General features: G+C 48.7%; 2 protein-coding genes and 1 pseudogene across 4 annotated transcripts; 1 reads left to right on the forward strand and 2 right to left on the reverse strand.

The window, feature by feature from the left end:
- Positions 1–6,113: 6,113 nt before the first annotated feature.
- Positions 6,114–138,972, reverse strand: LOC139051920 (mucin-19-like). 2 transcript variants are annotated; one of them, XM_070528949.1, is made up of 10 exons: positions 138,790–138,972; positions 136,211–136,352; positions 132,309–133,329; positions 129,914–130,187; positions 128,473–128,792; positions 89,735–89,854; positions 84,556–84,622; positions 55,553–58,470; positions 37,927–38,281; positions 6,114–6,892 (listed from the first exon to the last, which is right to left on the reverse strand). In XM_070528949.1, the coding sequence occupies exons 1-10, from the start codon at positions 138,931–138,933 to the stop codon at positions 6,593–6,595; spliced, it is 5,661 nt and encodes a 1,886-aa protein (XP_070385050.1). In that variant the 5' UTR covers positions 138,934–138,972; the 3' UTR covers positions 6,114–6,592. The 2 variants fall into 2 exon arrangements, with proteins under 2 accessions (XP_070385050.1, XP_070385049.1); XM_070528948.1 differs by having other exon boundaries at positions 136,211–136,370.
- LOC139051936 (uncharacterized) lies at positions 39,102–39,993 on the forward strand (annotated as a pseudogene).
- Positions 45,213–47,127, reverse strand: LOC139051931 (uncharacterized). 2 transcript variants are annotated; one of them, XM_070528981.1, is made up of 3 exons: positions 46,605–47,127; positions 45,674–45,869; positions 45,213–45,567 (listed from the first exon to the last, which is right to left on the reverse strand). In XM_070528981.1, exons 1-3 carry the CDS (start codon positions 46,981–46,983, stop codon positions 45,231–45,233), a joined length of 912 nt encoding a protein of 303 aa, XP_070385082.1. In that variant the 5' UTR covers positions 46,984–47,127; the 3' UTR covers positions 45,213–45,230. The 2 variants fall into 2 exon arrangements, with proteins under 2 accessions (XP_070385082.1, XP_070385081.1); XM_070528980.1 differs by having other exon boundaries at positions 45,674–45,878; positions 46,605–47,126.
- Positions 138,973–254,991: the final 116,019 nt, after the last annotated feature.

A 254,991-nucleotide genomic window follows, 5' to 3' on the forward strand; every position in this document is an offset into this window, starting at 1 on the left:
GTGTGGTTCGCAGTAATAGTAAGTATACTGTGAGGTACGGTGACGTCATACTGTATTGGGATGTCGGGCAGAGGAGTGACGAGGTATTCGCCATCGGGAACTGGTGGGAAAGACAGCAGTTCAATGTAGACTATGGACTTTGGCGGCAGGCGAAGAAAGCCGGTGGAGCGTAAGCGGCAGTGGGGTGTGTCAGAAGGTTCTGCGAACATCGGCAATTCAAGGCGAAGGGTACTGGAAGTGCAGTCAATAAGAGCAGAATGGGCGGAGAGAAAATCGAGGCCGAGAATGAGGTCGTGGGGGCAATGAGCAATTGCGGTGAAGAGGACAGGAGTGTGGCGGCCGGCGATGCTGACACGTGCCGTACACATGCCGACGATAGGCACAGTACCGCCATCCGCAACGCGGACGACGCGTGCCGACGCTGGGGTGAGGAGCTTGTTCAGTCGTCGTCGGAAGGCAGCACTCATAATAGAAAGATGTGCTCCTGTATCGTTGAGTGCCGTGACAGGATATCCATCAACGTCAAGAAGGTTTCGGTTAGTAGGTAACGTGAGCAGAGGATTTGAGGGCAGGGTCGACAACGCAGCTTCACCTCCAGCAGCTGCAGTGCCTAGTTTTCCGGCTGGGTCCGGGAGGCGATACGCGGCGAAGAGAAGGAGCAGGGTTGGGGTGAACAAGACTGGTGGCGTCGAGATGAGGGCGAGCGGTTGTAGCGAAGGTTCGAAACAGGGGCCTCAGTGGTAGTGGGTTCATGGCGGGTGGCATAGGGTACAGAAGGCCGAAAGGTGCGGGAATAAGTGGTGGCGTAAGTCCGTGGAGGTGGTGGCCATCGGTTTCGGCAGTGACGGGTGACGTGGCCGATGCGACAGCAGCGGAAGGAGGTCGGCCTGTCATCAGGGGTGCGCCATTCTGACGGGTTGCGGCGAGATGTGGTAGAAAAGGACTGCCGGGGACGAGGAGGGCCGCTAGATAACTGGGGAATGCTGGGTCGAGACGTGGAACACACGGTTTTCAGACCCATGTTTTCAAGTTCCTGTTTGACGACGGCCTGAAGCGTCGCAATGGTGGTTGCTGGCGGATCGGGAGGCGTCGTGGAGAAGGCTGGCGAACAGGCGGCCTCGAGTTCGCGGCGAACAATACAGGTGACGTCACAGGTGGTGGTCTAACGTGGTCGAACCCTCACATGTCGACGCAGCAGTGTTGGGTAGCCGCGCAATATGGTGTGAGATACGGCTCTTAGCCTGTTCAAGGCGACGGCATTCTTTTATAATGGTGTCGATAGTCGAGACATTGCCGAAAACAAGCAAATTGAAAGCGTCATCGGCGATGCCTTTAAGCACATGTGCCACTTTATCTGCTTTGGACATATTATCGTCAGCTTTACGGCATAGAGCCAAGACGTCGAGGATGTAGTAAACGTATGGCTCTGCAGATGACTGAACACGAGGCGCAAGAGCCTTTCTCGCGGCAGCCTTGCGCCCAATGGGGTCGCCGAACAGTTCCCGTAGCTTTTCTTTGAAACTGTCCGAACTGGTTATATCGTCATCATGCCTTTGGTGCCACACGCGCGTGGTGCCGCCGAGATAAAAGGTGACATTGGCGAGCATAATCGTTGGGTCCCACCTTTTAGCACTGGCGTGTTCATACAGCTTGATCCAGTCGTCGACATCCTGTTTCTCCAGGCCAGAGAACACACCTGGGACACGGTGTGGGGCAACCGCGACGATTGGAGCAGTCGGACAAGCCCAAGCCGTTGCAGAGGCGGGCTCGTCACCGGGAGGCATGGTTGTGCCGACCACTTCGGAGTTCCGTGGTGAGGACGGGGATCGCTGACCTCCACCAGAAATGTCACGTGTGGAAAGACACAGACGAAAGCTGCTATTTACACGTTATTTACACTGGAGCCAGGCAGCCAGGCTGACACTGGCTCGTGCCAAGGGTACCGACCAACTTCTTCGTCGTTGTCGCGGCGGCTCGTCTCTTGAGCATCGCTCGATGATATCGTAATAATATGTTTCCCCCATTAATAGCATTATCACTTCAAAAATAAGGTGTGAACAGGGATGCTATGCAGGAAGGCCCAAGTTTGGCAATGTTCGGGGTCTCCGGGAGCTGTGGCGGCGCCCTCAGGTGAATGAGCTTATCGTATCAGTACAAAAAATTCAACCCTCGGCAGGCGTCTTGTTACACTGGCTTACCCAGATTAACTCTTGGGTTGTCATCACTAGGACGTTACCTCATGGTCGGTGGCATGGTAAGGCGTGGAAAGGCGTGGCAAGCGGCTTGCGCACTGTGTGTATATAGATAGCGGGACGGTCATGGTATTGCGATATTATGATTTGTAGACGATAACAATAAGAGGAATGGTTCGCAACATTACCTAGTCCTCGGTGATTGAAACTAGGAAGCGGTGTGCGCAGGTTGCGCTCGTGTTGGCCTACGTGGTTTTATCTCGACATTTTATTGTCTGCTGCTTTAGCGCATTTTGCGCTATCTTGGTTCACGGATTGCCGTCGAGCAAACTCAGGCGAGCGAGAAACTCGGGACACCCTGCATAACACCTCAGGTGAGAAAGTTTAAGGGAAACGCACAATTCCCGTATTTTCAAGCCCAGGCACGCAAACAACACAAGAAAAGCAAGCGAATATGCTTGGTCAGCCCTTTTAAGCCTTATCTACCTCTGCAAACTACTCAGGTACGTTGCTGTTGTGCAGAAACGCCGCTGAAAGACAGACATTACGAATAACCGCTGCCTTAAATCAACCATATAATCTACCCCGACACAACTGGAGTTAAAAAATAGCGCTTTCTGCTGGCAAAGATACAGCAGCGAGCCTTGACCGCATCCACTATTCAATGCTTGCCCACTTACCAAAACACCTGGAGCGGCCCTGCTGAAATTTTGTAACGGAATGTGGGAAACAGGAGTAATGCCAAAAGCACGAAAAAACGCAATAATAGTACCATTCTTAAACCCGGAAAACCCCAGCCGCTACTGGCCTATTGCTGTCAGTAGCTGTTTCGAAAAATCCTATGAAAGTATTCTGAACACCAGGCTAACATACACCCTTGATAAACAAAACCTGTTAGACAATCATCAATGCGGGTATAAAAAGGATTCTGCAACAAGTGATCACCTTGTTCGATTGGAACACGAAATACGCAGTGCGTTTCTACACAATTAACCCTGTCTCACCGTTTCCTTGGGCTTGGACAAAGCCAGCGATACCGCGTTTTAACGCGATAGCGTTAAGGAGCTCGTGTCGCAGAAAAGCCGGTGTCGTCGGCGTCGGGTGTCGGCGTCGGCGGCGTTGACCGTGAGCGATAAATTACGGCAGGCTCTTCATAAATAAAAAGCAACTTCCAAGATTGGCCCGGTGGGAATCGAACCCAGGTCTCCGGAGTGTGAGACAGAGACGCTACCACTCAGCCACGAGTTCGATGCTTCCAAGCGGTGCAAACGCGCCTCTAGTGAATGCGGTGTTGCCTTCGAAACCAGCCGTGGAAAGTTATACTGCGGTGTATATCGGTAATTATGAACATGTAACGTACAGAAGTCACAATTACACGAGTTGCGAAGTGCGTTTCCGCTGCATTTCTTTTGCGCTTTCCGCACACGCAGAGCCATCTTGCGGCAAACACAGAAGACCCCCTCCTCTCAATGTACGGCGCTGCCCCGACAGGAGGCGCGCCGCGCGCGCATTGGGACCGCTGCCAGGCGCGTCGCGGGACTCCCTCTCCCCTGACGACGCTTCGCCGTGCTTCCGGTTTAGATTACTACCTCTCTGCCCGTGCCGATCACGACGTTTGGCGTGATCGTTCGCGTAGATCGTTTTCCCTCCGAGACACCGAGTTCTTTGGTTCGTTTCGTTCGCTCAGGCGCACGTTTCGTTGTCGCGCCGAACGCTGCGTTGCTCGACGTTCACCGCGTGATAGGTGGGCGCTAAGTCCGATGCGGGGCGCATCGTAAGTGATTGCTGTGCGTAGCGCATTGTCTTATACCCCTTGGCGGGTCGACGGGAACGCTGTCGCGTCCCACTCTTGAAGGCGAAGCTTAAGCGTCCTCCAATTTTTTGCGTCGGGACTTGTTACTGGTATTTCTTATTTGTGGGACTTGGCAGACCTAGGGATTCGTGGCAAAATGCTGAAGTGTCTAGCGGACTCGATGTCGAATCAAACATTTCAAGTGTGTCTTGAGCAATGCTTTCACGCAAATTCTTCCTGGAATACGGTGTGCCGCAGGGTTGTATTCTAAGCACAAGACTGTCCGTGGTGAAAATGAACTCTCTAAACAGAATTATACCATCCTCTCTAATGCAGTCTTTATAGGTTGATGATCTACAAGTTGTATGCCGCGCATCGAAGATGCGAACTTGTGAACGGCAGAATAAAATCACTTTCTGATTACAAGCACAGTCTACTGATTAAAATCAGTAGACTCAACGAGCAAATAAAAACGGCTTCCGTTTCTCCAGGGAAAAAAAAAACTGTTGCTGTGGTTTTTTCGTGAACTACCCAAGAAATACAACTTTTAGCCTATAAAACCTATGTACGACCGCTATTAGAATATGCTGCGGCAATATGGGATCCCTGGACCAAAAGTAACAAAGTGAAGCTAGAAAATGTCCGCCGTAAGGCAGTGAGGGATCTATTTAATTGTTACAGCTGAAATATAAGCCCAACAGCCCTACTGCACACTCCAGGATTCGAACAGCTGGACATCCAATGTCACCGCGAATGACTAAAATTATTTCACTTATATTATCATAATAAAAATTGGAGGACGCTTAAGCTTCGCCTTCAAGAGTGGGACGCGACAGCGTTCCCGTCGACCCGCCAAGGGGTATAAGACAATGCGCTACGGCACAGCAATCACTTACGATGCGCCCCGCATCGGACTTAGCGCCCACCTATCACGCGGTGAGCGTCGAGCAACGCAGCGTTGGGCGCGGCAACGAAACGTGCGCCTGAGCGAACGAAACGAACCAAAGAACTCGGTGTCTCGGAGGGGAAACAATCTGCGCCTGCCAAACGTCGTGATCGGCACGGGCAGAGAGATAGATAGTAATCTAAACCGGAAGCACGGCGAAGCGTCGTCAGGGGAGAGGGAGTCCCGCGACGCGCCTGGCAGCGGTCCCAATGCGCGCGCGGCGCGCCTCCTGTCGGGGCAGCGCCGTACATTGAGAGGAGGGGGTCTTCTGTGTTTGCCGCAAGATGGCTCTGCGTGTGCGGAAAGCGCAGAAGAAATGCAGCGGAAACGCACTTCGCAACTCGTGTAATTGTGACTTCTGTACGTTACATGTTCATAATTACCGATATACACCGCAGTATAACTTTCCACGGCTCGTTTCGAAGGCAACACCGCATTCACTAGAGGCGCGTTTGCACCGCTTGGAAGCATCGAACTCGTGGCTGAGTGGTAGCGTCTCCGTCTCACACTCCGGAGACCTGGGTTCGATTCCCACCGGGCCAATCTTGGAAGTTGCTTTTTATTTATGAAGCGCCTGCCGTGATTTATCGCTCACGGTCAACGCCGCCGACGCCGACACCCGACGCCGACGACACCGGCTTTTCTGCGACACGAGCTCCTTAACGCTATCGCGTTAAAACTAGAGGAAGGCATTTTCGTTGAGCCCCTTGCCCACCGCCATACGCGTTCCTATCATCCTGAAAAATTCGGCGCATTTCTTGTGTAAAACAGATGTTTTGAAATACTCATGTTCCCCCGCACCATTGTTCAACGGAATGGTCTGCCTGGAAACGTGGCCAGTTCCGAAACGGTGAACTTGTTTTTACAAGCCCTGAGTGAACAATAGGGCGCACATGTAATTTGTCTCGCGTCGAGTGCTTTGTTTTTGTACTTGATTCTACTGTGTTTTGGACCCTGGTCGTGTCTCGTTGTTTGCTTCTTTTGTTGCAATATACGTTTTCTCTGTTTTTATTATTTCTGTACCCCACTCTTGCCTAAGGCTTGTAATACAGGCCGGCAGTATTTGCTAAATAAATAAAATAAAAATAAATAAATAAAAAGAAGAGGCTTACAACTGGATCCTATCTTGAAACTACATGAAGCCGTATTGCCAGTCAAGCAATACCACAAGCTTTTAGGGGTTTTATTCGATAAGATGCTCGATTTCCTAGCCCACATAAGTAGTTTGCATGTTAAAGCAAGCAAGCCACTTAACGTTCTCTACGAATATATCGAATTATACGCAGCGAAATACGCCATGCTTGCATCAGCCAGACAGTTACACCCCCGGAGATTAGATCTAGGGCATATTCAAGAGCTACGTCAAACAGACGGTGCCAAAAGATCGCCGTAGCTAAGCATATACGAATGAGCAAGATGTTGCAACGTCTGTGGATATCGTCACATGGGCGTTTTGCACTCTAGAAGAATGGCCATGGAAATATCAGTATGCCATACACCTAAGCTGGCATTGCAAACGGGCCTCCACAGTAAATATAAATTAGCTTTCTATGAATAATTGCTTCGTCTGGATATTGTTTACAACCTCCGGGCCGACTTTGAAGTGCTAGTGTTGCTATGCATGCGAACAAGGCCGACTGCCCCTAGCGGCGGCCTGTCCCGTCACAGCGGCCGGTCGGATTCGAAGACGCGGCACACGGCGCCATCCAGAGGCCGCATCGGGGCGTCGCGCGCACAGCGGAACGCCTCGCCGAAGGATGGCAGGTGGCGCAGCGCGAAGTTGACGCGCTGCTCGGGTGGCATCCGGCCGTCGATGACGTAGCTGTGCGCCTTGTGCGCCTCGTCACTGCATTCGCAGTTGTCGCGCGCAAAGTAGGCGAAGAAAAGCTGTTCGGAAGTCAGGTCCGGAAGGGGCGCGAACCGGAAGTCGAATTTCCAGATCCGTTTCACGTGCAGCAGCTCCTGCGGGCAAAAAACACACACAATAAAAGAAAGAAACAGAAATGTAGGTTCCCAAGAACGAAAGGCAGCACGTATGGCTGAATCGCAAAGGATGCCTTGGATGCTGTTCAACAACAATTGATTTTCAATGTAGCGTATTCGACAAGGAGTAAACATAGTAATTTATTAGGAAATTTGACGTGCACTTACACCGGTATTTACTGACGTCGATAATCGATAATAATCATGCTGATGACACGTCCATACTTGATTCATTAAGCATTTCATTCGACAGTTTCTCCCGGTTATGCACTACCAGTGATAGCAATACTATAGTATCCCATTTTGAAAACATTGTTCATACTTGAATAGAGCGCTATGTGCTATTCAAAGGAAAAAAGAAAAATCTTGACCTTCCTTGGATGACAAGGGAAATACTGCACTTGTAGCGTCGAGTAGCCAGAGCACGTCGGAAGAGCCACATGAATGCCGAAACAAATGACCATGTCGCTTTATGAAAAAACAACTTCGTCAAAAAATTGACGCACCTAAGAACTTCTATTATCTGTTCACTCTACCAAATTTAATTCAAAATGAGCCACAAAAATTTTGGAGTTCGATCTCGCCTATGAAAAACACCACCCAGACATTTCTATAGGTGATTCCGCAATAAGTGATCCAGGAGCTATTGCTAAAGCACTCAATGAATATTTTCAGTCAGTATTTACACAGGACAATGGCGAAATTCCTCCCTGCTCCACGACAATTAACATTTCCTGTGCAATTAACAATGTTGCAATATCTAAGCAAGGAATCCTGAACCTTATTTTAAATCTTGACACCAAAAAAGGCTGCATTCCAGACAATGTCAACAATGTGTTAATTCATATTTATGCGCTTTGGACGTGTCTATACCTCACAATAATTTTTGAGAAATTAGTGTCTACTTTTACAGTTCCGTGTTCATGGAAACGGGCTAGAGTCATTCCATTGTTCAGATCTGGGCAGAAATACTCCTTTGTAAATTATAGATCCATTTCTTTAACTTCTCATGCTTGCAAACAACACCTGGAACGTGTAATTTATAAACACATTATCGCTTTTCTCGAGTCTAATAACATTTTACGCAGCGCTAAGCATGGATTTCTTAGTGGTTTTAGCACAGTCACTCAATTAACCGAATTAACACATGACATCGATTTCGCTTTTGATTTAGGTCATCAAGTAGATGCGCTCTTCATTGATTTCTCCAAAGCATTTGGTACTGTACCACAACCTAAACTATTACATAAGCTAAGCCTTATCCTTAATAACCCTCTTGTCGACTGTATCCATAGTTTTCTTTATGATCGTTCACAGTACGTTTCTATTAATTATTTCAGTCGCCTGACGCGTCAGTATCTTCCAAAGTACCACAAGATTCTATTTTAGGGCCATAGCTTTTTTTTTGCTTTATATTAAAGGCATTCCATACCCCGTTTCAGTAAAAATTCGGTTTTACGCTGACGACTGCGTTCTCTACAATGTCATTTCTACACCTAACGATCATAACACTCTGAATCAATCTTTTATAAGTTTTTGTGAATGGTGCAACCTCTGCCAAATGAACATAAACTTAAAGAAAACAGTCGTCACGTCCTTTCACAAGCATGCTAATAGGTCATATTTCAATTACTCCTATATGTCCACTTTTCTGCAGCGTGCATATGAATTTAAGTATTTAGGCCTCCTTTTTACTCCAAGGTTATCCTGGTCAGAACACATTGTAACAACTTGCAACAAAACACTAAAAAAACTTGGTTACCTGAGTCGAGCCCTACGTGCTGCCCTGAAAGAAACTAAATTCATTACGTACAAAACATTTGTAAGACCTATTCTTGAATATGCGGCTACCATATGTAGCCCTTACAAAATTTGGGAAATCCACAAAATGCAATCTGTTCAGAAAAACGCGACAGCGTTCCCGTCGACCCGCCAAGGGATGTAAGACAATGGGCTCCGGCGCAGCGACTACGCGCCCCGCATCGGACGCGGTGAGCGTCGAGCAACGCAGCGTTCGGCGCGGCAACGAAATGTGCGCCTGAGCAAGCGACGCACGCCTCTAAGGCAACACCGCATTCACTAGAGGCGCGTTTGTACCGCTTTGAAGCATGGAACATAGCAGTGTTCTGTCGCGATAAACAGAGCATTGCAGAAGCTGTGAGGGAAGCCCAAGCTTTTTGCAAGGCTTCCGGTAGTGCCATAAGTTGGTCAAAATGTTTAGGGCTTTGGCACGGGAATTGGCCAGATGCACCAGAGGTCTTTTGCAAAATGCAATGGAGTGTATTACCCGGCACTTATCTTGGGGTTCCGCTCAGTGCCTACCGTGAGTCAATCGAATACTGGACGAGCGAGAGAGACGGAATGAAAGAGCAAACTAACAAATGGGGAGGCCACAACTTTTCGATGTTTGCTAGGGCCAAAGTATGTAATATCTTTTTAGTAGCTAAAGTGTTCTACGTCCTGCAGGTGCTATGCATGAGCCGATCTTCAATTCCAAAAATACACAGAGTGTTTGCAGAGTTTATTTGGGGTTCGGTGTGGGAACGCACGAGCAGAAGTAAATTGTTTCACACATTGCGCAATGGGGGACTTGGTTTAACGCATTTGTTTTTCAAGCAACTTGTATCGAGATTTGTTTTCTTCCGTGACCAAAGCGATGGGTTTCTGCGGACGGTAATCCAAGTGAGATTGCGCGACGCTTTGCCCGATTTTGTTGTATCGTCGCACGCAATCAAACCGATGGCACTAAAGGGCTATCTGCGTGAAGTTTCCATGGCGATACGTCTTCTAAACGCTCGTTTTTCGAAAGACTACTTGTTTGCAGTGTCACGAAAACAATTGTATAAGGATCTTGTTGAAGTGTTTATACCTACACCAGTGTATCGTTCTATGTATTACTTAGGGCCTGAACGAGATGTTTTCAAGCGAGTCAATAATATGCCTGTACGAGCTAACACAAAATCATTCTTTTTCAAACTGCATACCGGCACACTGCCTGTTAAGCCATGGCTAAGAAGCAAGGGCTTGTTTGTCCCATGGTCAGACAACTGTCTTATATGTAACAAGGAAGAAACTGTCGAACATATTTTTCTTGACTGCCACGATGCCCGCTTTCTTTGGGACATCCTGCAAAGAACATTAAAAAAATTACCGACGATTACGTTACTTCCTAATGCGAAATTTGAGCGCAGCAAATAAGCTGTTTCACCTTTTCGATAGATTGAGGCAAAGAAATCGAGCAACACATGTATGCGCTATCACAGAATTTTTTTTTTTATTTTTCACACGTATTCCTTTAACAAAGACTCCATTAACAGTTCTTGACAGTCATGAAGGAAGCTTTGTGGTCGGAGAAATAGACTGATATATGTTCGACTTGGTACACCAATGCTTGATTCTCAAAGACGAGATCTATACAAGTGCCTCGCGAAGTTGTCACAGCCGTGGGACGCGTTACGAGCGAGAGGAACGGGATGTTCTCCCGCATAAGTGTTAGGAAATTGCTGTTTGTCTTTATGTCAACATTAAAGTCCCCCACTACTAACATCGGTGTGGATCGATGGACGGTTAATGCGAGTTGCAGGAAGTGCACGACGTCTTTCGTGAGTGCGGTAGCGGACTCACGAAAGCGGTATCAGTCGGTCGCTGCTAGCGCTGGGGGGATGAAAGGGGGGCGGAGCTGGTTATGAGGCCGACGACAACGCGAAACCCAGGAACGGACGCCAAAGAGCCATTTGTGTAGCCAGCCCTCCTCCACAGTCTCTCCTCCTCCCTTCCATCATCCTCCCTCGCCCGGAGAGCCGACAGCGCGCATGCGCGGCGGCGGAGCAGCGGCGCATGCGCGGCGGCGGAGCGCGGCGGCGGAGGCGAGCTGGTTACGAGGCCGACGCCGTCGACGACGACGCCGACGACGACGCGAAACCCAGGAACGGACGCCAAAGAGCTGCGCTCTAAAAAGGAGCTTCCTATCACTGCGTTCGGAATAAGGTTTTTGCCATGTGCTGAACCTGACGGTGTGCCGGTGGACATGTTGATGCTATTGTGTATGCAAAGTGTGTGGCGAACTCGTATGGCTGTACGCAATGCTGATGTTGATGCAAGGCCAGCAATGTATTATTTTACCGAGAATGTTAATTATACAAGCGAAGTGTTGAAACTGCTAAGTGATCCGCCAAATTGGCTTTCAGTGTTGGACAGTTTGGCTTCGATGAAGCCATTTTAACATGACACGTCAGTCTTAGTAACGACTAGACGTTTTAACATTCGGTTTTATTTGACAATATTTGTATGTACTTGCCAAGCCGGTAATAAAGAAAAAAAAACTCGTGGCTCAGTGGTAGCGCCTCCGTCTCACACTCCGGAGACCCTGGTTCGATTCCCACCCAGCCCATCTTGCAAGTTGTTTTTTATTCATGAAGGACCTGCTGGGATTTATCGCTCACGGCCAACGCCGCCGACGCCGACACCGACGACACCGGCTTTTCTGTGACACGAGCTCCTTAACGCTGTCGCGTTAAAATGCGGTTCGTTTCATATACCGCTGCTATGACAGAATGTTTTCACCGTCATCTCATCTGTATATGCTCGGTTTAACCCCTCTGTCCTACCATCATCATATTAATTCTCTGAAACTTCTACACTCACTATTTTACTCTCCACATTATGCTTCCCCTAACACATATCTGATTGGTGCAAAGCCCCTAATCACGGGAAACAGCAATCACTTAAGCTTATCGGTTGTCTTTTCTGGCACCAACAGTTTTGTACAGTTTTTTTCCCTAGGACTATTTAACTGTCGAATGACCTGCCTGGTTGCATCCGTTGTTTACCACACAAAGAATTTGGGGATGCTACTGAGTACTTCTTTTAGCCATGTTCTCACGTATGTTTCTTTTGTATTGTGATTTGTATTTGCCACATAACGTATTCACCCACTCCTGCAATAGCGCTTCTGGGTTGCACTGTCTGTAAATAAATAAACACATGTAACCCGAAAATTTCGTATGAACTGCGCTTCATCGAAAACAGTTAAACTAGTCAGAATCAGAACTTTCAGAATCGGAAAATATTACTATCAGTAATGTTACATGTTCACAGAATGCGTTCACGGGCTAACTGGTACCCTCATGGTGGCCTTTAGCGACACATTAAAGGACGAAAGGCAAAGCGCTGCTCTCAGCTGACAACTTTATTACGTCACAGCGCTATTTTACGAAAGCAGGCCTCAGGAGCATGCGCAGAAAAGCCATCATGACAAATATATCTAAAGAGAGAATCGTGAAAAGGTTTCAAATGACGTAATGTCGATTGGTAGCAGCGTCTTATGCTGTATTATTTATGTCGTCCTACTTGCGACGAAGGTTATTATCTTACAGGTATTTCGTGTACGCAATGAGGTACCACATCAAAGGGCCGTATCAGGAGCTCCTACGCAGAACAATTATGATGGATAAGATTTTTTTCCTTCAGCCTACAGAAGTTTCAGCCTATTGCCAATGTTTGTTCCTGTATGCTGTTAGGCATGGTCGGACGCCAAGGGCCATACCTCATCCCCTTCCCTTCTCATGGTCGTGGCATCGGGTGTGCTTACCTCGTCCCCCCTTAACGTGGACGGGCACCGTGGGTGCGACGTCATCCCCTTCCCTTCTCATGGTCGTGGCACCGGGTGTGCTTACCTCGTCCCCTCACTCTACCCCCAGCGCCTGAGCCCACGAGCGCCGGAGAGGTCATTCACTCTTCCGCTCCTCTCAGATTCTTCGGAAAGAAGATCGACTTCTCCTTCCCGTGCCTGGTATTGCAGAAGGAGGGGCCTTATCTCTGTGCCTGTCACGTGTCATCGACGCAAGCAAGATCCCGCCCACACGATTGTAGCAGAGCCTATTTAAGGGGCTCCGAATTGTATACCATAGACTTCATACCATGTACTTCATCTTGATACTTTATTCTCTTCTTATTTTCTGTCAACTACCATGGAATAAAACAGTGCAAGTTTCGCACTAGCAAAACGTCGTCTCGCCCTTGCTCGGTCGCCATGGTCTACCGGAGGCCTGCAGCTCGCCGACAACGCCACGCTACCCAATAAGGAATGTCGGTGGAGCTTCGAGAGACAGGTCGCTTGCAGTGGGATCGCCTTCAAATGCAACAAGCTGGTTGCTAACGGAGGGACCGCCCTGAGGTGCAACAATGCCCTCAAGTACAGGAACCCAGCTCCGGACTCAAAAAGCAAGGCCCTATCTTTTGTGCTGGCGTACCAATTTTCTGATTGATTTTAATGTGAATGTATGGACTGTGCTTGTGGTTTATCACCTTTCGGATGACCCCAGCTTGTGTACTTCTATTGCTCTTTAAGCAGTCGTCATTTCTTCTGACCTTTATTTCCTTGATTCCGTGTCCACACTTTTGACATATATATTTATGCAATCTAGCTGCCCATTTCTTACCTTAATTCAACGCTCTTGGAGCTTTCTTGAAAACAAGTTTTATTCCGCGCCCTTCTGCCTTGCAAATATACCCTGCACATGTCACGCTCACGGCATATGTTTACTTTGGGCTTCCCATGCCAATCAACGTACCGCCCTAAAAACAGCGAAGTCTTGGCAGTAGAAGGGTAAAAAAGGGGGAGTTTGTTGCCCGGAGAACAGTACCAATGCGTCCGCACGGGCTGCTGGAATTAAAGTGCGTGAACACGAGTGCGACGGGGATGCTAGTCCCCGTCGTTGTCCTCTTCCCCTAATGTTTAGCACACACTATGGCCTGAGGTGGCGTGTTCTAAAGCTTCTCCAAAACTCGGACCTGCTGTCAGCCAGTGGATACCTTAACATGCACGAACGATGCCATACGTGGGATGCAGTCGCTCACTACACCACATTTCCAGAACGCTCTGGGACCGTTGTCAACGTGTGCAATCAGGTCACGTTCATTTATGCTGTAAATGATTGATGCTTTCGTCAAATGAACGCTTTGAAGTCTCAGCACATATTCAGGAAGCCATTGCTTTCACAGTCGTTCCATTATTAGCTGGCTGTGGACCCACAAACTCAGCAGTTCAGTATTGCTTTCGCCTTGTTCATCCGAAGTTTTATGATAAGACAGGAGACGGCTGCCTAACAAAAAATATGAGACGAGGTTAGAATACCTGTCTCTTTGGAAGAGCAAATGAAAGTGATGGGTCTGGAATTAGCAAAAGGTTCGGTTTCAGTCAGCAAATTGTTCATTAGCTCTAGGTCTACAGACACCTTTCCCAATTACTTGCGAACGCACATCTTCAGAATCGTCACTAACCGCTCCAAAAAGCCACCCCACCAAGGATCTCTCTCGGCAATAAATTTAAATGTTATGCCGTGGGTACAGTGAACCTGGCTGGCTCCGTCTTTCCTCAACAACTCGTGCATGAAAGCTAGCTCACGTGCAGCTTCCTAAATGTACCGTTTTCCGACTGCAATATTCGCGGTGTTCCGCGTCTTTTGAAATTCTTTGCAAGGTTGTGAGGAAAGCGTTTGCAGTAAGTCCAACAACATGCTCAAGATGTATTACTTTATCTATTGCTCACGTGAAAAACTGTGTACATCTCAACGCCTCTGCAGTCTTTTACGAAATTGGCCCTGCAATGTAAACTCCCCTGACCTCAAAAGAGCGCGAATTGCACACACGATCATTGAGAAGCGGGGCAGATGGTGCATTAACAGCCTAAAGGTGGAACCGAGCACAAAACACACATTTTCGCAGCGCTCGCCTCATTGCTTGTCGCACTCCGGGCACCCTGAACGGGGATCGAAGTTCTGTTACAGTGTCACCGACACCGTCATGGAGCACAGTTGTGTGCGCTCGCAAATTGACGAGGCGCGTAACCAGGTGACTGCACGGCAATAGCACGATCGTCATCTCGTTGTACGTGACATCGGCGTTCTGAAGGCGAGTCCTAATGCCCTGTTGACATCTATGGAAAACCAAGGATCGTTGGTTCGTGTGCTTATCATTCGTTTTGGCACGCAGGAATCTTCAATTTCTATGAGTTTGTCACACAACAACTTCCAATTTTCGTTAGTCGTATGGTTATGAAAATTGTTCTGAAAGCTATTTGTGAAAGTCTCCAGCAACAGGTTCATTTTTTCATCATCCGCACGTGCGTAGTTGTAGATAAGCTTTTTGGTTCTTGTTTTGTCGGTCCGTGGAAGTAGAAGAGAACAGTGCACAACTTTCTGGCCACTTATTTCTTCCAAGACGTGGATGATTTCTTCCAAGACGTGGATTCACCTCCATTAAGGTGAATGAAGGAGGATTAGGGCGGATTAAGGTCGATGAAAGAGGATGAAGGCGCATTATGGTAAATTAAGATGGATTAACGTCTATCAAGGAAGATTAACGCCGATTAAGGTGGATTAAGGGTTAGCTGGATTAAGTTTATTACAGTAGGCTTTGCGACCTCAGTCCTCCTTCGCCAACCTTAATCCACCATAATCCTCCTTGACCCTTGTTGATACACCTTAATCCTCCTTAATGCACCCTAATCGATCTTAATACTCCTTCATCAAGCCTAATTCCCCTTAATCCACTTTAACGCTTCTTCATCCACCTTATTCCCTCTTTCATCCACCTTAGTCCTTATCCATGCACCTTAATCCACTTTATTACACCCTAATCTCCATCCATCAACTCCTTTATGAACCATAGTTTACCTTAATATACCCTAATCGACCATAATCCTTCTGCACCCACCTTAATCCTCCCTAATCCTGGTTCATGTACCCTAATTACCCTGATCGGTCTTAATACTCCATCAACCCTAATTCATCCTCATCCCCCCTAATCGGCCTTCCCCTACCTTAATCCTTATTCATGTACTTTAATCCTCCTTAATACGCTATAATCCACCTTAATTCAATCACTAATGAATCATTAGCTAATTTGGCTAATGATTCTTTTATGAAGGATTGGACATGCTTTGGGTCGCCTCTGGCCTTCTTAGGCCACGTGATATTTTCTGTTCACAACGCCACCTTGAAGCATAGAGATCTAACGGCTTTCGTCCTAAGAGGAAGCTTTAGCTCGGGCCCGACTCCGACGCGGCCTATTGAAATACATGTAAAAAGCAAAAACGTTTCTCTGAGATAACCTCTGGACCGATTGTAATGAAATGTGTTGCATTCGAGAGAGAAAGTAAAATTATAGTGACTGTAGGGACCGGAATTTTGGCCCCCTTTAAGAGGAAGGTTTAGCTCGGGTGCTCGTATCTAAATACATGTAAAAGGAGAATTCAAATTTCTTGGCTACCAATGCACCAAATTTGACGAGCTTTGTTGCATTTAAAAGAAGGGCTTATAATCTAGTGACTGTTGGTTTCGAATTTTCGATGTAGCTCGTCAGTTTTTTATTAAAAATGTACAAATATTGCAAATTTTCAGAAAACGAAACTATCAACTTTACAATTATGTAGCTCAGCAGTGAAAAATGATATCGAAATTCTGCGAACTGCATCTAATAGTACATATTAAGCGGACGAAATTGATATGTCACACATAAATGTTGAGAAATTTAATAACGTGCAAATACAGCTTTTGCATAGCCCTGGGAAACAACGTAAAAAATTTACGTAAGCTATAAATTTACAGTGATCTAAATGATGCCATTTACAGAACCGCGAAATCTGTTCTTGATGCAGAGCTATTTATTTGTAAACTTCGTGCTTCTATTTTTCAAACTTTCTAATTTCTGAAAATTTTCCTAAAAACATTTAGGACGTAAATCAAAATTCCGCTTCCAACAGTCACTATAATTTAACTTTGTCTCTCAAATGCAACGCATTTCATTAAAATAGGTGCAGGGGTTATCTCAGAAAAACGTTTTTGCGTTTTAGATGCATTTGAATAAGCCGCATCGGAGTTGGGCTCGAGCTAAAGCTCTTAGCTCGGGCCCATGATCGGTGCGTCAGTCGACCTGACTGACGCACAGATCGACGTAAGCAATAAATAATAGCTCCTCTACAAGCCGCTATTTCAATTTCCAGTAAAACAGGCTGCGGATCCTAACAATCGCGAAAAGTGCGATTGAGAGGCTGTATCTTCACATATAATTGTTCACAGCGGAAAGCAGAATCTACAATGATGCGTTTCCGACTGAATAACGACAGGTGACGGAACCGCCGCAGAATATTAAGCATACTGAGGACAAAGGCATTTTTATGCAACGTACAAATAGCGGCAACAAAAACGCTGGTGAGCAGGCCGGAAGAAAGTAAAAAAAAAATGCAGCATTACGGGATGCTTTGCTAGGAGCAATAAGAAAGATGCCTCAGCTCGCAAGCAAAGCTGTTCTTTGCAGAAACAAAGTTCTTTCAGCCAATGTTATGCAGCCACTGCTTCTTGGGCAAGCCGTCCTGCTATCCTTGTGGTATCATAAAAACGGCATAACCATCTTCAGGCTTCTTACTGCGGTTATATGCACAATAGCACAGCATAGCGCTAGCACATAAGAGCAGGAAACACAGCGTACAACGTTCGCTACGCCGATCTAAAGCGCTGAGCCAGCCGAGCTGAGGAGGAAAATGGCGCAGACGAAAAAGAAAACACGAGCAAAACGGAAGATCCGCGCGTTTCCAAGGGCAACGGCAGGGAGACCAATCGTCGTGCAGAAAAACGGGGGCAAAACTGATTGCCGCGGAAGGAGGGGGGGGGGGGGCACGTGCAACGGGCGAGGTGGAGGCGAGGGTGTCGCGCGGCGGCGGCAGAGTTCAAAGAGTGGCGGTACTTTCAAATTATCAATGGACCTTAAGTGCACCTTTCAAAGCGCGCCACCTTCGTAAAATAATTCCTGTCAGCGATCGCGCATGCGCTCAGTGAACGGTATGCTTACATTGCACTTGCGTACGCTCTGTCTTGTTCGTTGGGCTAGCACAATATTTCGAGCGGCAGCGCGGCGATGAGCTAAAAAAATGGGAGTGTCTAGACTCCGTTGCGGTTTGGAGAAACTGTACGACGTGCATGACGTAGTTTTCGGTGGAAACAATGTCATATACTGTGGCGCCTTTCTTTGTGGTATCGACCAAAATGCGCAAAAGAATGCGATAACTAGTGCCAGCAACAATATCTTTCCGAGCATGGAGCTTGTGCTACACGTGTATTTCAGTACCATACACAAGCCACCGTCAAGACGCGCGCTAAGGCAAACATGCGCGCACTCTCTCCGTAGGCCCCCTCCCCCGGTGTCATACCCACGCCACTGCACTACATTGGTGACGAGGTGAAGCCTTTCTGCTACTTGCTCCTCCTGCCATGAATGATACTTCACCAGCCACTTCCTCTCCTTCGCCGACAACGAATGCGTCGACACCGGTTTTCCCGCCCGCCGCCGCCTTGCTTCGTCCGGTACACCCGCAGTGCCTTGGCACACGTGGAAGCGCTCGTACGAGAAGTTTCTACTGGCGGCGCGATGCGAGGCTTTACCTTTCGAAAGGAAGAAGGCTGTTCTACTGAGCAACTTAGGCGAGCAGGGACACCGTTTGTATTACGACCTGGCGTCGCAAGCGGACCGGGCTGCGTATTTGGAATATCCAGAAAGTACAACGCATAGCAACCGCAGCACCACGCTATTGACCTACGAGCCTGCGGGACGCCGTGATGTCACTCCTAGCAACGGCGCCTAGCGATAACTCTCGTTCCCGGTGCTCTCCGTATAAAAATCCCTCACGTGACCTGATCATAGGTGCCTAGGGACAGGATCGTTTAGGGATTTTTGAGAAGGCATGATGGTGGCGCCGAGCGACGCCGTGGCGTGTTCGTTCTCGGCGTGATCGTTCTCCGGCTCGCGCGGACCGTGCGTTGTTCAACGTTGCTTATGTGATCGTGCTTGCGTTGCTTGTGTGTTGGTGTTAGCTTCTGTGTTACTTGGCGGAAAGCCGCGAGTAGTGGTGGTGCGGCAGGGCGACTTTCGCCTCGGTGAGCTCTGGTAGTACAGAATCTGCGTTGTGTGACCCGTGCTTCCTCGACAATTGAAATGTCGAACTGGCATAGCGCCTCGGCAGCGAGGTTCTACGAACCGCGATGTGGCGTCGCCGTGTCCGACTTTGCTTAACGGACATCGAGGGATGTGCTGCTCGCTACAAGTCATGTAAATATGACTGCGTCGACCGCCCATGCACTGTTCAGCGCTGATTGTGTGTTAGGTGTGCTGTGCTTGAAACGAGTGGTGCAGCCGTGCAGCGGGGGGTGGTGGAAGAGCAGAGTGGCTTAGGGGTCTCCATTTGCACGTTCACAGATATGTGCTCCCGTTTCGGCCTCATTAGCGGCTGTCGCGGGATTGTGGTGTGCTCCTTGCCTAGTATGAAGTTTACGATGCTAACACACATCATGTTCACGTTTTTCCGTGCTATATGTCATTTGCATGACGACCGAGTTAAAAACAAGGCATATGTCTGTGTTGTTTGCATTTGTGTGTTGTAAATTACTTCCTATTGTGGAAGTTCTGGCAGTCTTATTACGCAAGGAGTACGAACGTAAACATATAAACGTATTTCTGTGTGTCTGAAATTTTGATGAGCGGGCTACACAGCCTGTGTGAATCAGCTACCTTTTGTTGCGACCCTCTTCCATGTGGTAGACTGATGCATGGTGCGTGTTTATTTCTGTACTGTTGTAAAAACCATTTGTTTATTCACCCAATACAAATGTACTGCTTCTTCGCCGCAGTACATTTTAGTTACGCGCTGAAGGATACTAAAAGTGGGAGGGGACCGCTATCACCCAGCATAGTATGTACACTCAGGCGACCTGAGAGGCGGCGGTTGCGCGAGTGTATAATTAAAGAACTCTTTTTATGTCCAGTGACAGTGGCCCCTTTCCACTTTTAGTATGCTTCACCGCAGTACAGAGGTGTATTGCGAAAAAAGGTTATCTTAAAAAGCTCAATTGTGCAACGTTTCTTTCGTAGCTTGCTACACCGCAATACAGGGGTGTAGCATCGTGCAGTAAAGCATACTAAGAGTGGAAAGGGCACATAGGTTTACTCGTTATTTTCGATTGTGATATAATTTGCAAGTGCATCTGTGCTCTTGGTAAGCTTTATTGACAATTCTTTGTATATTACAAATTCATATTGCCGGGAAGCTTACTAAGGCACATTCGCCATGTTGTAATGCATTATTCACCTTCAATGCAGGAGCACAATGCGGATTCATGCCTATGCTTCTGGCTGGACTGCACGTGCTCTTTGAGAATTGATTCGTTGTTCATAAGTGCACTGGTACTTACTCTAAACTGGAGGGCTGAAGTTGATACGGAAGCACAATTTTTATTAAGGGGACAAGATGTTGCCAAGGTGGTTGTAGCACAGTTTTTTTTCTTCCAGGTACCTTTTCTACTAGAAACTTCCATTGCAGTGCTTCGAGCCTCTTTGAGCCAGCACATAGTGTATATAAAAATCGGACACCGATTGGGAACATCACCTATGCTCTCTACAGTAAGCTGCGCACAGGATAAGTTCATGCCTATCTATAGAAAAAAAATGTAGCATGGCCAGACAAAACAAAAGGGGGTGGGCTGCAGCAACACTAAGTGTTAAATGCTGCCTTATCCTTTCTGTTGAGTTTTCTGTTTTGTGCTTTTTATTATGGACCCTCCACAGTAACTATTAGATTGCCGAACGTGAGCTTGTTGGTCTCAGATCTCATGGTTGTTACTGACAAAACAGTGTGATAAACAAACGGGCTTGGAGGCATCCAGTCACCTTGCTTATCTCATGGTGTTGCTTCATGAGCACCGTGAGCCTCCAGACCAACTAGGAAGGGACATTTGTTGCAATCACTTCAGAACTGTATTGCAACCAAAGGAACAGTGCTCTCAAATACAACTTTTGGACAGTAGAATGCTTGCACCCAGCAAAGTCTAAGAAGGAAGCATTCAGGATATGCAAGTGGGCCTTTTGAAGCTGGCATCATTGCTGAAGGGGCTTTGCCTGCTGCCCTCTTTATAGATACACAAAGATGATTTCCTCTTTGAGAGGGATTGTTTCAGATGTCGTTACATGGCAACAATGCTGGGTGTATAGTAGCAGAGAAGCTTGTCTTTGCCCACTGTCAATAACATGTTCCTTTTCCAGTGCCCCTGTGGAAGTGCCTACTTTTTGGACACAAAGTGCCCTCCATGCATGCATGCATTTTTAGCTTGTAAAGATGTCTATTACCCTTTGCCTCAAGCTGGTCCTTGCTGATGTCACCCAAGAAGGCATTGCGGAGTATGGCGATGCGGACTTACATATCAGTGTTGATGCCATTGAAACCAGATTAATAGAGCTGCCGTTTATTTCTGTCCACTCCATCGTCATCCAGTTACAATGAACAGTTCTTTGTCCAAACAGAAGGCATATGTAGTTGGTCTTGCATAGCCTGCGCACTAAGACTTTTGTCCACTAAGCGCAATTTTAAATGACGATTGCGTCACTCCTAAGTGAAAAATACCCCCCAAAATTTTACCTTCATGGTTTATAAGGTTCCCGCATCCGTATATGAGCGTTTTATTGAATTCGACAGACTCTTCAGCTTCCCTTTAATGCGCAGCTGTAGCCGGAGTGATAGTCTCGACAGGGTTAGGTGGGTCCTCAGCGCAAGAATCAGGAAACAGCGACGAAGCCGGGCATCGTGATGATGAAACGAAAGAAGAAAAAGATTGTATTCACTTCACTGATACATGGATGTGACTCTCATCTGAGTCTCGAGCGCTTCTTACTAACACGTGGGCCAGCACGGCCTCAAATAACCACTGGTGCTCCTGTCGTCATCGCCGTCTTCCTCCGGAGTCTGCCTTTCTCTTTTTCCCATCCTTAGTGACAGCTCGGGGAAAAGGGGTGACGTCCACGTGACCTTTGGTTTCTGCTTCTATCTTTTTGAGTAGCTGTCGCCAAGGGCGAAATAGACGTGGGAGAGCTTTTGCTGCTCAGTCCACTGATTAATCTGTGCGACGCGTTCATATTTGTCAAGCCAGTCTTCAATGTCTTCTAAGACTGCCCCGCGACAGCGATCGGGAACCAGAGGATGCAGAACGGTTACTTGCTGTCGATTGGAAAACCGGCTGCTTTGGGTTGCTTGCGTTGGGCTGGTTTCGGCCATTGCGAGAAGTGTGGAGCTCCTAGAGAGAGGTGGTTGAAGAGGGGAGAACTCCGGGGCAAGGCCTAGCAGTCGACGACTAAAGCGGTGCACGGGTGTTGAAACTGGTGATAACGCGTCCGGGCTAGAGGAACGACTCCCAGAAGGACTCCCGAGCATCAGGCGCGGTCAGTACGCAGGACCTCCACCAGTGTCGCAGTACAACGCGGACAGTAGACAGCGAGACGTTCAAGAGCCGCAGGACAACTTGTTCAAAATACAAAACAGGAGAGAGACACGTCTTCTTCGTCCACGCCGAATCCCACTGACTTACTAGACGAAATCCGTTAATGTCCCTATCTTCGTTGTCGTCTGCATAAAAGAATAGACGCACGCGTCATTTGTCCTTCCCTTCTCCCTTTTTCTTTTCTTTTTTTTCTTTCTTTTTAATGTCTTTTCCTTTATTTTATCACTGTACGGGAACCCTCCTAAAAATTATATATATCCTCAATTATGTATGCCCACACATGTGCAGGTCATAAATACCAGGTTCTTTAGCCGAGTGCCATCCGTGCGGTATAACCGAGCTCCGAGCGGTCCACCTTGACTGCTCGAATAGGGCACCACTGTAGGTTAAATGAGGCGTACAACTCCTGCGGGACCCGCAGTGGTTGCTCAGTGGCTATGGTGTTAGACTGCTGAGCACGAGGTCGCGGGATCGGATCCCGGCCACGGCGGCCGCATTTCGATGGGGGCGAAATGCGAAAACACCCGTGTACTTAGAATTAGGTGCACGTTAAAGAACCCCAGGTGGTCGAAATTTTCGGAGTCCTCCACTACGGCGTGCCTCATAATCAGAAAGTGGTTTTGTCACGTAAAATCCCATAACTCCTGCGGGGACGGTAGAGTATCCGTCTCCCGTGCAAGAGGACCGTGGTTCATATCCCGGTGCCGCGCAATTCTCCACCGGAAAATAAAAAAAAACCGTGTGTTGAGAAAATTGCACGAACAGGCCTGGAGTGCTGCCTGATCCCCGTCACCAGAAACGGTAACGCACTCTCTCACCAGAGCAGGATTGGCCACCCTGGTGCAGTACTTGGCCACAACCTCCCATATGAATACAACAATCAAACCCCGGCCCATCAGTCCCCAGCAGCCGCGAACCAACTGACCACGGCGGCGGTCAGATCTGTGACGCTGCAGAGGGTGCTAAGAATACCTGGCTCCGGACAGGCCGCCATTGGAATCTGAACCTGGCAACGTTTGACGTTAGAACGTTATCTAGTGAGGCGAGTCTAGCAGTGTTATTGGAGGAATTAGAGGGTAGCAAATGGGATATAATAGGGCTCAGTGAGGTTAAGAGGACAAAATAAGCATATACAGTGCTAAAAAGCGGGCATGTACTGTGCTACCGGGGCTTAGCAGAGAGACGAGAACTAGGAGTCGGATTCCTGAATAATAAGGAAATAGCTGGTAACATACAGGAATTCTATAGCATTAACGCGAGGGTGGCAGGTCTCTTTGTGAAACTTAATAAGGGGCACAAATTGAAGGTGGTACAAGTCTATGCCCCTATATGCAGTCATGATGACCAGGAAGTCGAAAGCTTTTATGAAGACGTGGAATCGGCGATGGGTAAAGTCAAAACAAAATACACTATACTGATGGGCGACTTCAATGCCAGGGTAGGCAAGAAGCAGGCTGGAGACAAGTCAGTGGGGGAATATGGCATAGGCTCTAGAAATAGAAGAGGAGAGTTATTAGTAGAGTTTACAGGACAGAATAATATGCGGATAATGAATACCTTTTTCTGCAAGCCGGTTAGTCGAAAGTGGACGTGGAGGAGCCCAAATGGTGAGACTAGAAATGGAATCGACTTCATACTCTGCGCGATCCCTGGCATCATACAAGATGTAGACGGGCTCGGCAAGGTACGCTGCAGTGACCATAGGATGGTAAGAACTCGAATTAGCCAAAACTTGAGGAGGGAATGGAAGAAACTGGTACACAAGAAGCCAATCAATGAATTAGCGGTAAGAGGGAAACTAGAGGAATTCCGGATCAAGATACAGAACAGGTATTCGGCTTTAACTCAGGAAGAGGAACTTAGTGTTGAAGCAATGAACGACAATCTCATGGGCATCATTAAGGAGTGCGCAATAGAAGTCGGTGGTAACGCCGTTAGGCAGGAAACCAGTAAGCTATCGCAGGAGACGAAAGATCTGATCAAGAAACGCCAATGTATGAAAGCCTCTAACCCTACAGCTAGAATAGAACTGGCAGAACTTTCTAAGTTAATCAACAAGCGTAAAACAGTGGACATCAGGAACTATAATATGGATAGAATTGAACAGGCTCTCAGGAACGGAGGAAGCCTAAAAACAGTGAAGAAGAAACTAGGAATAGGCAAGAATCAGATGTGTGCGTTAAGAGACAAAGCCGGCAATATCGTTACTAATATGGATGAGATAGTTCAAGTGGCTGAGGAGTTCTATAGAGATTTATACAGTACCAGCGGCACCCATGACGATAGTGGAAGAAAGAATAGCCTAGAGGAATTCGATATCCCACAGGTAACGCCCGAAGTAAAGAAAGCCTTAGGAGCTATGCAAAGGGGGAAGGCAGCTGGGGAGGATCAGGTAACAGCAGATTTGTTGAAGGATGGTGGTCAGATTGTTCTAGAGAAGCTGGCCACTCTGTATACGCAATGCCTCATAACCTCGAGCGTACCGGAATCTTGGAAGAACGCTAACATAATCCCAATCCATAAGAAAGGGGACGCCAAAGACTTGAAAAATTAGAGATCGACCAGCTTACTGTCCGTTGCCTACAAAGTATTTACTAAGGTAATCGCAAATAGAATCAGGAACACCTTAGACTTCTGTCAACCAAAGGACCAGGCAGGATTCCGTGAAGGCTACTCAACAATAGACCATATTCACACTATCAATCAAGTGATAGAGAAATCTGCAGAATATAACCAACCCCTATATACAGCTTTCATTGATTACGAGAAAGCGTTTGATTCCGTCGAAACCTCGGCAGCCATGGAGGCATTACGGAATCAGGCTGTGGATGAGCCATATGTAAAAATACTGGAAGATATCTATAGCGGCTCCACAGCCATCGTAGTCCTCCACAAGGAAAGCAACAAAATCGCAATAAAGAAAGGCGTCAGATCAGGGAGATGCGATCTCTCCAATGCTATTCACAGCATGTTTACAGGAGGTATTCAGAGACCTCGAGTGGGAAGAATTGGGGATAAAAGTTGATCGAGAATACCTTAGCAACTTGCGATTCGCTGATGATATTCCCTTGCTTAGTAACTCAGGAGACCAATTGCAATGCATGCTCACTGACCTGGAGAGGCAAAGCAGAAGGGTGGGTCTGAAAATTAATCTGCAGAAAACTAAAGTAATGTTTAAGAGTCACGGAAGAGAACAGCAGTTTATGATAGGTAGCGAAGCACTGGAAGTGGTAAGGGAATACATCTACTTAGAGCAGGTAGTGACCACAGATCCGGATCATGAGACTGAAATAACCAGAAGAATAAGAATGGGCTGGGGTGCGTTTGGCAGGCATTCTGAAATCATGAACAGCAGGTTGCCGCTATCCCTCAAAAGGAAAGTGTATAACAGCTGTGTGTTACCAGTACTCACATATGGGGCAGAAACCTGGAGGCTTACGAAAAGGGTTCTGCTGAAATTGAGGACGACGCAACGAGCTACGGAAAGAAGAATGATGGGTGTAACGTTAAGGGATAAGAAAAGAGCAGATTGGGTGAGGCAACAAACGCGGGTGAATGACATCTTAGTTGAAATCAAGAAAAAGAAATGGGCATGGGCTGGACATGTAATGAGGGAAGATAACCGATGGTCATTAAGGGTTACGGACTGGATTCCCAGGGAAGGGAAGCGTAGCAGGGGGCGGCAGAAAGTTAGGTGGGCGGATGACATTAAGACGTTTGCAGGGACAACATGGCCACAATTAGTACATTACCGGGGTAGTTGGAGAAGTATGGGAGAGGCCTTTGCCCTGCAGTGGGCGTAACTAGGCTGATGATGATGATGATGATGATGATGATGATGATGATGATGAAGAGAGCATCGTCCCGATGCTAGACCAGATGTGTCACATGCGGAATTAAGGGTTTCTCGCATAGTTATTCGCTCACATACGGCTTCATGCGGACAACGTGCACAAGTTCAGGACGGTGCGTGCGGCGCCGCGTACATTTGGGGATATCGGGGACGACCTCGTACGTGACATCACTGAGTCGGCGCAATACTCGATATGGACCGAAGTATCGCCTTAGCAGCTTCTCGGAGAGGCCTCCTTTTCGTATGGGTGTCCAAACACACACTCTGTTGCCGACGTCGTAGATTACTATTCGACGGTGATGGTCATAGCACCCGGCGTCGTAGTCTTGCTTCTGGCAGATCCGCAAATGCGCGGGTTGCCGAGCCTCTTCTGCGCGTTGCGTAAACACAGCGGCGTCCGTATCAGTGCCGTCAAAGTCATGTGGAAGCATAGCATCCTACATCGTTTGTACATCCCGCCCATGAACAAGGGTGAACGGAGTCATGCGCGTCGTCTCTTGTTTCGCCGTGGTATATGCAAAGGTGATATACGGTGGAATGTCGTCCCAATTTTTATGTTCAACATCCACGTACATGGAGAGCATGTCTTCAATTGTATTGTTTAGGCGTTCTGTTAATCCGTTGGTTTGTGGATGGTAGGTGGTTGAATTCCGATGCGCCGTTCCACTTAGAAGCAATACGTGATCTAAAAGCGTAGCCGTATATGCGGTCCCTCAGTCTGTTATTACGACGGTTGGTGCGCCGTGTCGCAACACAACGTGCTCAATGAAAAAGCGCGCCACCTCTTCCGCTGTGCTTCTCTGGATTGCCTTTGTTTCAGCGTAACGTGTGAGATAGTCGGTTGCTACGATAACAAAGTGATTCCCGGCAGTAGAAGTAGGAAGCGGACCCAATATATCCATTCCGATTTGGTCAAATGGTCTTCGAGGAACCTGGACGGGTTGCAGGAGGCCGGCTAGTTTCGACGGAGGCCACTTGCGCCTCTGGCAGTCGAGGCAAGTGCGGACGTGATGTTTCACGGTGGTAAGTCTCGGCCAGTAGTACTTCTGCTTCACTCTGGCCAACGTTCTCGTGTAGCCTAAGTGACCAGAAGTCACCTCGTTGTGACAGGCTTGAAGTACTTCCGTACGAAGAGCTGCAGGAATGACGAGCAGATAGGGGGACCCGGTCGAAGGAAAGTTTCTTTTGTAGAGGACTTTGGCCCGCAAACAAAACGACAACAGGCCTCTTGCGAAAACTCTAGGCTGTTTCGCAGATCTGCCCTCTAAGTAATTGATGAGGTCAAGCAACTCAGGGTCGTCCCGTTGTTGTTGGGCGATGGTGGATGTGTCCAGAACACAAAGAAATGCCGAGTCTTCTTCGGGTGGAGCAGACGACTCTATCGGCGATCGAGACAGGCAGTCAGCATCCGTATGTCGTTTCCGCGACTTGTAATTGACAGTCATGTCAAACTCGTGCAACCGCAGGCTCCAACGCGCCAGTCGTCCCGAAGGGTCTTTAAGGTTTGCCAACCAACACAGTGAATGGTGGTCGCTGATAACTGTGAAGTGGTGGCCATACAAATATGGGCGAAATTTCATAACAGCCCATACTACGGCGAGGCATTCCGTCTCAGTTGTGGAGTAATTGGCCTCTGTGCGTGAGAGTGTTCTGCTCGCATAGGCAAGTGCTCTTTCTGTGCCCTCCTGCCACTGCACTAGAACAGCTCCCAAGCCAACATTGCTGGCATCAGTGTGGAGCAATGTAGGAGCGGTCTCATCAAAGTGAGCAAGCACTGGATGTGTCTGGAGACGTTCCCGCAAGTCAGCGAATGCACCTTGTTCTTCGTCGCCCTATACAGAAGCAACGTCGTCTCTCGTCAGGCGAGTTAACGGCGACGCAATGCGAGCAGAGTCCACAATAAACCGCCGGTAATAGGCACAGAGGCCCAGAAAGCGCCTGACAGCCTTTTTATCGATTGGTACTGGAAACTGTGCTACCGCGGCAATTTTCTCAGGATCTGGGCGAACACCTGCGTGGCTGACGACGTGACCGAGAAACTGTAGTTCCCCGAAGCCAAAGTGGCACTTCTCCGGCTTCAGGGTGAGGCCGGCGGACCGGATGGACTGCAGAAGCGCTTCAAGCCGTTGGAGGTGTTCTTCAAAAGTTGCGGAGAACATGATGACGTCGTCCAGGTACACTAAGCAGGTTTTCCACTTCAGACCCGAAAGCACAGTATCCATGTGGTGTTGGAATGTAGCAGGGGCAGAGCACAAGCCGAAAGGCAAGACTTTAAATTCGTATAGGGCGTCTGGCGTCACAAAAGCAGTTTTTTCACGGTCTCTCGGATCTACCTCGATTTGCCAATATCCGCTTTTTAAGCCTATTGAAGAGAAGTAACGCGCGTGACGAAGCCTGTCGAGTGAATCATCTATACGGGGAATCGGATACACGTCTTTCTTTGTCACTTGATTTAGTTTTGGGTAGTCCACGCAGAAACGCAAGCTGCCGTCTTTTTTTTAACTAGAACTACAGGAGATGCCCGCGGACTCGTTGATGGTTGAATTACGTCGTATTACAGCATTATTGTGACTTGTTGTATGGCTTCACGTTCTCTGGGAGACACACGATAACGATTTTGGTGAATTGGTCTTGCCATATCCTCTGTAATTATCCGATGCTTCGTTAGAGGCGTCCGTCCGACGCTGGACGTCGACGCAAAGCAGTCACTGAACTTCGACAATAGCGTGAGAAACCGCTCTCGTTCTTGCTGTGACAAAGCAGTGCTGACGTCGAGTACAGAAGCTGGGCCTTGCTTAGGTGCTTCTTCGAGTAGCGAACAGCAGCCTCGAACATCCGCAACACCATCAAAATAAGCCACAGCCGTGCCCTTTGGAAGGTACCGTCGCTCTGTGCTAAAATTGGTTAGCAACAAGTTAGTGCGCCCATCGGTGATATTTACGATTCCTCGTGCGACCAAGATACCGTGAGTAAGCAACAACGTGGTTATTTGGTCGGCAACTCCCTCACAATGAAACGGTGTGTCACATGCTACCGCAACAAGGGTGCATGATCGAGGTGGGATGACAACATCGTCTTCTGCTAGACGAAAGGAGTTGCGTTGCGGCGTTAAACAATGGACTAAACCAGGGCTCTTATAAAACGTCACCATGCGGTCCGGAATGTTAATTACGGCGCCGTATTCTTTAAGGAAATCCATTACAATAATCAAATCCTTGCAGCACACAGGAAGAACGATGAAAGTGGCCACGAAAGAAGAATGCCGGATGCTAATTCTAGTAGTACATCTTCCAATAGGCATCAGTAATTGCCCACCTGCCGTCCTTATGTGGGGTCCCGTCCATGGCGTTTTGCTTTTTACAGACGGAGGACGAGTTCCTGACTCATTATAAAGAAGTCGGCACCAGTGTCGACTAACGCTGTCACCGGCTGTCCATCCACCAAAACATCAATGTCGGCGCTCACAATTTCTTCGGTGTCGGGGTTTATTGGCTTCACGTCGTTCTGCGGCGAGAGTGTCGGGGGCTTTTTATTGTCTTGCGGTGGGCCTGCAACCTTACCCCCAGAGGTCACCGCCTTCAGTTTCCCCGGCGTGGGCTAGGCGACCTTCGTCTTCGGAGGTCAGCAAAAGTACGTCCAGTAGGGGAAGGCATCTTACGAGGAGCGGTTGGAGAGCGCGACCGACGGCCGAAATCGGACTGAACATGCGGCACAGATTCGTCATTTGGGTGCGCTATTGGAGGTCCCTGAAAAGCAGTTTCGTCGTGGCGTAGCATGGAGTTGTCAGTTGCACGTCGATCATAGGACCACGGACGAAAAGGTCGAAATGATGTGTTGCGATGCCAGCAATGACGCGAAATGTGGCCGACGCCTCCGCAGTGAAAACAGAATGAGCGCCTATCGACGGTGCGCCATGCGTGGGTTCTCCGAAATTGCGGCCGTCGCGTAGCGTCGTTTAGCGGTGTTGGACAAGGTACTGTGAACGGCGGCTGGTGGTATGACTGTAGCTGCGTGCCGGGTGCGCGCCTCGAAGCCTCCTCTTGCGACGGCGACCAAGGAGCGACTGCCGGAGGCTGGTTGTACGGCGGTGTGGTTGTAACGGGTGCTGGACATCGGACAGCGGCTGCGTAGGTCATGGGACGCTGGTGATCTTGCAGATCGGCTGCCGATAACACCTGCCTGATTTCTTCACGCACCACTCCGGTGACTGACGCTACGGGTCTGTCCACTGTCGGTGTCAGAATCTTTTGAATTTCTTCTCTGACGAGTTCTCTGATCAATTCCCGCAAGGGGTTCTGATACTCGCCAGTCACTGCGGCGGCATTGATTGTGGTCCTCGTGGACAGTCGATCGTACTGTCTGCATCTCTGATGAAGGGCGCGCTCAATAGCCGTAGCCTCTTTGATAAAGTCAGCGACGGTGACTGGTGCATTCCGCACAAGTCCCGCGAACAACTTCTCTTTTAGACCTCGCATGAGGTAGCGCAACTTTCTTTCGTCAGTCATGTTCGGGTCGGCTCTACGAAAGAGGCGGGCCATGTCCTCGGCGAACATTGTTACCGACTCATTAGGTTGTTGTACGCGTAGCTCCATCATCTGCTGGGTGCGGACGCGTCGGTCGGCACTCGCAAAAGTATCTGCGATTTTCTGACGAAAGTCATTCCATGTCGTTAGGCTAGCTTCGCGGCTTTCGTACCAAGTACGGCCGCTGTCGTCAAAGGCGAAATAGACGTGGGAGAGCTTTTGCTGCTCAGTCCACTGATTAATCTGTGCGACGCGTTCATATTTGTCAAGCCAGTCTTCAATGTCTTCGAAGACTGCCCCGCGACAGCGATCGGGAACCAGAGGATGCAGAACGGTTACTTGCTGAGGACTGGAAAACCGGCTGCTTTGGGGTGCTTGCGTTGGGCTGGTTTCGGCCATTGCGAGAAGTGTGGAGCTCCTAGAGAGAGGTGGTTGAAGAGGGGAGAACTCCGGGGCAAGGCCTGGCAGTCGACGACTAAAGTGGTGCACGGGTGTGGAAACTGGTGATAACGCGTCCGGGCTAGAGGAACGACTCCCAGAAGGACTCCCGAGCATCAGGCGCGGTCAGTACGCAGCACCTCCACCAGTGTCGCAGTACAACGCGGACAGTAGACAAGGAGACGTTCAAGAGCCGCAGGACAACTTGTTCAAAATACAAAACAGGCCAGAGACACGTCTTCTTCGTCCACGCCGAATCCCACTGACCCACTGGACGAAATCTGTTAATGTCCCTATCTTCGTTGTCGTCTGCATAGAAGAATAGACGCACGCGTCAATATATTTGCGGAATAATCTTTTCGATGCCTCGCTTACGGCTCTATCAAGTTCAGTGTCAAAACCGACTCGTATTGTTACTTGGGAAGTTGTGTAACGATGCATGACCGCTAGTCTCGTACAACCACGCAGAGCGCAGGACGCTGTAGCTCTAGGCGTACTGCGCCCACCGTGAAAGATCAGAAAAAACACCCACATAAGCACAGCAGAGAGGTGGCTACGTCGGGCGGCTCGACCGATAACCGTAGAAGCGTCATTCAAGAAAAACTGCTGCAGTGTAAGTCGCCTGTACCGCCTATGGGTTCGGGTGAAGCCGGTGCGGCCACCTTGCGGGGGGCAAGAAGCGGCCTGTCAAGCAGTGCTGTTTGTGGACTTTTCCAGCGATTTTTAATTGCTTAACCGATTTTCAGGTTCTGATACTACACGGTGGGCTATGGGGCGAGCCATGCTGGAGGCCTCCGGATCGCAGATATCCGAGTACTGGGGCATTTTTTCATTTTATTGGCGTCAATATGCAACTGCCGAAAAGCAAGTAATTCGCGCAATAATTAGCGTTTCTTCACGTTCTTTAATGCAGTGTATAACTTGATCAATCATAAAAGCTATAAGAACAAAAAGCAATTAAAAACTGAAAATGTAGCAAGAGAAATAGCCGTACATGTAACAAACAAATACTCATTATTATCTTCGTTATCATCAGGTGTTGCTTTAGTACCTTCATTGCATGGAGGGTCTCGGAACTGGTTTCCCTTTAGCGTAATGTATAAAATATTCCGTTATTATAGAGCAAGGCAATGCTAACCTGCAACTTTATTTAAACAAGAAGGGTAAGGCTACTATGTCCGCTGCTTGTACGTCAACTCTCCTAAAGCAGCGGAGCGCGCTAACACATTTTGGGATCAGCACAACACCGCGCACGGGTAGATAAGACGGCCACAAGCACGTAAGCGGCGCCGACTGGCGTTCTTCTGCCCCTCGCAAGATGGCTTCACTTGACGGGCGCTCCCTTCACTCCAGCAATTTTGTTTTAACCTCCCCGTTCAAGAAAGAAATGAAAAATATATTGGTCCATAAATATTTTCACAAACAACTGTTCAGTTTTCTTAATTTTCGCTTTTCCTTCCAGTTTGGCTGTTGCGTTGGCTCTCTTCCTTAGAAGATCGCTTAATTTCTTAACTCCTTGCATCTCTTGTTTCCAGTGGCCAATTTTGCGAGAAAAGTGCTGTACGATTAGGGAAAAACCAGACAAGGAAATGAGTGACAGTCATATTGCTTCTAAGTTTAACGGTTATTGCAGGGTTTGATGATGGACGCTGTCTCGCATGATTTTATTTTCCACCATATCTAACCGATATCGCGGGTATATGGTTCCGATAATCTGCCAGCCTCGCAGGCGCCGTCACTCGCGAAAAGAAAGAAGCAAACGAAAAACTTAAACGCAACTGGCCTATTCTCTGGCCGGAACTCGTTCCACGAGCACACAGACCAATTGACTACGAACCGAATCCCTTTCCTGGTCCCTGGATCAGTCTGAACGCAGAAGGTGGAACTAGCAAAGCAACAGCGATGCACGTGACTGTTGCAATAGATGGTCACAACTAGACGCATATATGGAGTTAATCGAACGGGCACCGAATCGACGAGAAAACTGGCCTTCGCATCCCAGGAGAAGCCGATAACTACAGCCATCCAAAAGGAGTGAAAAATGCAGCAAAATGTTCACCGCCGAATAGCCGTCGGGTCTCAAGATTGACTGTGTGTGAGGAGTGATGGCGGGGGGGGGGGGGGTTATGCTGCCTAAATTCTCGGGAGGGGAGGGGGAGCTGGGCCCCTACGGGATGCCTCCCCTGGGTACGTGCCTGGCACACGTACAGTACAGGCTGCGTGCCGAGTTACGTGCTGCAAGCTTGCCGTACGAAGCGACAGTCCAGAAAACGGCGTGGTCACTTTACGCAGTGAAAGGCGCGCTTTGGCGGCTATCACAAAAATGGTTGCGCCATTGTACACAAGAGCGAAAGCACGCCTTCTACAGAAATTTTCACCGCATTAGCAGGAGACGCGCGTGGACTTTGACACTTTGAACGGGGCGAAGTTCTTGCATCTTGAACTGCGACGTTCAGTTTCCCTGGTCGGATGGTGCGGGTCGCCGACGCATTGGGAAGAGCGTCGGTGAGGGAATGGCGAGCGACGCGACGAAATCTCTGCGAGGTTGCGAGGAAGCATACGGTTGGGAGGAAGGAGCGGCGTATTGGCAGAAGGGCTTGCTGCCCTACTGGAGCGACCGAGAGGCATCGCTAAAAGCTTGAGGGCGACGGCGGCAATCTCACGCGACGTGTCTGGGAGTTGAGCAGGAATAACATATGGGACGATTGTCAGGCGTCCTCCAATTATTAGCTCTCGGTGAGGTCCAAGCTGCAGCATGGACACCCGTTGGGACTGGGTCGAGAAAGGAGCCGGCGGTGGCCTCCGTGCTGCCCTCGCATTCGTAAGAGGCGAGGCCACAGGCAGGACTGGGTGCGCATAGGTGAGAGGCGTGGCGTCAGGCTGCACTCCCAGCGCAGAGTAATGTTTCGCGGCTGCAGGCAGCTTGTGGTTTGCAGAAGGGACTACTTGAGTGACCTCTTCGGAAATGGGGATGCGGAGGGTATTTGGAAGACGGTAGGTGGGCTCCTGAGTGAAGGGGACTAAAGAAAGTTGGCGGGTAACTTCCACAAGCATGAAGTCCTTGACCTACTTAAAGAATCAGGATTGGTCGTACATGGTGTCAAGGCTCGCCAACGAGCCGTCGCTTCGCGGAGGACGCTGGTCGAAGTGCGTTGCTTCCTTTGACACAGCGATCAAGTGACCCGCAAGGTATACAACACCAGTCAGAACCTTGGCCTTTCAGACACAGCGATCACCAAATGGGGCGTCCGTGCCTACTGTCTCACCACGAGGGCAGCCAGCGGCGGAGCGTAAACAAACTCGACCCTGCTCCGCAATGGCGGCATTTCTAGGGTATAAACGCATACAACACGCGCTAAGGAACCTCCTCCGTAATGCCTAGGCAGAGTCACATATTGAAGGAGCAAAAACCCTTAGATTTTCTCTCACACTCGCCCTTACTCGCGCCTGAGCAGAAACGTCGAGTGCCGCGAGGAACCCCCGTCCCTCTGTATCTACTAGCAATTGCAAAAATGCGTCCCGGCTAACCTTTTTTCTCGAGCCGACGGGCTGCACACAACGCGGGAAGCCATGTTGTTGAGCACTAACTAACACAGCAGGAAGGCGACCAACATGGCGCCAAGCACGAATTTGGCGAAGCCAGTCAAAACGCCACAGTGCATTGCTACTGGTGTGGATCAACTCACCATATAGAATCTGATCAAGGCTGCTCGGCCAAGCATGCTACCTGCAGCGCATGCAAAAAAGTGGGATATTGTGCTGCAGTTTGCAATTCACGGAACCGAATGCACCGAGTGTCTGCGGCACGAGCTCGGCTCGTTTTCTCTTCGGCGGAAACAGAATTAGCAAGTGCAGTCTCGTCCATGCTAACAATACAAGCACCGAATTCCCGTTCGGTAATAATATACGATGAATTCCTTATTGCAACCAATTCACTGAAGTTGCTCGTGGATACCGGAGCTACGGTTTCTCTGATAAAAAAAATTATGGGGTTTTACGTGTCACAACAACTTTCTGATTATGAGGCACGCCGTAGTGGAGGACTCCGGAAATTTCGACTACCTGGGGTTCTTTAACGTGTACCTAAATCTAAGCACACGGGCATTTTCGCATTCCGCCCCCATCGGAATGCGGCCGCCGTGGCCGGGATTCGATCCCGCGACCTCGTGCTCAGCAGCCCAACACCATAGCCACTGAGCAACCACGGCGGGTGCACATGGTTTCTCTGATGAACAGCGCTAGGTGCGAAGAACACTTCAAGGGTTTCCCATTGTCTGATTCGAGTCTTCTACACAAGAACTACTCTCAGCAAGAAATAATACACTCTGGGCAATTCTCCTTGGTTGTCAAGAACCGCAACAAGTCTGCAGTAGTAACATTTCACGTCACGAACCAGGGCGCTTTGGGTTTGGATGCTATTCAAGCCGTCGACATCAATATTCAAGGATCATCAATCACCTGTGATAAAGTGTCAGGAACTCCACCTGATCTGGCTGTCCAGTCATCGACTGTACCACACAACGCTCAAGCAGAATTCTCTAATCCGTTCCCAGGACAACTGGGACTTGTGAAGAGCTTCATCCACGACCTTCGTCTTCGAGCTTCAGTGCAACCAGTCTCAGCGAAACTACGCCCTCTACCGTGAGCTAGTCTCCGCCGAACTGCACCCTCTGGAATCAGCGGATATTGTAAGTTGATAGTGACTGTAAAGAACACAGTAGGAATACTGTGAAAGACGAAACTAACTTTTTGGGGCGAACCTGCGCCCGGAAAAACAGACTAAGCTCAAAGAACGGCGACAGCGGCGAACACAGTCGGCGATAGTCGAAATCTGATCAGCATGTCAAGTGCGTCGGCTTTTATACATCACTCGTCGAACATTCCCGAGTAATCGCTGGGACCCGCGTTCCTTCCACAAAGTTCTACACCATTCGCGTCGCGCATAAGTGAAATCAGATTACACAAGGTTCGGTGACAACAGTCAGTGGATAGAAGCATCGATAACATTCTAGAAACTTCCGAAACATGTAGGCGCGTCCTCCGCTGAGCGATAAGACCTCTTAGATGGTAAAAGTGCTAACCCGTAAACGATAAACGAGTTCACGTGTCAATATCATCGAACGTGTGTCAGGGTGCGAGCGGATTTACCCGCTCGTCGTGGTTTGTAAGAAATAGAACTCCCTTCGACTTTGCGTCGATCTCCAAGAACACACCAATGCCATCGTGACCACTGGCTTTCCGCTACTGAGAACTGATGAACTTTTGCATCGACTTGCTGATGCCACTGTTTCCAGTTAGATCAGTTAAATCAGGCTCTGTTATATAAGAAAAGCCGTGAGCTTGCTACTTTTGTCACACATGACGGTCTTTTCCGCTTCAAGCGTGTGCGTTTCGGTTTAGCATCACGCCATCCGCTTTGCAGCAGATCATGACAGCTGTTTTAAAGGACCGTCCAAGTACCTTGTGCTACCTAGATGTTTTCATTTGGGGCTGCACACAATTCGAGCGTGATAAAAATCTGCAAACTATTCTTTCCAAATCTCAGCTGCAGGCATGAAACTGCAAAGTGTGTATTCAGTATCCCAGAGCCCAATTTTCTTGGACGCAGGTTCAGTGCAAACGGCATTTCGCCGTTGGAAAACAAACTCAGTTGCCGATTCACCGTAGCCAACTGACCGAGGAGTCGTTGCATTAATTTCTTGGTCTCAATGGATAATACGCAAAATTCGTCGCGCATTATGCTGATTTGGTAGGGCCTCTCAGAAAACGTCTAAAGGAAGGACAATCTTTTCTTGTGGTTCAAGATACTGAGTACAGCTTGCAATCTATTAGGCATGTGGTTGCATGCGAATTTAGCGCTTACGTCCAAGATGGCTGAACGTACATAGACAGTCGTTGCGCAGCGAAATTACTTTCAACCAGCACTTCACGAGTGAGTACTTAACTCGAGTAAGTCTGGACCTAAATACTCTGGTCCATTCAAGGTCCACCGTAGGATAGGTCGCAATACTTTCGAGCTTGAAAACGGCAAGCGTTGTAATGCGTTAAAACATGTGAAATACCCGTCACGACAACATTTTCTTGAAAACTTAGCCAAAAGGAGTCACTGTAGCCACTACCCATAACTTGCGTCATGGTTTCAAGACGGGTACAAGTGCGTTACTTCACTTTGCCTTTATGTAGAAGTGTGGCGTGCAATGTTTTCATTGGGTTCATTTCTTTGTTCGAAAAAAAATCATAAGGGCAACCAAAGATATGTCTGCTTTCGAAAAAAAAAAGTCCGTCATAGGTACATGTACCTCAATTTTGTAATGTCTAGAAATGGTTTCATCCACCTAGCACTTGAGTGTGACAGTGCTTACATGCTTACATACAGCGACAACTTATTTTCAAGTTAACTGACATTGCACATAGTGTTAGACAATTTTCAATGCTTCTGTCTGTCCATTTGTCCAATGCCCGCTAATAATGTGTAAGTGCTACGTGTCCATAAGTTATACCATCTGCAAAATTTATCCTTTGTATGGCTGCCTGCAGTTTTTTTCTTCTGTAAGACATTTCATTTTCTTTCTTTACTCTCGCATTGCGCGAGGAGAGCGAGTGGCCCATTTCCTTTTAAGGCACAGGTGATGCGATGTCCTCGGTTTCGAGTTCTTAATGGCTGTTACCGCTAGCGCCACACCGCGCACAACGCTGCAAGTGTACCCCGTGGTGTTCCCCTTTCTTTAGCGAAGCTCAGTCTATAAACTCAGTCTTCGTTTGATCCTCGTGAAGAGCCGCCGTCCTTTCTTCTGCAGTGCCCCGGCCGTTATGCCCGCGCCGTAGCCCTTCCCTCGGTCGGCCTCGTACTGACGCCGCTACACTACAGAGCTTGCCTCATACCTTGAATGCCGCGTGGGCCAACACGACGGCGGCAGTGTGTGCGAGCAGCGCGTAGCGGGCGCGGTCGGGATCGACGACACCTTCGTCACCAGCTGCGTGCAGCGCCAGGGGCATGTTGCGGTAGTCGCGCACCAGGCAGTCGAGGAGCCCGTCAAGCGTGCGCACTGCATGGTCGGTGAAACGTAGCAGGGCGCTCTCATCCGCCGCACCGTCCTCGAACAAAACGGGCACCAAGGCGGCGTACAGCCGAGTCGCCATGCGGGACAGCTCGAAGGCGAACACGGTGCCGTTGCCCGGCACGGATGTGTTCACGATGCCGAACGGCACGTACACCGCCTGATGGCCCGGGTTGAACCTGTACGATGCCAAAGCAGAGCCTACGCGACAATTTCTCAAGGCAAAAGTTTAGCAGTTAGAGAAAAAACCTGAAATTCCAAAAAGTGGGGGCACGTAACCTCAAACTGCACCAGTGGCACACGCAAGATTTCTTTATGACGGGAGGCTCGAAATGCACGCAATGACAAACTATATTACCGCGTACAAGGTCTAGAACACCTACAGACTATAATTCAGTGGCTAACCCTCGGTATACTTTTCAACGCAAGACGTACTTTCGCCGCACCCCTCCAGCTCTCCACTAATGTATTAAAGCGAAAAAAAGTGCCCTTCCACACTGTGAAGAAGGATGACTAGCGAAGCCCTGTATGTGAGCCGCTTAATGACGAACTGCACCTCCGCCATGGGTCGGGCCGGTATAGCACTATTTGGGATCGGTGCACGTATGGGGAGGGCATAACGCCTGCTTCACCTCCGCCGTGGTTAGGGCCGGTATTGCACTACATTTGGGATCAGCCCATGCTTCACTTCCGCCGCGGGTCGGGCCGGTATTGCACTATCTTCGGAATCGCCCACGTATGGGCAATGCTTAACGCCTGCTTCACATCCGCCGAGGGCCAGGCCGGTGTTGCACTATAGTAGGCATCGTCTCACGTATCTGTGCAACGTTTAGCAAGCGTAGTGTCTCTTGTCACTCTGCGCTGTGCATCTGATGCACGCGGTCACTGTTCACATGTGCTATTGTATCGCTAGCCAATTGCATGCCTCGGCTGCACCCGTGCTCCCTTTATAAGACGAAGCCACTGAACCGTTGCTGTTTTGTTCATATTGCTGTCCGAATAAATGCTTGACTTCATGGCGTCTGTGGCAAACATGGCGACGAGGATGGGATCGCTCGGGCAGAGGCAATGACCAAGCCTGAGGAAACGGCAACGACGCCACGGCAAGCGAGGACATCATTGATGACCGCCACCCTGCAATCTTTGGCCAAGGTCTGCCCAGACTCTGGAAATATCGAAGTCTACCTGGAAAGGTACGACCTGTATGCAACCGCCAATGGAATAGACGCAAGTAAGAAGTTACAAGTCTTCTTAACAATCCTGGGTGAAAGGGCTTACGTGACTCTGCGTAGCCTGCTGCTGCCGAAGAAACCAACGAAAGTACGAAGAAGCTACAGAAGCTCTCCGAAAGCACTATGCTCCAAAATGGTCAGTGGTTACCGAACGGTATCACTTTTACCCGCGAAAGCAAGGGCCGGATGAAAGCCTAAAACAGTTCATCGTCGAGCTGAAAAGACTGGATGCGACGTGCTCGTTTGGAAGCTTTTTGAAAGAAGCGCTCCAGGATCAACTGATTGCTGGAATCAGGACGGATTCGATTCGATGCCGTCTTCTTGCTCTGTCAGACGACGAAGTCACCTGGGAGCGTGTATGCAAAATTGCCACCGCCTTCGAAACGGCCCAGAAAGACACCCGAGAAATGCTACCGCAGGGGTCAACCGCCAGTCCTGCCGACGTTTACTGACATCGGGAGCCCACCACGCAAGGCAGGCGACACGCGACGAAGACCGCTAGCAACGAGCAGCGTGCCCCCCAAAACGGTCCAAGGAAGCAATGTGGGAAAGGCTATATTCGCGCCCGTCATAGATGCGGCGGACTGCACGAGCCAGTGCGTTGTCCTTTTCTCAAAAGTACCTGCTTCAAATGCTCGAAGCCAGGGTATATAGCGAAAATGTGCAAAACTAAGGTCGTGCACAAAGTCGAGGAGACCTTGCCGTCAACAGACTTGCTTACTGTTAGTACGACTAACCAAGTTCATAGCTCTCCACCTACTGTGCTTAAAGTAAAAGTAAACGGGAAGGAGATTCCGATGGAACTAGACAAGGGAGCAGCTGTGACCATAATGTCCGAAAGAGGCTTTGATGAAAATTTTCCAAACTACCCATGTTCCAAAGACGACGTTCGTCTAGGTGTGTATAATGGCACTGCACTCAAAGTGAAAGCCGTAGCAAACGTCAATGTATCTTATCAGAACCGAAGCTACGATCTGCCTCTGATAGTTGCAAAGCAAGAAAACGAAGGCCGCATGCCGACGCTTTTAGGTCGCGATTGGATGACTAAACTAAAAGTTGACCTGCAGAACGCTGTTCAGCAGTTCCCACGTGACGTAGATAACGTACAGGAGGGCAGGCAGATTGTAGCAGCGGAAGCTGAAAAGAAGTTGAAACAGTTGTACGGTGATGTGTTTCTGCCAGGCTGTGGTTCTATCAAACGATTCACTGGTAGTATCCGAATGAAAACCAATGTGCATCCAACTTTTTGTAAGGCGAGACCAGTACCATATGCTTTGCGCGAGCAAGTGGAGAATGAATTGCGTGACCTTGAGAAAGCTGGTGTGGTGTACAGAGTCAGGCACAGTGATTGGGCTACACCACTAGTTATCGTGCCAAAGAAAACAGGAAAAGAAATTAGGATATGTGGGGATTCAGAGTCATGGTCAATCAGGATATTGAACTTGACCACTATCCACTGCCTCTGCCAGAAGACGTATTCGCGTCACTGGTTGGAGGAACCGAGTTCACCTTACTAGATTTGTCGAAGACTCATCTACAGCTTGAGCTGGATTAAAAAATTAAATTATGGGGTTTTACGTGCCAAAACCACTTTCTGATTATGAGGCACGCCGTAGTGGGGGACTCCGGAAATTTCGACCACATGGCATTCTTTAACGTGCACCTAAATCTAAGTACACGGGTGTTTTCGCATTTCGCCCCCATCGAAATGCGGCCGCCGTGGCCAGGATTCGATCCCGCGACCTCGTGCTCAGCAGCCTAACACCATAGCCACTGAGCAACCACGGCGGGTGCAACTTGAGCTGGATGAGCAGGCACAGCTACTGCTCACGGTGAATACGCACATGGGACTTTTCAGGTTCCGGTGATTGCCGTACGGAGTGCAAGCGCACCCGCAATGTTTCAGGCCGTGATGGACCAGGTTTTACGAAACATCCCTGGGACAGTCTGTTACCTGGACGATGTGTTAATATCAGGTAAAAACCTGAGAGAGTGCTATCACCGTTCCCAGCAAGTGCTACAAGCTCTCAGTAAGCACGGCATTCGTGTAAACGCAGGGAAATGCAAATTTTTCCAAGAAAATGTTTGTTACTTGGGGCACGAGCTAGACAAGCATGGCGAACACCCAGCAGCGGGAAAAGTAAAGGCGATTCGAGAAGCGCCAAAACCAAGTAATGTGACTCAACTAAAGGCATTTTTGGGCCGAGTAAACTACTACGCCAAATTTTTGCCTGACCTAGCAAATGTGCTAGAACCTTTCCACCGAATGTTGCGCAAGGGCAGCACATGGAAATGGTCGAGCCAGTGTGACGCATGTTTCAGTCGCTGTAAGAATTTCATCAGTGAAGACACGGTCTTGGAACTGTATGGTGTAACGAAGGAAATACAGCTGGCATGTGATGCTTCTGCTTACGGCTTAGGCGCAGTGCTGTCGCACGTGGTTGAGGGCGCAGAGCGACCGATCGCGTTTGCATCGCAGACAATGACGCCTGCTGAGCGTAACTACGCGCAAGTGGAAAAAGAAGCGCTTGCAGTTGTTTTTGGAGTGAAGAAATTTCATAAATATCTGTACGGGCGTACTTTCAGTGTAATCACTGATCACCAGTCGCTCACAGTCACATTTGAGGTAAAGCACCACACAAATGCAGTAGCTGCAGCTCGTGTGCATCGCTGGGGAATTTTTCTTGCTAACTACAGCTTTCGTATTTTTCACAAACCAGGAACAAAGATAGCCAATGCAGATGGATTATCACGCCTTCCACTGCCGGAAGCCAGTGACGAGGCAGAAGAAATCTTTTATTTTTCGCCTGTCAAAAAACTCCCCATAACTGCGAAAGATATCGAGCGTGAAACTGTGAAAGATCCAGTTCTCAGTGCTGTTCGTGAAATGGTATGGCACGGATGGCAGTGTGCTGTGGACGCTCATTAAGGCCGATCCACACGACGGACCAAATTGCTCTTTTGGACCGCGGTCCGTGCATCACGTGATAGGACGTCACCAGTTCGTGCGTACCGCCGTTGGCCCGCGCAGGACTGCGGCCCTCGCGGTCCAATAAAGGCGGATCCACACGACGGACCAAATTACTCTTTTTGGACCGCGGTCCGCGCATCACGTGATAGGACGTCACCAGTTCGTGCGTACCGTCGTTAGCCCGCGCAAGACCGCGGCCCTCGCGGTCCAACAAATCGCCGAGGCTTTTCCCGCTTCCGTTTTGGCGGCGGTCCGCATGACCGCAGCGATTTCGGCGTAGCCAACGAATGTTGTCCAGCAACAGTGTGTCTTCAGCCAAATGAAATCTAGTTTGCGGCTCAGTAAAAGCCGTTGTTTCATGTCCGCCGTTCCGCCTACACGTGCGTCCAGGAGGTATATTTTTAAACAGCATGTGCTCGGAGTGACGACGAGGTTTTTTATTTTGTGTCCCTGGTTGAGCAGTTCCCAGCTTTGTGGGACTCGATCCGGAATGATTACAATGACAACGCGAAAAAGCGTTACCTGTGGAATAAGGTAGCTGGAGAGATGAACGAGAACTACTCGGAAAAGGGACCGTATGAAGTGGGTAAGTTCTTTCTGCGACAAGGCAGTCTTTACTTATTCATAATGTGAGTTCGCGAGAGTGTCATTTGTCATTGAAAGGCCTTGCTTCTTCCTATATGTCATAACACTACGTTGAGTGTGGCTGCACGCCGATTTTTTCGAGCCACTGACATTGCGTTCGCGCACAGGCAGCAACTTACACGTGAATTGGTGGGAGCACTACTTAAAAGATTGCATACGTGCGGCGTTCGTGAATGCCTGGTGGTTTTACAGAGTTCCCTCCTCACCTTGTCTGTTTTTAATTTTGTTTGCCCACACGCAGTCCCTTTTATACTCAATCATTTTTATACAGGGTGTCCAAGCTAAAAGTAGCTAATGTTTAAAAGGCGAAGTGTGCTAAGAGGCTCAAACCAACTCAGTGGTGTCGAGTATCGCGGTATATTTTTTTATTTACAAAATCAGCTAGTATAAAGTAATTGCCAAACATCTTAAATATTGCCTTTGCCATGAAAGTGTCAATACGGAAGTTGTAGTTCACATTTAAAAATGGTCGACTGAAGTGTTAGCAACTAGGTACCATTGATGGAGCTTCTTGTAATTGCCTTTAAAAAAAGCCGGCGAAACATACCGCGTGATAGCACCACTATTTCAGCGCTCCCAGACGACTGATCAAGAAAGGAAATCCGCATATCTGTACAGCGGTTCCGGGACGGGCTTGGCGATTCCAGTGGCCACAAAGTACACGCCAGCAACTCTCGCTACTGAAATATTTGATCACGAACGAATAGAAGAACATGGCAACTGCATTTTCCTTCCCGATTAAACAGTTCTGAGGTCAACATTTACTCAATCCCGAGCTCCTTTCCTTTTCTTTTTTACTTGCCTTGTGTGTTCGGGCTTCGTTTCACAAGTGGGGCGAATTATATGTTTATGCCACGTCACGTCGAAGCGCCACACACCTTCATCACCGCGCTTGCTCTGTGCGCCCGATCGCGACAGGGCACGCGACTGAGTCTCGAAAAAAAGGCATGCAAACAATGTCCTTTACTGATTGGTGACGCATTTTTGAAGATGTGCTGAAGGGCATCTTCGCCAATAAAAGGCGAACCTACAGAAAGGAGAAAGTCCGCACGACAACGAGCGGCCAGCCTGCAAGCGAGGTGTATACTGGCAAGTGGATTTTCTTGGCCGCAATGCGGTTCCTGGATGCTGTTCCGGAGCCAAACCACCGATTTTGCAGCGGGGACTATGGCGGCTCGGCAAGTTCAGCTATAGAGGTACTGTATTTCTATGCATTGTTGTCTCTGCGCATGTAGAAAGCGAAATTCCAGGAAAGATCAGAATGTTCCCACAGAGTCTCCCATGCCCTATAGACATGGTTTCTGCAGGCCCTCGTGTGAGTTGCGAGCAAACCCAAGGTTGACGACTGGGCGTGTTGGTATAGCATATCAGAGGTTGGATTGCGCAATATTTTGACGAGACACACAGAAGAGAAGAGAGTTTGCAGCAAACACATTTTGCTGCAAACCGTCAGGCAGGTGTTCACTTGTACAAAGGAGGATTCTTCGCCTTTTTCACTGCACAAAATGTGGAGAATGCAATTGCAACTTGGAAAAAATGTCTTATTTACTGTGCGTATATTGCAGGCTGAGGCACAGACATTGCAATATGCTGCGCTGTTTAGACCATGGCTTTTGCTTCACTGAGTTGTAAATAGGGCAGCGACATTTGTCACAAGCTGGCTGTCTTGTTTTTTTTTTTTACATTTAGAATTACAGCAATTCTCCTAACTTTTCCATAACTATGCGACTTCGGCACATAGACCTGACAAGTAAGTGTTATAGCCCAGGACGCATGCAGCAAGTTTCAGATGCTTCGACGTATCGTCTGTGAATGCCAGTATTCAAACTGAAACAAGGCGGCAACTTATTTCATGCCAACTGTGAAATTGTTCATTTCAGCCTCACCACAACCGAGATCTCCTGGCACCTGCAGAACAGAGTGGCGGGGAAGAAGGGAAGCTGTCCGTGATGCTGGAGGAACGCTCGAGCGCCAACTCCCCAACCACGTCGAGAAGAGTCGAGTCGCCGCCCACACTCAGCACAAACCGGCCGAGGCAGTTACGCTCCTCGGGGCTGTCAAGCGAGGACTGGGCCCAGAGGCAGTCAGTTTTGCACACTGTTGTCTCAGCCATGCAGCAACCGTCCGAGGCAAACGACGCCTTTTTTTTCTTTGCCAAAACGATTGCGGCTCATATGAGGCAGCTGGACGCTGTGAAGCAGGTGCAGTGCCAGAAAGAAATTCTGGACACAGTTGAAAAATTTCTGACAATGTAAATAAATGTGTGTGCACATGTTCATTTTATTCGTACTCATCAACATATGCAGATGCCCTCTGCCACGGCACAACACCTTGGCCGTTGAAGTAGTCCCGCATGTCCTGACGGACCCTGGCACCAAATGAGTTTACGCGTCCGCGTGTTGCTCGTAGGCCAAAAAATTTTTGCTCCCTACTATCTTCGGGCCCCGAGTCAGGAAATGTGCTCATGTCGTTGCCAAGGTAGTTATGTAGCACACATGCTGCCTTCACCATGGGGACAACTCTTTCAGGCTCTGCATTGATTGTAGTGAGAAGAAAGCGAAAGCGATTGGCCAGTATACCGAACGCGTTCTCCACAACCCGTCTTGCTCTGGACAATCTGCGAAATGTATACAAAGTGAAAAAGTTGCATTTTCTTAGGTAAGCATATTCAAGGGCCTTATAACGCCCTCTAAAATACAAAGAATCAAGCTTAAGATGCATGCCTGTAATGAAAGATCCGCTGATCACCCGACAGGCTGCTACCTCCATACGGCTTCATCAGATTCTTCCCGATTGGAAATGCGTCGTCGGCCACAAACACAGGGGGTAGGAATAGACCTGGCCCAACTTCCACATGGTCTGGCAGGTTTGCTCTGTTGCCTTCCAATGCCTCCTGTAGGGGCGTGGTCTGCCATACTCCTGCGTCGCCTCGAGCACCGGGCACACCAACGTCAATTTTTATAGTTAAAGTAAAGGGACCCAGAGTTGGCTGGTTTGGTTATGCAGACATGCTTCCCATCTATTGCCCCCACAGTTTGGAAATTGCCAATTTTCGTCAAACCCCCTGATAACGTATCGCCAATCTTCAACTGTTTTTGGTGACTTCATATAATCTTTGCTTAGCTTATGATAGATAGCCGAACATGTTTCGGGAATGAAATCGTTGGCGGTGGAGTGCCCGACTCTGAACTGGCGTCTTAGGGAATGGTGGCTCTCACCTGTAAATAAATAAAGGCGAGGTTGAAGGACCTATTTAGATTGCCGGTAGAACATACTGGCGCATGCAGCCAAACTAGACTAAACGTGGGCAGTTTATGTAGGCACGGCAGCTGGGCAATCATTTTGCTTTTTTCTTACTGCCGATGTCAGCGAAATAGTGGCGTTTTAGCTCCTACAAACCCCACTTCACTGCATGTCGCTGAGAATGCATAGAACGCCAAGGCTCAGCTCTCCTATAAAGAAAATAACTAGCTGCGCGCTACACTGTGGCAACACATAGAGCATCTACGTTCGGCTGCTGGTCTTGAAGCCGCATGTTGCACCCGGTGCTACATTTCAATGCAATTGGCTGTAAGAAAGTACACGAGGCGCAGCCATGGCAATGAGAAGTGATGTAAGGCCGCAACAGCCCAAACCAAGACGAAAAATGCTTACCAGATGCAAGGTAACGCAGCGTTGCTTGCAGCTTCGTCGCCGGCTGTATCGGCTGGCGCATGACAGTCGTCTTCCGTTCTATCCTAGGCCCCACGCGCGCGAGAAGTTCCGCGAACTGCTCCCGGCTGACGCGCAGGAGCCGTCTGTACTCGGAAGGGTCGGACACTACCAGCTCTTTGAATAGTTGGTTCTGCAGGCCGAGCTCCTTCCTGCACATCCAATCCTTCACCCAACACGACCTTTTTGGGGCAGGGTAGTAATCTTCTTCGTCCACGCAAAGAGCCAACGCCATAGCGGCCAAACGACGTTTCTGCTCCGCCTCCATTTCGACGACTTCTATTCGCGATACATGCGCAGCATGAGCGCGAGGGATTGGCATGGTTTCGCGAATTTGTTGAGTCGCGAGCACTGCGGCCGAGAGTTGCTGGTTGATCTGCTCCGCCGTCTGCTATCGCGGTCCGCCGTGTGGATGTGCTCTGCGCCGGACCGGACCGCGCTGGGCCGTGACGTTGCATCACGTGACCGATCGGCCCGCGGACTTGGTCCGTCGTGTGGATCGGCCTTTATGAGCCTTTCTTCGTGCGGCGATTTGAACTTTGATCAGTGGATTACGGTTGTGTGGTGTGAAACAACAAAGTCGTGATACCACACTCGCTGCAAAGTGAAGTTATGTGTTTGTTGCATGAGCAACAGATTGGCATTGCGAAGACGAAAGCTCTTGCAAGGTCAATGGTTCGGTGGCCAAAGATAGACAACTGTTTGGAACAAATTGTAAAGCAGTGTGAAATTTGTCAAAGCACAAAATATGTGGTGCCACTAGCGCCGCTTTCATCTTAAAGGGACACTAAAGTGAAAAATGATTTCTTCTGCATCAGTAAATTACCGTTCTGCAACACCAAAAACACCACTCTTACAACGATAAGACGTTTGGTAAGCCAGAAATAGCGCAAGAACGAAATACGGGTGGCGACGCCTACTTGAGTTCCCGCACCTGGGGGCTGTGACGTCATGGATTTTGATGGCATCTTCTAGGGCCTAATAATTATTTATAGCGGTACAGATTGACTACATTGTGTTCTAAAGGAATGAAATATGAAACATGGCAAGTTTCGGGAACCTTTATTCAGCCAACGCGGCCCAAATGCGAAAACATACTTTGGAATCCCTGACGTCACGCTGACGTTTCGGCGTTGAGATTTCGGCGCGAAATTCAAATAATGATACTTGGACCTTCATTTTCTCATCTAATAATCAAACTATTTTTTCGAAATGACTGCCTGCAGGGTTCTCAAACAATGCTCCATTAGTCTAAACTGATTTATTGTTTCCCTTTAGTGTCCCTTTAAAAGTGGTGCACAAACAGTTTGGGAGAGGATACATGTAGACGTTGCTAAAAAAGAAAAAAAAGGATGTTCCATTTAGCTGCAGATTCCTATTCCAAATGGTTGGAAATAAGAGTCATGACGTCAAGGACTGCGCAAAGCACGATGGAAACAGTGCGCTCGTTGTTCGCAAGTCGTGGCCTACTGAAGGAGGTAGTCACTGATAACGGACCGTAGTTTCGTGCAAAAGAATTTGAGGACTTCCTATTGTCAAATGGGGTTAAGCACACGCTCACTGCACCATATCATCCTCAGTCCAACGGTTCGGCCGCACGTGCGGTTCAAACAGTAAATCAGTCGCTGTTGAAGCAATTGCTGGAAGACCGGAGGAATAAAAGTTCCAGGTCACTGCAGCACAGAATCGATAATTTTTTGTTCGCTTATAGAACAACGCCACATACATTCACCAGCCAAACACCAGCTGAACTCTTCGTGAGGAGGAAGTTGCGCCCAGGTTGTTGTTATTGAAACCAGATCTGCAGGATGCAATAAATGCCAAATCTGAGAGGAATGTACGCAGTGCAAACAAGAGGAGGAGTTTACCCAGAGTATTTTCTGTTTGGGATAAGGTGTTTGTGCGTTGAGTCCGTGGGGAACAGGTGAAATGGCGTCCAGGCAAGATTGTGGATGTGAAATCGGCAATGACATACCTTGTGGTAGTGCATGGACAGACGCGGTTTGTGCACGCGGCCCATTTGCGACATTCTTGTTTAAAGCCTGGTAGTGTTGTGAAAGAACATGATGTACCTTTGCCATATGCAAGTGAACTGCTTGAAAGCGAAAGTTTCCTTGCACCCGCCTCAAACCTGTCAGTGTTGGATCGGAGTGATGGTGGCCCACTCTCACGTGGAGCCTAAAGTGCATCAACGTCAGAACACAACGATGCCGGTTCACCTGTGCTACCCAGGCGCAGCGCTCGTGATAAGCGGAAGCCCGATCGTCAGAAGTATGACAGATTCTGATCTTGATGGAGGGGAAGTGTTGTATCTGTGCAACGTGTATCAAGCGTAGTGTGTCACTGTGCGCCGCGTATCTGATGCACGCGGTCACTGTTCACATGGGCTATTGTATCACTTGCCAATCGCATGCCTCGGCTGCACCCATGCTCCCTTTATAAGGCGAAGCCAGTGAATCGTAGCTGTCTGTTTTGTTCATGTTGCTATCCGAATAAATGCTTGACTTCACGGCGTCTCTGGCCAACAGGGAGTGCTTAATGCCTGCTTCGCCTCCTCCGTGGGTCGGCCCGGCATTGCAATATATTTGGGATCAACCCACATATGGGGAGTGCTTAACCCCTGCCTTACCTCCGCCGCAGGTCGGGCCAGTATTCCACTATATCAGCCCACGTATGTGCATTGCTTAATGCCTGCTTCACCTCGGCCGCGGTTGAGGCCGGTATAGCACTATATTTGGGATTGGCCTACGTATGGGGAGTGCTTAACACGTGCTTCACATCCACCGCGGGTCGGGCCGGTATTGCACTATTTTTGGATCGGCCAACGAATTGCGAGTGCTTAACACCTGCTTCACCTCCGCTGCAGGTCGGACCGGCTGGCACTATATTTATTGGCCCGCGTATGGGGTGTGCTTAACACCTGCTTCATCTCGGCCGCAGGGGGGAGGGGGGGGCAGGTATTGCACTATATATGGCATAGACCCGCTTATGGGGAGTGCTTAACGCCTGCTTCACCTCGAGTGCGGGTGGGGCCAGTATTGCACTATATTTGGGATCGGCCTGCGCATGGGGAGTGCTTAACGGCTGATTCACCTCCGCCGCGGGTCCAGCAGGTATTGCACTATATTTGGGATCGGAACACGTGGGGGTAGTGCTTAACACCTGATTCACCTCCGCCACCGGTAGGTTGGGTATTTGCACTATACTTGGAATCGCCTCACGTACAGGGAGTGTTTAACACCTGTTTCACGACCGTCGCGGGTCGGCCCGGTATTGCACTATATTTATCGGCCCTCGTACAGGGAGTGTATAACGCCTGCTTTACCTGCGCCGCGCGTTCGCCCGGCATTGAACTATATTAGGGATCGCCCCACAGACAGGGAGTGCTTAACGCCGCTGGTTGGGCGGGTATTGCATTATATTTGGAATGGGCACATGTATGGGGACTGCTCAACACCTGCTTCACCTCCACGGCTGGTCGGGCCGGCATTGTACTATATTTGGTATCGGCCAACGAATTGGGAGTGCTTGACACCTGCTTCACATCCGCCCCGGGTCGGGACGGCGTTGCACTATATTTGGGATGCGCCCACGTATGGGGAGTGCTTAACGCCTGCTTTGCCTCCGCCGCAGGTCGGGCCGGTATTGCACTACATTTGGAATTGGCCAACGTATGGCGAGAGCTTAACATGTGCTTCACCTCCGCCGCGGGTCGGGCCGGTATTGCGTTATATTTGGAATGGGCCAATCTATGGGGAGTGCTAAACACCTGCTTACTACCGCCGTGGGTCGGCCAGGTATTGCAGTGTATGTGAGATCGGCCCACGTATGGGGAGTGCTTAACGCCTGCTTCGCTTCCGCCGCAGGTCGACCCGGTATCGCACTATAATTGGGATTGGCCCACGTATGGGGAGTGGTTATTACCTGCGTCACCTCCGCGGCTGGTTAGGCTGGTTGGCAGAATGTGTGGGATCGGTCCACGTATGGGGGGCGCTTAACGCGTGCTTAACGCGTGCTTATCACCTTCGCCGTGAATCGGGCCGGTATTGAACTATATTGGGGATCGGCCAACGAATTCGGAGCGCTTAATTCCTGCATCACCTCTGCCGTTGGTCGGGCCAGTATTGCACTATATTTGGGATCAGCCCACGTATGGGGAGTGCTTAACGCCTGCTTCACCTCCAGCGCAGGTCGGCCCGGCATAGCACTATATTTGGGATCCGCTCACGTATGGGGAGTGCTTAACGCCAGCTTCACCTCCGCCTCAGGTCGGGCCGTTATTGCACTATATTTGGGATTGTCCCACGTATGGCGAGTGCTTAACACGTGCTTCACCTCCGCCGCGAATCGGGCTGGTATTGCGCTATATTTGGAATGGGCCAACGCATGGGGAGTGCTTAACACCTGCTTACTACCACCGCGGGTCGGCCAGGTATTGCACTGTATGTGAGATCGGCCCACGTATGGGGATTGCTTAACTCATGCTTCACCTCCACCGCGGGTCGTGCCGGTATTGAACTATCTTCGGAATCGGCCACATATGGGCAATGCTTAGAACGACAGAAAGCTGAGGTAGTTGGTAAGGATTCATTATGCTCAATTGGAGTGAGGCGTGCAGACAGGACACAAGAGCAGAGAGGTGGACGGCGTTCGTGTTGTCCGCCTCTCTACTCTTGTGTCCTATCTGCACGCCTCACTTATATTTTGCATAATGGGCAATGCTTGATACCTGCTTCACATCCGCCGAGGGCCGGGCCGGTGTTGCACTATACTTGGGATCTGCGCACGTATGTGGAGTGCCTAACCCCTGCCTCAGCTCCACCGCAGGTCGGGCCGGATTCCTGTATATTTATCAGCCCACGTATGTGGAGTGCTTAATGCCTGCTTATCCTCGGCCGCGGTTGGGGCCGGTATAGCACTATATTTGGAACCGGCTCAAGTATAGAGACTGCTCAACACCTGCCTCACCTCCGCGGCTGGTCGGGCCGGTATTGTAGTATATTTGGGATCGGCCAACGTATGGGGAGTGCTTAACACGTGCTTCACCTCCACTGCGGGTCGGGCCGGTATTGCGCTATATTTGGTATCGGCCCACGTATGGGGCGTGCTTAAAACCTCCTTCACCCCCGTCGCTGGTCTTCCCGGTATTGCACTATAATTGCGATAGGCCCACGTAGGGGAGTGCTTAACGCCTGCTTCACCACCGCGGCTGGTTAGGTCGGTAGGCTACTATATTTAGAATGGGCCAACGAATTTCGAGGGCTTAACACCTGCTTCACCTCCCCCGCAGGTCGTGCCGGTATTGAACTATATTTTGGAACGGCCCACGTATGGGCCCACGCTACCAGGCATATTTACCTTGGGGGCGATTTCATCTGCACTTCCGAAGGCGGGAGGGGGAGGGTGCCATCATGTGGGGAGGGCTACGCTATTCCACGCGGTCAGCTGCTGTCAGTCCGCGGTACCAGCGTGACAGGGATGACTGTTCCTGCAAGTGGCGATGTCGAGCGACTGGGAGTAAGGCTGGATGTGACGCTTCCTTGGGCGCTGTCGCCGCTGATACTGGGGGCACGACTGCCCTACGACGCAGGGTAGCTCTCGTAGTTGGTGAAACGAAAGTGTGAAAAGAGCGTTGTGCTGCACAAGACGGGCTGTGCGGTTACGGTGGGGATGGTCACGTCAGCCTACGTGTGTAGCTTTTAGCCCAAAATGAATATCCAGCATGTAAACTGCAGAATAAGATTGATTTCATTTGATATGCCGCCAGAGTAGCGCGCGTCGTCTGTATGGAAACAAAGTGCTACATGCGCGGAAGTCTTTCTGCGGCAGCTGTGAACCCAACCTACGCGCTGCCTCTCGCGATCTCCCGGCTACGGAGGCAGACGCGTCGCGCCGTATTTCGCTCCCTTTGGAACGTGCCGCACGAGACATATTTCCTGCGCCATCCAATATATCGCCTAATGAAAACACGTTTAGAGGTGCGCTCAACTTTTGCATTGGGAAGTATCGTAATTGTCTGTTAACTTTCTTCTTTGTTTGGTCATGGCATGTGTATCCGTAAATCGACGTATTTCTCCATTCGCTGAAGTCACGAATTTTCTCCACACTTCGCGAACAACACGGCTCTCCGTTGTTTGCTGTAGACTCAAGTGGCTGCTTCTAAGGTTATTTAACAAAATATTGGCCACGATACGTCTGAGGAAAGCAGCTGCCTTGGTGGGAACAGGAACCGATGCAATAGATCTTGAAGGCGCAAGCCTCATTATAGGCTTGCCGTGTCGTGAACGCTATCGGCATGTGCACACTGTCGTCACAATGCTCTACGAGCAACAAGCTAGTTTTAAGAAGTGGTAGCTTCAGCGCTGTTGTGGCAGAAAACTGCCACAATTGACTTTGCCGCAACGGCAAGCATGCTTGCTTTTGCTTAGGCAAATGTTAGTACATGCACAAAACAGCCAGAAAGAATACTGACAACGCTAACGCTTCATTGATTTAAGCAAAAAAGAAGCTTTGTGAGGCTAATTTTAATCGCGAACATATGACGTGATCACCGCTGTAGTGTATTATGCAAGCATTTGCTTCTGTTTTACTGTAAAGGCGGAACCGCATGGCGCGATTTCAGGCGTGATTGACGCGTGGATGGTGGGACGCGTGCGTCATTTTGACGCGTGCCCAGCATGATCCGTCACGAAATCGCGCCGCCGCGTGCTGCTGTTTGGAGTAGAAAAAAAAAAGAAACGCGTCGCGCGGCGCGTCCGCCAATCAGAGTTCAGGTAAGTCACGTGGCGTTTGGTCACGTGGCATTTCGGTTTTTGGTTTCGCCACCAGATAGCCCTGCTCTCTGCGCATCTCGACGGAACCTCTCCGGTGCAATTTTTTTTCGCTCGGCAGAACTGGCGCGTGACCCAAAGAAAGGCCGTGATTTAGTTCGCGCACCGTGTTGATCCGAGCATGGTGTTCACCTAAAATGAAAAAAAAAAAACGTCAATGAGGCCCTAATAACTGAAGTGGAGAAGCGTCGCGTCCTGTGGGACGTACGCGACCGCAATTACACGGACAACATCAAACGTGACCAGGCTCGGCGAGCTATTGCAGATACCCTAAGCGTAGACGGTATAGCAGATGCCCTCAGCATCCTCCTTAATAGTAGCAATCGCCTCCTCTGTTCGGTTGTAAGCGGCCGACACTCTATTTTCTATGTGAAGTTGCAAACAAGCAGCGGCCTCTCACCATGCGGAAGGTACATAGTCGCAGTTTCGCACACAATATTGCTGCTTAAAATTAGGCTTCATAAATACACTTCGGACAAAAATGTCGCTCTCTAACTGCACTAAGATTATTTTTATTGCAGTGTTCCGTAAGTTTAAGGGCATATTATATATGCGGTAACACAGACACTTCATGTCGCTGGGAGTTATGTTGTCTGGCAACCCGGATAACGCGACGCGAAACCGCCGCTCCCTTTCTTTTTGTGCGGGTGCTCGCGCGTCGGCGGCATCGCGGGCGTTTGCCGCGAGTCGCGTTTTTCGCTTGCGAAAAACGCGCCATGCCGTTCCTGCTTAACACACATCTTGGACTGAATTGCACGGTTATGATGAGATAGTGGAGGTGAAATAATGGAATAAAAAAATTACCGACGATTACGTTACTTCCTAATGCGAAATTTGAGCGCAGCAAATAAGCTGTTTCACCTTTTCGATAGATTGAGGCAAAGAAATCGAGCAACACATGTATGCGCTATCACAGAATTTTTTTTTTATTTTTCACACGTATTCCTTTAACAAAGACTCCACTAACAGTTCTTGACAGTCATGAAGGAAGCTTTGTGGTCGGAGAAATATACTGATATATGTTCGACTTGGTACACCAATGCTTGATTCTCAAAGACGAGATCTATACAAGTGCCTCGCGAGGTTGTCACAGCCGTGGGACGCGTTACGAGCGAGAGGAACGGGATGTTCTCCCGCATAAGTGTTAGGAAATTGCTGTTTGTCTTTATGTCAACTTTAAAGTCCCCCACTACTAACATCGGTGTGGATCGATGGACGGTTAATGCGAGCTGCAGGAGGTGCACGACGTCTTTCGTGAGTGCGGTAGGGGCGAAGTAGGCAGCTACTACCAGCAAGCCGTTGGGCAACTTTGCGGCGCACAGTTCGCCAACTTCAAAGTTCGAGCCGGCGCTTTGACAACCGGAAACTCGCAGGAAGAGGTGGGAAGGGGGCGGCGTGTACACCCAGCGGCAAACGATGGGGGCAGAAGCGCGTGCAGCAAGCGGACAACACGATAAAGGGAGGAGGGAAGAGATAGCAGCGACTGACTGATGCCGCTGACGCCGATAGTGAGTCAACCCCAGCTGCGGAGTTGGTTTCAGGGACAACGCCGCCGATGCCGACACAAACAATATGATACCCTCGCTTCCGCAGCGCTAAGAACCAGGGGGGGGGGGGGACCCTTTCCTCCTCTTTCTGCATGGCGGCGACGGCGTTCTATGCAGTCACGTTATCTTCACTCTGTAGCGGCGTCAGCGGCATCCAGCGGTATCAGTCGGTCGCTGCTAGCGCTGGGGGGATGAAAGGGGGGTGGAGCTGGTTACGAGGCCGACGACGACGACGACGATGACGACGACGCGAAACCCAGGAACGGACGCCAAAGAGCTGCGCTCTAAAATAAATGAGAAGTAAAAAGTTATCACGAAATTGCGAAATTCTTAGCTAGCACTATCACTACTTTGTAAATGAGAAGTAAAAAACTATCACGAAATTGCGAGATTCTTAGCTAACACTATCACTGCTTTGCAATCCAGGCGTAGCGACGCTATTTTCCTACGAGAAAGATGAGGAGCGACGGCAAGGCCTATTGATTATGTGCTTGTTGTTCCTGTAGCAGCCTACCTGGCAAGGGTTCCGAACGCGTCACCCACGTCGCGGGGCCGCGTCCTGCGCGTGAACTGGGCCAGTCGCTGACTCTGGTAGACCCTGGACGCCTCGTGCCACATGTGGATCGGGCCACCGGTCGCTGTCAGCATGTTCCCCGCGCAATTGTCTCGTTTCAAGGACCACTGCGGGTAGAAGCGGGCCAGCCGGAGGCGCCTGAGTACAAAGCGCGCCACGCGGTGCGTCGCGCTGTCCATCCAAACGTAGCGGCGCGAGCTGCGAAAGAACAAGCTCTCCAGCTCAGACAACCAGGCGCGGCTAGTGAGATCACTGCCGCTGGCGATGGTGAGCCTGGCGTGAGCCTTGACCACGCACACCGGGAGCACCGAGGCGACGACGCGCAAGCAGAGGACCCGCTTTGGTGTCGGGGACAGAACGCGGCCCGTGGACTCGATGCTGTGAAGCCGGAGCAAGTTGGTGCTGTCGGGTAGGAAAGGCGCCATGCGGACCACTAGGCGGAATCCCAAGTAGTTTATGATGGCCCGAGGCCCGATTTCGCTGAACAAAGCGCTTATCTCGTCCTCGAAGTAGACGGGATTCCTGTACTGCACCGTCGTGTTGCTCGCCAGGATACCTTCGAAGACAACGGTGAGGAAGGTGCGAATGCCCTGGGGCAGGCTTTCCAAAGGAGCGAGCCTTACCTCCAGTCCGGGAAAGACGGGCCTCCGTTTAGCGATTCTCTTAAAGACGGCCATGACGTCAGACATGAGCTCGTTGATCATGCCCGAATTCTGCACAAGCTGTGCCGATTCGGTGATGGCGCCTGTGAACATGGAGATAATGGCGTTCTGCTGGTCGTCGCCTCGAAAGAACAGCGGCTGGGGAAGCTCGAGTTCAAGGACGTGTTTTCCGAAGGTCTTGTCAAGCGCCGCTTGAACGCCGAGGAGAGCCCCAATGCCTAAATCTCGCGTGAGCCTTGCAGCGACGGACCATACGTCGAACTCGCTCACAGATGCTGCGCTGTCGACTGGCCAGCGCCCCTGAGGTGGCCACGTAGCGAACATATGCCTGAGCTCAGTGGTACTTGCTTCACCATGTGCAGAAATGCAGGCATCGTAAAGTCGCTTCGCTTCGGTCACATCATCGTGCGAGGAGTCTAGTATGTATTCGAGCACCTTGGTGTGCATGGCGTCTTGTAGCATGGTGTCCACCGATGTTGCCACTCCGATGCCCATCGCTGGATTATGCATCATGCGTTCCCAATGACGACAAACGTACTGGTAAAAATTGTCGCACGGTGACACGTCGCGGCTAAAGAGCCCGCCAACATGTTCGCCTTCTTTGATGCAGAAGTCGGTCGAGCATATGTACACTTGAGACCGGGGTACCACCGAAGGGCCCTTTGTTCCTGGATAGTGCGGGGGCCAGGTCGGAAAGGTGGGGTTCGGCCAGCCCGGCCTCTTCGGCCCATACTTGGGATGCGTGAGGAAGGCTATTACACAAATCCACACAATACACAGAATGCCAATTACGACTACCAGGTTGCTTTCCGGATACATTACGGTTGTTTGCTTCTCGAGTTCTTTGAGTATCGCATCCATGTCCTGTTTGCTCTCGGTGTCAGGTTCTTCAGCAGAGACTTCAGCTGGGGGAGGGAGGCCTTGGAGGCCTTTCGGAGGCGGCTCATCTGCCGCCTCCGAAAGTTGCTCTTCGTTGATGCTAGACACCTCAGCGGAGGTGGCATTTGGGCCTTGGGTAATTGCTTTAGATGCCATAGAAGTCTTAGATCCCGCAAGTGACTTGGACTCGTCTTGAATACGCCCTGCTGCAGATGGCGTAGTGTCCGTCTCAGAGTGCTCTGCTGCCATCGCAGCACTTTCCTTTTTGGATGCACCAGACTCTGATGTCTTTGATTCTGCTTCCACTTTAGGCTTATCAATGCGCGTCGTTTCACCCTCCGCTTTGTTTGCCCGTTCTGTCTTCTCATCTAAGCGTGCGGCGGTACTGTCAATGGATTTGCGTTCCTGTAATGTCTTAGCCTCTCCTGACTTCTCTGCTGCTGCAGCCTCTTTTGCTGTCGAATAGCGGCGAGTGCTGGCTGTACTTGCCTTTCTATCTTTCTGCGTAAAGAGCTCGTACATGCTCGGTAAAGAGCCGCGGGGTTCTGACTGTCGTCTGGAACTTCGTCGTGACTCAAGCTTCTCGGGTGAACCTACGTTTGTAGCGTACTCTGGGCTTTTAGCGTCCACTTTTGCTGTAGCGGCGGATACTTTTCTTGAGGAGCCTTTTGAGAAAAAGTCACTTTGTATGGAAATTGTGCTCGTGTCTGAGTGAAGAGGAGACGATAACTCGGTTGCTGTTTTAGCTTGCGGCGCTTTTATGGCGTCGCGACTAGTTTGTGGCACGGCCGCCTTCTGCTGCAAAAGCAGTGTTGCTGCCTTCGACTTGCCTGGAAGTCTCCGGCCAGAGGCGGTCGATATCCTGGAAGCCTGTGCTTGAGCCACAAGAGGGGAGCTCAACTCGCAGGAAGGTTCCAGAGAGACCGTCGTCTTCGTTTCAGAAGAGACCATGCGTGGCGCCATTGAGGATGCCTTCTGTGACGTTGTCGATGAGACTTTCGTCGTGATACCCTTCTGTGCCTTGGAGTGTGTGGAGGTTCTAGAAACGGACCTGGATATCTTCTTTTCATTGGCAAACGGCTTCGTCCTGTGCTTCTGCTTCCTGTCGCTGACCGCAATGGAGGTGCGGCTGAGGCGCTTGTCCGCCGTCTTCTTGGATGACCACGTGAAGGTCTCGTAGCCGGCATTCGCTCGGTTCGTCGACCACGTCATGTCCAAAAAGTAAGTGCCGGACCCTCCTTCCATATCGATGCATGTCCGGTGCCACTGGCCCGCGGCATCTGGACATGCTGAGGTGCGTTGAATCCATTGCGGTGCCTGCGTGACGAGTGTAATTTCAGTTTAGCCTCCTAATGATGTTGAAACAATCGCTGTCGTTTCCTGCATGGTTACTCATAGTGCCTGTTTAGCGTAACCTGTGTTAACTGAGAATGTCGTATCGTAGGCATTTGACACGAATTTCCGACCATATAAATTTCTATCCAATAAATCAGAGTAATTTTGCAAGTGGGAAGTTAGCTAACGATAGCAGTTTAATAAAACAATTTGGTAACAATTGCAGCGCACTACTGGTATACGTAAAACAATGCCAAACGCGCAAACACTCCTAACACTTGTTCACAATAGCTCGCAAATTTTTTTTTGGCTTTCGTGACACCTAATATTGATTAAACCGCAGCTACAGGTGCGTAGACGAGCCGATCTGAAAAATGTAAAGTGCATGTAAATAACAGCGTCAGGGGACACCTTTGACTGTGTTCTTCAATTCTTGCGGGTGCCACCATCACTTTCGCATATAGGGATTCTTGGCAAAGCAGAGTTAGTAAACTGAAAGCATGTTTAGCGCCAGCAAACAAGGACGGAAGGGAGACGACAACACAATGCGCATTGTGTTGTCGTCTCCCTTCCGTCCTTGTTTGCTGGCGCTAAATATGCTTTCAGTTTACCAACACGCCCAACAAATGGCAGAGTTAGTAAAACGTGTTAACTTACCGAAAGGAAAGTGTCTATTGCAAAACGCAGCATTGTGTGAATGAGAATACTGAGTTCTTGCTGGGCAGTGAAGCGAGAAACTTGAATCGCCTCAAGTGAACGTTGTGTTGTCATTCAATTAATGGCTTGCACTGATAGGTTTAAATAGGTGATAGGTGATAAATTAATTTCGGCGTATGTTTTTTGGGCATTCTTTATTTATTAGTGAAGACGCTGTGTACTTCACAGCGACGTTTATGTGCACACCTGTATCAAAAACAGTCGCACTTTCGTCCGACGGGCGAAGCATCGATTGCGATAGCCATTAGAGGACTATACGAAATAAGCATAGCGGTTTTTGTCGGTCTTATAAGCTTGTAAAAATTCGCTTGCTAACTAAATTACCAAGCATGAGGCCCCGCTTGCACAAGTAAACATGAGCACATCTCATTTTATGACAGCGGACACTCGCGTTCAAAACGAGCGCATTGACATTCGCGCTGCCACTCGCTTCAATGGGAAACAAGCGGCGAGAAGGCAGCGCACACGAAGCTGTCCGGCGCGTCTGGACTGTTACGTTTCGCCTACGATGCGCGGTATAGCCGGCGCGGATGCAACGGACGCCGTAGCTCCGTTCAAAGCGGCGGACATTTTGGCCCGTTCAGCGCTGCCGCAACGCCTCCCCGCTAAGCGCGTCCAGGCACGTTTCAATGCCACGTGTCTTCGTGTGTGCGTGTGTGTGCATGTTGGTGCCCACGCTTGTCAAAGCGCGGCAGCCGGGGAGAGGAGCTCCCCAAGTGTGAAGCGAGGAGGTCTGGCCGGCGCCGGCCCGGCGGATGCGTCACCTACTCGTCTCAACGTGTCTCTCAGCGTGTCCGTGCCCCGCCGTCACGTACGCCTCTGACGAGGCGTTCCTTCTTGCCCTCGACTCCGAGAGTATAAAGGCAGCTGCCCCCGGACGCCAAGAGAGAGGCTCCGAATTCTTCCGTCGAGTAGCGTGCTCTCCCGTCTCTCCACTTCGGTCGACCTGACCGGCCGCTCTTTTGCGATGCTATAATAAACAAGTTGTTCTGTTGGCAGTCGACTCATGCTTTGCCAGGACCTTCGGATGCTTCCAATTGTGCCCCAGGCCGCCAGGCCAACGCTACCCTTGAGGCTTGCGACCCAGATGCAACAGGACTGTGCCCGGCGCAGATCGCTTTCAAGATGGGGCGGTCGCACGCAGCCGGAGTGGAAGTCCCTTTGCACGCGCGAAATCGAGCCAGCATCTTCGGCTCATCTTCGCACGCTTTCGCTCGCACCCACAGCACAGGGCCCAAAGTCTTATCGCACTTTATGTGGAACATCACGGCGACGTCGATGGTGGAAATGCGCCTGGAGTGTCCACACAATTGCTGTCGCCATAAGAACGCAGCCATCAAGATTGCTTGATATTGTTACGGAAGGATGAGAGAAGACAGAAAGAAGAAGATCGGAGACGGTGGCTGCTGCGTGTTGTTGTTGGTCAGCCATCTTAGCTCTTTTGATTCATCCTTCATATATATCGTAAATATAGTTTTTATATACTCGCAACATCCCGGTAACAATGTACATACACACATTCATATTTCAACAGCTCACAACTTCTTACACATTTCGTGTCCGCATAAGCGCAAGTCACTTGTGGGTGGCTGATGGCAAACAGGAGGCGTTAGCTCGCTGCTTACAAGACAAAAGTACAACATACGTCATACATATAGCAATCAGCTTCAAAAGAGCACCATGGATAAACATTTTACTCCGTTATTATTGAATAAAGAAAACAACCAGTTTAAATGTTCGCTTGAATGGTGTCCGGTATTTCTTCGGGAAGCTGTTAAAAAATATTGAAATATACATACATAACACGAACACAATCTTTTCATTGTTTACGAAAGAAGACTGATAGCAATGAGAGCAACAGTTTATGAAAGAAAAAAAAACTACAATAACTCACAAATATTTTAACGAGAAATCAACCATGCTTTAATGTGTTCTTTGGCTTCATTTTTCGGAATGTTCAATTATTTCTTTAGGCAACTGGTTATAATGAAAAGAAACGAGATATTCTCGACACTTTTTACCATAACTGAGGTTTTTCAGTGCACGAAAAGGGACGAAAGACAGTGGCAAGACGCGGACAGAGCGCGGGGACATAGCGCTGTGTCCGCGTCTTGTCTTTCGTCCCTTTTCGTGCGCTGAAAAACCTCAGTCATGGAATATCAACACGCCCTAACCTACGCTTTTTTACCATACTTCGTATTATACTCGGTAACTTAAAAATGTATGTTTTTCTTAGCGTTTTAGGTTTACTCTGTATTATTTTATGATCATTTCAGGAAATATTGGGAAGAAGTATCGCTCGCGACAACTACGTGATCTGCTGAAATAGTGCAGATTGATTTTTGCCTTCCTTGCGAGCCCTCCCTGACTCTCCTGACCGTGGCTGCTGATATCTTGTCTAATAGCTCGCACAAAAAAGAAAAAAATATCGGGTAGGCTATAGCAGGTATGCAGCCGAAGTGGGTTACATGAAACATCTCGTGTGTGCTGCAGATAGTGTATGGCCACTAGGGCACAACAAATGACACAACCAAATGCACAAGTTTAAGCAAATGCGCAAATTCACGCATTAGTAAGAATAGAACTTATGTTACAGCTGGTGAGCGTCTTACGGTTTAATTTTGCAACCGCGTTATCTCTCTCTTCGTAGTGGGGCCGCTTGTTTGACAGAGGGTATTTGGGCATCGACGTTACCGCTGTAGCTCTCGAGGCTGCCTTGCGTCGCTCGTCCTTGTCCCTCGCTTGTCCTCTCCCTGGAGACGCGCACTCTCCGCCGCGGTCAAACCCTGGCGGCCCGAGCTTCTTGGCGCCTTTTCTGGGCCGTAATTTAGAGTGCAGTGTGACATAGCCGAGCAAGCTAGAAATCTCTGCTACAAGTTGCACACCTGCAGCCCTTATAAATCCTGACGAGCAGGAGCATGTGTTTCGTCAGCTATATACCTACGGTGGCGTAGTGAGGGTTCTCAAAGACGACCATTCCAGCTCGGATGGGACAAACGTACTGCTGTGCTGGGCCTCTCTGAACGCCACGCGTGTGGTTAGATCTGGCTCCGATCATGCATGGCGCAACACATGCATGATCGCCAATGGCTTCTTTTCTGTACGAAACATTAACAACGCCACGCGCATCTGTTCACACATTAGAAGGCGCACCTGCCTAACTTAGGGGAGTGTAATCTTGCGACTGAGCCCACCATGGATGAAGGTGGTAGGCGCGAACTAGCTTCTCACTGTCTTGCTGCACGAGTATCTTTACTACATGCATTTCCCAACAGCGTGTGTCGAACACGAGACCGCCACACCGAAGCAAGCGCGAATTTTCTGCCGAAAATTGCACACTTGTCGGTGGTATGACTCCTGAAGAGTACTGGTTTAAGTTTGACGGATTACACTTAGTGTGACTAACGAGCTCTCTGAAAGACGACCAGTTCCTCTCAGATCGGCAAATGTACTTCCAAACTGTGCCTCTCTGAACGCCGAGCTAAAGGCTAAATTTATCTCCGATTGCGCCATACTTGGCGCGACAGATGCATGGTCGATATTGGCGTCTGCATGGCCTCCCAACCAAAGTCGTCAAAGTACGGCGCGTTGGTAGCAAGGATAGACGCGGTAATGCTACACCCGTATTTTCGTTACACGTGGATATTTAGGAAACGACCCCCTCTGTCTGATTTTAAAGAAGTTTCATGTTGAAAAATTCAAGTAAGCGCTCAATGCTGATACGCAACCACGGTACGTCTACCGTGCCAATGTCGACTAGCTGTTTGAGATGATCGCCGGTTGTGTTGCATAGCGTAGGGCCCATGGAAACGCGCCAGCTTCGTTTGGACGCAGCATTGGAGCCGTGTTTGCATGGATATAATGGAAGCATACCACATTTATCGTATCGCATACTCTTAAACTCATATGCTACCGTTTGCATGAATGCTCATTTTCTTGTCTAGCAAACTAACGCCTTGACTTTTTATTTTTATTTTTTTAGGCTTGTAGCGCAGCTCAGAAAGAGCAAAAGGGAAGCTATCTTTAGCTTGCCTAGATGTCGCCTTGTCAGTGAACCTTCATCAGAATAATGATTTTAAAACATTTCGTTATGTGGACGATTTTGTTTCGTATTCAGTGTTCTCCGGCTGACCTTGAGACTGAGGTTGCCATGGTAGTGCCAGTAGTAAAAAAATGCCTTGCGCCCCTTGACGTTACTTACGAGCTCTCACACGATCACACGATCCGGTTTTTGGATCTGCGCTTAGCTTGTTCCGATATTCACACGTGTTGGTACTATGGACCTCGTGCTAACAAATCCTTTTTTATGCGAAGCATATTACGAGAGCTCAACCCAGCTCCTCAGGCGCGGCGGTGTCGCCATGAAACCACGTGACACCGTGACGTCACGACAGAGGAGAAGTGGCTTTGGCTCAACTCTTGCAAGACGGGCTGGGTGGGAATCGAACCAGGGTCTCCGGAGTGTGGGACGGAGACGCTACCACTAAGCCACGAGTACGAAGCTTCAAAGCTGTACAAAAGCGCCTCTAGTGAATGCGGTGTTGCCTTAGAAACGAGCTGTTTCTAAGGCGTGCGTCTCTTGCTCAGGCGCACATTTCGTTGCCGCGCCGAACGCTGCTTTGCTCGACGCTCACCGCGTCCAATGCGGGGCGCGTAGTCGCTGCCCTGTAGCCCATTGTCTTACACCCCTTGGCGGGTCGACGGGAACGCTGTCGCGTTCCACTCTTGAAGGCGAAGCAGTAATGCATGAGTTGTTTCTTCGTCTAGCCGAACCAAATATAGCCAAGCAACAGCAGTTCACCAGGCTAAACAGTGGTTCAACAACTAAAATAAACGCTAGTATGCTTCGCATCCTGGGCTTAACCTTACCTAAGCCACAGCCATTTTTCGTTTCATTCTGCACATTCTAAGTTGGTCAAGAGAGGCATTGCTAATTCCTGTAGTGTTTTCTGCCCCTAACAAGCTTATGAAGATTTGAAAGCTCACTAATCCGAATAAGGAGGCTCATCCTAGTTGTGATAAGAATCACAAAAAGTAGTTAGTTAATTGCACACATTGTTGTTTGTTTTCCACTCAAGTGTGGAAAACGTTACGTTGGTCAAACTGGCCGATGTCTGAATGACAGGTCGCGGGAACACGGTTACAGTGCTAAGAATTGTATTACAGCTGAGGGGTTTCTTGCGCAGCACTGCAAAACATGTGGTGGTTGCGAACCTGTCTTAGAGTATTGCGTCATTCTAGGTCATAGTCGTAATAAGCTCACAAGAGAAATCATCGAAGCAAAGGCTATCATAGGTCTGGGCCATGCATGTGTAAGCTCACCTTCATTATAAATATCAAGCAATGAATTGGCATATCTCCGACTGTAGCCACAGGCTGTCAGAACTTGTTTTCACATGGCTACTGTTGGTTTTGTAGCTTGATTTGTGTAATCTCATGATGTCACATGGTTCGCTGAGTGTATAAGTAGCCTTCTGTGTCACGAAATAATCCACCAGTTGGAAGTTAGCACTCACTCTGTTCTCCGTTCCCTTTCTTTACCCCTTCCACCTTCCTTTTGCTCTTTCTGAGCTGCGCTACAAGGCTAAAAAAAAGTCATGACATACCAACTCGTCCAAACTGCCACGCTTTTGAAACTAATGCCAGTTATTGTCATATTTGAAAGTTAGCGCTCTCACTTCCGATAAGCTTGCTTTTGCGGCTTCGTTGAGAAATGCGGTGAAAGTACCTCCATGATGCACTCTACATTCCGTCAGGTTCTCCTTCATTTGTACGCTTACACAAATTTACGCAACGTTTATTTTACGGAAGCGTAGTGTATTGTACCAGGATATGAACATTTCTGCAGCTGTTGCCATCTGCAGTGGTAGCCGAGCCTGGTCGTCTCGACGCCTTTCTCATCAAAGTGGACTTGACTACGTTAATGCCGCGAATCATGTACCTTACCGACGTTAATGTCATTACGGGAAAATAAAGACGCCGTTTCAACGCGCGTATTGCCCTCGGGAGCGCAAAATAAATCGCGAGCGGCCTACTTCGTAAGCCCGCGTTTTTGCTTTGATATCGTGCATTGTGGCAGTGGCCGCCGTCGGTTGGTTGGTCGGTTGTCATCCAGGAGCGAATACTTTCTGATAATAACTGATGCCTTTACATGTGCCTCTGAAATGCGCATTTTCCATATAAAAATTGGAGGACGCTTAAGCTTCGTCTTCAAGAGTGGAACGCGACAGCGTTCCCGTCGATCCGTCAAGGGGTGTAAGACAATGGGCTACGGCGCAGCGATCACTTACGAGGCGCCCCGCATCGGACGCGGTGAGCGTCGAGCAACGCAGCGTTCGGCGCGGCAACGAAACGTGCACCTGAGCAAGCGGAACGAACCAAAGAACTCGGTGTCCCGGAGGAGGAAACGATGCACGCCAGCCAAACGTCGTGACCGGCACGGGCGGAGAGATAGATAGTGATCTAAAGAAAGGAAGGACGCTTGATTCTGCAACCCGCGAGGGAGCAAGGCAAAACGTCGTCAGGGGAGAGGGAGTCCGGGCCGCGACGCGCCTCGCACTGGTCCTCGCACAACCCCGGATGGATGGATGTTATGAGCGTCCCCTTTGGAACGGGGCGGTGGGTTGCGCCACCAAGCTCTTGTTACTATACTGCGTAATATTCTACCTAGGTTAAACAATGAAAAAAGAAAAAAAAACACTGTGAACTACCACGCCTAAATTTTCTGATCCCCTATTGCGAACTGTGCTTTTGTACGTCTCCGTCTTTTGTCGTTTCCCTACTTTTCTTCGACCAATCCTCCAGTCGCCTCTTACTAATGTCTATTGCGGACATGTTTGCTTTACCACTGCTCCCTCTGAACCCAAGGGCTTCAAGGAGGCCAGTGGTGCCTAAATCGACCGCTGGGTAGACGTCTTCACAATCTAATAAACCATGCTCCGTAGTTTCCCTAGCTTTACCACAGCAAGCACATGCTTTTTCCTTCTTATATCTCGCTTTATAGGTGCGTGTTCTAAGGCATCCTGATCTCGCTTCGAAAAGTAATGAGCTTCCCTTTGAGTTATCATAAATGGTTTCTTTCCTGATTTCGTTTTTTCCTCTTAAGTCGTTACTCATGGCAGGTTTCTTTTCCATTGTCGCCACCCATGAGATTAATTCAGCTTCTCTGACTTTCCGCTTCACCTTTGTTGTTGTGTTGTCCACCCTACAGGCCGCATACTTGCTGGTAAGCTTCCTAGTTCTTTTCCTCCTCTGTGAATCAATGTTTTTTCCTGTACAGATACCTGAACACTCTCCCAGCCCATTTACTTTCTTCCATATTCCTCAGCCGTTCTTCATACTCAATTTTACTGCAAGCTTCCCTCACTTCAAAACTAGTCCAGCCCATATCACCCTGCACAGCTTCATTTGTAGTCTTCCCGTGAGCGCCCAATGCGAGGCGACCCACTGAGCTTTGGTTCCCGTCGAGTCCTGATTGTACCCCTGATTTATAGCAAACAACCGCATTTCCAAAAGTAAGTCCTGGAACCATTACACCTTTCCACATACCTCGGAGGACCTCGTACCTATTGTATCCCCATAGCGCTCTGTGCTTCATTATGGCTGCAATTCTCTTCCCCTTTACTGTTATGGTTTTTTCCTGTGTTTCCATATATCCATTGCCTTCGTTTATCCATATACCAAGGTATTTATATTCTGTTACCCGAGGTATTTCCTGACCCTGTATCTCCACTGTCTGTTCACTGTTTTCATTGAATACCATAACACCGGATTTTCTAACACTAAACTTCAAGCCTAAATCGTTGCCTTCCTGTCCACAGATATTAGCCAGACGTTGCAAATCACTTTGCTTGTTAGCTAGCAACACAATGTCATCCGCATAAAATAAACCTGGGAGTTGCTGCTCTATTACTGTACCCGCCTGTTTGTATGAGAGATTAAACCCGATATTACTTCGTTCTAGCGCCCTCTCCATCCTCACCATGTACATCATAAACAACAGCGGGGATAAAGGGCATCCTTGCCTCAGTCCCTTGTTGATATGAACTTTCTCCTCGCTCCTCATCCCTTCCCATTCAACGCAAAGGGTATTTTCTAGGTAAATCTCTCTCAAAAGCTGTATACAATCGTTACCTAAGCCTTCCCCTTCCAGGATATCCCACAATATGTTGCGGTCCACGTTTTCGTAGGCTCCTGTAATGTCTAAAAAGGCCACATACAACGGTCGGCTTTCTGCTTTTGATATTTCAATACACTGAGTAAGCACAAACAAGTTGTCATCCAAACGCCTACCTATTCTGAAACCATTCTGAAGCTCTCCCAAAATCCCATTATTTTCTGTCCATGCTTGAAGCTTTAATTTGATTGCCTGCATTGCTAGCCTGTATATTACCGATGTAATGGTCAATGGTCTATACGAGTGAATTCTGTCTATCTCTCCCTTTCCTTTATAACTCAAATTCATTCTACTTTGTCGCTAGCTGTCTGGTATTCGTCTATCTCTTAAAGTTCTTTCCACTGCTTTCACTAGAGCTGCCTTACTTTTTGGTTCTAGTTCATTTATCAGCCTAATGGGAGCCTCGTCTAGCCCTGTGGCTGTACGCTTAGGAATTTTCTCTTCCGCTTTCTTCCAGTTTAAATTTGTTAGCACCAGCTGCTTTTCCCCTTGGGTCTCTTTCATGCTCTTTTTTTCAACAAGTATAACCTCGTCATTGCCTTGGAAAGATTCGGCTGTTGCTTTTCGGATGTAATTTATTGCCGCTTCTCCTTCGAGTCTGTTTTAATCTTCGTCGAGGATATGTTGTTGTATTGTTTTTGACTTCCTGCCTAATAATTTTATGTGGTTCCAAAATATTCTAGGTGCGACCTTCTGTTTCTCACGTATTTCTGACAACCAACGTTCACTTTCACCTTTTAATTTTGCTTGCACCAGTATTTGAACCATAGACTTTTTCTCCCGGTATATTTCCCATTTACTAGTTACTTCATCCTGTGGCAACTGCGCCTTCTTTGCCTGCCTGTGCTCTCGAGATGCTCAATGCACGCGTGGCGTGCCACCTGTCGGGGCAGCGCCGTACATTGAGAGGAGGGGGTCTTCTGTGTTTGCCGTAAGATGGCTCTGCGTGCGCGGAAAGCGCAGAAGAAATGTAGCGGAAACGCACTTCGCTACTCGTGTAACTGTGACTTCTGTAACTTCCATGTTCATAATTACCGATACACACCGCAGTATAACTTTCTACGGCTCGTTTCTAAGGCAACACCGCATTCACTAGAGGCGCTTTTGTACCGCTTTGAAGCATCGAACTCTTGATCCCTTTCTGTGCACAATGTGCCAGTTACGACTGAGCAAGCATCTGCCGATGTACGTGGTCTGCAATTTAAGCATTGCTCTTCGAGGGTACCTAAGGGAAGTCGTTGACAGTGTCCGTTTTCTGTCCGTACGTTTTTCTAATGATTATCTCTTTTCGGTGTCGCGGAACAAATTGTACAGGGAAGTAGTTGACATGATTATGCCGGTTCCGATGTACAGAGCCATAAACAGTGGAGGACAGGGAAACGACGTGTTAAAGCATGTTAAGAAAATGCAGGTGCAGCCAAGCACTGAATCCTTTTTCTTTAAGTTCCATACCGGAACTTTGCCGGTACGGGCCTTTTTACAAGAGAAGGGTTTTTATTTACCATGGGGAGCAAACTACCTTATATGTAAACAATTAGAAACAATTGACCATGTTTTTTTTGCATTGTTGGGCAGGGGTTTTCTTTTGGGACGTTCTTCAAAGAACACTACAGAAAGAATTGCCTTTAAGCCCATTAGGTATTAGATTTTTGACGGTAGAAAATGAGGACGGCATGCCATTGGACTTGATTATGCCAATGGGCCTCCACTGTTTATGGAGGGCTCGAATGGCCGGTTTCTTTTGTGAGCCTGACAGCCGGCCTGCGCGGCTGCTCTTCCGGGAAGCTATTTCCAAGTTCATTGACGTAATTAAAGAACAAGAATGTCCTCCGGATTGGCTGGCGAGGATTGAGCCCCTCGCCACATTAAAGGAATTTTAAACTTGACATGGCCAGCCACAATGTGACTGACCGCACAATATGCATGCGCACAAAGTTGAATGTGTGTTAGTGTATAGTATTTATGTATCACTTACCTTATTTGAAGAAATGATGCCCTTTGTGTTAGCTTGGTGAAACTTCCGGCAATAAAGAAAAAAAAGAAGAAACTCGTGGCTGAGTGGTAGCGGCTCCGTCTCACACTCCGGAGACCCTGGTTCGATTCCCACCCAGCCCATCTTGCAAGTTGTTTTTTATTCATGAAGTCCCTGCCAGGATTTATCGCTCACGGCCAACGCCGCGGACGCCGACGACACCGGCTTTTCTGCGACACGAGCTCCTTAACGTTGTCGCGTTAAAACTACCCCTGTTTGGTGCCTTCCAGCGGATTGCCTTGCTTACGTGAGATGTGATACGCTTGAAAGTAGATACGATTTCTTTTACAAAGCGCAGTATCCAGTGTCCAGTGCGCTGCCGGATGATGTGCCCAGTGTGGCGCGCTGGATGCCGGGCCGCTGGCCAGGCCCGGCGCATGGCATGCGCTGGGTACTGGTGTGAAAAGTAGCTCTCGCGCGTACAATACGCGGTACCTGGCCACCGTATGCATTTCTTTTAATGCACAAAGGAACAGAGAGTGTTTTAGTCCAATAAGAAAAATGTGAAAAAATAAAATGCAAGCCCAGTACTTTATCACTAGACCACGGCAGCAGTGGGAAAGCTGTGAATAAATTGCCATATCAAGACCGAGGCGCACTTTTGTTTTCGCAAACGCGTCTCGCATAGGTACTATAGATGCGCAATCGCCCTACAACTAAATATTACGCCTGTATCAGAAACAAAATGTTGCCCGTATTCAATAGTATGGTTGGAAGTGCCTCAACACTGATTTCCTTTAGCGATTGGTGTTTTAACTTTGAAAAAAGACCTTAATAAACCACTGATCCGGGACGCTGTATGGGCTGTTACTGACGACTTTGATTGCCGCTTCTTGTTCTTCGTGCAAGAAATGTGCGACCGTTTCTTAGTTCAGTGATGTGCCTCAATCGACACGTCTGTCTAGTCAGATATCTTCGCCAGAGAAGCAGCGTAAACTAGTCCCGGCAGCTTTCGGCAAAGCACGTATGATTATAACGCGTCACATCGGCGCTCATCGCTTCTTGTGGCGACACTGTAGACACGAAAAAATGGTTTATGTAAGAACACCGATGCGACAGCTTAAATGTAGAGTGATTTATCCTGGTTAGATTTATTGATTCCTGAGCCGAGACGTGCAGATAGCGTGTAGACTGATTCAACGGCCATGCTAGACCTCAACATCTTGAACGGGCAGCGCAATATGACGAAGACAGAAGGCAGGAAGAAACATGAAAGTGCTGAGTGCTATCCTCAGCGCTTTGCTGCGTGTTCCTGCCTTAAGTCTTCGTCATATTGTGCTGCCCCTTCAAGGTGTTCAACCAGTACCAACTCGCCCAAATGTCGATCCCTCTACGCTAGGCCTAAGTTTCCGTGGAAGCGAACGATCTCGCAGTCGTCAACTCGCAGTCATCGGTGGCGTACAAACTACTAAAAAACGAAGCGTCATCTGCGTTAATTAATTAATTTATTTTGTAATGAAGAAGAAGAGCACAAGGACAAGGCCAGCTAGATCGTCAGTTCCGTGCCTGCAGTGCAACCAGTGGGCCAGCCGGATCGCCAGTGCTTAGCACGAGCGTGAGCCGTTCGGGCAATTAGCTGTTCCTGCTCTGCGTGACCTTCCTTCTCGATTACGAACAGACGCTACCAACTGAACTGTTCAAACACTCCATTACAATTGGTGGAGGTGCGAGGTACTCAAGAACATCTACACCCTGGAACGCCGGTCTCGGACTCTGCCTCCCGTCATACCTGCCTCTCCCCAGCCGACGTCGCCGCCACCCTCCGTTGCCTGCTCTAGCGCTGTCCCGCAACGCCATCCAGCGGTTTTCAGTGGTGCGGATGAGCAGGACGTCAATGACTGGTTGTCTACATACGAACGGGTGAGCTTGCACAATCGATGGGACGATACCGCCAAGTTAAATGCCGTCATCTTCTACCTTGCGGGAGTGGCTCACCTGTGGTTTAAAAATCACGAAGCCGACTTTCAATCCTGGTCCGCGTTCAAGGCCAGTTTCGCTGAAGTTTTCGGTCGCCCCGCCGTCCACAAGTTGCGCGCCGAGCAGCGGTTACGAGCGCGAGCGCAACAACACGGTAAAACAGTCACTTGTTACATCGAAGAGGTTCTCGACCTGTGCAAACGTGTGGATGCTTCCATGCCCGAAAATGAGAAATTAAAGCACATTCTGAAGGGCATCGCCGATGAGATTTTTCAAATGTTGATCGCCAAGAGTCCGCGCACCGTAGCAGAGCTCATAAACTTGTACCAAAGCTACGACGAGTTGAGAAGGCAACGCGATTTGACCAGGCGCCCCTCAGTGGCTGACGAGGCCCTCTCTTCCATGACCGTCCTCCCTGATCGCTCCCCCCTGCTCACACAAACCCAAGCTTTCGTGCGGGAGGAAATTGTACGTCAGCTCTCTCTAATGCCCTTTGCTGAACTACCCCAACAGCAGCCGCTGCCGTCACAGCCTCCGACACAGCTCGCCCCTACGCTCCGGCGGGTCATTGAAGAGCAAGTTGCTGAGGCCCTACCTATGCAGCATCAGCAGTACCCTGTCGCCGCGCCACTTACCTACGCAACCGTCGCCGCGCAGCCTCAAGTTGCTGAGGCTCTACCAATGCAGCATCAGCTGTACCCTGACGCCGCGCCACCTACTTACGCATCCGTCGCCGCGCAGCCTCCTCGACAACCACTCGTTGCGATACATCCACGGCCGCTACCACCCGTTCGTCATTCCGTTCATCGACCTGCTCCTGCGTTTGCTAATCCTTGGCGCACACAAGACAACAGGCCCATATGTTATGCCTGCGGTATTCCCGGCCATGTTGCACGACTCTGCCGCCGCCGCATGCTGCACTCTGATGGGTTGGTGCAGTCGCCTCCCTACGCCGACGTGCAACCTTTTCAAGACCCTTATCTTAGTCGGCAGTCGAACAGGCCACCAGCCGAGCGCCCGGTCCTTCCTCGTCGTTCGCCTTCCCCGCGTCGCCGCTCGTTATCCCCCTTGCGTCGGCGCCCTTCACCCACGCTAGAGGAAAACTAAGCGCCGCAGTTCAGCAGGCAAGAACTGCGTCGCCATCGATCTGTACAAGGACTCCATTGTCGCCTTCGAACGTTGTCGATCTTACTGTTGATGGCGTCCCTACCGTTGCGCTAATTGATACTGGAGCAGCCGTGTCTGTCCTAAACGAACGCCTCTCTCGCGCCTTACGAAAAGTTACGACGCCACTTTCTGGGTTTTCTCTTCGCACAGCAAGCGCTCAGCCAGTGCAAAGTTGTTATTCAGGGCGTTCTCTATATTGTGGAGTTTGTGGTTCTTCAGTCCTGCTCTCACGACGTGATACTTGGGTGGGACTTTCTTTCGCTAAATTACGCCGTCATCAATTGTGCACGTGCTGAAGTCGAATTATCGCCTCTGTGTGACGTACCCCTCGTGGGCGCCACATCTCTTCCCGCTAAGCTAGTCCTCCGGGAAGACAACACCATACCGCCGTACTCATCTGCCGTTGTTCCCGTCTTCTGTGGCGCTGTCTCTGGAGGTACTGTCCTCTTCACTCCTTCGGAACTCTTCATAACCCGCAAAGATGTTCCCCTCCCTTTCGCCACGCTTGACATTTCAGCCGGACTCAGCGCCATCGCTGTCTGCAATCCGCTTCCTGCACCCCTGACGGCTCTTTGCGGTGAAGCACTTGGCCATGTTCAGCCTCCTGATGACATGTTTATAACCGACGTGCCGGATGCTTCGTATACAGAGCTCACTGACTTCTGTGCACTTTCCACTTCTGTTCCCCCATCTGCTGACTTCTTCACACCTTTCATTGCCGCTGACCTTACTTCCGAGCAGCGCTCCCAGCTTCTTCACCTGCTTGCCCAGTTCCGTTCTTCTTTTGATGTCGCTCAGCCTACTCTGGGTCGCACGTCAACCGTCAGCCACCACATCGACACTGGCTCCAACGCGCCATTGCGGCAGCGCCCGTACCGCGTATCCGTCAAGGAGCGTCAGGTTATCAGTGAGCACGTGGACGACATGCTTCAGCGCGGCGTCATTCGACCTTCCAATAGCCCGTGGGCATCACCGGTGGTTCTCGTCACAAAAAAAGATGGTTCCATTCGGTTCTGCGTCGATTATCGCCGTCTCAATAAGATAACGCGCAAAGACGTATACCCTCTACCGCGCATTGACGACGCTCTGGACAGCTTGCAAGGCGCTAAATTCTTCTCTTCGTTGGATTTACGCTCGGGCTACTGGCAGGTCCCGATGTCACCAGTTTATCACCCTAAAACTGCATTCATTACGCCAGATGGCCTATGCAGTGCAACTGCTACCTTTGAACAAATGAAGGACAATATCTTGCGCGGCCTAAAATGGAGCACGTGTTTGTGCTATCTCGACGACATCGTTGTGTTCGCCCCTGATTTAGGCACGCATCTTCTTCGCCTTAGGCAAGTGTTGACGTCCTTGACCAACGCAGGCCTGCAACTGAACCTGAAAAAGTGCCAGTTCGCCGTGCGCAAGCTCATGATTCTGGGTCATATCGTATCACAAGACGGCATTTGCCCCGACCCATCAAAACTTCGCGCCGTGGCGGAATTTCCGAAACCAAAGACACTCAAAGAACTCCGCGCCTTCATCGGCCTCTGTTCTTACTTCAGGCGCTTTGTTCGCAATTTTGCCTCGATAATTTCACCTCTGACACAACTCTTAAGTGGCGCCAACGACCGTTCCTCCTGGTCTCCTGCATGCGACACCGCGTTCGTGACCTTACGCCGTCTCCTGACGTCTCCGCCTATACTGCGACACTTCGACCCCACCGCCCCAACTGAAGTGCATACCGATGCCAGTGGTATTGGCCTTGGCGCTGTCCTTGCGCAGCGCAAGTCTGGCTACACCGAGTACGTCGTTGCTTACTCCAGTCGTGCGCTGACCAAAGCGGAACGCAATTACAGCGTCACAGAAAAAGAATGCCTGGCCATCGTTTGGGCACCCGGGAAGTTTCGCTTCTATGTATACGGCAGGCCTTTCAATGTGGTTACTGACCATCACGCCCTTTGTTGGTTATCCTCTTTAAAAGACCGGTCTGGACGCCTTGCCCGCTGGGCTCTGTGCATTCAAGAATACGACATACACGTCATATACCGCTCAGGTCGCAAGCACACTGACGCTGACGCTCTGTCCCAGTCTCGGCTGCCAGCCGACACGGCCTCCCTCTCCACCATTAAGGCGGTATCCTCGGTCGACATCGACACCTTCGCATCAAGACAGCGCAAGGATCCTTGGGTGGCCTCTCTTCTGGATCTCCTTTCTGGCTCGCCTGCATCTCCCATCTCCCGCTCCCTGCGTCGCCAGGCTGCCCACTTTGCTGTCCGGGATAACCTCTTGTATCGACGCAACTACCAGCCCGATGGTCGCAAGTGGCTCCTGGTTATCCCTAAGAATTTGCGTTCCGACATTTGCGCGTCTTTGCATACTGAACCACAATGTGCACACGCAGGCATTTTGAAGACGTATGACCGCCTGCGGCAACGTTACTACTGGCGAGGAATGTTTCCTTTGGTCCAAAAGTTTGTCCGCTCGTGCCCGCAGTGCCAACGCCTCAAATCTCCGCCTCATCCAGCCCACGGTTTATTACAGCCGCTTCCGTGCCCTGCTCGTGCCTTCGACCCTGTGGAAATTGACCTGTACGGGCCGCTGCCACTAACACCCGCTGGAAAAATGGGAGGACGCTTAAGCTTCGAATTCAAGAGTGGAACGCGACAGCGTTCCCGTCGACCCGCCAAGGGGTGTAAGACATTGGGCTACGGGGCAGCCATCACTTACGAGGCGCCCCGCATCGGACGCGGTGCGCGTCAAGCAACGCAGCGTTCGGCGCAGCAACGAAACGTGCGCCTGAGCAAGCGGAACGAACCAAAGAACTCGGTGCCTCGGAGGGGGAAATGATGCACGCCAGCCAAACGTCGTGATCGGCACGGGCAGAGAAATAGACAGATAGTGATCTAAAGAAAGGAAGGACGCTTGATTCTGCAACCCGTGAGGGAGCAAGGCGAAGCATCGTCAGGGGAGAGAGAGTCCGGGCCGCGACCCGCCTCGCACCGGTCCTCGCACAGCCCCAACGCGTGCGTGGCGCGCTATCTGTCGGGGCAGCCCCGTACATGGAGAGGAGGGGGTCTTCTGTGTTTGCCGCAAGATGGCTCAGCGTGTGCGGAAAGCCCAGAAGAAATGTAGCGGAAACGCACTTCGCTACTCGTGTAATTGCGACTTCTGTAAGTTACATGTTCATAATTACCGATATACACCGCAGTATAACTTTCCACGGCTCACTTCCAAGGCAACACCGCATTCACTAGAGGCGCGCTTGTACCGCTTTGGAGCGTCGAACTCGTGGCTGAGTGGTAGCGTCTCCGTCTCGCACTCCGGAGACCATGGTTCGATTCCCACCCAGCCCATCTTGGAAGTTGCTTTTTATTTATGAAGTACCTGCCGTGATTTATCGCTCACGGCCAACGCCGCGGACACCGACGACACCGGCTTTTCTGCGACACGAGCTCCTTAACGCTGTCGCGTTAAAACGATGGATTATTGTCGCAGTTGATCACCTTACACGCTATGCCGAAACCGCTGCTCTACCTGCAGCGACCGCCAGTGACGCTGCATCCTTTCTGCTCCATCGTTTCATTCTTCGTCATGGCCCACCTCGGGAGCTGCTGAGTGATAGAGGCCGTGTTTTTCTGTCGCAGGTGGTTGAAGCTCTGCTAGCTCAATGCAGCATAGTTCACCGGACCACCACGGCGTACCATCCTCAAACTAACGGACTTAGCGTTTCAACCGCATCCTTGGTGATACGCTCGCCATGTACGTTTCATCGGAGCATACAAACTGGGACATAATCCTCCCATTTATCACGTACGCATATAATACGGCTACACAAAGTACCACAGGATTTTCTCCGTACTTTCTTCTATACGGTCGCGATCCTTCCCATACCATCGATACGGTTTGCCTTACACACCAGACGTGTCAGAATGCGCTCCCGTTTCAGCCGTCACCCGCTACGCCGAGGACTGCCGTCAATTAGCCCGAAAGTTCACCTCCACTGACCAACAACGACAAAAAGCCAATCGTGATGGCGACGCTATGAATCCGAACTTCGCTCCCGGCACCCTTGTCTTGTTGTCCGTGCCTTCTACGCAGTATGATGGACCATACCGCATCGTCGAACGCACCTCTCCGGTCACTATGCCATAAAGCCCCTTACATCGACATCCGACAAGCGCCGCCGTGGACGGGATGTTGTTCACGTGCGCCGCCTGAAACAATTCCATGACCCGCTTGTCTCCACGTCGTAAGTCGCCAGGATGGCTCCGCTTTTGCGCCGGGGGTAATTGTAATGAAGAAGAAGAGCACAAGAACAAGGCCAGCCACATCGTCTCTTCCATGCCAGCTGTGCAACCAGTCGGCCAGCCGGATCGCCAGTGCTTGGCACGAGTGTGAGCTGTTCGGGCAACCAGCTGTTCCAGCTCTGCGTCACCTGCCTCCTCGGTTACGGAGACGTTACCCTCGGAACTGTTCAGTGCACCCATTACAATATATATATATATATATATATATATATATATATATATATATATATATATATATATATATATATATATATATATATTTGTATTTATTAATATATTACATTTATTATATTTATTATTTGATTGCATCTACGCACATGCAAGCAAATTTAGGAATGACTTAGATCAAATAGTGTGTATCAGTGTGAGAGCTTTTCAGTAGATTGTGTACCTTGTACTTGAAGTAGTTGTTTTCCGTGAACAACGCCTCTGCAGTTGGGAAAATTTCAACGTGTGCCAACCGCATGCGCAATTTGCTGCCATTGCTTGTACCCTGGTACCTAAAGAGAAGGAACACACGTGTAAAAGCAACGTATGTTGCTATATGTATACGCATATTGTGCTTGTGTTGCTAATGGGCAGAGTACAAAGAAATGCGAGAAGATAAAATGGCAATTCAGTACGTCGTTTGACACCAGCGACTGTGATTCATTCCAAGTGTTGAGGACCGTGAACCAGTCAAATTTAGGTTGGTGTTCCTTCATATTTAACTTGATGTTGATAGAGTTTTAGCGCAGTTCTTTTTTAAATTTGCCTTTGCACATAGCTGCACTGTTATACACTCGTAGAAACGTGCAGGAGTCGTTTCTCTTACAGGCATGCAGAGCGGCTGTAGCTGTTACCAGATTTCTGTGCGTGTCTGGTGAATGATGCTTCGACATGTTTCATGGCCGGCCCGGAACAGCATCGCTACGTCCTTATTTGCCATCCCAGACGAGATGTACCTGAAGAACAACACAAATTTGCAATCCACGTTTTCGTTAACCATAATAACCTTAGCGTGGTTCATGTGGTTAAATAATACTGCACCTCAAGGTGATGGCAAGCCTCTCTTCGGAGCAGACTAGCTCTCTGCGCAAGAAATACTTGGTATTTGAACCGCACCGATGGCACCGGCTGTTGGAATCTCAGCGCTGCCACCAGCTGTTGGAACCTCAGTGCTGACGCCCGTTATTGCAATCGGACCGCTGGCGCCCGTTGTTGCAAATGGGTCGCAGGCCCCAAGGGTAGCGTTGGCCTGGCGGCCTGGGGCACACTGGAAGCATCCGGAGGTCCTGGCAAAGCATGAGTCGACTGCTAACAGAACAACTTGTTTATTCTAGCATCGCAAAAGAGCGGCCGGTCAGGTCGACCGAAGGGGAGAGACGAGAGAGCACGCCTCTCGACGGAAGAATTCGGAGCCTCTCTCCTGGCGTCCGGGGGCAGCTGCTCTTATACTCTTGGCGTCGCGGGCAAGAAGGAAGGTCACGAGACGACACCACGTGACAGCAAGACACGGACGGACTGAGAGACATGTAGAGACAAGGAGGTGACGCATCAGCCGGGCCGGCGCCGGTCAGACCTCCTCGCTTCACACTGGGGGAGCTCCTCTCCTCGGCTGCCGCGCTTTGACAAGCGTGGGCACACACACACACACACGCACACACAAAGACACGTGGCACTGAACATGCCGGGACGCGCTCGGCGGGGATGCGTCGCGGCCGCTTCGAACGGGCCAAAATGTCCGCCGCTTTGAAAGAAGCCCCGCCGGTCCGTAGCATCTGCGCCGGCTACACCGCGCGTCGTAGGCGAAACGTAACATTGGTCAAGGTGTTCTTCACAATACTGTGCAGGTCACTGAACTTTTCCGGAGTCATGCGGTAGTATTTGAAAAACATGGCTGGGTCAGCTTTCATCACCTGCAGCTGTAAAAAAAAAGGAAGCAACGTTGAAACCCTCACCACTCAATATACTAAACATGCAATGAAAAACAAAGAGCGCAACTTTTTTTTCTTATCTGATACAGCGCCCCGCACAGCGCAGCAGAAAGCTTATAAATTTTTTGCAGAGAATATGCGAGGCGCTGTATCAGCATGCAACTACAAAGTGTTTCTAGCGAAACTCGCTTTATTTGGAACCCGCCGTGGTTGCTCAGTGGCTGTGCTGTTGGGCTGCTGAGCATGAGGTCGCGGGATCGAATCCCGGCCACGGCGGCCGCCATTCGATGGGGGCGAAATGCGAAAACACCCGTGTGCTTAGATTTAAGTGCACGTTAAAGAACCCCAGGTGCTCGAAATTTCCGGCGTCCTCCACTACGGCGTGCCTCATAATCACAAAGTGGTTTTGGCACGTAAAACCCCATAATTTTTTTTTATTTGTAGCCAACCGCGTGCTGTTGGTTCCACGCAACACTCGAGAGCAATTACTGTCACCGACCGCACGAGCGAAACGCGTCGTCTCATTTTTCAGCCTATCCTTTTCTTCCTCGCTTTGCGACCACGTGGATTTCTCGATTTCTATGCGTAAAAAGGCGGCGGCCTCGAGAACACATCGGGCGCATCGCTAGATCTCGTATTAAATAATGAACGCACACCATCTAGAATTGAACACTTCAAAAAAGCCTACTCACCACAATGTGCAACTCTCCTGACTGGCAGTGCATCCATACTGGATTCACCCAGAACCTTTTCTTCCTTTCTTGCCTTTTTTTTTCTCTCAAGATGAGTAGCTTCAATAAAAGACGCCGCCAGACGGCTCCCATTGCAGAACGACTTTTATAGCAATCCTAGAACACGACACGAAACCTCGACTGTCCACCGATGTGTCATGGAATAAAAAAACAATTTTCGATGTGTGTGAGTTGTCCGCACGTTGCAGGTGTTCTGTGTCCGCACTAATCACCGTATCCGCATAAACACAATGTTGGCCGAGCTTAGCTGTTTTCTTCGCTTTCTGGAGGCTGCGAATCGCCAGGCGTCAAAAAAAATAGAAGAAATAACTGCGGATAAATTTTCAAACACGTTGCGTGTTTATGGATTTATTAAGCGACACAACAAACTAGACTTCACTGTCTGTTACATTTAATTAACAGTAATCCCCTTCGTCACGGCTGGCCACATTGATAGCGGCTCGGCGGCGTTCGCCGCTGGATCGTCGCAAGGGTGGCGGTGAAGCGAAACCGTGGCGGCGCGTCTCTACATTTTATGTCGCGCGAACTTCGTTAGGGAAGTTCGCTCCTTGAGGGTAGGGTGGGTCTTTACTGTTGGCCTCCGCGCTCGTCGCCTCGTGGACACGACGATTAGGATGTATATGCAAGGAATCGTTGCGCGCATGACTTCAACCACTAGTGCAATCCCACAAACACCATCATATGCGTTCGCCTCAATTCAGTCACACTTTCCAGCCATCACGAAAGCTTCCAATCTCGAGCTGCCAGTGCGTCACATCGTCACGCATCATGTTGTGGCCACAGGCCCCCCAGTGTTTTGCCGACCCTGACGCCTCGCTGTTGACCACCTTGCCATGGCAAGGAGAGAGTTCGTCCACATACTGCAACTGGACACGATGCGTACTTCGCCAAGCAGTAGGTCTTCAGCTCATGGCACCAAACCCACAGGATTGGTGCTCGTGCGACGACTACCGTGCGCTCAAGGCGCGCATCGTCCCTGATCGCTATCCACTCCCTCACATTTATGACTTCGCAGCCATAGCTGGAACGGCAATATTCTGCCAGATAGATCTAGTGAAGGGCTACCATCAACTCCCTTTAGAGCCAGCGGACATTCGAAATACTGCAGTTGCGACACCATATGGGCTTTGAGTACGTCCGCATGCTGTTCGAGCTGAGAAACGCACACGTTCCATAGCTTTATCAACGAGGTCTTCTGCGGACTTCGTCTTTGTACACCTTGGTGACCTCCTGGCGGCTGGTATTTCCCCTGAGCAGCATAGCAACCGTCTGCGCCTGCTATTTTGACGGCTACAGGAGCACCGCCTTCTGATCAATGCCGTGAAGTGTCTTTGGCGTCCACGACCTTGAGTTCCTCGGATACTGCGTGACTCCCGAAGGAATCGGACCGTTGGAAAAAAAAGTTCAAGCCTTGCGTGAGTTTCTTCACCCAATATTTCTGCGAGAGCTCCGTGATTTCCTTGGGCTGCTTCCACCGCCGTTTTCTTTCTAATATCGCTCACATTATTATATATCTGACCGAGCTTCTCACGAGAAGTAAAGCTCCGTCCGCTCGACTGTCCTACACGTCCGACGCCGAGGAGTCCTTCCAAACTGCCAACAACGCAATGGCAGATTCCACCCTGTTGGTGGATCCCATAAATCTTGCGCCAATGCGTCTTATGAGCAATTCATCTAGTGCGAGTAACGACGCCATTTTACAACATTTCCATCGCAACTCCTGGTGCTCGCGTGGTTTTTCTTCCAGAAGCTGAAGCCTGCAGAAACACGCTGCAGCAGGTTCGGTCGTGAGCTGCTTGCGGTATCCTTGGGCGTTCGGCATTTCCGAGACAAGCTGGAAGGATGTTGAAAACTCTGGAACTCTGCCATACGAAACAGCATGATAAACTGCAGAATCTATTGCCTTTTGTACACTTTTTGACGCCGCAGTGCACCAAGAGCAGCACCTGCGGTGTTATTTCTTATGTTGACCTGTTGGAGCTCACCGAGGATGAACTTTTGTAAGGATTGAAAGAACAAAATTTTTAGCTGAAAAGCGAATCAAGATGAGGCACGACGGTAAGGAGATTCAGACTAAACACTATTTCTTAATTTTGGTTCAAGTGTACTACCGGAGACCATTCAGGCCGGGTACATCAAAATGCATGTCAGGCCGTACATGCCAAACCAACTACGATGCTTCAAGTGCCAAAGATTGAGCCACGGTTCAGAGAGCTGTCGAGGCCGACTGATGTATGCTGAGTCTAGTGCCAAGGAACACATATGTGAATCGTGTGATAACTGTGCTGTCTAAAGCGTGATGAGGAGCATGCCGCATACTCGCGTCCCTGTCCGTCTTCGAAGAAAGTAAATGAAATTATAACTGTCAAAGTGAAAGAAAATATTTCATTTAAAGAGGTATGAAAGTGGCTGTCAGGCCTGCCGAAGAACAGCTTTGCCGAAGTGGGCCGGCAGGGCATTGCGCCACAGCGGTTACCAGCGGCTATCTAGCAGGCGCGTATTCAGCCGGTGGTGTCGCCATCTGCACCCTCGTTGGGTGCAGCTAGCGCTGCTCCGCCATCTCAGAAAAAGGGGCCATCGACCTCCGAGCAAGGATATGGGCACAGAAGCGCGCGACACTGGCATCCTACTTTGCCTACGTCCTTGTCTGTTTAGTGCAGTCACATTTCGAAATACGAATGAGCACCAACTCGCCCAAATTTCCCTTGTACTATAGAAGAACTCCGTATGACAGGGCCCGATAAGGGCTCTGGAATTTAAATTTCATTTCCTTCACACACAGCACAAACCCCTTTTCAATGTGGAACGGCAACTAGTAAAATGGAACGCGAGAGGTGTTCTGCACTATCTCGGCGATGTTAAAGAGCTCCTCCGCAAATTCAGTCCAGAGGTGCTGTATGACCAAGAAACACGCCTAAAATTAACATAGACGAATTTTCTAAAGCAGTATGTCACTTTCTGCAAAGACTGCGACGATGCACCCGCCTTAGCGGGTGGTGTAGCCGTAATAGTCGATAAGAGTGTTACATGTCAGCAATTAAACATCCGAACTTCCCTCTAAGCATCTGCTGTCCGAGCAGTGTTGTTTGGTAAGCTAGTCTAGATTAGTTCCATTTACATCCTCCCTCGCTATCAACTTTCCAAGACAGTTTCAAAGCTTCAGTGATGAACTTCTCCCGTCCTGCATAGCCGTTGGTGATGTTGGTGATGTGTGGCGAATCTCGCTGCGTTACGCGAGTGCGCCGTGTTGAAAATTGTGTTTCCTTCAGGCGCGTGCTTACTAAACGAGAAAGAACCAAAGTGCTACAGCGTTAGACACAACACTTACTCGTCCACAGATTTAAGCACAGTCTCGAGCACACTAATGCCGTGCCTGGATAGGTCATTTCTGAAGAGACCCTTTGGAAGCGACCACTTCCCAATTATAACAAATTAAGATGCATGCTTTCGCCACACCATCTGCCACTGAAAGTCGTATCAGTCAGCAGGAAAGTGTTGCGAGAGCTGACTCATTTAGGTCCAAATGACATTGCCACCTGTTATGTAGACAGTGCTGTTGCATACCCAACATATTTCCTTATTGACGATACTACGAAATGTATTAAGCAAACTAACCGACCGGCTAATGAGTGGTGCATCCCATGGTGGAGTGATGATGGTAGGAAAGAGCGCAACAATCAGTCCAAATCTAGGGGATTGCTTCGCAATTCTTCAGCCACCCGAAAACCTTATTAATTTCAAACAGGTGACGCCATAAGAACACGTCGATGTGCAAAGATAGAGATTTGGGAGGGGTACCTTTTTGGGCATAAATTCTTTCAAAGACGAGGCGAAATCACGGATTAGATTGAATAAATAGAAAGGTCGGGAGTCGAACCCCCTACCTTTAGTATGTACAGAAGTAGATAGCCTGGAAGACCAGGCGGATCGTCTGGGCGAACAATACAGAATGTGTCTCCAGTGCATCGCATTACACACAAACATTCCTAAACGCGCAGAGTGACAGCCCATTGATCGCAAATATGGACGAAATGAAGATTGCAACAGCCCATTAAGTTTAGCCGAGCTTAAAACTTCTCTCAGTTGTTGTGACAACTCGCCACCAGGCGGTGACCATATCATTTATTATATGATCAAGCACCTACACCCTGAAACACACACACACAAAAAAAAACATTCCTTTCTCTTTTTACTGTCAAGTGAACTGCTGGGTACATTTAATTTTTTTTTGGAAAGAAACTATAGTAATCTCCATAGCTAAACACAGCAAGGATCCATGCTTACCTCGCAGCTACAGACCTGTTGATTTGACCGGCTATGTATATAGGCACTTTGAAAAGATCATAAACCAGCACTTTGTCTATCTCTTAGAAACAAATGGAATACTAGATCCTTGCCAGCGTGGCTTCAGAGATGGCAGGTCGGCAACAGGACGCTTTGTTGGCACTGAGGCGAATATTAAGAGATGCTTTCGTTTACAAACACTTTCTTTCTCTCTGTTGCTCTACAATTTTCTAAGTGACACTTTTCATGTGAGTTTAATGTTGGAGTTGATTAATTAAATAAGCCTAATTATGTAATTAGGGGGAATGCATAACATATTCTGAGTATCTCCAAGCGACGGCAAACATTGCCTTGTTTCTGTCCAGCAATGTGGCATTTGCATATTTTGAAATCTTGGTGCCATGTTAAGACACCCTGTATAAATGAAGTAGGCGCTAAGGAATGTGTTGCCCGAATATGCAAAAAAGCAGCGCAAAACGTACGGAAAGCCAGTTTTTTCGTGGCTGCGGTTTTCGACAGGTCTGGTGCTTCAGTGACTAAGCAACTTGCACCTAGAAAAAACGCAATTGGAATTCTTGTTGCTCAAAACCGGTCGGGATAGGATACAAAGCGATTGTCAGCACTGTTCTCATGCTGTTTTGCATATAGGCCCGCGTGAGCATAGGGAGTCTGCTGCAGGTCTCGGCGACTTGCCACTCACGCAGTGATTGCGGATTGTTTGACAAGGACGCTAGCTTTTCATGTGCGCCCTCGTATTAGTGCCAGCTTCCGGTACGGCGCCAAACATTGTCATCTTTTTTTGTGACATTACCTTCGTTCGTCCGCCAGCAGGTTGCCAGTTGAACGCCAGCGAACTTGGTGCATCTCGCCGAGATCTCCTGTGTGGCCAGCAAACGTGCCGTCCTTTATTCCATCAATTCTTAACCATCGCACTTACGAACAAAACTTACACAATAGGCGAAATGACAGCCCTCGACTGCTACATTATATGCGTGCTACGTTATTATTATTGTAAGGGGCAGCCGTCCATTGCTGACAATGGCCGACTTGGCTTTACTCTTTTTCTGCGAAATGCTGTATATTCATATATAGTTTTGTCATGTAGTTCGAGGACCATCCTTCTGGACTATTTAGGTGGCAAAACTCTCTCCTGTGTCTATAACTTCGCAAACTGATGTTACTTTTTTCTGAACGATGTCTTTGCCCCCTGTTTCTATGGATCGCTTCTGCATTTGACGCAATGAATATGTTATTTAAAAAATTACGCATTTTGGTCTGTTTATGTGTCTTTCATATTTCTTTCCTTTTTCTGCCCTATTCGCCAAAATACTCCCTTGACAACAGAACCACAGCTAGCCTCTAAATAGGGTTTTAAATATCGCGTTCACATTGTTCTTGTCACAAGCTCATGTCAACGAATGAAAAAAAAAAGAAGCATTGTACAAACGAACGAAACACGCCCCTTCAGTTGTATTTTATTAAAAGCTGGTGTTTTACAAGCCAATGATATCGGACGAGCACACAGAGTTCCAACGGCACACAACCCAAACAAAAAAATGTAGTTGTGCAGTTCGAGCAGAGACAAAGGCGGGATGCCTTTTTGAGGAGTGCGCGCGCAGTAGGCCTGAAGTGCTCTGATCTCGACATTGACTCAGGGGGGGGGGGGGGTACACTCCCGGGTTTCGGTGGCACAGGAAATTGGCGCCATCTCTGTAATGGGCGAACGCAAAAATCCGTTTCCCTTGCATGGCCTCATAGATCGTCGCGCGCATGTGCGCCGATCCAGGTGGCCAACCCCCTTCCCCCCGCTCAACTCCTCTCCCCACGCCCTCTCTCGTAACACCCTCGCAACTACCTCACCTTCGACTGTCTACGCGCTCGCGCCGCCGTGCAGTCCCCGCCGGCCCGGCTGCTGCTTAGTCCGCTACGTAACGCTTTATTAACGCGATAGCGTTAAGGAGCTCGTGTCGCAGAAAAGCCGGTGTCGTCGGCGTCGGTGTCGGCGTTTGCGGCGTTGACCGTGAGCGATAAATCACGGCAGGCGCTTCATAAATAAAAAGCAACTTCCAAGATTGGCCCGGTGGGAATCGAACCAGGGTCTCCGGAGTGTGAGACGGAGACGCTACCACTCGGCCACGAGTTCGATGCTTCCAAGCGGTGCAAACGCGCCTCTAGTGAATGCGGTGTTGCCTTCGAAACGAGCCGTGGAAAGTTATACTGCGGTGTATATCGGTAATTATGAACATGTAACGTACAGAAGTCACAATTACACGAGTTGCGAAGTGCGTTTCCGCTGCATTTCTTCTGCGCTTTCCGCACACGCAGAGCCATCTTGCGGCAAACACAGAAGACCCCCTCCTCTCAATGTACGGCGCTGCCCCGACAGGAGGCGCACCGCGCGCGCATTGGGACCGCTGCCAGGCGCGTCGCGGGACTCCCTCTCCCCTGACGACGCTTCGCCGTGCTCCCGGTCCTTTCTTTAGATTACTATCTATCTCTCTGCCCGTGCCGATCGCGACGTTTGGCTGGCGTAGATCGTTTCCCCTCCGAGACACCGAGTTCTTTGGTTCGTTCCGTTCGCTCAGGCGCACGTTTCGTTGCCGCGCCGAACGCTGCGTTGCTCGACGCTCACCGCGTGATAGGTGGGCGCTAAGTCCGATGCGGGGCGCATCGTAAGTGATCGCTGTGCCGTAGCACATTGTCTTATACCCCTTGGCGGGTCGACGGGAACGCTGTCGCGTCCCACTCTTGAAGGCGAAGCTTAAGCGTCCTCCAATTTTTTTGTTATCTACTGCCATCGACATGCGTGCGCTGCTGTGCGTTGACCGACGTGGCTAGTTTCATCAGTTCTGTGGACCTCGGTAGCTGCGTGCTTGTGCTCCGCGATGTTTCACCCGTTTCACGACTCGTACCACTCGTGCATCGTGCAGTGGTGCACAAATACCTCAAAAACAAGTTCTGCAAGGTTGTTCCGGGTGCCTAAAGACAACAGGTGAGCGCTCAGACCCAAGGACATCAGAAGGCGCATGTATACGAACACAGCCGTGTCCATTTGTGTGCTCCATGAGGCTCCGGACGTCGTTGCGCCTTGATTGTGCTATACTTGCCTCTTCCCGGTAGAGAAAGCTGACAAATAGATGTTCCTCCTCATTGTCACCTGGTCTGTGACTTGTGTTTTTCTGTGCCAAGTCTCACTCTGCACCTTCAGTAACTTGCCCGGCTTTCCATACCGCCCTCAGTGCTTTTTCTGTGTATCACGTTCTACAAGCCTACTAACCGCTGAAAAATTACTGTTAGTGTTTGTGTACTATCTCAGTAGCCCCCGATGGGAAAACCGCGCGAACAACCTTCATGTGTAGGCATGATACGCTTTTTTTTTCTTCTGGAAAGCATGAGCATTGCAAGTGTCCTACATGCAGATTTTTGCAGTTCGTGTTTCTTATACAAAGGAGAGCCCAGTAGGTACGACTTAGTGCCTTAAGTGACGTAATTTTATTGCTAAGCGTTGCATTCGGGTAGAAAGCAAAGTCGTGTTGGCTTGTTTTACTTGGTCTTTGATTGAGGAATAAGCCTTTCTGCGAATGTTTTCTATGTGCTGCTGCAAAAGCCGACTATCTTCTGTTCCCCTTGCCACCGTTACTCAAGTTGTGGCCAAGTGCAAAATAATGTGATAATGTGTGTTTCAGTTTTTAGTACAATGTTATTTTTTTCTGCCATGTTTTTTTCAATTTGTTCAGCAGTAATGAACATGTCACGTATTTCATACACTTTCATGCAGATTTAGAAGTAAGCTTTCTTTTAGTATGGCTCTCAATCAAACAATGTTAGCATTTTATTCTATCTTTCAGGTATTTTGCGTGTCATTGTTTTTGCCATTACCAGTGACTTTTCCCTTTTTATAGTTGTCATGACTATGTCATACACGTCGTCCAATTTTGTGCAATATCTTAGTGCACATATCAGGAGCTCGTCTACATTTACGTCTTGAGGACGTCATATAAAAATCTTGTTTTTTTATGGGAGTACATGAAAAGGCCTTCGCGTTTTCTAGCGCTTTCTTTTATTTCACCATCTGTGAACTTTTGTCTTTAGTACTCTTGTATATGTCATGCACCTTTCACTTTTGCTCATTTTTTGAGCGTGTATCACACCACGTTGCAAGAAAAATCTCTTTCGGAAACGAAGTCAATAAAGCAAGACTAAACATCTGTTGTATTGGAAGTGGAATTTTTTTTATGTCCCGACACATGCTGCTATAATGTAAGTATGGGCAAGACTGCGTGTGTGCCAACGCATAGCCCACGGCGCACCACGCGCCAGCTCGCAAGCAATGCCAATGCGCGGCGTGGCGCGCGCATTGCTTGCGAGCTGGTGCGTGGCGCGCCGCAACAAGCGCGCTATAAAAAACAACAAAAAACGTGCCGCTTACGGGTAAAAACACACAAAAAAAGTGAGCGGCGCGCGCGGCATGGGGGAAAGGGAGTGGAGCGGGTCGGTTTAATAAAAACAAAAAGGAAAGAAAACGTTTGGGAGAGGTGGTGCCGCGCGGCTGCTGTTGCTGTTGCCATGGCAACGTAAACAACCATGTATGCCGCCATTTTTTTGTCTTCTCGAGGAATACAAATTTTTATGCGTTTTTCGTTTTTGTGTAACTATATTTTCTTATTATACCAATTTCACTATGTATTTATGTGCCTATTTACTTGTTTCCATGACTACGAATGCTGTTACTTTTCTGCCTTGTATTGCTGGGGTGTGGGGCTAGTCAAGCTGCGTTTATGTCGCAGCTTTTTTCCCGCATTCCACACCACACATTGTATCTTTGCCTCATGTATGAATATGTAAACATTGAATCACTGTGGTGAAATAAACTCCAACTCCAAACCACGTTCACTCCAAAACAACTATTTGACTGTGAGGCATGCCGCAGTGGGGGAATGGGGAACAGCTGGGGTTCACTGACGTTCACACTCCCATAAAGATGTGGCCGCCGTGGCCGGGATTCGATTCCACCACCTCATGCTTAGCAAAGGATTGCCATGGCCATTGAGCCACCACTGTTTGTGATCTTGGTGGTAGAAACTTTCATGGGCGTCGTGTCCGCAACACGACGATAAGGGCTATGCTCAGCACACATTCAGCAATTAACTAAGGTTTCGTTGCGTGTTCAACGTCAGCGGAGGACTGCATGCTCGCCTGGGCACTCAGCTACGCTATTTGGCTCGGCCAATTTCACGGCTGACCTACGTGCGAGGCACACAGGAAAGACCAGAGAAGCACGCCGCCGAAGTATCAACATGTGTCGTTGATAATTCAGTGTTTTGTCTTGCCTGCCCCTCTTATGCGCGTTGTAACGCTGACCGTATTGGACGGTCAAAACTACAGCAGCGCTCTCGGACAGTGCTTTGCGATAAAAGTAGGGGAGCTGTACCATCACCGGCCCTCTGACTACTTCTATGGCCTCCGAGGTCTTCAGGGCGCGCACAGCAATCTCGAATGACACGGTACGGGACGCCTTGCGTGACCTTTGTTTTCTGGAGCCAAATTGCCTTACTCCGCGACCCTTACGTAGCTGGCTATCTAACGAGATTTTGTACCTCATGGTATAATAATTTCACTTAAACCCGATGTAGCATCCTTGCTGGCTAGAGCTTCACTTTATTGTATGGCATATATTAAGACACGGTATCTATGAAACGGCGTCTCCTTTTCGTTGCTATATTCTCAAGCGTCACGTCATGCAATGTCTTACATATAAAAAAAGAAAATCTCCTTTTGTTGTCTCGTCGTGGTCTTCCTTCCTGACATAGTATTCCTGCTTACGCATGATCGACTGATTTTGGTACTTTCCTGAAATTCTCATAATTCCGCCCATGAGGGTTGCTTTCTTCCTGTATGAATATATGCATGGTGCCCGGTGCCTTTAGCTTGATATAACTGATGCAGGAGCAATACCTAATAGTATTAAACGTTAATTCGGCGTAGCTCACAGCAAGTTCCCAAGTTCGACAGTGCTGGCTCTTCGCGCAGTTGACGTGCCTTCCAAGTGATTTTTCTTGAAGCGCATCTTGTGTTCAGTTGCTACGGCTGGCTCCGAAGGGGCGTATATTCTGAAAAAGAGAAAAAAAAAGAACCCCGACTCACTACGTGTGTTTATCAACATCGCCTAAGCTCTTAGCAGAGCTTCTTTCGCAACAAATCACGCCGGAAAAATAACAGCACCAGTAGCTGACTTGGGCGATCGATTGCTACCCTCTGTGCGTAACCAGACTCCTTCGTTCTTGGGTAAATACCCGATAATTTCGGGCTTTTGCACAGCCAAGTTTCCTTTCTTTCTTAAAGGCATGGCTAAACCCAATTTCTCCTGGAAATTCGCCCTTTCATCCTAAAGCTTAAGAATAAATGCAGGTGCTATGATATTAGTGAATACTGCCCGCCTCACGCGAGCAAGTGGCGAATATATACAGTCTTTTACAGTCCCTTTAGACAGCGTAATTGAAGTCCCGGAGCTGCATTACTGAAAGTGGTGGACATCGCACGAGAACTTGAAACCCAAAATGATCTTATTACCCATAAGTCACTATTAACATTTAATTTAATTAGTTACGGCACATATCGCAATTGATGAATTCAAGCCGGCGAGCTTGCAAAAAATATTCACTTGAAACAAATTCTAAGGATCGCATGGAATTCGAGGTATGCGCAATGAAATTCAAGCTAAAAATGCAATATTGTTGCACTCACGTTTTTATAAAAGTGTCGTTTATAAAACTGCGCAGGTAGTTCGTCGCACACATTAGGAATGGATGTTTCGAAACTGGTATCTTCGAAATTCGTTCCAAGTGGATACGCATTGCGAAGTCACCGGCTGGAATTTGAAAAGACGGCAGCGCTTAAAAAGAAATCATGGACGGAGAGAGGACGACAAGGACGAGCACTGCAATGTGTGCGGGAAAGTAAATAAATAAAATCATAATGAGTTCACTTAAGGCGGGAACGCAAGAAAGTGGTACATAAGAAGACGATCAATGAGTTAGCGGTAAGAAGGAAAATAGAGGAATTCCGGATCAAGCTACAGAACAGGTATTCGGCTTTAACTCAGGAAGAGGACATTAGTCTTGAAGCAATGAACGACAATCTTATGGGCATCATTAAGGAGTGTGCAATACAAGTCGGTGGTAACTCCGTTAGACAGGATACCAGTACGCTATCGCAGGAGCCGAAAGATCTTCTCAAAAAACGCGAATGTATGAAAGTCTGTAACCCTACAGCTAGAATAGAACTGGCAGAAGTTTCCAGGTTAATCATCAAGCGTAAGACAGCTGACATAAGCAAGTTTGATATGCATAGAATTGAACATGCTCTCAGGAACGGAGGAAGCGTAAAAGCAGTGAAGAAGAAACTAGCAATTCGCAAGAATCAGATGTATGCGTTAAGAGACAAAGCCGGCCATATCATTACTAATATGGATGAGATAGTTCAAGTAGCTGAGGAGTTCTGTAGAGATTTATACAGCACCAGTGGCACCCACGAAGATAATGTGAGAGAGAAGAGTCTAGAGGAATTTCAAATCACCCAAGTAACGCCGTAAGAAATAAAGAACGCCTTGGGAGCTATGCAAACGGGGAAAGCAGCTGAGGAGGATCAGGTAATCGCAGATTTGTTGAAGGATGGTGGGCAGATTGTTCTAGAGAAACTGGCCGAAATGCCTCATGACCTACGAAATGACGAATACATGACGAATACGAATACCTACATGACGAATACGAAATGCCTCATGACCTCGAGCGTAGCGGAATCTTGGAAGAACGCTAACGTTATCCTAATCCATAAGAAAGGGGACGCCAAATACTTGCAAAACTATAGACCTATCAGCTTACTGTCCGTTGCCTACAAAGTATTTACTAAGGTAATCGCAAATAAAATCAGGAACAACTTAGACTTCTGTCACCCAAAGGACCAGGCAGGATTCCGTAAAGGCTACTCAACAATAGACCATATTCACACTATCAATAAGGTGATAGAGATACGCTGAAAATCCCCGTTGCCATCGCGTAGTTCGTACCCGGTTCGTTCGCTGGCTGCGCCCTACCTGCTGTTGCCGCGTTGGTCGCTGCTTCTCTACGACCCGAATAAACCCCCTTTACAATTGGTGGAGCTGCGGGGTACAGCCGGAATTCTGGAACTACTTTGCGACCGGACACCGCAGCCTGTCTTCATTATGCCGGAAGAAGGACCGCCGCAACCACAACCCGCTGCCCCGGTGACTACCGTGGTCTGCCCCGGCCCGTTGCGTCAACGCGATCCACCCACCTTCAGCGGTACCGAAGACCATGATGTAGAAGACTGGCTCGCTGACCGGGTGAGCATCCACAACCACTGGAACGACACCGAAAAACTGAATTACGTATCCTTTTACTTGAGCGGTGTAGCCAGCGTGTGGCACCGCAACCATGAGCGTGATCTCACGACGTGGACAGCCTTCAAAACTAACGTGACGGAGGTATTCGGGCGCCCCGCCGTTCGCAAGCTTCGCGCCGAGCAACGTTTGCGCAGTCGTGCGCAACAGTGCGGGGAGACATTTACAAGTTATATAGAAGATGTTGTCGACCTCTGCAACCGCATTGACGTCACAATGGCTGATACCGAGAAGATCCGCCATGTTTTAAAAGGCATTGAAGACGACGCCTTCCAGATGCTGTTGACGAAAAATCCGGCGACAGTCTCTGCCAAAGCTTCGACGAACTCCGCAAACAACGCATAGCCACCCACCAATCTCCTCCTCAGGCGACTTCAATGTCGAGCTTGGCTGTTTCCCCGGATAACACGTCGCTACTGCTACAGATGAAGGAGTTCGTCCGTGAAGAGGCGGCTCGTCAGCTTTCTCTGATTCTCCTTACACATGGCCAGTCAAATTCTCCGTTGGCGCCCGCACCCCGATATGTCATCAAGGAGCAGGTAGCCGACCACATTCCACCTTCTCTCTATCAGGCTCCGGTTGCCGCTCCCCTGACGTACGCCGAAGTCGCTTCGAGGCCTGCACACCAAACCTACGGTCCCCTTCGCCCGCCTTTGCGCCCGCCCGTATCCGCTCCAGTCCGGCCACTGGTGCAGTATGCACGACCTCAAGATCATTGGCGCACGGAAGACAATCGCCCGAGTTGTTTTTATTGTGGCCGTGCAGGACATGTAGCACGTCACTGTCGCCTCCTTACACCCAACGTAGTTCAAGTGGCTGAGGAGTTCTGTAGAGATTTATACAGTACCAGTGGCACCCACGAAGATAATGTGAGAGAGAATAGTCTAGAGGAATTTGAAATCCCACAATCAACGCCGGAAGAAATAAAGAACGCCTTGGGAGCTATGCGAACGGGGTAACCGCAGATCTGTAACCGCAGATTTGTTGAAGGATGGTGGGCAGATTGTTCTAGAGAAACTGGCCACCCTGTATACGCAATACCTCATGACCTCGAGCGTACCGGAATCTCGGAAGAACGCTAACATAATCCTAAACCATAGGAAAGGGGACGCCAAAGACTTGAAAAATGATATACCGATCAGCGCACTGTCCGTTGCATACAAAGTATTTACTAAGGTAATCGCAAATAGAATCAGGAACACATCAGACTTCTGTCAACCAAAGGACCAGGCAGGATTCCGTAAAGGCTGCTCAACAATAGACCATATTCACGCTATCAATCAAGTGATAGAGAAATGTGCGGAATATAACAAACGCTTATATAGAGCTTTCATTGATTACGTGAAAGCGTTTGATTCAGTCGAAACCTCAGCAGTCATGCAGGCATTACGGAATCAGGGTGCAGACAAGCCGTATGTAAAAATACTGAAAGATATCAATAGCGGCTCCACAACCACCGTAGTCCTCCATAAAAAAAAATCCCAATAAAGAAAGGCGTCAGGCTAGCAGATAGGATCGCTCCAATGCTATTCAAATCGTGTTTACAAGGCGTATTCAATGGCCTGGATTGGGAAGAATTGGAGATAAGAGTTAATGGAGAATACCTTAGTAACTTGCGATTCGCTTATGATATTGCCTTGCTTAGTAACTCAGGGGACCAATTGTAATGCATGCTCACTGACCTGGAGAGGCAAAGCAGAAGGGTGGGTCTAAAAATTTTTCTGCAGAAAACTAAATTAATGTTTAACAGTCTCGGAAGAGAACTTCAGTGCACGATAGGTAGCGAGACTCTGGAAGTGGTAAGGGAATCTACCAGGGCAGGTAGTGACCGCGGTTCCGGATTATGAGATTGAAATAATCAGAAGAATAAGAATGGGCTGGAGTGCGTTTGGCAGGCATTCTCAGATCACGAACAGCGGGTTGCCATTACCCCTCAAGAGAACAGTATATAAGAGCTGTGTCTTACAAGTACTCACGTACTGGGCAGAAACCTGGAAGCTTACGAAGAAGGTTCTACTTAAATTGAGGACGACGTAACGAGCTATGCAAAGAAGAATGATGGGTGTGACGTGAAGGGATAAGAAAAGAGGAGATTGGGTGAGGGAACAAACCTGAGGTAATGACATCTTAGTTGAAATCAAGAAAAAGAAATGAGCATGAGCAGGACATGTTATGAGGAGGGAAGTTAACCGACGATCATTAAGCGTTACGGACTGTATTCCAAGGGAAGGGAAGCGTAGCAGTGGGCGGCAGAAAGTTAGGTGGGTGGATGAGATTAAGAAGTTTGCAGGGAGAACATGGCCGCAATTAGTACATGACCGAGGTAGTTGGAGAAGTATGGGAGAGGCCTTTGCCCTGCAGTGGGCGTAACCAGGTTGATGATGATGATGATTATGATAATGAGTACATTTGCATGAAATCGTGAATTATGAATTTCAATTTGTCATGCATGTCTTGTTCGTCTCGGAGTAACCCAACTAAAGATTAGAATTACCTGACACAGGCGTTTTTCGAAAATTCTGTGGCCTAAAAAACTTCGGCTGACGATAATTACATTGTGTTTGTATGAATATGGTATACATGTCCCTTTCGCTTAAGCTTCAGGCAAACTCGAGCGCATAAATTGTATTCAGCGACTACCGGCTTTGAATGAAGGCAAGCTTGCTGCCTTTCTATTAGCCGCACTTACACGAATACAAGTATGCGGCATCACACTACATTTCGCGCACGTCACACATGTAACTGGCGATAATGCGTTAACAAGCGACCGCAGCGCCAACTTTACTCTGCACTGTGAATGGTAGCTGTGAGGTTGAGAGCACGCTTGCTCAACCCCCTGCGGTGGCTTAATGGCTATGGTGTTGCGCCGCTAAGCACGAGGTCACGGGATCAAGTCGCGGCCTGGTGTACTAGTACTACTGAATGTTTCTTTGCCAGAATTGGCGTCGCTCCATTGCATCTACAAGCAGGCGAAAAATTACACGCGTAATGGTTGCGAACGAAGTTGTCCATCTATTCCAACTGCGCACTCGATGAATGTTTTGTGTCCAGATTAAATGCAATGTCAACATTTTTTCCCGTAGTAGATTTAGAAACCATTGCCTTCTCCTGCTTCCGACCAAGCTCACGCACTTGAAGGTTCCTAGCTTTAACTAAGCCGTACCGCTAAAGCTGCCGTTACTCCGGCCAATGATGCATACTTTTGAGGCGTGACTTCACAGGCTACAAGGAGCGTTTGTGACGTTTCTCCACGGATTGTATCCGAGGAGCCGTGTTTACGCAGTTCCTCTTCATGGCCGCTTTCGGTTTCGCTTTTGGCACCGTGCTTCTCATATCTGCGAGGTTCCCTGACGTGCCTTCATCCTCGTCCGAACAAAGCCCAGGCATCCTTGTAGCCCTATTGTTTCCGTCCTCCGGCTCAGACTCCAGGGAATGGTACGCCTCCGGCGTCCCCGCTTCAATTACCGCCGCTCCGTCTCATTTCCATCGCTACCGGGGCACCCATCGACTGCTTCCCAGGTGAGCTGGTGATCGCAGCCTGCCACACTCGACCCCGAAAAAGAAAAGCTCAAAGCTCAAATCGCAGCCCAGAGCAACCAGATTGCCTTACTAAAAGGACAGCTGCAGGAACTGCAGGCGCTGCTCGCGCCCCCCCACCTCCCCACCTCTTCTCCTCACCAAACCTCACAACCCATTGCTCTCCCGTCACCAACGCCACCACCTCCCGCCCCTATGTCCGCCTCCTCTTCGGCCGCGTCTTGCCGTGCCGCCTCCCCCTCTCGCAGCCCTCCACATAAGAGGCGCTCCTCTACCGAACGTGCCCCCACCCCGCAGATGGAGGCTCTCATCCGCCACACGGCCTCGTTCCTCGAGGCACATGAACGACGCCTCATGGCGGCCATTACAGCACTGCGTACGGACAGGCCTGGATGGCTCAAATTAATAACCGCGTGGCCAAAATTGAGGCCCGCGAGAGTTCCCTCGAGGCCGATGTTGCCCAGATGACCATTAATGTCTCATCCTTCCTCCCCTCATCCTCATCTCCCAAACACCGTGCACCAGCAGGGGCACCCCGGCCTCAAGATGGCCAGACACCCTCCGCGCCTTAATTTCTGGCAGTGGAACTGCCGCGGCTTCCGCGCAAAGCGGAACACACTGCGGCTCCACCTTCAGAGCATCCCTCCCTCCGACCTTCCCGCTATCATCGCCTTTCAAGAAACCTTCTCCCCAGTGAAACTACGTGACTACACAGCTTTCCACCCTGCTTCCCCTTCACCTCCGAGCGTTGCCACGCTAGTTCATCACGCCCACATGGCAATCGAGCATCCGCTCGACGTTCCGGAGTGCACTCACCTCTTCTTGGAACTCCTTCCTCGGAGGCGGCAAGATGCCAGCCTTTTTGTCCTTAATGTATAGAGCCCTCCTCGCACAACTGCAGCTCCTCTCCTCCTCCTTCTTCGCAACGCCATCTCACGCGCGAACCGGAACACACTCCTGATTCTTGGGGATTTCAACGCTCATCACGTAAGTTGGGGCTACTCCAAGAATTGCAGGAAGGGTCTGCCGCTATGGACCTTCGTGCAGAAGGAAGAGTTGACCGTCTTTAACGATTTCTCGGAACCCACCCGCATTGGCTCCAGCGTACAACGGGGCACTAATTGGCATCTGCAAAAATATCCCCGATCGGTGTTGACGAGCGCTTGGGTCTCACTCGGTAGTGATCACTATATCCTCTTCGTCTCTTTCTCCTTTCCCACCCTATCTTCCTCCCGCAAGCGCCTGGTGCAGGTGGTGGATTGGGATCGCCTCTGCCAGTCGCGGCAACGGGCCTGCACCTTCATCTCAGACCTTTCTCAGTGGACCACCAACTTGCTTCAGGATATTTCCTCTGCCACCTCCTCTTTCCCCACTTCTCCTCACTCCTACACGGCTCATAGTCCCCTACTGCACCTCTGGGAGGCGTATCACTACCTGCACCGCCGCTGGCTTTTCCAGAAACACAACCGCTCGCTGCGCCTCCGCCTTGCTCGCCTGGCAATGGACATGGAGGAGCACTGCTCCTCTCTCACCAGGCAGCAGTGGGGCCAGACCTGCGAGCGCATGGCTGGTAACCACGGGCCATGCGCTGGTGTATGAGACGTTGGCTCTCCTGCGTGTCCTCCTTGACCCGTCGCATTCCAAGGCCTCGCACAGAAGGGACGTGACGCTCCTCCTTCACTCATCTCCACTCTCTTATTCCGACTTTCTTCTTGCTCTTCGTGATCGCTATATCTGCACCAACCTCCCTTCCTCTCTCCCTTCCTACACCGGCAACCTTAATTCTGCGCTCGACTCAGATATTACCCTCGGCGAGGTTCGTGCCGCGCTGCAGAAGCTCCGCAACACCTCCACACCGGGGGCCGGCCAAATCTCTAACAAGGCCCTCCGTAATCTTGGCACCCCATCCGTCAAGGCCATCACTGACCTCTTTAACAAACAGTGGCATGAAAGCACTCTGCCTTCCGAGTGGACTTACGCTAAGGTAACTTAAGCGTCCACAATACCCTTTCAGAGCTTGTGGAAGACCATCGCACGGCACAACTCGACCGCCTTTCTCGCACCCCCTTTTGGTAGAGCGTTGTCTTTTCCATCCCGCTTGACCCCTTTGACCCCTGCCTGTGTAACCCACCCCTTACCCTCTCTGTATCTTCGTGCTAACTGTCAACCCTGTTCCTAGGTACATGCGCCCTGAGAATCACGCCTCCCGCCACTCTGCCCGCGCCTCCATCATCTGGCACCTGTATTGCACACAGTCCAATGCTGCGTATGTCGATGCGGTGCCGCACAATTCCCACCCCGCCTACGCCCTTGCCACCACTTCCCATACACTTCCTCCCCTTACCGTTGCCACTACACCTGCTTCCACCTCCGCTGCCGCAGAGGAAGTGGCTATTGCGCTCGCCATTGCCACTGCCCCGGCCCGTTTCATATTCAGCGACAACAAAGCTGCAGTCCACAACTTTAGGAAGGGTAAGCGCTCGTCCGTGTCTCTTCTTGTGTCGTGTGTTTGGCGCTATAATATATTCAGTAACATGCACCAACTAGTCCAACAAAACGTTTTGCGAAGGGTCGCATCTCCTCCTCTGCGCTCAGCATCCTTGAGCACTCCCCTCCGCCTTCTCGTCGTATCAAACTCCTCTGGCTTCCGGCTCACGCGGGGCACCCTGGCAACGAGGTGGCAAATTCCATCGCTCGCGAGATGACAGACCAAGCTACCCCCCTCCACTCTGGGAAGGACACGCGTGACTCCATCCTCACCTTCCATGACATCACCCTTCATTACCGCAACTCACGCCTATCCCTCCATCGCCCTCACAAATCCCTGTCTAAGCTCCAACAGAGCGCGTGGCCCAATTTACAGGCCCACTTTACTCTCCTGCCCGGCTTGCCGTTATTCACCCCGGTGCCTTCTAACCCGAATGCACGCTCTGCAGACACCCACGAACAGAATATGCTCATATTCTCTATTCATGTCCGTAACATTCTCCCCCTGCCTCTTGGCATGTATCTAGTCCGCAGCTGTGGGAGGCTGCTTTGGCCAGCTCGGAGCAGGATGTCCATCCACGGCTAACGATCTGGGCAGCGGAAGTCGCGGCCAGGCATGATCTGGTGGCCACGACCGGCAGCCTGTAGGCCACCCAAGGAACGGCGGCATCTTAATTTTCTTTTCATTTTTTGGCCTCCACTAAATAAAGTTTGTACCACCACCACACCATCGGAAAGCTTGGGTCTTCGAAAGCCGCTGACGTCTTGGGACGTTCTGCTCCTAGGACCACAGCCTCTGCTTCCATCGCGGAGACCGCGTCGTCAGACGCCATGGGCGTCTCTGGGCGTTCTAGTTTTGCTGGGTAGATCACTTCAGACGCCGTCGCCGACTCCACTGACACTGAAGGGCACGTAGCTTGAAACGCTACACTGCATGCTTCTTGCGGATCCTCCGAGTTTTATCAGATTTTACAGAGGCAGCTGGCGAAGAACTGCCGCAGCCTTTCACTGGAGAGTCGGCATTCTCAGTTGCTTGGCTGGTGTTTCAGGTTCAGGCACCCATGAGGAAATATTATGGTTACGAGGCTGCAGTGTTTCTACAGCTTCATCCTTGTCCATGAGCGCATCTGGGTTGTCGTTCTCGCCATTCTCCCGTGTCATGGTAGCGTAAGTTTTCTTGCAGTCGTCGGCTTCATGGCCAAACTTGCGGCATGCAGAACACCGTGGGATACGACATTCCTTTCTTATATGGCCCGATCTCTTGCATCTCAAACACTAGATTGGTCATCCAGTGTTGCTGCCCTGAATATGAATCTGATGCGGGAGCGATCCCACAGTAAATCCGCGTTTCAGTCTCAAAATCGCCGACCTAGGTGAGGTATGGGCACCATTGAATTTCCTGGTCAGCCATGTTTCCCTACTCATTTCTTCAATTTTTCCATATGGTTCCAATGCTTTGCGTACGGCATCGTCACTGATATGCTAAGGAAGCTAATGAAGTTTGACCCTCACCTGACTGTCGTTCGGATCGATGACATCTTTTACCTTTGATGCACAGTTCGTTTGCTTCTACGAGCACTTGCTTTGCGGCCATTGAACATGTGGTTAGCGCCCAGACGTGATTAATCTGGTAGGCACCTATCGACGCTACATCGTTGACTACTGGTAGGCGCTCAATTCCTTCTTCAAAATCTTTGATTCGGTATTGCCTGGCAGACACATCACAATGCAGAAAAACAGTGTTGAGGGAATAATTTCAGGTTGGCAGTTGGGGCAGAGTAATCTTGTAGTGCTCAGGAGAAACTGTAGAACGGGCTGCGGCCGCTGACACCGCTCGCAGAGAGCACATGATCCCAGCGTCTGACGCGCACGAGAGCCGGCGAAGGAATCGCCGACGCCACGTCGGCTACACGGTTCTGGCTGACTGTTTTGACGCTAAAGAATTTCCATATTCCTTGAATTATAATAATAATAATAATAATAATAATAATAATAATAATAATACTTTATTGCGCCAAGTACTAAAAATGTACAAACATCCGGCCAGCCAAAGCCTCACTGGGCTTGAGTGGCAGAGCCCGACAGGCAGCGGAACCGGCAGATATACACACAGGCATGCGCGCACATTAAATATTACGGAACGTAGAAATAAGTAGTGGCAAAATAAAGAGAGACACAGAACCCAAGTTACATATAAAAAAATGGCTGTGGCTTTGCTAAGGTTAAGCCCAGGATGCGAAGCATACTAGCCTTTATTTTAACGCGACAGCGTTAAGGAGCTCGTGTCGCAGAAAAGCCGGTGTCGTCGGCGTCTGTGTCGGCGTCTGCGGCGTAGGCCGTGACCGATAAATTTCAGCAGGCACTTCATGAATGAAAAATAACTTGGAAGATGGGCTGGGTGGGAATCGAACCAGGGTCTCCGGAGTGTGAGACGGAGACGTTACCACTGAGCCACGAGTTTTTTTTTCTTTATTCACAAAATGACATACATACATAAAAACATGTTGGCCTACTTGGACCAACGTGACAAGCTAAAATTTCTTGAAATTCACTAATCCATCAAGAATACCCAACCAGTAAGGCGGATCTGCCACTGAGCCACGAGTTCGATGCTTCAAAGCGGTACAAAAGCGCCTCTAGTGAACGCGTTGTTGCCTTAGAAACGAGCTGTTTCTAAGGCTCAGGCGTGCGTCGCTTGCTCAGGCGCACATTTCGTTGTCGCGCCGAACGCTGCGTTGCTCGACGCTCACCGCATCCGATGCGGGGCGCGTAGTTGCTGCGCCGTAGCCCATTGTCTTACACCCCTTGGCGGGTCGACGGGAAAGCTGTCGCGTTCCACTCTTGAACGCGAAGCTTATGCGACCGCTTTGCAGGTGTTATGATGTCATATGGTAGCTACGCGGCCGCGCGCGGCGCAGCAAGGAAGAGCGTGGTTGTGCGGCTAGTATGCTTCGCATAAAACACATCAGAATACAGAGCGAGGAAGGCAAACAAAATAGCATGACAATACTCAGATCAGTGCAACAAATACTGCAGTAACCAGTGAATTCACATGATTCATTTGACAAGTGGTGGAGTGTAGCAAGTGTGTGACTCTCCCTTGGGCATAATCTTGGTTCGCCCGCCTAACTCGGTGGCCTGCTAAAGCTCGACAGGCAACATTGGTCACCGCACCACAATAAACACCGACGAGCACGGCTGCTCGCCGGTCAGTCATCGTTCAGCACCACGACGCTGCGGCGCGTCCGTCTATCGGAGGGTGCCACAAGCACTCCCTTAATTTGTTCACCACCCGGGGTGGATCGTGACACTGGCGACGAGGATGGGATCCTCGTGACACTGACGAGGCTGGCGACGAGTACCTACGGAGCGTTCCACGCCGCCGCGAGCGCCGAAACACCGCCCCCCGTTGCTGTCGCCATGCCGCTGTACGGATGGCTCGAGCCATTCGAGGGAGACGGGTCCGCCTGGCAAATTTACGAGGAGTAAGTCCACGTGTTCTTCCGGGCAAGCGACACACCCGAGGCCAAACAGCGGGACATTTTCCTGGCCAGCTGCGGGACCCGTTTCTTCAGCCTCTTGCTCGACCTTCTCAAGCCAGCCACGCCGCACGTTAAGACGCTGGGTGAGCTGCTTGCCATACTGCGCTCACATTTTAACCCAGCACCGTCTACATTAATGGAGCGTTTCCGCTTTAACAACCGGAGCCACCGGGAAGGAGAGACCCTCGGGCAATTCGTTGCTCCGCTACGAGGGTTAGCGAGTGCCTGCGCCTTCGGAGACCAGCTGGACTCGCTGCTGCGGGACCGTTTCGTCTGCGGAATCAACAACCCCACAATGCAGACGCGACTCTTGGAGCTTCCCGACCCCTCGCTGGACGACGCCGTGAAGGCAGCGCTGGCAATGAAAGCTGCCGCCAAGGGCGCCGGCGAGATTGCCCGTGCGACTGGCTCACCGTCGGAGGAAGCGGCGGTCAACAAGTTCGCGACAAAGGGCAGTCAAAGGACCTGCGGTCGCTGTGGTGGTGCGCACCCCCCTCACAGTGCCAGTTTTCTCGAGCACAATGCTTTACGTGCGGGAAAACTGGGCACCTGGCACGTGTATGCCGAAGGGGGAGGACGAACAGCCAACAGCAGCAGCAGCAGCCTGATTCAAGCCCAGGTACCAGACAAGCTCACGGCCAGGGTAGCCGTCGCAAGCGTATGCGGCGGAAGCGTGTGGCAGCAGGCTCAAGTTCTTCCGCGGCCAGGCTCCACCTTCGTGGCTGAGGACCCGCCGATTTTCGACATGTGGCACACAGGCTTTGTACCGTCGTCTGTGCCGCCATACATGCTGACCGTCGAAATCTGCGGGCACCCCATTTCCATGGAGCTGGACACAGGGGCCAGCGCGTCTGTAATGGCCGGGAAGCTTTTCAAGCGTACTTTCGCCGGCGTGTCCGTCGAGGCTTCGGGCGTGATGCTGCACAGCTCCTCCGGGCAGCTCTCCCAGGTCCAGGGTCAGGCACAGGTCAGCGTTCGCTTTGGCGACAGGGAGGCAACCCTTCCCCTTTACTTAACAAAGGGGTCGTCGCCGACGCTGCTGGGCCGAAACTGGATTCATGTACTGGGCATTTGTCTGCCAGAGTACCCAGAAGCCAGCCTCCATATGGTGCAGAGCTGCCAAATCTGCCAGGAGCATCAGCGAGCCTCGCGTATTGTGGAAAGCACCCCGTGGCCGTTCCCACAGAGACCCTGGTCCCGCCTACATGTGGATTTTGGGGGCTCTGGTGGTGGGGGCGGAGCAGCCTCCCTGCGCTTGGAGGACCTGCAGAGCCACAACAGGCAGCTCAAGAGCGAGGTCTCCCGCAGCAAGCGCAAGCTGCGCGAGGCCCAATCAGAGACGCAGAAGCTGAAGCAGAAGCTGGCTGCTGACCAAGGGCGCCGTCCCGGACCTTTGCCAGAGTCGGGAGTTCGAGTTTTTGCCAGGAACTTCCGTCCTGGCCCACCCTGGTCTGCCGGACAGGTGGTGTCTCCTGCCAGCGCCTCATCGCTGCTCGTGTGCATGCCAGACGGGGCATGTGGCACAGACACGCCGACCATGTCAGGCCACGCCTCGGGACCTGGCCAGCACCCTCGACTGCCACTGAGGTCCAGCCCGCAGGAGGACTAGCGGCAGCACCAGTCGCTCCCAGCAGAGCACCACCCACCTCAGAGGCGGCAACCGTTGCCAGTGGTGCGGCACCCGTTGGACCGGTGTCGAGCCCAGCACCACTCGCAAGGCCGACCACTACGAACGCTCCGGATGGAGCAAGGCTGGCTCAGGCAGCACCCGGTGTTGCCACACCCGACCCGCCAACACCGGTGCCCAGGTGGTGTACTCGACGGCGGAGGCCACCAGACCGTTACTCGCCTGGATAGCAGGCACCGTCGACCCAGCTAGGGTGGAGGCAGAGCGTGAACATTGACGTTTGTTTTTCATTTAACAAACTGGGGGTAAGGGGGTGTAGCAAGTATGTGACGCCCCCTCGGGCATAATCTTGGTTCGCCTGCTCAAACTCGGTGGCCTGCTAAAGCTCGGAAGGCAACATTGGTCACCGCACCACAATAATAACCGACGAGCACGGCTGCTTGCCGGTCAGTCATCGTTCAGCCCCACCACGCTGCGGAGCGTCCGTCTATCGGAGGGTGCCACAAGCACTCCCTTGTTCACGACCTGGGGTGGATCGTGACATGGAGCACTGTGTACAACGTCGTACACCCACTATTAGAATGATGTTGTATTACATGTTATTAACCCAAAAAGTTTGTAGCGCATCCTCTCGCCGGAGGATGCTGCTGCGACAATGGTTTTGTATGCCTGTGCCTCGAGGCCCTTGGGTTTAAAGGACTCTGTTAAGGCGGTAGTGCTTCTCACAAACTTTTACCGCTGAATTATTTTAGCATGTCATAGCAGCCTTTTGCTGTACATCTTTCGTGTTATTAGTACACTTTGTAAGTCATGCGCATAATCTGGTTACATATGTACATTTGACGCATTCTACAGCGACTGCTTTAAGGCCCCTTCATAGCCACGTCACATGAGCCTGTCATGATTCGTAACTAAATTGCCAACTCATCAACACTATCCTGGCGCTCTTTGGCCGTATTTGTCCATTGCGCCACAAAATAACAAATTTGTCCTAAATTTAAGCTCTGTTCGGCGGGTGTATTACAGCTACAGCAGTTTTATTGGAGAATGGATGTGCGTTCGCGCCGTTGGCGCCGCCGCTGCCACCGTGCTTTCACAGCACGTGCGGTGCGCTAGGGGAGAGCTAAAAGGTCTCCAGCATAGAGTTTCATACAATAATTACTAGAGAGAACTCTAAAGCTAGCGTCTACGGGAGCTGCAATCGGGGCGGTTCAGCACATAGAGTTTTATACAATAATCGTCTCCAGGGACAAGAGAGGCACGCAGTGTGGTATGTGGGCAAAAAAACGACGATGCCAAGAGGACGCTAGCCTCCATCGACTCGGCAGCAGAGTTAGGGCAGAGTTGTGCGCACAAACGCTAACGTTCCTGTTGTGCGCAGCTGTGTGCGTCCCATAACATGGTGTACACCCAGGGGCGTAGCCAGGGCGTGGGGGGGTCTTTTGGGGCTTCAGCCCCCCCCCCCCCCGAAATTTTTTCGTGCTGTCAATGCACCGCCGACCAAAGCAACCCCCGGCACCAGAAATCATTCGGGGTTTCGTCTAGAATGTCTTTTTGGTGCTCGAAAGGACATTTCACGGCGAAAATTGCAAACTCGGGCTTGCTTTCGTGGCAACGCCCATGTACCGGGAGTTACATAACGCAAGCAGCCCCATCCGAGCACAAAGTTTCAATGGCGTTTTGATGACAAACGGGCTCACCGCGGCATCTCGTGGAGGCCGTGGAATCTACGGAGCGCATGGATATCAATTTCGAAACTTTATGGGTATAAATCTCATAAACGTTTGACGTGAAAAGTGCATTGACATTTCCCAAGTAGTGTTTTAGAGTTTCATTTGCGGAACTTTGTGGGTCCAATGCTGTTATAAACATTTGACGCCAAAGGTGCATTGACTTTTCTAAAGTCTTGCATTGGAACATACAACGGGACAAGCCAAATCAACACACTATTAGACAAGTTGACAAAGGACGCAGCGAGGTCTAATGAGACGAAGCGTTGTGGTGGTTCATTTGTGCAGTCATGTCACACACAAAACAAAATATCAATTTTTTTTTTCATCTACGCCAAAGCATCCATGTTAAGACACTAAAGCCAGCCAAGGTAACTACGTTCTTATTTATTTTTCCCACTTTGACCTTTATTCGCTAAGGCACATTGAGCGTCTTCAATTTTTTTGGTCATTGCTACCCTACCCGCGGGCTGCGAAAGGCAGCCAGAGCGGATACGTTGTTCTCGTGTTGCCCTGACCCCCACGCGGAGCACTTCGGTGCGTGTTCGATTTGCTCTGGCCGAGTGGACTTTCGCCTGGCAGAGTTTTAGACGCTTTCTGGCTAGCAGACGAAAAAAGGCAACAATGATCGCTCGCCGCCATCACTGTGGGGACTCAACGGATTGCACCGCGTTAGCTTGAGGGCAACCTCTCCAGAAAGTCTTGGCTCGCCGGTGTAGGATACCGAGCAGTATGCGTGTCGTTCTCTGTGGACCAAGCGTCTCACGCTTTTTTTTTATGTTCCTTTGGTAGCCACATTAGGTGCGCAAAGCAGGCATTCAATTGTGGCCAACATATTTTCCTTGGTGTTTTCAATTTCGGTGCCCCCGCCCCTCAAAAGAAAAAAAAATACATTTTTGCGGCGCAGCGAATTGTTGCATGGTGAAAGTTCGATTTCGTTACTTCTTCCAATGCGGAAAGTAATGGGCCACGAGACGCTTCAGTTGCCGGATACTCTTATTATATTATTGCGATAGCAATTACATGGACACTCCAAGCGCATTCCTGCCGTCACCGTCGCCCTCATGTTTCGTATAAAGTCCAAGCGCGCTAACATCTTTACCGACCACCGCATGCCGTATGTGCGATTGAAAGCGTACGGGTAGGGGGGGGGGGGGCTGGAATGGGTGAGCCGACGATGGTGACTCAGTTTTGTGTGCGCAAAGGAGAAAAGCGGAGAGCAAGCTAGTCATCTTCCGTCGCGCGTGATACATCCGGGGGAGTGGATGGGATGGGGGCGGTATCTAGGATTATGTGAATCTGTGATTGCGGAACATGTTTATTTGCATTAGTAAGATCTTGATGAGGGCTAGTTGGTTCATACTTAGAACTGAGGTGTAACAGCGCGAAAAAGACGAGGACACAAGAAAACAAATACCACAGACAAGCGCTGATTAAAGCGCTTATTTGATTCGTTTGACGCATTATACACCATGCCTTTTTCTTAGATCCGTACATTTATTGCAGACTTATACGTATATTTAAATATCTTGTGGGGAGATATTGTGTATACGTGCAGTGAACTTTGTTTCCAGTGACACTATTTTCCCCTTTATCAAGCTCTATCTTCGCATTTGCATATCCCATTGTATCTTCCCATTTCTAATGTACGAGGGCTAGTCAAATGAAAGTGAACCTACCCACACCGCGCAATAATGGTTCGGTTTATTATCTGCGAGGCATGTGTGTACAAGAGAGGGATGTCTTATTTACAAAAGTGACACGTAGGTGTAAGGATAAAGGTTCTGTAATGCTCTCATACATTCGGTTGAACATGGTTGCGTGACATATTGGAAACTCCAAAAGTTAAACAGCGGGGTGCCATGAAGTTTTTGACTGCTGAAGGTGTTTCGTAAAAAGAAGTTAGTCGCCGTATGGCTGCCGTGTACGTTGAACATGGCATTTCATTGGCCACTATGAAGCGCTGGAGCAAATGGTTCAAAGGAGGACGTGAAAGTTGCAAAGACAATCCAAGAGGGGACTAAAGCCACTGTGAAATCACCCTTAACAAAATTGCAAAAGTTGATGCGGTGATGAGACAAGCGCGGAGGATAAGCATCGATGAACTGGCGGAGCGTCTGAACATCAGTCACGATTCGGTTCACGCCATAATTCATGAACATCTCTGTCATCGGCTTTTGTGTGCACAATGGATGCCCAAGATATTGAACTACCGCCAGAAGACGGAGACGTTCGGCGCTGCCTTGACTGATCTAATCCGGTATCACAATGAGGGTGACGACTTCTCGTCTGCGATTGTGATCGGGGACGAACCATGGTGCCACTACTACGAGCCTGAAACACGACGGCAAAGCTTGCAGTGGAAACATTAATTCGAATTCACCACGCCCAAAGAAAGCAAAGGCCATCATTTCCGCCGGAAAGGTGCTGTTGACTTTTTTTTTCGATCGGCAGGGACCATTACGGATAGAATTTGCTAAGTCTTGAGAGACTATCAATTGTTTCCGATACTGTGAAACGCCGGAACGGCTGCGTGTTGCAATCAAGAACAAATGACGTGGAAAATTGAGTAATGGAGTCATCTTGTTCCACGACAATGCCCGTCCCCAAATCACTGATGTATTTAATACAAAACTGGCAACGTTCAAGTGGGAAACGCTGCAACATCCGCCACACAGCCCACACCTGTCGCCTTGCGACACCCACATTTTGTGGAAACCGAAAAAAAAAGACTGCTCAAGGAAGCCGCATTCGTGTCGAACGGTGACGTGAAAGAGTAAGTTCCAGACTTTTTGAAGCAGCCACCCAAGGAATTTTATGACACCGGAATCACGTGACTCCTTAGTCAATGGGACAAATGTCTAAATGCTTATGAAGATTTCTTTTAAATAAGGCACCCCGTTTGTCGCATTTTCGCATTCGCTCACTTTCATTTGACTCGCCTTCGTATATTTTACAGAACTCCTGCTTTTTAAACGTGCTCTCTGTTGCGACTATAATTTCGGTGCAATTGCTCACGATACACGACAGGTGACAGCTGCTCCTGCGTGATACATTGAAACAAATGCCAACGTCACTGATATTTTGTACTGGCCGTTGCATACGTACATGAATGTAAACACGGTTTTTGAATGACAAAGTTTCATTAACATATTTGTCCTCATCTTGTCCATTTCATACTCTTTACATTTTTCATATTAGTGGCATGCACTGCTTTGCTGGTTTCGAACTGATACAGTTCTAAAGTTGGTGTGATATTTTCTTTACTTATTAAATGGACAAAAATATGGAAGCATTGATATCAGTTATTTCGGACACAATTTTTGGCACATACGAGTATATTTGTATGAAGAATGATGTATTTTACTTGTTTTTACGGTACGTAGCGTACAATAATTCGTTTACAGCGTCTTTGGCAATGGCAATGCAATTATTATTCATGTATTTGATCCCTCGACAAATTGTTTAAGAGGAATCTTTAGCTTGGGCCCCACTCGGACGCGGCCTATTCAAATACATGTAAAACGCAGAAACGCTTTTCTGAGATAACCTCTGGATTGCTTTCAAATAAATTTGTTGCAGTTGAGAGAGAAAGTTAAATTGTAATGTCTGTTGGAAGCAGAATTTCGATTTAGGGCCTGAATTTTGTTTAAAATATATAGAAAAATTTGAAAGTTCGAAAGAAATAGGAGCACGACGTTTACAAACTAACAGCTCTGCATCCTGAACAGATATAGCGGTTCTGTCAACGGCATCTATTATAACAGTCAAAGTGGACAAATTTGGTATGTCAATTTGTATCTTACGTGAATTGGTTACGTTGTGTACAAGGGTTCTGCAAAAGCCGTGTTTCCATAATACTAACTTTTTTGGGATTCTTGTGTAACGCATCAATTTTGTCCGCTGTATCTGTGCTATTAGATGAGATTCACAGAATTGTGATATCATTTTTCATTGAGTTACAGAGTTGAGTTAGAGTTTTACACTTGATAGTTTCGCTTTCTGAAAATCTGAGATTTTGGCCAATTTTTAATAAAACATTGACGAACTAAATGATAAATTCGAAACCAACAGTCGCTAGAACCCCCCCCCCCCCCACACACACACACCTCCAAGTTTTTCTTGTAAATGCAACAAACTTCGTCAAATTTGGTGCAGTGGTTGCCGAGAAAAACGAATTCCCGTTCTACGTGTATTTAGATAGGAGCACCCGAGCTAAAGCTTCCTCTTAAGGAGGATGCCGAGCTGCAACGTAAGCCCCTCCCGAACGAAATTTCTGGCTACGCCACTGTGTACACCATATTTCCTGCAAAAATGACTATGTTGTGTACACCACATATAGTGTGGTCTGGGCGCATAGAGTTTCTAAATAAATACCCTAGTGGGAAATGTGGCGCTACTGTCTACGGGCCTCTCCTGAGCGTTGCCTCAACCTACATGGGAATGATGGCAAGTACCGGCTTCGGATGGACTTCGATATTTAGAGTAGCGGCGTTTGCTTGCGGTGCAGCAAACGAAGTTACACTAAAATATTATGGCATAAAATCTAATTTTCTTTTGGTAGTATCTTACGTAAAGCACACACATTACATAAGCTTTGCATGTCTTTGAGATTGAAGCACGGTTTCCCACCAGGGCAGACCAGGGTGTTAATTCTTTTGCAGTTCTGTTCCTGATTAAGCGCCATAGAATAATTATTTTCTCAACATTAATAACAACCGTGAATATACTTATATAAAAATACTCATCAAGTATTTATGGAAATAAATACTTTATATCGTGAGAAAGTGTTGCGCCTTTGAGAGGAATGCTACAAGTGTCTGTACGATGCCTGCTCGCTTCTAACGCGATAGCGTTAAGGACCTCGTGTCGCACAGAAGCCGGTGTCGTCGGCCATGAGCGAAAAATCCCGGAAGGCAATTCATAAATAAAAACAGCTTGCAAGATGGTTGTGTGGGAATCGAACCAGGGTCTCCGGAGTGTGAGACGCAGACGCTACCGCTCAGCCATGAATTCGATTTTTTTCTTTATTTCCAGGCAATCAACAAAACATCAATACACACTGCTCCCACCACCTGACAATTTTCACTTTCCCACCGCTGCGCTTGGAGCTTGCGGTTGAGATTACAAAACTTTCATTTTGGCAAGGGCATCCATCAATGACAACAGATCATCGTCATACGCTAACTTCTGAAGCACTTCCCGTAGTTTACTGATATTTTCAGCAAAATATGAGTTTACTGTTCTCACATTTATATCACAATTCCTTACAGCCATGCGGTTTCTCCAGATACTGTGAAGGCCAAGAAGAAAGAACATGTCATAAGGTATACTGTCTTGCACTGTGGGTAGGTAACGGATACCATGCGCTGTTAACGGCAATTTTAGAGCGCAGCTCTTTGGCGTCCGTTCCTGGGTTTCGCGTCGTCGTCGGCGTTGTCGTCGGCGTTGTCGTCGGCCTCGTAACCAGCTCGCCGACGAATCTGCTCCGCCGCCGCGCATGCGCGCTGTCGGCTCTCCGGGCGAGGGAGGATGATGGAAGGGAGGAGGAGAGACTGTGGAGGAGGGCTGGCTACACAAATGGCTCTTTGGCGTCCGTTCCTTGGTTTCGCGTCGTCGTCGGCGTTATCGTCGGCCTCGTAACCAGCTCCGCCCCCCTTTCATCCCCCCAGCGCTAGCAGCGACCGACTGATACCGCTTTCGTGAGTCCGCTACCGCACTCACGAAAGACGTCGTGCACTTCCTGCAACTCGCATTAACCGTCCATCGATCCACGCCGATGTTAGTAGTGGGGGACTTTAATGTTGACATAAAGACAAACAGCAATTTCCTAACACTTATGCGGGAGAACATCCCGTTCCTCTCGCTCGTAACGCGTCCCACGGCTGTGACAACCTCGCGAGGCACTTGTATAGATCTCGTCTTTGAGAATCAAGCATTGGTGTACCAAGTCGAACATATATCAGTCTATTTCTCCGACCACAAAGCTTCCTTCATGACTGTCAAGAACTGTTAGTGGAGTCTTTGTTAAAGGAATACGTGTGAAAAATAAAAAAAAAATTCTGTGATAGCGCATACATGTGTTGCTCGATTTCTTTGCCTCAATCTATCGAAAAGGTGAAACAGCTTATTTGCTGCGCTCAAATTTCGCATTAGGAAGTAACGTAATCGTCGGTAATTTTTTTAATAGTTGTTTGCATAATATCCCAAAAGAAGACCGCACTCCAACAGTCCAGAAAAACGTGTTCTATAGTTTCTGGTTTCTTGCAAATCAAACAGTTAGTCCCCCATGGTAAATAGTCCCCTCTTTCTTCTAGCCATGTCTTTACAGGCAAGATATTAGTATGTAGTTTAAAAAAGAATGTTTTCACTCCCCCTGGTACAATCATTCGTTTCACACGTTTTAGCACATCTTTCCCTTGGCCTTCGAAGTACATTAATCGATATAATGGTTCTGGGAACATATTATCTATTAAATCCGAGCTTATCCGCTTGCGACTGACTGTAGCCAAATATTCTATGGAAAAGTGGTGGTTTAAAAATCTAAATGCTACGACCACCTCACGTAAAAATTTACTCGTTGCGTAACACCCACCCTCCCTCATCGTGACAACAAAGTTAGGTAAGACATTGCTCAATCGGACTTGAATAACTGTTCGCAAGAAAGAATTTGTCGTGTCTCGTAAGAACAAAAATCTAGAAATCAGTTGCTTTAAGTATAAATTTTGTAATGACAAGCCCCCCTGACCCATCTTGCGAAACAAGTTGTTCCTGCTTGTTCTTTCATATTCAGACTGCCACACAAAAACAGCAAATACTCTATGGAATTTCTTGAAGTTGAATCGGGAACAGCTCAGGACTTGCATGAGATACCGCGGCTTGCTCACCAAGAAGATTCTGCAGATAGCCGCACGTGCAAATGTAGAGAGGTCACGTCCGGCCCACTTATCAGTTTGAGCTTTTAATTCCTGCACTTTGCCATTACATAAGTCTTTAGTGTCTTGATGTGTGCCTAATGGTACACCAAGATAAATCCCAGGCGTGAGCTTCCACTGCATACCTTCAAAAACACGCGGCGTTGTTTGCCACCGGCCGTGCCACAAGCCGACACACCTATTCAGGTTTATATTGTTGTCCGTCATGTCACAAAACTCACGCATAATTGTCATGGTAGCTCGAACGCTCTCTTTATCGTCACAGAAAACAGCAACATCATCAGCGTAAGCTAATAAACATACCTCACATCCTTCTAGGCTGAATCCTCGCACATCCGGACTATCAATAATTCTTTTACAGAGAGCCTCTAGATATATTGCGAACAAAAGGGGTGACAGGGGGCACCCCTGACGAACAGAGGAACGCACTTCAATCCTTTCAGTTAGCTTATGGTTGACAATGAGGTTAGTTGTAAATTGTATGCCATTTTAACTCCCTCTGTTAACGTGATCCAACACCGACGTAACCAAGTATTGTAAACAGGAGATTGTGACATACTCTGTCAAACGCCTTTTCTAGATCAATTTGTAACATAGCGACTTTTCTAAAATCTGCATCACAAGTTTCAATAATGCTGCGAGCCACATGGATATTAGTAAATATAGACCTCCCTCTTATCCCGCAGGTCTGAAGCGGTCCTACTAAAGCACCAATAACCCCTTGTAGTCTCCGCGCAAATATCTTCATTAAAACTTTATTATCTACGTTTGTCAGCGTAATTGGCCTGTAGCCTGTTACTTAAGTTTATTTGCGTCATCGCTTCTTAGTATCAAGACTGTATACGCCCTTTTAAAGGACGGTGGGAAACGACCTTTTTGATACGCCTCCATAAAAACACGCTCTAATAAGATGGCTATCTTCGAGCAAAGGGCTTTGTAAAAAACTGCTGTTAGGCCATCAGGTCCTGGCGATTTTCCAGGGTTAAGGTCTTCAATGGCCATTTCGATCTCTTTTGCTGTGATATCTTCTGATAATCTATCGGTTTCTTCGGCGTCTAACCTAGGTAGAGTGGTTAGAAAATGGCTTTTATACCCAGCCTTGCTCGGTATTCTACACTTGAAGAGCTCCCTGTAATATTCCGTAAACGCATAATTGATTTCTTCGGCATCTCTACATATTTTCCCTTTGTATTCAATTTCAACTATTTCGTTTCTCCTCGCATACTTTTCTCATTTCCTAATGCACGCTTTGTTGGCATTTCATCAGCCAAGATCTTTCCCATTCGTGCGCGAATAAGTGCGCCACGGTATTTTCCTGTGCCGATAGCCCCAATTTTATTCTTTGTTTCCCTTATTTCTTCCATAAAGGTGCCTGGCGTTGCAGTTTCGGCATCCACAAATTCCTGAAGCATGTTTTTAAGGTTATTTTCCTCTTGGCGCTCCTCAAAACGCATTTCTACTGCTCGCTCTATGGCATTCATTTTTACGACTTCCTTAAATCGCTCCCATCGCTCACCCCATCCTTTTTCACAGTCATTATTTGCTTGAGCAATTTCTGTGCGTACACTTTCTAGAAATTGGTCGTTCTTTAAGAGTTTCGCGTTTAATTTCCATGTTTCCCATTTCATTCTAGGTTTTGCGGTGATCTTTTTCCCTACCGTGAAGGCTACTAAACAATGGTCGCTAAATGCTATGTTCAGCACCTTGTAATCATCGCACATTGTGGCGATTTCTTGCGAAAGATAAGCTCTGTCTAACCTTGCATGGCTATTGCCTTGAAAATGAGTATAATGCCGATTATTGCCTCCTTTCGCGTAATGTGCAATATCTTCCAACAAAGCTCTTTAAATGGCCCCCCTCAGAAAGACAACGCTCCTATCAGCCCAGTATCCATCACTCGAACGATCGTCCGAGCTCGAAACGCAATTGAAATCTAACACTATCAAGCATCTGTCTGTTTTCAGATAGTGCGATATTTCTTGAAAGAAACTTAGCTGGTCATTCACTTTCGTTGGTGCATACACACATAATATTCGGTATTTTATGTTGCAATATACAAAATTTCACAGCACGAATCGACCACTCTGACAACTTATAACTGTTTCCTCATTATTACCCAAACCTTTCTTAATAAACATACAGCAACCGGCCGTTGTGCCAACAGCATGACTAACGTATACAGTATAGCGGTCACAAAACTGTGCAACCATACCATCAGTCTGACTCTCCCTGTCTATTTTAGTCTCTTGAATCGCCAATATATCTAAATCTTCTTCCAACATTACGCGTCGGAGCTGATGCTGCCGTCGTACGCCCTAAGACCTCTAACGTTGAGGGTTCCCACGCGCAATGGAGCTAACGACATAGCCATTTCAAAGAGCAAGAGTAAAACAACAGTAAGGCCCCCAGCAAATAGCAACCCTCCCAAACTGAGCGTCCTTGTCGGCACGACAGCTTCAACGGGTACCCGCGACACCAGTCGCGTTGGTTACTGCGTCGCCTACCCTTCTCGGGCGAGCGACGCTGACCGTGGCGCTGGGGCGGGCTTCCCTTTCTTGGCCCGGGTCGACCGGACCACCATCCACTGCGGCTCCAGGCGCTGAACACTGTCAGCCGGCGTCTCCTCATCTAGAGAATCGCTTCGGTGCCTCTTGGAAGGCACAGCTGGCTCCTCAGTGACCATCCCATCCGGCGTCTCATATGGCGTCTCTGGCTCCGCGTCCATCTCCACGTTAAACGCGTCACACCCGTGGTCCGTTTCTGTGGGCGCAGGCGGTGTCTTCTCTTCTTCATTCCTTCTTCTTTCTCTCTGCTTTCTTCCTGCTGTGGCATCCTGTGTCGACGCGGACGGCGTTGCCACCTTTTTTGTGACACTTGCCACCTGTTGAACTGGCGTTTCCAAGGACTGTGTCAGTTTCTCCGTTACCTCCTCTTCCATCAATTCGAGTCCTTCGTCGTCGGGTTGCGTGCTGCCAGTAACTCTTGCATACGTACGTACGCAATCATGTGCTTCATGGCCGAATTCCCGGCGCTCAGAACACCTTGGCACTCTGCAGTCTCTTCTAATGTGTCCTTTGCGTCGACACCGCAGGCAAATCGGAGCTCTCCCGGGAACGACAACCAGCACAGAGCCACCAAAGATCTTGAACAAATGGGTCAGAGCGTCCGGTGTTAAGTTCGCTCGGAGCGTCATCCGCGCAATACGCGTGGTAGCCTCAGCTTGCTCGAAGCCCCTCACCTTCCAATCTTCTTGTCTTACTTCTTTCACTTCGCCATAGTGGTCGAAAGCCTTCTTCAATGCTTCCCCGGTAACGTGGAATGGAACCCAGTGCACTTTGTGTGCGATGTCTTCTTGCACTGGGTCAGTGACGGCGCAAAAGCGCCCTTTTACCTCCAGGCCACCCGCTCTAACCAGCACTTCCTTCACTTCTGGAGTTCGTAGCTTGATGAGCCACACATGCGTCATTTGGAAGGGCCCAATACCGGTCACGCCTTTCAATACACCGAGTTCTTGCAGCGGGTCACGGAAGTCTTCGAGGCGGTATGGTCTCCCGGCAACGTCACAATGTAAGAACAGACACTCCTTCATAGTTTCGCCTGATGGCAAAGTCGGTAGTACATACCGATAACCTGGTGGGGCGACAGAAGACCTGTTACCACGGCCAGACGCGGCCGCTGAAACCGCTCTTGCAGAGCTCGACACCTTGCGTTCGAACGCGTCCGTGTCGGTTCAGGCGGGATAAAAGCGCCTCTAGTGAATGCGGTGTTGCCTTAGAAACGTGCCGTAGAAAGTTATACTGCGGTGTATATCGGTAATTATGAGCATGTAAATTACAGAAGTCGTAGTTAAACGAGTGAAGTACGTTTGCGCACCATTTCTTCTGCGCTTGCCACACACGTACAGCCATATTGCGGCAAACACAGAAGACCCCCTCCTCTCAATGTACGACGCTGCCCCGCCAGGCGGCGCGCCGCTCGCCCGCGTCTCCCTTTCGTCTCGTTTGAGCGCATTGGGGCCGTGCGGGGACCGGTGCGAAGATGCTCCAATACCCTTGCGTTTAATAAGTTTTCTCGCTCTCTCCCCTTCCAACTTCCAGCGTGCGTCACTCGAACCCTCATGTTTAGGCGACGCGGCTCCTCTTTGCGCTCACAGCGCGATTCTTAGGTGCAGCGTCCGATGCGGGACGCCTCTGACGTGATCGCTGCGGCAAAGCGCGTCTGGTGGGAAAGCGTCCCTTGCGATGTGTGCCGTGCTGCTGGCGAGGAGTCAAGCGTCTGCGTGGTGCTCCCAAGCGAGATAGAGGATGATCCCATCGAGGCGTCAGCCCCATGATCGCGTCCGCCTTCATGGCGCGTCGCGGCCCGACTGTCCGTGCAGATCACGACGTTTGGCTCGCGTTGATCGCTTCTCCCTCCGAGACAACGAGTTCTTTGGTTCGTTCCGCTTGCTCAGGCGCATGTTTCGTTGCCGCGCCGAACGCTGGCTAGGCGCTCACCGCATGATTGGTGGCTGCAAAGTCCGATGCGGGGCGCCTCGTAAGTTGTGTTGTGGACTTAGAAGTGTTGTAGCTGAAAACTATATTTTTGTATCACTCAAGAGCATGCCGAGCGAATGAGTGGGGGATGCTAACGGGTTGCGATAACGGTATCGCGTTCCACTCTTGAATGCGAAGCTTAAGCGTCCTCCATTTTTTTTTCTCGCGGACGACAGGCGCTTGCGAACTCTCTCGCTCTTTCGAATGGCTGCATTGGCTGTCACGATAGCGGGAAGCCTTCAAGCATGTTTAAACAGATCTGCTGCAGTGCTAGCTAGAACGCTTGTGGCCTCCTACCACTATGCTTCATTATATTTGATATTGACGTACCGCTTCCGAAGCGGCCGCCAGTAGCTGTTATGGCGTGGCGTTGCACTTACCCATTTTGCGACTGCAGACTACAGCCAGGAAGCCGCAACCTTCCCTACCACAAGTAAGTTTGTGTTTCAGTGTCCTAATGCATGCATTTCTGTCAGCCCATGAACGAGCAATGCGTAATGAAGCCTTCAATAAAATTGGATTGTCAAACCACTGGAAGTACATCTATGTCTTTATCAATAGTGCCTTCTTTTCCTATTCTTACGTTCCACATAGCACGTAACGCTACAGCGCCAACCTAACACTTGACATAAGGTCAAAACGGTCAAAACATGTTCGTTCAACGTTTACGATGCCATCGCTTTCTCGTCAGGGCTTCGACATCACACTGCGACACAAACATCGGCGCAGCCGCTGGCCCAGCGCGTTCTCGCCACTTCGAGCAACAGAACAAAGGCAGAAAGCTGTGCGTCGCACCACCCCATTGCGAGCGAAACTAAAACTGCCAGAAAGTACCTGTAGACTAGTTCGCTTGTCAACAAAATGTCAATCCGTAGCCTGTACTTGACATCATTCTCATGGTGGTTGAACGATCGCAGTGCCAGATTTCCCTCCTGATATGGTCAGGTGAAACTCTATGTCTGGGTGGAACGGTCATTGCACTTCAACTGCAACGCTGCCGGTTTTCATTCTGTCTCATCTCATGCACGATTGTGGCATAGACAAAGAAATTTCAACAAGAGCGGACACTCCCACAGAGCCCAGCGGCCGAATTTACAGTAGCACACCAAGCGGATGGTATTAACTCCTTGCGGTTTCGGTATTGGGCGCGCGCGTTTTGCACACCAGTTGGTACACGCCGCGCCGGCTCCGCTGTACGGCGCGGCATTTCTTTTTTTCGCTTCTGCTGAACCACGCTCGGTATCGTTTTATTATTTAGTAAAAATGATTGCGAACGATCTTTACAAGCCTCCACCGAATCTGTGTAACATGCAATATCGTCAAGAAAACGCAGGACGTCTTCTGAAATGATGAAATGTTTATTTTGCTCTATTTAAATACTCGTTCCGGGCTTCTTCTACATTCATTCAAAGTTGGGGCACCAGGTAAGCAGCAGTCGTTGCCGCACGAAGCTCCACCGGATGTCATCAGCTGAAAGAAAGCAAATTACAAGCATGTATCATTTTCGTATATTGACCTAACAGTAGTATTGCGTGTAGAGGCGAAACGTGCGTAAATAGTGAATGAGTGGCATTACAGATAAAATCACATTTACGTACATTTCGCAGCAAAAACTCCTCCCAAACAATGCCTTAAATCTGAACAAAACATACGATTTTCAAGCACCTCTCCCTTCCCGGGCATTATTTCCTGCACTTTAAGTGCACAAATACACGGGTGACTGCGCGTTTCCAAAACAACTTAGCCTCAGTCGACGCGATGGTACGCCAAGTACACAGAGGTGGCTACAACACAGGCTCAGCCAGACCATGTTACACGCTCGCAGAATGCCTTCTAGTCACACTCAAGACAGATTCGTGGGCGCAAAGCCTGTTTTCAATCGCTCAGAATACATAAATGTCATGTTCTTGAGCTCCTCCGTGTTATCTTTTACGCGTCCTGCCGGCGCATGCAACCCACCCGTGTTATTACTCTCGGCAATCGTTCGTCACGTTTTCGAAAAGCGTGAGTACCGAAATAAGGTATATGTTATTGCAGGGCTATAAAATGCATCACAAACTTGTCCTACTAAAATTCAGTACACGCAAAACTAACTCACTATGGCCGGCTTGATTTTTTGCTAACAGCTTCACAACCCCAGGCGCGGCGAGCATGCCTCAACATATCCCAAAAAGTTACCAAATAAATTACAATAATTTTGGGGGTCAGAGAATACATCACGAACTTCTACCAGTATAAGATTCAGTGCACGCGAAACTGCGGCAGACAGCCGAGCTGCTTTTCGCTAACTGCACCACTACGCCGAGCGCGGCCACTGTGCTTGAAAAGTACCCCAAAAAGTAGTGAAACTAGTTACAATAATGTCTGGGGTAAGCGAAAGCGCCAACAATGCGCTACGGCACAGCAATCACTTACGATGCGCCCCGCATCGGACTTAGCGCCCACCTATCACGCGGTGAGCGTCGAGCAACGCAGCGTTCGGCGCGGCAACGAAACGTGCGCCTGAGCGAACGAAACGAACCAAAGAACTCGGTGTCTCGGAGGGGAAACGATCTACGCCAGCCAAACGTCGTGATCGGCACGGGCAGAGAGATAGATAGTAATCTAAACCGGGAGCACGGCGAAGCGTCGTCAGGGGAGAGGGAGTCCCGCGACGCGCCTGGCAGCGGTCCCAATGCGCGCGCGGCGCGCCTCCTGTCGGGGCAGCGCCGTACATTGAGAGGAGGGGGTCTTCTGTGTTTGCCGCAAGATGGCTCTGCGTGTGCGGAAAGCGCAGAAGAAATGCAGCGGAAACGCACTTCGCAACTCGTGTAATTGTGACTTCTGTACGTTACATGTTCATAATTACCGATATACACCGCAGTATAACTTTCCACGGCTCGTTTCGAAGGCAACACCGCATTCACTAGAGGCGCGTTTGCACCGCTTGAAAGCATCGAACTCGTGGCTGAGTGGTAGCGTCTCCGTCTCACACTCCGGAGACCCGGGTTCGATTCCCACCGGGCCAATCTTGGAAGTTGCTTTTTATTTATGAAGCGCCTGCCGTGATTTATCGCTCACGGTCAACGCCGCCGACGCCGACACCCGACGCCGACGACACCGGCTTTTCTGCGACACGAGCTCCTTGACGCTATCGCGTTAAAACGTGTCCCGGTAAGATTCTCTACACGCGAAACTGCGTCAAACAGCCAAGGCGAAATTCGTCAGAAAGCCAGGTGCGGCGAGCGTGCCCGAAAACTACCGAAATAAGTTATAATTAGGCTTGGGCTCATAGAAAGCGTCGCAAACATTTCCAAGTACGAGTAATTAACTTATATTAACTAGGCTTGGACTGCGGAGCTGTTTTTCGATAACTGCGTCACTATATAGGTTCAGCTTTGTGCAGTAAGCCTAAATGTGCTTGAAGTGCGTCGCAGACTGTCAAACGAAATTCCTCACCTTTCTGTAGTCCAGTAGTGCAGCGGTTCCGTATCGAAATGCAGGCGGAACACAAGAGAACGCCGGGAACCCCAAAAACGGGCTACATCCAAAAGAGACGGGTCGCCGAGCGCGCGGGCTTCACATGCGCAGTGTTGTGCCATTACCACAAGCCAGGATTCCGAATCTGCAAGATGCAGAATTTATCCTGCGAGTGCCCAAATTCTCCCTTGACAAGTCAAGATGCTGAGCCGTCAGGCAGCGGTGTCCTGCGGAGAAACATCGGCGGGCAGCATGTTCAAACGTGTCAGCAAGTGCCAGACAGCCCGGCGCCGCACCTCCTCTTGCCTGGAGGTCACCACGCGCGCGAACTTTGAACCGTGTGGCCAGCGCGGTCGCTGGTTGGACCTCTCGGACGACCGTCGAGTGCTGACTTTGTATTGTGGGCCGTTTGAGTGACAATGGTTCTCGGGGAGTATAAAGCCGCGAGGCAGTCGCCTCGAAAACCGGATCCGCCGACCCACCGGGAGCACAGTGCCGCTCTCGACTGGGGTGAGATGTGTCACGCGTTTTCGCCGGACGTCGCCGTGCGGGAACAGTCGCGTTTGCTGTGAGATCTCGGCCCCAGTGCCGACCCGTTCATGTCCTGTATAATGACCTGTATATAGTGTATAAAGTCCCTTTCGTTATTCTCATCGACGCCTGGCTCGGAGTCTTCGCTACCAACGCTCTGTCACGAAACGGGTGACGAGCGCTACGGGACCACAAAGTCGTAATCGTGGTGCAGCGGTGCAAAGTCGTAACAGTGGATGGCAGCTACGGGATTGACCGGCATCAGCTACCTCGGCGCGGTGAGTGCCTGAAGTTTACCTCAAACACCAGACTTTCTCTGACACAGGTTATAGTAGCTTAGGGAAGGATTTGGTGTTGCATTGTGATAACCTTGTGTGTTTCAAGCCTAGTAAGAGTGTTTTGAAAACCAGGGGATACTGAGGGGGTAAACAGGGCAGTGTTTGAAATACTTGCATATGTCTTACTAGTAGCATTATAGTAGCGTACGGCAGGTATATTCAAAAAGGGTAAACAGCAGGAGGACAGTGTGAACGATGGAGAAGTACATGGAGAGGCCTGGGCGGATATCAATGAACGTCGGGAAAGGGAGGAAAGGAAAGAAAAGGAACGTCGCGAGGAGGAAAAGAGGGAGAAGGAACGTTGCGAGCAGGAAAGGAAAGAAAAGGAACGGCGCGAGGAGGAAAAGGAGGAAAGGAGAGAGAGGGAACGTCGCGAGCACGAGCTTAAAATGAAAGAGTTGGAGACCCAAAATAACTCGCCGGCGCCTAGTCTCACTTCTAACGTTCCAAGAATACGCGATCAACTTCCACCCTTTGTCGTCGGAGAGGATATGGCCAAATACCTCGTGAAATTTGAGCACGTGTGCGAACGGAATAGCATTGAGCGATCCCTCTGGGCACAGAATCTGTTAGCCTTGCTTCCTGGGGAGGCATCAGACGTAATAACTTGCTTATCGAAAGAGGCGTTTGAGAGCTACAGTGATGTGAAGGAAGCGCTACTGCGGAAGTACAAATTGTCGCCCGAAGCTTACCGGCAGAGGTTCCGGTATGCAAAAAAGGGCAAGGAGTCGAATGTTGACTTCGCGTTTCGTCTAAAAGACGACCTGATAGAATGGCTGAAGGGTGAAGAGGTTTACGACGACCGCGACAAAATCGTCGAATGCATCGCGTTGGAGCAGTTCTACCGTTGCATTGATGAGGATGTCAGGCTCTGGCTGCAAGATAGGGTAAAGGAGGTTAAGCTAAACAAGGCAGCAGAGTTAGCGGAAGAGTATTGCACCCGCCGCAGCAGGCACAGCAAGGCAGTGCGCGTAGAAAAAGCAGATAGGGGAGATGGGTTTTCCGGTAAGCCCGACGAACGGAAGCAAATCACGCGCCGCGAGTTTCGGAAAGACGAGTCCCTTACCAAAGAAACTGTAAGGGAAGGACAGAATACATCTCAGAATGTTAACGATGGTCCCAAGCAGTGAAACGATACGACGCGTTCTTTTGAAAAACGGAAGCCGTTAACTTGCTACAATTGCAAAAAGCAAGGGCACATCGCTGCGAGCTGCCCAGAGAGAATTGCTTTTGCAACAATACAGGAAACGCACAAAAACATACGACTATTGGAGCCATATGTGCAGGAAATTAAGGTAAACGGTATGAAGTGCCGTGCACTTCGGGACTCTGCAGCAACTATGGACGTTGTTCACCCTTCTTTCGTCTCCTCGAGTGATTTTACGGGAGAGTGCGCTAGGATACGGCAAGTGGCCGAGGAGAGGAGTGTCTGTTTACCGATCGCAATGGTTGTCATTGAAGGAGAGTTTGGGAAACTTAACACAGAGGCCGCGGTGTCTGCCGCCCTCCCGTAGCACTTTTCCTTCCTCTTCTCAAATAGCTCGCAGCAGCTGCTGAAGGATCAGGGCAAATCATTCTTTGCCGACGTGGTGTACATGGCCCTCACGCGATCCAATGCGCGCCCGCTGTCGAGGGAACTTGACTTAGCGTCGGTGAGCGAACAGCGGTGCGGCACAGGGACCGATCAAGGTAACTTGAGTGGCGAGCAGTCACGGGAGAGGCAGAGCTCGGAGGCTGGCCTAGGCGAGCGCGTCCTGGAAGTGAGTGGGAGTGACACGTGCAGTGCTAGCCGCGATATAGACGCGGCGCCGCAATTGGGCGACGCGGGCTCCACACTCGCTCCGGTTTCCGCCAGCTGGCAGGATCAGGCGGCAGTTGAAAGAGAAACACTGATTCACGAGCAACAGGAAGGCTGTTGACTAGACGATCTGAGGAAGAGCGTCAAAAGGGGAGTGAAAAGAAAAGAGGGTTTCATTTGGCAAGGAATCTGGCTTGTTGTACCGCCGCTACACGGATAAGCAGGGTCGCAAATATAAGCAGCTTCGGATTCCGCGAAAACATCGCCGGGAAAAATGAATGACCTCATTTGCTTCCTCAGTAGTATGTTTTCGGTCCAAGCGATTTCAAGGGGACCATTCTATTTGTCGTTATTATTGCTGATTATTAATTGTTTCTATTTCGCAGTGTTGTTAATTTGAAACCTGGTTGTTTGAGCCTTGTGTACAAGATCATACACCTGCCTCTTGTTGCAGCGGGACCAAAAGGGGGGATAGCAATTTAGTTACGTTGATTTGGATTATGGCCTTGTCTGGTGTTTGACGGGAGACAGAGGGCACTTGTTCGTGTTAGGTGTTGCCTTTTGCCCGTCGGTTTTGCAAGCTGCAGAACGACCAACCGGGACCAGTGGCGAGAAGCAAGGGCTTAGGAACGACCCGAGCGGAGCTGGTCGGGGTGCCTTGGTGACAACGCGATAAGCAGAGCTCCTGTCCTGGCGAGTCGGACCTGGGCACGTGAAGTTACCTGGCGTCCCGACACTGGACGTGAACTTGGACGAGCCTGACGAACGTGCGCGCCTGGCATCCGAGCCACGTGGAGGCAGCTCGTCTTCCCGGCGCCTTATCTGAGGGCGGGGATGCTGTTGTGCCATTACCACAAGCCCGGATTCCGAATCTGCAAGATGCAGAATTTATCCTGCGAGCGCCCAAATTCTCCCTTGACAAGTCAAGATGCTGAGCCGTCAGGCAGCGGTGTCCTGCGGAGAAGCATCGGCGGGCAGCATGTTCAAACGTGTCAGCAAGTGCCAGACAGCCCGGCGCCGCACCTCCTTTTGCCTGGAGGTCACCGCACGCGCGAACTTTGAACCTGTGTGGCCAGCGCGGTCGCTGGTTGGACGTCTCGGACGACCGTCGAGTGCTGACTTTGTATTGTGGGCCGTTTGAGTGACAATGGTTCTCGGGGAGTATAAAGCCGCGAGGCAGTCGCCTCGAAAACCGGATCCGCCGACCCACCGGGAGCACAGTGCCGCTCTCGACTGGAGTGAGATGTGTCACGCGTTTTCGCCGGACGTCGCCGTGCGGGAACAGTCGCGTTTGCTGTGAGATCTCGGCCCCAGTGCCGACCCATTCATGTCCTGTATAATGACCTGTATATAGTGTATAAAGTCCCTTTTGTTATTCTCATCGACGCCTGGCTCGGAGTCTTCGCTACCAACGCTCTGTCATGAAACGGGTGACGAGCGCTACGGGACCACAAAATCGTAATCGTGGTGCAGCGGTGCAAAGTCGTAACAGCAGCCGGCCTCACTTACTCCTGCGGCTTGTCTGGCGCATGACGTATGCACACGCGTCTGGCGCGCCGGTAGCTTGTTGCTAGGCAACGCAAGAAAAAGAAGTTGCAAAGTATTCGTTCAGTTACACGCAAAACGTTTTTCACTTTTAGTGGGAAAGAATAAAAAAAATTACCGACGATTACGTTACTTCCTAATGCGAAATTTGAGCGCAGCAAATAAGCTGTTTCACGTTTTCGATAGATTGAGGCAAAGAAATCGAGCAACACATGTATGCGCTATCACAGAATTTTTTTTTTATTTTTCACACGTATTCCTTTAACAAAGACTCCACTAACAGTTCTTGACAGTCATGAAGGAAGCTTTGTGGTCGGAGAAATAGACTGATATATGTTCGACTTGGTACACCAATGCTTGATTCTCAAAGACGAGATCTATACAAGTGCCTCGCGAGGTTGTCACAGCCGTGGGACGCGTTACGAGCGAGAGGAACGGGATGTTCTCCCGCATAAGTGTTAGGAAATTGCTGTTTGTCTTTATGTCAACATTAAAGTCCCCCACTACTAACATCGGTGTGTATCGATGGACGGTTAATGCGAGTTGCAGGAAGTGCACGACGTCTTTCGTGAGTGCGGTAGCGGACTCACGAAAGCGGTATCAGTCGGTCGCTGCTAGCGCTGGGGGGATGAAAGGGGGGCGGAGCTGGTTACGAGGCCGACGATAACGCCGACGACGACGCGAAACCCAGGAACGGACGCCAAAGAGCCATTTGTGTAGCCAGCCCTCCTCCACAGTCTCTCCTCCTCCCTTCCATCATCCTCCCTCGCCCGGAGAGCCGACAGCGCGCATGCGCGGCGGCGGAGCAGATTCGTCGGCGAGCTGGTTACGAGGCCGACGACAACGCCGACGACGACGGCGACGACGACGCGAAACCCAGGAACGGACGCCAAAGAGCCATTTGTGTAGCCAGCCCTCCTCCACAGTCTCTCCTCCTCCCTTCCATCATCCTCCCTCGCCCGGAGAGCCGACAGCGCGCATGCGCGGCGGCGGAGCAGCAGATTCGTCGGCGAGCTGGTTACGAGGCCGACGACAACGCCGACGACGACGACGACAACGCCGACGACGACGACGACGCGAAACCCAGGAACGGACGCCAAAGAGCTGCGCTCTAAAACATATAACGTTGTCTGGAAGTTTATTTCACATTCTTTTTTTATGATGCTCGCGTCTACTAACGGATGGAGTTGAAACTAGGCGTGACGTGTTTCCTGTTGCCAGTTTTTGAAGAGTGTCCCCTCTTGTTGGATTTCTTTCTCTATGACTGATGTACGACATGCGCAACGCCGCAACTCCTCACCGAGCCAGCGTTGTGGGACGCGTAATAAACGCTAGTACGCGTTTGTGGCTGTGCTGCTGTGCGCTGCTATTCAGCATGTGCGGTGCGCGACTCGGGTGTCGCGCCGGAGTTGCGTATTCTTATAACAGTCTGAGGAGCTCCAGGGCAACACTCGCTATCGCCTTCAATGCTTTGTCCCGTCGGTCGATAGTTTCAAATGCTTTTTAACGCGACAGCGTTAAGGAGCTCGGGTCGCAGAAAAGCCGGTGTCGTCGGCGTCCGCGGCGTTGGCCGTGAGCGATAAATCACGGCAGGCACTTCATAAATAAAAAGCAACTTCCAAGATGGGCTGGGTGGGAATCGAACCAGGGTCTCCGGAGTGTAAGACGGAGATGCTACCACTCAGCCACGAGTTCAATGCTTCCAAGCAGTACAAACGCGCCTCTACTGAATGCGGTGTTGCCTTCGAAACGAGCCGCGGAAACTTATACTGCGGTGTATATCGGTAATTATGAACATGTAACTTGCAGAAGTCGCAATTACACGAGTAGCGAAGTGCGTTTCCGCTGCATTTCTTCTGCGCTTTCCGTACACGCAGAGCCATCTTGCGGCAAACACAGAAGACCCCCTCCTCTCAATGTACGGCGCTGCCCCGACAGGAGGCGCGCCGCGCGCGCATTGGAGCTATACGAGGACCGGTGCGAGGCGGGTCGCGGCCCGGACTCTCTCTCCCCTGACAACGCTTCGCCTTGCTCCTTCTGCAGAATCAAGCGTCCTTCCTTTCTTTAGATCACTATCTGTCTATCTCTCTGCCCGTGCCGATCACGACGTTTGGCTGGCGTGCATCATTTCCCCCTCCGAGATCCCGAGTTCTTTGGTTCGTTCCGCTTGCTCAGGCGCACGTTTCGTTGCTGCGCCGAACGCCGCGTTGCTCGACCATATGGCTCGACGCTCACCGCGTCCGATGCGGGGCGCCTCGTAAGTGATGGCTGCCCTGTGGCCCATTGTCTTACACCCCTTGGCGGGTCGACCGGAACGCTTTCGCGTTCCACTCTTGAAGGCGAAGCTTAAGCGTCCTCCAATTTTGACGACGCCTTTCATTTCGATCAGCATGACTTCGGGCGCTATAACATATAACTATTCCAAACTTTTCTATTCGAATTCTGCAATCAGCCCTCCGCGATCGGTCAAATACCTTTTTGGACCGCCCCCGCTTCACCTGTATGTCACGCGACGTCACGAAAACCGCTATAGCTCTCCATCTGATATGACATGTACACACTGATTATGCAAAATTTGACTCAACAAAAGAAAAATATTTATTTCTCATTCGACGCCTTTTCGCCATTAACCCGCTGCTATTGGTCAAAAGGTCTCAGGCTGCACCCACTTCACCTGCCTCTCACGCGTCGTCACAAAACCGCAAAAACTCACCGCGTCAAAGTGACGTGTGCGCGTTAAAGAGGCATTAATATGCCAAACAAAACTGAATTTTCTTCTGAATAGCCGCAGGCTGGGCCGCTATTTTGTAGCGATGCCTTATGCCTTATTCTATGCTATTCCTATCATCCACCACACACGGCCGTCCGATCCCCTTGATAATGCGGGCAGACCGTCGCTCTGGCCACTGGCCAAGCGCGAAAAGGGTGAAAAAGAATAGAATCGGAAAAGGCATCGCTACAAAATACCGGCCCTGCCCCGTTCCGAAAGGAATCAAAGATGACAGCCGCCGATCGCTCAGACAATGGCTACTCGCACCAACCGGAGAGCATGTGTTTATTTGCGGGTATTAAAACATTTTGCGTGGCCGTGTAACGTTTTGGAGAACTTTCGGCACGTTTACAACCTCGTTCTGCCAGCTCTTCTTTGCTGAGGATCCGTTTTAGAGTCATTGTTAAGGTTCCGTTGCATGCAGCCGTGACTGTGGACGAGCCACCCCAAGCTGAGTAAGGGAAAGCGGACTAATCGCAGACGCGGCAACACCCTCTTCATCCGGTCATCGATATGCAGTGCAGTAGATCGGCCCCATCGAATCCCTCTCCGCTTAAGCGTGTTCCTCGCTTCTTGTGAGCCAATTAGATAAGACAAGCCGCTCAGTGTAGGCAAAGTTATTCGTTTTTCAAGCAAACAAACATGACCTCCTATGAAGGAGGAGACCGTTTGATTGGTTTGTTCGGACAGCCCTGCAGGTGACCGCCCGATCCTTGCGTCAGCGGTTACGCAAATTTGACGTCAGGAGATTGGAATAAAAACATATTGGAATAGTTTTACGTTATACGGCCCTTGGTCTAAAATCACAGGTAACGTTAATTTTATGTCACACAACTGATAAATAGTATTGCTCATATCTTTGTACAAGCCTTACGTTGGTATTGTTGTGTAGAAGCCATGACTCAATTATTCATGCATGGGTCGCGTGCACGTCGTTTTCTCGCCTTGTACAACGCAATCAGAGCTAAATTCAGCCTTCCACTCCTTCGGAGAGATACGGCCAATGAATGGCGAGCACTCGCATTCCACTGTCTGCCTCAGAAATCTTCACGTGTCCCCATTGACTAGAGAGAAGATGGTCCGGGACAGAATCGAGATGTCCTTCTAACCTACGTCATAACGAGAGAAGTCCACAGCACTGAAGCTCTGCATTAGGCACTAAGTGTCGATCGATGTGCCTGAGGCTTATTCAGTCTAAGGTTACGGTCGAGATTACACTACTTGTCTGATGGCATGGTTAACATCCCACGGCAAAGATGATCTATAAAATCTACCAAAGCGGTGAGCTCTGGTTTAATTTTTACCTCAAGTTCCTCAACGGGCGCACAAAAACTCGGTGCACGGGCGTGCTTTTGCTTTCTTCTCCCAAGCGATGTGTTCGCCACTGCCGGCAATCCAACCCGTGACCTCATTTTCACAGAGAGAACGCTATGGCCAACGTGGCTGTTCACCTGACGAGGGATAGTTACACTGACCTTAAGGGAGTTGTGTCCTCCTCCCAGTACAGCACTCTCCCGTGTGGTACGGCCGACTGGGACTTGGTCTTGCCCGCTTGAAAAGCATGCGACGACGCCTTGGAAAATGTGGCGCTGACGGCGGATTGAGGCGCGGCTGCTTGCGAGAAAAGCGGCTGCGACGGAGGACAACCAGGGGGTCGGATCTCCTCGTAGGCGTCCAACACGATGCGCCCGCCGCCCCCGGTTGCTGGTGGCTGGTCGGCACCAATGCGGGTGGATGCCTGGCTGCCGGCAGCCGTGGGTGCCAGGCCGTCGCGCAGAAAACCAGACGGTGCCTCCTGCGAGGTTGTTGGTGTGCCCAATGAATTTTCTCGCTGCATGCACTACTTCTGGCGTTATCCTTTTCAGACAACACTTCGCCTTCCAACTAAACGACATTGCAGAGCTCACGAGAACATGTCCACAAGGCACAAATCCCTAAACACTGTACTTTCATCTTCAGATGAGCAATGCTAAGTAGCATTGTGCTTAATCGCAATGTGCAGTTGAACGGCACGTGGGGAAGATCATCTGGGAACGCACTGCGCACGTGACTTGGCTTCTTCCCGCAATAGGTAATATATATGTCTGGCTTGCTAGTTGTAACGTTATAATATAACGTTTAATGATAGGTGTAACGTTAAGGGATAAGAAAAGAGCAGATTGGGTCACGGAACAAACGCGAGTTAATGACATCTTAGTTGAAATCAAGAAAAAGAAATGGACATGGGCAGGACATGTATAGAGGAGGGAAGATAACCGATGGTCATTAAGGGTTACGGACTGGATCCCAAGGGAAGGGAAGCGTAGCAGGGGGCGGCAGAAAGTTAGGTGGGCGGATGAGATTAAGAAGTTTGCAGGGACGGCATGGCCACAATCAGTACATGACCGGGGTTGCTGGAGAAATATGGGAGAGGCCTTTGCCCTGCAGTGGGCGTGACCAGGCTGATCATGCTGATGATGTCTGGCTTGTGCGAGGTACTTACGTGTTCGCTTCGAGACGGCTTCCCCTTACGCTGACCGTTCTGCATCAAAAATCTATGGGCACATTGCTGAGCTAAACTGCGATAGGCGAAAGCCTATATATGACTGCCTCTGTTGATGTTGCCTGAACTGTTCTGCGAACGGACGCCGCCGTGGCTGCGAGCGCGGGATGCAATCACAGCCATCTGTCTGCAAGGTTTGTCGCCGATGTGCGCGCACCGCCACGCGCACGTCCGCGCTCTCCCAAGCGCCCACTGACACAGCGCTACTGGCATGGCGCCTCCTCTCCTTGCTCCTCTCGCCGGTGATCACCGCTCGCATGCGTTCACCACCGACTGCGCCCGGGCGCTTATGAGCCACTACAGGCTTACGCCTTAATACACATTTGTGTTTCTTACGTTAGGTTGGTTTCAAAGCCTCAAACAGCGAGACGCACCTGGAAGCGTTCCATTCGAGCGTCCGGACCGCTGGGTGAGGGCGCTCCACCTTCCAGGATCTCCTGGACTCTGTGGCGGTGCCTGCCGCCTTCAGTCCAAACCTCTTCGCGGCGAACAATGGTTCCCTGCGTAGGCGAAGTTTCCGCTGCCGCGATGCAAGGGCACTGCTCGACGCAAGGAACGGGACACTCCGCCGGAACGCCAGCGACACAAGGGCCGCACCAGTACCGATAGCCTTGCCGCCACCAAGGATCCAATGGCTCTCCAATGTAACTGTTCACACATTATTGCATCGTGAGATTCATCGACACTCAAGTAGCCATACTGCAACATTTATTGTCTGGCATGTCTATGTGCTGACGATTTTATAAAATCACACAAGTGTCAAAACATTGGGCTGTGCATACGACCACTTATGTAACTTGAACAATACTTGATGTTACAATTAATTAGCATCCGTGAATATATTTCTGTATTTTTCGCTTGCTTTATCTTGACACGACTGGGCAGGAAACAAGTAAAATGTTACTAATGCGGTACAACATTGCGCCATATACGAACAGAACGTGAAGTCGTCTCTATAAAGGTGGGTCTAAGATATATAAACGAATGCGAAATTGCAATATTCAACCTAAGGCAGCTCTTGCGGACTCTCGTGCCTTGTACTGCATGCCCCCTAGTTTGGCTGTGCAAGTAGCGCTAACCATCCCGCATTTCTTCGGAAATGGTATGTGGATATATTGACTTGGGGGTCCAGTGGTTCCCGTCCCGCAGGTTGCTTACATTATGGGTTGCAACACGCAAAGCGGCTACTATCCCTGGAGGTAGTGGTTGTTTATGCCAAAATATATTCAGTACGGAAGGCTTTTATGCACTCAAATTATGCACAATGGCTATGATAGAAGGAGACGCCGCTTGCGGAAGTGAAGTTGGAAACGAGTCTGAGGAAGTGTGGTAAATATTTCGGATGAATTTCAAATATAATATGCTCGGCTAGATGTGTTTTGTTCAGGAGAAAGCGCTAAGAAAGACGATACAATGGTCTCTGCTAACGTAAGGAGAAAGAAACGCCATCGCTACTACCAACATATGGCAGGGAAGAGTTCATAAATACGTACCTTCTTTCTGCGGAGCGTGCGCAAGAACAATTAAAAGATGCGCAGACATAAACACATGTATTATTTCCTGAAGGTTTGGCTAAACCGCTTTTTATCAACGCTTTTTTCTGCACAAATGCCATCTGAGCAGTTTGCATGGAGGCGTGTATTCATTAATTCCGATAGGCTAGAATTTTAACTTATGGACTGATTATGCTTTCCAGTTGCCTAGAATTTGGCAAAAGTGAAATAAAATGATGGGAAGCGCTATGTTGTTCAGTACTCACACTTCCCTGAAATTTTGGTGCTGTCTAGCGCAACTACTGGGACGTGTGATAACTACCCTTCATGAGCTCTGTTTTGCATGCCGAGCTGAATGAAAACCCTGAAGAAGCCTTATCATCTTTTATTTGTCAATGAAGTACTTTGGTGGCGGCATCATCCGAAGCTTCACTGCGCTAGCCTTGTTTGTATTCGGTGCCTAAAGTTCTTATTTCTTATAGGTTTTGCTCTTATTTTTATCCGTGACTGTATGGGCTCCAGCAAGCGCAGTTGAGATTCAGCGATGACCATCTGTTCTCTCTTTCAGTGTCGGTTTCTTGGTGCGGCAACTATGCTTGATAGTGAGTGTAGTTAGTATTATTTAAGAAGGTGACTACTCGAATGCAAGCTTTCACGCACCTTGACCACCTTTTTTTTGTTAGTTTCGTTATACAACATTTCGTTATACAACTGGCCATTGTATAACGAAACTTTGTGAAATGAACGACAGTCCGTATTTAGCCAATGTACATCATGTCAACGTAAGTAAGCCCTTTACAAAAAGCTTCTATTGTCCTAGAAATACGTAGAAAAGGATCCTTTCGAGCCATCCACCTGTAAACCGGAGCAACCACATCGAAACGGTGCACTATAGCACCGGTAGGAAGTGATTTCAACCTTTAGATTGGTCGCGGGTATTGTTTATTCAGTTACTCGCCGTCGTGGGCGTTGTCAACACAGCCCTACTGAGAAAAAAATATATGGATATCCATTTCTCTTTCCTTTGAAGCACTGTACGGCAATAAAGCATAGCTTGTGGTCCTAGGCGTCGCGAGCTTCTTGACGGCCGTTGGCACTAAGAGGCCCAAAATGGCCAGGCATTCGTCGTCCGGCGCTCGGCACTTGTCGCACCGCGAGCTCCTACCGAAAGGGAACATGCACTGGCAGGTACTCTTGATAAGCGTGGTGCTACGTAAAGAGCAGAGTTGTTTTCTGACGCCTTTGTGCAAAAGAGGACCACGTGTGAGCCACTTACTCCAGGAAGGCGTCGTCCGGTAGCGGATAGTAAAGCTCGTGTCCGCACAGATCGAAGGGTCCGTAGCCTGCATCGTAGTCGCAGTCCTCCGGAGGGTATCCAAACCGGGGTTCCCACGGGGTGTAGGGGGACTGCCGCTGCTCCCTGGTCTCGACCACTTTCGTTGACGCGGTCTCCTCGACGGCGACGGGCCTCTGTGAAAGATGGCGACCCTTGCCCCGGCTGCCCCGCATGCTTTGCGAGAAAACCTTCCTCGGCTTTCGCCTGGTGAACGTTTCTTCATCGTAGCCTTCCTCCTCTTCATCCACCTCATCATCGTAGTAGACTCCTCGCCTGCGACCGCGAAGGGGACGAGACAGATGACGTCCTCCAGGCGTCGCCAGGCGGCGGTCGTCGTTGCCGCACGTCTCGCACCGCGAGCCCGTACGTTCCGCTTCGGCGCGCCGCGACCCGCTCTCTTGCGCGGCAATGCAGGCTTCGCATGGCGGCTGCTGTTGCGGCTGAGGCCTAGCCTGAACCGACTCCTGCTGCTCGGCCGTGAGCACGTCGAGCAACATCTTGGCCAAGTCGGTGACGTTGAAGCCTTGTCCTGTGCCGCCGCCGCTGCCTCGCGTCCTGTTGTTCTTCCTTCTGGCTGCCCTCTCCTTAGAACCCTTTCTCGTGGCCGACTCGCCCGTTGGAATGGCTGTTACGGACTCGTGCTGCGCTGCGGCACTCTGGCGCTCCCCTCCGGTCCATGACGATGAGGCCTTGGTCGACTCGGGCGGCTTGGCGCTGTCGTCGCCTGTGGCCCTCGCAGTTGATTCAGCAACGGTTGTGGCTTCGCTAGTAGTGGTGTGCGGAACTTGTTCGACTTTCGCCATCTCGTCGTAGCCTCGGCGGGTCGTCCCGCTACGGGTGCTGCGCTCGGTCAGCTCAGAGGAATACGCGTCGTTAGTCGACTTTTCCTTCTTAGCCATCGCCTTCGTGCCACTGGCGTATTTCTTGCCCTGTGGGGTCCTCCTTCGCTGTCTCTTTGACCCTGCAGTAGTAAAAATTTCTGACCTAACTTTAGTCGACCTTATGCCAGTCACCAAAGGAACCACCGAACAGGACATGACGGCTAGAGGGAGCGCGAACCGACCAGTATACGTGAGATCAGGTTAACGTGGGCAATGATATCTTTCGGGCTGGTGGTTGCATAGGAAATGGGTTTGGTTGGAAATAGGCTCAAGGAAGGCTGCCGAAGGCGCTGAGCAGCGACGCGCGGCGAAAGAGGGAAATTATCACGCCGCGCTGAGTGTGATGTCACAAACGCGGAAATACAGTCCCGAATCGCCACATATGGCTACCAGCAAAAACTGCGCTCTAGGGTTTAGATGTTGTTCCTCATAACAACGTCGTTGCTTTTTGTACTGTTTGTGAATCTTAAAAAAGATTGCTGCGCAACACTTTAGTTTTCGCATCTAGGTTACGAAAGAAGCTATAGAGACTCAAAAAAAGATGAAGCGCCAACGGTAATGGCACACAAGGAACAAAAGACAGGACAAGGCGCTTCCTGTCTTTTGTCTTGTCTTTTGTTCCTTCTTTGCGTGCCGTTACCGTTGGCGCTTAATATTTTTTTAAAGCTATGCACCAACTAGCCCCACAACGTGTTTTACTGAAGGTATAGAGAGTGCGTTGACAGAGTAACACGTAATCAGTTAAAGAGAAAAATTAAATAGCAATAGTGTTTAAAAACAGAAATCTTAAATTCGAAGAGAAGACACTCCATAACGAGGTCATGGGCTCCGAAATCGGGTCGCCTGCGCGCGAGCCAGTTTATGGGTGTGTTCTATTTTTGGCCAGCAAAAGACAGTCAACGTAGGCAGCTGGAAAGACAGCTTCAAGACCAAGTAGTGGAACGCGTTTAGAATTTCAACGTGGCGCTATTTTGGGCGACAAGAAAAACTAAGGGAATAATATATCTGCTTTTTAACTATTTACATGAACAAACCTACAAAAACAAAACGTACCTTACATTACGGTAGAAATTCGGCGTCGGTGGTACGACATGCTGCAAATGCATGTCGCGCCACCGACATGCACTTGCATTTACAATGCCATTATGAACGAAACCATCCTCCGTGTCCTCAGCATGGGGGCGCAAACTGCGAACTCGAGCACCGCCGCCGCCACATGCGCGACGACGCCGCACGCAGAAACTGGCGCGCACTCCAGCAAGTAGGTAGGTCTCCCAGAAAATGTTTTTGCAAGTAGGCGTCTACGCCCCGCAAATGGTGGTGCTCCGATGGGCACAGCCCGGTGGCCTGTTCAGCGGACGTTTTGTTGGTCTGCCGCTGTTCTCTCGTCGGCTCTCTTGTTGCTCGCGATTTACGGCCGCGTGTATCTCACTGGCCCGTCGCTTGGCCTGCCTCACCACTCCGGTAAGCGTGCACCTGTAATCTCCGAGCCTTTGCACACTTCCGCTTCTCTCCCGCTTGATACTTTTGAGGCCTAGTTGCATTGGCTAGTAGAGGCCTACGCGCTACAAAGCGCAGCTAGCGCAACCGTTCCTCTTCTGTTCGTGGCGCCCGCACCGGCGAGTGGAGAGAGACAGTCGTGGCGTGTGGGCGGCCGTGTGGCAGAGCGTCGAGCAAGGGGCCCGCAGACAACTCGAGCGAACTCTGGCGCTAGTGCTTACGAGAGCTTCAATCGGGGCGGTTCGGCCAGCATAGGAATAATTATTATTATCTGCATAAACTTTGTCCTTGTGGCTTCACACGGCTCCCCGACTTTTTCAATTCGTCATTTTCAATAATGTACTACGTAATGAACAAATAAACTTTATTAAAATTATCCGACGGCAGGATTTTAGCAGAGGACCTCCAGCACAGAAGCTCCATGTTGAAACCATTTACTCCACACACGCATGCACCGAGAAGCTGCACAGAACACCCTTACGAATTTCTTGTGGGCAGGCGAGCGTGTTGACACGCTTGGCGCGTTTCAATTTGGCCACCTGAATAGGCGGAGCCACGCCAATTAGTAACAATTGTGGTTGTTCAAAGAATATTCTACACATAGAAAAGTATAGCTGGCTTTGAAATTTAGGACTATGAAGACAGATAAAGCGTAATAAACAAAGCCACAAGAACGTCCGAATCCGCAAGTACGAAGATCAGACAAATCTATGTACTTGTCCAGCACAATGCGTTGGCGGGCTAGTTGGTGCGAATCCATGAATACTTTGTTTAGCGCAAAAACAACAGACACAAGGGAGACGACAGGACGGTAGAAATCGTCTGTCGTCTTTCTTGTGTCTGTTGTTTTTGCGCTAAACAACGTATTTATGTACTTGTCATCATTCGCATTGTGGCTAAACGACCCCAGCGCCAGAGTGTTCTCTAGTTATTATTGCACGAAACTCTATGGCCGAGCCAATAGCGGCCAGCGAGCAGCCGCATGGGAGTGTGCGCGCATCGGCGCAATTGTTTTTACCCTGGATGGCTTGGCGTTTCACCTTGGCTCCCACAAGGCAAAGAAATGCTTCGCATAAGGAGGGTACAGCACACGCGCATGTGTTGTAGCCTCCTCTTGTCCTGTTTTTCTATATATATTGTACTTCGCTAGCAGTATGACTTACATAGGCATGACTGCACTTTGGCGTGCGCAGGCCAATTTCCCATCCAATTTTCCAAGCTTTCTGCTCAGCCACCATCTTGTTTAAGTAGCAAAGTGGCCTCCATAATTTTTTACTTCAAAGCTGTCATCGCAAAGCAATCTACTTTGACGCATTCCTCAGAATTGGAACACTTATAATGGCCGCTGTTTGCTTAGCCGCCTACTTTGTTTTCTACAGCAAGTGTTGAAACACATCCCATATTGAAGGCCGTGGTTTGTTCCGCATACACTGCATCGCCTGCAACCATGTGTCACTGTACCTCTAAACGTGTCTGCCTCGGACTCGAAGGTGCTGTCGCCGTCCCTGCGCGACTTCCGCCTCTTTATGCGCTCGGAGAAGGCCTCTGCGTCGGCAACGATCTTGTCCGTATCACCGAACAGCAGCTCGGTATTCAGCTCGGCCTGCACGTGCCCGGTGTTCTTTATGACATGGAAAATCCGGATGGAGATGGCAAGAAAAAGACGCACTTTCGCCCGCCCGAAAGTCGAAGGAGCGATTGCGACGGCAAATTAACAGAGAACTGTAAGAATTAAAGATAAGTAGTTTTATAGATCGTATAAACTTGTAAACACTCGATTACTAATTAATTACAAGCGTGGTGTGAGCGCGCGCTGGCAAACATGCAAATATGACACTCGATGACCGCGGACACTCGCTGTCGAAACGCTGGCGTGAAGAAGCGCGGCAGCAGCAGCGAGCGAAGTTGCCTTCGTGCTGTCTATCGCTTCAACACAAACTGAGTCACGAGAACGCAGAACACGCAAAGCTTCGAGCCGTCTTCCCACCTAGACTGTGCCCGCAAAGCAGATCGCTTCCAAAATAAAGCCCGCGCGGCCGCGAGTTGCTCCCTAGTGCAGCGTACAGTGCTTCCTCTCTACCCAGTTCCGAGCGCGCGATGGAAGGCGGCACTTGTTCTCCCAAGTTTCCGCCCTTGAGCGCACGAGATTCTGCCGCAAACGTCGGTTCACCCTCGCACACGGTTCACTCCCTGGTGCAGCACACGGCGACGACGCTATCGCCCTGGGACTTTATAGGGAACGTCGCGGCGACGGCAAAAGTGCGCCTAGATAATTGCTATCGCAATAAAACGACAGGAGCTCGTCTCACCGACTGCAAATTTTCTTTGAGCCTTCGCTGAGACGTGTTTAAAAAATTAGAATAATGATGTTTTACGTGCCAAAACCACGATTTCATTATGAGGTATGCCGTACTGGGGGACTCCGGAATAATTTAGACCACCAGGGGTTCTTTAACGTTCGCATTTCGCCTCATCGAAATGCGGCCGCCGTGGCCGGGATTCGCTCCCCGCGACCTCGTACTTAGCAGCCCAACACCGTAGCCACTGAGCAGCCACGGCGAGTTGACACGTGTATGTCACTAAGTCCTTTCACACTATCTCTTGTGGCGACGGTCCTCATCGGGGCATTTGTCAAAGGTGCACTGCCCTCGATAATTCAGCCAACGCTCTCTGGGGCCGGGTCCAAGCCCCCACGGGAACCGACGAATAACAAAAAAGCACTGCTATCTGTGACGGGCCCGAGATAAGCACATGCGACACGCATGTGCCACGTTGTACTGCTTTTTCATATATTTCAAAGGAACTTCTGCGTACAGCTTTGATAAGGAAGCCTCTTTGGATCCCCTGGGTAAGTTTTAAGTTATTTAGTGTAATAGTTGATATGTTTATTTTTTCCGCTCTGCTTTCGGCGCTACTAAGAATAATTAGGAGAAAGACCACAACCACAGCAACCGACGTGTCATATGACGCGCGCTGAACTGTACGACTTACGCTATATGGTATGGGTACAAACGGAATAACGACATGTGATCATATCTGGAGCATAACGAATCTTTGCATGTAGAAACCCGTATTGTAATATCTGATAATGCTGTATTGCATTATAGCACGCATGTGTTTTAAGAATAAAGTATGCCACTGTAGTATACCAGGCACTGTAAAAAGCAAGCATCTATTGCCTAGCGAATAGCAATGCCCGGGGCCGCAGCCACATCGCCAGTCGTGCGGGACGCGCGTGCTAGAAATTTGACTGCACTGTTTGAGGCTAGCAGCTTGGGCTTGTTGGTTTTCCATCCTGGTGTTAACAGCGCAAAACGTAGACGGGACACTAGGAGAGGATACCGACATCGCAAGCTCTATAAACAGCGTTTGTGGTGTCGCTTTCTCGCCTCGTGTCCCGTCTATGTTTAGCGCTGTTAACACCTGGTTCAAACGCTGCCAAAGCGGCCTGCTGCACGCAAGACGAGGGAATCGCTTGTCTGCTGCACACAAAACCAGGGAATCTTTTACATTTTCAGTTTTTTTCATTTCCTTAGGGACCCCACTGGGGCGCATTACATAAGTGATGGTTTGTGCGTGAAAAAAATACATTTGGACGCATTCATTTTAACAATAGAGGTAATCTGTTAAGTTTGCTATGAAAGTTGGTGGGGAGGTGGTGGAAACAATAGAGCTGGGAAGTCGTTCCAATCTTTGGCTGCATGGGGAAAAAAGGAGGCGGAAAAATGTGACAGTTCTGGTGCGAAAACGGGACACTTGCAGTGTATGGCCCGTCCGGTGTGAAATGTATGTCGGAGCGATGATGTAAGGCGCTAGGTCGAATGAAGACTGAAAAATTTTAACTTAATCTGCACATCGAAACCAAATACTACTGGCCAAGTCACTATCCTAAAATGTGAAGTCCGTCCCGTTAGCGAAGCCAATCTTCGAGAGAAGTGGATTTTAAGAGTGGCTTTGGCTTGTAGTAGTAACGCTCTATTTCTAGCAGGCCTCTAGCTGGGTCCCGGAGGCTGTGTTTCGCGGCGCGTGCAGTAACTTACCTGAAGTTCCGGACTTATAACGCTGTCTAATTCCTCTTCGAAGTCGTTCAGCGGGTCCTGCTCCCCAAAGAAGGTCCGGGCCTCGGGATCGTCCTGAAAGGGCGAGTGAGACCGCTGGCGCCGACGTCTCTTCTCATCCGTCATGGCAGCTCGGGGATCTTCGTTCTTATCTCGGCACGTTCACTTGGCTGCGGGGTCCTCAACATAGATGAAAGATGATGATGATGATGTCCTTGATGAGTTTGGCGCTTACCCACTCGCGGGTACTGGCCAAGAGTCGGGTAGGCTTTGCTTATGTGTTCAGAAAATGGAGGTAAAAATCTAAAATTTTGTTACATGAATTAAGGCGAGGGAAAATCGAAACGGTTCAGTAGATTGTCATGCTACGTAGAGGGAAAAAAAACAATTGTCTATGATATATCAATGAGGCTATAGAGGAGGAATGAATAGAATAATACGGTCATCAATGAAATCGGTTTGATTCAATAATAAATTTTTCTAAGGCGAAGCACACATTCCTGTGTGAGTGCCCAAGCTCAGACGCTCCGAAAGACAGCAGTACCGGAGGGTTCAATGGCAGGCCAAGCTGTCGCACTGTAATTTCTAATCTCATTTTCCTCATGGAGGAGAAACGCTGGCATTCCAGTAGGTAGTGCTCAATCGTCTCTAATGCATTGCAAAAATGGCACAATGGGGATATTGCCAGACCAGATCGGTGCATGTAAAAATTTAGAGATGGGACTCGACAACGTAGTCTCGTTAATGCAACTTCCGTTTGTCTTGTTCTGCAAAACTTCCTGCTCCAAAGGAATTGTAAGTGGCGTAGTTCCAAGGATGATTTGAGGTTCGATTGAGATGTTAAAAGGATGTATCTTCTGAACCTGGCGGACGTGATAAAGCCCATCGTTGGAAGAAGGGGAAGCACTGGGCCGCTGATAGAAGCCTTGGCCAAGCTGTCTGCCACCTCATTCATAATTATGCCTCTGTGCCCAGGTACCCATATTAATCGTAAACTTCTCAAATGACTTGGAGCCAGTGAGTACAAAGTTTTCAATATGTGTGTCTCGCCGGGAGCAGTAAGTGAGGTGCACAGCGACAAAGAATCTGTGATTATTACCGCCGTTGACCTGGAAGATTGTAGCTTTCGTAAAGCTAGGACAACAGCTAGGAATTCCGCTAGGTATATTGGAGTGAAGTCGGGAATCCGAATAGAAAAAGACCAGTCCAATGATGATGAGAAGATTCCAACTCCTGCCTTTTCTTCACTCTGCGAAGCATCCGTTGCTATAATTACGTTAGTGTGAAGTTGATACAAGTGATCCTGGAGTAAGCCGTTAAGAATATGCGAGGGAAGCTGCTTTGCATTATCTGGGTATAGGTCATCATAAGTAATAACTAGTGAATTTGAGAGGCTGTTTTCCGTGATTATATCATTTATATTTACGTCTAACGGATTCAATAACGATTGTGATACAATGACTTGTGGCGTGTGAAACCGTGGCCATCTGACTCCAAAAAATTGGACTCGTTGTTTGATGAAGATGGACTGGGATCTTTTTAGTGGGGATTCATGGAGCCTTATAAATGTTTGAACGGTAAGTATATTAAATCTCATTTCAAGGGAAGGTAATCGTGCTTCCTTGTAGAGCACAGCGTTGGCTACAAACTTTGGTAGCCCCAGACATAAGCGAAGCGCTTCCAGTTCCAGCAAAACTAGTGGGCGCAGCTCGTAAGCCGCGGCGTCGGAGAATAGCACACAACCTAACTCTAGTATAGGTCGAATATACATGTGGTAAATCATTATGAGTGTGTCTCTGCCCATGCCCCATCGATAATTACTTATCCTTCGTAATATCCCCATTGCACGAGAAGCTTTTGAAGTTATATGTTCAATGCTGACGCCAATCAAGATTACCATCATAAATAATTCCAAGGTACTTGACCTTTTCCACTTGTGGGATAGTGGAGTGACGGTATGAAAGGGATATAGTAACTAAGTCTTGTAGGGGAAAGACAAGAACGGCACTCTTATTTACATTAAGGGACAAGCGAATATTGTCCAGCCATGCTTCTAGCTAGAATAAGTATTCCTGTAAGCATTCGTACAGTGACTGAATATCACTTGCTGATGCAAAAAACGAGATATTATCAACGTAAACGTGCGTGCTTACATTTTGATGATGAGGAATGGAGCTGAGTAGGATGTTAAACAGCAGCGGGGACAAAACTGCCCCTTGAGGAACCCCACGTGTTTGTTTGAATTTTCCCGATGAAATTCAGCTTTGTGCACAGTAAAACGCCCTGCTCTGCAAGAACTCTGCAGTCCACGTCACGAAATAGTCTGGCAATCCAATATCCTGCATCCTCTTTATTAATAAAGGGTATTCCACACTATCGTATGCTTTAGAAATGTCTAATGTGACTAGGGCAGCATATTGTTTTTGGTAACGAGCCAACTGAATTCGGCTTTCTAGGTCGATATGTGCGCACCAAATGGACATCCCTGGTCTAAATCCAATTTCGCAGGGGCTCAATAATTCTCTTGTGGTCACAAACTGAACCATACGTGCGTTTAATAATCTTTCTATTAATTTTACGAAATTTGATGTTAGAGAAATAGGCCGAACATTGTCTAGGACATACCCTTTGGTTTGGTCTTTCAGCAGAGGAATCACCTTCGCAATTCTCCACACAGGAGGGAACCATGCATATTGTACTGAGTAATTTATGGTATCTAACAAGCCGTTAGGAGCGACTTCAAAGAGAAGTTTAATCATCTTGGTAGTGACTCCATCGTGACCTGGGGCTGCAGCTGGTAAACAGGAAACGGCTTGGGACAATTCTGCCATGGAAAACTCTTCGAAATCTTCTGAAGTGCCCTGCGCGTAAGGAGAGAAGGGAAGAGAGGTAGCGAAACGGGTCTCTAACCCTTGCGCGATTACATTTAGGGAGTCAGCTTTTTCACTCATGGTTAAAACTACCGACTCCCAGTTCAAGGGGCGTGAAATAATTTTTGGGGATCTTAAAAACCGAAATAATGCACGCTTATTATTTGCTTTCGAAAGGAATTCGAAATGTCGGACCTTGTAATCGTCTTTTGCCTTACCTACCGTTTTTTTAAATGTTCCAGCAATAAATTTATAGTTTTTCCAGTTTTGGCGAGATTGGTTATGCATGAGTTGTTTCCATGCAGCCTTGCGTCGCTTGTAGTCCCGCGAGCAATCGTCATTCCACCAATTTGTAGAAGCAGTGTATTTACATGCCTTTAACTGGAACTCTGATCTTTTGCGCGAAGTATCAATGATTGCGCAAATACCCTCGGCTTTCAATGGAGAATTTCCCAATGATTTGAAAGTAGTCCGCAAGCAATTTTTAAATGTACGGTAATCCACAAAAGAGTGGATTCGAGCCTGCACGGTGGACTGCGGACTGTGGCGTGGCACATTTGCCTGCGCACTGCTAGGCCTGCTTGTGCAAACCACGGTTTTCTGAGATTAGGATTCTTGGCAGGAGTAGATTTCAAACAGCACGTGAGCTGATGAAAGCCTACTATATAAAAAAGAAAGGTACAAATTGCATTAGCGATACATCTATCGTGCTCTATAAACCGGAAACTAGATTGTTTGACCGCTGGGTTACGTAGATTTGTGAACAGTCAGCGCATGCATGTATGTATATATATATTGTTGGCTCACAGCCCAAAATAAGTCGGTTGGAAGTGCCACCCGTGTTTTCTGTATGTGTCTTTCTTTTGTGAGTGTTCAATCCCATACAAAAATGCTCCCTTACTTTCTTTAGAACTTTTATCAACATATCAACAGGGGACGACGACGAAGTGTCTTTTGATACAGCGCTGTTCTTTCTAGCTCCGGGTTATTTCTGTGAAAACCTAAGTTCATCCGCTGGTCCTCGCTCCCTGCTCAGTCGTAATGGAAGTGGACGACCCCGCACGTCTGCCGGCGACGGCGGCGTCAGCGGCGGCCGCCTCCAGGAAGCGGATCGGTCAGCAGAGCGACACCGACAGCGAGGACACCCATGTCTACTCTCTCAGCAGTGAGGACACTTCCGATGACGACTTCCAGCTTGTGCAGAGCCGCAGAGCGAAGAGACGGAACACCAGGACGTCCTCATCGTCAAGCGCGCAAACAGTGAGACAGACACAGAGGCCGGACGCCAATACCATCATCTTTGTGCCCCTGCTTCCCAACGTCAACATGAAGCTACTTAACAGGCAATCTGTGTCGATGTCACTGGAAGCCTTGGTGCCAAATGAAATATCGGACATTCGAGTGAACTCCCGAAAAAATCTTCTGGCGGTTGATGTCCAGCATGCGGCTGCTTTGACCACTCTACGCAGCGTAACGGACCTCGATTGCATTCAGGTGCGCTCTTACATCCCTCTGGGATCTGACGTAGTCACCGGCGTTATCTACGACGTAGACGTCGCCATCCTTAATAACGACTTGCCGATTCTTATCAAGCCAGCCAATGATGAGGTCATCGTTGATGTTAAGCGGCTAGGCAGTTCACGCTGCGTGAAAATAGCATTCAAGGGCAAATATATACCCTCGCATGTTAAGGTTGGACACTTCAGACATGCAGTGCGGCCTTTCATTGCGAAACCTCTTCAGTGCCGCAAATGCATGAAACTGGGACACGTGAGCAGCGTCTGCGAAAATCAGGCAGCATGCCCCCGCTGCGGAGAGCCCCACGCTGCAGATAAATGTGGCGCGACTGTGGTCAAGTGTTCAAACTGCGGAGGATCACATGAAGCTTCATCGAAGAAATGCCCACATATTAAGAAGGAAATGGCCATCTTGAAAGAGATGGCGAGAGATCATTCATCTCATCGTGAAGCCGCCGAAAAAATCAGGAAGCGACGTTCACGTCACCGGCGCTCCTCAAGAAAGGCTCTTCAAGGAAGGCGCATGCCACTTCCTACAACACCACCTCCTCCTCCACCGCCTAGGCCAGACAATGTGGAAAGGACCGCGAAGAGCAAGTCCACTGAGAAGGCCACATCTGCCGAATCTTGGCCGGCTCTACCGAAGCGACAACATTCACCAACAGAATCACAGCAAACTTTCGCTGGACAACCCCCGACGTCTACTGTCGGCGATGTGTGCGACCAAGACAGGCAGGTGGCTGATATGCTCCAATCGCTAATTAATACAATGCGCATTATACTGAACAAGCTGCAAACACCAGCAGCTCGAAGCGCTCTGCAAATACTGGATGCACTAAATCCAGTGCTTGCTAGCATCGTTTAAGCACCATGGCTCGACCAATAGTCCCCTTCCGCACTGAACTTAAAAGTGCGTCGATCTTTCAATGGAATGCCAGGGGTCTAAGGACCCGTATATCAGACTTTCGCCAATTCATTTTCACAAATCACTTCCCCATACTGGTCATTTGCGAACCAAATACATCAACTCCACTCAGACTGTCCGGTTATGAATCTTTCGTCTCGTCCACATGCGGTGCGAGCACGAAAGTGATCATCTACATCCGCACGGACTTCACATATGTTGCTAACGCGATAGAGCCTCATGACGACAACCAATATGTCTGCCTAAATGTCCAAAAGAAGAATGTGTCATTTACTCTAATTGGTGCCTACATATCCCCAGCGGGTCACTTTGACGGCGAACGACTTAAGAAAATATTACTGATGAACAATGGTCCCTGGGTTATCACAGGTGACTTCAACGCGCATCACCAGCTATGGGGAAGCACTAAAATGGACTCCAGAGGCAGGAGCCTTGCCTCTTTTGCTGCCGACCATGATTTGTGCTGTGTGAATGACGGCAGCCCTACATTTCTGCGAGGCACGACCTACAGCAGCTGCTTGGACTTGACTTTGGTGTCACGGCGCTTTGCCTCGAGCGTCCAATGGTTTACAGACGTGGAAACACATGGAAGCGACCATATTCCAACATACATAAAAATTAGAGGAATTGAGCAACGCTCCTCTACTGTGTTGCGTACAGTTGATTGGACAAAATTTAAGAAGGATATGGATGACACTTGTCGGGAAGGCCTCTCGCACACTATCGAAGAAACAATCGCAGAGGCATTGAAAACGTCCATGTGCTCGCTTACAAGGTCAACAAGGCGAACAGACTTGGACGTCGAACTGGATAGGCTGCGTGCGGCACGCCGACAGGCGGAGAGGAGGTATCGGCGCACGAAATCCGTCTTGGATCTGAGGGCTTCACGACGCATACAAAAGAAAATCCAGCGTCGCATGGATAAATTGGAAGATAAGCGATGGAAAACATTCTGTCAGTCGCTTGATCCCCGAAAATCACTCTCGCACATATGGAGAACGGTTAGGGGTCTTCGCTCATCTCCGCATCAAAGGAAGCCCTTCGCTGCTCTGGCCCTCTACCAACTCCGCTCGGAACTTCAATTGGCTGAAGAGTTCTGTGCACGGATTGCTGGGTCCGCGGCCATCATTACTCACGCAGCATTGAATGACATCCCTGAGGCACGTGTACCAGAAATCAACGTGCTCTTTTCACTCGAAGAGCTCGATGCTGCGTTGGCGACTTGCAGGCGTTCTTCGTCACCAGGACCTGACGGCATCACGTATGCTGCCTTATGCCACCTTGGACATGACGCACGTGATGAGCTTCTCAACTACTACAATGAGTCTTGGCAGAACGGCGCCGTTCCTCAACAATGGAAATCGAGCCGCTTGATCCCCATTCTGAAACCTGGAAAGTCACCGCTTGAGATCTCATCATATCGTCCGATTGCGCTTTCGAGCTGCGTCGGCAAAGTGATGGAAAGAATGATTCTTGCCCGATTGGAATGGTACCTAGAACGATTCAACATCTATCCGAACGCCATGACAGGCTTCCGTCGAGGTCGCACGTCCATAGACAACGTCATTGACATCGTAACATGGATCCAAAATCAAAAAAGCCTCAAGCGCCTGTCTGCGGCACTTTTTCTGGATATAAAAGGAGCCTACGATAACGTCGCCCATGAGGCCATACTAAACTCACTTGAGGCTGTTGGAGTTGGTGGCCGGATGTATCAATGGATTCTAGACTATTTGACTGAAAGGCGTTTTTTCTTACAGACCGAAGACGGCCCAACTTCAGACCATTACATCTGCCGTGGTGTGCCGCAGGGTGGAGTGTTGAGCCCTATTTTGTTCAACCTCGTCCTGGTAGGACTAGCGGATTATCTACCGCAGACAGTACATGTGTCAATATACGCCGATGACATTTGCATCTGGGCCTCTGCGGTGACTCGCCCTCAGCTAAGAGCCAGGCTTCAGCGGGCGGCAACCATGACGGCTTCTTATCTCCGAGAACAAGGCCTCCGTGTGTCTACTGAAAAGTGCGCATTACTTGGTTTTACGCGGAAACAAATGTCATCGTATCCTGTTACCATCAATGGTCAAGCTGTACTCTATGTTAAGACGCATCGCTTTCTGGGCGTCATCATTGACCGCAACCTCTCGTGGAGCCCTCACTGCGTCTATCTGAAGAAGAAGCTAGTCGCCATTGCTCAGGTCTTCAAATTTCTATGCGGGAAAAACTGGGGTACACCAGTCCATTCTATGTTGCAGCTGTACAGGGTTTTGTTTCTCGGACTCCTACGTTACAGCCTACCAGTGTTGTCAAATGCGTGCAAGACAAACTTTCGCGCCTTGGAGAGCATACAAGGTCAAGCCCTACGCACGTGTTTGGGGCTGCCTCGGTGCACGTCAACAGCAGCAACAATTGCCGTCGCAGGAGACCATACAATCCAGACACATGTAGCTGTCGACTCTCTCAGAGCGCACATTCGACATCTGTCAAGGATCCCCGACCACCATTTGGCCTCCCTACCAGCCGAGAGACCTCAAGCGACCTTTTCACGAGTGATTAACGCTCATCAAGAGTACATACCAGCAAGTTTTACACCGGCGGCGAAGCCTTCCTCCCCCCTGTGGTGCCTGCGACAGCCTCAAGTGAATTTTGATATTCCTGGAATTACAAAAAAGTCCAATCATCCATCGCCGGCTCTGAAGCAACTTACACTCCTATTACTGCACCAGACGTATCATGACCGCATACACATATATACCGATGGTTCAACCTCACCTACCAGCTCAGCTGCCGCATTCGTCGTTCCAGCCAAGAACGTTACAGTTAAATTCAAACTGTCGCACACGACTACATCTACATCGGCAGAACTTGCAGCTCTCCATGCCGCTATGATGTACATCACCGAAGAGCCAACAGAGAAATGGGTTGTATTTTGTGACTCTAAGGCAGCCCTTCACAGCATCAAGTCCGCGTTACGTCACAGAACTTACGAGCAAATGACATCTGAAATCAGGGAACTGCACCACCATGCTCTGGAAAGGGGACACCACATCGTATTTCAGTGGATTCCGGCTCACTGTGGCATCGTCGGCAACAACCTAGCTGACAAGGCTGCCCGGTGTGCCCACGAAGATACAAAGACGCGTCCAACACCTTTGGCGAGGTCGGACGCTGCCAGAGAACTTCGCCTACTTGCGCGCAAGAAGTCCCAAGATCTCTGGACATCAAGTGGCTTCAATTGCAGATTACGTAAACTGGACCCCACGCTACGGCTACAACTGCCATCTAGCCTTTCCCGCGGCGAAGCAACCTTGCTGTGTCGCTTGTGGTTGGGAGTGGCGTTCACGAACGCATACTCCTACCGTATGGGAATGGCCGAGAGCCCGATGTGCAACTCCTGTGGGTGCGAGGAGTCCATCGAGCACCTATTGTGTACCTGCCCTCGCTACGATGTCCAACGCCTCTCTCTGCGGGCAACTTTACACAGACTAGACTCGAGACCGTTCACCGAGTCAAAGATACTCGGACCGTGGCCACAACCGTCACTGGCTCGAAAAGCGATTCGTGCACTAGTGCGGTACTTGAAGTGCACGGACTTAAGAGACCGCCTATAGTGTCATTGTGTAAGGTGTCCCTCCCACAAGTACTCAGTGCTGACTCTCTCCCTCTCTTCCCCTTTCTATTGCCCTTTCCCCCACCCCCAGTGTAGGGTAGCAAACCGGATGCTGTTCTGGTTGACCTCCCTGCCTTCCCTACCCTTGCTTTCTCTCTCTCTCTTTATCAACATCCTATCAACTTTAGTAACGTCCTATTGACTTTTACTTTTCAGTAACGTTTGTCAAAAGAAAGTTGGTTACTTCTTTTGTAACTTCAGTATGTAAAAAGAAAGTTACTAGAAAGTTAAGACACACTATTATAACTTTTTAGACACACGATTCAATAGGAAGTCAATAAAAATAATTATGTTCTTAAAATACATAACCCAAGTTACAAAACATGCATAAATATTATTCAACAAGGTTATAATTATTCAGTGAACATGGCTGGTGCAAGACAGTCTTGTTTCATGGACAGGTGTAAATTTCCACAATTTTCAATCAACTTTCTAGTAACACAGGTTACTAGAAAGTTGTTAAAAATGATTTAGTGAAGAGTGAACGTACAACAGCATCTGAACTATAAATGAATATGCAAAGAGTGGCTGCTTTTAAAAAAAATGTTTTTTGCACAGTAACTGTTTTCCTAATTTTTAATCAACTTCCTAGTAACAGATGATAGTAGAATGTTCATAGAAAAAAATTGCTTCTAATCCCGGACGCTAAGAGGAAATATGGTCTCACCAATTCAAGATGAGGGCACGTATTCTCGAAAACACGACAGCTAGCGCCATAAGAAGCGTGTATATGAGCGGTGATCATGAATTTGTGCTCAGTAGATGTCAAAGAAGCCCGTAGGCTATGCACCATCGCACTAGACGGAGCTGCACGGACGGCGCGCTGATCGGCTCGTGTTCGCCAACTAAAGCGGGAGACACACGGTCCGATTCGGTTTCCGATCCGGCGTCCGACGCGCCGAAACTGCAGCCCCAATCGAGGTGTTTTGCCGCGACGAAGCGCCGGATCGGACGTCCGGCGTGCTACAAACCGGGCAGATTTTCATCGTCCGACGTGTCCGACAACTGCACCGTCGTCTGGCCGCAGCTAATGGCAGCGCGGCTGGCATGTGACGTTCTCTGACGTAATGAGCGTTGTGTAACTAGCTAGAGCAAAGCGCTTTCCTATCGTATGTTAGCCATGTTGCTGTGCACATTTAGCAAGCAATTTCACAAAAGCTTACTCTGATGTTACAGCGTACTTGCATTCTGCTACCCGCCTTGATTGCTATGCCTGAATGGGCACACAATTATGAAAACACATTGAAAGTTGGTGTTCGTTCGGTAGTTTCCTGGCAAGAAGTTATTCGCTATATAGGCATTCCCGAAAGTACAGTACATGTGTAATGTATACGTCGATGTATCATGGGCTTCGCGCGTTGACACACGATTGGTATGTTTTACGCTTAAGCAGATAGAAGCTTGTATGAAGATTTTTGTATGTATATAGTCCGGTTTGGAGGTCCGCGTCGCGAGAACCTGTGTGTATTGTTTATGTTCCTGAGTGTCTTCGCGTATTTGTCTTCTATGTTACAGAGCGGGTATAGGCGGATATTACAATAACGAGGTGCATTTTTAATCTAGACATTTCAATCAGACGCCGGCCTTTAAAATAGACAGACCAACCAAATCTTAATAACGAGATGTCAGCTCATGCAATCGTAGGTTACGGCAGTGCGTAATAATTTAAAGACTGCGATTTTGTAGCGATACTTGCCCCTCGATTCTATATCACTCTTCTCGCCCACCGCTAACGACCGGCAGCTGCAGTACGTAGCACGGGCCGGGGCGTCGGTCAGCCTACTAACAAATAGCGAAAAGGAATACCATGGCTACAACATCGCGGTCTTTAAATTATTACGCAAATTTTGTGCGCAATGAGATGTTATAAACACACCTTGCATGTACATGAAAAGAAGGTTTACAACAGAGATGACATATATGCATGGGCACATATATGTGTCAATAAAATACTCGAGCCTCTTTCTGCCTACAGAAAAAGAAGTTATGTCTCCTCGAGGGCATGGCTGCTTGTACTAATCAACCTCTGAGGGAAGGTTTTCTCCAATCCCTATTTTTGACATCTAAATGCTTATGTGGCATGTACAAACTGCTTGCATCAATTTCTCATTGGGATGAGCTGTCTAAAATTTAATTTTCAGTAATAATTGCGATAATTAACTCTTTTCTCCTGTCTTCTAATGACTAAAGTTCTATGCTTCTACCTTGACAAACCTTTTGTGAAATTAGTTTGATGAGGCCCAATATACAGCGCTTTCTAAATTGAAGGTACCAGTACCTATTAAAGACTATGCTAACTATGAAAATGCTGTTTGTATGTGGTTTATTCACTCTGTCAGACAAAATCTTTACACCCAAGTGCAGTCAGTAAATTGAGAACTGCATGTCTGCAAGGGGAAGTCAGAATTGTATTTGAAGAAAATTGCATCTTGTTTGATAGTTCTCGAGCACTTGTGCGTCACTAATCGAGCACAGCTTGGCCCAATACTCGATGAGGCTTGAAGCTTTCAATGTCTGCTAATCACTAAAACAGCACCAGATCTCACTCTGTGTCAAAGGGTGGCACACATTTGCTTAGTTCTAGGCAGATGCATGTCTTTCTTTCGCATTGAAGTTCCGAATACTTTCTAGTCTTACGTAAAAGACAATGCATGTATGGTATACATAAGGCTGCTTTGTTCTTGAAACCGAATCAACAAGAAGCAGCGACTTCCATTTTTGCAAACCTTACCCTACTTCCTAACCATTCCTTGATCAAACGTGTATAAAATGAATCTGTGGTTGTTGTATTCTTTCACAGGTAGACATCGGTGTCGGTGTATACGTTGAAAGGGGCCTGCTGAAGAGGCTGTGCCTGGATGCTAACAACTCAGGCTTTCACATCGCGGAGGGCCTCCTTAAAGCTCCTTTTTCAATAGAAGACGTTGAAGGGAGGTCCTTCTTTGGGCGGCTGTCAAATGCCTTCCACAGAAGGATCCGTTGGATTCCAAGAAGGTCAGCACCATAGTAGGTATGTGTGTCACAAAGAAGCATCTTAATATTCTTTGTCCCGTTTTCAACAAAACTCCTTTCATGGCAATTTCAGTGTTATCTTAGGGTATACTCCTTTCTTTCCTGCTAAAATAGCTATTAACCTGATTATAATAGCATGTTATAATGCAAGCTTTGCCACCATAACTAGAAAATTGTCATTACTGTTGGCATATGTATTTTTGTGATAGAGGCCCTGGTCATATGAATACACTGATAATATAATATTCTGTCTTGTGGAAAGCTAACATGTTTAGTAACAAGCTCACTTTGACAATGTCTGCCTGCACAGCAAAGGCATTTTCTAATGTTGCTGTAGAACGTCCGTAATGCCTGTTCAACTGCTTACATGTTGCTTGTATCATTTCGTGGTTCTTAAGTGCAACACAAAAGTCAACTCTTCTATGTACCTGTGCCCAAGCAAAGCTGCAGCACAGCTATGACTGGCACCTTGCCTTTCCTAAGATAATTCACACATGAAATTTCCATGTACTGGTTACAATATGAATATCGAAGTTCATTAAACTGAAGTTGATTTACAGCTTTTGTTTGTAGATGACAATTGGTATGATAGAGCTTATGTGTCGTGCATCTGTTGGTGTTACGCACATCCATCACGCTTCCAGCTTTAATGCACTAATTCAGTCATTTCACGCATTTTTCGGACTTTGCAGAAAACAGGTGGAGATGTTTAGAGCTCACAGGGTTGAAAGCTTGTCTCTTGTGCAATTCCTTTTTAAGACACAGATGCGTAGTGTGTTGCAATGTCACTGTAGCAAAACCAATATATTGCCTTTTTTCTTCTCTTTTCTAGACTACTCAACGCAACATTTCAGCCTACTTCCAGGGCAGCTGGCGAACTCGTCCTCCTTACTAGCCCGGGGATATTAAATGGATGTGTTCAAGCACAAATGGAAACCTGTCTTCTTCTGTTGCATGCCACACCTAGCCACTTGGCTATCACTATTCGCCACAGACAGATAGTTGACAGGATGTTACTAGCAAGTCGTTAGGATATATAAAGGTGGTTAATAAATAGTCGCTGCACAGTTTTTAGGAAGCAAATAAAAATTTTATTCAGAGATAATCAAAGCCTAATTTGCAACATATAATTGCAAAAGTAATTACCTCTGAATAAAATTTTTATGTACTTCCTAAAAACTGTGAAGCGACTATATATTAACCACCTTTATACATCCTAACGACTTCCTAGTAACATCCTGTCAACTATCTGTGGCGATTAGTCGACAGGATGTTACTAGCAAGTTGTTAGGATGTATAAAGGTGGTCAATAAATAGTCGATTCACATTTGACACTTTCTAACGACATAAGATAATAAGCAGTCGGTAAGAATTCGATCGACATTTTATATCTATACTTTCAATTCAATATCGGTGGCCAATAGTCGGTAGGAGGTTACTAGGAAGTTGTTAAGGTGTCTAAAGGCGGTTTATAGAATGTCGATAGGTTCTAGTAACATTTGTCTAAAAACGGTTTATAAAATGTTACTAAAAATTTTTGTAAGGGATTGCGGCAAAAAACATGTCTTTTATTCACTCCATCGTTGTCCATTAGACTTTGACATCCCACCCTCGTCATGCCGTCTTCGACACGCCATTGTCTTCACGCCATCGTCATGTTGCTCGTTTCATTGTCGTCATTCTATCTTCGTCATCCCAATTCCGTCATGGCGCCGTCGTCACGCCATAGTCATCGACGCTGGTATTCTACGATCGTCAGCGCTTCAGAAAGCCGCTCCCATTAACGACGATAGCTATAGGGGCTTGTTGGTACGGCATATCTTATTTTGTTGTAGCGCAAGCTGAACAAGGACAACAGAAAGGCACATTTGACACACACAGCGCTGTGTGTGTGAGGGACTGAGCATGGAAGATGAATTTGAGACATATGTTCAGGTAGTAACAGGAACGCTACCAGGATCGAGCAACTACATAAAAGAAAAAGAGAGTGCATAGAGGGATGATGCAGTGTGCCGACAAATAACGGAATATTGCAGTAAATGCTGGCCTAGCAAAAATAGTATTCCACCTAAGATAGCGTCATACATCTAATACAGTGCAACACAATATGCTGGTAAAATACCACAGACTGGTGATTCCAAAGAGTCTCTGGAAGAAAGTGCTTTCTTAACTACACGCGGGACACCAAGGTATGTCAAATAGCAGAGAAAGGGCAAAAGTGTCATTGGCCCGGTCTAAGCGCTCAAATTCAAGAGATAGGTGCAAACTGCCCACTTGCCTTCAAGAACGTACTCAAAAGTAGATCTCATGATAAAGTCAGGCTACCAGATTAGCCATGGTTGAAAGTTGCTGTTGACTTGTTTGAACTGAGAGGCCAGCAGTATTTAGTCGTTGTACATTTTTGCTCCCGATAGCTAGACCTCTGTCATCTGCGAGACACGACTACGGATACAGTGATAGCTGTGTTGAAGTCCTTGTTTGCCCGTGATGGGATACCAGAGACATTTAGGCCAGGCAACGGACCTCAGTTCACATCCGGGAAGTTCGTCAACTTGACAAAGGAGTACTAAATAAGGCATGCCCGAAGTAGTCCGCACTACCCCAAGAGCAACAGGGAAGCAGAACGTGATGGAGAAAATTGCTAGACATCCTCAAGAAAGCTGAAGACCCAAATTTAGGACTACTCATGCACAGGACCACTCCTGGACGTTGTGGATATCAGTAAAGTGGAATGTTGGGCTAGTTGGTGAGTAATGATCATACCTTGCTGGTGAAGCAGCGAACTGACACGGACACAGTGAAGGCACACAAGAAAGACGACACTCGCTAGTTGCGAGTGCAGCGAGTGTCGTCTTTTCTTGTGTGTCTTCACTGTGTCCATGTCAGTGCGCTGCTTCACCAGCAAGGTATGATGAGGTTGTGGATACACCCCAGCATAGTTTTTAATGGTAAGACAGCTTAGGACGACCCTGCCTAACCTGCCATCCCAGCTAAATCCTAATGTTGCCGAACCATGAGGAATTCCGCAGAAGAGATAAGGAGGAGACGGGAAAGGAAGCCCAAAGTTGTCACCAGCGTTCAAGGAGAGCTGACCGCAGGAAGCTCAGTGCGGTTGAAAATACCTGGCACAGCAGGCCGGCTCATGAAGAACCACCCACGATCCTGGGTCGTCGATATTCCGCAGCGAAAACTTCTTCGGAACACATACCATTTGATTCCCGCCGTAGCAACCCAGGAAGATTACCTAGACATCGCGGATTGGGAGGAAGTAGAACCAACTTCAAGGCAACAGGAAGAAAGGCCCGAAACGATAACTACCCCAAGGGATAAAAAGGAGAGCGTTGATTCCAACCTGAGTCCACAAGTGGGTGTCTTCTCAAGACATGATCGACGCATTGTGACACCTATTAGATTCCAGGACTGACCGTCTCTTCCAACTGGGACAGGGCTATGTGGGATTAAACGGTTTGCGTAGTTGAATAAAGGACGTGGAGGGGGCGTTCAGTAAGGAGCGCACCTTGTGTCTTGATGATGTGCGTCACTCGCTTGTTCATTATTGAACCCAAAAGTAACGCAAGGTACGACAGAAGCCACAACCTCCGCATTACGTGCGCGTTGCCTTACCAATTGGGCTACGGCGACGGGTATCAATCGCTCAGTTCATGTAGTACGTGACACCACCGGGCAGAAAGGATGTTCTACATCCGCTCGCCATGTCCCTGAGTGGTGTTGGCTGACACTCCCAGGGCTAGCTCTAGTAAACATAAGTGCCCAAAATAGTGGCCAGGTTGAGAAAACGCGTCAATAATGCTCCTGCTTGGGAAAGGTAGAGGCTTTGAGTACAAACGTACTGTTCTGCCTTAGATACAGCTAAAAATAAATATTTCTCCACAGATTTACCTTGTCTTACACATTCGAATCCGAAAAAGTTTTGGCGAGTTATATCACCTGACTGCGACTCTAACCGGATAGCCTGCGACGGCCTACAGGGCAAGCTCTCGACGTGGAAGACGTGGTGTCTCTTGAGGCATCTGATCAACCCGCTGAGTAGCAAAACTGCGACCAATCGCATCCTCACCAAAGTATGGAACACGTACAAAGGAGACGGCCACAGGCTCCTGGAAAACCTGAAGGCCAAGTACCTAAAGACAGAGAAGGGCCAGCACCCATTGCCCGAGAGGCACGAAGGACCCGACAACGAAGAACTGGACCGGTGTTTACCATGACGGAACTGTGGACAGCGATAGATGACAGTAACAGGAGAAGTGCACCCGGCAGGGACGCCATACCTTACAAATTACTCGGTAACATGAGCGGTTATCGAAGCATTAACGAAGCCTGGTGGAGCTCGCAGTTGCCGAAGGAATGGAAGGACGCCGAGGTCCGCTTTATTCCAAAGCCCGGCAAGGCCCTCACAATAGACAATATGCGGCCCATCTCCCTCACGTCCTGCGTGGGGAAGGTGATGGAGCGCATGGTCCTTCGCCGCCTGCAGAAGCACCTCGAAGAAACGGATCAAACGCCAGAGACGATTTACAGCTTCAGGCAACATCTCAGCACCCAAGACGTGATGATCTACCTCCCCGAACTGGTCGTCAAGCCGGCAACGAGGCACGCGCCGCGCGGGATACTCGCACTCGACCTGAAGGGAGCGTTTGACAACGTGTCCCACGCGAGCGTGTTGCAGAATCTAAACAAAACCCGGTGTGGCCGAAAGACATTTGTCTACATAAAATATTTTCTGTCAAACCGAACGGCGACCATCAGGATAGGGGAGGAGAAGTCCGACCCTGTCGAGCTCGGCGATAGGGGCACCCCTCAAGGATCGGTATTGTCGCCCCTGCTCTTCAATCTGGCCCTGCTACCCCTGCCCGTTCTACTCAAGCAATTCGAAGGCATGGACCACGCGTTCTACGCCGACGATATTACGGTGGGGACCGACCCAGCCGGGTCCGATGCCTGGATGGAGGAAGTCTTGCAGCGGGCGGCAATAACCGTGCACGAGTACGCAAAGTCGTGCGGACTGAGCTGCGCTCCCCAGAAAGCAGAGCTGCTCATGATCCAACCGGGAAAATCCAAGAAGGAGCTGCCACCGAACGTGATTATCACCATCGCCGGAACGACCATCAAGCCAACACATAGATTAGGATTCTCGGCCTACTACTTCGGAGCGTCGGGAAGGCACAGGCCGCCATCACAAAGGTCACGACTACAACCGAACAGATACTTGGTATGATTCGGAGGGTATCCAACAGAAACCGAGGCCTTAAAGAGGATGATGCCATGCGCCTGGTACGTGCGTTCGTCGTGTAGCGGGTTACCTACTCGCCCCGTGTCTCCAGCTGACGAAAGCGAACAGGGGCACCCTAAACACGATGCTTCGTAAGGGAACGAAAGAAGTACTGGGCATGCCCATATACTCGTCCACGCAAGAACTGCTAGACATGGGCGCCCTCAACACGGTGGAGGAGCTCATCGAAGCCCACCTGTCTAATCAGAGAATCCGGCTCAGTCACACGGAACACGGATGAGCCGTCCTACGCAAGATAGGATGGCAGATCGAGGCAGTACCCATCAATACGGCCCTTCCAGATGACTGCATGACGACAATTCAGACCAAACCCCTTCCCCGGAATATGACGCCGGGCAGGGACGACGAGAGGCGCACCGCGCCAGCCAAAGCCCTAGCCCGGAAGCTGGAAGAGAACCCCAGGGTCCTCTACGCGGACGCCTCGCTCCGAAAACGCAGTGACCGTGCAGCGGTGGTGGTTACATCTAACGCCAGGCTGATCGTCAGCACGTCCCTGAAGACAACAGACCCCGCAGTTGCCGAAGAAGCAGCTGTGGCCCTCGCACTCGCACAGCCGAGCGTGGACACCGTAGTCACCGACTCAAAGACAGCCTACAGATGCTTCCGCATGGGGGTAATTTCCTCCGCGGCCCGAGCAATTCCAGCCGAGCACAAGCCTCTGGGAAGAGCCATGGAGCTCGTGTGGGTCCCGGCTCACTCGCAGGTAGCAGGCAACACCATCGCCGACTACCATGCCCGAGAAATGTCAATCCGGGCGAGCACGAGCCGGAAAAGCTACCGCATGCGGTTACCAGCTTTCGGGACATTATCCGGATGTAACAAGAGGAAAGGTGCAGACTGCCAGAACCGCACCCCAAGCTCACCAGGCAACAACAGACGATCCTGCGTCGAGCGCAGGCGGGATCGCCTGCGCATCCCGTACTCATGAACCTCGTGTACCCTGCGGAATACGATATACTCTATCCTTTTTTGCAGAAGACAAAAGGGCACCCTGCCGCACGTCTTGGCAGAGTGCACAAAACTCAACCCCCCCCCCCTCCTCCCCTTCCCACCAACACCCCCAATCCCCAACCGTTTGAGCGATGGCAGACCTCGTTATCGAGCCCCGCCCTACCGCTTCAGCTCGCACTGACGGACAGGGGTCAGGAGCTGCTAGAAACATATCGGTCCCGTAACTAGGGGACCACCCAGCCTGGTGCCTGCGTCACCACCGATTTATTTCGGGCCCAGTAAATGTTGCTTCATCATCATCATCCCCTCTCTGACAATGATTGCCTCCACACTTTTAATACGTTTTCTTCATCGATTTTCAGCTGCGAGGATCATACCAATGTACCTGATGTTGCTGATTGTCACTGGCAATTCATGGAATGTATTGGAATCTCGGTGGAGGTAATTGCAGGTCTTATTATAAACTCAAGTTATCTAATTCATCTGGTGTTGATAATATTAGTTCCAATATATTAAAAACTACCATTTCTATATGAAGTAACATTCTGTACCATATATTCGAGCAGTCTTTGTCGTCGGGACAGCAGCCCAATGACTGGAAAAATGGTCAAAATCATACCCATATTTAAACCTGGCAATAAGAACTCCTCGGAAAATTACCGTCTAATTTATACGACGTGCTTTTGCTGCAAGATTCTGGAACATATAATTGCTTCTCATATCTATAATCACCTAAAGTCGGATAATTAATTTTTTCACCGTCAACATGGTTTCAGGAAAGGAATATCATCTGAGACACAGTTACTTGAATTCACGACTGACCTGCATCTTAACATGAACAATAACCAGCAGGCCGATTCCATTTTCCCTGACTTTTCCAAAGCATTTGACCGTGTAGACCATTGTCGCCTTGTTGCAAAATTAACTGCACTTCGAATTGAATCCTTCACTCTTTCATGGCTTCGTAATTTTCTTTTGAATCGTCAGCAGTTCACAGTAGTTAACAATATTGCTTCGTCTCCTGTTTACGTTACTTGTGGTGTGCCTCAGCGTAGCGTTCTGGGCTCTTTACTCTTCCTAATTTACATGAATGATTTGCCACTTAATGTTTCTTCTAGCTTAGGTATTTTCGCTGGCGACTGCATTATTTACAGATCATCGAACAGTACTGGCGACCACCTGGCTCTTCAAAATGATCTTGGTCTAATTCATAATTGGTGTGACACCTCGTTAATGGCTTCAAATGTATCAAAATGTCAGGTTTTCTTCTAGCCGTAAGCGTGACAACTCATATTTTTGTACAAGGTCAATAATAAAGAATTGTTACATATCATCATCATCATCAGCCTGGTTACGCCTAAAGCCCCTCAATCTCCCAAAGTAGCGCCATTCGCTTCCCTCCTCCTCCGCTCGGCGCGGCCTCGACGGTGGCGCCGCCGGTGGTGGGCCTGCCGTAGCAGACGACGGCTAACACGCTACGGTAGGAAATCCGCAGAAAAGTTCGTTCGAGCCCTGCGGAGAAGTTTTAACGCGATAGCGTTAAGGAGCTCGTGTCGCAGAAAAGCCGGTGTCGTCGGCGTCGGTGTCGGCGTCAGCGTTTTGCGGCGTTGACCGTGAGCGATAAATCACGGCAGGCACTCCATAAATAAAAAGCAACTTCCAAGATGGGCTGGGTGGGAATCGAACCAGGGTCTCCGGAGTGTGAGGCGGAGACGCTACCACTCAGCCACGATTTCGATGCTTCCAAAAGGTACAAACGCGCCTCTAGTGAATGCGGTGTTGCCTTCGAAACGAGCCGTGGAAAGTTATACTGTGGTGTATATCGGTAATTATGAACATGTAACTTACAGAAGTCGCAATTACACGAGTAGCGAAGTGCGTTTCGCTGCATTTCTTCTGCGCTTTCCGCACACGGAGAGCCATCTTGCGGCAAACACAGAAGACCCCCTCCTCTCCATGTACGGCGCTGCCCCGACAGATGGCGCGCCACGCGCGCATTGGATAAAGCCCCTCAATTTTCCAAAAGTAGCGCCATTCTTAGATCTTTCCGCCACCCCGCTCACCCAGGCGCTTCCTCCTCCACTCCTCCTGTCGCCCCAGCCTCCTCCGCTCCCCCATTGGCCAATCTGTGTCACGTGAAAGCGGGCCCCGCGCTTTTGTATATTTTTTTCTTTCCGGCGCAGAGCAGGCGCCGCGCTTTTGTATATCTTTTCTTTCCAGCGCGCTGCGACCCCCAATCTTGGGCCTGCGACCCCCATTTTTGGGCCTCCGCGACGAAGTACGGCAGGCGGTTTGAAGGAGCGCGGTAGTTTTATACAATGTGTTAGGGCCGAGTGCTTAATTGCGATGCCGCGCTGCTGCGCCTACGGTTGCCACAACAGACCCAGTGACGGCAAAAAGCTTTTTGTTTTACCATCCGCCGGGCGCAACGCAAAACGAAGAAAAGTGTGGATTCACAAGATCGGGCGGGCTGACTTCGAGCAAGTGGCAAAGAACGCGCGGCTTTGTTAAGTGACACGGCTCCTCCAACCTCTTCTTTTGACGCCCGTGTCAAAACGGGCCCGTGTCCAGTGCATTGGGGGTGCGTTAAAGAACCCGAGCTGCAAAAAAAATTAATCCAGAGCCCCCATTATGGCGTGCCTTATGAGATCGTGGTGTTGGGATGTAAAACCCAAGAATCAACTTTTCTTCTGTCTTGTGTGCCTTGACTGTTCCAGTTAACGCAACACTGCTCCCTTGTGAAAACTTACAACGCAAAAGAATACAGACGCACGTAGTATACAGAGATAAAATTAGCACTTCAACAAAAGTGTTGCTGGTGCCAATGAGGGAGGGGGATAATTATTTTCTGAACCTCTTTCCAGTTGTCCCATCAAGTTCCTTCTTTCTTTTCTATCAAATTCTAACCATTTGCACTGTAATAAATAAATAACGATTTCATATGCTGGTAAGTTGTTAAAATTATCTATACCGCCTATGTGTGAAAACGTTGCTCATGGCCACCACAACCTGTGCATGAGCTACGTACATCTGTAAAAGGCGCGGAACAGAAACGGCCCTGCTGCCAGGCATTGCTGACCGCAGACAGTCGGAATCTCTCACGCGCCGGCCGAACAAAAGCATCCTGCAGGTACGTAAATTAACCTACGAAACCACGTGCACATACTTTCGCGCTGTCAAAACCTGAAACTCTGGTAATTACTCGCGTGTCTGAGCACACCGCGTGCTTGTGTCGTGTTTCAGCAACACGAACTTTCAACGTGCGCGCGCTTTACGCCTTAAATACGCCTTGAATAATGGTGCTTTTCTCTATTTCTTCCGCAAATCCGACACGACATTCTTAAGGCCAGTTACCGACTGACAAAGCAAGATCTAGATTGAAAAAACTGCTCCGCAGGACTCGAACGAACTTTTCCGCGGATTTCCTCCCGTAGCGTGTTAGCCGTTGTCTGCTACGGCAGGCCCACTGCCGGCGGCGCCACCGTCGAGGCCGCGCCGAGCGGAGGAGGAGAGAAGTGAATGGCGCTACTTTGGGAGATTGAGGGGCTTTAGCATTGGAGCTGTCGCGGCTCGGACTCTCTCCCCTGACAACGCCTCGCCCTCTGTAGAATCAAGCGTCCTTCCTTTCTTTAGATCACTATCTCTCTATCTCTCTGCCCGTGCCGATCACGGCGTTTGGCTGGCGTGCATCATTTCCCCCTCCGGGATACCGAGTTCTTTGGTTCGCTCCGCTTGCTCAGGCGCACGTTTCGTTGCTGCGCCGAACGCCGCGTTGCTCGACCATATGGCTCGACACTCACCGCGTCTGATGCGGGGCGCCTCGTAAGTGATGGCTGCCCTGTAGCCCATTGTCTTACACCCATTGGCGGGTCGACGGGAACGCTATCGCGTTCCACTCTTGAAGGCGAAGCTTAAGCGTCCTCCAATTTTTTTAGAGCGCAGCTCTTTGGCGTCCGTTCCTGGGTTTCGCGTCGTCGTCGGCGTCGTCGTCGTCGTCGGCGTCGGCGTTGTCGGCGTTGTCGTCGGCCTCGTAACCAGCTCGCCTCCGCCGCCGCGCTCCGCCGCCGCGCATGCGCCGCTGCTCCGCCGCCGCGCATGCGCGCTGTCGGCTCTCCGGGCGAGGGAGGATGATGGAAGGGAGGAGGAGAGACTGTGGAGGAGGGCTGGCTACACAAATGGCTCTTTGGCGTCCGTTCCTGGGTTTCGCGTTGTCGTCGGCCTCATAACCAGCTCCGCCCCCCTTTCATCCCCCCAGCGCTAGCAGCGACCGACTGATACCGCTTTCGTGAGTCCGCTACCGCACTCACGAAAGACGTCGTGCACTTCCTGCAACTCGCATTAACCGTCCATCGATCCACACCGATGTTAGTAGTGGGGGACTTTAATGTTGACATAAAGACAAACAGCAATTTCCTAACACTTATGCGGGAGAACATCCCGTTCCTCTCGCTCGTAACGCGTCCCACGGCTGTGACAACCTCGCGAGGCACTTGTATAGATCTCGTCTTTGAGAATCAAGCATTGGTGTACCAAGTCGAACATATATCAGTCTATTTCTCCGACCACAAAGCTTCCTTCATGACTGTCAAGAACTGTTAATGGAGTCTTTGTTAAAGGAATACGTGTGAAAAATAAAAAAAAAATTCTGTGATAGCGCATACATGTGTTGCTCGATTTCTTTGCCTCAATCTATCGAAAAGGTGAAACAGCTTATTTGCTGCGCTCAAATTTCGCATTAGGAAGTAACGTAATCGTCGGTAATTTTTTTTTCAATCGAGATCTTTCTTCGTCAGTCGGTAACTGGCCTTTAGAATTTCGTCTTGGAATTGCGGAAGAAATAGAGAAAATTACCATTATTCAAGGCGCATTTAAGGCGTAAAGCGCGCGACGTTGAGAGTTCGTGTTGCTGAAATACGACGAAAGCACGCGGTGTGCTCAAACACGCGCGTAATTACGAAAGTTTCAGCTGTTGACAGCGTGAAAGTATGTGTACGTGGTTTCGTAGGTTCATTCACGTACCTGCAGGACACTTTCGTTCGGTCGGCGCGTGAGAGATTCCGGCTGTGTGCGGTCAGCAATGCCTGGCAACAGGGCCGTTTTTTTCATTGCGGGGTGCTTTGGTAATCGTTACGATATATTGTTTATTTTTTACAAGTACTGCTCCAGGAGGGCACATGTATTGGCTAACGGAGGCCTCTGAAGAGCACGTAACATTACACTAATGCAGGCGTCGCAGGGAGTGTTCGCATACAAAATTGGCTGTCCGCGATCTTATGCCCCCTTGGCATGCACAGGCTTCGGCGAGCCGCATCCAGCCCTGGTTCTAGCTTTGGTGTTCCCGTTGCCGCTTTGGTGCCCTGGAGGCGCCGTCAATAATACGAAATAATGACAGGTTTTTTCAACAAGTAAATAAATTTTATTGAAGAAATACAATCGCGCCGAGGCGCCAAGTTCTAAAGCAGCGCTAGCGCGCGAGTATTATGAAACGCCAACGAGGAATTTACCGGCCCACGTACGACTCTACGATCAAAGTGCACGTTAAACATCCCCAGGCGAGCAAGATAAAGTCATCCGGAGCTATCCACTACGACCTCTTAGCTTTAGTTGCTTCGGAACATTAAAAACGTTAATCACCACCAAATCAATACATGTGGGCGTACATTCGAAGCTAAAAGACTGCATCGTAAGTCATATTGAGCCTTGCAAAAGCATCGAGAATGTGTTAACTTCTGGTGGAGCTCAGAACACACCCTGAATAAAGTCGCTTTTATGTCACAGGCCAGCTGCAGATGCGTGCATTTCACCGCAAGACGAAACTACATGAAACAAAGAGAGCACATTCAAAAAAAAAAAAGTCAAACAACGCGCTTAAAACCACGCAGAGCATGAGCACACACTTTTTCGAAGCGTAAGGCGTGAACTAGGCTCCAAATAAGAGGTTGTGACTAGCCGTGCGTTCTGTGCCACTTCCTCAAAGTCAGCCCGCCCGATCCTGCGACTCCACACTTCTTTTTGCGTTGCGCCCGCCGGACGGCAAAGCAAAAAACTTTTTGCCCTCGCTTTGTCTGTTGCGGCAACCAAAGGCGCAGCAGCATGGCATCCCAATTATGTTCTCGGCCCTGCACATTCTATTACGCTAACGCACTCCGTCAGTCCACCTGCCGTACTTTCGTCGCGCAGGCCCAACAATGGAGGTCGGCGCGCGCTGGAGAGAGAGAGAGATAGCACTTTATTTACACCCGTCAGAGAGTATGGGTGATCGGGTGAGACGCAGCTCTCCCTATCACCGTCTACCTCCCCCCTAGACGTCGGCCGGAATCAGTTGACTTCCGGCGGCGGCCTGGGCTTGACGGATGGCCTGGTTTTGGGCTTGCTCTTCCTGGCTATGGAGGGAGGATTCCCATGACTCTCTGTTCCCATGTAGGCCGTTTAGTGCTGGGCAAGCCCAAAGCATGTGATTTAGCGTTGCTATGCCTTCACAGTTTTTACATTTTGGAGAGTGCACCTCAGGATGCCATTTGTGCAGAATATACGGGTTTGGGAAGGTACCTGTCTGCAGTTTTCGCCATATTACCTCTTCCTGCTTTGTGAGAGATCTATGGGGGGGAGGCAGAGTTCTCCTCCCCATTCTGTAGTGTTCTAGAATTTCTCTGTATGTGGTTAACTCTCGCTTTTTGGACGGGAAGTAATCTGCCTGCGCTGGGGCCCGGTGTGTGAGTCCTCGGGCGACCTCATTGGCGATCTCGTTCCCTGTGAGTCCACTATGAGCGGGTGCCCATATTATCCTAATTAGGTCGTTAGGTACGTTCTCCTTGCCTGCTTGCAGAATTTTGCCGGCCTCTTTGGAAACCTTACCTTTGTCATAGGCTTTGATTGCAGTTTTAGAATCGGTGATGACTATTCTAGTTGATGGGTATGTGATTGCCAGGGCAATCGCCGCCATCTCTGCCTCATCTGGTGAAGAGTGTCGTACGCTACAGCTAGAGACTAGCTCGCCTTTGTCGCTCACTACTACTGCAGCATAATGCCCTTCTGGGTATTCTGCCGCATCGGTGTACACTACCCCTTGTTGTTGGAGGAGGGAGCCTTGGAGTCTTTGGACCCTGCTTCTCCTGCGTTCCTTGTTGTGTATGGGGTGCATGTTTCTTGGGATAGGGGTTATTCTTAACTTGTTAGCAATTTCTTTGGGGATGACGGTTATCCTATCACGTGATTCTGGGTTTTGATAGCCCAGGTTTCTGAGGATGGATCGGCCCGTTTTGCTGCCAGTTAGTCTGATATATTGTGCCGTGAGTTTCGCCTCGCACATTTCCTCTAGGGTGTTCGACACTCCTAGATTCAGAATCATCTCGGTTGATGTGCATGCTGGTAAACCTAGTGCGCTGGAAAGAAAAAATATACAAAAGCGCGGTGCCTGCTCCGCGCCGGAAAGAAAAAAATATATATAAGCGCGGCGCCTGCTTCCATGTGACAAAGATTGGCCAATGGGGGAGCGGAGGAGGCTGGGGAGACAGGAGGCGTGGAGGAGGACGCGCCAGGGTGAGCGGGGTGTCGGAAAGATCTAAGAATGGCGCTACTTTTGAAAAATTGAGGGGCTTTAGTTACGCCCACTGCAGGGCAAAGGCCTCTCCCATACTTCTCCAACTACCCCGGTCATGTACTAATTGTGGCCATGCCTTCCCTGCAAACTTCTTAATCTCATCCGCCCACCTAACTTCCTGCCGCCCCCTGCTACGCTTCCCTTCCCTTGGAATCCAGTCCGTAACCCTTAATGACCATCGGTTATCTTCCCTCCTCATTACACGTCCTGGCCATGCCCATTTCTTTTTCTTGATTTTCACTAAGATGTCATTAACTCGCGTTTGTTCCCTCACCCAATCTGCTCTTTTCTTATCCCTTAACGTTACACCTATCATTCTTCTTTCCATAGCTCGTTGCGTCGTCCTTAATTTGAGTAGAACCCTTTTCTTAAGCCTCCAGGTTTCTGCCCCATAGGTGAGTGGTAAGACAGAGCTATTATACACTTTTCTCTTCAGAGATAATGGCAACCTGCTGTTCATGATCTGAGAATGCCTGCCAAACGCACCCCAGCCCATTCTTATCCTTCTGATTATTTCTGTCTCATGATCCGGATCCGCGGTCACTTCCTGTCCTAAGTAGATGTATTCCCTTACCACTTCCAGTGCCTCGCTACCTATTGTAAATTGCTGTTCTCTTCCGAGACTGTTAAACATTACTTTAGTTTTCTGCAGGTTAATTTTTAGACCCACTCTTCTGCTTTGCCTCTCCAGGTCAGTGAGCATGCATTGCAATTGGTCTCCTGAGTTACTAAGCAAGGCAATATCATCAGCGAATCGCAAGTTACTAAGGTATTCTCCATTAACTTTTATCCCCAATTCTTCCCAATCGAGGTTTCTGAATACCTCCTGTAAACTGGCTGTGAATAGCATTGGAGAGATCGTATCTCCCTGCCTGACGCCTTTCTTTATTGGGATTTTGCTGCTTTCTTTATGGAGGACTACGGTGGCTGTGGAGCCGCTATAGATATCCTTCAGTATTTTTACATACGGCTCGTCTACACCCTGATTCCGCAATGCCTCCATGACTGCTGAGGTTTCGACAAAATCAAACGCTTTCTCGTAATCAATGAAAGCTATATATAAGGGTTGGTTATATTTGGGTGTTCACCTAAGCGAAAACCTCTCCTGGAGACCGCATTGCACCCATCTGCGCAAAAGCTTCCAGGACATTAGGTTACCTAAGTCGTAACCTGGGTAATTCACCTTCCAACATCCGCAAATTGGCCTATCAGACTTTTGTCACAGCTCGAGTATGCATCATTATTTGGTCCCCGCATCCTACCTACTTAATCGACATGCTTAAATTAGTCCAGCACAGAGCTGCCCGTTTCATCTCACGTAATTATAGGCACCATTCCAGCATAAAGCAAATCAAGCTCGAACATTCCCTTCAGCCTTTAGTTGCTCGCCGTAATATCGCTTTGTTATCCGTGTTTCACAATATGGTTATACTGCCATACAATCCACACAGCATATCCCTATCGCCTCGGACATGCCTCGCCGATTAAATAACCACTTCAGCTTTGCGCGCATGTAAGGCACGACAGATGCCTTTAAGTTTCGCGCGCCCTCTACGGCCATTCGCTTGTGAAAGAATCTTCCTGATAACAGTGCTTCCGAGTCAGATCAAGAAAAATTTCGTCGTCTCCTACAAGAGCATTTTTCCTAATAGCACTTACAAATCATTTTATCTTGTTTCTTGCCCTTGGCAATGTGCCTCGAACTTCCTGCGACGTTTTATTTCTATTGATGCATTGCTATGTCGCTCTTACGAATTGGTATTTGATGCTGCGTCACGTGTTCACTTGTATGCCCAGTATATAGTTGAAGCATTGTATTCCTTGATCTGTTCATTTTTCCTGTTTTACTTTCTAGTATTCGTACCCTACGTTAGTATTACTCGTGTTTTTGCCTTGAAGTGTACCTTTGCGGCATTTGATTACTTCAGTTACCTTTTTCATGTTTTGATCTTTCTAGAAATGTTGACGAACCCTGCATTGGCACGTATTTTTTGTACCAGACTTCAGAAAGCTGCTTTACTCTTATTTTCTTTTATTTTATGGCTTTGATTTTGTAACCCCCTTACGCTATGCCCCCGTAGGGCCTGGTAGGTATTTTAAATAAATAAATAAATAAATAAATAAATAAATAAATAAATAAATAAATAAATAAATAGCTGTTGCCGTAGCACAAACGGTCGTGCAACACGCGCGTAATGCGAAGGCTGTGGATACGGCTCCCACAGGTAGCAAGTTATCCTTTCGTCCACTTTGGTTTTCTTCACAATCTTCTAATTTAAAACTCATGTAATTACCCCTATGCTTTTGCTGGCTTCGTGTTCCGTTGGCATGTTATATACGGTGTTTCTTTAGCGGCACCAAATTTTTCAATGATTGCTTATGGCAATAGCACAATTCTAACGCTTGATCTAATTTACTTGAAGAGGCGGCCATTACTTCTACGGGAAATCAAAATATTCAATTGAGTAATTGACGTAATTGTGCTAATTCATTATTTAGTTAACTTACGCCACACATTACAATCAACGAATTATAGCCGCTGAGTTCACACGGCGTATCCACTTGGAACGAATTCTCTTAACAGCACCAGTTCCGACACATTTATTTTCAAATGTCCGTCGAAATACATTGGTGTTCTAGTTTAATTTTGTGCTTCAATGCATAAAGCAGTGGTTTCTTAAAGAAGCATGTATTCACTTAAGTAAGAAGTATTTACTTAGCTGTTTTACTCGGCCACGTTCGGGAAAATGCAAAACCGTTGCACGAGAAAGCTGTGTGCTCCCTTGGCGCACTTGCACACGTGCAGAAGCTCGGCCCATGCAGCTGCTTCGTTAAAAGTCGTACGCCACTACATAGCTTGACGTCCACAGAAGCTTCCGATCAGACCAGTGTTTACGCCATGGTGTGGTATGCACGCAGCTACCTGCCGTTGATGCTCAGTTCCTTCGGTGTTGCGCTGCTAAGCACCAAGTGGAGGGATGAAATCGCGGCCGCATTTCGATGGCGGCGACATGCAAAAAATGCACGTGAAAAAAATTGTCAGCCCAAGCACTCCGTACAGATGGTTAACCAACGAAGCTGAAATGTGCAGCCCCGGTGTTTATCACTAGCTAAGTCCTGACGGATCATTAAAGCCTTTCTCGATTAGCGGTTATGTCTTTGTGTTCCTTAATTAATGGTCGACGTTCAACGCGGCAGCAGCGGCACGAGCGCGGTAGCACGGTAGCGCCGACGGGCGCCAACGAGCCAGCTGTGAACGAAGACGCTCGAGACATTGCTGATGATGACAAAGTACTGTCAGGGGCGTAGCCAGGGGTGGGGGGCTTATAAGGCTTGAGCCCCCCCCCCCCTCACCCGAAATGTTTTCGTGCTGTAATGCACCGCCTACAAAAACAACCCTTGTCGCGGGAAATAATTCCGGATTTTCTCTAGAATGTCTTTTTATGCCCGAAAATACATTTCAGCGCAATCATTATGAACTTTGGCTAGATTTCGTGGCAACGTCCATGCACCGGAAGTCACATATGGAGCTCGTTGTCCAAAGCGTCTAAACACACTGAGCGCTTCACAGCTTCGCCATGCTCGCCATTCGTCATGTTCTATGCCAGTGCCCGCAGTACAGTGTGCAGAGACAATAGCTTTCCGTCGTGCTGAACCAGTTGGACGACCAGCATCTGTTGGAAGAATTTGACAACATCGACGCGACTTAACATGGCATCGGAAGGCGGCGTCTTGAGCTTGACCAGCCTGTGTGAACGCTTGTGATTGGAACGCATTCTCTCTTACTGTTTTCTCTCTCCTTCTTTTCCTTTCTTTTTTTTCTTTGTTTCTTCTCTCTCTCTTTGTCGTCATTACAAATCCTATATCGTCCACCCCAGTACATGTTAGCAAACCGAAAACTTGCCTCTGGTTAACCTCCCTGCCTTCTCCCCCCTCTCTCTTCACAGCTTCATTCCGCATTCTGTGGCTTATCTTTTCGAATATTTTTTTTTCAAAGGCGAGCATCCCGTCTCATCAATAACAACAACGTAACGTTTATGTATCTTTGTAGACTGCAGACGAGGCGACCAAGATTAAGCGACCCGCCTTGGTTGCTTAGTCTCTGTGCTGTTGGGCTGTTAAGGACGAGGTCGTGAGATTGAATCCCGGCCACGGCGGCCGCATTTCGTTGGCGCTAAATGCGCAAAACACCCGTATACTTAGATTTAGGTGCACGTTGAAGAACCCCAGGTGGTCAAAATTTCCGTGGTTCCCAACTACGGCGTACCCCATAATCGCATCGTGGTTCTGGCACGTAAAACCCCGCAATCTAATGATCTAATCTAAGTTTAAACGTGAAAGCCTTCTCTAAACGCGCGGCGACACCAAGCAAAAAATAAAACAAGACATAGTAACCGCTCTAAAATCCCAGTACACAAAGCGAGATTGATTATCCCCTCCGTCGAACGGCCGCGATCCACCGCCGCCGTCGCTCTTGCTCGTGAAGCAGCACCGGAAACTAAGTGCGCGCCGGGCGAGGTGACCCAACTTTGCAACAGTTTTTTCAAGACACCGCTGAAGTCTCACAGAAGCGTTCAATCACGATCAAGAACGCAAACATGACAGCGAGCGCACAGACGCTGACAGGAACAGTGCTCGTCCGAGCCCGCCATAGCAGCCTTGGCAACAGGGGGTGTTGTCAGCGTTTTGGGCATGGCGTATATGCGTTTTCATTTCATTGGCTGGCGCGGACAATCTGTCGCATGCGGCACGTTGCAAATGGAGCGAAGTGCGGGGCAATAGCCTAGCTAATCTGGAGATCGGGAAACCCAGCACTTGGGCAAGGTTGCCAGATCATTGGGAGAAAATGTTGCTGAAGAATTCCGAAATGTAGCCAAAAAAAGTTGCCAACTGCGGCAGAAGCATTAACTGGTTGCCAGAAAAGTAGCCACGTTGCGACAAACCAACGATTGCCAATTTTTGACGCGAAAATAATGAAGAAAAAAAACGAAAAAGACTTGTAGTTTCCTGCTTCGCTGATGACAAACAAAAATAACAGAACAAAACAAATTCTATCACATATTATTGCGTAATGATTTACCATAATAACCAGCTGACGTTCCTTGATAACTTTCGCCCACCCACTTTCCTGATCTCTCATAGCCGAAGCGCTGTTGCCAGTTTCAGCATAATAAACTCGCTGCATGCCGTCCTTGCACCACTATGACTTCACACGTTCTCTTGTGAACTGTATGACGTCACACACACTTCTCTCCCTGGCACGCAGTCGCATAGTCAGAGACATTGACACCTGTAATCTCATGGGTGTCATGACGCGTTTTCGCTCGTTGCAGTCACTCCTGGCGCCAAGAACCATGGTGTTCGAGATTCTGTATAGAGGTAACCGTTGCTCGGGGCGATATTGGGACACTACCTACTACTTCTGTCGTACGAAGGGTGCAAACTCATTTCCTTTAAGATTCGTTTATTCCACTTACTCTGAAGGAGCTGCTTTCGCCTGTTAAATTATCCGTCCATGACAGTACCGGACTGCCCGAAACGTTAATTTCTGCCATCGAGCGTTTCATATACAACATTTCGGGCAGTATCGGGTAGTATCTTCCAGTATTTTTACATCTGGCTCCTCTACACCCTTATTCTGTAATGCCTCCATGACTGCTAGGTTTCGACTGAATCAAACGCTTTTTTGTAATCAATGAAAGCGATATATAAGGGTTGGTTATATTCCGCACATTTCTCTATCACCTGATTGATAGTCTGAATATGGTCTATTGTTGAGTAGCCTTTACGGAATCCTGCCTGGTCCTTTGGTTGATAGAAGTCTAAGGTACTCCTGATTCTATTTGCGATTACCTTAATAAATACTTTGTAGGCAACGGACAGTAAGCTGATCAGTCTATAATTTTTCAGGTCTTTGGCGTCCCCTTTAATCTTATGGATTAGGATTATGTTAGCGTTTTTCCTAGATTCTGGTACGTTCGAGGTCATGAGGCATTGTGTATACAGGCTGGCCAGTTTCTCTAGAACAATCTGCCCACCATCCTTCAACAAATCGGCTGTTACGTGATCCTCCCCAGCTGCCTTCCCCCTCTGCATATCTCCCAAGGCTTTCTTTACTTGTTCCGGTGTTACCTGTGGGATTTCGAATTCCTCTAGACTACTTCCTCTTCCATTATCGTCGTGGGTGCCACTCGTACTGTATAAATCTCTACAGAACTCCTCATCCACTTGAACTATCTCATCCATATTAGTAATGATACGGCCAGCTTTGTCTCTTAACGCATACATTTGATTCTTACCAATTGCTAGTTTCTTCTTCACTCTTTCAGGCTTCCTCCGTTCCTGAGAGCATGTCCAATTCTATCCATATTATAATTCGTTATGTCAGCTGTCTTACGCTTGTTAATTAACTTAGAAAGTTCCGCCAGTTCTATTCTAGCTGTAGGGTCAGAAGCTTTCATACATTGGCGTTTATTGATCAGATCTTTTGTCTCCTGCGATAGCTTACTGGTATCCTGTCTAAGGAAGTTACCACCGACTTCTATTGCACACTCCTTAATGATTCCCATAAGATTGTCGTTCATTGCTTCAACACTAAGGTCCCTTTCCTGAGTTGAAGCCGAATACCTGTTCTGTAGCTTGATCCGGAATTCCTCTAGTTTCCCTCTTACTGCTAAGTCACTGATTGGCTTCTTATGTACCAGTTTCCTCCGTTCCCACCTCAAGTCTAGGCTAATTTGAGTTCTTACCCTCCTATGGTCACTGCAGCGCACCTTGTCGAGCACGTCCACATCTTGTGTGATGCCAGGGTTAGCGCAGGGTATGAAGTCTATTTCATTTCTAGTCCCGCCATTCGGGCTCCTACACGTCCACTTTCGGCTATCCCGAGTGCGGAAAAAGGTATTCATTAACCGCACATTATTCTGTTCTGAAAACTCTACTAATAACGCTCCCTTGCTATTCCCAGAGCTTATGCCATATTCCCCCACTGACTTGCTTCTTGCCTACAGTGGCATTGAAGTCGCCCATCAGTATAGTGTATTTTGTTTTGACTTTACCCATCGCCGTTTCCACGTCACCATAGATGCTTTCGACTTCCTGGTCATCATGACGGGATATAGGGGCGTAGACCTGTACGACCTTTAATTTGTACCTCTTATTAAATTTCACAGGACCTGCCACGCTTTCGTTAATGCTATAGAATTCCTGTATGTTACCAGCTATATCCTTATTAATCAGGAATCCGATTCCTAGTTCTCGTCTCTCCGTCAAGCCCCGGTAGCACAGAACGTGCCCGCTTTTTAGCACTGTATATGCTTCTTTTTTCCTCCTAACCTCACTGAGCCCTATTATATCCCATTTACTACCCTCTAATTCCTCCAGTAACACTGCTAGACTCCCCTCACTAGATCACGATATAACGTTAAACGTTGCCAGCTTCAAATTCTAATGGCGGCCTGTCCGGAACCAGGTATTCTTAGCACCCTCTGCTGCATCACAGGTCAGACCGGCGCCGTGGTCAGTTGCTTTGCAGCTGCTGGGGACTAAGGGCCCAGGTTTGATTGTTGTATTCATATAGGAGGTTGTGGTCAAGTACTGCACCAGGGTGGCCAATCCTGCTCACGTGAGAGAGTGCACTACCGGTTGTGGTCACATGGATCAGATAAGATTTGATAAGTCCAATAGGCCCACTAACCGTCTGGCGGCTATGAGATTTTTTCATCTCCTGAATACACAAAAGCATGGCCTTGAAGATCTGGCATTTGGGGCTGTTGCATCGAGGGGGCCGTCGGGGGGGGGGGGGGGGGGACTCGGACACTACCTATACCAATTATCACCGCCAAAAGTTGCCAGAAAGTAGCCAAGTCGGCAAGCCCGATTTTCTGTCGCCACGAGCCTCAAAGAGTGGCCAGGTTGGCGCCAAATCGCACACTCTGGCAACCTTGCCTATGGGTGACGCGGGCACTCGCGCCACTCTGGCGCCATCTCGTAGCTGTCGTCGCGGCATCAGGCTTTTCTTCTCACGCCTGTCGCCGCACCCTCCTCCTGCGCTTTTCGTCTCATGGTTACGCTGCACCCTCCTCTCCGCTTTCCTCCTCGCGTCTTTCACCATCCTTCAATGCGCTCCGATTTCGCTGTCATCCATCGCTGTGCTTGTTCGCTCGGTTTGTTCGCCGCCGACACCGCCGCTTTGGGCTACGTTAACACTTGGAAAACGGCAAGCCGGCGGGAAAGCCAAAGCGGCCAGAAAATCTTTTCTGCGCATGTACAAGATGTCAACATTTGCTTCGCCACTGCAGCGGAAACCTCGACCGCTTTCGCCCACATCCATCTAGCTTGCGTACGTTTGCCCGCGTGATGGCGCTGTTCATCACTCTATTTCAGGACATACGTTCATTCATTGACCCATCAGTTACTAAAATCAATCATTTCGCGCAACTGCGCGTGTCATTTCTAACTTTCGTCTTCCATGGAAGATAAATGAGGCATAGTTTAGATGGTTTTAGCTAGTTGTTTTTCCTAAAATAGACAATGAACAACGGCAAATGTTAAATTTTGTGACCGGATGTTTACATGCTAGTGCAGCTTCAGGTGATACGGAAGCTGCACTTACGGAAGCTGCTTCGCCGTGGGGAACCGATTTTCTCGCCGCCTGGATTTTCGCCCATTTTTCTGCCTAGGCGGCCGGATTGTGTCAAATTTCTTCCGCTTCCACCTGCTGCGAGACCATGCGTGACCTTAGAGCTGCCGTCTGCTGCGAGCTGCTGTGCAATCAAGCACGACCTCACATGCGCAGTGCAAATAGTTATTCTATTAGTTAAACGATGTTGCGCGACAAAAAACGAGACGGGCATGAGAGAAGACGACGCACCAAGCGCAAACTTTCAACTACGTTTATTATACCACTGAATCAATTTTTTATACATCAGAAGCAATGTAGACCGCGCATGCGCTTACAAGAAAATGAAGTGCGAATTCATGTAACGTAGTTACGAGTCATGTTATGCCGCCTCCAAGAAACTTAGTTCTTTTTCTGTGAGAGCGAGGGACGGGAAGCTAACACACTTATCACCCAATTTCGCGATCATCTGCGCTTCAGATATTTCACGGATGAGCTGCCTGCTGCCACGGGAAACAATCGTGCATTGATCCTCAAGAGGTTTGCATCCATGATCGCGACAATGAATCGCCAAGAAGCCACCGGAGCCGTTTTTTTAATTGTTGCTGTGTTCGCTAAACCGATGATTGAGGCAACGCCCAGTTTGTCCGATATATTTCTTCCCACATGAAAGCGGGAGGTTGTACACCACCCGGTGGACACACTGGACAAACTTTTTGCGGTGATGCTTTCTGCACTTATTGGAAAGGACGTCATTTCGATCCGTCAACCTGCAAAGCCTGTCGAGCTTGTTGGGAGCAGAAAAAACAACTCTTACATTCGCGCTTTGGGCCATCTTTTTCAAGTTATGGGAAATCCCCTGCATGTAAGGTATAACACCTACATTAGGGCGTATGCCGGGAGGAGCATCGGCAACTGAATTCTGCGTGCTGGATCGGGCTTGTCTTAAAATGCGTTCCGCAACAGACACTAGCACCACCCTAGGATATCCAGCCAAGGACAAACGTCAAGATTGCTTTTCGAAGCTTACGTCCACTACATGACAGCAAGACTTGTGTTTCAAGAATGCCCTTAGCAAGTCTCGCTTTCATGTATTGGACGTAAGCTTTGAAGAGCAATCTCGACGTTTGTCCTTGGCTGGATGTCCTAGGGTGGTGCTAGTGTCTGTCGCGGAACGCATTTTAAGAGAAGCGCGATCCAGCACGCAGAAGTCAGTTGCCGAAGTCCTCCACTATGGCGTGCCTCATAATCAGAAAGTGGTTTCGGCACGTAAAACCGCATAATTTCAACTGAATTATTCGCAGCCTCGCGGAGTGGCAGGCGGTTATGAGGGCGTGCGCGGGGCTTCACTGCAGACTTATGTTGTATCCGACTATAATAGCATATTTTTAATTAGCTCTGAAAAATTATAGAAAAATATATATTTGCGGGACAATCACAGTTTTTTTGGATCCCCCGTTTACTGCTCTACCAAGTGCCGAAACCAACCCGTACTGTTATTTGGGAGGTTGCGTAACGATGCGTGACCGCCAGCCCCGTGCAACCATGCAGGACGCTGCAGTTCTAGACGTACTGCGCCCACCGCGAAAGGTTAGAAAAACAACCACATAAACACAGCGGAGAAGTGGCTACGTCAGGCGGTTCGACTGGTAACTGTAGAAGCGTCATTCAAAAACACGCGGAATTGTTCTCCACTTCTGGTGGCGTTTTTTCTACTTCCTTGTTAAATAAAAAGATGTTGATTCATAAATATTTTCATGAACAACGGTTAAATTTGTTAATTTTCGCTTTTCCTTCCTGTTTGGCTGTTGTGTCGGCTCTCTGCTTTAGTAGATCACTTAATTTCTCAACTCTCTGTGACTGTTGTTTCCAGTTGCCAATTTTGCGAGAGAAGTGCTGTACTATTAGGGAAAAGGCAGACGAGGTAACGGGTGACAGTCATGTTGCTTATGGGTTTAATGGTTATTGCAGGGTTTGATGATGGTCGCTGTTTCTCATTATTTTATTTTCCACTTTATCTAACCCATATTCGAGGATATAGGATTCCCAGGATCTGCTAGGAAATAATGAAGGATATGGAAAAGCTAAACGCAGCTGGCGTTTTCTCCGGCCGCCACTCGTTCCACGAGCACACAGACCAGCTGACTAAGAACCGAATCACTTTCCTGGTCCCTGGATCAGTCTAAACGAAGGAGGTGGAACTAGCAAAGCAACAGCGATGCACGTGATGTTGCAATAGGTGTTCACAACCGCACGCATCTCGAGTTAATCGCGCAGGCACCGAATCTATGAGAAAACTGGCCTTCACACCCGAAGAGATGCCGATAACTATCGCTATCCAAAAGGAGGGAAAAAGCAGCAAAATGTTGACGGCCGAACTGCTGTCAAGTTTCAACATTGATTGGGCGGCGCTTTAGGAATGTGTGTGAGGAGTGGTGGAGCAGGACAGGGAGGCGGGCGTAGCAGCCCCCCCCCCCCCCCGGTGTGCGTGTCTGGCTCGACTTGGTGCTGTGTAGCTACTGTCAGGCTACGCCTATGCGTACTCCTTTTGTCTTTTCACATGGACCAATTCCCATCATTGCAGACGCGCAGTGCCCCCCCCCCCCTGTTTCTTTGTCTTTTTGCTTCGCGGCGGTGATTTGCTCGAGTCGCAGAAATGGCGCCTCATCAGCGACAAAAATACGAAGCGTGAACAGTGTTCTTGACATTGCCTTCAGGCGCTAGGGCAAATTGCCACGCCGAAAATTCCCCAGGGTTGGTGGGCGGCGCGCGGCACTGCGCTTTATCCCCGTTCCCGCAGCAGCAGGCGTGGGCCGAGATTATCCGGATATCCGCGCCAATCGGATGATCCCGGCTGATCACGTCCGCGGGGGCATTTGACAGCGCCACCTGTCATTCAGGCTTCCTTTCCGGGCGTCACGGCCGCCACCCAGACGAGTCCCCGCACGTACGCTTTTTCGCGCCGTGCCGTCGACGGCAGGCGGCGATCCCGATTCTGCGTCTCCTCATTCTTCATGGTGTTTTCACCGTTTCGGGGCAAGCTGAAACAAGTAGCAGCTCTTGATTCTGCTGATAGGTTTCTCCTTATACAAGTACATATCAAGAGCTCTCTTATTATGCACATTCCTTGATATTGAAAGCCGAAATTCAATGTTCTGTGCCTGGAGTTCTCGAATTATTCGGCTTCGCTGCGCGATGTGTTTCGTTATTTTCCGGGAAGTTTCATGTCGCGTAAACGGGCCGTTGTCGGAATAACAGATCAATGGGCCCCAAAGCTTCATTGAGGGAACAGCCGTGTTCAGCTTACACTGTTACATTGTAAGGAATGCGGCAGCGCACCAATGTTTTCTGAAAACCAGGGTACTTTCGGCATTCAAATACAAGGTGCATATTAATTGATACATGCATATTGCTTGTAGTGGCCGATGCACGCGGGCGTCCCGACGAAGGCGACGAACGCTCTCTGGCTCTCAAGCTGTCGGCTGAACTGGCCAGCGCTGCAGTTACGCTTTGCAAATATACTTGTAAATAGTCTCCAGTCTTAATCCTTCGGTCGTCGGCAGATTACAGTACTGCTCCACCTCGTCGACACTTCCGGTATTCAACCAGACCCGAAGAAAATTCGTACTGTCATGTCTTTTCCTGTACTTCAGTCTGTCAAAGACGTCCGAAGTTTCGTAGGACTCTGCTCGTACTTCCGACGCTTCGTTCAAGACTTCGCAGCGATTGCCCGACTTCTCACTGGTCTTCTGAAAAAGGACGTGCAGTTTACGGGGGGCTGGGCTCAAACTGCCGCGTCGGGCCCACCTCACCAACGTTCTCACCACGCCACCAATAAATACTAGCCCACTTTGACGCGTCCTCTAGCTCCTACAGATGTACGTACCGATGTCAGTGGTCATGATATCGGAACCGTCTTAGCCCAGCGCGAACAGGGTCAAGATCGCGTTATTGGATATGCTAGCCGTCTCCTCACAGCAGCGGAGCGAAACTATTCGATTAGAGATCGTGATTGCCTGGCTCGCGTCTGGGTGGTTTCTAAATTCCGCCCGTAATTGTATGGCACGCACCTCTCTGTAATCACGGACCACCACGCGCTCTGCTGGCTTCCTCAAGGATCCGACCGGCCGGCTTGGCCGCTAGGCTCTGCGGCTGCAAGAATATTCCTATGCAGTACTGTACAAGTCGGGCCGATTACATCAAGGCGCAGACTTTCTCAAGCTATCCAGTGGACGAACCACCCGACGATACCGACGCTTGCATTGTCTCCGTTTCTCAGCTGCTACACGTTGCCGATGAGCAACGCCGTGATGCCACATTGCGCGCCATCATTGATGGCTTGGAGTCTTCGTCGTCTGATTCGTCCCTTCATCTGTTTGTTCTCAGGGATGGTGTATTATACCGCCACAATGTACGCCCTGACGGTCGTGCCCTACTCCTCGTCATTCCTAAGCACCTCCGGTCAGCTGTTCTCCAAGAACTTCGCAGTTTTCCAGCGGCAGGTCACCTTGACGCCTCCCACACCTACAACGGGATTCGCCGACGCTTCTTTTGGCGAGGCCTTGCCCGCTCCTTCCGGAAATAGGTTGCGGCGTGTGGCAAATGCCAGCGCCGAAAAACGCCATCGACGCTCCTTGCCGGCTGCCTTCAACCGCTCGACATTCCTTCACAGCCGTTCTTTCGCGTTGGCTTGGACTTATTTGGCCCTTTCCCTCTATCCACGTCTAGCAACAAGTGGTTCGCTGGGGCGACAGATTACACCAGGCGCTACGCTATCACTAGAGCACTTCCAACATGCTGCGCCACAGAATTCGCCGATTTTCTTTTACGCGACGTGATTCGGCAGCATGGTGCTCCGCACCAGCTTCTCACAGACCGCGGTCGGACATTTATTTCTCACGTCATCGCCGACATCCTGCAGTCCTGCTCCACCAAGCACAAGCTGACTCCGTCTTACCATCCACAGACCAATGGTCTCACTGAGCATCTGATTCGCACCCTAACAGACATGCTTGCAAAGTACGTCTCGTCCGACCATACTTATTGGGTTCTCGCCCTACCCTATGTCACTTTTGCATATAATTCTTCGCGTCACGACACTGCCAGTTATTCCCCGTTCTTTCTGTTGTTCGGCCAAGAACCCACATTGCCACTGGACGCACCCCTTCCATCCGCCGCAGCAGAGACCAGCGAGTATGCGCTTGACGCCATCACCAGGGCAGCCCAAGCACGCGAAATTTCCCGCGCTCGCCTCCTGACCTCACAAGAGGAGCAACGGCGCTTGTACGATCGCCAACACAGAAACGGATCTCTGCTACTCCTGGGGTCCCCGACTCGTCCCGTTGGCCAGTCGGAAAAACTCCTGTCTTGGTACACAGGCCCATATCTAGTTCTGCGGGCCGTCTACGAAATCGCCTCAGTCAGTACCAGTGCCTCATTTGCCCCAAATTACACTGACGTCGTGCATGTCGCACGCCTCAAGCCATATTACTCTCCTTTTATCACAGCTATTTAGAGGCCCCGGGACGATGCTTCTGCCGCCGGAGGTAATGATACATGCATATTGCGTGTTTCTAGTGGCCGATGTACGCGGTCTCCCTGACAAAGACGACGAACGCTCTCTGGCTCTCGATCTGCCGGCTGAACTGGTCAGCGCTTCTGCTACCTTTTGCAAATATACTTTCTAAATAGTCTCCAGTCTTAATCCTTCGTTCGCATAACATTTTTGACCGCTAATGAAGACGAGGACAGAGGAAGAGAACACAGAAGGACGACACGGGAGCTCAATATGATGTGCAGTAAATACCAACCAGGCCCAACTGATGTTCTTCTGAAGCAAATAGAGCCTGGCTCGAGAAATTGAAGAGGAACTTTTATTAGCAAATCAAATCAAGTTTATTTCTTCATAAAGAAATGAAGGGAGGCCTGAACGAAAAGTGAAAACGAGTTCACTCGACGAAGGTTCAGGACCCCGTTTACATGACAGACAGCCATGGTGACCAGGAAAAAAATGCACTTAGTAATACAATTCAGTCGCAATTATTATACAAGTGTGATAGAAGCACAGGTATGAGTAACATAAACAGATGAAAAAGAGAATCTAAAGCATATAACAATGTGGATGAGTGTAATGAGAGAAATATACAAGATACACACAGTACAAAGACAAGGTGTCTTACAGTTGCGTAACAAAAAAATGGGTGCAACCTATTTTATTAACATTTTCTATTGCAATCTCGTTCTCATGTCATGCAGATAATTCAGAAGAACAGGGAGAATGTGTCGAAGTCATCTGCGTACCATAATATGTACGGAAATATGGTACGCTCCTCATATCTGTTTGACGTGTAGGGTAGATGCGTGTCTTCAGTGTTCAATTAGCAATAGAATCTAGCATCATCTCTGGGGTGATAATATTTTGTTTGTATTATATTGCCAGTGTATATGCGTAAAGGCTGTGAACGCAGATGAGGTTAAAACGCTCTAAAAGGGGCTTAGTGTGAGCATGGAACGACTCACCAGCTATGTGTCGAAGTGCTCTCTCTTTAGGCGCATGTAGACCGGTTATGTTTGTTAAAGTTATTTTACTCCAAACAAGTAGGCGACAATTCAAGTGAGGGACAAACAGTGCATATTAGATAGTCAATTTAATACTAGATGGTAGAGAAAAATGGAATTTTGCCAATATGCCGACAGCTTTCCATGTCCGAGTAATTACGTAACTGATGTGGGTATCCCAGAAGATAATTTTATGAAAGTGTACTCCAAGTGTTTTAACTGAGTCAACCACCTCCACAGCAGACTTGTTAAGAATAAGATTTCCTGTTGGTGCGGCGGTCCATTTTCTTGGAATGAAAAGAATGGCTTTGGTTTCGTTAGCATTTATCTCTGATGAGTTCCATGTACTCCATGCGCTCAAATTTTCGAGGCCTTCATTTATGCCACGTTGAAGAGATTTGAAATCAGTATGACGAAATAAAAGTGTTGTGTCATCCGCGTGCATGATGATGTTGGTTTTTGGTTTATGCTAGTAATATCATTGACATAAAGATCGAACATCAGTGGTCCAAGAATACTCCCTTGGGGAACCCCAATGCTTATCGTTATATGTGTACCTAAAGGAGCATCTATAGCAACACTTTGCATCCGTTATGAGAGATAAGAAGTTATAAGTGTTCAATGGAAGCCTCGTATTCCTTAATGTTGTCGTTTATTTAGCAGCGTTATGTGGTTTAGACGTCGAATGCCTGTGAAAAATTGATGCACAAGCCAGCTACGAGCTCCTTTTCTTCAAAGGCTTTGAGTATAATTTCTTTTTAAACTAAAAGGGCTTGTTCAGTGGACCTTCCCTTGCGAAATCCGTATTGAGTGGCATTTATAAGAAAGAATTTTCAGTGAAGTTTCAAATTTGGTCATTCATTAGCTTCTCGAAGCCTTCGGAAAATATGAGCAGAGTTGAAATTGGGCGGTAGTTGAACAAATTGCGCTTGCCCCCCCCCCCCGCCCCCCCGCCCCCCCCCCGCACCTTTTAAAAACCACAATAACTTTCGATACTTGCATCTTTTTAAGGAAGTCTCCCGTAGAAAGAGCCAAATTAAAGACATCAGCAAGTGGTGCTGAGATGGAAGTGAATAATTAATAGGTTTTATTTGTATGCCGTCTATGTCGCATGACGTGGTATTGCCTTAATGAAGCGAATATTGCTTGAAGCTCTACATCACTTGTTGGTTTAAGATACAAGCTGTTTATGTTCTTGGGGACCATTCTTATACCATCAGGGTCGTAAGAGCTATTGACCATGTTTACAAAGGAGTGATTAAAGGCAAGGAGTGATTATCGATAAGAGGGAAAATAACGTAACTCCAGATCAAGCTACAGAACAGGTATTCGGCTTTAACGCAGGAACAGGACCTTAGTGTTGAAGCAATGAACGACAATCTTGTGGGCATCATTAAGGAGTGTGCAATGGCAGTCAGTGGTAACTCCGTTAGGCAGGATACAAGTAAACTATCGCAGGAGACGAAAGATCTGATCAAGAAGCGCCAACGTATGAAAGCATCTAACCCTACAGCTAGAATAGAACTGGCAGAACTTTAGAAGTTAATCAACAAGCGTAAGACAGCCGACATAAAAACGTAAAATATGGGTAGAATTGAACATGCTCTCAGGAACGGAGGAAGCCTAAAAGCAGTGAAGAAGAAACTAGGAATTGGCAATAATCAGATGTATGCGTTAAGAGACAAAGCCGGCAATATCATAACTAATATGGATGAGATAGTTCAATTGGCTGAGGAGTTCTATAGAGATTTATACTGTACCAGTGGCACCCACGACGATAATGGAAGAGAAAATAGTCTAGAGGAATTCGAAATCCCACAGGTAACACCGGAAGAAGTAAAGAAAGCCTTGGGAGATATGCAAAGGGGGAAGGCAGTTGGGGAGGATCAAGTAATAGTAGATTTGGTGAAGGATAGTGGGCAGATTGTTCTAGAGAAACTGGCCACCCTGTATACGCAATGCCTCATGACCTCGAGCGTACCGGAATCTTGGAAGAACGCTAACATAATCCTAATCCATAATAAAGGGGACGCCAAAGACTTGAAAAATTATAGACCGATCATTTTACTGTCAGTTTCCTACAAACTCTTTGCTAAGGTAATCGCAAAAAGAATCAGGAACACCTTAGACTTCTGTAAAGCAAAGGACCAGGCAGGATTCCGTAAAGGCTACTCAACAATAGACCATATTCACACTATCAATCAGGTGATAGAGAAATGTGCAGAATATAACCAACCCTCATATATAGCTTTCATTAATTACGAGAAAGCGTTTGATTCGGTCGAAACCTCAGCAGTCATGGAGGCATTACGGAATCAGGGTGTAGATGCGCCATACGTAAAAATACTGGAAGATATCTATAGCGCCTCCACAGCCACCGTAGTCCTCCATAAAGAAAGCAACAAAATCCCAATAAAGAAAGGCGTCAGGCAGGGAGATACGATCTCTCCAATGCTATTCACAGCGTGTTTACAGGAGGTATTCAGAGACCTGGAGTGGGAAGAATGGGGGATAAATGTTGATGGAGAATACCTTAGCAACTTGCGATTCGCTGATGATATTGCCTTGCTTAGTAACTCAGGAGACCAATTGCAATGCATGCTCACTGACCTGGAGAGGCAAAACAGAAGGGTGGGTCTGAAAATTAATCTGCAGAAAACTAAAGTAATGTTTAACAGTCTCGGAAGAGAACAGCAGTTTACGATAGGTAGCGAGGCACTGGAAGTGGTAAGAGAATACATCTACTTAGGGCAGGTAGTGACCACGGATGCGGATCATGATACTGAAATAACCAGAAGAATAAGAATGGGCTGGGGTGCGTTTGGCAGGCATTCTCAAATCATGATCAGCAGGTTGCCACTATCCCTCAAAAGGAAAGTGTATAACAGCTGTGTGTTACCAGTACTCACATATGGGGCAGAAACCTGGCGGCTTACGAAAAGGGTTCTGCTGAAATTGAAGACGACGCAACGAGCTACGGAAAGAAGAATGATGGGGGTAACGTTAAGGGATAAGAAAAGAGCAGATCGGGTGAGGCAACAAACGCGGGTAAATGACATCTTAGTTGAAATCAAGAAAAAGAAATGGGCATGGGCCGGACATGTAATGAGGAGGGAAGATAACCGATGATCATTAAGGGTTACGGACTGGATTCCAAGGGAAGGGAAGCGTAGCAGGGGGTTGAAGAAAGTTAGATGGGCGGATGACATTAGGACGTTTGCACGGACAATATGGCCACAATTAGTACATGACCGGGGTAATTTGAGAAGTACGGGAGAGGCCTTTGCCCTGCAGTGGGCGTAACTAGGATGATGATGATGATAATTCCACCTTTCCATAGGATGTTCCTTTATTGCTTCCTCTATGCCAGCCGCTGTTTGCGCTATTTGCGCGTCATTAAATTTTGCTTACTCTTTTTGGCTTCCCTGCACTTCTCTTTTGAGTAGGGCTCCCAACTGTAGACTAATACGCTAATGATCACTTCCGAGGCTGTACTTCCCCTCTTCGTCTATTTCCACTATTGCGAGCTTGCTATACAACCCCTGCGACATTAAGCAGTAGTCAATGGTCGTTTGTCTGTTACGGGACTCCCACGTGATTTGTCCCTCACACTTAGTTTCTCTATTTACTACAATTAGGCTGTGTCGCTCACAGAAGTCTAGCATCAACTTCCCATTACAATCTGTTTATCCATCCAGATCCTCGATGTGGCCATTCATGTCACCCAGCAGACAAATATTACCACCTTCTCCAAATTGATTTATATCGTCATCGAGACACTTCACTAGATCCTCGTTCTCTTGCATGCATTTGTCCCCTGTCCCTAAATAAACTACTCCTAGCCATGCCTTTTTACCGGCAATTGTACCTGATACCCAGACATATTAACGCGATAGCGTTAAGGAGCTCGTGTCGCAGAAAAGCCGGTGTCGTCGGCGTCGGTGTCGGCGTCGGGTGTCGGCGTCGGCGTTCGCGGCGTTGACCGTGAGCGATAAATCACGGCAGGCACTTCATAAATAAAAAGCAACTTCCAAGATTGGCCCGGTGGGAACCGAACCAGGGTCTCCGGAGTGTGAGACGGAGACGCTACCACTCAGCCACGAGTTCGATGCTTCCAAGCGGTGCAAACGCGCCTCTAGTGAATGCGGTGTTGCCTTCGAAACGAGCCGTGGAAAGTTATACTGCGGTGTATATCGGTAATTATGAACATGTAACGTACAGAAGTCACAATTACACGAGTTGCGAAGTGCGTTTCCGCTGCATTTCTTCTGCGCTTTCCGCACACGCAGAGCCATCTTGCGGCAAACACAGAAGACCCCCTCCTCTCAATGTACGGCGCTGCCCCGACAGGAGGCGCGCCGCGCGCGCATTGGGACCGCTGCCAGGCGCGGCGCGGGACTCCCTCTCCCCTGACGACGCTTCGCCGTGCTCCCGGTTTAGATTACTATCTATCTCTCCGCCCGTGCCGATCACGACGTTTGGCTGGCGTAGATCGTTTCCCCTCCGAGACACCGAGTTCTTTGGTTCGTTCCGTTCGCTCAGGCGCACGTTTCGTTGCCGCGCCGAACGCTGCGTTGCTCGACGCTCACCGCGTGATAGGTGGGCTCTAAGTCCGATGCGGGGCGCATCGTAAGTGATCGCTGTGCCGTAGCGCATTGTCTTATACCCCTTGGCGGGTCGACGGGAACGCTGTCGCGTCCCACTCTTGAAGGCGAAGCTTAAGCGTCCTCCAAATTTTTCTTTGCAAGCTAACTTTATTATTTGCCAATTTGTTCGTTGATGTATCAGCATACCTACTCCTCCTCCCTTCCTTTCCGTTGTTGTTCTATTGCTCCCTTCCCACACGTAGCCTTCAATAAAAAGTGGGTCTTCTAGATCCCCGAGATGTGTTTCGCATAGCGCGTATACGCCCACTTCTTCGTCCTTTAACTGCTGTTCTATTTCTAGCCACCTCGCTCTCTTTCTACCGCCTTGCATGTTTATGTACCTGCTCCTGGTGTTAAATATCTTTGTAGTTCTCTTCTTGGACCTCCTAGTGGCCATTTTATTGGCGTCAGCCTCTGTTGTTGCACTTTCTACAGTGTTTCTACCTACCCCTACGCCCTGAGGCGCAGTGGACCCCCTAAAAAAGCTACTGCCCGACCTGCCAGGCGCCAGCCGATCTCGGCTCCTAGCCTTCCATAAAAGTGGATGCCATCTCGTGTAAAGCCTCCGCCAAAGCCTGCTCTATGCACTTCTCTGTTTATGTCTGCCACTTCAAATCCTTTCTCCTAGCTTAGCTTTCTTATTTCACAATTAACAGCCACAACGTCCTTGGCAATTGCTCCGTTCCTTCCTTGCACCTCCGGCACTGTGCATACCACGATCTGTCTTGCTGTGCTATCGCCCTTAAATTCGCCCCCTATCGCCCTTATCCCTCCGCTAATCTTTCCACTACTTTTGCAGCTTCACCATTCAAGACATCATTTAGCCCCGCCGCTACCACTACCAAATTGCGCTCTGCAACATTCTCAGAAAGCTCGCTTTTTGTTTCTCTCAGTACTGCATTCATTGTCCTGCCTGGGAACGTCCCGACTGCTACCCGCTTATCACCCTTTGCACGCTCCATTATAGCTCTTTTGTACCGCCTCATATTTGAATCACCACCGATAAGTACTAGGGCATTCCCTCCTTCAGTCCTAACTTCCAGGTTATGCTGCCTCTTATCATTGGCTATGAGCTCATTCCTTGGGGTTAGCTTGTTCCCCTCCTCCCTTCGCGCCCGCTGGCGCCCCTGTGGCTGCAGCGTCGCCTCCCTCGGGGCGTGTTTCGCTGCCTCGCTATAACTACGCCGATTCACCGGCGGCGAGCCGACTACCGCTTGGTCTGGCTCCCTGCCTCCCACTTCACCTGTAGGGTCTACCCTACTTTCTGTGCTTTTGCCACGGCTTGGTGTCCGGACCCATCATTCTCCGCTGCGCGCGTCTCAAGCGCATCGAGCCGCCTATGCAGTTCTGCTCTCCTTTCCCTCTCTTCTCGAAGCTCGGCCACGGTTCTTACTAATTGCGCGGCCTGCACCACTTCCACCTTGACCAACTCGGCGGCTTTCGCCTGCAAAGCGCTTCTCCTGCTCCTCCCTCAGGTCTGCTTTCAGCTCTTCGAACTTGGCTGTCCAATTTCCTTCCAGTTTTTGGACTGCTTCCCTGACCCCTTCGCACATCCTGCACGTAAAGCGAGACTCCTCCGCGTCTGCTAAGCTCTGGAAACTGGCCTCGTCGAGGGAGCACCAGCGCAGGCACTCGTCGCACTGCACTTGCTCCGCGTCCCCCGCGGCCTTCCCTTTCTTTGGTTTCATCGCTAGGCCTACGTCCTTAGGCTCAACGAGCACGTCCGCCAAATCACTTCGAAGAGCTAGCTGAGATAGTTAAATAGGCCTATCAAATAGGTCCCACCTAGCACCTACGCCTAACGAGGGAAACCGCCAGACCTAGACAAAGCCAGTACGTTTACTACGCTTACCACGAATTCAAAATTTGCACTCCTGCTCCATGCAAAATAAAACACTTCAATAACATCAGCTAATAAGAAGAAAAAAGAGTACCTAACTACGAAAGAAGTCGCTGAAGCCTCAACACAGGAGCGTCCGCGGCCTCCACCAACCACCACATACAATAAGTCTTTTTGAGGTATAGTAGCAGCGCCTGGTGGCGGCCCGGGAAACGACATCTGGGTCATACCAGCTTGGGTCGTATTGAGCCCTGGCTGTGGCGAAGCACGTTTCTAGGCCGAGTTTTGCGTCGATTCGCACTTTTTTATGCCCTGTTGCGAAAGCGAAAAGGCTCGTCACTTCTCACAGACCACGCCGACCACGCTGCGAGCTCGCCGCCGCCTATAGTTTAACGAAAACGGACTCTCCGTGTGCCATGGGACGTTATGCTGGGAGCATAAGGAATCGGTGACGCCGATAGGCACGTAGCCCAGCCTCGAAAAAGCGTCACCATCATTACTTCTGCGTCGTGGTCTGCCTTGAACAAGAAGGCCTGAATCCCAACGTCAGATTCTACCGTTTTCCTTCAAGGCCTCACGAAGTGGAGCGTCGGGCGCTGCAGCTGCAGTTCGTCGCGCGGAGTAAGCGAAACTTCGCGCCACGCTGACTGCTTCGCCTGTCTTGAAGCTTGCTTGATTATCTCCGTTCTAAATTTCGGTCTTTTGCACCAACAGTCCCGACAGCAGACCGACATAGCAGCAGGCATGGCTCGTAATTCACGATTCGAGACCCGGCCACAGCGACAATTAACAATTCGACCGATGCGAAGTGGTGAAGTGACCATGTGTGTGAAAATGAGCACAAATGGTCGGGCTCATTAGATGACAATTCACTACTCCCCTACAAGCAGCACAGGTTAAGAGAGTTAAATGCGCTCATCCTTGATCTCAAGCCAGCACTTTGAGGCAGCGCAGCAAGGCAGTATTGATTGCTGCACATCGATGTTCGAGCGCTGTCATTAAAAGCTACATCAAGCGAGCAGCGCACGAGCTCGCACTGCAGCGCGATTCGCACGTACGTGCGAGCTCATATGCATTGCATCAGTTATTACCAGTTACTAAAAGGGACAGATGAACGCTACTACAACGCAGGCATAACTACTTGTTTAGCGGCATGCAGTCAACAAAGATTGCAGGAGGCCCACCGTTTCGCGGCATGTCGAAAGACCGCTGCCGTCGCGGCGCATACGATCGTGTGCTCGAGCAGTTCCGTACACATGGTGTTTGCTTATCGCTGCTGTGGATTCATTTATAGCAAGAATTTCCTCGCGTTTGTGCGCCTGAATCTAGCAGCTAGCGTGCAAACCTTACCTGTAGTTCCACTTCATACGCGAGTCGCTTCACTTGCGATTGACACCGTGCTAAAACTTCGCCGCCTAATTTTTGAACGGCGTACACGTATTCCGCACTGTGTAATTTCTTGCCTTTACGCAGCGTGCCACCCCTGAAAAAATCTTCGGCGCCCGATATTCGCTGCAGGCCGTCATATAACACAACCGAAAGTGGCGGGTCCATATTGTAAACGTGCTTTCCGAAGCAGACGACCGAGCTGGGTACGACCCACTTTAGGACAGAGGGCGCTTTTTAGCACATTTTTCGCAGCGCCCCCTGGGCAATGCAAGAGCCCCATTCGCGAGGTTCGCTCACTGACAGCAGATGGAACCATCTATACAATTCCAGGAACTTCCGATACATGCAGCCGCATCCTGCGCTGTGTGATAACATTTGTTAGGGGTGAAACGTGTCGCCCGATAGGGACAAACAAGTACATGTGTCAATACCCCTCTCTTAAATATCATTGACCCGATGCTGCAAACAAATGAAAGTAATAAAGAAAAGCACTCGTAGCAAAGAAAACAACAAAATAAGGAAAGTTCGTCAGCGTCTGTAAAAGGGTTTAAGACGCACCACGTGGACCACTTCAGATCGTGCGCGGCGCCGCTGTGAATGCGAAATGCCGTCTGGCACGACCTCATAGTCCAGTGTGTCAATACGTCGGATGACCTTGTAGGGCCTGAAATAGCGTCGCTGTAGTTTCTCACTGAGTTCTCGTCGGCGTATCGGGGTCCAAACCCAAACACGTTCGCCGGGCTGGTACTCGACGAAGCGTCGTCGGAGATTGTAGTGTCGGCTGTCGGTACGCTGCTGGTTCTTCATCCGTAGGCGGCCGAGCTGTCGGGCTTCTTCGGCGCGCTGGAGATAGGTAACGACGTCAAGATTCTTTTCGTCAGTGACGTGCGGCAGTATAGCGGCGAGTGTCGTCGCCGGGTTCCTGCCGTAAACTAGCTTGAACGGCGTGATATGTGTTGTTTGTTGCACCGCCGTGTTGTAAGCGAATGTTACGTACGGCAGGACGGCATTCCGGTTCTTGTGTTTGTCGTCGACGTACATTCCTTGTATGTCGGCGAGGATCTTGTTCAGGCGCTCCGTGAGACCATTCGTCTGCGGGTGGTAGGCAGTTGTCCTCCTGCGGCTTGTATGGCTGTACTGCAGAATGGCTTGGAATGGCTTGGTGGGCATGCCGCTGCGACGAACGAGGTCATGAAACAGCTCCTTCTTGCGCAGGCTTTCCTGCTATGCGTCCTTGCTCCGTTACATTCCGGTTTCGGCCTCATCGATCCCGCCACCGCTGGTCAACCCGATGACGCTGCTACACAGCCTCCTGTGGATGGCGACCGAGCAGCAGAAGACAGGCTGAATCCTCCGCATCCAGCTACAGTCGAGTTCTTCGCCTGGCAACCACGCAGTACTGCCACCTCAGCAGCTTTGCCTTGCCTACAAATACCACTTCCGTTCTGGGGCCATTCGGGGCATGCAGCTGCGACGAACGAGGACATGAAATCGCTCCTTTTTGCGCAGGCTTTCCTGCTATACACCCTTGCTCCGCTACATTCCGGTTTCGGCCTCATCGATCCCGCCACCGCTGGTCAACCCGATGACGCTGCTACACAGCCTCCTGTGGATGGCGACCGAGCAGCAGAAGACAGGCTCAATCCTCCGCTTCCAGCTACAGTCGAGTTCTTTGCCTGGCAACCACGCAGTACTGCCACCTCAGCAGCTTTGCCTTGCCTACAAATACCACTACCTTTCTGGGGCCATTCGGGGCATGCCGCTGCGACGAACGAGGTCATGAAACCGCTCCTTTTTGCGCAGGCTTTCCTGCTATACACCCTAGCCCCGCTACATTCCGGTTTCGGCCTCATCGATCCCGCCACCACTGGTCAACCCGATGACGCTGCTACACAGCCTCCTGTGGATGGCGACCGAGCAGCAGAAGACAGGCTGAATCCTCCGCATCCAGCTACAGTCGAGTTGCGCTGGCAGCCGTAGCCACCACTGCGGCTATGCTAGACCTAGCTGCTTCGACATTCGCTAATAAGCTTCTTGCCGTTGGGTGCCATGTTTTTCATTGAGGACATTCGCTGCTGTCAGCAGCAGCACCAACTCTGCCTTTGTGTTCCTCGTGACTGGCTTAGAAGCTTGGAAAGCACGGTGCATTGCATAAAGGTGGTTCTGAAAGTCAGTTTCGCCTCTGTACAGAAATGTTCCTTGGTGAAGCATACGGAAAAGTATTGTAGTGAAGCATAACAAGCGTGGGAAGGTGCTATTGCCACGGGACACAGTATGTATTCCTTATTAATACACGCGTGCACCCGATATTTCCTGTCACAGTACGAGCCCCGATATGCCTAATACGTGTACCGACGGGCCTTCAGAGCGGTTTCGAATGTGCATGTGATGGTTTGAGCCCTGGGCAGTGAAAGACATGCATTTATTTTTTCCAACTGGCCGATTTTTCGGACTTTTTCGCTGCCCCTAGAAAGTTCGAAAAATCGGACGTGGACTGTGCATCTGACCAAGACGATGCTTAAAATTGTCCGTGGGGCGAACGAGTGGCAGAAGGAGAACAAGAACAAAAAGGACCTACCCATTGAGGAATGAAAGGGACACTGCAGTAAACGTGCTGCCGCCATTTTTAAGAATTTTGAGCTCAAAAAAGAGTGTTGGCTGATGCCGAGATGCAGGTGTCCTTCATCCAAACCAAAATTAACTCTTTAAAGCAGTGAAACACAACCCTGAGGCGTCGTGCGCGGGCTGAGAGTATGCCAGAACACTTGAGGTTGACTAACGAGCTGTTGAGAGAGATCTCAATTGTGACAAAGTTCAGGCCTCATACCGCTGAGCATGCTGATTATCAGTTGATAGAAATAGCTCACATTCCAAAATATTTTCTTCTGTATGCATCTCGTTTTTATGCGTATTTGAAAATGTCCGGCTCGATATGGAATTTTTTTGCGAAGACATTTTATTTGCTGTACATTTTCCTCCCTTCTTTCCTCTTTTTGAATAACGAACACTACTCCTTAGTATTCGAATTGGATTAAGTGTTTTTCTTCAATTTTTTCATGTGCTTACTAGAGAGTGACAGTATCGGGCAATATGGTTTCAGCCCGTCTTGACATTAAACATAGTTCTGCATCACTCAAGGAATATTGAAAAGGCACCCAGTGAAAGCCTGGAAAACTCAGGGAATTTGGAAATGTCAACTTGCTAGACACCCTGAACTGTCGCCGAAATTCTTCCCATGAAGACAGCGCCGCTTCACGATTCGCGTACCATATCCTCACTTACTCTTCTAACGCGAAGTACGCGTTGCGAAGCTTCCTTGACTTGACCCGGCGTTGAAATCTACGGCTCGCTCGAAGTCTTCTCACCAGTCTTCCATATCTTCGAACGTATAGCCATGGAAGACCTCAGGCGTGCGTGGGACTACACGATGAGCTGACACGATGCCACCGGGCTGGTCATCGTCGCACCGTCGCTGGTGACTGTTGCCTGCACTGCTGCAGCAACAGGCAGTCCGACATCGGGCGGGTCTCCTCGAGGGCAGCGGCTTGTGTGCTGATGTACTGTAGTCAGTTCTCTGGATTCCAATCGCTGAGGGTCGGTGCTCCGCTCTCTTACGAACTGGGGACTTAAATCATACCCCACACCTACACTAGAAATGTAGCACTCTTCAAAGAAGCACACTAAAAAACTGGTTTATTGTAGACGAACTTGTGCACGGAAACTCAAGCCTAAAAAGCACTTTCACGCAATTTCCAAGCAGAGTTAACAGGAGCCTATCAACAGTGAACCACGTTTCCACACGAAGAGCGGGAGCCACTCCGTGACTTCTCATTTGACGGGGGCACTCGGGCGCTGCCGTGTGCGCGTGCACGAGGGTCACGCGCTGCCTCGCCATCCGCGAGACAGCCGTTTCTGGCGCTCTTCTAATGGCGATGCGATGAATAATGCCTAGGGGCTTTGGCGACGAGGCGCTTGGAAGGCTACCTCACGAGAGTGCTCGTAACTGGCATGTGGAGAGCTGTCTGCGGCAATATGGGTTATTTGCACAGCAATTTTAGCCTTGTATTGTGGAATGGATTTCTGCATAATTAATTGCATATATTGATCCCGACCTGGAGGTCTTTGTTGAAAATGTGATTACGAGACTACAGTGTACCAATAAATGCAGCAATATCCGACTAACGCTTGGTAACAGCGTGGTGTCTTGAATGGTAATCAACAGATGACAGATGACACAAAACGCGATAATACCTTAATCTTAATACAGAGTGACATTAATTATTGCTTCACTGCAATGTGCCAACTGATAGTTCTCATTCAGACCATTGGCATCAACACAGTGGCCCCTGGTCAAATGACGAGCCTGTTCAAAACAATCTCCACAATACACGTTTATAGTTAGAATTGCTTATGTTCATTTTTATGATCTAAATGCACTGTTGTTGTTGCTTATTTTGTGCTCGTGCCACTTCCATAAATCATAAAATTTAGCATATCTCTGAAAAAGTAGCTTAAGTGTGCTAGTACATGTTTAATCAAAAACTGCAAAAATTGAGTGTGAGGCCTGCCCACTTGTATAGCAAGCACACCGAGTGGGAACACTTGAAGTTCAGTGCTACCAAGGTAAGAGTGAGCGCATACATGTATCAGAAATGGTATGTGGGCAAGTCCTCCTGATGAAGCCACTGAATCTGCATTCAAAACATTTGAACTACCAGCGTTGTGCACAATGTCGTGTCCACTTCGACGGAATGGAGCACCAGTGCAAATATCTGGGCATACCTGTCCAGCGCAGCAAGTGTGTCTACACTGAAAACATTCCAAGTACCAGCACGTACGGCAGCGCCATTGCCAGCGGAACTGTAGAGTGCAAAGTGGTGTGCTCCCAAGCTGTTCATCAATGGAACTCTGCCTGGACTGTGTACCAAATATTTTCGCATATGAAAGCGAGGGTAAACTGGTAAAGAATTCGGTCGAGGATACATGGGTGAAAGGTTTTTGTCATTGAGAGTGCTTTTTACAGCGAAGCTGGCAGCTCCTAGTTGGTCGGCAATTTTTGTGTGCGTCTCCGTTACCAAAAAAGGGCCGATCGCGGTGGCAGTGCAGAGCAAGAAGCAATGGCTCGTACCCCCTTAAGGCAGAGGGTTCAGCATAGTCAAGCGCACAGTGCATACATTCTTTGGAAGCACGGATGCAACATATAGAACAGCGTACCTTTCAATAAAGAACAAGCGCAAAACAAGCATCCGAGCGACATAATTGATAAGGTGCGCCTGGTAACAATGCGAAGCGCGTATCACTCCCCTCGTACGTATCCCTGCCGCGGCGATGGCAGCTTTCGACGTGGCAAGCGACGTTCCTAGCCTTGCGTTTATGTAATAACCAGCCTAGCACCTGGTGTTAGTGTTGCAGTCCCGCTACGTGCGGCGGCCCTCTCAAAACTACCATCACTCTATAAAGCAGTAAAGCACTGCATATCCCCACAGCTGTTGTAGTGGTGGTATTAAACAGCTTCGCAGGGCGGGATGGCGAACCAATTTCGTTTATTTACTTTAGGAGACTGGAGATATGTGCAAGATGTACTAATGTATGCATGGGTTTGCAAATTATTCATTGCGACCTTATGCCTTTTTTGCGAGATTGGTACATATGTGCCTTTTGTAGAATAATAATATTTGGGGTTTTACGTGCCAAAACCACTTTCTGATTATGAGGCACGCCGTAGTCGGAAATTTAGACCACCTGGGGTTCTTTAACGTGCACCTAAATCTAAGCACACGGGTGTTTTCGCATTTCGCCCCCATCGAAATGCGGCCGCCGTGGCCGGGATACGCCTTTTGTACAACGCTGTTTATATAAACGTATTCATATTTATTATTACCATTTCTCCCTTGGTTGCTGAAGCGTAGCTTCCTGTGCGTTCCAGTTAAATTCGGGTTCAAAATTTCAATTCAGGGGTTTTACGTGCCTAAACCACGACCTGATTATGAGGCACACCGTAGTGGGGGACTCCAAAAATTTGGACCACCTGGGGTTCTTCAACGTGCACCTAAATCTAGGTACATGGATGTCTTCGCATTTAGCCCCCATCGAAGTGCGTCCGCCGCGGCCGGGAACTTTCCAGGTTTATACAATTTTCTAATGAGGAGGCTTGCACATTCATTCCTCGTGTACTAGAGTACTAAGATTGTTTTAGTTATGCATAGCGTTACTCAGTCTTATCGTACTCTGCATTACAGTGGTGTTCACTTGTTACACACATTTCCTTGTTTGAGTATTCTTTAGGATCATTCACTGGATTGTTTTTTTAGTTTTATGGTTCTTTTAATTCCCTCACCATTACTATATTTGATGTACCGCACAGGCAATATTTTCAAGCCTAACATGTTCCCGTATGGTTTTTATCACAGGATTGATTTGTGAAGTTCTGTGTAGTTATTCCTTTTTGTGTTCTTTTAAAGCTTCTAGTTATTGGTAACATAGCCTGTAGGCAGATACCATGCGATTAAATGTTGGATTTTCATTCTGCTTCTTGCAGTTGCTGTGATATCAAATTCTAAGTTACTCTAGTCTGCTTATCTGATAGCATGTGCTGTTTACTGTGCAAAATAACAAATTTTAGCACACTTCGCGTTCTTGCTGTTCGTCATTGCATGCGTACCTACGAATTTCGTTTATGCATGTTCTAGTCATTGATGATCGATTTCTAGTTCATCAAGAATTGTTACGGGTAGTTTTATTCATTCTTGATGTGCTTTTATTGCGATTTACGTTGAATTTCTCATATTTTTCCCGAACTTTGTATAAGTATTATATTTGCAATAAAGTGTTGCTTTGTGATATGCTCATTTTAGACGCTCTTGGCACAAAAGCCCTGACCTGATTGATTGTCAAGACGCGCCATTTCTTGGCGGGATGTCATTCTCATTTTAGTTATAAACAGCATTGCTGGATACCAAAGGCGGCATCGCGAATTCATTTTCGTGGGCATGCGCCTTTTCAGGTGACTTGGTCGAGGATGCGCCGGCCGCCATAGGCAACAGTGCTTGGCACAGCGCCAGGAGCTTAGTAGCACTAGACGCTTCGACTCATTTGGAAACCGCGAAAACAAGCTTCACATTATCGTAAACCTTTAAATACTACTTCTAGACCAGCTTTTAGATAACTGATTAAAAGCGTTTAGAAATCATATGTAAAAAGCCCTGACAAAGGGATTATTTGTATCTTTCCCAACCCTATTTCAAGACCAGCTTTTCGAGTACGCTTAGAAGAGCTGTTCTAGATCGTCTGAAAAAAAGTAATTAACCCGGACATTTGCAGGCATATACGACGTTTTACCAATGAAGTTCTCTTACTCGTGTCCTCTTCAAACCGTTTCTTTCGTCTCGGACAAACGATATAGAAGCGTTATGTATCTTTTGAGCTACCTGGGAAGATGTCCCCCTTTTTGTGATCGAAGCGAGCGCAATCTTGCGCGTTATTATTATTTTTAAACGCGAGTAGCAATGTGGGCTCTGCGTCGCACAGAAACCGGTGGCCGAGTCTTCCGATTCATTCGTGAGCGAAAGTTTCCGCGCATACATTCGTATGTGTATGTGTACAGCTTATCCACACTCGACGTCTCAGCCTTTTGACGCAGCACAAGATGGAAATTCCTCGTGTCTCGTCACCTCTCGGGATAGATAAGCGATCAGTTCCACCATTGTTTTGCCTCCTCCTCGTTTTAGCTGCTGTCAGAGGTCGTCGAAACGCCTATATCCTACCGTAGCCGATTCACGGCCGTTGCGCACGTGATATTTCTTCGCTTTAAATTGTTCCTGATCGCTTAAAAGCTACCAATCATCTGCGCTTACATTATCATAACGACTAAATGTCTTAAGCTTGCATATTATGCAATTTTGAACAGATGCAAGGAATCACACTTTTCGCGTGGCAGGGCTGGGGATTCCGCCTAGGAAAGCTTTAAAATTGAAGTCAGCGTTCTACTGGTATTGATGTGGCTCTGCGCGTGTGAGCAAGATCAATATCATGAACTTGTCTACGACAGTTATACATGTAAAACATTTAGTTAAATTTCTGGTAGTGATAAAATACTCAGGCTTCAACGCTGTGGAGGCTATCTCTGGACAGAGGTAGCCTACGGGAGACGAGTCGTTAGGCGCGGCTGGTTATAGTACGTTATCCGAACCTCTCCTTCGCCCGCAGGTTAAATGTAGCAGGATGAGTGTGTTTTCGAATACGAATATTGGGGGCGAGAGTTGCGGAGTCGCCATCTGTCGGAAACGCCTCCCTTGCGTAGTATGAGGGATCACGCGGCGCGCACCTCATAGGTTTCGCTTACGGCGCTCAATAAAAACAGCGCGCGGCAGCCCTCCTTAACATTTATGTAAGTGCTCTCAAAACGAGGGAAGTTTTTGACTGTCGATAGAATAAGCTTGGGCAAGCTTAAAGCACAATATCGTTTACAGGCGCTACGGTTTACGGAACACATGCAGCAAACGCCACTACGCGCGGTCGCCGCGATGGAGTCTCCCGAACCGGCTTCTTGCGTGAAAGGTAGGCAAGCGCTAAAAGTAAAATATGTGAAATATGTTGTTATAGTGGGCTGTCTGCATAATCAAATGGAGCACAACAGAATGAAGCCTCAATGCAGCGATCGCACGGGTTCGCGGCGACCGACTGCGCGTTGTCATAATGAAGCACTGCGCACAATGTTTTCCTTTCGCTGTAGGCGTGTTTTAGCACCGTGCCGTGAGCTTTAGGCCGCAGCATAGGAGCATCTGACAGTACACAAGCAACCATTGTTGCGTGGACGTGATCAGAACTGTTCAAAAATAATTTTGTCATAGAGACTTCGACGCCTAGCTGGCGACTGTGATGTGCCGTCGCGACAATTCAAACTATTTTTTTGTCTAAATTCTGGGGCGTTCCAATGTTATTTCTCAAGTTGCGTCGCACTGTATGTTTTTCGGTATCCTCAGCGGGCGATTTCCCGCTGCTTCTCTTTCGTAATCCAGTGTGTTATTTCATAACACAAACATTACCATATACCATGCCTTTTTTTACTATGCTTCTTGACGCTCATGCTCCCTTTCCGTTCCAGTGAACTTTCCAGTATCCAGCATCAACGAATTCATAAAAAAAACCGTCCCAGCATTAGCCGAACAGCGACCCCGGACGAACGTCTCAGTGCGCGTTTTCTGCTATTCACCGAACAGAGCAGTCTCGACGCCGTAGCAGAAATCTTCCTCGCGTGTGTGCTTGCTGCATACTCGAGTTGTAGCCGATGGCTGTCTGGCGGTTCTAAGTTTCGCCAACCAAGCTTCACGCAGATTGTTACCCTGCCGCTACGTGTGAATAAGGCTGACACCGAGCTCCGTTGCGTACTTCCGGCACTGCGGCACCGAGCAGTAGCCTACCATGCTGCACGCCTCCAAAGTCAGCCACTACATAGTAGTTTCAGATGTTGCCAAGTTGACATACAAGGCGGTAAAGCCTCACCACTTAATCAGAACCGCGGCGGAGGTGGGGCTTTTAAACTTTCGTTTTCAGCTCGCTTCGGCGCTTCCGAAGCAGCCAACGCGGCCGCTGTGTCCACGTGATCCCTCATGCCACTTCACGCCGACGGTGGCGCCAGCTTTTCCAGTGGTGGAGCTCGCCGCCAATGGAGGTCTGAAAAAACTGGGCATGATGCAAGTTGCGCGAGCTGACAGTTTGTTAAGGCAGGAACTTCCCGGCGTCACGCGTTCTCCGCAATGCTCGCGTGCATGGAGAATCCCTCGCGTGGTCCGCTACCGGCTGTCCCGAGAAGTCACAAATGACAATCCTAGCTGTCTAAGCGGAGTATGCGTAGTAAAGAAACGCATTTCATATGTTGTCACTCTACACTGTAAAAAAAGCTGCTAATTAAAAAAATTACAAAAGGCTTCTTGTACCGCAAAAGAAATTTTGGTGAATGCTCTGGGACAGAAAGCTGTTAAAATTAAAAAATAGACATTTTATGTTCTCCGTGACTTCCAACCGATAAATCGATTCAAAACTAAAATATAACCGCTCTAGATTATTGTAAGTGCATAATAAAAAATTAATAACATCTTATAGCTTTCTTTCTTTTCATACACGCCGTTTTTTGCATATCGCACCCATCGTTTGCCGCTGGGTGTACACGCCGCCCCCCTCCCCCCTCTTCCTGCGAGTCTCCGGTTGTCAAAGCGCCGGCTCGAACTTAATTCCTTTCTTCGCTCCTCCTCCAATGCAACTCCTGTGCGGTGGCAATCAGAGAGCCATCGTAACGCGTCCCACGGCTGTGACAACCTCGCGAGGCACTTGTATAGATCTCGTCTTTGAGAATCAAGCATTGGTGTACCAAGTCGAACATATATCAGTCTATTTCTCCGACCACAAAGCTTCCTTCATGACTGTCAAGAACTGTTAGTGGAGTCTTTGTTAAAGGAATACGTGTGAAAAATAAAAAAAAATTCTGTGATAGCGCATACATGTGTTGCTCGATTTCTTTGCCTCAATCTATCGAAAAGGTGAAACAGCTTATTTGCTGCGCTCAAATTTCGCATTAGGAAGTAACGTAATCGTCGGTAATTTTTTTCTCATGTATGTTAGAGACAGCGCACGACGTATTTTTTCAACCAATATTTTCCGTCTGCTTATCATAGAACAGGACTACAATGTAGGTCGCAAAGAAAATTCAGGCAGACAATGACAAAATTTACCAACTACGTGCTCCGACATTTAAGTGGCGCTTTTTGAGGCAATGTGAGATTTGGATATAATTTTAGCTTTAGTTTTTAGTTATAGCATGGGTAGGTCTAGCCGTAGGGCTTGACAAATCTATTATTGTCTGTTCTTGCCTTTCGGAATGTACTTCTTTTTCCTGAGGCTGCAAGAAATAAAAAAATAACATCCCTGAGTTCTCAACAAAGCTCGCTGAGCGATGTTTGCTCTTAGCTACGATCAAGTACTTCCATCTATTGAATTGATCGGAAAGTGCTTCTTTTTTTCTCTTGTATGATATTAACGTGACAGACAGCGTTAAGGAGCTCGTGTCGCAGAAAACCCGGTGTCGTCGGCGTCCGCGGCGTTGGCCGTGAGCGATAAATTCCAGGAGGCACTTCATAAATTAAAAACATCTTGCAAGATGGGCTGGTGGGAATCGAACCAGGGTCTCCGGAGTGCGAGACGGAGACGCTACCACTCAGCCACAAGTTCGTTACTTCAGAACGGGACAAAATCACCTCTAGCGAATGCGGTGTGGCCTTAGAAACGTGCAGTAGAAAGTTATAGTGCGGTGTATATCGGTAAATATGACCATGTAACTTACAGAAGTAGCGGTTTCACGAGTAGCGAAGTACATTTCCACTAAATTTCTTCTGCGCTCTGCGCACACGCAGAGCCATCTTGCGGCAAAAACAGAAGACCCCCTCCTCACAATGAACGGCGCTGCCCCGACACATGGCGCGCCACTCGCCCCATGATCACTTCCGCCTTCATGGCGCGTCGGGGCCCGGCTATCTGTGCCGATCGCGACGTTTGGCTGGCATAGCGCGTTTGAGTAGGCGGTGCGAACGGGGTGCGATAACGCTATCGCGTTCCACTCTTGAAGGCGAAGCTTAAGCGTCCTCCAATATTTTTGCTTGCTTTGATGCTGGGATATGAACCCACCGCATGCGGTGGCACATGTCATGCAGTATTCATTTTGTCGCTTCGTTAGCTACGGATCGAGTGTTTTAGTGCGTTACCATTGGGAAATCATTCTGTCTGGCCACTGACCATGTCGTTTCATTTTCAAAATAGTTAGCGGCAACACTAGGCGGCGGGGCTTGGTTTGCTATCGGCGCATTTTGAAAGCTCAGCACAGAAGGTGCTAGTACCCGAGCCGCGAAGATATGCTTTCGACAAGGCATCACTCGCATATCGTCCGCTAGCGTCAGTTCCAGACTGACAAAGAATAACTAAATGTATGGATGATGGACTGCAATAATAAGAAGCAAATACTCAAAATTTGCATAAATTAAACTTGAGCAAAACATTTTGTAAAGAAACTAAAACGCCTGCATATGTGGAATATGTGTCATTGTTTCACGTAACTAATACTACGCAGTAAACATAATGTGTCCACCGCTTTAAATTATCAAGACTATTTTCTACCTTGTGCCATTATGATTGACATTGCTACAAAAACGCGAGGTGCAATTGATTTGCTACGTACGTCCGGTGCACACACTCGAAGGGTCGTGTCGCTGCCGTATATATAGTAACTGCCGTATATATCTGGTACTGAAGTAAATTCCGATTTTTTTTCCCGTTTCGGCTGTTCAACATTACTGTAGACGGGACGTAGAGCAGACAACACACGGGAGCTCGGTCTACAACGGGTTTACGACGAATATAGTTTTGGCTTTCATGCCCTGTGCTATTGCGCGGAATTTTCAGCGCTGATAGCGCAGGCATCCATAGGGAAAGATGGTGTGGCAGACTCTGCTCTTCCATCCAAGTCGTCAGCACGTCTACGCACTCTGCGGAACGCGTGTGCATCCAGCCCGTCGCGCAGACGCCGCGAGCCCGTCATGCTTGTCGGCTGCCACTTGCTTTCACAGCAGGTAGCCTGCGTTACGTGAATGCACGCTTCCCGTTCACAATTAGATTTCATTGGCGGGATAGAGCCAGCTTCGCGTTTATGCAGAGGATACGCCGTGTTCTTCGTGATCCATTACGATAGCAATTATATGGACACTCCAGGCGCACTTTGCCATCGCCTTCACCGTCGGCGTCACCGTGATGTTCCGTATGGAGCTCAAGGGCGATAACGCGGTCGTCGCGCGTCGTATGCTGTGCGTGCGAGTGAAAGCACGTGAGGGAAGCCGTACAATCGCGGCTCAATCTGGCGCGCGCGACGCAAGAAAGCGGAGAGAAAGCGTGCCATCTTCCGTCGCGCGAAAGACCGTGGGGCGGTTGACGGGAGAGAGAAGGCGGGGGGACGGTGTTTTGCTCAGGCACCAATTGCGCATCTCGTGGCCGGCCGCAAGAGAAACTGACGATCGCGACTCCATCTCGCGGGCGGAGGAAAGAGGGGGAGGGCTTCGGCCTGGCGCAGTTGCGCACAGTAGCCTCCAATGGGATCTACAGATGGTTGATATCTTTGTGCGCGCTGTGTTCTCGCCGCACTTGCGTCGAAGCTCGGTGCTGCTGCTACGCTTGCTCATACCTGCGTTTTGAGAACAAGTGTTTGCGCTCAACGAGTGTGTTGTGCTCATGCTTCTTTGTGTGCGCTGACACCGCACTTGCTAGTTCACTTAGTAAGAGAATGTAGGCAAGTTTATACGGCCAATAAATCTACTATCCTTACTTTTCGTATAGCTGTCTACTAATTTGCTATCGCAGTCGATGCTTCGCGCCTGGCGGGCTAAAATGAGACTTTCTATTTACTTCGAAAGACAAAAACGTGCATGTAGCATATACCACAATTCCACCTATTGGCACGGATAACGTGAAGACATGGACTTGATCGAAAGATTGCAATGTTCCTGTTGCCCATTAAAACAGTTCCATGAACAAGTTCATAAGTATTATATTTGAAGAACACGTAAAATTTCGCAAATTGAGGCTAAGAAGTAATCAGGTCATTGCATCACCTCTCTACTGATAGGCTTCAATTCCGCAATTTCATCATGTGCTCTCACATGAATAGTGAGATTGGTTTAGAAGAGTTATAAAATAGGAAGTGATGAAAGAATGTGCATATTGGTTTCAGTATCACATTCTGACTGCCTGCTTGGTTTAAAAAATGTTTCAACTATAGTTGCACAGATGGTATGTTAGTATTGGGATGATTAGGTGACACGAATAAAATCTTGGAAGTTGCTTTTTATTTATGAAGCGCCTGCCGTGATTTATCGCTCACGGTCAACGCCGCCGACGCCGACACCCGACGCCGACGACACCGGCTTTTCTGCGACACGAGCTCCTTAACGCTATCGCGTTAAAAATGAAACCAACAAAACAATCAGTATATCGGGAATGTGGCAGTTACACTTGTAGCAGAACCGGTGGGGCGCAGACCGGGATTTCGTTATTTCTTTGCATTCCATGACTGTTGTTCCTTTAATATGAAACACTCATTCTGAATGTGTGTCCTTTGTATGCTTAACTGTAGTTAAAAAAAGCAAACCACAGACACCTCAATTACCCTGAGGTTCTCTCATCCTCTAGTTTAGTGCACATTGGTAAAAATACAATAAATCTTGTCAGTGCAATGGTCTGTATAGGCTTCTGCATTTTTGAAGCGAACAGCTACCACTAACATGTAGTTGTGCCTGTGTTGTGTGCGTGCGCTGTGTGCGCGTGCATGTTTGTGTTGCGTACGGGTTGTGTGCGTGTGTATTGTATGCGTGTGGAGGGGGGGCGCGTACATTTTTTCCCAATGTGACTACTGTTTTTTCGAAGTGTTTACGGCGCCACTGACTGGCCACGTACTATAATTCTGCAGTTAGAAACGAAAAGATGGTCCGGCTGATATAAACATTACTTTATAAAGGCTAATATATATTATATAAATAGTACTCAGATACGCACAATATGCAAGCCTCCACTGACCACTCTTCCCGAAAAAAGCCTTGTGCTACAGTGCTTCACTGAGCAGCCCGAGCTTGATGTGGGTGAATTGGTGTAACATACTTGAAGAAATTATGAAGGATTACGAGAAAGCGTTTGATTCTGTCGAAACCTCAGCAGTCATGGAGGCATTGCGGAATCAGGGTGTAGACGAGCCATATGTAAAAATACTGAAAGATATCTATAGCGGCTCCACAACCACCGTAGTCGTCCATAACGAAAGCAACAAAATCCCAATAAAGAAAGGCGTCAGGCAGGGAGATACGATCTCTCCAATGCTATTCACAGCGTATTTACAGGAGGTATTCAGAGACCTGGATTGGGAAGAATTGGGGATAAAAGTTAATGGAGAAAAGCTTATAAACTTGCGATTCGCTGATGATATTGCCTTGCTTAGTAACTCAGGGGACCAACTGCAATGCATGCTCACTCACCTGGAGAGAAAAGCAGAAGGGTGGGTCTGAAAATTAATCTGCAGAAAACTAAAGTAATGTTTAACAGTCTCAGAAGAGAACAGCAGTTTACGATAGGTAGTGAGGCGCTGGAAGTGGTAAGGGAATACATTTACATAGGACAGATAGTGACTGCGGATCCGGATCATGAGACTGAAATAATCAGAAGAATAAGAGTGGGCTGGGGTGCGTTTGGCAGGCATTCTCACATCATGAACAGCAGATTGCCATTATCCCTCAAGAGAAAAGTTTATAACAGCTGTGTCTTACCAGTACTCACCTACGGGGCAGAAACCTGGAGGCTTACGAAAAGGGTTCTACTTAAATTGAGGACGACGCAATGAGCTATGGAAAGAAGAATGATGAGGGTAACGTCAAGGCATAAGAAAAGGGCAGATTGGGTGAGGGAACAAACGCGAGTTAATGACATCTTAGTTGAAATCAAGAAAAAGAAATGGGCATGGGCAGGACACGTAATGAGGAGGGAAGATAACCGATGGTCATTAAGAGTTACGGAATGGATTCCAAGGGAAGGGAAGCGTAGCAGAGGGCGGCAGAAAGTTAGGTGGGCGGATGAGATTAAGACGTTTTCAGGGAAAACATGGCCACAATTAGTACATGACCGGGGTAGTTGGAGAAGTATGGGAGAGGCCTTTGCCCAGCAGTGGGCGTAACCAGGCTGATGATGATGATGAGATGACTTGAAGAAAAAAAAAATTACCGACGATTACGTTACTTCCTAATGCGAAATTTGAGCGCAGCAAATAAGCTGTTTCACCTTTTCGATAGATTGAGGCAAAGAAATCGAGCAACACATGTATGCGCTATCACAGAATTTTTTTTTTTATTTTTCACACGTACTCCTTTAACAAAGACTCCACTAACAGTTCTTGACAGTCATGAAGGAAGCTTTGTGGTCGGAGAAATAGGCTGATATATGTTCGACTTGGTACACCAATGCTTGATTCTCAAAGACGAGATCTATACAAGTGCCTCGCGAGGTTGTCACAGCCGTGGGACGCGTTACGAGCGAGAGGAACGGGATGTTCTCCCGCATTCTCCCACAACCCGAGACTCGCAGGAAGAGGGGGGAGGGGGGCGGCGTGTACACCCAGCGGCAAACGATGGGGGCAGAAGCGCACGCAGCAAGCGGACAACACGATAAAGGGAGGAGGGAAGAGATAGCAGTGACTGACTGATGCCGCTGACGCCGATAGTGACTCAACCCCTATCCGCCACACAAGAACAGGGGGGGGGGACCCTTTCGTCCTCTTTCTGCATGGCGGCGACGGTGTTCTATGCAGTCACGTTATCTTGAATCTCTAGCGGCGTCAGCGGCATCCAGCGGTATCAGTCGGTCGCTGCTAGCGCTGGGGGGATGAAAGGGGGGCGGAGCTGGTTACGAGGCCGACGACAACGCCGACGCGAAACCCAGGAAGGGACGCCAAAGAGCTGCGCTCTAAAACAGCGCTACGATGACGGCGACTAAATGAAGAGCATGTACGACGGACAGGCACAGCTCTGTACAATCATACTATTGCTATATGTATAATAAAGCACCACTGTTGCTTTCAGGTCATTCGCGGAATGACGCCGTGAGAGAGGAACCACGGTCCAGCGCCCTGGTAAGCAGCACGGCCTTGCACCAAAAGTTGTCTCCATAATCGGGTCTCTTCACGATTGAGCTTTAAAGTAGAAGTCTTCGTCAACGCAATGCCGAGGACACTTCGATTTTTTTTTCAGCCCCTATATGGTTTATTAAGCTGTTTATTTTTTGCAATGTAGTAAGAAGTTCGCTGCTTCTGTTTAGTTTCCATGTTGCTTATTTGGCCGTCAGTTTTTCTCGCCCTAAAATAAATCACTTTTCTATTTCTGTACGAAAGAAACTATAGCTTGGGTCCTTTTTCTAGCATCAGTTACCATAGTGTTAGCGCTGCGACCTCGTCTTTGTTACGCATGGCTCCATGAAATATCTCGTTCCTTGGTTTATAGCAAAACAACAGTCGCCGTGGTGGCTGAGCGGCCATGATGTTGCGCTGCAAAGCGCGAGGTTGCGGGAGCAAATCTCGGCAGCGGCGGCGCCGTTTTTATGGGGGCGAAACGGAATAACTCCTCTGTTCCGTGCATACGGGCACTTTAAGGATACCCTTGTGAACAAAACTAATCTGTAGTCCCCCAGTACGGCGTGCCTTATAATAAAATGGTCGTAACGGTTTGCACATGGCGCCCCAGAATTCTTTCATAGAAAAAGAAAGCGTTGGAGTGAAATTAGATTAAAGAATGTCTTAGGGAGAACCGTCTTGCTGTTTTGCCAGTCAGCTACTATGGTTAAACCAATATATGTCTTTCTGCAACATTTTCTTTTTACATAAAAAAGAATTCGTGCATATTCATTTTGAAAATACGCGCATCTCTTTAATATGCATTTACGAATATCTTGACACTGTGACGTAATGCACACCTACCATGATGCCTCATACACGTGCACACTTATCTTGATACTTTTGTGTGGCACATTTGTGCATGAATACATGCCGTGACTAATTCAAAACAAATTTACTGACAGGGTTGGAGTATTTTCGTAAACTGGCCATCGCTGCCTATTAAACACAATGGATGGATGGAAACAACTTTATTTTGAATCTGGCAAATTTGCCGACCCGGGCTCAGGTCTCCCATGAGGGGACATCGAGGCCTTGCCTCGTCGCCGGCTCTCGGGCTTGCTGGACAGCCCACTCTTGTGTCTTGAGGTTGGAGCTGCGCATAGCGGCGGCCCACTTCGACGCAAGAGCCTCCGGAGCTGCTGCCATTGTAGCTGATGTAACACGACACTCCCACAACATGTGTGACAGCGTCGCCCTCGTTTCGTAACATAATTTGCAAAGAGCAGTCGTGTATTGCGCGGGGAAAATATGCTGCAATCGCACATGACTGGGGAGTGTTGCTGTTTGCAATTGTCGCCAGACGACTGCCTGGCGACGTTTCAGCATGGGGTGAGGGGGGGGGGGGGGGTGGCAGCAACCGCCTGCCTAGCTGGTAGTGCTTGGTGATGTCATTGTACCTGACAAATCGTTCTCGTGTGTTTTCAACCAGGAGTTCCGAACTCGAAAAGGCGGTCTCAGATTCTGCGCGGCGGGTCAGTTCTCGCGCAGAGCGGTGTGCTACGTCGTTCTAGTTAGGGGAGGCCCTCATCGGTGGGGGTGGCGACGTGCGCTGGAAACCACATGATCGCGGTGCTATCGAAGTGCTGTCGTCCAGCTTTCCTTAGAATCTGGAGAGCTTCGAAGGAAATGCGCCCCCGTGCGTAGTTGCAAACTGCGGATTGTGAGTCGCTAAAAACTACCTCGCAGAGGGGGTCCGTAAGCGCAAGCGCAATCGCTACCTCTTCCGCTGTTTCTGGGTACTCCGTTGCGACACTACACGCGATCGTAAGCTGGCAGCTAACGTCTACGACTACCGCCGTGAACCGGTGTTCTCGTGTGTATTCTGTGGCGTTTACAAAGCGCGTAGTCCTCTTTCCACCCAATTGAGGAACGCAGCAGTGCCTTGGCATGGGCCTGTTGTCGGCCCCGGTTAAATTCGGGGTGCATGTTTCGAGGGATACGGGCGACAATCAGCGTGTCGCTGAGGTCGGGTGGAATGACCTGTTTCTGTCCGTGTTGGACGTGGTAGTTGAAGCCGAGTTTCTGCAGGGTGTACCGGCCCGTGGCTGTCAGAGACATGCGTTCGAGTTGAGAGGCTCTCTGCGCATCCACGATTTCCTCAAGCGTGTTGTATACCCCCAGCTGTAGCAGACGAGCAGTGCTTATGGCAGGCACGTACCCAGGATTTTTTTTCGGGGGGGGGGGGGCCCACCACCTCCATCATCATTATCATCCTCATTATTATCATCATCATCCTATTTTATGTCCACTGCAGGACGAAGGCTTCTCCCTGCGATCTCCATTTACCCCTGTCCTGCGCCAACCGATTCCAACTAGCGCCCGCGAATTTCCTAATTTCATCGCTCCACTTAGTGTTTTGTCGTCCTGGATTGCGTTTTCCTTCTCTTGGTAGCCATTCTGTAACCCTAATGGTCCAACGGTTATCTAACCGGCGCATTACATGACCTGCCCAGCTACATTTTGTCCTCTTGATGTCAATCAGAATATCGTCTATACCCGTTCGCTCTCTGATCCAAACCGCTCTCTTTCTCTCTCTTAACGTTATGCCTAGCAGTCTTCGTTCGGTCGCTCTTTGCGCGTTTCTTAACTTGATCTCAAGTCTCTGCCCCATATGTCAGCACTGGCAAAATGCCCTGATTGCACACATTACTTTTCAATAATAATGGTAAGCTTCCAGTCAGGAGCTGGCAATGTCTGCCGTATGCGATCCAACCTATTTTTATTCTTCTGTGAATTTCCTTCTCATGATCAGGGTTCCCTGTAATTAATTGACCTAGGTAAACGTACTCCTTCACAGTCCCTAGTGGCCGACTGGCGATCCTGATCTCTTGTTCCTTTGCCCAGCTATTTATCATTATCGTCATCTTTTGCATATTAATATTCAACCCCACTCTTGCACTCTCTCTGTTAAGGTCTCCAATCATTTGTTGTAACTCGTCTGCATTGTTGTTGAATAGAACAATGTCATCGGCAAAACGAAGGTTGCTGAGATATTTGCCGTCGATCTTTACTCCTAAGCCTTCCCAGTTTATTAGCTTGACTTCTTCTAAGCATGCAGTGAATAGCTTTGGAGAAATTGTGTATTTCTATCTGACCCATTTCCCTATAGGTATCTCCCTGCTTTTCTTGTGTAGAATTAAGGTAGCTGTAGAACCTCTGTATATATTCTTACGCGAAGGACGAGCCAGTAAGACGAGAAACTACATACAGATTATATTTACAACAACGGTTGCAGCGCTGACCGGTTAGATTCAACGCGCGAGCCCAGTTCGTTCTTCCTCCTCTTTTCTGGAGTGATGGCGCCCACGCACCTCGTTCAAACAAACAAATACCACACGCATGTAGCAATATTTTTCAAGCTTTTTACGTAAGCGTTCTGTAGTCCTTGATTACGTAGTGCCTCTAGACTGCTGGTATCTCTACTGAATCAAATGCATTTTCGTAATCTATATAAGCCACATAGAGAGGCTTATTGTACTCTGCAGATTTCGTGATAACCTGATTGATGACATGGATGTGATCCTTTGTAAGGTATCTCTTCCTGAAGCCAGCCTGTTCCCTTGGTTGACAAAATGCAGTGTTGCCCTTATTTTATTGGAGATTATTTTGGTAAATATCTTATATAATACTGGGAGCATGCTAATGATCCTATAATTTGTCAATTCTTTAACGTCTCCTTTTTTGTGGATTAGTATAATGTCTGCATTCCAGTTTTCTGGGACCCTTGCAGTCGCTATGCACTTCGTATAAAGAGCCGCCAGTTTTCTAAGCATTATGTCTCCTCCATCTTTGATTAAATGGACTATTATTCCACATTCTCCTCCCGCTCTTCATCGTTTCATATCTTGCAGCGCCCTTCTGACCTCATCGCTACTTATAGGAGAGTTTCTGTATCCTGTTCATTACTGTTTCTAAGTGAGGTATCGTGACTCCTCTGGGTACTGTATACAGGTCAGCTTAGAATTTTTCCGCTGCTTTTACTGTGTCTTCGAGAATGCTTATGATATTATCCCTCTTATATTTTAGTGCATACATCATGGTTTGTCTTATACCAGGTTTATTTTTACTGATTTCAGGCTGCGTTCATTTTTTTACGGCTTCTTCACTCTTTCACATGTTATAGTTTAGAATATCAGTTATTTTTGCCTTGTGGATCAGTTTTGACAGTTCCGCGAATTGCGTAATGCTGTGCGGCCGCCAGTCCCATACAACCACGTAGAGCGCAGGACTCCGCGATTCTAGACGTACTGCGCTCACCGAGAAAGGTTGGAAAAACACCCTCTTAAGCACAGCAGAGAAGTGGCTACGTGAGGCGGTTCGACCGATAACTGTAGAAGCGTCATTCAAAGCAAGTAATTATTCTCCACTTCCGGCGGCGTTTTCTCTACTTCCTTTTTAAATAAAAAGACGTTGATCCATAAATATTCTCATAAACAACGGTTAACATTTTTATTATTCGCTTTTGTTTGCAGTTTGGTTGTTGCGTTGGCTCTCTCCCTTAGTAGATCGCTTAATTTCTCAACACCTTGCGATTTTTGTTTCCGGTTTTTAATTTTGCACGAAAAGTGCTATACTATTAAGGAAAAACAGACGAGGTAACTGGCGACAGTCATCTTGCTTATGGGTTTAAGGGTTATTGCAGGGTTTCATGATGGACGCTCTTTCACATCATTTTATTTCCCACCTTATCTAACCCATATCACGTGTATATTGTTCCGGGCATCTGCCAGCGTCGCGGCGAGCCGTAACTCAAGGAAATAATGAAGCAAAGGGAAAAGTTAAACGCAATTGGTGTTTTCTCCGGCCGCAACTCGTTCCATGAGAGTACAGACCAGCTGAGTAACAGCCGCATCCCTCTCCTGGTCCCAGGATCAGCCTAAACAAAGATGGTTGAACTAACAAAAGCAACAGCTATGCGCGTGACGGTTGAATAGACGATGACAACTGAGCGCATCTCGAGTTAATCGCGCGGGTGCGGAATCTATGAGAAAACTGTCCTTCACATTACAAGAAATGCCGATAACTACCGCCGTCTAAAAGGAGTGAAAAAGGCAGCATATGGCTGACCGATGAACAGCTGCCAAGTCTCAACATTAATCTGGCGGCGCTTTAGGAATGTGTAAGGAGTGGTGGCGTGGGTGGGGAGGGGGGGGGAGGGGGGGTATGCCACATGATTTCGGGGGGGGGGCGGCCCCCCCCCCCCCTGGGTACGTGCCTGGCTTATGGACTGCGGTAGACCAAGGGCGATCTTGCAAGTCTTGCGTGTAAGGGTGTTGATTTTCTCCCTTTCGGTGACATTCCAGTTGTGGAAGGCAGCCACATAAGTGATGTGACTGATTGCGAAAGAGTGTATGAGGCGCATGACACTGCCCTCCTCCATGCCCGTGCGCTTGTTTGTAATGCGTTGGATCAGGCGGGTAGCCGCTGTAACCTTGCCTTCGATTTTGCGAATAGCTTCTATGTTTGACCTGTTGGCTGTTATATGCATGCCTAGGACGCGTATCTTCGGGACTCGGGGAATGCAGGAGCCATCTTGCGTATAAAGGATTAGGTTGTGACATTGGCGCGATTCGGCTGTAGGCTTGGGCCGGCGGCGCGGGCATTAGACGAGCAGCTCCGATTTGAATGGAGATAGTCGGAGACCTGTGTCTTGGAGGTAGGTTATGATGTGCGTATTCATTCGCTTACCTTGCTTTGAAAGGGCGATGCACTTTTTCCTATTGTTCCTTCTTTACGCTTGCGATCCATGTCAAGCGGAAGCATATTTACAACCTAGGAAATTGACTTTTAAGCTCTTAAAAAAGTAAAAAAAACACACTTGCAGGAAGCTCGTAGCTGTTGCCAACCTACAAAATCCCGTGCTCCAAGTGCCCAGCTCCATACATCGGCGAAACAAAAAACCTCCCCCAGCGGATAAGACAACACAAGAACGACGTCCGGTTGTTCAACTCGGAAGGCAACCCCCTCGCCGACCACAGAATCGCTTTCGAGGAGGTGAGGATTTCCGTCGAAGATGTTTTCATTCAAATCTTTAGGCCTAATCTTTGCCGTCTGCGTAGCGAAACAAGCCCTAGAGGCGGACGCTGACCTAGGCGCCAGGACAAGCCTGACCCCGGATTAACTCTACTGGCTCTTGAAGTTTTGCCTCAGCAGCACAGCTTTCTCCTTCAAAGGGGAATTCTACAAACAAACCAAATGCACTGCCATGGGCGCCGCGATCTCGGTGACTGCAGCCAAAAAGACGATGGAGGGCATTGAAGAGAAAGCACTGCAGTCGTTTCAAGAAATACCAACCTTTTTTTCGTTCGATACATTGACGATTGCTTCTGCATCCTGAAGACATCAGGGGCGGAAAATTTCCTTGCCATCTCAATTCGGTCGAGCCTTTTATCCTGTCCAAAATGGAACCAAAGAAAAACAAGATGTTGCCATTCCTTGACGTCCTTGTAAGAAGACGAGGGGGCGATCTAAAGTTCGGTGTGTATAGGAAGCCAACTGATACCGGCCGCTACCTAAATTTTAATTCTAACCACCCTGTAAACCACAAGGCATCCGTCGTCTCCTCTCTTCCATCTGCTCCGAAGCAGAGAAAAAAAAAAAAGAAGCCACCGTGTTCGCCGATCTACAGAAGAATGGCTACACACACCGCTTTATTCGACGCGTTTCCCGCTGTCAGGATAAGAGGACAGGCAGGCCAGCCACCACGGAAACAACAAAACGCGCTCGCGTTGTGCTTCTATACGTGAGGGGCACCAGCGAAGCATTGGCACGCATCCTACGACAGTACGATATCTGCGTATCTTACAAACCCGTTTCTACAATCGGCCGCTTCATACCTCAACCCAAAGACCGCGTCTCCTAAGAAAAACAACCAGGTGTAACCTACAAAATCCCGTGCTCCATGTGCCCGGCTTCATACATCGCCGGAACAAAAAACCTCCCCCAGCGGATAAGGCAACACAAGTCTGGTTGTTGAACTCGGAAGGCAACCCCCTCGCCGAGCACTGCGAGCGCGCCGACCACAGAATCGCTTTCGAGGAGGTCCTCGCCGTGGAGCATAATCCGTTTAAGAGACGCCACTTAGAGCCTTCGCACATCCAGCTCACAAAGGCGACAATGAATTGGAGACGCTCCCCTCCGCGTACGTCAGTAGCCTGCGCCACGTGCTAACAAAGGGAGACCGTAGGCCGCCCCATGCTGCTGCTGGGCCACGTTTTATGCCCCTGTTACACAGACAGCCTTAACCGAGGTTAAGCAAGTTACGGTTGACCGCAGTTACCGCTAGCGACACGGCAGAGGTAACCATAGTTAGTCCCCTAACCATGGTTATCGCAAACAGAGCTTAACAACCTAGGTTTACTCTCGCAAACCGAGGAACAGGCAAGATAGCGGATGCCATGGCTGTTGCGTGTGCCCCAGCGTCTATCGAAATGCCAATGAGCCAAAGGCGCAGCAACTGGTCCGACGGGACAACAATGGCGCTTCTATGCGTTAGGGAGGACCACATCGGGGCTCTGCGCTCGAATACGAGGAATGCGCGCATATACGCAAAACTTCTGGAGGAAGTTAACGCCCGGCTGCCGCATGGAGAAGCGCCGTGGAACATGAAGTAGCTGCGGCTGAAAATTGACAACCTGAGCAAGCGCTATCGCTAAGCGCAGAAGGTGCCGGTTGACATGTGCAATGATATAAGATAGGATGCTAGCTATGCTTTGCTTCGCTCTACTTCGCTCGTTCGGCAAAGTGTTGCTTCACCAGCATGCATGCGCTTGCAGGGTAGTGCCGCCGCATATTTTTTTTTATGCGAAGCATATTACTAGAGCTCAACCCAGCTCCTCAGGCGCGGCGGTGTCGCCTTCAATACCACGTGACACCGTGACGTCACGACAGAGGAGAAACGGGGCTCCAACTCGCGCCGTCGCTCGAGAGCTCAACCCAGCTCCTCAGGCGCGGCGGTGTCGCCTTCAATACCACGTGACACCGTGACGTCACGACAGAGGAGAGAGAGAGAAAAAAAAAACTTTATTTTCATGTTCGGTGGTAACGTGGAAAGGCCCTCAGTCCAGAGCCTCGCTTGCGGCATTCTTCAGTGCAGCACTGATAAACGCCGCAAGGTACCGTTGGTCGTCGGCGCTGGCTGCTTCTGTCAGCCACCCGGCATGGGGTTTAGGGGAAAGATTTGTGGGGGCAGGAAGGGCAGGTGGGGGTGGTCCACAGGACCAGAGGATATGGGATGTGTTCGGGTGTTCACCACAGTATCGACAGGGTGGGGGATCTTCAGGTAAGAGGCCGCGGAGGAGGTGCATTCGCGCTGGTGTAGGGAGTGTTTCAGTCTGGGCCTGACGAATCAGTACACCCTGTTCACGGGTGAGCACTTTGCTGAGTTTGGGGAACTTGCGTCTTGCCTCTTGATATGGCCGCAGAAGCAGGGGAGCCCACCTTTTCGTCTGGGTTGGTCGCGGAATGCAGGGTGCCTGGTTCAAAGTCTCGCAGGCGAGCTGATTAGCTCTTTCATTTCCCGGCAGTCCGTCATGACCAGGTATCCAGATGATTTCTAGAGGACCCTGAAGGTGCTCTTGAATAAATGTCGAAGTGTGGGCAGGGAGATCATTGTGCAACAATTTCCTGCAAGCCGCCATGGAGTCGGTAAATATGATTCTTGGGTAGGCTGAGTTACTAGGGGGCATGTGTTTGATCGCAGTTGCGATGGCTGTCAGTTCCGCTAAGGTCGGATCTGTCTCCGAGAGTACCTCCGTATGCACAGTTTGGAGGTCGTTATTCACGACTGCTATAGCGGAGCCCCGTGCCCCAACGCTAGCATCAGCGTACAAGTATATGCCGTCAGGGTGTCTTGCCGTGTACCTCTTGAAGTAGGCCACTCGCTGTCGTCGCCTTTCCTTGCCTCGTTCTGGATTCATGTGGCGTGGCAGTGGAGCTATGGTTAGAAGTTCGCGTTGTTTCTGGGGTAGTGGGCGCGTGTTCAGAAGGGGCGCAGCTTCTGGATGATGGCCGATGCTGTGGAGGATGTGCGTACCGTGACACGTGCGCTGCAAACGCAGTTCTTGGCGACGACGATGAATGCTGACTAGTTCCGCCACCGTGTTATGGCAACCGATGTCAAGTAGGAGCTTAGTGCTGGCACTAAACGGGATGCCGATGGCCAGCTTTGTCGCCTTCCTGATGAGCGCATCAAGGCGATTGATATCTTGCTTGCGGAGATTGGTATAGGGCAGGTGATAGCGCAGGCGCGACATAATTAATGCGTTTCTTAGTTGAAGCATATCCGCCTCTTTCACTCCATTTGCTCGGTTGGAGACCCTACGCATCATGTGCAGCACCTGTTCTCCTTGTCTGAGCAGGTGATGCACCGTCGCAGCGGGACCTCCATCTTTCTGGATGTGGAGACCGAGTACTTTAATACATTTTGGTTGGGAAATGGGCACGCCTTCGTTTACAATTTGTATGGTGGGCGGTCTCCATCTTTTGTGATGGACCAGTAGCAATTCAGATTTTTCCGGCGCACATCTAAGGCCAATAGTTTGAGCAGCCTCATGCACCCTGTTCATATAGCCTGTTGGAGAGTTTCTTGGATATGCCCTGGCGAACCCGTGTTGATCCAGATGGTGATATCATCTGCGTAGATCGAATATTTGATGTCGGGGATGTCTAGTAGCGCTCTATGGACTACGCACATGGCAAGAATAAAGAGAGTGGGAGAGATCACGGAACCCTGCGGGATACCTCTCTGCGGATGGGGATACTGTTGTGAGGTGATGTCGCCTACTCGTAGCGTGTACGTGCGACTCCGTAAGAAGTCCCTAATATAGTTATAAAGCTTGGTTCCGCAGCCAGTAGCTTCGAGCTCTTGCAGCATAGCATCGTGGTTAACGTAGTCAAAAGCTTTCTTGAGGTCTATGGCAGGAATAGCTTTAAGTTGAGCGCTGCTTGTTTCCTTCGTGATTTCTTCGTGTAGCTGCAGTAGAACGTCTTGAGTAGATAAGTGATGTCTGTATCCAGACAGAGGAGAAACGGGGCTCCAACTCGCGCCGTCGCTCGCGGCGTCGCCCCCCGCATCGGACGCGGTGAGCGTCGAGCAACGCAGCGTTCGGCGCGACAACGAAATGTGCGCCTGAGCAAGCGCCGCACGCCTGAGCCGACGCCGACGACACCGGCTTTTTTGCGACACGAGCTCCTTAACGCTGTCGCGTTAAAATAAAGGCTAGTATGCTTCGCATCCTGCGCTTAACCTTAGCTAAGCCACAACCATTTTTTTTTTTGAATGTTAAGTTTACTCGCTCTTCTTTACTAACGCCAGCGTTGTCGTACCGTTGCGTGCGCTTGGCTCCGGGACTCGTGCCGCATTTACAGTTCAATACAACCCGAGGCGGTCGACGACGTTACTGAAATCAGGCTATAGATGGCAGAAATGTTTGTACAGTGAACGAGATGTGAAACAAATGCACGATGCGGAGGCCATAAGGACCCTTGCCGTCTACTTCTTTCCATTTACAATGCTCGCTTGTATCGCTGCACTACCCGCCGTGGTTGCTCAGTGGCTATGGTGTTAGGCTGCTGAGCACGAGGTCGCGGGATCGAATCCTGGCCACGGCGGCCGCATTTCGATGGGGGCGAAATGCGAAAACACCCGTGTACTTAGATTTAGGTGCACGTTAAAGAACCCCAGGTGGTCAAAATTTCCGGAGTCCCCCACTACGGCGTGCCTCATAATCAGAAAGTGGTTTTGGCACGTAAAACCACATATATTATTATTACTGTATCGCTGTACTGCTGCGCGCAGCATTGCAGTAACTTGCTCGATACTTTTCTGAACCTTTGATTCTGAAGCACCATGTTTTGCGGGGACAGTGCATGGTACACGAGTTGAGCTTCGTTAAAATGAAATGCAGATTTCTGAGGGATTATTTACGTAAATTTGGAGAGTATTTTATGCTCAAACAGTCATAATGCCATTGCAGCTGATACTTACCCTTTGTATATGCCACCTGAACTGTAGTGGTAGTAAAGTGGGGGTCAGTTGCATCTGGAGCAGTTTCTTTTTTGCATGGCACTGTCTGGTAGGTAGTTTTTTTTTTATTGAAAGGCTTTTACAAGTCTTGATAAATATAGAAATACGGAAGCATGCAGAATTTGTTTCCAGGGGTGCCTTTAAAATGCACGAGGTGGAATAGTATGCACATCTCTGCTCACGGTTCTAATATGTTAATAAGGCTGCTCTGCACCCGAACTTGGACCAGCAGCTCGAAATGTCCCTACTTCTGGCTGCTTCTCAACCTACTTGGCTCTTTGCCAATGAATGATGAATTCCTGGTGGAGGAAAACATCGAGGTAATTTATGATAACAGCGTAACTTGGGGGGCTAGTTGATTGTTGTTTAGGAAAGTGCGAAGATAGAGATAAACAAAGGAAACATGCCTAGTATACAACTGTCTTGCTTATTTGTCATCTATGAAACTGAAATTAGCCCTTCTTGAAAGTATCAACGCGCATGTGCTCTCGACGCGCATGTGCTTGAGAACGACACCTTTTCGTCGTTTCCTACCATTTGCGGAACCCGTCATCGTCTACCTCCAGCGGAAGAACATTCTTGAAGCCATCCAGCACGGCCCCTCACCTTACCCGGAGCATAAAAGCCGGCGACGACCCAGCACATCCCAAAGGGCACGGCAGCAGGGCTTGCACGCAGATGGCCCACCCGCTTGTCTTCTTTATGCAGGTAAGAAGGCGTTTTGGAAAGTGTTTTCGCTCTAGTGAGCGCTGTCTCGTCGTGCTCCCGTGCCCTACGGTGCTCCTCGATTCTCTGTATGACAAGGTGTACCTTGCAAAGTTGTTCTTGCTTGCCGGAGATGTCGAGACAAATCCCGGGCCTGACCTTTCGGGCCTTGCCGAACAGTTAACTCAAATCGCCGCTGATACAAAGACAATAAATGAAGAACGACTGACATTGATAGATAAAAAACTAGAACGTCTATCATGCCTTGAAGACAATGTTTCAGCTTGCACTAAACAAATCGCTAGCCTTCAAAAAACTGCATCGTCCTCGGAGTTAAGGCTAGACGATCTAGAGAATAGATCCAGAAGGTCGAACCTTATTGTGTATGGTATGCAGGAAGATACAGAAGAAAATACCGAATCTCTGCAACGCGCAGCGAATGAAAAGGTCATTAGGCATACTTTGAAGTTAGAAGCAGTGGCAATATAACGCATCCACAGACTAGGCAAACCAATGGCGAACAAAACAAGACCAATAATCTTTAAGCTCGTAGACTTCCGAGACAAAACGAAAATTTTGCGTAACTGTCAAAAACTCAAGGATACTGATTACGCCATCAGCGAAGACTTTTCACCGCGAGTACGAGAAATTAGGAAGAAGCTATGGCAATATGGAAAAGCAAGGAAGGAATTCGGGGATAAATTGGCCCTGGTCTACGAAAAACTGAAGATTAATAGTTGCCTTTATTCTTGGGAGGAGGAAAATAATGAGGTGACCCCCATTACGTCCACTTCAAGCGATACAAAAAACCAGGACGTCGGTACGCGAACCTTGCGTCCCCGCCGTCCCTAACGTCCAAAATAACGTACGGTAATGTTAACGCTCGAAGTGTTAGTAGTAAGTTCGGACCCCTCGAATCAATATTAATAGCTTTCAAACCGGAATTTATAGGCATAACAGAGACTTGGCTAACCAAAGACGTCAAAGACTTCGAAATTACTCCCCCACACTGCGTCATTATTCGCAAAGATCGGCCAACACGAGGCGCTGGCGTTGCTGTTTTGATAAAAAGGGAAATTCCATACGTTAAATTGCCTGAAGTTGAGGGCGTTGAAGCTGTATTTTGCAAACTTTGCTTTGCCAATACCACCTTCATTGTTGGATGCATTTACCATAGTCCTTCTACTGATTTGAATGTATTGCAATCATTGCACGTGTATATGCAGCAGCATGTGAAGGGGACCAAGCTCATATTGCTAGGCAACTTTAATCTCCCTGATATCAACTGGCACACACTGCATCACCGTTCACCTTTCGCAGATATTCTTTTCGACATTATGCTCTCTTTTAACCTAACCCAGATAATAACTGAACCCACGCGTGTACAAGGATCCAGTTCTAACATTTTAGACCTAGTATTTTTAAGCAATCATTTCCCCACCCATAACGCTAAATTCGAAGTCTCAACCGGCTTGTCAGATCACAAACTAGTATTGTTTGAGGTGCCGTATCAAGATTCGCTACCCTCTTCACAACCAACAAAAACGTATAAAGACTACAGCAGAGCTGATGATACAAGCATCATTGATACACTGTCATTTCAACTATCGTCATTCAGTCAACTCGCACATGATGGCAACACAGACACAGAAATTTTATGGCACGAATTTAAGTCCGTTGTGTCATAATGCATCAGTAACTACGTCCCCTTGAAAATTAAAAAAAAACCTCATAAGCATAACCCCTGGATAACTCGGACCGTTATTCATGCAAAAAGGAAAGTTCGCCAAATCAGAAGAAACAAAAAAATCCTATCCCTCACAACGAACTGCTCAACAATTAACTTACGCCGTGGACGATTTGAAAACAAAAATTAAGAAGGCCAAATCACGCTATTTTACAAACACACTTCCTAACTTTATAAAGAATGCTCCCGAAAAATTCTGGCGTCATTTAAACCCTAAAAAACGAGATGAAAGAACGACATCTCCTGTGGATAACAAAAACGCTGCGACTTCTTTGAATAATTATTTCTGCTCTATTTTTACATCTGATAACGGAGAACTACCTGAAATATCCTCCGGCACTGGTGTAACGATGAAACCATTAACTATAACAGAAACAGGAGTACTAAATGTTTTACTAAATCTCGACACAAAAAAGGACCAGGGCCAGATAACATGCCTAACATATTCCTTAATCGATATGCCAAGTGGATGGCAAAATTCCTAATCCTCCTTTTCAACAAATCATTATTCACCTGCACTCTTCCTACGGAATGGAAAACTGCCAAAATAACACTAATACACAAATCAGGAAATAAATCTGATCCTTCAAACTACAGACCCATATCATTAACCAGTACATTATGCAAGTCATTAGAACTATAAGTAAATGATATCCTAACCCCTTGTCAGCACGGCTTTCGTAAAGGCCTTTCTACTATTACGCAATTAATTGAATTACCACATGACATATCCAAGAGCATTGATAACCAGAAACAAATAGACCTCATATTTTTAGACTTTTCGAAAACATTTTACCGCGTGTCACACACTAAACTTTTCGCAAAACTAGAACTAACTGTGGGAAGCGGCCCTCTCCTTGATTGGATTAAAGACTATCTTAGTAATCGCACACAATTTGTTGAAATTAACAACGAGAGGTCCGCGACAACTAACGTTACATCAGGAGTACCCCAATGAAGTGTCTTAGCCCCAGTATTATTCATAATCTTTATTAATGACTTACCAGGATATGCTTCCCAGAATATCAAACTTTTTGCAGATGACTGCGTTCTTTTCAAGGAAATTAACTGCCTTGATGACCATAGAACTTTAAATAACGCCATAACAGCAGTTTCCCAGTGGTGCAGGGACTGGCAGATGGATATCAACATAAAAAAGTCCGTTCTATTATCTATAACCAGAAAAAAAACATACATCAGCCATCCAGTACACCCTTAACATTCCTCTTGCATCTGTTCATGAGCATAAGTACCTTGGTGTGACACTTCCATCTGACTTCAGGTGGGATTCTCACGTTAACAATATCGCATTACCCGAAATAAGAGAGCTATTCTTCATTAACAGACGCCTTAAGCTAGCACCATCTGAAACAAAGTTACTCGCATATAAAACACTTATAAGACCTGTTCTAGAGTACGGCAACACAGTTTGGTTCCCGTTTACTAACAAGCTGATTAAAAAACTCGAAGGGGTGCAGCGAAAAGCGCTGAGATACATATATAATAAACACTCCATCACAGGCTCACCAACAGCATTACCCCCGCAGGGGCGTCTGCGTGAGCAGGCGTTTGGTGTGTTGCGACACCACGGACCCGAGCACACGAGGGTTGGACCCTCCCGCGTGTAGCCATGCGCGGCTTAGCCGTGTCCGGGGAAAGGGGGATCCTGGGGGTTGAGCCGATGCCGGGTGTTCGGACCTTTAAGGCCCCCCGGCGGAGGCAACACACCTCTTTGGCCTCTGCTTCACGTAGACGGCACCCCCGGACTGACCCACCCGGGTGAAATCGGTAGTTACCTTTTCCTGTCTCTCTCTTCCTCTAGTCTTCGTCTTTCTCTCACTTTTCATCTTTCCTGTCTTCTCCTAGCTTCCGCTTACTTCCGATTTTTCCAGGCAGCAAGGGTTAACCTTGTGCGAATAGCCAGCCTAGGTTATATCACATTTGGTTATAGTGGTAATGTACAGCTGGCGTTTGCAGGCCGTGTTTCACAGGTCCTGCAACGTCCCCTTGTAGGACTCCACGGTGGGTGGCTGGCGTTACTGCCGAAATTACAATCTCCTATGGCTTCTTCTTTCCCCCCCTTACCTGATCGCTCCCTCAAGAGGGGGCGCACCGATGATGTCTTCGAATTTTTCGCCCGTCAGAAAGAAACTTTTCCTCGTTTCCATGTAGTGCACTCCGAAACACCAGACAAACCCGTGCGAGCAATGTCACCATTCCTCGTGTCCAAGTCTCTTACCCAAGTTTTTGGTACAGGTTATAAAGCATCCAGGATGGCAAGCGGCGATCTCCTCTTGGAACTCCGCAACCAGAAACAATATGATAAGCTACCCGATCTAGTTTCATTTGGTGACGCCAAAGTAACCGCAACTCCTCATCGTACCATGAATACCACCCGTGGCGTAGTCTCTGATGATGATCTCTTGGAGCTGACTGAGGCTGAGCTCTTGGAGGGCTTCAGTGAGCAGAATGTCATAAATGTCAAGCGAATTAAGATGAGGCGTGATAATAAGGAAATACAGACCAAACATCTGATACTTACTTTTGGCACAAGTGTTCTGCCCGAGTCCATCGAAGCCGGGTATATCAAGCTCCGTGTTCGCCCGTATGTTCGTAATCCCCTGCGTTGTTTTAAATGCCAGCGTTTCGGTCACAGCTCACAGAGATGCCGAGGCCGCCAAACCTGCGCGAAATGCAGTGCTCATGAGCACACCTCTGAATCTTGTGAAAACTCTCCCCATTGTGTGAACTGTGAAGGCGAGCACGCCGCGTACTCGCTGTCGTGCCCGTCTTGGAAAAAAGAAAAAGAAATTGTCACGATCAAAGTGAAAGAAAATATATCGTTCAAGGAGGCATGTAGGCGGATGGCATACTTGCCTAAAAACACTTTTGCCGAAGTGGCGCGTCAGGGGGCAGTGCCACAACGGCCTCTGGCGGCTGACCGTCCCACACCCAGTGAGGCGGCAGTGACGCCATCCGCCCCCCCCGGCGGCTGCAGCTAGCGCTGCTACGCCAACACAGGAGACGGGGCCATCGACCCCGAAGGTGGGCGCAGCCGAGGCTACCCCCACCTCCCCGGCCCCATCCAGCGCTGGCAACAGCCGGCGCAGCCAGATCCCTCAGGGAGCCCCATCGACCTCCGGGCAGGTGGGCGCAGGGATCTTGCCTTCCGAGGCAGGACCCTCACAGAAAACTCGCTCGCAAGAGCATGTGTCCGGTGCCTCACAAGAGGCAATGGACACTACACCTGTCCTCACGGCGCGCCAAGTGCCTTAGGAGCGGCGAGGCTCCCTCGAACGCTCCAGAAAGGGCAAAACCCCGATTACAGGGCCTAGAAAGAGCTCTGTAATCTAGGGCATAACATCCGTTTCCTTACACACAGCACCTATTCACTTCCAGTATGGATACACAAATAATTCAATGGAACATCAGAGGTCTTCTTAGAAACCTAGATGATATGCAGGAACTCATCCAAAAACACAATCCAAAAGTGCTGTGTTTACAGGAAACACACCTAAAATCCAAACATACAAACTTTCTCCGACAGTACATAACTTATCGCAAAGATCGCGATGATGCTGTCGCATCATCGGGTGGTGTCGCCATTGTTATCCATAAGAGCATTGCGTGTCAACGTTTACAGCTACAAACGCCTCTCGAAGCAGTGGCGGTTCGAGCTGTTCTCCTAAACAAACTCATCACCATTAGCTCTCTTTACATACCCCCACATTACAAATTAACGAAACATGAATTTCAGTCCTATGTAGATCAACTGCCAGAACCTTATGTTGGTCTTGGCGATTTCAATGCGCATAGCACCTTGTGGGGAGACTCTCGCATCGATGCGCGAGGTCGTCTCGTTGAACAGTTCCTTTTTTCTTCTGGAGCGTGCCTTCTAAATAAGAAAGAACCCACATATTACTCTCTTGCAAACAGATCCTTTTCGTCAATAGATCTTAGTATAGTTTCCGCGTCTATACTGCCTGAACTCAAATGGGAAGTTACGAGCAATCCTTACGGGAGCGATCACTTCCCCGTACTGCTAAGAACATCTAAAGAAAATGAATTTCCCCCACAAGTTCCTAGGTGGAAGATAGATACAGCCGACTGGGAGAAATTTCGAAATCTATCTAGAATCTCATGGGCTGATATGTCTTCTCTAGAAATCGATGCCGCTGTGGAGTATTTTACAGCGTTCATAATAGATGCCGCATCTAAATGCAAATCTGAAGGAAGTGGTTTGGCATGCAGACGGCGTGTCCCGTGGTGGAACGACGAATGTAGGATTGCTCGTAAGAAACAGAACAAAGCGTGGGGGTTGCTACGCGCTTCCCCCACTGCAGAGAATCTTATCAACTTTAAGAAAGTAAAATCTCAAGGCAGGAGTACCCGTAGGCAGGCCAGAAGAGAAAGTTTGCAGAACTTTTTATCAAGTATTAACTCGCTTACAGATGAGGCGAAAGTCTGGAACCGCGTAAATAGAATTAGAGGGCGGCAAACATATTCACTCCCTCTAGTAAATACACAGGGCGATACACTGAAAGATCAGGCCGACTCACTGGGGGAACACTTTGAGAGTGTATCAAGCTCAAATCATTATTCACAATCCTTCCTAAAATATAAACAAATAGAAGAATGCAAGCCACTCATCAATAAATGCCGTCAGAATGAACAGTACAATTGCCCTTTTAGTGCTGCCGAGTTGAAAGCTGCCTTGAGCGCATGCAAGACCTCTGCACCGGGATCCGATAGAATCATGTATGAAATGCTCAAAAACTTACACAATGACACGCAAGTAACACTACTTACACTCTTCAACACTATCTGGGACGCAGGGTACCTTCCAACGGCATGGAAAGAAGCCATTGTGGTCCCTGTTTTGAAACAAGGGAAAGACCCTTCTTCAGTGGCAAGTTACCGCCCGATAGCCCTCACAAGCTGCATGTGTAAGGTATTTGAAAAAAAATGATAAATCGGCGACTCATCCATTTCCTTGACAAAACAAAATACTTGATCCCTTTCAGTGTGGCTTCCGAGAAGGGCGCTGCACAACCGACCATCTTGTACGTATTGAAGGACATATTCGTGGCGCGTTTGTATACAAACAATTCTTCTTATCGATATTCCTCGATATGGAGAAGGCATACGATACGACCTGGCGCTACGGAATCTTGAGAGATTTGTCAGAAATGGGCATTCATGGTAATATGCTAAACGTAATAAAAAGCTACTTGTCCAATCGTACCTTCCGGGTGAAAGTAGGCAATGTGCTGTCACGTCCTTTTGCACAAGAAACCGGTGTACCCCAGGGTGGCGTGCTCAGTTGCACACTCTTTATTGTTAAGATGACAACACTTCGTGCTTCCTTACCACCGGCCATTTTGTATTCCGTCTATGTGGACGACATTCAAATAGGTTTCAAATCCTGTAACCTCGCAGTGTGCGAGAAACAGGTACAGCATGGTTTGAACTAGGTGTCAGGGTGGGCAGAGAAAAATGGATTCAAAATCAATCCTCATAAGAGTTCTTGTGTTTTGTTTACAAGGAAGAGAGGCCTGGTTCCGGATCCCTGCTTAGAAGTGTGTGGACAACAGATACCTGTAAACAAAGAACACAAATTTCTAGGTGTCATACTTGACTACAGACTCACTTTCGTCCCCCACATTAAACATCTTAAAGAAAAATGTCTGAAAACAATGAACATAATGAAACTTCTATCCCAGACTACGTGGGGTAGTGACAGGAAGTGTTTAAAGAATCTATATAAAAGCCTCATTCGATCGCGACTAGACTATGGTACCATCATTTATCACTCTGCCGCCCGAGCGCACTAAAGATGCTAGACCGTGTTCACCATCTGGGTATCCGTTTAGCCACAGGAGCTTTCAGAACGAGTCCCGTACAAAGTTTATATGCAGAATCGAATGAGTGGTCACTTCATATCCAGAGAACATACATCAGCCAAACATATTTTTTGAAAGTCCACTCTAATCCCGAACATCTCTGTTTTAACACCATTAATGATATGACATATGCTACACTATTTCGTAATCGTCCTTCCGTAAGACAGCCTTTCTCGTTGCGTGTGAGGGAGCTTAGTTATGAAATGCATGTTCCACTCCTCGAACTTCGCCTAATGCATCCAGCCAAGCTGCTACCTCCTTGGGAGTGGCAGTTGATACAATGCGATACATCTTTCATGGAAGTTACAAAAAACGCTCCAGAGATTGAAATCCAGATGCATTTCCGGGAACTCCAGCACAAACACTCCTGCACGGAGTTCTACACAGACGCATCGAAGTCACACGACGGGGTGTCCTACGCAGCCGTCGGGCCATCCTTCTCGGAAACCGATGTACTGCATGCGGAAACTAGTATCTTTACGGCTGAGGCCTACGCACTACTGTCGGCTGTGAAGCATATCAGGAAATCAAAACTCCAGAAAGCAGTCATATATACGGATTCCCTTAGTGTTGTGAAGGCCTTGATGGCATTCTCTAACCACAAAAATCCGGTAATTAACGAACTTTATTCTGCTCTGTGTAAAGCGTATATAGGTAATCAGCATGTCATCATATGCTGGGTGCCAGGTCATAGGGGCATCGAAGGTAACGTTCTTGCGGACCAGATGGCCACGTCAGTTGCATCGCATTCTGCTAATCCCACCGCTGCAGTTCCTGTCACAGACCTGAAGCCCTTCTTACGGAGGAAACTACAGAACCAGTGGCAACGGCTATGGGACGCGGAAACAAATAATAAGCTCCACGTGATAAAGCCACAGTTAGGATTCTGGCCTTCCGTAACAAAATCACGCCGGACAGATGTCCTATTCTGTCGTCTAAGAATAGGACACACATTTGGCACACATAACTTTTTACTCACCGGAAACGAGCCTCCAACCTGTGGTAGATGCGGGGAGAGGCTGACCGTCCTCCACGTCCTTCTGGAGTGTCGGAAAGCCGAATCTGAAAGAAAGAAACATTTTCCCTTAGCATACCGCGAGCACATCCCCCTTCATCCAGTAATGTTACTTGGCCCAGAACCGCTGTTTGACTCCAGCGCAGTCCTGGGCTTCCTGAAAGATGTTGTATTACATGTTATTAGCCCCACACACTCGTAGCGTCTCCTCTGTTTAGAGGATGCCGCTGTGATATCTGTTTCATATAGCACATGCCTCTAGGCCCTTGTGTTTCAAGGGCTCTGGCGAGGCAGTGGTGCTCCAGGTAATTTCACCATCTAATATATTTTCTGTATTGCATCACTCTTTCACGATGGATTTTATTACACATAGAACACGTCATTTGTCATCGACATAATCTTATTACATATAGATTTTACGTACTCTAGAGCGACTATTTTTAAGGCCCCTATACAGCCACTTTACATTAACCCCATAGAACTCATAATTACATTGCGAACTTATCAACATTGCGTTGGAGCTCTTTGGCCACACTTGGCCCTTGCGCCAATAAACACCACATATCATCATCATCATCCAACAGCATTACTGAAACGGGCAGAACTTCTAACCATCCATATCAGAGCCAAGCTTGCTAGACTAAAAATCATGTATCAATTAATACACAATCAACTTAAACTGCCTATTATGAAATACATATCAACGTCCTCGAATAGATTAACTCGTCATAAACACACACACACATTAAGCGAATTTTCATTCCGCACTGATATTTTCAAATGCTCATTTTTTCCAAGGGCGACACGCGAATGGAATAATCTTAACACAAGTATCACTGACAGCTCATCCTTAGATACGTTTGGTACCCTGATTGCGGATCAACTATACGCATTGCAGCAATAATTCGTTACAATATTTACGTAGTTCCTTGTTGCCTTGTTATTTTAATGGTGGTTGTGCTTGACTACAATTACGGCAATGATGCAATACATTTCTTTTCTTGTTGGCATTATTGTAACCTTGATTGTTGCGTGACTGTTATTACCTCAATACTGACCCTGTAACTGGTTTCTGTAAACTGCTATTATCGTTGTCATAACCTATCCGTTCTATTTATTCTCTTGTATAATCACGTAATCAAATTGTTATATGCCCAAGTTTTTTATTGTATAACATTTAGTAAGTAACACCTTATACCATGTTCCTATGTATGACATACAGCCCTTCCTGTTACAATCCCTGATGGGATTCACAGTATCAATAAATGAGAATGAAATGAAATACTATGTTCTAATTTTCGCTGAATTTTGCGTAGCACTGAAAGAGGTAGAAAACATAAAGTAGAGTATTTCGGTTGTATGCAAATAATTTTTTTTGTATCAAAATAAAAGTGCCAGCCAGTCCTGATTACCTGAACACTGCGAAAATGCCACACTATGATTAGGCAGAAAAGTGCCAGCACAAGATTGTTGAGTGGCAAGAACGGTACAGAAAATATTTCTGATAGAGGTTGAATATGCTACGAAGGGATGTATACAGCTATGAGAAACACCCTGAAAAAAAAAATGTGTAGTACGTCATGAGAAGTAGTGTATCAGCGCTTGTTTAAGTCCGTCGTATGCTTGGCTGAGTCACAGATTCCCTCCTCCTATTTATTTTTTTCTTTGCTTTCTGCCATTCATTGCGCTCCATAACTGACCAATAGGTGCACTCGAAACACAGCCTTGCAAGTTATGCGACAACCTAATTTCAATGTGCAGCATATTGAAGTGTCACAAAACTGTATTTTTGTATGAAAAAAGTAAACATGTAGTACTATACTTTCTTATGCTTTCCCTAGCACAGGTGCCACAGGTTACAGAGCTTGCTGAAGGCGGGCAAGTGATTGGGTCCTGGCAGGACAGTTTCCCTTTCGAAGCGGATGGTGACGTGGCAGAGCCAGTAGCTACGACTACAGCAAACAGAGATGCCATCCCTGATCCAGTATCCCCGCCTTCCTGCAGCATAGGTGGTCCAGCAGGGAATTTGAATGCCTGGACAGGTGCGGCTAAGAACAATAAGGATGCAATAAGTGTTAAAAGCAAACATGCAACCGATCACAAGCGGCCAGCCACTATAGTGCAGACGCTCCTGGCTAGGCACACCCATGTAATGCTACATGTGAGAAAGTCTGAAAAAAGGCGCAAGCCAATGGAAAGGTTTGTGCAGCTGCAAGCAGAAGCTGATGATATCAGTGCTAGCATGATGCACATGATGGCAAAATATTTTGAATCAAAGACCAACATGTGAATAAAACCGTTCATGCTCTGCTGTTCCTCATGCTGACCTTGCAATCAACATCTACGCACTGACTTCTGTCGAGCATTTCAGGCGTGGAAACGATGAAGAGCGTTCATTAGCGGTGTTTAGTCGCAACCACATAGCGACTATTCACAAAATGGACATGTGGTCAGTGTTCACAATATCAGCCTCTGACCAGTTAAGTGGGACCGCCAATATTACAAAATTACATATATACGTAATAAATATGGCTGGACAAATTTATAGCGAGCAACCTTGTTTACACTGCAACTTAACAAAGTAATGCAAATATGTAAACACAAATTTAGTGCACAGGCCCATGTGGTTTGTGCATGAATTAAATATATGCAGTTGTGATTGCTGGTATGATCCATGCTAGTCGGACATTAGCAGGAACTCCAGACAGCAGATTATGTACGGTCACGTGCATGTACAGCGAAATGACCTGTAAAACAAACGATAATTCTGTCCCAGTTCTACTGTGAGCTGTGCACTACCTTTACAACGAAGGGACCAGTACGAGGACTGTTACAAAAGTATCCGACCTTATTTTTTGCGAACACTTGATGGATATGAAACAAGCGCGCTTGCATCGGCCAACCTTGAAGCTTGGTGCGGATTTGAAATTGTTTTCCCGCCTGCCGATAGCGTCAGTCGCTGGGACGCAGCGTTTGAGCGAGGTAGCGCGCAGTGCTCTCGTCGGCTTTTTATTGCGAGGAAAATGGCGGAGCCATTGGAGCAGCTCTATTGCATAAAACTTTGCCAGAAACTGGGCGACAGCCAAGTGCCACGCCCCACTGTACCTACTAGCAGCTCGCGTTGTGCGCGCCGATGGACGCGCCACTGGTGGCAACCTTGCGCAGAACAGACGGGAGAGGATCCCGCTGCGCGCCGTAGTTCGTTGGGTCGTTCATAGTGCTTCTCTGTCGTATTCACGTTTTCAGAGCAAAATAGGCAACACCCTTCGCATGTGTGGGGTGGTCAAAGCTTCAAAGAATGTCTAAGAACACCCTTAAGCGAAATTACACCCACTTGCCACAAGAATAATCGTCATCCTTGTCCGCATTTCCTTACGTTAACGTGGCGAGCCCGGTACTGCCTAGTAACGAACGGCATGCGCGTTATGAGCATGACATAGCATTCCCGACAGGAAAGTAGCGGGCTCGGCGTTTTCAAGAAAGGAAACGCAAGCAAGGCAGATGACGATTATCGTTGTGTAGCACACATACGCCCCAAACGGTTTACTTTTGCCTACACTCTAAAAAAAATTGGAGGACGCTTAAGCTTCGCCTTCAAGAGTGGGACGCGACAGCGTTCCCGTCGACCCGCCAAGGGGTATAAGACAATGCGCTACGGCACAGCAATCACTTACGATGCGCCCCGCATCGGACTTAGCGCCCACCTATCACGCGGTGAGCGTCAAGCAACGCAGCGTTCGGCGCGGCGACGAAACGTGCGCCTGAGCGAACGAAACGAACCAAAGAACTCGGTGTCTCGGAGGGGAAACGATCTACGCCGCCAGAGAGATAGATAGTAATCTAAACCGGAAGCACGGCGAAGCGTCGTCAGGGGAGAGGGAGTCCCGCGACGCGCCTGGCAGCGGTCCCAATGCGCGCGCGGCGCTCCTCCTGTCGGGGCAGCGCCGTACATTGAGAGGAGGGGGTCTTCTGTGTTTGCCGCAAGATGGCTCTGCGTGTGCGGAAAGCGCAGAAGAAATGCAGCGGAAACGCACTTCGCAACTCGTGTAATTGTGACTTCTGTACGTTACATGTTCATAATTACCGATATACACCGCAGTATAACTTTCCACGGCTCGTTTCGAAGGCAACACCGCATTCACTAGAGGCGCGTTTGCACCGCTTGGAAGCATCGAACTCGTGGCTGAGTGGTAGCGTCTCCGTCTCACACTCCGGAGACCTGGGTTCGATTCCCACCGGGCCAATCTTGGAAGTTGCTTTTTATTTATGAAGCGCCTGCCGTGATTTATCGCTCACGGTCAACGCCGCCGACGCCGACACCCGACGCCGACGACACCGGCTTTTCTGCGACACGAGCTCCTTAACGCTATCGCGTTAAAAGTTTGCGCTCTTTGGGTTGTATATCTGCCACACAACGATAATCGTCATCTGCCTTGACGCATTTCCTTTCTTTAACGCTGCGAGCCCGGTACTTCCCAGTGATGAACGGCATGCGCGTTATCAGCATGACATATCATTCCCGACAGGAAAGTAGCGGGCGCGGCGTTTTCAAGAAAGGAAACGCATCAAGGCAGATGACGATTATCGTTATATGGCAGCGATACCCTCCAAAGGGTGTATATTTTCTTAGAGTGTACACACTACACTCTTAGAAAAATTTACACCCTTTGGGGCTTATCTTGCCCCACACCGGTAATCGTCATCTGTCTTGCCCGCGTTTCCTTTCTTTAACGCTGCGAGCCCGGTACTTCCCAGTCACGAACGGCTGCGCGTTATCAGTGTGACGCAGCATTCTCTACGGGAAAGTAGCGAGCGCCCAGTTTTCAAGAAAGGAAACGCAAACAAGGCAGATGACGGTTATCGTTGTGGGACAAATATAAACCCCAAAAGGTGCAATCATTTTAGGAGTGTAAAAGCGGTTGCACCCTTTGGGGTGTGTATTTGCCATGGAACAATAATCGTCATCTGTCTTGCTTGCGTTTCCTTTCTTGGAAACGCTGCGCTCGTTACTTTCCTGTCGGGAATGCTATATGTCAGGCTGATAAAGCGCATGCCGTTCGTTACTGGGAAGTACCGGGCTCGCAGCGTTAAAGAATGGAAATGCGGGTAAGACAGTTGACGATTATACGAAATATACACCCGAAAATGTGCAACTGTTTATAGAGTGTAAGAGTGAAGAATTTTGCAGGGTTGGGGGCTCAAACACTGGCGAGAATGTGCCGGCGATGCGGTTCTAATCATTCCCCGCGCAGCCTCATCAGCGGGAGCAATGGTAGCAATGGATCGTCGTTTCGGTGGGAAATTTTCTTGTTCCTATCCTTTGTAGCGTCGGTGTTATTTCCCACTCGATCATAGTTAGACGCGTAGGCGACGAAGTTCGTCTGCCGTGCAGTATGTGCTTTAAAGGCTTTCCCTAAAGTTCGGAATGCCATTTGCCGCTTATATTGTTTTCGCTTCTTTACCGCGTTGTGCTAGCCAGGCAGCGCGACTACACGAGCGCATTGTGTTGTACGTTAAAGCCACTGAAGTTTGCAAGAACTGAAATTGGTGATTTTATGTGGCACGGTAAATCCTTGCACCAGTTGTCGCGCACTTCATGTTCTTACATCTATTTGATGCGTGGTTTCGCACATGTTTAACTGTTGCTCGTTGCTTGATGCGCAACTCTTGTTGATTCTTTTGAGCTGTGAGGTTTTCACCCTGCCTCGTCTGTAAAGGGTATAAATCACGCTGTGTCTTATCGGAATGATACCAAGCAAGAGTTTCTTTAACAGCTTTATTCTTTCCGCCCAATGGCATCTCAGATTATGTGGTTTTTTGGAAATTGTGTTAAGAAAATATGTAGTTCGGGGGGGGGGGGGCGAGAATTGCTAATAGTTGCTGCATATGGCATCTTTGTTCCATTTTTATCTAAAACGTTCACTTCACGCTTGAGAAGTCATCACACCTCGATGCTGTCTCAGCAGACTTAATACGCCGAGGGTTTTGTTTGTTTCATAACGTAGGTCCCTTCTTGCATGTTAATTTTGTACTGAACTGACCTCTTTCTTATTATGCTTACGCCTCAGAGGACTAAACCCGACCTTGCCGTCATCGCTCATCTACTTAGACTGGCGGACCCTGAAACAATTTTGACGATTTTCTACAAACGTACTGACTCGTTGGAGTAGGTTTTTCTGATCATTATATTGATGCACCTAAGTGTTCCGCGTAAAGCGTGTAATTTATTATAAAGTTTTAAAAATGTACATCGCTGCTGATCACAGCACACAGCTCGGCGGAATTTTCAGCCGCCCCTACCCATATGACCTAAATCACTCAATTGACGTCAGTAGGGCGAGCTATCCGATCGGCTGCCCAGGGTGCATCATGGATAATTTTTCCACCTTTATGGTGAACAAATGATGTTCGTAATAGTTGGAATGTTAGTTAATTTGTTTCTATTAAAAGAAAGTAACATAACGAAAATGCACAAGAACAATTTCTCACTTCACGTAAGCACTTTAGGCCCACAGCAAGCGTTGTCTGCTTGTGCTACAACGTGCTCCATTTTGACGAGAGCTCCGCGGTCAGAGCCGGTCTCAATCTTTTCGCGAGCACTGTGATTCGACTTTGTTGCGTTGTGGACTGCAAACGTACGTACTGGCAATATGTCAAGCTGGGACATCATGTCCCTGTGCAAGGCAGCAGACGCGCGGACTGGCTGCAGCACATCGGACTGCACTACCCGATCGGCGCCAGGATTCGCCAGTTTGTGGCCGTCACTTTAGACCGGAAGATTACTAACGCAATAGCGTTTCGCGACTCCGGTGCGGTAAACGCAAGCGCAAGGGGGCAGAGCATGGCCGTGTCCCCTAGCGTGTTGTTTCGCGGGATGAGCAGAAGCGCAAATGTGAATGGTCTGCACGGTGCAGCCACCTGATGGCACAGAGCTCAACCACACACAGTAGCAGTAACTATAGTCGGATACAACTTTAGAAAAAAGGGGAGGCTCGCCGAGGCCCCGCCCAGATGACCGAAGCGCGACGTCCGATTGCCTCCGCGACTAAAGTAATCCCTCTCAAAAAATCGTGCACTGAATCGGGCAATTCTCGGTATAAATAAAGACGCTTGTATTTGGATGACTGGTTTAGTAGAGCTCTCATGTGCTACAGCACATGCCGGATCGCGACAGAAAAATAACCCCGTGCCTTCCACAACGCTGCCCGTCGTCTGCTCTTTAGCTTCACTGCAAGTGACGAAAGTAGAAAGAGCTCCTCTGCATGGCTTTTGCGCTTGTTTACATGTACACAGCAAATATACTACTCCTGTTCCGAGCTTCTAATGAATCAGTAGATATTGAACAAGTACTTATATAAAACAATGCATTTATCATAACCATTACAAACTCAAGATGCTCGGTGTCAGCAAAAGCACAGTGTTCAAGGTGAGGAGGGAGGTCAAAGCTTCGCATATTTCGGGTGGCAAACTGTCGTCGCCGTCGCGAAAGCGCCCACGAAACGCGGAGAAAAGAAGACGCAGCACGAAGTATTACACGTTGGGCGCGCCGAGGTCGTGTGCATGATTTCTTTCGCCGCAGCGAAATACCGATGGTCGTGAAGATCACTAACAAGTTCTCGAAGCGCATATGGTGTTATGTTTGTGCCCTGGGATTTTCCCGACGGAAGGCCAGTGCTATGGTGTGTCTACCGTGGAGGCAGCATTCATCCCCGCATGGTGCCTGCTTCGGGCACACGACTACGTGCACGGCTCGGATTTCCTCGCGGCTGCGCGGCGTCCACGACTGAAGCGGCCACCGGATCACGGAGTGCTATTCGGCCCCTCCCCGTGCCGGCAGCAATGCAACTCCCCTCTTCCTTTGTCCGGCGGCGCCCGCACCATGAACGACACCCGCTGTGTTTGGCACGGTTTCCAAAGGAGGGCTGTGTTTCGACCCCGTGCCTTGCAGTTGGTTCCCTTTGTCCTATGCGGGCTATAAAACTTCCCCGGCGCACCATTCTGACCGACCGCCAAATCGGCCCGACGCCGAAGCGCGGTTCGAGGAAGCACCGGCCACCGAGAGCGGCGTTAGGACTACGGAGGCAGCCCGGACTCTCTCTCTCGACCTTGTTTCGTCCTTAGGGTCTGTCTGGGGAATCTGGGGACTGAGGGGTGTTATTTAAGCAGCTTGCAGCTGCTCTGTTGGTCTCTATCCTGATAACGACCACAACATGTAAACACTGTAAACCACAACATGTACACAAGAATTCTTCGCCAAGAAAGCTCTCCTCGTTTCTGACTCTGCGTGAAGTGGGGTCCAGACCTCCTGCCGGCCACACATTACCTCGGCACGCACAAAAATGGATCTCCCATCACTGAAGCGGTGAACTGAGCGTCGCCTGCTTGTCGAGATCTGATTCAAGCATGAGAAGAGGAGCCACAATTCGCTGCTTATCGACCGGGATGACATCGCTGAATGGTGGAATCGCTACCTTCTTGACGTGGAATGCTACAGGCAGAAGGCCGAAAGATCTTTCTCCTGGACGAGACATGGGTGGTGCAGAAGCGCGGACACCTGTACGCTCGAGCAAATGGCCTGTCGACGGGTCTGAAACAACCTTCTGGAAAAGGCCAGTGCCTGATTGTGACCCATATCGGCAGTAAGGATGGCTTCATCGACGGCTGCTTGGATAGATTCCATGGCCAAAAAACAGGCAACTACCACAATAAAATGGACGGGAATCGCTTCGAGGGATGGTTTAATGACGTTCTGCAGAAGTTGCCAGCTGGTAGCATCATTGTTTTGGACAATGCACCTTACCATTCCCGGAGAGAAGTGAAATTGCCGATGACAGCTTGGAAGAAGGAAAAAATACAGGAGTGGCTCAAAAGCAATACCATCGCCTACAGCGAAAGGATAATTAGAAAGCAGCTGCTTGAGTTGGCCGCGCTTTCTGAGCTACATCCTAGACAATGCAGCGGAAGGGGCTGGATGCATTGTATTCAGGCTGCCACCGTACCACTGCGAATTTAATCCTATCGAGCTCGCGTGGGCAAAGGCGAAAAATGGCATCGCGGTGGGCAACGGAGACTTCAAGCTGTCCACAGTTGAAGACGTCTTGAGATAAAAAATCTAGCATGTGACGGTAGAAGACTGAAGGAAGAACATTCACCATGTGATGGACCTGGAGGTAAAGTTCAGGCTTGATACGTCTGGAAGTAACCGTATCCAACCCATCGTCATTCTAGTGGGTGAAGATGACAGTGAAGAAAGCGACTCCGACTGCGAGCTGTGCGGCATTGAGCCACTCGATGACGCTTAACAGCTTCTTATTAACAAAAGAACAGCCCTTATTAGGGCTACCAAAATTATTCCGGTGAGTTCGCAGCAGCCAAGCGTTCTCCCGTGATCTCTCAAATAAATAAGGAGTTCGTTTGGTGACATGTTTCTTTTAATCGAAGCCCAATTCTGAAAAAGCATCGTCCTGCACAGATCATGCTCAATATAAGATTCGGCATGGAAACGTGCTGAAATGCTGGAAAATCTGAATGCAAATACAGTTATTAACTCTGAATAACAATGTGGGGCCCAAAATGCTCATTCGGGCAGCCACTGTCCACCTTCACACGAAAAATCAGTAGTCAACGTGAAAGTGACAGCCACTCTTACCAGCCTGCACGCCCAAGCATATTGTGCTTTGCGTGCAGTTGTGCTGCCCCTAATGTTTTTTCCAGCCCGTTGAGATGAATAATGCCAATGTCAGAAGGCCCAAAATACTCTATTGGACAGCCACCTATGAGCATGACGGGCCCTGTGATGAAATAACAGTCGTCGGGGCACGCTTGAAAGGCACCTTTAGTATCTGCACTTCATAGCGCAGCCATGTCGTAGCCATTGCAGGTGAAGCCGCAGTAGTCAATGCGAAATTGACCGCCACTTTTAGCAGTTTGCATGCAAAAGCACATTCATGTGGTCGCAATTCATTTCGGTTACCTGGCCCAGGCAAGTTTTGCGAATAAGAACAATTATCAAACATCATTAGCTTAGTTAGGTCCAAATACTCATTCGGGTAACTATTAATATCAGTAGTCGAGGGCAGGCACCATTAGCAGTCTGCACGTCAAAGCGCAGTCAAGCTGTCGCCACTGTTGGTGAAACAGCAGCAATCAACGCAAAAATGACAGCCACTGTTGGCAGCTTGCATGCAAAAACACATTCATGTGGTGGCATTGCTTATTTTGGTTACCTGGCCCAGGCATGTTTTGTGAATAAGAACAATTATCAAACATCGTTAGCTTAGTTAGGCCCAGAAAACTAATTTGGGTAGCTATTAATAGCAGTAGTCGAGGGCACGCTTGAAAGGCACCATTAGCAGCCTGCACGTCAAAGCGCAGTCAAGCTGTCGTCACTGTTGGTGAAACAGCAGCAATCAATGCGAAAATGACAGCCACTGTTGGCAGCTTGCATGCAAAAACACATTCATGTGGTGGCATTGCTAATTTTGGTTACATGGCCCAGCCAAGTTTTGCGAATAAGAACAATTATCAAAGAACATAGCATTAGTCGAGGGCACGCATGAAAGGCACCGTTCGCAGTCTGCACATCAAATCACAGTCATGCCACAGCCATTGTTGTATTTTTTTATCTCACCGGGCAAGTAACACCAATGTAAGCACCATTATTCACCCTCAATAGCTCTGCTAGCATTGCTTGTAGTAAGAAATGCTGAGTGAAGTTGAATGTGTTTTATTGAGGCAATTATTTAATTCACAAGCCATCGGCATAGTGATGGACAGCCAGGTTCAGACAATGACATTTGTGAAGTAATAAATGGTGAAAGTTGCAAAAGCTATCAGTGCACTGCTTTGCTGGGCTCCATTTACTGAAAAATGTCTTTGCAACTACAAAAGCATCAGACAGGAAATGACACCCCACTGCACAATGTTATTCGTGTTGAAATTTTTTGCTATCATATGTGATGGGCAGCGAAATCATCCATTTACTAAGACTGATTGCATGAAAAATGCAACAGCATAGTAAGGTGTAGTTTCGCAATATGGCACCCTTTCATGTGCACTTCTGGTGAGCTGCCACATGCACTGATGCATAAACATGAACAGAGGTAAGAGGCAAAGTTGCTGTGCAACCCCCACGATGCTTTTAGGAAAATCTATCTCTAAACCTTTCTGTTTTCATAGGCGATCAGAATTTGTTTTGAGCAAGTTGGTTAATCACATTGAAGCAACAACACAAGAAGCGAGGACAGAAAACACAGCGAGTAGGCAGATTGATAAGACAAGGTAGACCAGTGAGAAAGGTTTTAATGAGATGGAAGAGGCCAGCCCTGCAGTGTACAGGAGTTAGTGCTTTCAATGAGATTCGTTAATGAAAATGTGTAAAGACTTTGCTGAAAGAAAACTAGCAAAAAAAATGGTAATATAAAATAAAAGGACAGAAATAAGATTATGCGCAGACATGCACGGAAGCAGGCACGTATTCACACAGAAACGCGAGAACTAAGAAAAACTCCAATATAAAGAAATGTGGGAAATAGAAAAAAAAATGACAAACGCAAGAAAACATACACACATTTACAAACAGACCTGGGTAGAGGTATTATAGGAGCGGGTTCACAAGCTGCTGTGCCTACCTTCTCGTATGTTTTTTTTTTTTTTTACCGTTCTCTTAACACTGTTTTGGGAATTTTTAATTGCAACATATCACAAGAATCGGAAAGCAGCGCGAAGCTATGTTGTGGGAAACCATATCGAGCGCTGGCAACACAACTTATGCGTGACTGTGCCACAGCACGCATTCTACAGCTTGCGCGCGCGGTGAGCACTGGTGGAAAGCAATCAATCGACGGTGCCACACAACGCTCGAGCACCGCCGTTAGACGCACGAGCACCGCGCTCGGCCATCTGAGTGCTGAAAACGATCGTTCACGCTACGTTGACGGTGACAGATCTTTGCGTTGGAGGCTTCTTTTGCAAATATTTTCTGTTGAGACGCTCGTAGGTTTGTTTCACGCGCGCACGCTTTTCTCATTTCACCTGAGAATGGTTTTGCTCCATCACTTCATCTCGTCCGACGAGAAACGCAGCGGCAAAGTACACGAACACACCCGCCGCTGACAGTAGGCACCATAATTTGGCAAATTTTTCTCGTCGTAACTTCACGCGGGAGCGAAATAAAACAGACATGGAACAAACAGGCAAGATCTGTGTTTGCAGCGGTCGCCGTGGGATACTAGTTGTTTTCAGGCAAAGCGTAGTGCAGCGTCAGTGATGCTTGCTGCAATGTTTCTTCGCCTAATCACGGCTTGGAATAAACGCACGCGGCACAAATGCCGCATCGTAAGCTCGCAGAAATATTTCCGGCATGATAGACAATCACAAACAGTTTGGGAATTCACTGTGACGAGGCGTTGACGCGCACATCTGACGCGACTTGGCCCAGTTCGAAGCGCGGGCGGCCATCTTCTCCGACGGCAGGGTCGCCGGCCGTCCGGCGCATGACGTCGGTCCAGAGTGCGCGCCCATTGGTGGATGTTCATGTGCATCCGCCTCGGAGGAGTAAACGCCCCTTTTTTCCTGAAGTTGTATCCGACTATAAATGCATTCTTCTTTGCTACTGGTGTAAATTTTTCGCAGGAGTGTAATGGTTAACACATTCTTTTTGTAAACGTTTAAAATGTTTTACACTTGATTATAGCAATAATATCGCTTTATTTAGCTGGTTAAGCTCTGCGCCAACAGGCGGCTGAACCGTGCAGACCGATCAGGTCGGGCACGTACGTCCACGCTAATGTTTTTTCATCAGCTTGAGTTTATGCCTCCAACGTTCCGTTGGAATGCCCAGCTCACCTGTGGTTACCGGAATAACAGACACGTTCGGCGCTGCGACAGATTGCTCGCAGCGCACGCTGCTTCAATAGCTCTCGCTTGGGATCGACGGCCAAGCAGCTGGCGGAGAGTTTGGAGAGGCTTCGTGCGCTCGCTCCTAGAGAACCGGAAGTCGACGACACGACGTACCATCATGATGTAGAGCCAGTGAAGGCGAAGCTTAGCCTCGATCACTCGGCGAACGAGTTGAGGACAAAATGCATGACTATGGAGAACGGTAACTTGCAATCGTCCGGAGCTCTCTTAATATTACACGTTTTATACAAATTGTGGTGCGAATAATTATCTTTAGCTGTACCCTACGCATCCACAAAATTTGTCCGAACCGTACCAGGGGCCCTTTAAATATATCATGTGGGTCTTCTCGCTAGTAACTTGAAAACAGCACTGAAAAGTTAGTCAGACTTTAGCTTTGTACGTTCTCAGGCAGCTTCTATAGGTAAATTAAAATGGCAAAAACTGCAATGGGAACGGCAGTTTATTGGCGTATGCAGCAGAATTGCATTGGCGGTAGAGCGCTAACACGCGCTTTTATTAACCCGTGCGTTGGGTGACTTCGTTGACTAGTGTACGCGTTTCCATCAATAAATTCGCAATCACTCTTCTTAAGGCGACTTTGACTGCACTTATTCGGCGATGTCAAATGTATTTATCGGCAGAAAAATCACTACTGCATATGCAGATATCGCACCGTGCGGATTTGCTCGATATAAGTCTGCGCTAACGACGGGTGCTTATTGTTCAGGTACAGACGCAGCATTACCGCAAGGGTAGAATTAAAAGAAAGCGATCGTGACATCGCATTACTGACCAAAATTTATCGGCTAGTTAACATGAGCTCCACTTCATGTAAATGGGCTTCATGGGGTTTGTCTGCGGGACGCATCTGGCACGTACGTGGACCATGTCCCAAACGCAGGTGACATCGTGTTCATACCCGTTCCCACAGAGGTCAGCGTCTTGCCTACAGCTGTCTCCGTGTAAGAAGCAGTCTGGTACCCGAACAAAGGAGAAATCGCCGCCGCGAATTTCAGCCATCTTTGCTGCAAAGGGCTGTCGTCTGCTACGTACTGCTCCAGCGCGTACTGTAGGAAGCACCCTCTGGGATGGATGTTATGAGCTTTGGAATGGGGCGGTGGGTTGCACCACCAAGTTCTTGCTATTATACAGCCTAATGTCCTACCTAGGCTAAAAAGAAAAAAAAGAAGAAAATTATAACACTATGAAATCCCACAACAAAGTTTTCTGATCCCCTATTGCGAACTTTGCTTTTGTACGTCTCCGTTTTTTTTTTGTTTCCCTACTCCCCTTCCACCAATCTTCCAATCGGGTCTTACTAATCCTTATTGCGGACATGTTTACATTTACACTGCTCTCGCTGAATTCAAGGGCTTGAAGGAGGCCGGTGGTGCCTAAATCGACCGCTGGGTAGACGTCTTCACATTCTAATAAAACATACTCCATAGTTTCCCTAGCTTTACCGCAGCAAGCACATGCTTCGTCTTGCTTCTTATATCGCGCTTTATAGGTGTGCGTTCTAAAGCATCGCGATCTCGCTTCGAAAAGTAATGAGCTTACCTATCAGTTATCATATATTGTTTCTTTCCTGATTTCGTTTTTTCCTCTCAAGTTTGTTCCTCTCATGGCAGGTTTCTTTTCCATTGCCGCCACCCATGAGATTATTTCAGCCTCTCTGACTTACCGCTTGACGTTCTTTGTTCATGTGTTGCCCACACTACAGGCCGGATACTTGCTGGTAAGCTTCCTAACTCTTTTCCTCCACTGTGAATCAATGTTTTTTCCTGTACAAATACCTCAACACCCTCTCAGCCCATTTACTTTCTTCCACATTCCTCAGTCGTTCTTCATACTTAATTTTACTGCGAGCTTCCCTCACTTCAAAACTAGTCCAGCCCATATCACCCTGCACAGAATCATTTGTAGTCTTCCCGTGAGCGCCCAAGGCGAGGCCACCCACTGAGCTTTGGTTCCCGTCGAGCCCTGATTGTACCCCTGATTTAAAGCAAACAACCGCATTTCCAAAAGTAAGTCCTGGAACTATTACACCTTTAAGTTACCCCGGAGCAGTTGGTACTTATTGTATCCCCATAGCGCTGTGTGCTTCATTATGGCTGCATTTCTCTTCCACTTTACTGTTATTCTTGTTTCCTGTGTTGCCATATATATATTGCTTTCGTTTATCCATATACCAAGGTATTTAAATTCTCTTGCCCGAGATATTTCCTGGCCCTGTATACCACCGTCTCTTCACTGTTTTCATTGAATACCATAACACCCGATTTCCTAACACTAAATTTAAAACCTAAATTATCGCCTACCTGTCCACAGATATTAGCCAGACGTTGCAAATCACTTTGCTTGTTGGCTAGCAACACAATGTCATCCGCATAAAATAAACCTAGAAGGTGCTGCTCTACTACTGTACCCGCCTGTTCGTACGAGAGATTAAACCCGATATTACTTCCTTGTAGCACCCTATCCATCCTCACCATGTACATCATAAACAACAGTTAGGATAAAGGGCACCTCTGCCTCTCTGTCCCTTGTTGATATGAACTTTCTCCTCGCTCCTCGTCCCTTTCCATTCAACGCAAATTGTATTTTCTGGGTAAATCTCTCTCAAAAGCTGTAGACAATCGTCACCGAAACCTTCCCCTTCCAGAATATCTCACAAAATGTTGCGGTCTACTTTGTCATAGGCTCCTTTAATGTCTAAACAGGCCACGTATAGCGGTCTGCTTTCTACTTTTGATATTTCGATACACTAAGTAAGAACAAATAAGTCATCATCTAAACGCCTACCTATTCTGAAGCCATTCTAAAGTTCTCCAAAAATGCCATTATTCTCTGCCCATGCTTGAAGCTTAAATTTTTTTGCCTGTATCGCCAGCCTGTATATTACCGATGTAATAGTCAATGGTGTGTACGAGTGAACTATATCTTTCCCCCCTTACCTTTATAAATTAAATTCATTCTTCTTTGTCGCCAACTGTCTGGTATTCGTCTATCTTTTAATGTTTTTTCCACTGCTTTCACCAGAGCTTCCTTACTTTTTGGTCCTAGTTCATTTATCAACCTAACGGGAACCTCGTCTAGCCCTGTGGCTGTGCGCTCAGGAATTTTCTCTTCGGCTTTCTTCCTGTTGAAATTTGTCAGCACCAGCTTCTTTTCCACATGAGCCTATTTCATGCTCTTTCTTTCTTCAAACACAACCTCGTCATTGCCTTCGGCTGTTGCTTTTCGGATGTAATTTATTGCCGCTTCTCCTTCGAGTCTGTTTTCATCTTCGTCTAGGATATGTTGTTGTATTGTTGTTGACTTCCTGCCTAATAATTTTATGTGGTTCCAAAATATTCTAGGTGCGGCCTTCTGTTTCTCACGTATTTCTGACAACCAACGTTCACTTTCACCTTTTAATTTTGCTTGCACCAGTATTTGAACCATAGACGTTTTCTCACGGTATATTTCCCATTTACTAGCTACTTCATCCTGCGGCAACTGCGCCTTCTTTGCCGGCCTGTGTTCTCAGGATGCTCTCTGTTGCTCGGTGATCGCTTCTCATATCTCCCTGTTCTACCAGCTCTTCGGTTTTTTTCCTTTCCAACGAACATGTTGTTTCTCTTTCCATATTTCTGTCGTTATTACACTTAGAAGTTGACTGTATTCCCAATCTTTTCTTGGCCATTTGCCAATTTCTTCCTCGACTCTAGTGACTATATTTGTTATTTGTTTAGCGTTCAAATTTGGACTGGCCATTTTGCACTCCTTGCTCTCTTTCCCAACTACATATCTCATTTTCAAAATGATGCGTTTATTGTCACTGTCTATGCTGCAATAGCCTTCCCCGTCAGTTACCGTTGCTCTTAACTTATCATGAATTCCTTCTGCCATCAGACAATAATCAATGATCGATTGCCGGTTTCCCACTTCCCACGTGATCTCGCCCTTCAAACTTGGGCCCTGTACTCACGATAACGAGGTTATGTTGCTCATAAAGATCTAGCATTGACTTCCTGTTATTGTCGGTATAGCCATCTAAATCCTGTATGTGGGCATTCATGTCACCTAATAGGGTAACTTCGGCATCATTCCCGAAACCATTATTATAGAATAGCTTTATTTCCATCTACTTGATGGGAGGAGGCTGCAAGTAAAAGCTGCTCCAGTAGGCAGCTTGACGAGGCCCGCAGCCCCCTCTACAGAATATTCGGCAACAGCATACATGCAAGCACATATGCATCATACATACATATATACATATACACATATGTATACATACATATACATACACATACTCGTATATACTCTCATGAACCCACATACTCGCATATACAAATGCACACCCATATCCATAGAGAGCCACGGTGACTAAACCAAAAATACTTAGGGTAGCTTGTGTGGTTCTCGTGGTGAATACAAATGAGACAAGAATACGCAGCTGAACATTATATACACACGTATATATACATACACATGAATTCATATACCCGTATATGCATACACACTCGTATGCATACCTACACACACACACATATACAGAAGCATATATACACACTTTATATACATACTAGCCGAGAGGATGTACACTCAACCAGTAATTTAAAAATCATGCATATACAAGTCTCTCAGTTGTTGGGCCGTTATTTGGGTGATATCAACGCCTAAATTATTATATTTATTTAGCAGCATTGGCATTGTGTGTGACAGCTTTTCCCTTAAATAATTTGTTCTGGGTGTGACCACCCGCCATATCTCCTTATGACGGGTAACATAAAATTTGTCATTAAGTTCAAGCTTAGGAAGTTCTCGTTCTCATTATCAGGGCTTATGCATTCCACTAACTCTTTATTCTTCTCTGTGCAATGATTTCCGGTCCACAAACACGTAACGCCCAGCCAAGTTTTTTTTTCCCACTCATCGTACCTGATAACCAAAGATGCTCTTGACATTTTGATTTTACTCTTCCATTTGGCTCCCATAGATGAGCATTCCGACTCCATCTCCCTTTCTTTCCAACTTAGTTCTGCTGCACGCTTACCATACGTAATTCTCAATCACTGGCGGCTCTTTCGGGTCTCTAAGTTGCGTTTTTCTAACCGAGTACACCCCTATTTGTTCTCTATTTAACTGCTCCTCATTCTCCGCCCACTTTTCCTTTCTTCTGCCGCCCCACATGTCCATGTTGCCTATTGCAAGGCGAGCTCTCTTTCTTGCTTTCCTACTTTTCTGTTATTGACGGCGATGCTATACTGAGGTTCTCTTAGGGGACCTGCTTCATTACTGCCTACTCTGGCCTCCTGAGCACCCGCGGGCCTCCTAAAAGAGCAACAGCGCGACCGCCAAACTGCCAGCCCACTTCTCGTGTCAGCCTGTAATTGAAGTAGATTCCGTCTCGTTTAAAACCACCACACCTTCTCACTTCCCTGTTTGCTTCGATAATCTCGAAGCCTACATCTCTGCTCATTTTCCATGTCGCCTCATTAGCAGCCACTATCGCTTTTTGTACGTGACTGTCACGTACAGGCATCTCCGACATCGTGCACACCACGATCTTCACCTGAGGAGACAGCTCACGCAAGCCGTCCACCCCCTTCGCCAAGCGCTGGGCTAGTCCTGGCCCTTTCCTGTTCAGGACGTCATTTAGCCCACCTGCTACTACGACAAGGTTGCGCACGTGGGCATTTTCCGCGAGCTTTTTCGCTCCATGACAGAATTCAACGTCCGCCCCGGAAATGTCCCTACCGCCACTCTTTGATCGCCTTTACCCCTCTCCACAATTGCTTCTGAGCACCTACCCAGGTTTGATTCACCGGCGCTAATCACCATTTCACTCCCTCCTACTTCTCCCTGCTACCCTTTGTCCTTTCCCTCGTGATTCGGACTTGACAAGGGGCACTGACCCATGCACTCCCGCTTTTTCCGCGTGACGGCCTGAAGGTAGGTGCCGCTCTTTCCAGCTAACCCCTCACCATGTTGCACGCATTCCACGTACTTTTCTGGCGCCCCCTCTCCTGTCACGCTGTGTTCCATTGTCACGACCATTCTCGTTCACCATGGCGGCCCCGTTCAGCTTTTCCTCGGCAGCGTCAATTCTTTTTTCCACTAGCTTCCGTGCATCAGTTTCAGTTTCAGTTTATTGAGCGTTTGAAATGTTGTACAGAAGTAACTCTAGGAGGTCCCATAGTCAAAGACTGACGCTCCCTATTTAGTCAAAGACGCTCCCTATTTAGCTCATTTTTCAGCTCTTCCACCTGTTAGACAAGTTATTCCTGGAAAGCCTCTGTTTTCTTTAGCCTACTATCGACATCACAGTGTGCGCCGATTGACTCGATTCCCTCTCCATTCTCGTCCGTCCTCACATCTGCCTTGAGGGACCCCCCGCACACTTCCCGCTATCTCGGTTTTCTTACCATATATTGCATGGCTTTTTCTAATGCAAATACTATGATACTATAATAATGCAGAGCACGTGCCTTCTGGCAAAAACCGACACACAGAGGATCTAAATCCTTAAAATATCGCAAAGCAATTTTAACCGCTTTAAAGGAAATCAATGCCACAGAGACTTAAGGGATGGGACGTTTTCGCACGTGTTCAACCATGCGGCCACGCTCTCACTTTCCTACCAGCATACACGCAGTAAAACCAGTAATAGCAATTAGTCTTGCCACTTTCAAGCTACTATTTGAAGGCAATAAAGACTAAACGTCGCACCTGGTTGCACGTGCTGAAGCACGTGGCCCCAAAGAACGTTCTGCCTGTCCTGCAAAACCAAATGTACACTAAGCAAACCCGCGCACATGAAACAAAAACAGACAAAACATAAACAAAGCTACGCAATTAATATTTAAAGGCTAAAAAAACGCATATCACAAACAGAAGAAAGCTGAAAGCATGCTCAAAAACATGATTTCGTCGCCACCATGGAGCCCCAAAAGCACGTCCATCCACCACGAAATCTCAAGCCACCCTCTAAGTGGCTATCAGTGGCGCCTCTATTAGCGGCGAGAATTAGGAGTGGCGCCCTCTCGTGAGTGACGTCATGGACAGGACGCCACTCGCTCCGGCTCGCTCGGCTGCCGCGCGTGCTCGTTCCCTTCATGTATGCTTGGGTATATGCTTGGCTCGAGCCGTACGTATTGAAGGATACGTCGGCTTCTTTCAGCTGCCATGCGTTAACCACAGTTTCTTCTTCAAAAGCGCGTGAGTCGAGAAAGTTTGCGGCTTGGATATCGCAAGCTATGTAGCGTTAAAGGGGTCTATTGGTTTTGCAATACATATACGAGCCGTGTCTATCGGTAAATTTTGCGTAAAAAGAATGTCTGCAAATTCAACACGCGAAGTTGTGTATGATGCCTCGCTAAGCATTTAACATTTCCTTAGTATTTAGCTATGAGAGACATTGCATTTTACATGGAAGAAAAATCTTGGTAACGGGCGTCAGCATGTTATCCGATGTTAGAAAGACAATGCCCAGCGAAGCTATAATCATGATTCTTATTACTTTGGTGTGTTTTTCTATTCAAATATGGCCATTCATTAATGAGTAAAAAAAATAGGCGCGCATTTCTTATGAAAAAGTTTGCTGCTACTTTCATCCTCCTCTGAAACAGGCCTCCAAAAAACGAATTGTTCATGGCTGCTAACACGACGGTGCGTCATGCAGAGTATTTACATAGTTAATTCACAAACACCGTAGTAGCAATCACCCGAGAGAAAAGTTTCGTTGTTAAGATCAAGAGCGAATCAATTGTGGCACTCAGTAGCCTTTATCGACAATATGGCACACCCCTGATCACGTAACGGTAGCAATCGACTGTCGGTATGGCGAGGCACGCTATGTTCGCGAAACCCATCAGTTCACTACAACTTCGAATTGAAACCATAAAGCATTTTTTACAGCGCCAACTGGAATGGCTAAAGTATTCTCGAGCTACTACAGCGCAGCTTGGATTGCCTAGAAAAGGAAAATTCAAGCACCTTCCGTCTCACTATGTCTCCATCCAGCGTTCTTTAGTTATACAAACGGATAACTATTCGCTTCGTCGGTACATAAAAGAGAACATTGCCCAACTGCAGGGTAAATAAAGTTTGCTCCAATCCAAACGCAAACATTCATAAAGAAAGCGCCACAAGCCTTGCATATACTTTCACTTGATTTCTGACCCTCCACCGGGGGGAATTTTGATGTCTTCAATATGTCCCATACTACTCATGATTGACGCTTAGGCTTCTTTCTGGCGGCAGCCATGCGGTCCAACAGGCATACTTCCCTAAACAAATTGGGCCCAGCAGCCTGTGTCAGTTCGCCAAACAGATTCGTCATGTATATTCCTCAAGCAACAAGCACCAGTAAATTTCTCAAGTGAGTTGTACGTGTATGATAATAATACTAATATTTGGGGTTTTACGTGCCAAAACCACTTTCTGATTATGAGGCAGGCCAAAGTAGAGGACTCCAGAAATTTTGACCACCTGGGGTTCTTTAACGTGCACCTAAATCTAAGTACACGGGTGTTTTCGCATTTCGCCCCCATCGAAATGCGGCCGCCGTGGCCGGGATTCGATCCCGCGACCTCGTGCTCAGCAGCCCAACACCATAGCCACTGAGCAACCATGGCGGGTAGAACGTGTATCACGGAAAAGGAAATATATATTGGTACATTCCTATTTGTATTCTGTGAATAGCTGTAAGCCTTGATTAACTTTACTTCAAATTTCCGCCGCTTAAAATAAACACGGGAAGAACCGCCTAATGTTGACAAGCAGTTAAAGAAGCAAATGGTGCTTGTAGAATCTAAACTCCAGTATTATTTAAGTCCCCGTGTTACTGCCGAGCGTTTCTGTGAAGAAATGCAAAAATTCGATATTATACCATGAACTACTCGTCGTGAGAAAACCTGTTTTAAAGGATTAAAATCAACGTAACTGTTGTAGAAATCATATACAGCAGCGTTTGTGACATGTTGCATCGCGGCAGGTTTGGCATCATAACTGGATTCCTGTATGCTATGTTTTTGCGATTGTCCATCCGCGCATGAAAAACCCGCAATGGGCTCTCTTGCCCTTCTTCGGCTGGCACTGTAGCGTTGCCTTTGAGAGCTGCATTGTTGTCTAAGAAATTAGCTCTGAATAAATGTTCGCAAATATATTTGAGACGACCACCATAAGTATACAAGCAGAGAGAACGAGGGCGAACAAACGAAAACACCACAGAAATCGCCCGGACAGCGCCCGAACTGTAGCAGACGACAGGCGCGAGTCCTTGCCCTGACGTCACGCGAGCGGCGCTCGCAGCGCCCCTGTAGTTCGTTCTAGGGGCTAATAGGCAGTGCAAAAAATTGGAGGACGCTTAAGCTTCGCCTTCAAGAGTGGAACGCGATAGCGTTCCCGTCGACCCGCCAATGGGTGTAAGACAATGGGCTACAGGGCAGCCATCACTTAGGAGGCGCCCCGCATCAGACGCGGTGAGCGTCGAGCCATATGGTCGAGCAACGCGGCGTTCGGCGCAGCAACGAAACGTGCGCCTGAGCAAGCGGAGCGAACCAAAGAACTCGGTATCCCGGAGGCGTATTTGGAAAATCCAGAAGGGACAACGCATGGCAACCGCAGCGCCACGCTATTGGCTGCCGCCTGCGGGGACGCGCCGTGGCGTCATGCCTAACAACGTACTCTCATCACCAGCGGCTTCGCGTAGCTTGTTGCGTGTCGTGGCCAACGCCGTGGCCAACGTTTTGTCGTGGCTGGCACGCAGACGCGGCTACATGAAACTGGCGTAACTGTGTGCTGGCGCGGTCGCGAGCCGAGGGTGACGCGACTTTCCGTCCCATCCATCGAAGCGCCGTCTCCGCCCTGCCGATTGATAGGAATCGCGATCTACGCTGGTGCGACAATTTACGCTGCGAGGATCGCTGGGCGAAACCCATGCCGACAACCGATTGATAGGAATCGGGATCTACGCCGGTGCGACAGTTTACGCTGCGAGGATCGCTGGGCGAAAACCATGCTGACAAGATCGGAACCTGTGAGATGGAGTCGTATTCCACCACTACTACTAATGATACGCAGCGCGATGCCCTCAAGAGGAAACAAAACGCCCTTGCGATCACTGTGCTGCTCACGTCCTGTTAATGCAATTCGGCATACATCGACACGGCGTGCAAGCACTGAATAGTGTTTTAACGTATGTGCGCTGGCACAAAACGTTATAAACAGTCCCGAAAGAGCCTATATTGCATTGGATGTTAAAGTTCACCCTAGATATCAATAAATGTTGCAGGTATGTGCCAATTTCTTCACCTAATTGCAGAGAACTCTCTCGGGCCGTTATTGCATTTTTATGGCTTCCTCCATGTCCCAATATGCTGAATTTCAAGTACATTGAAGTTGTTGCAGATGCGAAATGCCACTTTTATGATGTATTTGGTTCGCCTGTTAAATATAGTTTAAAAAGTTCTGTTCAAAAAGAAATTCCCATCTTTTTACAACTGGGATAAACAATGTTAGAGGTGGAAAGCTGTATAAGTGAAAACTAATACTTTAATTTACTAGCACTGCTTTAAGTGAATTTCTAAAGCACAGCAATTTTGCTTGCCTTTTTCTGTTTTATAAATTAAAATGTACATCTTTGAAAGGCAGCCTGACCCTCTTTAAATTCGAAATATTGGGCACAGACTGGGAACACTGCTTTCCAATACACTTGCTGAAACTGCCTTATCAGAACACCCTAGTACACAATGCAGATCCATTAAGAAGTGACAAGACAGTTTGACAATTTTAATCATTGAAAGACTTAGCGAAACCTTTTTTGGGTTGTTTTTCCTTGCTTTCAGACACTGCACATTGCCCTTTAAGGCATGTTTTCAGTGTTTCTTTTTTTATGGGGAAGGCGTGTTAACATCTTTTACACCATGTCAATTATGTTGTGCCGTAATGTGTTCTTGGATGGAGTCTTGCCCTTTCATTCAGTACAATATAATGTAGTTTATTGTGTCATAGGCCATTATACATTTGAGTATGAGTGTAGCATTTTGCTAAGTTTTGCCTCTGTCACCCAAGCTCGCAAGTTTGCTACCCACTGCTGGTGACGTGTGACACATGTGACTTTTGTTCAATAAAAGGAAGTCTATCACTTATCCTGTGCACGGGTTGTCTTCTTAAATTGCAATTTGTTGTCTATATTAGTTCTTTTGTTGCATCTCAGATTAGGAATGGCTATCATAGTTGACATCATTTAACCATATTGCACAAATGTAGATATGTACTTGCAATATGTGGCCACCATAAGTATAAATAGAAGTTAATAATTCAAGAATAGTGCCTTTGAATGGCGGGACAGCCATGAAATGTAGCTACAAGGTACCGGCGCTGTAAGTAGCACTGTTTGTGCAGAATATAGTTGAACTCAACTACTTTCAAACATCACTGTTTTTGTCTGCATTTGTATAGCTCCAATTCCTGTGAACAACACAAATCTGGTGGAAGAGTGGCTTGCACCTGCAGTTGGACCCAATGAATAGCCAAATCTCTGCACGTTTTCATGTTATTAGCATATTATTAGAGGCGGTCATTCTTGTAGTAGCCTGTTTGCCCAGTGTAGAAGCCACTACGGGTGTCAGGATGTTGTACACATCTTCGGCTTTGCAGGGGACACAGCATCTGGCACATAGTTTGTCACAGGCCATGTCTTTGGGGCAAGTTGGGTTTACTCACTTGCAAAGGGAGAACCAAGCTTGTTGGATAAGAATTAAATCGCCTGTACACTCAGTGACCTTCATTTTGTGTGACATATATGGTTATTGCTACCCTTGCTTTATGCACTTCTTGTCCGACAGCAGTCTTGCTTTTGAAACACTCGGGACAGCTTTCAGCAAGCTGGACAGGAATAGCACTGAAAAACCAGCAGATGTTAATTGTCGCACTTGTCATGTGAAACTTCATACAGTATGATGAGGGCGGAAATTAATGAGGGTGTTCCACAAGGCCTTGTAGCGCATGTCATGAGTTTGGAGCAACGTGATGTATAGCACTTTTCTGATCGCATACTATAGGTTCAGCAGGTGTGGCCATGGTTTAAGTGCAGTGCAAGGTCAAGAAAACAGATATCTATGAGCAGCACCCTGGTAAAGGAGACGCTGAGAAAACTAATGGGAAGCCTGTTGCACATCTAATTGACCAAGTTGCTGAATTATGAGGTTTTACGTGCCAAAACCACTTTCTGATTATGAGGCACGCCGTAATAGAGGACTCCGGAAATTTCCACCACCTGGGGTTCTTTAACGTGCACCTAAATCTAAGTACACGGGTGTTTTCGCATTTCGCCCCCATCGAAATGCGGCCACCGTGGCTGGGATTTGATCCCGTGACCTCGTGCTCAGCAGCCCAACACCATGCCACTGAGCAACCACGGCGGGTGACCAAGTTGCTGGCTTCATCAGGCAAAGGGTGATAAAGAGAAGGAAGTCATCAACACATCAGAATGTTTTTGCATATAGACACTGCTAAGGTTCTCAGGCACGCCAACAAGTCTTAGTGCGTAGGCTATGCATGACCAACTACATATGCCTTCTGTTTGGACAAAGAACTGCTCATTGTAACTGGATGAAGATGGAGTGGACAGAAATAAATGGCAGCTCCATTAATCTGGTTTCACTGGCATCAACACTGATTTGTAAGTGCGCATCGCCATACTCCACAATGCCTTCTTGGGTGACATCAACAAGGACCAGCTTGAGGCAAAGGGTAATAGACATCTTTACAAGCTAAAAATGCATGCATGCATGGAGAGCACTTTGTGTACAAAAAGTAGGCACTTCCACAGGAACTGGAAAAGGAACATATTATTGACAGTGGGCAAAGACAAGCTTCTCTGCTACTATACACCCAGCATTGTTGCCATGTAACGACATCTGAAACAATCCCTCTCAAAGAGGAAATCATCTTTGTGTATCCATAAAGAGGGTAGCAGGCAAAGCCCCTTCAACAATGATGCCAGCTTCAAAAGGCCCACTTGCACATCCTGAATGCTTCCTTCTTAGACTTTGCTGGGTGCAAGCACTCTACTGTCCAAATGTTGTCATTGAGAGCACTGTTCGTTTGGTTGCAATACAGTTCTGAAGTGATTGCAACAAATTTCCCTTCCTAGTTGGTCTGGAGGCCTACGGTGCTCGTGAAGCAACACCATGAGATAAGCAAGGTGACAGGATGCCTCCAAGCCCTTGTTTGTTTATCACACTGTTTTGTTAGTAACAACCATGAGATCTGAGACCAACAAGCTCACGTTCGGCACTCTAATGGTTATTGTGGAGGATCCATAATAAAAAGCACAAAACAGAAAACTCAACAGAAAGGATAAGGCAACATTTAACACTTAGTATTGCTGCAGCCCACCCCCTTTTAGTCTGGTCATGCTACATTTTTTTCTATAGATAGGCATGAACTTATCCTGTGCGCAGCTTACTGCAGAGAGCATAGGTGATGTTCCCAATCGGTGTCCGATGTTTATATAGACTATGTGCTGGCTCAAAGAGGCTCGAAACACTGCAATGGAAGCTTCTAGTAGAAAAGGTACCTCGAAGAAAAAAAAACTGTGCTACAACCACCTTGGCAACATCTTGTGCTTCCGTATCAACTTCAGCCCTCCAGTTTAGAGTAAGTACCAGTGCACTTATGAACAACGAATCAGTTCTCAAAGAGCACGTGCAGTCCAGCCAGAAGCATAGGCATGAATCCGCATTGTGCTCCTGCATTGAAGGTGAATAATGCATTACAATATGGCGAATGTGCCTTAGTAAGCTTCCTGGCAATATGAATTTGTAATGTACAAAGAATTGTCAATAAAGCTTACCAAGAGCACAGATGCACTTGCAAATTATATCACAATTGAAAATAATGAGTAAACCTATGTGCCCTTTCCACTCTTATTATGCTTTAATGCACGATGCTACACCCCTGTATTGCGGTGTAGCAAGCTACGAAAGAAACGTTGCATAATTGAGCTTTTTAAGATTACCTTTTTCGCAATACTCCTATGTACTGCGGTGAAGCATACTAAAGGGGAAAGGGGCCTTTGTCACTGGACATAAAAAGAGTTCTTTAATTATACACTCGCGCAACCGCCGCCTCTCAGGTCGCCTGAGTGGACATACTATGCTGGGTGATAGCGGTCCCCTCCCACTTTTAGTATCCTTCAGCGCGCAACTAAAATGTACTGCGGCGAAGAAGCAGTACATTTGTACTACATGGGTGAATAAACAAATGGTTTTTACAACAGTACAGAAATAAACGCGCACCATGCATCAGTCTACCACATGGAAGAGGGTCGCAACAAAAGGTAGCTGATTCACACAGGCTGTGTAGCCCGCTTATCAGTCGTAAAGGCTATTATGGGAAATTCAAAATTTCAGACACACAGAAATATGTTTATATGTTTACGTTTACGTTTAAGACTGCCAGAACTTCCACAATAGGAAGTAATTTACAACACACAAATGCAAACAACACAGACATATGCCTTGTTTTCAACTCGGTCATCATGCAAATGACACATAGCACGGAAAAACGCGAACATGCTGTGTGTTAGCATCGTAAACTTCATACTAGGCAAGGAGCACACCACAATCCCGCGACAGCCGCTAATGAGACCAAAACGGGAGCACATATCTGTGAACGTGCAAATGGAGACCCCTAAGCCACTCTGCTCCTCCACCACCCCCCGCTGCACGGCTGCACCACTCGTTTCAAGCACAGCACACTTAATTGTGTACACAATCAGCGCTGAACAGTGCATGGGCGATCGACGCAGTCGCATTTACATGACTTGTAGCGAGCAGCACATCCCTCAATGTCCGTTAAGCAAAGTCGGACACGGCGACGCCACATCGCGGTTCGCAGAACTTCGCTGTCGAGGCGCTAGAAGCACGGGTCACAACGCAGATTCTGTACTGCCAGAGCTCACCGAGGCGAAAGTCGCACTGCCGCACCACCACTACTCGCGGCTTTCCGCCAAGTAACACAGAACCTACCACCAACACACAAGCAACGCAAGCACGATCACATAAGCAACGTCGAACAACGCACGGTCCGCGCGAGCCGGAGAACGAACATGCCGAGAACGAACACGCCACGGCGTCGCTCGGCGCCACCATCATGCCTTCTCAAAAACCGTAAACAATCCTGTCCCTAGGCACCTATTATCAGGTCACGTGAGGGATTTTTGTACGGAGAGCACCGGGAACGAGAGTTATCGCTTGGCGCCGTTGCTAGGAGTGACATCACGGCGTCCCGCAGGCTCGTAAGCCAATAGCGTGGTGCTGCGGTTGCCATGCGTTGTACCTTCTGGATATTCCAAATACGCATCCCGGAGGGGGAAATGATGCACGCCAGCCAAACGCCGTGATCGGCACGGGCAGAGAGATAGAGAGATAGTGATCTAAAGGAAGGAAGGACGCTTGATTCTACAGAGGGAGCAAGGCGAAGTGTCGTCAGGGGAGAGAGTCCGAGCCGCGACAGCTCCAATGCGCGCGTGGCGCGCCATCTGTCGGGGCAGCGCCGTACATGGAGAGGAGGGGGTCTTCTGTGTTTGCCGCAAGATGGCTCTCCGTGTGCGGAAAGCGCAGAAGAAATGCAGCGACACGCACTTCGCTACTCGTGTAATTGCGACTTCTGTGTGTTACATGTTCATAATTACCGATATACACCACAGTATAACTTTCCACGGCTCGTTTCGAAGGCAACACCGCATTCACTAGAGGCGCGTTTGTACCTTTTGGAAGCATCGAAATCGTGGCTGAGTGGTAGCGTCTCCGTCTCACACTCCGGAGACCCTGGTTCGATTCCCACCCAGCCCATCTTGGAAGTTGCTTTTTATTTATGGAGTGCCTGCCGTGATTTATCGCTCACGGTCAACGCCGCAAAACGCCGACACCGACGCCGACGACACCGGCTTTTCTGCGACACGAGCTCCTTAACGCTATCGCGTTAATAGGCGTAATAGGCCGCCCGGTGAACGAGACGTTCATTTGAGGAATCGCTCCAGCCGTCTGTGCGCAGGCGCGAGTAAGAGCGGGCGCGAGAGAAAAAATATGTGGGCTTTTGCGCCTAGGCACTACGGAGGAGGTTTTTTAACGCGACAGCCTTAAGGAGCTCGTGTCGCAGAAAAGCCGGTATCGTCGGCGTCAGTTTCGGCGTCGTTGACCGTGAGCGATAAACCCCAGAAGGCACTTCATAAATAAAGAAACATCTTGCAAGATGGGCTGGTGGGAATCGAACCAGGGTCTGCGGAGTGTGAGACGGAGACGCTACCACTCAGCCACGAGTTTTTTTTTTCTTTATTACCTTGATTTCAACACCAATCAAACGCGTACAAAGTAGGTCACTTGGTGCAGAAAAATAATATTACATCACTTCGAGAGACTACATATTTAAAAGGTACTCCAAGAGGATATCACAGACACCAAAGTGTCAAGCTCCTGAAACCACTCTGGGGGTTCAATCATGTGCTTGAGGGCATCACGCGTGTACCTAGGACTTTCATTTAGGTGTTCCCTCGCAGACCTTTAATCTACGCGGGCGTTCCCGACATCCATACGCGTTTTCCCCACGCTGCTCATACACAAAAGCATTATCAAGTCAGCCGGCACTCCCCCTGTGTCTGCACACGGTAAGAACCGAATACCGAAAGGACTTAACGGCAGGTCTTTCTTCAGAGTCCGTTTGAGAACATCCCACAAGAAAACTGAGTCATGGCAATCCAAGAAGACGTGTTCAATGGTTTCAGGTTTCTTACATATGACGCAGTTAACAGACCATGGAACAAAGGAGCCCTTGCTTTGCAGCCATGGCTTCACAAGGAGAGTGCCCGAATGCAATTGAAAAAAGATTTTCGCTGAAGATCTAACCGGCATTTTTCTTACGCGTTTCAGCACATTGTGTTCAGGTCCTAAGTTATACATCATACGGTAAACAGGATGCGGCAAGAAAACATCAACCAGATCACTATAATGTTTCTTACGCGTCACTGAAGTCAAAAATTAATTCGAAAAATGCGCTTTCAATAAAGAAAAGGACATAACAACTTCCCTCAGAAAGCCAAATGGTGTTCGAGTGCGCTCATTTGTTCATGAGACAACCCACTCAGGCAAAGAACTCAATCTCACGTGAATAACAGTACGCAGAGATATATCACTTTGGTCCCTTAAGAAAAAGAACCTACTAACAATCTGTTTCAAAAAC

The sequence above is a fragment of the Dermacentor albipictus genome, unplaced genomic scaffold (genome assembly GCF_038994185.2).
Source record: "Dermacentor albipictus isolate Rhodes 1998 colony unplaced genomic scaffold, USDA_Dalb.pri_finalv2 scaffold_16, whole genome shotgun sequence".
NCBI lineage: Eukaryota > Metazoa > Arthropoda > Arachnida > Ixodida > Ixodidae > Dermacentor > Dermacentor albipictus.

Coding starts and splice junctions, on each gene's coding strand:
- LOC139051931 (XM_070528980.1), bottom strand. CDS start 46,983: ATGCCAATCCCTCGCGCTCATGCTGCGCATGTATCGCGAATAGAAGTC. Junction 45,879..46,604: donor GCTGCGTTACCTTGCATCTG/GTAAGCATTTTT, acceptor CCGGTGCTCGAG/GCGACGCAGGAGTATGGCAG. Junction 45,568..45,673: donor CAGCGGATCTTTCATTACAG/GCATGCATCTTA, acceptor TACATTTCGCAG/ATTGTCCAGAGCAAGACGGG.
- LOC139051920 (XM_070528948.1), bottom strand. CDS start 138,933: ATGACGGATGAGAAGAGACGTCGGCGCCAGCGGTCTCACTCGCCCTTT. Junction 130,188..132,308: donor CCGGACGACGCCTTCCTGGA/GTAAGTGGCTCA, acceptor ATGTGTGAACAG/TTACATTGGAGAGCCATTGG. Junction 38,282..55,552: donor GCGTTCGGAACCCTTGCCAG/GTAGGCTGCTAC, acceptor GGCATCGTACAG/GTTCAACCCGGGCCATCAGG.